Source organism: Pelodiscus sinensis, chromosome Z (assembly GCF_052426305.1).
Source record: "Pelodiscus sinensis isolate ZL-2025 chromosome Z, ASM5242630v1, whole genome shotgun sequence".
Lineage (NCBI taxonomy): Eukaryota > Metazoa > Chordata > Testudines > Trionychidae > Pelodiscus > Pelodiscus sinensis.
The window spans coordinates 20,366,822-20,628,780 of record NC_143085.1 but is presented as its reverse complement, the minus strand read 5'-3'; the positions used below and the strand labels follow the sequence as shown (position 1 = coordinate 20,628,780).

Here is a 261,959-nt window from a genome sequence, read left to right as displayed (position 1 = left end):
ACCATTCTTGGTGGAAAAATCAGAGCACAGCACTGGGAGGGGTCCTCAGAGCAAGAGGACTGTTGCGGAAATCAGGACACTGAAGGATAGAGAATCTGTCCCTGGAGTGAGAAGCTGGAGAAGGGAAAGGAAGAAAGGCCAGGGAGATCCCCAGAACTTAGCAGTGTTCCTTCTAATTTTTTCCAGAATAAATGTTATGTGCACTGAAGCATGTGCAGATGTGCACTACCTATTGAAATACATGCTGTTGACTGTGGGTGCTCTGCTAATCTGATGGGTGGCACCTCAGTCTCTCCTGGGTTACTGCCCAAGCATCCAGGCTATAGGGAACACATTGGTAGGAAAATAGGAGCAGCCTGCTCCACTCTGTCCTGCCATCCCTCTCTCAGCCAGTTGCACTTTGCTTGGCTGGGACACTTTGCTTCCTGCTGCCATGGTGAAGCAGAGCCAAACTGGATGGGAGAGGGTGGCAGGTGGGATGGGGCAGGGCAGAGCAGGCTGCTAAGTTGCTCCAGCTCCCGCTGTTGTGGTGAATGCAGGGGGCCTGACCCTTGCTGCCATTCTGTGCCAGGTTCCCAGGTAATCCTCATTGCTTGAGAAGTAACAGTTAATTCGAGGGAAGGGTTTTGGATCCAACTACCACGTCTACCCACGGCGAGTTAATTCAGGCTACTGGCATTTTAAAATGGTGACCGGCCACGAATATGCCAATCAAGCATGGGATATTTAAATCCCATGCTTCATTAGCAACTTCAGTATGCTTCGTTTGCCTCCCTGGTTCGAACTAGGGGGCAAATGTAGACATACCCTTCGAGCCCAAATCAGTCAAAACAAGCCAGCTAGTATTTTATTGCAGTGTAGACATATCCATGGCTTTGCAGATGGATCCCTGGGACTCAAACCTGTGAACAAAACATGAGCTATTGGAATTCAGGTCCACTGCCTGCAAACCACACACAGTGAGCTCTAGTAGGGCCAGTCACTCAGCACTGAAGAGGTCCACCCTGCATGATTTCCCTTCTGTTCTGAACCACAGGACAATGATGACAACCCTGAACATTCCTGGAGTAAGCCAAGGTGAGCAAAGACTTCAGGTCATTTAGCACTCAGTCAAGGAAGTCAATTACAGTGTCTGGTCATGCTTCCTGCTACCTGCCATGTATCCTAGCCACGTCACACACAATGCATTCTGAGCATGCAAGGTATTGGAGTGGGTGATGTCATACATAGTCCATCATCACATGCAAGGTGAGTGATACCTAATGATTAGCATAAAGGATAGGGAGTCACAACTCCTGATGCCTATTCTTTGCTCTGCCATTGACTCACTGTGTGACCTTTGGCAAGTCACTTCACATCTCCATGCCTCCATTTCCCTGTGTGTAAAATAGGAATAACACAACATGCCCCACCTAGAGTCTGTTTAATGCAAATTAGATGTAGCTCATGGATAAATGACAGCTTGCAAAAGTGGCTTTCAGATGGATGGAATCATAGTGTCACACTGATCTGTATCAACGTCAGAGGCTTTCAGAGCAGAAAAGCACCCACAAGCTGACAATTTTATCAGCTAGTTTTATTCTCCTTTGTACTTCTGTCTGTAATAAATAGCTATTCTTCATCCATGCACTGATAAGAATCTGGGAAGCTCCACTAGTTACTGAACCCAGCAATCAGCTCAGGCTCCAATCAGTAGGCTCCTATCAGTCCTCCTAATGAAAACAAACACAAAGCCCTCACATGCATGTCCCAGGGATACCCTGCAGGCAATAAAGGGAAGTTCCATTTTTTCTTACCATTCAGACCATAAAAGAGGAGCTTAAACAAAGGCTGCTGGTGCTCAGCACAGGATTTCAAACACACTGGTTTTCATTTTACAGTCCTTCTAAGGCAAATAATCTAGAATTAAGTGATATTATAAAGATAAAACAGGATTGCTGGAAAACACTGATAAAAGACAGCAACAGTCATTTACATATAAATAATCATAAAACATCAGAACTTCCCTGCTTTAAATCTCATTAAAAGAGCAGAGCCTCTCACTGTGCTTAATGCAGAGTTGTATCTCCCTCATCTATATGACAGCTCACCAATGTGATTTGCATCAAGTGAACAGGTGGAATTGTCAGCCTAAATGAAGTCATTTCTGCTATAGGGAAACAAATACAGACCACTGCTCTGGGCTTCCACAGTGAAAAGATTGCCTCTGATGCCTTGTCTTCACTTACTAGGAGATCAATGCTGTGGAGATCAATCTCCCAGAGTTTGCTTTCTTGGGTCTAGCAAAGTCCCACTAAATCAACTGCTGATCACACTCCCATCAACTCTGGTACTCCACTGGGTTGCAAGTAGTAAGAGAAGTCGACAGCAGTAGGGACTGGGGATGTGACAAATAGTTGGATAGTCCACTACCCAACAATCTCCTGCTTATCAAGTAGCACTATTGACTGTTTGGTTATCCCTATATCCCCCATCACTCTGCACTTTTAAAGGGATAGAGAGGAGTTGACATGCAAAAACACTGGCTGAATCTCCGGTCACTTGCCAGGTCTCAGGACAACCTGTGTCCCTTGCCACTCTTCATTGTGGCAGTCGGTTCCAAAGCATCTGCTCTGTCCCTTTAAAAATGCAGAATGGCAACAGGGGAGCAGGGGCTGATGGGAGCTTGTGCTGAGAGAGACCCAAGGAATTGGGTGCTGCTGCTCTGTCCCTTTAAGAATGTAGAGTGGCAAGGGCAGGGGACCAGAGACTGAGCCAGAATCTTTGTGCACCACCTCCTCTCTGTCCATTGAAGAGTGCAGAGCAGTGGGGGAAAAGGGAATTGTGCTGGGACCCAGAAGTGAGCGCTGTAACTACTTTTCCCTAATGACCAGTCAAGCAATTGATGGAAATTCCATCAGCTACTCAACTAGCAAATTAATTGCTATTTAACATCCCCAGTAAGGACACCATGGTAAGTCGAACTAAGGTATGTTGACTCCAGCTACACTATTCATGTAGTTGGAGCTGAGTACCTTAATTTGACTACGTCCCCTAATGTAGACCTGGCCTGAGCTTAAATGAGGACATTGCCTAAGTATATTGAAGTTCTATGGAATTTGGCAGCAATCCAAATCTAGTACTTCAGGGGGGAGGGTTAGGGTTAGTGCATTGGCCTTCTAAACCCAGCATTATGAGCTCAATCCTTGCAGAGGCTGTTTGGGGCAAAAATTTGTCAGGAATGGTACTTGGTCCTGCTGTGAAGGCAGGGGACTGGACTCAATGACCCTTAAAGGTCCCTTCCAATTCTAGGAGATAGACAATCTCCATTTATAAAAATAAAACTTTCTTAAAACAGAATTTTCAGTGTACTCTAAATGCTTTATAACAATGAATTATAGTTCAAATCATTTGACAGTAGCAGTTCTCCTCACTTTGCACCCCAGTGTACAGAGGGGTAAAAGCTCTGATTGTGAATGTGTAGGTACACAGTTACTCACACGAGTAGCCCCACTCAAGTCAATGGGATGAATCACCGGGATGATTTCCTCTGAGTTAAAGCAATCCAAATCTAGTACTCACTGATTTGCTCCAGGTCAGCTAGTGAGTCAATGAGCACAGGCCTGGCATAGAATCTAAGGCTATGTCTACACTGTCATGATTTTGCGCAAATACTTTTAACTTAAGAGTTTTTGCATTAAAGTATTTGTGCAAGAGAGCGTCTACACTGGCATGTGCTTTTGTGCAAGAGATGTGCTTTTGTGCAAAAGCATCTGTGCCAGTGTAGATGCTCTCTTACGCAAGAAAGCTCCGATGGCCATTTTAGCCATAAGGCTTTCTTGCACAAGAAATTCATGTTGCTTGTCTACACTGGCCTCTTGCTCAAGAACAGTTGCACAAGAGTGCTTTTTCCTGAGCGGGAGCATCATAGTTCTTGCGCAAGAAGCCCTGATTTCACATTAGAACATCAGTGTTCTTGCGCAAGAACTCCCCGCCAGTGTAGACTGGCAGCAAAATCATGCCAATGTAGACACAGCCTAAGAGTCTTGATGGGTCCCATACCTTGGTCATCATCACATAAGTAGCTAAATCTTGTTATTAATATAGCAGGAGAGATATAACAGCAGCCTGGGCAGTCATTCTGATTTTTCATGGGCTTCTCTAGTAAAAATAGCCTATTAGATTTGGCAAGAGTCAGATGAACATGAGCATAGCTGGATTTTGCTTGTTGTAGTACCTGATTTATGTAAGATAATGGCTCTGTGACATGAGTGAGTTAACAGTCTGGCATTCTGCTGTCACATGTCAATGGAAGCTGAGCCCTGTCAATTAGTTATAGCAGTCATTAATGGAGAACCTAACAGAAGGTATTGTTTCCAAATAACCAGAGCTAATACAGCTGACAGTCTGGGAGGGACAGAGTCTGTACTCTGTCATTCCACTATAACTGGGAATGGGCTCTGGCCTTCTTATTTTGTACATGAGAAGGGATTTGTTTTTCTTTACAAGGCAACAAACAAAAAAAATACACAGATGGAAATTAAATACCAGTAAGTCATCTCATCTCTGCCATGAAGAGTGGAAAGGGCTAGGATTTGTTGGGTCCAGGCTGGGGAACATGGAATGACCTTGGTATTAGTTTCCCTCTCTAATGAGAGAGCTCCTTCAGGGGATAAAAAGTCTGGGAGTAAGGCCAGATGGTCAGCAAGAGAGGCACTGCATCCCCATAACACCAAGTTTTCTGTCAGCTTTAACTTTTTTTTTGCCCTGTACAGTTAGCCCTTTCAAGGAAATGGCTTGCTGGGAGTTCTTGGCAACAGGACTACAGCAAAAGCTGGGATGGTAGACAGAGAGGAACCAGGGGAAAAGGAGCCAGGGAATGTCAGCTATAACTGAGATCTATGGTTTAAAGTTCTGTAAACACTTTACAGTTCCATAGGACTCAGGCCCAAATGCAGGAGTTTCTGTGGGAAGTGCTTTTTTTGTAAATGTGGACTGCAAGGATGTGAATGCACCCCTCCCCTATGGTCTCCCAAGTAAGCGTGCTCCTGCAGCCAGGGGAAGATAGGAGCAGTGTGCTACCTAAGCCTCCCTCCCCCATGATCTGGGTGACCAGGGAAAAGCTGGGGCTGATTTTTCCCCACAACCCCCAAGAGCAAGGCCCAGCCCTGGCTTCAATCCTGGATGGGGGGAGGGAGGAAATCAGCCCCAGCATCCCCCAGCTAGCCAGAGCTTGCTTGGGAGCCCATAGGGGGTGCATTCTCACTCTTCACACACACACACACACACACACACACACACACACACACACACACACACGTACAAGCATGATATATTGAACATACATCTTTGGGTTCCTTTGTCTTTTACATAGAAACATTCATTCCTTTCTTGTACATTTTGATTCCCACATATACATTTTCATGGGCCACATACTGAAACATGTCAGTGGTTTTCCATTCTTGGTTTTCTTTATATGTCCAGGAATTATGATCAGTGGAATAAATAATTATTTATTCCACCTGGGAGAGTGGGAAGTATAGGAAAGAGGTGGGGTTTCTGCAGGAGCAGGCTAGGGATGGGGGTGCAGGAAGTAGTTCTTTCCTTGGACTTTATGTTCTCCGTTCCGTAAACTAATGGAGTAATGCACATGAGACTAGGGGAGCTTTTGGAGGGGCTTAGGTTAGGAATGTAAATGAGTAGTCAACTACTCGATAACCCTAGGTTTATTGCAGGGGTGGGCAATAATTTTTGATGGGGGACCACGCTAAGATTTTGGAAAGTGGTCAAGGGCCACACTCATCCGCAATATTAGTGGAGGAAGTGCTGGGGTCTAGGATGGAGTTTGGGTGCAGAAAGGAGCTTGGGGTAAGGGACTGGGGTGCAGAAGGGAGAGTGGGGTTTGGGAAGGAGTTTGGATGGAGGTGGTTGTGACCTTTGGCACTGGACTGGCCAACTACTCATTAGATAATTCAAAGTAAATTTAATTCGGAGAAGTGACTGAGTGGACTAATAAGGGGCTGTGGGTTTCAGACCACTGAGAGCTCTTGCACATATGGATGTAAGAGGAAGGCAGAAGGTTTGGGTATGTGGAGTAGGGGGGCAGGAGTGGTGGACAGAGCATTGGGGAAGGGAGGGATTGGGGTTGCAGAAGCAGGCTCTGGCCAGGAGACTTACCTGCACTCCACTGCTGCTATGTTTTGCCATGAGAGGGGAATTAAAAACCCTTCTTTGCACGCACCCCACCCCTGCCTTTGCACACTCGGCACTTAGATTTCAACAAAAACATTGAGAAAACCCGTTTTAATGAAAAAATTCTGACCAACTCTAATCCCCAAGGAAAGCTCAAAGTTTGGATCTGGGAAATTTTCTTACCACTAAGCAACAATAACTTCCCTAGGGGAAGAATAGGGTCTGGTGTCACTTCAAGTAAAGAAGGGGATGGCTATGGGAATTGTCGGTGACCTTGTCCTCTCTTTGTCACTAGAAAACAGCACACTCAGCCTATGTCAGCAGTCTCTGAAAGGAGTTACTAGCTGATGGATGTCTGGGAGATCTCAGTCCAATTCTGAGTGAATAAGTGTTATCTTCAGAGCTGCCGACTGATTGTTGTGGCTGAGAAGCTCATCAATGAATACACACACAGAATTGGATGCTTTGAGCAATGGTCCCGCCAGGTCAAGACATATTGGTGAGGGGAGAAAGCTTTCACAATATGGGAATATGTCACCGAGAAACTAGTGTGTTTCACAAACCCAACTGGCCAGCAGCACAGCCCCCGTCACTCTGGCCTTCCCTGGGGAGAAGTTGGCAGGTGGTCTTCATGGCCTCCTTCTTCTCCAGGCCAGCTCTAGAGAAAAGCTAGCAGGAGGCCTACGTGGCTCTAGAGAGAAGCCAGTGGATAGTCTGCACAGCCCTACCCCACCCTGGACTGGTCACGGGGAGATGCTGGCAGGTGGGCTGCACAGCCTCCACTGCCTTGGGAAAGACCCAAAGAGAAGCCGGTAGGCTGTCCACATGATCCCCACCTCTATTAGACCCAGAACATCTTCTAGAAGGTTAAGTATTCTAGTAAACAAATAAATCTTAAGTTTAAAGCAAATCCATTATTACACAAGTTAGATTTATTAAGTGTCTTTAAAAAGAGCCAGTCACTAATAGCTCTTGCAATCAGCACAAGGAGTACAGTTAGAAACTTTCTGGATGTGGGGAAGCCTGCATTACCCTGCCTTGGCAATACCTGGTGATGTCTGCCTTATCCGAAGTGTGGATTTCTGGCCTGTCTCAAGTCCGGTGTAACAAAACACGTAGACAAGGCCCGAGAGTCAGGAATTGTTCTGCATAACAATGCAGATTAAGCCTGGAACACGAGAGCACATCAAGAACACAGGACAAGCAGCCCTGTTCTGGTACTTCTGTTTCTGACAAGCAAAAAGTACAGATGCAGCCATGAAACTATTAACTGCGCACATAGCAGCAACATCTTGAGTAGCAGGATGTACCCTAAATAGGGCATTGGACATTTGACATATCCTACTCAATAGGTAATCAATTGGTAAATATTATTAGAATGACCAAGTCTCTCTCTGCTATAAATTGGGTTTAGTAAAAACAATCAGTGGGAGGGAATGGGCAGGATTGACCCACACATCCTGCTCCAGGTAACTAGAAGTGATTAGACCCTTCACACCAGCTACATCAGTGGTGGAGTTCCTAGGGGTGGGTTCCTGCCTGGTATTGTAGGTGGTATCCGGGTGAAGTGTAAATGAATTAAGCTTCATTATTGTATATAGCAGATCTTTTAGTAATTGCTTTTTCATTGATTTGCACTGTAATATTTGCTTTAGAACTTATAGTATTTAAGGTTTAAATTGTATAGTAATTGTTCTTAAGGCTTGAAATTGTATTAACTGCTTAAAGATTGCAATAAATAAGAAAGTGGTTAAGTAGCCCTTAAGTGTACTGGTTTCCCTTGAATCTAAAATAAGTTGAACCACACGACACTGGAAAACCACATGCGCAAAGCAAACCCATTATAATGAGCTGCCTGATGCGCTGCATTATGCTTTCATTACATTGGTGTGTAAACCTTCCAGAGGCCTTGGTGGAAATATAATCAAGTGTGTTATGAGTATGAAAAATAAGACCAGCCCTTGCCTTTGCACAGATTCAAAATAAGTGTTACAATGGCTTTAATTATTGTATATTGTGGAGTCAGATTGAGTAAATTAGCTTGATTCACCTAAAATTCCCTCTCATTTCTTCACCAGTTGGTGCACCAGAACAGAAACGCAGTTTTACTATCATGTCTCTTAACCAAATTTGCTACCACCAATGAGAAAGAGAAATCTAAGTGAAAAATATTTAGTGCAGGTAAACAGGAACCTGTTGCAGAAATGTAAGGACTCAGAAGTCCTGTGGCACATATGTGTAAGTGTTTGCAGGAATTCTAAATAATTAATAACCACTGTAGTGCTTAGTAATGGACGTGTCTTTATATGGATGAAGCCCTGATAATTACTCAAGATAGGCTGATAGGTTTCCTGTGTGATGTAAAAAACATCAGTACATTTTGTGTCATGGAGCAATACATACCAGGAATGACTAAATTACATTGTATTATATAGTATATTGTCATTTTTTTCCCCATAAAGCAGATGCAGTGAGGGTAGGAAGTCAGGGTGATCTCTCAAATATTGCTCTGTTCTGTTCACTCTGCATGAAGTTCTAGCATTGGGCATTGCAGGATATAGGGCTAGATATATTTTGTATGGCCATTCTAACGTACATTTCCAATATTATAGAGCAGTATCATTTGTTTAAATCTCTAGATGTGCACATTTTTCCTGTTTAGTATTAAACTACCTCTACAGGTTCTATCATGCTGTTAAATTAGGCAAATTTGATTGACACTTCTGGAGGTGTGCAGCAGATATCATGTTTGTAACATCTGCCTTTAAATTACTATTTTATTTGCATTTTGATTGTCCTATCATTTATAAATATATTTCTTATATCTGGGTTTCTTTAAAGCCTTGAAGGAAAAATCTGCCTGTAATGGACATACAACAATGAATTATCTAATATACATTCTATTCCTATGAATTACATGTGGAGTAATTCTCTGTCAATTACTTAATGTGTTAAATAAAAAGTAAATAAGTTAAATGAGCCATAATTGCCAAGATCTAATTATCACTTTTATTCACTTATAATTATAGGGATAAGAAATATGTGCATGAGAGGCTGAGAAAAAATGAGCATGTTTTTTTGAATGGACATTTGTCCTACTCATGTATAATTACATATTCCATGTAGGTTTCATAGGAACAAAATTTCTGTCCTGTACGTAACAATTGTACACAGCTAAGGTAGATTTTCTATCACACCATCATCTATTCTGTCCATGAAATATGATGCCTGAAATATACATGGAATCACTGTGACAATCATTTAAAGTTAGATGTGTTACTAAGCACAATTGCTGTCATCAAACAGTTCCTCATCTGTTGTAAATTGATGCAACTACATCCATTTAGCCGTCAATCTGGTCTAATATTGAAGCTGGGCCCAGCATTCCTCACATGCTTTCCCAACCCAACTTGTGGGGTCTTTCTGGATTGTACTGCAGGCCAGCACCTGAACTTTCCAGCACTGTAGCATGCCTCCAAAGTGGCAGGTTGGTACCAGCACCAGCATGAGCACTGCTAGGCACTTCGGCTACGTCTACACTGGCACCCTTTTCCGGAAATACTTAAAACGGAACAGTTTTCTGTTATAAGTATTTCCGGAAAAAGAGCATCTACATTGGCAGGATGCTTTTCTGGAAAAGCCCTTTTTCCGGAAAAGCGTCCGTGGCCAATGTAGACGCACTTTTCCAGAAAAAAGCCCTGATCGTCATTTTCGCGATCGGGGCTTTTTTCCGGAAAAGACTACTGTGCTGTCTACACTGGCCCTTTTCTGGAACAGTTTTCCGGAAAAAGGACTTTTGCCCGAGCGGGAGCAGCATAGTTTTTCTGGAAAAAAACTGACAATTTTACAGTAGATTGTCAGTGCTTTTCCGGAAATTCAAGGGCCAATGTAGACTGCTCGCAGCTTATTCCGGAAAAGCAGCTGCTTTTCCGGAATAAGTGGCCCAGTGTAGACACAGCCTTCATGTCTCGAGATCACAGAGGCAGTGAGGGGTGCGTATGTGCATGCAGGTCAGTGGGTGTGGCTGAACAATCGGAGCACAGCTCAGGAGTGAAAGGGACCAAAAAAAATAGCACAGAAAAGGACGGTGTTAAAATCCTCTTACACAACAGAAACATAAGACCAAAAATCTATGCCCCAAAACTGGTATGTCAGAATTCAGGCCTAACTGCTGGATAGACTATTAAGAGGATGGGCTATTCTGCTCATTGCTAGCTTTTGGGAGACTATTGGGGTGTGTCTAGACTACAGGGTTTTGTCGACACAACTATACCTGCGTCCACACTGCCTTTGACTTATGTCGACATAATGTCGACAAAACTCAGCACTTTTGTCGACGTATGTAAACCTCATTCTACGAGGAATAATGCCTTTTGTTGACAGAGTTCTGTTGATAGAAGGCATTATTGCATCTACACTGTCCTTTGCGTCCACACTGTTATGTCGACAAAGCGGCTTGCTTTGTCGACAGAACTGTATGTAGTCTAGACACTCTTTGTTGACAGTATCTGTCGACAAAACTTCTGTCGACAAAACTCTGTAGTCTAGACGTACCCTTGGTGGATAAGGAGACTATGATTCAGGCTGACTAAAAGAAGGGAAGGGCCAAGATCTTTATCATAGCTCTCTTCACCCTGACATCACTGAGCCTATGTTGTCCTGATCTGAAAAATTTCTTGCCCAGATCAAGCTGAGAGAGAGAGAAGTGATATTGTGACTTCTACTTGTTTTAGTTACCTGACCTGGGATGTGAGACTTTATCAACTCACCTTCTTCATGTGTCATTTTCCTTCCCATCTTATTTTCTCTTTCCTATCCCTCTTTTTTCCCCTCCTATCTAGTAAAAGTCTGGCTTAGCTGTCCAACATGCCATCTTTTGTAGCACTGCTGTCAGTTTGTGACCAGAAATCCTGTTAAAAGCAGTGTCCTAAACCAGTATTTCCCAACCGCCAGTCCATGGATCTGTTCTGGGCTGCAAATCACTGGCTGCTGGGCTGCAGAACCTGCCAGCATTGAAACCAGCAGCTGGCTTCAGCTCTGGCAACCATGGCAGCTGATTTTGCCTGGCAGTGGCACTGGAGCTGAGGAAGTAGCAGGAGGAGGTGGAGCAGGAGGCATCTCCCTTCTTTCTCCTCCTCTCACGCAGGTAAGATGGTAGCCCTGTCAGGGCTTCACGTTCTCACTTTCCCCTGCCTCCATCTGTGGGAGGATGACACACACATGGGGAGGGAGAAGCACGAAGGAGGAGGAAGCATGTGTGCCACCAATGGTTGCTCCCCCTCCCGCACTGCAGTAATGGCAATGCAAAAGTTTGTGAATGAGTTTGCCAGTCTGCAGTATTAAAAATGTTGGGCACTACTATTGTCTTAGATCATGCATGGGCAATAAGCAGGCCGCTGGCTAGACATGGTTCAACAGTTAGCCCTTATTGGACCTCAGGACACTTTATTTACCTACATAGCCCCTTGACCACTGTTTGCTGTTCCTGGCCACTGGGACCACCAAACACATTCACAAACTTTTAGTGGCCAGTTATATTTTATTTGAATATTCATTACACAAATAATGAAAATGCAAATATACAAATAGAAAGTTACCTGTCCGCCAACCCACTCTCCCACTGACCCTGTCTTGTCACTGCACATTTCTCTACCTCCAACCCCAGAACCCTCTGGCTCCATCCAGCCAACCCTGTGTCTCTGTATTATTAAATCTGCATAACCCATCATTTGATATCCCCTATGTACCACTAATCCCATTACCTCACAAGTCTGTCTTGTCAAGCCTATCATAGAATCATAGAATCCTAGGGCTGGAAGAGACCTTAGGAGTCATTGAGTCCAGCCTCCTGCCCAAAGCAGGACCCACTCCAACTAAATCATTTCAGCCAGGGCTTTGCCAAGTCAAGACTTAAAAACCTCTAGTGATGGAGATTCCACCACCTCCTTAGGTAACCCATTCTAGTGCTTCACCACCCTCCTAGTGAAATAGTTTTTCCTAATATCCAACCTGGACCTCTCCCACCACAACTTGAGACCATTGCTCCTTGTTCTGCCATCTGTCACTACTGAGAACAGCCTCTCTCCATCCTCTTTGGAACCTCCCTTCAGGAGGTTGAAGGCTGCTATCAAATCTCCCCTCACTCTTCGCTTCTGCAGACTAAATAAGGCTAAATCCCTCTCCTCATAGGTCATGTGCTCCAGCCCCCTAATCATTTTGGTTGCCCTCCGCTGGACTCTCTCCAATGCATCCACATCCTTTCTATAGTGGGGGGCCCAGAACTGAACACAATACTCCAGATGTGGATTCACCAGAGCCGAATAAAGGGGAATAATCACTTCTCTAGATCTGTTGGCAATGCTCGTCCTAATGCAACCTAATCTTCTATTGGTCTTCTTGGCTACAAGGGCACACTGTTGACTCATATCCTGTTTCTCATCCACTGTAATCCGTAGGTCCTTTTCTGCTGAACTGCTACTTAGCCAGCCAGTCCCCAGCCTGTAACAATGCTTGGGATTCTTCTGTCCCAAGTGCAGGACTCTACACTTGTCCTTGTTGAACCTCATCAGATTTCTTTTTGGCCTAATACTCTAATCTGTCTAGGTCCCCCTGCCCTCCAACATATCTATCTCTCCCCCTAGTTCAATGTCATCCGCAAACTTGCTGAGGGTTCAATGCATCTCCTCATCCAGGTGATTAATAAAGATGTTGAACAAAACCAGCCCTAGAACTGATCCTTGGGGCACTCTGCTAGAAACCGACTGCCAACCTGACATCAAGCCGTTAATCACTACCCATTGTGCACGACAGTCTAGCCAGCTTTCTATCCATCTTACAGTCCATTTATCCAATCCATACTTCCTTAACTTGCTGGCAAGAATATTGTGGAAGACTGTATCAAAACTGGGTCTCAACTGGGTCTCTGAAGCTCTGGACAGGCTTCCTCACTTAGGGGAAGTATGTAATCCATGCATCTAGTGTGGTTCACTGTCCCATGCAGTGGCAGTTAGACCACATCAAAAGATAAGAACAAAATACCTCTGCAATATGGGCTGAAAAGCAGCTGGCTTTTAGGTCAAAGCGTAAAGGCTCCTATAGTAAGCTTCAGATATCCCAGGTTCAAATCCACCTGGTGGCGGTTACATTTGCTTTTCTTACTGCACATCAAGATGGTTTCTTCCTGTGCCTTTAGTAAGGCTTCTTTAAATACTGCCAGCTCTCCTGGACTGCTTTCCCCTTCATGTTAGTATCCCAGGGAAATCTGCCCATCAGTTCTCTGAGGGCGTCAAAGTCTGCTTTTCTGAAGTCCAGGGTGTGTATTTTACTACTCTCTTTTCTTCCTTTATTCAGGATCCTGAAGTCTACCATCTCATGATCACTGCTTCCCAGGTTGCCACCCATCTCTACTTCCCCTACTAATTCCTCCCTGTTCGTGAGCAGCAGGTCAAGCTGTGAATAGCCCCAGTCAGTTTCTTCAGCACTTGTACCAAAAAGCTCTCCTCAACATTTGAGATATAACTATCACATAGAACTGGAAGGGACCAGAGGCCATCAAGTCCAGTCAATAGCCCTCATGGCAGGACCAAGTACCATCCCTGATAAATTTGTACCAGATATCTAAATGTCCCCTTCAAGGATTGAGGGGTTAGCAGGACGATGCTCAAACCACTGAGCTATCCCTTCTCCAAAAGCTGCCCAGATTATCTCTGTACTGCTGTATTGTTCTCCCACCAGATATCAGGGTGATTAAAGTCCCCCATGAGAATCAGGGCCTGTAATCTGGAAGCTTCTCTTAATTGTCTGAAGAAAGCCTCATCTACCTCATCCACCTGATTCTGTGGTCTATAGCACACACCACCCACAACATCACCCCTGTTGCTTCCACCTCTAAACTTAACCCATAGACTCTCAACAGGCTTTTCTCCCTCTATATACTGGAGCTATGAGCAATCATAGGCTACATCTAGACTACAAGCCTCTTTCAAAAGAGAAAGTCTAGACTGCAATCACTTCTTCGACCGAGGAAGTCTGGATGCTCTCTTTCAAAAAAGCACTGTTTGCATTCAAGAACACCTTTTTCCGAAAGAGCACTGTCAAAAAAAGGCATTCTTCCTCATTAAATGAGGTTTATCACAGCTGAAAAAAATACCATGTTCTTTCAATTTAATCACTGCTTCCCCGGTTGCCACCCATCTCTACTTCCCCTACTAGTTCTTCCCTGTTTGAGAGCAGCAGATCAAGCTGTGAATGGCCCCAGGCAGGGGACTGGACTTGATGACCTCTGGTCCCTTCCAGTTCTATGTGATAGGTATATCTCAAATGTTGAGGAGAGCGTTTTGGTACAAGTGCTGAAGAAAAAAATCTAGATGCAGGGGAAGTTTTTTCGAAAAAAGGCCACTTTTTTCGAAAAAACCCTGTAGTCTAGACATACCCATACTGTTCTCTCAGGCTATGTCTACACTGTATCGTTCCTGTACAAAAGCCTATGAAAATGAAGCACAGATTAGCATATTGCCATGCTTTGTTTGCATAATTAATTAGGGGCCGTTTTTGTGCAAGAGGCTTTTGCACAAAAAGGCACTGTCTACACAGCTCCTTTTTGCGCAAAAAACCCCTTTTGCTCAAGAGCCATTGTTCCTCATTTCTCCATTACTCCAATGAAATCATAGTTCTTTGACTGGGCCAGGGCTTCCAGGTCTTCCTGTTTGTTTCTTAGGCTTCTTGCATTCATGTACAAACACCTTAGATAACTAATTGATTGCCTTACCTTCTCCATACGAATCAGGGGTCCTCCTTTGTGTTTCTTCCCAGTATTTGACTCCCCCACTTACCTCAGGGCTTTGGTCACTGTGCCCCAATGAACCTAGTTTAAAGCCCTCCTAACTAGGTTTGCAAGCCTACCCATGAAGATGCTCTTTCCTCTCTTTGTTAGGTGGATCCTATCTCTTCCTAGTAATACTTGTGCCCGGAACAGAGTTCCATGTTTGAAGAAACTAAAGCCCTCTCTCTGACTCCACCTGCACAACCATGCATTGACTTTCTTGATTTGACAATCCCTACCTAGACCTTTTCCTTCTACAGGGAGGATGGAAGAGAACACCACTTGCGCTTCAAATTCCCTGATCCTTCTTCCCAGCACTACTGTCACTCCAGTGCCCACCACCACCCACTTCCCAACACCCCCTGCTGCCAACTTCCTTTTGTCAACCACCTCTGTCTTGCCTGGAGTCTGTCCTGCATCCACTATCACCACCAACCTTGGCACACTGCATCCCAGCAACCCCTGACTTAAAATGACAACCTCCCATTTCCCCAGATCCTGCCCCACCACTCCCAGGGCTCTCTGATCCTTTCCCTCTTATCCCTGGTGTCCCTTGCTCCACAAACTCCATGACTGCCTGTTGTGCCAAACCCTGATACTGCCCCACTGACCCTGCAAATGCCTGTTCCACAAGCTCTGAGGCCCCTGACCCTATTCGGACACCCTCAGATCTGCTGCCCCCTGAGACGGAACTCCTGGCTCCATAACCATTGACCCACTGTAACCCATCCCCTCTTGCCCTTTGACCTCTAACCCTTACCCTCTCTCCTTAACCCTTAGCCCCAACCCAGCCCTTTGCTCTCACCCTTTGACCTCCACCCTTATGCCCTGTGCCCTTTGACCCTTTAATCTCTAATCCCTACAGCCCAAGCTAACACCCTCTTGCCCCATAACTTCCTTACCCAACACCCCATAGTCCCCAGGGCAAGGCAACCCCCTCTAGGGAGCATGGCTGTTACGCAGTGCAGGCAAGGGAAGTGGCTATTGGTGGCTCATATGCTTCTCGTGCCCCCAAGGGTAGAGCTGGAGGAGAGGGGGAGTATGGAGTCCTGGCCAGATCACTATCTTGTATTTCAAATGCTTTACCCTCCTCTTGCTTTTCTGCATTTTTAGTAAAAGATTATAATAATCTGTAATGGTGTGTTTGCTATAGTACTAAGCAGGCTGAGGTGTGTATACCAAACTCCAAATCTTGTTTAAACTGTGGAATGTTGAAAAACCTTTAACACTTTGGACCCATAATTTTCATTTAACTAAAACTCCAGCAGAGAAACTTTGTAGGTTTTCTGTGTTCTCTAGCCCTTGGAGTTTCACAGTGTGCTAGAATAGTGATAGAAACAGTGTGCTAGACACCTCCTTTATTTCCTCCTCTTCGCCCCCCCCCACCTTTTTTTTAAACGAGGGATCAAGTTTATCATTTAAAGCCAGGAAATGAGAAGAAGGCCTCTTGGATTTTATTCTGAGCTCTTAGTTTGACTAACTGTGTGCTCTTAGACAAATTGCATAACCCAGACCCAAAGAAGTGCTGGGTATAAGTTTGAAAGCTTGTCTCTCATACCAGCAGAAGTTGGTCCAATAAAAAACTATTTCCTCACTCACTTTGGGTACGTCTACACTACAGCGCTAATTCGAACTAACTTAGTTCAAATTAGTTAATTCGAACTAAGCTAATTCGAACTAACGCGTCTAGAACTAAAAACTAGTTCGAATTAGCGTTTTGCTAATTCGAACTAGCATGTCCACATTAAGTGGACCCTGAACCGGGGTTAAGGATGGCCGGAAGCAGTGCCGGCAGGGCATCACAGGAGGACTTAGAGCGTGGAGATGCTGTCTCAGGCTAGCCGAGGGCTGCGCTTAAAGGGACCCAACCCCCATCCCGGACAGACAGTTCTCAGGGGTGCCCTGCTTGCAAACCAGTACTGGCTTGGAGTGCCCAGAGTGCCCACACTGGGCACATCACAACACTCGGCCATCAGCCCGGCTTGCGCTTGCCGCAGGCTGCCATCTGAGGAGAGGGGGCAATTGGGGGGCTGCAGGAGAGCTTCCACCCCCAGAAGCCCGCAGAGCCAGCCCAGTCCTCCCCATCGGGGGCTCATACCCCATTCCTCCCTCACCTCCTTCCACTTACCCTTCCCTAGCTCCTTTTCTTGATGTACAAAATAAAGGACAATTGTGTTCAAAAATGGAATTTGTCTTTATTGAACAAAACTGGGGGAGACTGGGAAAAGGAGGTGGGAGAGGGGAAGAGAGAGGCTGGGAGAGGGGAGGGCAACTACAATGATCAGGGGTTGGGAACAGGTCCCATATAAAGAGAGGCTAAAGAGACTGGGACTTTTCAGCTTAGAAAAGAGGAGACGGAGGGGGGACAGGATAGAGGTCTCTAAAAGCAGGAGTTGGGTGGAGAGGGTGCATACAGAAAAGTTCTTCTTTAGTTCCCATAAAGAAGGACTAGAGGACACCAAAGGAAAGGAATGGGTAGCAGGCTTCAAACTAGTAACAGAAAGTTGTTCTTCACAAAGCAAAGAGTCAACCTGTGGAACTCCTTGATGCAGGAGGCTGTGAAGGCTAGAACTAGAACAGAGTTTAAAGGGAAGTGAGATCAAGTGATGGAGGTTGGGTCCATGGAGTAGTATTAGCCAGGGGGTAGGAGTGGTGTCCCTGCCCAAGGTTTGTAGAAGGCTGTAGATGGATGGCACGAGACAAATGGCTTGGTCACTGTCTTCGGTCCATCCCCTCCAGGGTCCCTAGGGTTGGCCGCTGTCGACAGACAGGCTACTGGGCTAGACGGACCTATGGTCTGACCCAGTACGGCCATTGTAAGCTCAGGGCTCAGGGTCGGGGGTCTCAGTGGACCCCCTTGATTTTCATGCACACCTGCTCCTGGGTGGCCAGGCTGGCAGCTCTCCTGCCCTAGATGGCCACTTTCCTGTGTCTAGAGCGGAGAGCGTGGACGAGGTCCACGATGTCCGCACTAGCCCAGGCGGGTGCCCTCCTCTTGCGGTCTCGGGCAAGCTCCCGGGAACCGCCAGCCTGGTCCCGGGAAGAGGGGGAGGGCTGGGGGGCATCGGGTGGCTGGCTCGAGCCGTGCCAGGTGCAGGGTCTGCTGGCTGGGTGCTGGCAGGCTTGCACCTGGCACGGGCACCGTAGCCAGCCCGTGCCCCTTTAAGGGGTCCGGGGCCGGGAAGGGGGCATACGAGTTTCCCTGGTGTTGGCCAGAGTGGCCACCAGGGCAAGCTGGGGAGGGCTAGCCTCCCACTAGTTCGAATTAAGGGGCTACACACCCCTTAATTCGAACTAGCTAGTTTGAACTAGGCTTAATCCTCGTAAAATGAGGTTTTCCTAGTTCAAACTAAGCGCTCCGCTAGTTCGAATTAAGTTCGAACTAACGGAGCGCTAGTGTAGCGCCTATGAAAGTTAGTTCGAACTATCGTCCGTTAGTTCGAACTAACTCTGTAGTGTAGACATACCCTTTGTGTCTTGAACCCTTGTGAATCAAATAACCTACCTGCAAAATGGGGGCAATAATGCCTATGTCATAACAATTAATTTTAATTTAAGAGATGCTGTAAAGTGGAGTGTTTGAATTTGGAGTGTTTAAATCAAGACTAGATGTCTTTCTAAAAGACATACTCTAATTCAGTGGTTCCCAATCTGTGGCCCCAGACCATTGGTGATCTGTGATGGTACTGTGGGGGGAAGAAGTCTGCAGAAAGTTTAAAATAGAAATTAAAATAAATGTATGGAGCCTCTCACAGCCAGCATGTCCTTCAGCCCACGTTGTTTCCCAAGCTGCAAGAAGCAACATGGTTTGAAGGATGTGCTGGCTGCTGACACAGACCCTCTCAGCTCATCAGAGAGGCTCTGTGCAGACTGCAGGCACAGCTATATTGTTTGGGGAGTCCATAAAATTTTAATAGATTGAAAAGGGGTCTGTATGCTCAAAAAGGTTGGGAGCCACTGCTCTAATTTAACCATGAGTTAATGGGATCATTGAAATACTACTGGATGAAATTCTCTGGTCTGTGTTACACATTATATCAAACTAAGTAATCGGAATAGTCCCTTCTTCTTTTAAAATCTAATGGGTAATTTAAAAGTTTTGGAGGTCATTGGATGAAAGATACTCTATTATTTTTAAACATATTAAACTTATTAAAATATTTTTTCTAACATAAACAATGAGATCTTTAGGAAGGTATACCAGAAAAATCTCATTCTTGTGCACCACAGATATCTTTTATTGTTTTAAAAAAACCACTTTTGTTTAATGTTATTTCAGCTTTTGCCCACCAGTTTGTTGTAGTTTTAACCATATCCTTCCCACCCTGAAAACAGACATGACTCCCAGTGTCCTGTTACAGAGCTCCTAATATTTTGCCATCAATTTGTTTGATTTGTTTGTGATCATCAGAAGTGTATATGGTATTTTTAAATGGCGGGGGAGAAGGGATGGGCAGCTCATTGTCACTTTATGTACAAGAGCATTCATGCACTGAGCTGGGACACCAGCTCCTGTAAAAAAGGAAGCAAGGAGCATCATTATCACCCCAAAGTTTCTCCATTGTGCTGTGAAGTTAATTTGCCACAACTGAATTGTTTGTGCTCAAGTGAGATCAAGGGCTGATCAGAGCTGTCTCTTAAGCTTTTAACTGGTCTCCATTACCACTGTTTCTGAATATCTCAACAAGATGTATTGTATTTATCCTTTCCTGCAGCCCTGAGGTGCTATTCTCTCCATTTTATAGATAGGCAACTGAACCAGAGAGAGACTAAAAGCAGGTCTAAATGGGGAAATTTACTGGCATAATTATACTGCTAGGCTGCGTCTAGATGGGCAAGTTTTTCTGCAAAAGCAGCTGCTTTTGCAGAAAAACTTGCCAGCTGTCTACATTGGCCACTTTGAATTTGCGCAAGAACACTGACAATCTAATGTAAGATTGTCAGTGTTCTTGCACAAATACTATGCTGCTCCCGCTCAGGAAAAAGCCCTCTTGTGCAAATGCTTTTGCGCAAAAGGGCCAGTGTAGACAGCTAAAAACTGTTTTGCGCAAAAAAGCCCTGAAGGTGAAAATGGTGATTGGGGCTTTCTTGCACAAAACCGCAAGTAGATTGGCATGGACGCTTTTCCGCAAAAGGTGTTTGCGCAAAAGCGTCCATGCCAATCTAGATGCTCTTTTCTGCAAATGCTTTTAACGGAAAAGGTTTTCCGTTAAGCTTTTAACTGGTTTCCATTAAAAGTTTTTCCGTTAAAAGCATTTGCAGAAAATCATGCCAGTCTAGACGTAGCCCTATTGTATTCTACATCGGCTTTTATGCCACACTCAGGACTGTAGTATCTGAGTGCCTTCCAGTACAGCATTAAGCAACACTATTATATCCTGCTCTCACCATCCCAGTATAACTTTTTGCATGGACACTTAGGGTGCGTCTACACAGCACCCAAAACTCAAAATAAGATACAAAATTTGCACTATACAAATAGCTATTTTGAAATAGCTTATTTCGGCATTTACTGCTGTAAATAAGCTGTGCCGAAACACAGCACCAAATTTTGAAAAACAGCACTATTTTGAGCCATCCCTTACTCCTTGTACAATGAGGTTTACAGGGATGGAGAAATAGCACGTCTTCTATATTTTGAAATAGTGGACACGTTCAAAAGTTGCAGGGTAGCTATTTCAGGATACCTCTGATATCCCAAAATAACTTAGCTATGTAGACATACCCTTACAATCCACAGTAAGTGTGTTCATGTGAGAAGTTACATCCAAGTTTGTAAGTGATTTTTTCATCCTCCAGCATGAAAGAGATGGACTGCTACTGATAGTATTGAAAGGTTTGCTTTCATTTAATTTTTCCACTGTAGCTTATCTCTATTATATATCTGAGACAGTTTGTGAATGAGTAAGCAAATATGTTTGGGTATGTCTACACTACCCCGCTAGTTCGAACTAGCGGGGGTAATGTAGTCATCCGCAGTTGCAAATGAAGCCCGGGATTTGAATTTCCCGGGCTTCATTTGTATGAAGCCGGCCGGCGCCATTTTTAAATGCCGGTTAGTTTGAACCCCGTGCCACACGGCTACATGCGGCACGGACTAGCTAGTTCGGATTAGGCTTCTATGTGGAACGAGGCGTACAGCTAGTTCGGATTAAAAGCCTAATCCAAACTAGCTAGTCCGTGCCGCGTGTAGCCGTGCGTCACGGGGTCCAAACTAGCCGGCATTTAAAAATGGCGCCGGCCGGCTTCATGCAAATGAAGCCCGGGAAATTCAAATCCCGGGCTTCATTTGCAACTGCGGATGACTACATTACCCCCGCTAGTTCAAACTAGTGGGGTAGTGCAGACATACCCTTCATTCATTCATTCATTCATTCATTCATTCATTCAAGTATTCCTCCTGAACAGTAAGAACTAGGACCATTACATTTCGTATGCAGCTTCCTCTTATCATAACTTAAAGCAAGGTCAGAGTTTGGTTGTGCAAGAGGGGGGGCTGAAGCCCCCCACACCACATGCATGTGATGACACACAAAACCATACAGAAAAGAGACAGAATCACCAGGCTGTCTGGGGGTGGCTCTCCCCCTATCTGGAGTTGCCACAGCCCTGAGACTCCCACCTCCAGGAACCCTTAGGTATTCTTCAGCAACAAGGAATGAGGAGGTTTAAGTTATATCTCACACACCATGTTAATTTTAAACAGGTCCTTGGGATCTACCATCAACCCAATAGATTTATTTTCTGGCCTATGTTAGTCTACATTCAATGAGTCACTTAACCATTTGGCTAACGTTTAAGTGATTCATGGAAACGTTTAAGTGACTCATGGCAAGTACACCCACAGTGTGCTGCTCCGGATGATATTCCAAACCAGTTCTGCCAGTCCCTCAGTCATCTAAATGTCTGAAAATATATTAATTTAATTGCATCAAACAGTATTTTGCAGTGTCAATTAAAAGCTAAGTCCTGTGTTGGGAAACAGGGCTAACCTGCCCTGAAACAAAACAGTGACTTGGAGATCCATTAATGAGTGTCCAGGAAGATTAAAGTGTTCTCCAACAGGTTTTTGTGTGTTGCCTTTTCGGATATCTGATTTGTGTCCATGAATTCTTTCCCATAGAGACTGTCCAGTTTGGCCAATATACATTGCAGTGGGGCATTGCACTTACTTGGCTATCTCTCTGAAGCTTATCTACTCACTGTCTTTTTTTCCTTCTCCCCCCTCACTCCTTTCCTTAGTTATTCTTCAATCTGGACTTCTAACACTCCGGTCATCTGAAGAAATGAGTTTTGCCCACGAAAGCTCATGATACCATCTCCATGTTTTGTTAAATACAGGCAGTTGCCGAGTTACGCGGATCCGACTTACGTCGGATCTGCACTTACGAACGGGGCTTTTCTTGCCTCGGAACTCGTGGGCAGCGGGACCACCCAGACGTGCAGTGGTCCCGCCACCGCTTCCTCCAGGGCGAGAAAAGCTGCTCTGGGTGTCCCTGGTCTGCTGGGGACCCCTCCCAGCAGACCAGGGACACCCCGAGCAGACCAGGGACACCCAGAGCAAAGCCGCGGAGGCGGCGGGGTCCCCGCCTCCAAGGCTTTGCTCCGGGTCTCCCTGGTCTGCTGGGGGGGGGGGGGCGCAGCTAGTGTGCCCCCCCCAGCAGACCAGGCTTTTGTTGTGAACGCCTGCGGTAGAGCAGCTGGGGTGCTGCCGGGTTGGTCCTGGGGGGACCTACCCGGCAGTGCCCCAGCTGTTCTGTCCCAGGCTCCAGATTCAGCCACTGTTGAAACTGATCAGTGGCTGATTCCAGGAAGCTGGGGGCAGAGCAACTCTGCCTCGGGCTTCCTGTAGTCAGCCCCTGGTCAGTTTCAGCAGCAGCGGCTGAATCTGGAGCCAGTTCCGAGTTACGTACAAATTCAACTTAAGAACAAATCTATAGTCCCTATCTTGTACGTAACCCGGGGACTGCCTGTAGTGTTAGAAATGTAGCCGTGTTAGTCTGGTGTAGCTGAAACAAAAAACAGGACTATGTAGCACTTTAAAGACTAACAAGATGGTTTATTAGATGATGAGCTTTCGTGGGCCAGACCCACTTCCTCAGATCAAATAGTGGAAGAAAATAGTCATAACCATATATACCAAAGGATACAATTAAAAAAAAGAACACATATGAAAAGGACTGAGGAAGTGGGTCTGGCCCACGAAAGCTCATCATCTAATAAACCATCTTGTTAGTCTTTAAAGTGCTACATAGTCCTGTATTTTGCTTCATGTTTTGTTAGGCTTTAAAGTGCTACCAGGCTATTTGTTGTTTTTTAAGTTTTACTACTTACATGGTCAGGAGGAATTCTCACACTAGTGTAGGTAATCCTCCTTCCCTGTCGGCAGTAGCTATGATGATGGAAGAATTCTTCTGTCATCCTAGTGCTGTTTGCACTGGGATTAGATCCAGACCATGGCGCTGCTGGCTGCTGCAGTGGTAGCCATTGGTCCCTTTGAACAGCCATGCTCTATGCAGCTTTGAGTGCTGGAAGGAGGCAGTGCCACTAGCAGCACTAAGGGCTGATTGCCCTTGGCTCTGCACCGTCTGCCCTTGGCAAATCCTTCTGGGGCATGGAGCTAATCCCCCTTCACCTTGCCCCAAGGTCCATGGTACTATCAGCTCCACTGGTTATATCAGTAGCTCCTTCTCTCAGAGGAGTGGATTTTTCACAGCCCTGTAAGATGTGGCTATACTGACTTAAACTCCTCGGCTGTGCCTACACTGGGCCACTTATTCTGGAAAATCAGCCGCTTTTCCGGAATAAGCTGCGCGCTGTCTACACTGGCCCTTGAATTTCCGGAAAAGCAACGATGCTCTACTGTACAAAATCAGCCACTATTCCGGAAAAACTATTCTGCTCCCGCTCAGGCATAAGTCCTTATTCCGGAACACTGTTCTGGAAAAGGGCCAGTGTAGACAGCCCAGTAGTCTTTTCCGGAAAAAAAGCCCCAATCGCGAAAATGGCGATCGGGACTCTTTTCCGGAAAAGCGCGTCTACATTGGCCACAGACACTTTTCTGGAAAAAGGGCTTTTCCGGAAAAGCAGCCTGCCAATGTAGACGCTCCTTTTCCGGAAAAACTGAAAATGGAATAGTATTCCGTTTTAAGCAGTTCCGGAAATTCATGCCAGTGTAGACACAGCCCTCATGTAGCCCAGTTCAGAGCAAAGAACTTTTTCCAAATACTGTACTCAGTGGAGACAACCTCTCTTTCAATTTATAATCAGATAATTATTTTCTTTAATATCTTAGGGTATGTCTACACTACAATATAGATATTTCAAAATAGCTTATTTTGAAATAACGCATCTAGACACAAAATGCATATTTCAAAATAGCGCATCCACACTAAGTGGACGCTGAATCGCATTTAAGGGCAGCTGGAACCAGGTCTGGAAGGGCATCAGGTCAGGAGTTACTTTGTGTGACTGCTGCCTGAGGCAATCTGAGGCCTGTGCCTAAAGGGACCCCCACTGGACAGCCAGTTCTCAGCTTTCCCTGCTTGCTTGCCTACCCTAATGCAGGCTTGCAAAGCATTTTGTCTCTGAGTGCTCTGGTTGCCCTCACTCGGGGACACCACAGCACTCTGCAACATAGAGCCAGAGCTGCCCCTCTGGTGCTTCTCATGGACATGTTGCTGCGAGCCTGGCTGCACTTTATGCAGGCTGCTATCTGGGAGGTCCATCCAGGAGGCTGTCAGTATCCAGGAGGCCCCACGGGAGAGCTTCCACCCTGAAGAGCACTAAGAGCCTCCCTGGTCTGTCCCGCTATGGGCTTGTGCCTCATTCCTTCCTCACATCCTTCCATTTACCCCTCTCTAGCCCTCCTTCCTGATGTCAAATAAAATACATGTATTTTCATGAACACAAACTCTTTCTTTAACAAAACTGGGGGGGGGGATGAAACTCTGGTGAGACTGGGGAAAGGAGGTGGGAGAGGGGAAAAGATAGCATGGGAGAAGAGAGGGGGAGACCTGTGAGGAGGGAGCTGGAAGGGGGAAGCAAGGGGAAGAAGGGGGAGGGGAAGCTCAGGACTCAGGGTTGGGGGTCTCACCAGACCAACTTGATTTTCATGCAAATCTGCTCCTGGGTTCGCATGTGGCCTTTGCTGGCCAGGCTGGCAGCTATCCTGCTATAGACGGCTGCATTCCTCTGTCTAGTGTAGAGATCATGGACGTTGGGGGCATCCCTCCCCCCCAAACCTGAATAAGGTCCATGATCTCCACCCTTGACCAGGAAGGCACCCGACTTCTCTCGGCCCTGGCAGCCTCCTGGGAGCTGGCAGACTGCTCCTGGGGAGTGGTGGAATGCTGGCTTCCAGTGGCTTACTGGCTCCTGTTTTGGGGCCACTGGGTAAGGGGCAGTGACTGCTGGCTCTGGGCTGGCAGGCTCTGAGTTGGCACAGGCACTGTGGCCAGAGTCAACCCCTTTAAGGAGTCTGGGGAGGGAGAGGAGAGTTCTTGGTTGAGGCTGGAGTGGCCACCAGGACACCCTGGCAAGGCTGGAGGCCCCCAATCACAGTGGTCCCCAACGTGGTGCCTGTGGGTGCCATGGTGCCCACCAGGCCATTTCTTTGCGCCCGCCAAGTGATCGGGATCGGCTCCACCCCCAGGCGTGTGGCGCATGGGCAAAGCCAGCCACTGGGAGCATTGGTGACGCCGGTCCCGGGTGCACAGCACACGGTCAGTGCCGACCCCGGGCACGCGGCATTTAGGCGGCCCCATCCCCGGGTGAGCAGCATGAGGTCTGTGCCTGCCCCGGCCCTGGGTATGATGCGTATTGGCGGTGCTGGCCCAGGCGTGCGGCACATGGGCGGCCCAGCCACCAGGCGCGCAGCACATGGGCACTGCCATCTCCTGGGCATGTGGCACAGGCGCTGGCTCCAGGCACGCAGCGCATGGGCGGTGACGGCCCCGCCCCCAGACATGCGGCACATGGGCTGTTCCGGCCCCGGGTGCATGATATATGGGCGGCTCCACTCGTGGGTGTACAGCACAGTTGCGGCACCAGCTCTGGGAGTGCGGTGCATGGGTGGTGCCAGCTCCGGGCATGCAGCATATAGGTGGCCTCACCCCCAGGCGCATGCGCGGTCCCGCCCCGGGGTAATCGGCAGCCCCAAAAGTTTGGGGACCACTGCCCTATCATATATACAGTAGCCCAATGTCTGTGACTCTGTAATTCTGTAACACTTGGTGTTGCCGAGCTGTTGCCTCTGTAACGTCCTTTGCCTCCTGCTGTGGTGCTCAGCAGACTTCTGTGCCACTCAGCCAGGCCGCTGTGCAGGAGCAAGTGGCACGAACAGCTGTTTGCACTGCTTGCTCCCATGTGGCAGCCCGGCTGAGTGGCGCAGAAGTCAGCCACAGCGGGAGTCAGAGCACCACAGCAGGAGTCAGAGGGAGGCGAGGCGGGGCAGTGACGTACATGGCCAGGGGGTGGGGCCTGGATGAGCGTGCATCTCTGACAGAGACAGAGGAGAGCGGAGAGAGAGTCAGAGGCAGAAGGAGGAGGAGGAGGAGACGAGAAAGAGAGAGACGGAGAGAGAGGCAGGAGGTGGAGGATAGCTGAGAGAGAGGGGGGGCAGGCAGTAGGAAGAGAGAGAAAGAGAGGCAGAGACACGAAGCGAAAGATCGGAGGCTCAGGAGAGAAGAGTGAGATAGAAAGGGAATAGGATGTGGAGGAGAGACCCAAAAATCCTGTTTTATGATGGGCTTATTGGCTAGTTTCGATATAAATGTCTACACAGTGCTTATTTTGAAATAGCTATTTCAAATTTGGCATTATTCCTCGTGGAATGATGTGTACCAAATTTGAAATAAGTACTCCGCTATTTTGAATTAATTTCGAAAAAGTGGTTTGGCTGTGAAGACGCTAGTAAAGTTATTTCAAAATAATGGCTGTTATTTTGAAACTAGCCAATTAGCCCATCATAAAACGGGATTTTCAGGTCTCTCTTCCACGTCGGTCTTCTCTCCTTAGCCTCCTCTCTCTCTCTCTCTCTCTCTCTCCTCGTCCTACTGCCTCCCCCTCTCTCTCTCAGCTCTCCTCTGCCTCCTGCCTCTCTCTCCGTATCTTTCTTTCTCTTCTACCCCTCCTGCCTCTCACTCTCTCTCCATTCTCCTCTCTCCGTTGGGGATGCATGAGCAGGGCGGGCAGCACACTGGGAGCTGCACATGCCTGGGTGAGTCCAGCTCCCCAATGGCTAGTTCCCTCTCTCCGCCCCCCGCCAGCCAGTTCCTCCTCCTGATTTCCCAAGTCCAGCCTCGCTGCTCCCAATTCCCACCCCCGAAAAGCTTTGCTTCCCACCAGCCACCCTTCCCCCTTTCCTCTCCCGCTCCTCTCCCAGCTGGTCCTCCCCCCCCCCCCCCGAGCTCCCAATCAAGGGTGTCCCTTTTTTTTTACACCCTACCCCAGTGACATACATGGCCGGGAGCGGGGCCATGTATGTCAGCGTCCCGCCCCCCCTTCGCCTCCCGCCGTGGCGCTCGGCTGAGTTCTGCACCACTTGGCCAGGCCGCCGTGGGGGAGCAAGCGGCTGTTTGGGCTCCCCTGTGGCGGCCTGGCCGAGCGGTGCAAAGCTCAGCTGAGTGCCACAATGGGAGGCGAAGGGGGGCGGCGGGGTGACGTACACAGCTGGGCCCCACTCCCTGGCTTTGTACATCACCGCCCCGCCTCCCTTCTCCTCCCGCCGTGGAGCTCGGCTGAGTTCTGTGCCACTCAGCCAGGCCGCGGCGGGGGAGCAAGCAGCAGCAAGTGGCCATTTGGGGTCCGTGTGAATGGGGACCATGGACCCCAAATGGCTGCTTGACACCGCTTGCCTGCCGCCACGGCCTGGCTGAGCAGCGCAGAACTCAGCTGAGCACCACGGTGGAAGGCAAGTGCGCCCCCCAGAGGCAAGACTGTATCACAGCATTACAGACTCAGGGTATGTCTACACTACAGCACTAATTCGAACTACCTTAATTTGAATTAGTTAATTCGAACTAAGCTAATTCAAATTAGTGCATCTAGACCTAAAAACTAGTTCGAATTAGCATTTTGCTAATTCGAACTAGCATGTCCACATTGAGTGGACCCTGAACCAAGGTTAAGGATGGCCGGAAGCAGTGCCGGCAGGGCATCAGGTTAGGACTTAGAGCGTGGAGCTGCTGTCTCAGGCTAGCCGAGGGCTGTGCTTAAAGGGACCTGACCCCCATCCTGGACAGACAGTTCTCGGGGTTCCCTGCTTGCTTGTCTAACTCCATGAGGGACAACAAAGCAGTCCTGGGTAGTAATTTGGAGCGCAAGTGGTATTCTCCTCCATCCTCCCTATTGAAGGGAAAGGACTGGGCAGGGATCGTCGAATTGAGGACATAAATGCGTGGTTGCGCAGATGGTGTCGCAGAGAGAGCTTTGGTTTCTTCGACCATGGGACTCTGTTCCAGGCGCAAGGATTGTTAGGAAGAGATGGGATCCACCTAACGAAGAGAGGAAGGAGCATCTTCGCGGGCAGGTTTGCAAACCTAGTGAGGAGGGCTTTAAACTAGGTTCGTCGGGGGATGGTGACCAAAACCCTGAGGGGAGAGGGAAAGTCGGATACCGGGAAGAAATGCAGAGGGGAAGGGTCAAGAAAGGAGGACCCATGTTTCAAATGGAGAAGATAGGACGATCACCTGGGTACCTGAAGTGTTTGTACACTAATGCAAGAAGCCTGGGCAAAAAACAGGAAGAACTGGAGGCCCTGGCCCAGACTAAGAAATATGATTTAATTGGGATAACAGAGACTTGGTGGGATGACTCACATGACTGGAGCGCTGTCATGGAAGGGTATAGACTGTTCAGGAACAACAGGCAGGGGAGAAAAGGAGGAGGAGTTGCACTATATGTAAGAGAGAACTACGATTGCTCTGAACTCCAGTATAAAGAGGGAGAAAAACCTGCTGAGAGTCTATGGGTTAAGTTTAAAGGAGCAAACAACAGCACTGATTTTGTGGTTGGTGTCTGCTACAGGCCACCGAATCAGGTGGATGAGGTAGATGAGGCTTTTTTCAGACAACTGAGCGAAGCTTCCAGATCGCAGGCCCTGGTTCTCGTGGGGGACTTTAATCACGCTGACATCTGTTGGGAAACCTATACAGCAGTACACAGGCAATCCAGGAAGTTTTTGGAGAATGTTGGGGATAACTTCTTGACACAGGTGCTGAAAGATCCGACCAGGAGCTGTGCGCAGCTTGACCTTCTGCTCACAAACAGGGAGGAACTAATAGGGGAAGTAGAGGTTGGTGACAACCTGGGAAGCAGTGATTATGAGATGGTAGATTTCAGGATCCTGATGAAAGGAAGAAAAGAGAGTAGTAAAATACACACCTTGGACTTCAAAAAAGCAGATTTTGACTCCCTCCGAGATCTGATGGGCAGAATCCCCTGGGATGTTAACATGAAGGGGAAAGGAGTCCAGGACAGCAGGCAGTATTTTAAAGAAGCCTTATTGAAGGCACAGAAAGAAACCAACCCAACGCGTAGCAAGAGAGGCAAACATGGTAGGAGACCAGACTGGCTTACAGGGGAAATCCTTGGTGAACTTAAGCACAAAACGGAAACTTACAAAGAGAGGAAACTTGGACAAATGACCAAAGAGGAGTTTAAACATATAGCTCGAGAATGCCGGGGGGTTATCAGGAAGGCGAAAGCACAAATGGAATTGCAACTGGCTAAGGATGTGAAGGATAACAAGAAAGGTTTCTACAGGCATGTTAACAAGAAGAAGGTGATCAGAGAGGGTGTGCAGCCCCTAATGGATGAAGGAGGTAACCTAGTGATAGATGATGTGAGGAAAGCTGAAGTACTCAATGCTTTCTTTGCCTCTGTATTCACGGACAAGGTCGGCTCCTGGACTTCTGCGCCAAGTGACGCAAGATGGGATGAAGATGGACAGCCTGTGGTGGGTAAAGAACAGGATAGGAACTATTTAGAAAAGCTAAACGTACATAAATCCATGGGACTGGAATTAGTGCATCTGAGGGTAATGAGGGAGTTGGCAAATGTCATTGTGGAGCCTTTGGCTATTATCTTTGAAAAGTCGTGGAGATCGGGAGAAGTCCCGGATGACTGGAAAAAGGCAAATGTAGTGCCCATCTTCAAAAAAGGGAAGAAGGATGATCCAGGGAACTATAGGCCGGTCAGTCTTACCTCGGTTCCTGGAAAAATCATGGAAGGGATCCTTAAGGAATCCATTTTGAGGCACTTGGATGAGAGGAAAGTGATTAGGAATAGTCAGCATGGATTTACAAAGGGAAAGTCGTGCCTGACCAATCTGATTAGCTTCTATGATGAGGCAACAGGCTCAGGAAGTCAGTGGATGTGATATACCTTGACTTTAGCAAGGCTTTTGATACGGTCTCCCACAATATTCTTGCCAGCAAGTTTAGGGATTGTGGATTGGATAAATGGACGGTAAGATGGATAGAAAGATGGCTAGAAGGCCGGGCCCAGCGGGTAGTGATCAATGGCTCGATGTCAGGATGGCGGTCGGTTTCTAGCGGAGTGCCCCAAGGTTCGGTTCTAGGATGGGTTTTGTTCAATATCTTTATTAATGATCTGGATGATGGGATGGATTGCACCCTCAGCAAGTTTGCAGATGACACTAAGCTGGGGGGAGAGGTAGATACCCTTAAGGGGAGAGATAGGGTCCAGAGTGACTTAGACAAATTGGAGGATTGGGCCACAAGAAATCTGATGAGGTTCAACATGGACAAGTGTAGAGTCCTGCACTTGGGACGGAAGAATCCCAAGCATAGTTACAAGCTGAGGACCAACCGGTTAAGTAGTAGTTCTGCAGAAAAAGACCTGGGGATTACAGTGGATGAGAAGCTGGATATGAGTCAACAGTGTGCCCTTGTAGCCAAGATGGCATATTGGGTTGCATTAAGAGGAGCATTGCCAGCAGATCCAGAGATGTCATCATTCCCCTTTATTCGGCTTTGGTGAGGCCGCATCTGGAGTATTGTGTCCAGTTCTGGGCCCCCCACTACAAAAAGGATGTGGACGCATTGGAGAGGGTCCAGCGGAGGTCAACCAAAACGATTAGGGGGCTGTAGCATATGACTTATGAAGAGAGGCTGAGGGACTTGGGTCTGTTTAGTCTGCAGAAGCAAAGAGTGAGGGGGAATTTGATAGCAGCCTTCAACTTCCTGGAGGGAGGTTCCAAAGAGGATGGAGAGGCTGTTCTCAGTAGTGACAGATGGCAGAACAAGGAGCAATGGTCTCAAGTTGTGGTAGGAGAGGTCCAGGTTGGATATTAGGAAAAACTATTTCACTAGGAGGGTGGTGAAGCACTGGGATGGGTTACCTACGGAGGTAGTGGAGTCTCCATCCCTAGAGGTGTTTAAGTCTCGGCTTGACAAAGCCCTGGCCGGGTTGATTTAGTTGGAATTGGTCCTGCCTAGAGCAGGGGGCTGGACTTGATGACCATCTGAAGTCTCTTCCAGCTCTATGATTCTATGATTCTATGAGTAGTGCCCTGAATGCCCACACTAGGCACATCACAGCACTCGACCATCAGCCAGGTTGCACTTGCCGCAGGCTGCCATCTGAGGAGAGGGAGCAATTGGGGGGTTGCAGGAGAGCTTCCACCCCCAGAAACCCGCAGAGCCAGCCCAGTCCTCCCCATCGGGGGCTCGTACCCCATTCCTCCCTCACCTCCTTCCACTTACCCCTCCCTACCCTCCCTTCCTGATGTACAAAATAAAGGACACGTGTGTTAAAAATAGAAACTCTCTTTATTGAACAAAACTCGGGGAGACTGGGAAAAGGAGGTGGGAGAGGGGAAGTGAGAGGGTGGGAGAGGGGAGGAGGAAACCTGGGAGCAGGGAGCTGAAAGGGGGAAACCAGGGGAAGAAGGAGGAGGGGAAGTATAAAACTATGGTAGGCCATATCTTCAGTACTGTGTACAGATGTGATCTCCTCACCCCAGAAAAGATATTTTGGCCTTGGAAAAGGTTCAGAAAAGGGCAACTAAAATGATCAGGGGTTGGAACAGGTCCCATATGAAGAGAGGCTAAAGAGACTGGGACTTTTCAGTTTAGAAAAGAGGAGACTGAGGGGAGATAGGATAGAGGTCTATAAAAGCATGAGTGGTGTGGAGAGGGTGCATAAAGAAAAGTTCTTCATTAGTTCCCATAATAGAAGGACTAGAGGACACCAAATGAAATGAATGGGTAGCAGGCTTCAACCTAATAACAGAAAGTTGTTCTTCACAAAGCAAAGAGTCAACCTGTGGAATTCCTTGCTGCAGGAGGCTGTGAAGGCTAGAACTAGAACAGAGTTTAAAGGGAAGTGAGATCAAGTGATGGAGGTTGGGTCCATGGAGTGGTATTAGCCAGGGGGTAGGAGTGGTGTCCCTGCCCAAGGTTTGTGGAAGGCTGTAGATGGATGGCACGAGACAAATGGCTTGGTCATTGTCTTTGATCCATCCCTTCCAGGGTCCCTAGTGTTGGCCGCTGTCGGCAGACAGGCTACTGGGCTAGATGGACCTTTGGTCTGACCCAGTACGGCCATTCTAAGCTCAGGGCCCAGGGTCTGGGGTCAAACTCGACCACCTTGATTTTCATGCAAACCTGCTCCTGGGTGGCCAGGCTGGCAGCTCTCCTGCCCTAGATGGTCACTTTCCTGTGCCTAGTGCGGAGGTTGTGGATGAGGTCCACGATCTCTGCACTAGACCAGGTGGGCGCCCGCCTCTTGCGGCCCCAGGCAGGATCCTGGGCGCTGCCAGCCTGGTCCCGGGAAGAGGTTGAGGGCTGGGTGGCAGCAGGTGGCTGGCTCATGCCGTGCCAGGTGCACGGTCTGCTGGCTGGGTGCTGGCAGGCTTGCACCTGGCACGGGCACCGTAGCCAGACCATGCCCCTTTAAGGGCTCCGGGGATTGGAGGGGGGCAGAAGAGTTTCCCTGGTGGTGCCCAGAGTGGCCACCAGGGCAATCTGGGGAGGGCTAGCCTCCCACTAGTTCGAATTAAGTGGCCACACAGCCCTTAATTTGAACTAGTTAATTCGAACTAAGCATTAGTCCTCGTAGAATGAGGTTTACCTAGTTCGAATTAAGCGCTCCGCTAGTTTGAATTAAGATTGAACTAGCGGTTTGTATGTGTAGCACCTATTAAAGTTAATTCGAACTAACGACTGTTAGTTCGAATTATCTTTGTAGTGTAGACATACCCTAACAGACATTGGGCTACTATAAATATTATAACTTTGCTGTGTAGACATACTCTTAGTGACTGAAAATTGTTTGTCACATAAATCTTGGTCCATAGCTTGTTGCATTTGAAACTGAAGCTATGTGGATGGGACACAGAAGTCACATGTTATTTTGCCAGTGCTTACTTTGATGAATGTAACTTTTATGGCTTCTGCTCTGTCCGACAGTTTAGACTATGGGGATGTGAATAGCAGTGTGCACCATACTGCTGTCCTGTAATTTCTCTTGTGTGGATGCTGTCTAAAGAGGATTAAATAAATATGAATTAGGAACCTTTTTGTTTGTGCCTGAAGGGCCCGTGCCTGGGCAAGCAGGAGAGCCAGGAACCAGGAGGACTACCAGAGGTGGCACCTCCAGTTCCTGGAGCAACAGCTCCGTCTCCAGGACCACTGAGTCCAGGAGGACCTGAGGTTGCGCCGGAGGAGCTTGGAGGCCCTGGAGGAGCAGGGCCGTGCCCTGCGAGGCCACCTCCAGAGCCTGCTCGACCGCTTCCCAATTCCTCCTGCTCCTGCTCCTGCTCCTGCTCCCCCTCCTACTTCCCCTGCTGCTCCCCCTGCTGCTCCCCCTGCTTCCCAGCTCCCCCTCCTGCTCCCGCTCCTGCTTCCTCCACACCCCCCGTCCCTCCTGCCCCACCCTCCACAACCATTCCCCACCGACGCCCCCGGACCCGCAGTGTGGCGAGACGGGAGAGGCAGCCGGACTCCCACCCCTGAGCTTTCCTTTCCCTTCCTCCCTTCCCTCCCCTTCCAGCTCCCTCATCCCAGGTTTCCCCCTCCCCTCTCCCACCCTCTTTCCTCCCTTCCCCCACCCCAGTTATGTGAAATAACCAGATGGTTTTGTTTGAAAAACAGGTGTCTTTATTTGACAGTAGGTAGGGAGGGGAAAGGGAAGGGGGGTAGGGTGGAAGAAGGCCCCAGTGGGGCATGCAAGGGAGAGGTCAGTCCTCCTCCTCCACCTGGAAGCTCTCCCGCAGGGCTTCCCGGATCCGTACGGCCCCCTGCTGGGCTTCCTGGATGGCGGCGGTGCGGGGCTGACCGTAGTGTCCAGCCATGCGGTCAGCTTCAGCCATCCAGGCTGGCAGGAAAGCCTCCCCCTTTCGCTCACACAAATTGTGGAGCACACAACATGCTGCCACCACGGGAGGGATGTTGTGCTCGGCCAGGTCCAGACGGGTGAGGAGGCATCGAAAGTGGGCTTTCAGTCGCCCGAAGGCCCCCTCCACCACGATGCGGGCCCTGGTCAGCCTGGCATTGAAGGCCTGGCGGGAGGGATTGAGGTGCCTCGTGTAGGGCTTCATGAGCCAGGGCTGCAGTGGTTAGGCGGCATCCCCCACCAGGCACACGGGCATGTCCACGTCCCCGACCCTGATGTGGCGGTTGGGGAAGAAGGTCCCGACCTGCAGCCGCTGGCACACGGAGGAGTTGCGGTACACCCGGGCGTCGTGTGCTTTGCCGGACCAGCCCACATTAATGTCCGTGAACTGTCCCCGGTGGTCACACACGGCCTGCAGGATCACAGAGAAGTACCCCTTGAGGTTCACGTACTGGGACGCCTGGTGTTCCGGGGCACGGATGGGGATGTGCGTTCCGTCAATGGCCCCCCCGCAGTTGGGGAAGCCGAGGGCGCCGAATCCCCGGATGACGGCGTCCGGGTCAGCGAAGCGGACCACCCTGCGGAGCAGCACCCGGTTGATCGCCTTGACCACCTGCGGAGAGAGACACAGCAAAGCACCAATCAGTGGGGCGCCCGGGTGGCTGGGAGCGTTCGTGCCCTCGCAGTGCCCCGCGCCCCACTCCCGGAAGCAACCCCCCTGGCGGCTTGTAGTACGGCTGAGAGAGACCGACCCCTCCGGTGCGGGCCGCGTTCGCCTCTTCCCGCCCCCCCCTTTGTCCCTGGGGTGGCCCATCCCCTCCTCGCAGCCCCCCTCCCCTCCTAGTGCAGTGGCCGACGAGTGCCATACCTGCATGAGCACCGCTCGAACAGTGGATCTCCCCACGCCGAACTGGTTCCCGACGGATCGGTAGCTGTCCGGCGTGGAGAGCTTCCATAGGGCGATGTCCACCCGCTTCTGGAGGGGGATGGCGGGCCTCATGCGAGTGTCCCTTCTGCGCAGGGCAGGGGCGAGCCACTCGCAGAGCTGCAGGAAGGTGTCCCTCCTCATCCTGAAGTTCTAGGTCCACTGTCGGTCCTCCCAGCGCTCCAGGACGATGCGGTCCCACCAGTCGCTGCTGGTGTCCAGACGCCAGATGTGGCCAGGCGGAGAGGCAGGGGGCTGACATGCACCAGGAGGTGCCAGGCAGCCTCGAGCCATTGCTGGCAGGCTTGCAGCAACAAGTCCAGAAAGTGCACCAGAAGGTGCAGGGCGAGCTCTGGCTCCATGTTGCCACCTGCGGCGGCGTCCCCGAAGGGAAGCACCGACACAGACGGGCACAGAGACCAACGCTTTGCTGTCCCTCGGCGAGGTTGGCAAGGAAGTGGGAAAAGCTGAGAACCGGCTGTCCGGGGGGGGGGGGTCCCTTTAAGCACGAGCCTCAGAAAGCCTCAGAAAGCAGCCACACAAAGCAACTACTGACCTGATGCCCTGCCAGAACGGTTTCAGCCGCCCTTAAATGCCCCCCTGCGTCCAATCAGTGTGGACGCGCTAGTTCGAATTAGCAAAACGCTAATTCGAACTAGTTTTTAGTTCTAGACGCGTTAGTTCGAATTAGCTTAGTTTGAATTAACTAATTCAAACTAAGTTAGTTCGAATTAGCGCTGTAGTGTAGACATGCCCTTTGAGACAAGCTGCTGTCCAAAACACTATAAATGAAACTGCAGAGCACTGTAGATAAGCCCCAAGTTTATTTATGTTACAGTAATGCCTCCAGGTCCCAGTCAAGACTAGAGCCTCATTGTATGAGGCATTATTCATACCCAAAGGAGCAGGGATGAGGACAGACTTGTGGAGCTTCTCTGCTCCCTGGAGAGGCAGGGTCTTGGGCAGAAGGGGTGGAATTGGGGCAGCCAGCCTTTAGCACCATCCTACCTCTCCCTTCTCCTGTTGACAGGCCTGCAAGGGAGTCCCTGTTCAGATGACCTTGCCATCTAACTAGACAGCACAAAAGATAAATGATAGGGACACTTGCTCCTTCTATGTGGGCAGTATGTGTGTGTGACCTGCATTCTGTAGGGACCACAATGTTATAACTGCCATGCTCCTGGAAAGAGGGGGCATCGGGCAGAAGGGGCGGGGCTGAGGCAACCAGCCTTCAGCACCACCTAAACTGTGTCCACCCCCAGTGCTCTCTGGAGTGAGGGCCTCCTGCTACTGCTTTGAATGGTTGGGTGCCAGGGTAGCTGTCCCCTTTGCACCCTTCCCCATCAGTGGCCCTGCACAGAGCTCTTTCTCAGGTCTTGAAAATGCCACACTTCTCACCACTGATTTGTATCTGTTTCAGAATGAGGCCAATGGCAGGCTGCCCTCAGGAACCCCTTCTGTTTAGAATCTCTCCCAGCAGCTATGCAGAGTTTTGTGTCACAAGGCCCCATTTCAGCAGCTATTGGACATGGAAGGTGATTTGTTGTGGTTTCAGTGCTCTCCCAACCTTTCTGCAGAACACTCTCATGGACTGAGGAATTGCTTGTGCCCATGTTCTGCAACCATCTCAAAAGACTCCCACTGACCTCAATGGGCTTTGGATAAGCCCCAGAACCTAGGCCACAATCACTTGGGCTTAAGCTGCTTAAGGCAATGGTGAGGAACCTGCAGCCTCAGGGCTGCATGCGGCCTATTGGGGTTCTATGTGTGGCCCATGAGACATTTAGTTTACAGTTGCCCTTACACAAGATAGCCAGATTCTTGTGGTCTAAGGATAAGGAAAGAGATAATCACAGAATCATAGAACCATAGAGCTGGAAGAAACCTCAGAAGGTCATCAAGTCCAGCCCCCTGCTCTAGGCAGGACCAATCCCAATTAAATCAACCCAGCCAGGGCTTTGTCAAGCTGAGACTTAAACACCTCTAGACAGGGGCGGCCCTAGACTAGCTGCCAGCAACTGGCGCCCTAGGCAAACCATGCAATCGGCGCCCCCCCCAAACCCAAGGGCAGATGCACACTGAAGTTTTTGGTTCTGTGGCTGGGGAAAGGAGGGCTGGGGATGGAGTTCTGGGGCTGGAGACAGGGGGGCTGGGGATGGAGATCTGCGGCTGAGGACAGGGGAGTGGGGAGAGAGTCCCCTGCACCCGCCTCCTCCCAGGATCCCCCTCCCAGGGAAGCCAGCATGTGCCTCCCCCGGGGCAGACCCCCCTCCCACTGCGCAGAGAAACCCCTGTGTGTCTCCTCCCCTGGAGCCAACCCCTCTCCTACCATGGCGTGGGGAACCCCCGTTTATCTCCTCCCCTGGAGCCAACTTGGTCCTCCCATGTGGCGCAAGGAACCCCGGCACGCCGCCTTTCCTGAGGCTGACTCCCCCGCCCCCTCCCCCGCGGTCAGAGAACTCCGGTATGTGCCTCTTCTGGGGTCAACTCCTCCTTCCTATGGTGCAGGGGAAGCCGGCATGTGCCTCCTTCCCCAGGGCCAATCGCCCCTCCTGCGTTGCAGGGAACCCCCGCGCACTGCCTCCCCTGGGTCCAACTCCCCGCGCTCCTCCTCCAGGGCTGACTCACCCCTCCTGCAGTGCAGGGAAGCCACCGTGCTCATGCTCTGGGGCCAAAGCCAGGCGTTTGGGGAAGGGAAAGCGGAAGTGGCAGGGAATTTGATGCCCCATTTAACTCAGCGCCCTAGGCGGCTGCCGAGTTTGCCTATAGGCAAGGGCCACCCCTACCTCTACGGATGGAGACTCTAGGTAACCCATTCCAGTGCTTCACCACTCTCCTAGTGAAATAGTTTTTCCAAATATCCAACTTGGACCACTCCCACCGCAACTTGAGACCACTGCTCCTTGTTCTGCCATCTGTCACTACTGTGAATAGCCTTTCCCCAACCTGTTTGGAACCTCCCTTAAAGAAGTTGAAGGATGCTATCAAATCCCCCCTCACTCTTCTCTTCTGCAGACTAAATAGACCCAACTCCCTCAGCCTTTCTTCATAGGTCACATGCTCCAGCCCCCTAATCATTTTGATCGCCCTCTGCTAGACCTCTCCAATGCATCCACATCCTTCCTGTAACTGGGGGTACAGAACTGGGGGTCCAGAACTGGATACAATACAGTACTCCAGATGTGGTCTCACTAGAGCCAAATAAAAATAATGACATCTCTGGATCTACTGGTAATGCTCCTCTTAATGCAACCTAATATGCCATTAGCTTACTTGGCTACAAGGGCACACTGTTGACTCCTATCCAGCTTCTCATCCACTGTAATCCCCAGGTCCTTTTCTGCAGAACTGCTACTTAGCCGGTTGGTCCCCAGCCTGTAACAATGCTTGGGATTCTTCCGTCCCAAGTGCAGGACTCTACACTTGTCCTGTTGAACCTCATCAGATTTCTTGTGGCCCAATCTTCCAATTTGTCTAAATCACTCTGGACTCTATCCCTGCCCTCCAGCGTATCTACCGTTCCCCCTAGCTTAGTGTCATCCGCAAACTTGCTGAGAGTGCAATCCATCACCTCATCCATGTCATTAATGAAGATGTTGAACAAAATTGTTCCCAGAACCGAACCTTGGGGCACTCCACTAGAAACCGACCGCCATCCTGACATCGAGCCATTGATCACTACCCGCTGGGCCCAAGAGTCTAGCCAGCTTTCTATCCATCTTACTGTCCATTTATCCAATCCATATTCCGTTAACTTCCTGGCAAGAATATTGTGGGAGACAGTATCAAAAGCCTTGCTAACGTCAAGGTATATCACATCCACTGACTTTCCCATATCCACGGAGTCAGTTACTTCATCATAGAATCTAATCAAATTGGTCAGGCATGACTTGCCCTTCATGAATCCATGCTGACTATTCCTGATCACCTTCCCCTCTTCCAAGTGCTTCAAAATGGATTTCTTGAGGATTCCCTCCATGATTTTTCCAGGGACTGAGGTAAGACTGACCGGTCTATAGTTCCCTGGATCGTCCTTCTTCCCTTTCTTAAAAATGCGCACTACATTTGCCTTTTTCCAATCATCCGAGATTTCTCCTGATCTCCACCATTTTTCAGATAATGGCCAAAGGGTCCTCAATGACATTTGCCAACTCCCTCAGTACCCTCGGATGTATTAAGTCCGGACCCAGGGATTTATGTACGTTTAACTTTTTTAAATAGTTCCCAACCTGTTCTTTCCCCACCAAGGGCTGTCCACCTTCATCCTATATTGTGTCACTTAGGGTATGTCTACACTACAGCGCTAGTTCGAACTAACACGTCTAGAACTAAAAACTAGATCGAATTAGCGTTTTGCTAATTCGAATTAGCGCGTCCACACTGATTGGACGCAGGGGGGCATTTAAGGGCAGCTGAAACCGGTTCTGGCAGGGCATCAGGTCAGTAGTTGCTTTGTGTGGCTGCTGTCTGAGGCTATCTGAGGCTCGTGCTTAAAGGGACCCCCCTGGACAGCTGGTTCTCAGCTTTTCCTGCTTGCTTGCCAACCTCGCCGAGGGACAGCAAAGCGTCGGTCTCTGTGCCCGTCTGTGTCGGTGCTTCCCTTCGGGGGGGGCGCCGCACGTGGCATCATGGAGCCACAGCTCGCCCTGCACCTTCTGGTGCACTTTCTGGACTTGTTACTGCAAGCCCGCCAGCAATGGCTCGAGGCTGCCTGGCACCACCTGGGGAACGTCAGCCCCCTGCCTCTCCGCCTGGCCGCTCTGGGGGCCGTGGAGGAGCCGCGGCGGCACCCCAGCACCGGCGTGCCCCGCCGCATCTGGCGTCTGGACACCAGCAGTGACTGGTGGGACCACATCGTCCTGGAGCGCTGGGAGGACCGACAGTGGACCCAGAACTCCAGGATGAGGAGGGACACCTTCCTGGAGCTCTGCGAGTGGCTCGCCCCTGCCCTGCGCAGAAGGGACACTCGCATGAGGCCCGCCATCCCCCTCCAGAAGCGGGTGGCCATCGCCCTATAGAAGCTCTCCACACCGGACAGCTACCAATCCGTCGGGAACCAGTTCGGCGTGGGAGATCTACCATCGGAGCGGTGCTCATGCAGATAAGGCGCTCGTCGGCCACCGAGCCGGGGGAGAGGGGGGCTGCGAGGAGGGGATGGGCCGCCCCAGGGACAAAGGGAGGAGGCGAAAGCGCCCCGCACCGGAGGGGTCGGGCTGTTCCGGCCGTACTACACGCCACCAGGGGGGTTGCTTCCGGGAGTGGGGCGCGGAGCACTGCCAGGACACGCACGCTCCCAGCCACCCGGGCGCCCCACTGATTGGCGCTTTGCTGTGTCTCTCTCCGCAGGTGGTCAAGGCCATCAACCGGGTGCTGCTCCACAGGGTGGTCTGCCTCGCCGACCCGGACGCCGTCATCCGGGGATTCGGCGCCCTCAGCTTCCCCAACTGCGGGGGGGCCATCGACGGAACGCACATCCCCATCCGTGCCCCGGAACACCAGGCGTCCCAGTACGTCAACAGAAAGGGGTACTTCTCTGTGATCCTGCAGGCCGTGTGTGACCACCGGGGACAGTTCACGGACATTAATGTGGGCTGGTCCGGAAAAGCACACGACGCACGGGTGTACCGCAACTCCTCCGTGTGCCAGCGGCTGCAGGATGGGACCTTCTTCCCCGACCGCCACATCAGGGTCGGGGACGTGGACATGCCTGTGTGCCTGGTGGGGGATGCCGCCTACCCACTGCAGCCCTGGCTCATGAAGCCCTACACGGGGCACCTCAATCCCTCCCGCCAGGCCTTCAATGCCAGGCTGACCAGGGCCCGCATCGTGGTGGAGGGGGCCTTCGGGCGACTGAAAGCCCGCTTTCGATGCCTCCTCACCCGTCTGGACCTGGCCGAGCACAACATCCCTCCCATGGTGGCGGCATGTTGTGTGCTCCACAATTTGTGTGAGCGAAAGGGGGAGGCTTTCCTGCCAGCCTGGATGGCTGAGGCTGACCGCATGGCTGGACACTACGGTCAGCCCCGCACCGCCACCGTCCGGGAAGCCCAGCGGGGGGCCATCCGGATCCGGGAAGCCCTGCGGGAGAGCTTCCAGGTGGAGGAGGAGGACTGACCTCTCCCTTGCATGCCCCACTGGGGCCTTCTTCCACCCTACCCCCCTTCCCCTTTCCCCTCCCTACCTACTGTCAAATAAAGACACCTGTTTTTCAAACAAAAATGTCTGTTTATTTCACAGAACTGGGGTGGGGGGATGGAGGAATGAAGGTGGGAGAAGGGAGGGGGAAACCTGGGACGAGGGAGCTGAAAGGGGAGGGGAGGGAAGGGAGGAAGGGAAAGGAAAGCTCAGGGGTGGGAGTCCGGCTGCCTCTCCCGTCTCGCCACACTACGGGTCCGGGGGCGTCGGTGGGGAATGGTTGTGGAGGGGGGGGGCAGGAGGGACGGGGGTGTGGAGGAAGCAGGAGCGGAAGCAGGAGCGGGAGCAGGGGGAAGAAGAGGGGGAGCAGGGGGAGCAGGGGAAGCAAGAGGGGGAGACAGAGGGGGAGCAGGGGGAGGAGGAAATGGGAAGCGGTTCAGCAGGCTCTGGAGGTGGCCTCGCAGAGCACGGCCCTGCTCCTCCAGGGCCTCCAGACTCCTCCGGTGCAGCCTGAGGTCCTCCTGGACCCAGTGGTCCTGGAGACGGAGCTGTCGATCCAGGAACCGGAGGTGCCGCCTCTGATAGTCCTCCTGGATCCTGGCTGTCCTGCTTGCCCGGGCGCAGGTGACTGCTGCAGGCGGGGTGGTGCGCCCTGCAGGCCCAGGTGCTGCAGCTGTGGTGTAAGAAGACCAGCGGTCAATTACCCCAGGGGCCCAGGTGTCTGAAACGCAGCTCCCCTTCTGCAAGGCCAGGGCCCCTGCAGGATCCCCAGCTGCTGCTTCGTCGTGGGCAAGGCCCAGGCGCACGGTCCCGGGGCTCCCTCTCGCCCCAGCCCCCCGTACACATAAGCGGAACACAATGGTACTCACAGGTGGACGCCTCCCCGGCTTCAGACGACGCAGGCGAGCGGGTCTGTGGTGTGCCTCAGGGTTCCCGGGTCCTGGGCAGGCTGGCGGCAGGCTCCTGGCTCTCAGAGCCCTCTTCCTCCTCCTCTGTGTCCAGGAGCGGTCCCTCTGCCCCGGGGTCAATCACGTCCCGGGGGGCAGGGACGGCATGAGCCCCCAGGATGCGGTCCAGGGCGTGGAAGTGGGGGCAGGCCTCCGGGTCGGCCCATGGCAGGCAGGCCCGGGAGTAGGACTGCCGCAAGTCCTTTATTTTGCAGCGCACCTGCTCCCGGCTGCGCTGGTGGCCCCTGGCGGCCAGGCTGGCAGCCATGCATCTGTAGACGGCCGCGTTCCGGTGGCTAGTGCGGAGATCGTGGACATTGGAGGCTTCCCCCCAAACCTCGATGAGGTCCACGATCTCCGCACTTGACCAGGCGGGCGCCCGCCTTTTGCACCCCCGGGCAGGATCCTGGGAGCCGCCAGGCTGGTCCTGGGGAGCAGTGGACGGCTGGGAGCCCTCGGATGGCTGGCTCATTCTGTGGCAGGTGCAGGCTGTGCAGGCATGGGTGCTTGCAGCCTTGCAACTGGCACAAAGTGAGTAGCCAGCCCGTGGCCCTTTACGGGCTCCGGGGCCGGGAGGGGGGCAATAGAGTTTCCCTGGTGTTGGCCAGAGTGGCCACCAGGGAAACCTGGGAAGCCTTAGCCTCCCACTAGTTCGAATTAAGGGTCTACACAGCCCTTAATTCAAACTAGCTGGTTCAAACTAGGCTTAATCCTCGTAAAATGAGGTTTTCCTAGTTCAAACTAAGCGCTCCGCTAGTTCGAATTAAGTTCGAACTTACGGAGCGCTAGTGTAGCGCCTAAGAAAGTTAGTTCGAACTAACGTCCGTTAGTTTGAACTAACTTTGCAGTGTAGACATACCCTTAGAGCATTAGTCTGGGAGCTGACCTTGTCCGTGAAGATAGCGGCAAAGAAAGCATTAAGTACTTCAGCTTTCCCCACATCATCTGTCACTGGGTTACTGCCCTCATCCAGTAGGGGTCCCACACCCTCTCTGATCACCTTCTTGCTAACATGCCTGTAGAAACCTTTCTTGTTATCTTTCACATCCCTTGTGAGTCGCAATTCCAATTCCGCTTTCACTCTCTTGCATTCCTGAGCTATACATTTATACTCCTCCCTAATCATCTGTCCAAGTTTCCACTTTTTCTAAGCTCCCTTTTTGTGCTTAAGTTCACCAAGGATTTCCCTTCTAGCCAATCCGGTCTCCTACCATGTTTGCTTCTCTTGCTATGCTTTGGGATAGTATCTTTCTGTGCCTTCAATAAGGCTTCTTTAAAATACTGCCAGCTATCCTGGACTCCTTTCCCCTTCATGTCAGCATCCCAGGGAATTCTGCCCATCAGGTCTCTGAGGGAGTCAAAGTCTGCTTTTTTGAAGTCCAAAGTGTGTATTTTACTACTCTCTTTTTTTCCTTTGGTCAGGATCCTGAAATCTACCATCTCATGCTCACTGCTTCCGAGATTGTCACCCACCTCTACTTCCCCTATTAATTCCTCCCTGTTTGTGAGCAGAAGGTCAAACTGCGCATGGCCCCTGGTCAGATCTTCAGCACTTGTACCAAGAAGTTATCCCCAACATTCTCCAAAAACTTCCTGCATTGTCTGTGTACTGCCGTATTGGTCTCCCAGCAGAAGTCAGGGTGATTAAAGTCCCCCACAAGAACCAGGGCCTGCAATCTGGAAACTTCTCTCAGTTGTCCGAAGAAAGCCTCATCTACCTCATCTGCCCGATCTGGACGTCTATAGCAAACACCAACCACAACTCACTCCTGTTGCTTATGCCTCTAAACTTGACCCATAGAGTCTCAACAGGCTTTTCTCCCTCTATATACTGGAGTTCTGAGCAATCATAGTGCCCTCTTACATACAGTGCAACTCCACTTTTCTCCAGTGCCTGTTCTTTCTGAACAGTTTATACCCTTTTATGACTGTGCTCCCATCATGCAAGTCATCCCACCAAGTCGCTGTTATCCCAATCAAGTCGTAGTTCTTGGACTGGGCCAGGGCTTGCAATTCTTCCTGTTTGGTGTCCAGGCTTCTTGCATTGGTGTACAAACACCTTAGATAACCAGTTGATCGCCCTACCCTCTCCATTCGAATCAGAGGTCCTCCTTTGTTGCTCATTCCTCTTTGCATGTCTTCCCAGTATCTAACTTCCCCGCTCCCTTCAGGGTTTTGGTCACCATCCTCCAACAAACCTAGTTTAAAGCTGTCCTCACTAGGTTTGCAAGCCTGCCCACGAAGATGCTCCTTCCTCTCTTTGTTAGGTGGATCACATCTCTTCCTAACATTCCTTGTGCCCAGAACAGAGTCCAATGGTCGAAGAAACCAAAGCCCTCTCTCCGACACCACCTGCACAACCCCACATTTACTTCCTCAATTCAACAATCCCTACCCAGTCCTATCCCTTCAATAGGGAGGATGGATGAGAACATCACTCATGCTCCGAATTCTTTGATCCTTCTTCCCAACTCTACGTAATCCGCAGTAACCCGCTCAAGGTCATTCTTGGCTGTATCATTAGTTCCCACATAGAGAAGCAGGAAGGGGTAGTGATCTGAAGGTTTGATCAGTTTTCTAAGACTTTCAGTCTCATCCTGAATTCGAGCTCCCTCTGGTCACAGAAGCTTTGTCTAAATGAGTCACCTCCCCCTAGGCAGCTAGCTCTGTCCTGAGCTGGAGGGATAGAGAAGTCCAAGTCAAATATTGACTAGCCCTCCTACAATCTCAAACACATGATGAGCAGAAGCATGACGGTCACAATGTCACTTGACAGCCTGCCATGAGGCAATCATTTATTTTTAAGCTGGCTGCAGCTGGTAACAATACCCCCATAAATACACAGGCCAGTCCTGGGGATAGAGCCTGGGACCTTCAGCACAAAAGGGCCTGATACAAAGCCCATTGAAGCAAAAGAAAGACTCCTACTGACTTCAATGAGTGTTGGATAAGCCTCACAACCCAGGCCGCAGCCATTTGAGCTTAAGCTGCTTAAGGCAATGGTGGGGAACCTGCAGACCCAGAGCCACATTTGGCCTATTGGGGTTCTATGTGTGGCCCATGAGACATTTTGTTTACAGTTGCCCACACACAGGATAGCCAGATTCTTGTGGCCCACTGAAAGGAAGAAGGGCCATTCATGCATCCCACTCACTAGCCTAGATTGCCCCTCACTGGCTTAAGGAATGCCAATAGCTCTTTCTAACATATCTGAGGGTATGTCTACACTAAAGCACTAATTCGAACTAACTTAGTTAATTCGAACTAAGCTAATTCGAACTAACGGATCCAGACTAAAAAGCTAGTTTGAATTAGCGTTTTGCTAATTCGAACTAGCATGTCCACATTAAGTGGACCCTGAACTGGGGTTAAGGATGGCCGGAAGCAGTGCCAGCAGGGCATCAGATGAGGACTTAGAGCGTGGAGCTGCTGCCTCAGGCTAGCCGAGGGCTGTGCATAAAGGGACCCGACCCCCACCCCGGACAGGCAGTTCTCAGGGGTGCCCCGCTTGCAAAGCAGTCCTGGCTTGGAGTGCCCTGAGTGCCCACACTGGGCACATCACAGTACTCGGCCATCAGCCCGGCTGCACCTGGGCACATCACAGTACTCGGCCATCAGCCCGGCTGCACCTGGGCACATCACAGTACTCGGCCATCAGCCCAGCTGCACTTGCCGCAGGCTGCCATCTGAGGAGAGGGAGCAATTGGGGGGTTGCAGGAGAGCTTCCACCCCCAGAAACCCGCAGAGCCAGCCCAGTCCTCCCCATCAGGGGCTCGTACCCCATTCCTCCCTCACCTCCTTCCACTTACCCTTCCCTAGGCCCCCTTCCTGATGTACAAAATAAAGAAAACGTGTGGTCAAAAATAGAATCTCTCTTTAATGAACAAAACTGGGGGAGACTGGGAAAAGGAGGTGGGAGAGGGGAAGCGAGAGGGTGAGAGAGGGGAGGGCAACTAAAATGATCAGAGGTTTGGAACAGGTCCCATATGAAGAGAGGCTAAAGAGACTGGGACTTTTCAGCTTAGAAAAGAGGAGACTGAGGGGACAGAATAGAGGTCTCTAAAAGCATGAGTGGGATGGAGAGGGTGCATAAAGAAAAGTTCTTCATTAGTTCCCATAATAGAAGGACTAGAGGACACCAAAGGAAAGGAATGGGTAGCAGGCTTCAAACTAGTAACAGAAAGTTGTTCTTCACAAAGCAAAGAGTCAACCTGTGGAACTCCTTGCTGCAGGAGGCTGTGAAGGCTACAACTAGAACAGAGTTTAAAGAGAAGTGAGATCAAGTCATGGAGGTTGGGTCCATGGAGTGGTATTAGCCAGGGGGTAGGAGTGGTGTCCCTGCCCAAGGTTTGTGGAAGGCTGGAGAGGGATGGCACGTGACAAATGGCTTGGTCACTGTCTTCGGTCCATCCCCTCCAGGGTCCCTAGGGTTGGCCGCTGTCGGCAGACAGGCTACTGGGCTAGATGGACCTTTGGTCTGACCCAGTACGGCCACTGTAAGCTCAGGGCTCAGGGTCGGGGGTCTCAGTGGACCACCTTGATTTTCATGCACACCTGCTCCTGGGTGGCCAGGCTGGCAGCTCTCCTGCCCTAGACAGCCACTTTCCTGTGCCTAGAGTGGAGATCGTGGATGAGGTCCACGATGTCCGCACTAGCCCAGGCGGGTGCCCGCCTCTTGTGGTCCCGGGCAAGCTCCCGGGAGCCGCCAGCCTGGTCCTGGGAAGAGGGGGAGGGCTGGGGGGCATCGGGTGGCTGTCTCAAGCCGTGCCAGGTGCAGGATCTGCTGGCTGGGTGCTGGCAGGCTTGTACCTGGCACGGGCACCGTAGCCAGCCCGTGCCCCTTTAAGGGGTCCGGGGCTGGGAGGGGGGCATACGAGTTTTCCTGGTGTTGGCCAGAGTGGCCACCAGGGCAAGCTGGGGAGGGCTAGCCTCCCACTAGTTTGAATTAAGGGGCTACACACCCCTTAATTCGAAGGAGGAAGTTCGAACTAGGCTTAGTCCTCGTACAATGAGGTTTACCTAGTTCGAACTAAGCACTCCGCTAGTTCGAATTAAGTTCGAACTAGCAGAGCGCTAGTATAGCGCCTATCAAAGTTAGTTCGAACTAACGTCTGTTAGTTCGAATTAACTTTGTAGTGTAGACATACCCTGAGATCCTCCAAGGACTTTGCATGGGGATGGGAGGGGACAGCGACTGGACCCTAGGAGTGCTCTAGACTGTACCGTATATATTGGTGAGCAATTCTGAGCAGCTCTGTAATGAAGGCAGACTAGAGGTAGACAGTCTGTTTACCTCAGAAAATATGTCCACTTGGATTACCCTATTTGAACTTTCAAAAATAGAGGACACTCCTGAGAGGGAATGTATCTGTATCAGTGTCTACTAATTCACATTGTATTAATGTGTTATACAGTACTCATTAATAGTATATATAACACATTAATACAACATTGAGTTGGTAGATACAGAAACACTCCTCTCTATCAGGAACCTCACCACAAGACCCTTAGAGCTGAGGGGAATAGTGCACATTTAGTCACAGATCAGACAGAAAGTTCACTGCATAAAGCAAAAGCTTTGCACCATCTTTCTTATTTATCTGAAGCCCTTATGGACACATAACTGGCTATTTGAAGATAGAGTAGGTAATAGTCCTTGATGTACATGTTAAAGAGTTTGGAACACCAAGCAAAGCCTGGTGCCTAGAGCCCTCAAACAGCAGTTGGAAAGCATCTGACACTGAATTGCAGAAGGAACACAGGACATCTTCTGACTGCATAAAATCTCTGCCTTCTTTAATTCATAAAGCCTAATTGTTTTCACTGCAAGGGTGTGCATGTGGAATTTTACAGTTTAGACCTTCCCTGGCAGGCTCATTGATTTGCTAGTTAAATCTGTCCACAGAACTGATCAATAAAGAGGCCCACAGCATAAGTAAATCCTAAGGGTATTACGTGGCATTGTGAAGATAAACAGGAAACATAAGCCCTTCTTTTATGTGTAAATAACCCTCAAACCAGTATAAAAGAAATCAGTACCTGAGAGTAATCAATATCCAAGTTGCTGCAGGCTTAGTTTTCGTATTCTATTCTCTGGTACTATTATGCCACCTTTAAATCAAGATATTTCAGGAAAAATACCAAATTCTCTTTTAGATGAGTTATTTGAGTCACATAATTAACCCACAGACTAGAATACTGGGTGCCTATTCTCTATTCTGTTACTCCATTGAAGGCCCAGGGAGTTCAGAGGCCAAAAATTGATGTACCAGAGTCTTTACTCAGTCCCTGTATGTTTAAGATAAAGGCATTTTCCAGGTGTTATGAATTATTATTTATTCAAATTTCAAGAAGTCCATTAACAAATTATGTAGAGACAGCATGTACCACAAAAGCAAGAATATAGTTGTGGTAACCTGTTTCCAAAGATTAGGAATGCTACGAGCACTCCTAGCTATCTTCAAGACACCACTGACTTACTGAGGAAACTACACTGCATTGATGATCTTTCCGAAAATACCATCCTTGCCAACATGGATGCAGAAGCTCTCTACACCAATTGTCCACACGAGGATGGAGTACAAGCTGTCAGGAACAGTATTCCGAATGATGCCATAGCACACCTGGTGACTGAGCTATGTGACTTCATCCTCACCCATAAACATTTCTGATTTGGGGATAATTTATACCTTCAACTCAGCGGCTACACCAACATTTTTATGCCAGGCCCAGGAAAACACTTCCTCAGCTCTTGTGCTCTAGCACCTCTCCTCTACTTGTGCTACATTGATGACGTCTTCATCAAATGGACCCATAGGAAAAGGGACCTTGAAGAGTTCCACCGGGATTTCAACAATAACCACCCCACCATCAATCTCAGCCAAGAGAGCCACTTCCTGGATACTACATTGAGAATAAACAATGGTCACACAAACACCACTCCATACCAGAAACCTTCTGAGTGCTATTCTTACCTACATGCCTTTAGTTTCCATCCAGGACTTGTCATGAGATCCATTGTCCACAGCCAAGCCCTAAGCTACAACTGTATCTACTCAGACAGGGTATGTCTACACTACAAAGTTAGTTCGAACTAACGGATGTTAGTTCGAACTAACTTTCATAGGCGCTACACTAGCGCTCTGTTAGTTCAAACTTAATTCGAACTAACGGAGCGCTTAGTTCGAACTAGGTAAACCTCATTTTATGAGGATTAAGCCTAGTTCGAACTTATTAGTTCGAACTAAGGGCTGTGTAGCCCTTTAGTTCGAACTAGTGGGAGGCCAGCCCTTCCCAGGTTCCCCCTGGTGGCCTCTCTGGGCACAACCAGGAAAACTCTTCTCCTCTCCCCCAGCCCTGGGCCCCTAAAGGGGTAGACTCTGGCCAGACGGCACTGGAGTCAGCCAGCCCTGCCAGCAGTCTCTGCCCCTGAGCCAGTGGCCCCACAATGAGCCAGGTAGCCAGTGGCAGTGAGCCGTCCCCTGCCCAGTCCCCGAGCACCCAGGGGCCTGCCAGAGGTCGTAGACGGCGCGCGGCCTCCTGGTCTAGTGCAGAGGTCATGGACCTCATTGAGGTTTGGGGGCAGGCCCCCAATGTCCATGATCTCCGCACTAGGAGGAGGAACGTGGCCGTCTATGGCCGCATAGCAGCCGCCATGGCCAGCAGGGGACACAGGCGCACCCAGGAGCAGGTGCGAATTAAGGTGAAACAGCTGCGGCAGGGGTACGCCAGGGCCACAAGGGGCGGCGCTGCTGCAGGGGCTGCCACCTGCCCCTACTTCGCTGCCCTCCACCAACTCTTGGGGGGCGGGGCGGTCCGTGCCAGCCCGGGGGACATCGAGCCGGGACCAGAGGGCCCTGACCTAGGCCCACCGGAGGGGCCACCGCCAGCTGTTCCAGCACTGGAGTCGGCAGGGTCATCCAGGGAGACCGTACCGGGTAAGTAGTTCGAATTAAGTAGTTCGGGTGGGGAGGTGGGAGGGAGACCAGAGACCGCGCGCATGGGCCATGCCTCCCACGGATCACACAGACACCTGTGCACGTGCGAGCACATGCCATGCCACCCTTGGGCAGATGGCTCCAGCTGCGTGACACCCAGGGGCCGTGGCCCAATAGGCACATGCTTGTGCAAAGAGACGTGACATGCTCCCGACCCTGGGGCAGGACCCAGCAGGATGCTTTCCCTTCACATGTCCCCTCTACACGGAGGCAGGGGACATCTCCCCTCCCCTCCGCCGCCCCGGCCACACTATACATGGCACAGGGACATGGGTGCGGTCTTGGGGCAGCTCCCAGTCCCGGGGAGAGCCGGACATCCTGACCATGGCCTCTGTACAAGCACAGCGGCTCTGACGGTGCAGGACATGGTCACCCTCACGTTGCGGAGTTGGGGAGGGGGCTGGGCATCATCCTCTGCGTCCCCAGGGAGAACTGACCACTTCTCTTCTTTCTCTTCAGCTGCACCAGCTGCTCGTGCAGGGCGCACCACCCTGCCCAGGACATGCTCCCTCACCCGCGGCCTGCTCCGGACTGCCAGCACGGAGCAGGAGTACCGGGACCAGCACCTGGGGGCCCTGCAAGCCGTGCACCGCACACTACAGGCCTGGATGCGGGAAGACCTGCAGGTTCGCCACGAGCTGCTGGCTGAGCTCCGAGGGCTGAACACCAACCTGCAGCTCCTGCTGCAGAGCATGGTGCCCCGTGCTGGTCCTGCACCAGCTGTCCCCCGAACTGCTGTCCCTCCTCCCACTCCTGCCCCCCTCCCACCTCTTCCTCCTCAACCCCCATAACCTCTTCCTCAATGTCCACACCCCCCACCTCAACCTCCGCACCCTCCACCCCATCCCCCCGGGGACGCCGAAGCCCCTTCCCTTGCCGTGCTGGGAGGCGGTTGGCCCAGCGAGACCCCCACCCCTGATCCTTGAATTTCCCCACCCCCTCTTTTCCCTTGCTTCCCCCTTTCAGCTCCCTCCTCCCAGTTTTCCCCCTCCCCTCTCTCACCCTCTCTCTTCCCCTCTCCCACCTCCTTTTCCCAGTTTCCCCCAGTTTTGTTAAATAAACAGAGTTTCTAGTTTTGTCCACACGTCATCTTTATTTTGTACATCAAGAAGAGGGGCTAGGGAAGGGTAAGTGGAAGGAGGTGAGGGAGGACTGGGGCATGAGCGTCCGATGGGGAGGACTGGGCTGGCTCTGCAGGCTTCTGGGAGTGGAAGCTCTCCTGCAGCCCCCCAATTGCCCCTTCTCCCCAGATGGCAGCCTGCGGCAAGTGCAGCCGGGCTGATGGCCGGGTGGTGTGATGTGCCCAGTGTGGGTAGTCCGGGCACTCCAAGCCAGGACTGCTTTGCAAGCGGGGCACCCCTGAGAACTGTCTGTCCGGGGTGGGGGTCGGGTCCCTTTAAGCGCAGCCCTGGGCTAGCCTGAGGCAGCATCTCCACGCTCTAAGTCCTCCTCTGATGCCCTGCCGGCACTGCTTCCGGCCATCCTTAAGCCCGGTTCAGGGTCCACTCTGTGTGGACATGCTAGTTCGAATTAGCAAAACGCTAATTCGAACTAGTTTTTTAGTCTAGATCCGTTAGTTCGAATTAGCTTAGTTCGAATTAACTAATTCGAACTAAGTTAGTTCGAATTAACATTGTAGTGTAGACGTACCCACAGAGACAAACAGATACAAGATTTTTAGTAAGTATTCTTAAAACTAAAATACCCACCTGGGGAAGTGAAGAAACAAACTGACAGAACCAGACAAGTACCCAGAAGTCACCTACTACAGGACTCGTCCAACAAGGAAAATAACAGAACACCATGGGTTGTCACTTAAACCCCCAGCTAAAATCCCTCTAGCACTTCATTGACAATCTACAATCTATCCTAGAAAACATTCTATCTCTCCTATACACTTTGGGAGACAGACCAGTCCTCGCCTCCCATTTCTTGGTTTGTTATGTCACTAGGATTGGGGACCAAGCACTGGGTATTTAAGAGCACTTAGTACCCACTCTATCAGCTTAATTTAGCATGGACAGACTAATTGACAGTTTTTTCCTTTTTTTCCTCTTCTATTGCCTTCTCTTCCTGGCTCTCCCCATCCCCTCTCTTTCTCTGCTATTTATTTGTAACCTGGACTCCCTAACTCCATTCATTTGAAGAAGTGGGTTGTGCCTACAAAAGCTCATCTACAAATTTTGTTAGTTTCTAAGGTGCTGCAAGACTTTTTGATACGTAAACTAGTAGGAGAACACTTTAACCTCCCTGGACACTCAGTAATGGATTTAAAAGTAGCCATTTTTCTACAAACACACACACACACATACACACACACACTACAAAGAGAAACAGCAGAGCTTCAATTCATTTGCAAATTTAACACAATTTAGGACTGCATAAGGATTTAGAATGGTTCTCTCACTACAAAGCCAATTTTCCCTCTTTTGGTATTCACACCTCCCCATTGGTTGTCGGGAGTGAGCCACATCTGTCCTAACAGAAGTGGCCTCGTTAACACTGGTCCCGGTAACTCCTGTCTTTTGATATACTAGACAGTGGTCCCCAACCTTTTGGGGCTGCCGGGCGCCCGGTAGCGGGGCCACTCACGCACCGGGCGTCCGGAGGCGGGGCCACCCATACACTGCATGCCCAGTGCTGGTGCCACCCATGCGCTGCACTTCCGGGGCTGGCGCCGCTCGCCCAGGAGCCAGCATCACCCACGTGCTGCACGCCTGAGGCCGGCACCGCTCCTGTGCTGCGTACCCAGGAGTGGGAACGCCCATACGCCACGCTCCTAGGGCTGGCACAGCCCATGCATCGCGCGCCCGGGGGCGGGGCCGCCCCTGTGCCGCGTACCCGGGGCCAGCACCACGCCTGTGCCATGCGCCCAGGGGCTGGCACCACCCTTACGCCATGTGTCGGCACAGCCCTTGCACTGTGCACCTGGGGGCAGGGCTGCTCATACGCTGCGCGCCCCGGGGCCGGGGCCGCCCATACGCCATGTGCCCGGTGCCAGCGCCACCCATGCGCCGCACTCCTGGGGCCAGCGCCGCTGCGCACCTGGGGCCAGCACCGCTCCTGTGCCACGCGCCCGGGAGCGGGGCTGTCCATGTGCCACACGCACGGGCCAGCACTGCCCATATGCCGTGTGCCCAGGGCTGGCACAGCCCTTGTGCCATGCACCCGGGGGCAGGGCCACCCATATGCTGTGAGCCCAGGGGCCGGCACCACCAATGCACTAGGTGCCCGGGGGCGGGACTGGCCCCGATCACTCAGTGGGCGCACGGAAATGGCCCGGCGGGCACCATGGCACCCGTGGGCACCACGTTGGGGACCACTGTACTAGTACATAGAGCTTCAAGAGCTTCAAAACCTTACATTTACAGGCACTGGTTACAAAAACTTCCCCTCAGAATCATAATCCACAGATTTGGGGGAATCGCTTCCTCCATTAAGTTCTTTTTATTCCTAAAAACCAGAGGTGAACACTTGAAATTACTCCCGGGGTACCCCAACTTCCTTGAAAAAAGAAAAGAGGAAAAACAAAGCTGCTGTCTCTGGTAGCTGACCTCACAGTCAAGGGAAGGAAATACAGACAGACCTTCCACAAGAATCAAATATCACCTTAAAAAAGGTGATATTTATTATAAAACAAAAGATAAACTTGATAAAACGTATTTGGTTGCTAGATGTTACAGAGCACTAAGGAAAACAAATTAAAAAAAACACAGGGACAGATCTCTGGATACAATGTAAGGTAGTAAATGGGGAGGGGATGCATAGATTCATACACAGCAGTTCAAACCAAAATAAAGAAAATGACCCTGAACATGACTGGATTCACTTTCCCTTTTACACACTTCTAACTTTCTCTTTGTTCAGTCCTCTCCCATATCCTGAATTCCTTGGAGACATGGCAGTCCTGCCTGGGTTTAAATCATTCTGTGTGTCTCAACTCCTGGTTTCTCTCTCCCATACAAAGAAAGGAGGCAAGGGACCTATATCCAATTCAAATTTCAACCCTCTATCTGAGGGTTCTACCGGCCTTCTGGCCAACACCTTGCTAGCTACCTGAGTTTAACCCCTTAGTTACTAGGTGCCGGTAAGAACTACTCCTATCCATTACACCCTATAATTTCCACTCCAGTGGATCTGATGAAGGTGATTCCTCCCTGTTTTTGCAGATACAGACTAACACAGTCCCCTCTAAGATTTGTCATCATGGTCCATGAGTGAAGGTAGATCTGGGGGAGGCTAGTCCCCAGCCCTACCGTCAGCCCTGCCCCTTCTGCCAAGGTCCTGTTCTACATGGGAGACAAGCTCCCTCCCCCTCCCCACACCCTTCCACAATACCATGGAGGCAGGGCAGCATGCTGTGCCCCTCCTCCAGCATGGAGAGGATGGGTAGTGCACAGCCCCCGCCTCTCCATCACCAGAGCACAAGGAGGGAAGGAGGAAGATATGGGGCCACAGCCTCCTCGGCACAGCATGGGGGAGGGCAGGCACTCAAGAGCAGCAACACTCTGGTCCTAGTACACCCTACAGTAAGCGTTCTGGGGGCAAAGTGTGGTCAGGGTCAGGCTGACAATTTAGGAAGTCAATGCCTTCTCCTGCCTAGCCCACCAGCCGCCCATGCTTTTCACCAAAGATTAAAGTTTGCTCATTCAAAATTCTCCATGAATAGTGCTTAAGAACAGAGAGCTGCCATTTGATTTTGGGTATCCTGATGTGAATCCAGTGCAATTCTACTGAAGTCTGGGCTTTATCCTGATGTAACTGTGATCAGAATCTAGCCTAATAATTGACACCTGAGATGGACAAGACTAACATATTTCACTTTCAGGAAGTTATTCATGAAATTCAACTAAATTTTGTCTTTCATCCCACTACTTTTAGCTGCCCTCCCTTCTACCATTTTTTCCTTTTCCTCTTTGGTGTCTACTGTCTCTTATCTCCTTTCCTCTTTCTAAATTGATGCTCTGTCAAGCTCCATATGTTCAGCTCATTTACTCCTTCCTTATAAATCTGGCAAATATTCCGCCTTAATATTAGTTTTTTAAAACATTGATATTAGGATTAATATTAAAATTTGTATTGGGAAGAGACAATAATTTGAAAAAAATAGTTTCAGAAATGGTACATCCCACAGTTTGTGTACTGTGGTTCCTCAGGACAACCTTCACTTTCTTAAGTTTTGAAGGCAAGTGCTGGTCATTTAATTTCCATAAATGTTAAGCTCTTAGGATAGAGAGGATGGCTTGATATGCGTGAATACAATGGTTGAGTACCAGTACAATTTAATTAATAATATACTGAAACTGTTATTATCAGTTAGGAACCACTTAGGATTCCCAAAGTTTGTTTTAAAATCAAATCCAAGGTTGCTAAGAATCTACACACACACACACACACACACACACACACACACATACACACACACACACAAAAATCATTATTGCTGGTTTCTCTCTCTGGGCTTCATTAAAACGGAGGTTCCAAAATGATTTGTCAAACCCAGAGAAAAAAGAGAGGCCAATTAAAGTTTTTAATTAATTTCAAGAGCACCAACAAAGAAAGATATAAGTAGACACAGACAGTTCAGATTCACACTATAACATTTCCAGTTTTCTTTTATGTAGCATTTGTATTAGCTTCTTTATTTTCTTTGTAGTGTATCTGAATGAGTCTTTCCAATGAGCCATACAACTAAAGACCTAATCACCTGTGGTAATTAAGGATCGTGCCATACTTTTTCTTTCCAACATGTTATCTGTGATGTGCTGGCTAATTTCTAGTTTGGGTAATGACATTTTGCCTATATAAAAATTTTCTGTGTAGTTTCAAACTGATAACAGAGTCTCCACTTCCTAACCTCTTGACTTGAATTTTTGCAATACTAAATTGCTACTATGTTCTGCATCACAGATGGTTCCATTTTAGTTGTAAATGAAGAAATTCCTCTCTGGATTGTAAATCACAGTGTTGTCAACTCTCATAATCTTATCATGAATCGTATGATATTTGTTATTTTTTCTTAAAGCTGAAGAGATTGGATGAAAATTTCAATGTGCTTGGCTGCTTACTTTTTCAAGTAAGTTTCTCATAGTGGCAAAAGAGAGCTTGAAAAAGTGAATCCAGTGCATGTAAATATTCAGAAAACAAATAAAAAAGAATTCTGCATGCATTATAATTAAACCATCTCATGATTTGGGGGTCTGCCTCATGATTCTGAACACTTGGGTTTGGCAATCTTGAAATCATTATGTAACATACATTCTGGCTGAAAAGCTGCCTCACTGCAAATTATTTTCAAGATTACATTTTAAAAGAATTATTATTGTCCCCTTGTAAACTACATTAAGCATTTAATAACATTTGTGGATGTCCAGAAACACAAGTTATAAATTATAAAATCCTGCTCTCTTTTCACCTGGGTTTTCATTTTTTCCCATGATTTATGTACAATAAGACTGCATCTAGATGGCTCAGGTAAGTCAAATTCAGTATAAAGAATGTGACACAGTGGTTTTTATCCACCAAAGCTTATGCCCAAATAAATCTGTTAGTCTTTAAGATGTCACAGGACTCCTTGTTATTCTAGTATAAAGAATGTCTTGAGTCATATATATATATATGGCCTGATGTGCCAAGATACTAGGAGCACATCTACACTATGCGGAAGATCAATTTAGAGGCTCTAGTAATGAGCCACTAAATCTAACTCAGAACGCCCCACTGGCTCAAGTATTCCTGCTCCTCATGAGGAGTAAGGGAGGAATAAGGGAACGTTTGCTACTGTCACCCTTCCATTGTGTGGACAGTGTAGAAATGCAATTTAAGATATGTTGACTCCAGCTACATAATTAACATAGCTGGAGTTGCATATTTTAATTCAACCTTCCACTATAGTGTAGACCAGTCTGAAATGTTCTCATCTTTCATTGACTACGGTATCCTATCACAAATCTACTCTCGCAGGCAATGAAACCATCATGTTACCACTTAGTCATAACAGGATGAAATAGCAGCTGGTCTAATAATATTTTCATGTCCCATCCTTAAAACAGTTAGTTACAATACATTTCTGCATCCCTTTAAAATCACATACAAAGCCTTGGAACGGCTACACATCATTCCCCTTGACCTTTGCACAATCAGTATTGAAAATGTTTGTGAGGCATCGTCATGGGATCCATAGTATTGTGCTTGGAATATGTGTATGATTGTTGTTGCGGTTCTGATTATTATTATCCAGCATCCAATGTGTAGTGGGTGCTTTATAGACAACTAAAGGCTGTAATTAATTATATCCTGTAATTAACACTGTGAGGGGTAGATCTCTATGGCCTGACCCGGTGAGAAGACAGAGCTGGCTGAAACTTTAGGAGGGGAGAAGGGAGTTTTCAGAACTTCTCTGGAATTACTGAAACAGATAATCTGGTTTCATAAATTAATCGATTAAAATAGTAAAATTCATTGGGAAAAGCCCATCTGTATTTTGGCGTTGCAAGTAATAAAACTAGGATCAACTGATAGAATATCCTGTAACAAGGGTTACTGAAGCTGCCAGTGTAAATCCTGTTATCAGGAATGCATTCTCAAGCAAAGGCTATTGTCTGGCTCTATGGAACCATCTCGCTGCTCACAGGTCACCTCACGAGATGTGATGCTGACTCTCCGAAGAAATTAATGGTCCAATGCCTCTCTGTGCGCCTCCTCCGGTCAGGGTGACTCACAGCTGGCTGCTGCTGCAGGCTGTGTCTTTAAATGTGTCAGCTCCGCTTCTTTGCTCTAAGCTCCTGCTGCCGTCTCCGTTCGGTCTCCCTCTACCTCCCCCACCGTGCTCACCGCGCCTGCGCCACTGCTGCCGGAGCTAGGACTCTCCTCTCCTGCGCTTAGGAGTCCGCAGATCTTTTGTTTGCGGCTGGGCAGTGGCGGCTGCTCCCCGGATCGCTCCCGGCCAGCGAAGGACTAGCCGCAGAGCCCTTGCAGAGCATCGGATCACGGGCGCCGCTGCGGGCAATTCTAGGGGTGACCCTAGCACCGTTGGGTCCTGTATACAAACAAATGGGGGGAGGAAGGCAATTCTTAAGGTGGACTTTCTTTTAAGGTGGATTTTTTTAAGGTGGACTTGCTCTTAAGGCGGAATTATTTTTGTTTTTTTAAGCGGACTTGCTCTTGCATCAACTGCTTGGGGGAGGGAAGGGGCTGGGATGTCATCATGGGAAAAGGTTCCTGACACAAAGTCAGCAGCACAGCTCCTCTTGATACCAGTAGGCTGATAGCAGGAGATGGAAAAGGCCTGGTGTTAGGGAACAAACGTCTCTCTAGCCTATAACAATGACTAAAACCCAACCCTTCTCCAAGAAAAGGCAGCCCATGGAAGGAGAAGCGGTGGGAGTGAAAAGCCAGATGTTTAGCTGCCGAGAGGTTGATAGAAGAGAGGCTTTACTTTTCCAAGAAGTCTCCAGCTCCTGATTGTTCTTAAGGAGAGGATGGGCGGGTTGTTTTTGTTTGTTTTTAATTTTTGTTTTTAACTTCTATTAAATATTATTTACTACAAAGCCCTTCTGTCTCGCACACACTGGAAATCCAAAAGGATAAAGACATGGAGACAGTAGGAGAATTTGAGTTCAGCAGGAAAGATCTGATCGGACATGGAGCGTTCGCAGTTGTTTTCAAAGGGAGACACAAAGAGGTAAATAGGGGTTTTCTCTTTTGTCTTTTTTGCAATTTAAGAGGGGAGGGTTTACCCCCTCCCCCTTTGTTTGTGGTTTTGTACTTTGTCTCTAACTTAGTCCCTGTTTTGTGTGTTTATTACAAAGCTCCCGAAATAGTTTTGTAGCTCGGAGCCATACAGATACATACACACTATTATAAGTTATTCAGGGACACACAAATGAGCAGAACTCTGAAAAAGTCTTAAGTTGGTGGCTGGCCGGCCAAAATTAATGAAAGGGTTTAAAAGTGATATGTTTCTATCACTATTGTGTTGTGCTCCGGTGATAGATCAAATAATCTGTTGTCAGACATATGCTATGGCCCAGGTCAATTTTTGAAGTGTATTGTCATTGTTAATTGTATGGTTTGTAGAAGAGGTTGTTTGTTAATAGTTAAATAAGAGTATACAATCCATCTGTGGATTTTTCATCATTTAAAGCTCAGGATTAAGTTCTGGTTCCCAAAATCCATTTAGTTCATTGTTTAAATAAGAGCATAATTGTAGTATAAAGTAATAAGAAAAACATAAACCTCTGGCTTTTCTTTTTTGAGCTGACAAGTTTAATTCAGCAAAGGGCAAGTCTGAACAAGTACAGTGTATGTCTGAGATATCAAATTAGGGCTTTGTAACCCTTACGTTGGACATAATTGTATCCTGTCAGAGAACCTTGCATCCTAATGTCATTGGCATTTATCTTTTAATTTACACATACACATTTAACTTTCAGAAACCTGAGTTGGAGGTAGCCGTAAAATGTATTAACAAGAAAAATCTTGCAAAATCTCAAACTCTGTTGGGGAAGGAAATCAAAATACTTAAGGTAAACGGAAGAAACTACTTTATTTTCTCTCAGAATTATGTTTATATATATATATATATATACACACACACTGTTATTCCTAGTTTAGAATTCCTTTTTTTTTTTTTTTTTTTTTTTTTTAGGAACTGAAACATGAAAATATCGTTGCCTTGTATGACTTCCAGGTAATACATCTGATTATCTTGGGGTATTTGAGGGTTGGGGGAAGTTGGGTAAAAAGTGTAGATCTTAAAATATTTTGATAGATGTTCCACTTAGAGCTTACTTATAATAGGAAGTCTCCCTTTCGTGAGAAATATGTGATCTGTTTGGACATATCCCTATTGTATTCCAGCCCACAACATTCTGATATAATTGCTGGGGATGTAGTGGATAATCTACTTTGCTAGTGTCCTTAGATGTAGTACAGTGAAGTTTAATGCATAAAGGGTGCACACACACTCCCTGTTATACAGAAAATTGAATTTATACAGCATATAGAAGAGGCACAAGGGTGACTTTATGGCCTACTTTTTGTGGATAGTTTCATTAAAATTTTCCACTTGTCCTTATGGCATTCAGTAGAGCTTATAAATGGCAGTAGACTTATTTTTAGAAGGTTGCTGCTTCCTGTACAGCTTTGTTTTTCCTCTGAGGTCAGCTTTCAGGATAAGAGGGAAGTCCTAATTAAAAAATAACTACTAAACAGTCAACCTATCTTACTCTTCTTTGTGACAGGTTTAATTGTACATATGATTTCTTTTTTAGTGACAGTTTATTCTCAGTAGAATGGAACCCTTTTGTGTACATATGCAGCTAGATCCAAGCAAGAGGGAAGAGTGTAATTCCAAGCCCTGAAGCTGCTTTATTGGGAATGACAACTTTAGCTGTTGCAATCAGACCACGCAGCACCAGGGTTGCTGTTTTTTGTTGCTTATCTGTGGTTCACTGCGCTAAGTCGTGTCACGTGGCCTCCAAGCCTCCTTGTTTGTTGACATTCTTCCTGCCCTCTTTCATTGGTTCAGCAAAGCCTTTGCATCACCGTGCAACGAGATAGCTGGCAGCCTCTGCCATTCAGCGATACTTTCTGGGAGTTGTAGTGTGAATGTGTCACTTGGTATTTGTGCTCTTTGAGGCAGAACTACGTTACCCATCTCTCTGCTGGGAGATGGGTGGATGAGGTTACCGTGGGTCAGATACTCAGGAAGGGTTTAATGCTTGTTTTTTAAAAAGGCAGAAATGAGCATGGATTTTTCAGACCCTCATTCATTTTGGAAGGGGGAGGGGAAGAAAGAGGGAGAAAGTTGGAAATAGGATTAGTTCCTGGCACCGTGTCTTGTGCTAAGAGCCCCACTCCCCTGAAAACCCTGTTGCTTAAATCTATTTACAGGATGTGGAGATGATTGCAGAAAAGTCTTGCAAAGTCACTGAGCTGTGTGAGCTCTTTTTGTCTCTAAAGCTGCTGGCTTGGGGATGCAGAGATAATAAAAGGAGGCATATTTGTGGGTTAGGGGAGAGGTTCCTTTGGGGAAGTGGTTTTACTGATTTCATGTGTGTACAGTTCTCCATTTGAGCTCCCTACAACCCATTTACTGGACCGGTCTCCAAAGTGGTCAATAACTTCTCCCTTTTGCTGTAGGTCTCCTTGCCACAAATCGGTACATTGCTGGGTTAACCTCTGTCAGCAAAATCAAAACTTTTTTTTATTTAGTTACTGATCCCCCTAACTCTCTGCTATGAAAGAACTAGGGGAGGGTTTCTAAAGAAATGTCTTTGAAAGGAGAAATTTTATAATTGTTTTGTTAATTGTTACAGTTAATTTAACAGCCAGGCTGTGTCTAGACTGACAAGTTTTTCCGCAAAATCCTCTGCTTTTGCAGAAAAACTTGCCAGCTGTCTACACTGGCCCTTGAATTTCCGCAAAAGCACTGACGATCTCATGTAAGATTGTCAGTGCTTTTCCGGAAATACTATGCTGCTCCCGTTCGGGCAAAAGTCTTTTTCCGAAAGACTTTTGCGCAAAAGGGCCAGTATAGACAGCAGAGATTTGTTTTCCGCAAAAAAGCCCCGATCGCGAAAATGGTGATCGGGACTTTTTTGCAGAAAAGCACGTCTAGATTGGCCACGGATGCTTTTCCGCAAAAAGTGCTTTTGCGGAAAAGCGTCCTGCCAATCTAGACGCGCTTTTCCGAAAATGCTTTTAACGGAAAACTTTTCCGTTAAAAGCATTTCCGGAAAATCATGCCAGTGTAGACGTTGTCCCTGTGTGCCCTGTCTTGGTCATGTGAGGTAACTGTATATATCAAGGATCGGGAACCTTTTTTGGGTTGGTGGCCACTGACCCACAGAAAAATCACTTTGGGAGCCACACACAAAAAACCCTCACTGATGTGGCAACTGAGACACAGAAAGACACTTCTCACATTCTCCCTGCACGGAGGTAAGGGGGGCTGCCTAGTAGATTTTGTGTGCTCCAGCCCTGAGGGCGGGGACTGGAGCATCAACACAGGCTCCCCAATGGGGGGGGGGGGGAAGGGCGTGAGCCTTCGGGGGCCAGATCCAGGTAAGCTGGGGGTTGCATCTGGCCTCTGTGCCTGAGGTTCCCCACCCATAATATATGGGGTCTAACCATGAAATATGGTAGAACACCTGAAAGAAACAGCAGTAAGTTCCCCCAAAACAAGACTGTTGTATATGGTCAGGTCCTGTAGTATAGGACTCAGTGTTGGGCGATGTTGGTTCAGTGCAACTTTGCTTCAGTTTGGGTAAACTAGGATATATAGTATGGCAAAGCTGTGTTAATGCTGGCAAAGCACTTCAGTTCCTTTGATGGAACATACTCTAAACTAGGCCAAAATCTAGTTTGTTATATACAGGAGTTCCCATGTGCAACATGTGTCTGAGAGTAGAATGTGGTCCTCTAGGAGTGTGGCATTTATTTGAGAGATATACAGTGTTTGCAAATAGAGCACATTTTAAAGATTAATAAAATATTATTCCCTTTGCAAGGTGGAGTTTCTATATCCCACCTTGTTTTGTGGAATGGGAACATTTCTGATTGGTGGTATTTCTCTAAGAGCAAACTTGATCACTTCATTTTTATTTCTCCGTATAAACAGTCATCTGCTATTGCACACTTGTTTCCCTGGATCATAAAATTGAAGATACTTCTCCCTCTCTTTAGTACCTCTCTTTAGTACCTTTAGGCCTTAGCTACTGTGAAACCATAAATATTTTTTGCTAATCTTACTGTTGCTCTGAGGCTTTTGTTACAGCTGTGTTGTTTGATTGTTATGTTTTAATTCTTCTCTGCCTCTCCTGTCACCATTGACTTCTTTAATTCTTACTCCTGTAGACTCAAGGAAATAGTTGAGAAAATCTCAGTGATTGCACCCAAAATGGATATTTTTAGTTGGTTTGTTTGTTTGTTTTGTTTGTTTAAAGCCTGTGAAAATGAGGCTTGATGTAATACTTGACTTCTTATACAATAACACTGATAAATTCATCAGGCCTGCTTGCAGCAGTGCCACGCACAACTGTTATTTACCCCCACTCCTTCACCCCAAAAAACTGCTTCATTCAATCCAGATCCTAAATAAGGATAAAATAAAAGGTTTACTGCCAAGAAATTTGATATAGGTGAATATGTAATGTTGCATAAGGAGATCATATCTGGCTTTTTAGGAACTCAGTGGGGACTGTCTAACATAGGGGTTGGGCAAGATGTGACCCAGGGGCCAGATCTGGCCTGTGGGCTGCATTTGTCTGCTTTCTATTTATGTCCTGCTGCCTGTGCCACCGAATTTCCAGACTGTGGCTCAGGCAGCAGGGTCCTATTTAAATGGCTCATGGCTGCCTATTGCGGCACTACCCCAGCAGGGGCTGGAGCAACCAGCCCTTTAAATAGTTGCAGCAATCCTAGACTGCTGCTCCGCAATGGTAGTGGTGGGGCTGAGTGCTGCAAGCCTTTTGTTGTATTTTTAATTCAAAGCTTCCACCCCCAGACAACTCTGCTGGGAGACTAGTCCCCAGCCTCTCTCATTCTGTCCCAGGCCTCTTCCTTCCAGAGGTGGAGCTGACCCATGACCATGTACCAAAAATAAGTAAGTGGCCCCCTTGAGAAAAGTATTGCCCACTGCGTTCTAACGGTAGGTTCATTAAATTGCAATGGACTCATTGGAACGTATGTTTCATTTTATTATTAAACACTCAGCTATCATTGATGTACTCAGCATGGTCCATGGATCTCAAAGAGTGAGTCTTTGCCCATAGAAGGGTTGGAATTGGGTTTTATCAAATTTTGCCCTAAAAATACTTATTTGTGGGCACATGCAGAATAAATCTGAGCTACAAATCTGTCCTTGGAGCAATAAAGAGTTGGAGAAGTTGAACTTTGGGTTTGCCCCATTCATATTGCCATTGAATGATCACTAATTCTTAGCCCATCTTTTGGAGAGAGGTGGTTAGAGTACTAGCTCTTGGAGGCCTGGATTCAAGTCCTAATTTCCATAAACTTCCTTTGTGACCTTAGGCAAGCTGCCTAGCATCTGGGTGCTCCAGCTCCAGCTCCCTATATGTAAAATGAGGATGTTGGCACTTCCTGTCTTCCCAACAGCATTGACGATAAGTATTTTCAAAAGGTTGAGGCCCTGAGAAAGTACTATAATGCATGCAATATAAATGAGTGGACAGAGGGAGCTTTTACAGTGGAGAAAGTACTGTAGTTTGCCTCAGTGATTTTTCAAGACCACAGATATTGGCTTCTGTTTAAAACCCCTAAGAGAGAGCATCCCTTTAATTAACTTTGTTCTCTTCAATAAAACAAGTTGGGTTTTTTTAACCACTATTTCCTGGTTACAGCTATTTTCAGAAAACTTAGCATGTGTCAGTGTTTAAGTCATGTGCTTAACCTTTGTGCTGTTACTCTCTTACCTTTGCCCAATGCAATTCAAATACCGATTGACACATGTGGTTTATAATATACTAGCATTACCAGCCCCATTATAATGGTAGACATGCACTCAGATTGGCCTGTTGTACTCCTGACTGTCCCGGGGTCTATGCAATTGCCTCTTACTGGGCCTTGTATTATATGTTATTCTTATATTCTCTTCTTTGTTCCCTCTTTCTCCCAGTCTTCAACCTACTCATCATTTTCTCTTCCTGTAGTTCTCATCCTGTTCTCCCCCCCCCCCCCCGCCACCACATGGCTCACCCACCAACTCACTGTCAGCCACTTGCATTTTTTTTCCACATGCCCCATTGTGTTGCTTTTCAAATCTCACATCCCACGGTGGTGGGAGGGAGGAAACGGTAGATACCAGCCCAGCCCAGGCTACCCTCTCTAACCTTATTTATTTATTTATTCCCAGATTCTTGTAGGGACAAATTGGCTACATTTTGCATACACCACAAAAATACAACTTCTAAATCACCTCTCTGTAAACTACATTCCTGACAGCCACTTCACCATCTTCACCCTGAGGTAAAGAAAGGTACCCAGATGCTCTGAGAATATGAAAGGGGCATTGATAAGAATATACCCTGACATTTTGTGAGTCTCCAACTTGGCTTATAGTAGCATACTTTTGTCCAAACTTCTCAAGTCTTCCAGTGTATTCTCAAATGTTCTCTGTAACAGACAGCGTGATGGACACCTCTCCTTCTACAATAGTTTCGATTATGTCAATCTGCCTCAGCAGATAGGAAAATGGACAATAGAGGTCACCGGGATATTTTTTAAGAGGGTGGAATAGGGTGTCACTGCTCAGGTCTGGAGGGAAGGGCAGTCTAAAGAGACAAAGATTAGGAAATAATGGGTAGCAGAATAGGGATCAGAGTTAAAAATAACTAGGCTCCTTAGAACCAGGGGTTTGGCACTTGTGTGTGGATCCACTCAATTTTCTCTGTTTCATGCTAATAAATTGAAATCCATGTAACTTGCTGGATAACAGGACCTGTGTGATGAGACCTTAGAAATGGGAGCGATGAACATTTAGCTCTAATGAAGGAGCCATTGGGCCAGCTGAAAGGAGTGTGGGTGACTGAAGTGCCTCTGAAGCTGCCTGATTTAGGAAATGTTCTGTCCTGGGCTGCCTCCAATCAGCCCTAGTTTAGAGGTGCCTGCAGGCTGTTGTTACTGGTGTGGTGCCAGAACACAGAGAAGCCGTTTTATGTGTCATGTTTCTCCTCGTTGTGTCCTTTGTGTTAGTTGCTTGGAGTTAGTGGTGATGTAGGTGTTGTGCTATCTGAAGATTTTACTGTGCTGAGGTGAGTTCCTTATGAGCAGCTCTTCTGGGTTCAGGGCAACTGTGCACTGGTAGTACAGTGTAAAGTTGTGCTAACACAACTACCCCAGGGTCCTCTACCTGTTTGTCCAACACACGAGCCACTAGCCAGTAGAGAATGGCTAGTTTGCTATAGCAATAGCCACTATGGTAGCAATTGCTTCAGAACTGGTTGGACACCAGAGGCATAGATAAGATCTTGTTCTTTTTGGAAAGAGGAGGATTTGTATATAGATGCAACTGCTAATCTCATCAAGATATACTCATAATTAAGCTGTTACTCCTACAGGGGACCTGCTTAAGTAAGAGGGCTATTAATATTTTTAATCATTGGCGCACCTATCCCTGCAGCATCAGGCACATGACAGTGAAAGTGAATTGCTCACTAATTAGAATCAGAAAAGAGGCATTACTTTATTCCTTACCCTACCTCAAAGATATGGCCAAAATTGCACCTTGCATTAGTTTCTGGAAAAGAAAGAAAATTCCGCTACCTGGATCTAATGCCCAGGGTGTTACAAGGAGGAAGGAGAAAAATTATTCTCTTTAATCTCTGATGATAGGACAATAAACAATGGACTTAAATTACAGCAAAGGAGGTTTATGCTGGACATTAGGAAAAACTTCCTAACTGTCAGGGTGGTTAAACACTGGAATAAATTGCCTAAAGAGGGTGTGGAATCTCCATCATCAGAGACTTTTAAGAGACACACATCTTTCAGGAATGATGTAGGTGGTGCTTGGTCTGACTGTCCAAGGGTCTAGACTTGTCTTCTCATGGTTCCTTCCAGGTCAAGTATTCTCTGATTGTATGAAAAGTTGTATGAAAAACAGTAACAAGTTGCAAGGACCAGATGACATTCATCCAAGAGTTCTGAAAGAACATAAGAATGGCCATTCTAGAAAAAAGCACAAGTCCATTTAGCCCAGTATTCTGTCTTCCGACATTGGCCACCAATATAAGCGACTCTACCCCAGAAAGGAATGCATCCTTTATGAGTGTCTCTTAAGAAAATGCATGCACGCACACACGCAGAGAGAGAGGATGGGGGGGGGGGGAATAAAGACCAGGCAGCAACTGTAACCCAGTAGACTATCTTGCAACTGTTATTAATATGCCCAACACAATCTAACATACTACCTTAGGTCCCCTCTGTTCTATACACTACTCACGCATGCATTGTAGAGCTGAAGGTCATTACCTCCAAGAATTATGAATCAATCTGGAAGGGGGGTGGCTATGGCCATTTCTCATTGTCAGAGGAGAAGGGGATCCCCCAATCATATACTATTGTAACATGAAGTCAGTATATAGAAAAGTTTGAGACCCACAATACAAGGTGAATTCTATTCTCCACAGAAGACCTATATACACAACCATTTCACAGGCTCTGTTTGTTAATTTGGTTTGAACTCCTTTGAAAATGCACATTTTCTGTAATCCATGCAAACTGCTCCATACAAGAACTTATATAACCAGGGTAAGGTAATTACATTCAGTCCTGGTTAATCCACACACACGATTTATCCGTGTATCAGGGGATTCAAGACAAGGTTTCACTGATCGCTCCAGTCAAACAACAGAGATAGCAAACCAGTTTGCTTTAACCAGGACTGGCAGCAGCATGCAGTCCACTCGGGAAACCACTTGGCCAGTTCTAAAATCAAGCGCTTCTCTCTCAATCCTAGTCAAAGATCAACAACCGTCCATGTGGCTAGCCACACATTCCAGTGTATTCCTAGGGCAATGGCTCCTAGCTAGGCAAAGGCATATGTATAGACTTGGTCCCAATACGGACTGTTGGGGGACACCACTAGTTACAGTAAACTTCCGATAATCTGGCACCTTTAGGACCCAGGGGGTGCCGGATTATCAAATATGCTGGACTATCAGAAGGGGGGGCTATGAGCGGTCTGGGGTGGGGTAGGAGGGATGCCACCTCAGACTTCTCATAGCCCCCCCTTCCAATAGTCCGGCTCTGCCCCAGGCGTCCCTGATTCAGCCACTTCTGGTCAGTTTCAGCAGCAGCTGAATCGGGGACCCTGCAGCAGAGCAGCTGGAGTGCTGCCGGGTTGGTCCAGTAGCGCCGACCCTTGGCGCAGCGAGACCAACCCGGCAGCACCCCAGCTGCTCTTGGGGATGCCTGGGGCAGAGCAGCTTGGGGGCTGCTGGGTTGGTCCCACAGCGCCACTTCTCGGCGCTACTGGCCCAACCCCGCAGCGCCCCAGCTTCTCTGCCCCAGGTGTTCCCAAGTCAGCCGCTGCTGATACTGATCAGCGGCTTACTCCAGGAAGCCCGAGGCAGAGCTGCTCTGCCCCGGCTTCCTGGAGTCAGACGCTGGTCAGTTTCAACAGCAGCTGAATCGGGACGCCTGGGGCAGAGCAGCTGGGGCGCTGCGGGGTTGGTCCAGTAGCGCTGTACCTCGGGGCTGTGGAGACCAACCCAGCAGCACCCCAGCTGCTCTGTCCCAGGTGTTCCCAAGTCAGCTGCTGCTGAAACTGATCAGGGGCTGATTCCAGGAAGTCGGGGCAGAGCAGCTCTGCCTTGGGCTTCCTGGAGTCAGCCGCTGGTCAGTTTCAGCAGCAGCTGACTTGGGGACAGCTGGGGTGCTGCTGGGTTGGTCCCGCGGCCCCGAGGGGCAGCACTACGGGACCTATGCCGCAGCACTCCAGCTGCTCTGCCCCCGGCTTCCCGATTCAGCCGCTGGTCAGTTTTAGCAGCGGCTGAATCGGGGAAGCTGGGGGCAGAGCAGCTCCAATGGTCTGGCTGCACGGAGCACTTCTGGGTTCCTGATGGTACTGGACCATCAGGAGTGCCAGACCATCAGATGCCGGACCATTGGAGTTTTACTGTACCTCTCTCCATTCTGAAAACTTATAATTTAGAAGTCAAATGTGAAATTGTGGAACCATTATCAGGGGTTTGTAACATCCTTTTAATCAGTTTCTGTACCTAATGACTGGAATATAGCTAATATGACACTAATATTTAAAAATGGCTCTAGAGATGATCCTGGCAATTACCGACCAATAAGTTTAACATTAGTACCAGGCAAATTAGTTGAAAGTATAGTTAAGAATAATCAGACACATGGATGAACATAATTTGTTGGGGAAAAGTCAGCTTAAAGCAAAGCATGCCTAGTAGAGTTCTTTGAGAGGGTCAACAAGCATGTGGACAGGGGGAATCCAGTGGATATAGTATATTTAGATTTCCAGAAAGTGTTTGAGAGGCCACCAAAGGCTCTTAAGTAAAGTTACTTGTCGTAGAGTAAGAGGGAAGGTCCTCTTATGGATCGATAACTGGTTAAAAGACAGGAAACAACAGGTAGGAATAAATGGTCAGTTTTCAGAATGGAGAGGGGTAACTAGTGGTGTCTCAATCCTGTTCAACCTATTTGTAAATGATCTGGAGAATGAGGTAAACAGTGAGGTGGCAAAATTTGCAGATGATTCTAAACTGCTCAAGAGAGTTATGAAGAAAGCAGACTCTGAAAAGCTTCAAAAGTATCCACAAAACTAAGTGATTGGGTAACAAAATGGCAAATGACATTTAATGTTGATAAATGCAAAGTAATACATATTGGAAAAAATATTCCCACCTATACATACAATATGATAGACACTTATTTAGCTACAACTACTCAAGAGAGAGATCTTGGAGTCATTGTGGATAGCTCTGTGAAAACATCACTGAATGTGAAGTGATAGTAAAAAAGCAAAGAGAATGTTCGGAATCATTTAAAAAGGGATAGCGTATAAGACAGATAATATCTTATTGCCTTTATATAAATCCTTGGTATGCTCACATTTTGAAGTGTAGCAGTGTGGTCGCCTCATTTCAAAAAAAGATGTATTGATATTGGAAAAGGTTCAGAAAAGGACAACAAAAATGATTAGGGGATTTAAAAGGTAGGGAATTTTAGCTTAGAAAAGAGGAAACTAAGGAGAGAGAGGATAGAATTCTATAAAATAATTACAGGTATAGGGAAAGTGAATACGGAAAAGTTATTTATTGTTCCCATAACATAAAGAACTAATTAGTTCTAGTTAGACATTAGTAGGTAGCCAGTTTAAAACAAAACAATAAAAAGTAAGTTTTCTTCCCGCAGCACATAATCAACCTGCGGAACTCCTTGCCTTGTGAAGACCAGGACTTTAGCAGGTTTCAAAAAAGAACTAAATAAATTCATGGAGGTAAAGTCCATCAATACTTATCAGCCAGGATGAGTAGGAATGCTGTTCCTAGCCTCTGTTTGTCACGGGCTAGAAATGGATGACAGGAGAGGGATCGCTTGATGTTTGCCTATTCTGTTCACTCCATCTAGAGCATGTGACATTGCTCACTGTTGAAACAGAGGATACTGGGCTAGATGGACCTTTGGTCTGATCTGGTATGGCCGTTCTTATGTTAACTAGCTGCCTTGTAGTAAGTATCAAAGTTAGCATCAGGACAACAGGAGGAATTATGTCTTTTGAGCTAGTATCTTAGTAATCAACTAGACATTAAGGCTATGTCTACACTGGCCGCCTATTATGAAATAGGCATGCTAATGTAGAACTTGGGAAGAGGCAAATGCGCGGGGGATTTAAATATCCCCCGCGGCATTTGCATTTTCATGGCCGCCGCTTTTTTCCGGCTTAGAGATAAGCCGGAGAAAAGCGTCCAGATTGGCGCGATCCTCCGGAATAAAGCCCTATTCCGGAGGATCTCTTATTCCTACTCGCACTTGCAAGTAGGAATAAAAGATCCTCTGGAATAGGGCTTTATTCCGGAGGATCGCGCCAGTCTGGACGCTTTTCTCCGGCTTATCTCCAAGCTGGAAAAAAGCAGCGGCCATGAAAATGCAAATGCCGCGGGGGATACTTAAATCCCCCACGCATTTGCCTCTTCCCAAGTTCTACATTAGCATGCCTATTTCGTAATAGGCGGCCAGTGTAGACACAGCCTAAGTGTCACTTGTATGGAATAGGGATGTTAAAATGTGGTTAATTGACTAGTCAAGTAGTCAATGGAAATTCCATTAACTACTCGACTAGTCGATTGGCACTTTCACATTCCTCCCTCTGAGGTTCTTGTATATTTCATAGGAGGAATGCACGCTAGTGCCTGGTTTGAAATGTACTGGAGACCTCAGCAAAGACTTTTGTGCATTTCAAAGCCATGGAGCCCCGGGGTCAAAGTTTCCAGCACACCCTGGGCTCCATGCTGCGCTGCATGCTGTGCATTGTCCAGGGACAGCTGGGGACTCCTCAGCTGACTCCGTGTTCTGCGCTTCACTTCCCCTGAAACTGGGGCCAAGATGGCATTCTAAAGGAGTAGTGCTGCACAGCTGAGCTGGGGATAAGCTGTGCGGTGGCTGCCCCTTTGAAATGCTACTTCTGCATTTCAAAGGGGAAGCTGTGGAGCCCAGGGTCAGTTGGGGACTCCCCAGCTGATCCCGCATTCCACATGGGGAAATGCCTACCTCACCAGCAGTCCCCACTCACCATCATCTAGGAATACAAAGATGTACACATTGTCAACATGTGGAGAATCATACTGGCTGGAGGCTTTTTCAGGCTGGTCTGAATGTGGTTTCCTGTAAAATCTAGTTGGCTCGTGATATATCTTGTGACACAGAAGCAACCAGCAAAGAAACGTTAAGACAAGTTATTTCTTCTCTCCCATTCCTTGCGATTAAACTGCTGGACGTTTAAGACTCCCCTATTCTCTGGCTTCTGACTCTGGCCCAGATTTGTTGAAAGGAAGAATCTTGTTTTTCTGTTATAACCAGTATTTCACAATGACATGAAGTACATGTGATTTTCAAAAACAGACATTTGGAAATTAGGGATGTAGTAAATAGGCATAAAAAGGGAATTTTACAAAGGCCAGATACACTAGTTTAATCTAAACTATCCCCAAGATATAGGATTTGCCATTTAAGACAAAAAGTTTTTTATAGAACCTATTAACAAAGCTATGTTTTTGAGATCTAAAAGCAAATGTTTGATGAAAACATCTTTCTTTGGATATATACACCTCCATGATGTTTGCAACAGAAAGGCTTTGGTAATATGCTAGTGCAGCAGAACCAGAAGGTAAAACTGTCAAGTTCAGTCTCATCTTTTAATTCCTCAGAGACCTGTGCCTTACACCAGTGCCGAATAGGACCAGTTAGACTTGATAGCATTTACACACAAGTAACCTCAGAGATATCCCAAAAGGAAATACAGATTACATTTAAAAAAAACAAATTTGATTTTCTAGTTTTTAGAGCAAAGCTTTAAAACCAGTGATGTTAACAAGAACATTTCAGGCTCAGCATAGTTTGCTTTGAATGGGCCAGATTGCTTTTTACAAATATCAAAAGCACTATATTAAGAAACATCTGTTTTTATTAGCAAAGAGACCACTCCTCTTCCCGCCTGACTATCAGAACATTGGAAAGTGCCAGGTGGTTTAGGATGCTGCTGCTTTTTCCTAGGACAAATTCACTGCTCTGTCTCAGCTGTTACAATGGTCAGATCATGTGCTCTCGGACATTAGTGCCCACTCTCATAACTGGCCAGCTGAGGGCACCAGCTGCTACAGTTGGCATATCAGTGCCCCTGGCATAATGAAACATGGATCCTGTAAGCAGCGATTGGTTTTCGCTGACCCAGCATGAAGGGAGTCTTGAAAGTGCTCTGACTCATGTTTTCTTCTCTAAGCAATAGCTTAATGTCATTTTCACCTCGGAGGTCTGCGGCATCCTGTCAAAAGTTGCCACTTCATCTGTGGGTTCTTGTTGCAGCACATTATCCTGGATTTTGTTGTGGTTTTGGTTTGTGTCCTAGAAGAGTCTCAGATTCAGCTTTCAGTGCCAGTTTTAGACAAAAAGCCCAGGCTTGTTCTGAAGGATAGTCTAGTATTAATGTTTGGGCTCTCTTTGAGTGACTATGATATGAAGTCTTCAATCACTGAACAAGGTTTACACAGGGCTTGACATCTCAGGGATTTGTTATAAGAACTGCTTAAAGTCTCTGTCAGACCAGGAGTGTCTCCAGGAGAGCTGTGATACCAAGGATTTTGTCTACCTTGCAGTGTGAGCCCAAGGTTCAAACTCCGGCTTTACACCTGATCCATCTACACATGAATTGAACTAACCCACAGCTTGGATGCAGGATCCCTTGGAGGAAGAGGTTCTGAGTCCCAATGGGACTCAGGGTTCAAGACCTACTGCTTTGCAAGGGAGACCCAGACACACAGGACTTGTGCTGTGGGATTCCATCCAAAGTATCCCATCTGCCAATTTTCTTTGTCCTCTAGACGGTCCAGTTTTCCCAAACTATACTACTAACAAAGGACTAGAGTGGTCATCTGTCAGGAGTGTGCTAGAAAGTCTGGGGTATGGGTGGTTAGACTCTGGACTGCACAGTGCAATATAAATGCCAAGCTGGGGCTCACAGTTCAGTAATTTCTAAACTGGGATTGCAAAAGAGCAAAGATGCTCAAACCCTATGTTAACAAATCCAGGGTCTGCTAACTTGAGTTCTACTAGCCCTGGGCTTACCCTGCTGGGTAGGCAGTGCTTTTCTTGTGATGGTATTGCCCAGTACCGGCACCTCCAGTCATAGCTCAACAACTTTTCTCTTGGAGTATCGGCACTTTTTTTTTAACACAAAAAGCATTGTGGGTAGGTATGCACACACAGGTTGGTCAGGTGTGGAGAAGGAGAGACTCTTGTTTGAAGGGATGGCTCTGTTTTAGAAGACTTGTGTTGGTCAGAAAGTGATGCATGGTCTCTTTCAGTGGTTTCACCTGGTTGGGGGCCACCAGGAAAGCAAAATGGCACTGCTTTCATTTGGCTAAACTAGGTATTATGCCATCTGGGACATTAGATTATTTATCTTGGGGATGTTTTCAGCCAACATGCAACCAGACACAGAGGACAAATGCTGAGGGAGTTATTTATATGTGGAACACTTTCCTTCTCTTTGCGAAATCCACTTAGAAACTTGAGAATTGTTTTTCCTGTTGACTTTGGGTGACATTGTCCCATCCATTTCCTAAGCCAAATGTACATGGTGTGTGGAATGGGCATACTACAGCTTTCTGCTCCTCCTGACCACACAAAAGCCCCTCTACACAGGTTCTCTGAGATCTGCAGAGGTTAAGTGGAAGTGTCACAGTTTCTCTTTCTTATCACTTCCATGCTCCAGGACCTCCCTTCTCTCAGGAAGTGTTTTGGGCCTAGCTACCACTAAAGGAGATGAGCAGTCTGTTGACAGAAATGTGGAGGCTGAGTGTGGTAAAGTGTCAGCATGGAAGCACAACCCCTCTGTGTGGCTGGTTGCAGGTGTCTCACTACCCTGTAAGAGGAATTTGTTTTAATCTCCTGATTCTTTTGAAAACCAAAGCTCTGGATCTGTATAATCTGAACTCTTCTGGCTTGTTGGGGGAAGGGGAGAGGGCTTTTCTAGTTAACTGGGGTAGATCTTAATCATTGCTGAATTTGGGGTATGCTGGGCCTGGATCTAAACACTGGAAAATATGCTCTAGGATGTCCAGTGGAGTCTGTTATGACTCCCTGCTACTCTCTGCTTTCCACTCCCCATATAACAGAGTTTCCCAACCTATGTGTCGGGACCCAAATATAGGTCACCATTACATTTCAAAAAGGGTCTCCCAAGTGTCTCCCCAGGTGGCTCTGCTCCTCCTCCTCCCCTGTTTTGGACTTGCCTTGGATCACCAAGTCTTCCTGAATTGTCAAAATGGGTCCCCATCTGGAAAAGGTTGGGAACCACTGCCATATAAGCTCTTCTGCTTCTTGGAATATGATAAAATGGGTGTGCCTCTTCTTCTCAATGTAGGGTTTCTGCCAGAAGCAGGTGGCAGCTCTGTCCTCTGCTGCATGCTTTCTGGTGCATTGCTTGTTTGCTCCAACTGGATCCCAAAAGTCCTTCCTGAAACTTGCCCACCGAAGTGCCTTTAAAACTGTCTGTGGGTGCAGTGGCATTGCCATGTTACCACACATCCATGCAGAGAAACTGTTACATTCTAGGAATCCACCTCATATTAACTTAGTAAGAGCTCCCCTCTGCCTTCTTCTTGTCATTTGTTTATTTTGCATCTAAATGAATTAATGCATTCCCATTAGCATGTTTAAAAATATTCCTTAATTCTTTAGTGCCAAGTAAATGAAGGAGGTGAATGGTAAGAGCGAAGTGTGCGTGGGAGCCATGTGGATGGCTAGGGTCACATGGGGACACACTCCGTGATGTTGCTGCATGTCAAGCCAAAAGCTGTATGAATGTTTTCCAGTTGTGTTTATTTTACAGCTACTTAGAGAAAGGTGTTTATTGATAAATGTTCCTGCTATTCAGATTAATGTGGCTATTGTCACGTATCTTGTTTCAGTCCAAATACTTCCGTGAAGACACAACAATCATTCTATAATACCAATGTTTCTACACACATACACTTGTCCTTTTTAATGGTTGCTTATTCAGTCTGAACTCAGAGGGTGAGAGAAGTAAGGTTTAACCATTCCCTTATGTCTAAGGATATAGCAAGTGCTACTACCACGTTTCATCACCTAAATCCATCCAGCTGATAACAGGGACATGCACAATAGCTGTATGCTTTTCAGGCAACAAAGGGGCAGGGGCTGCTAAGTGGAGGTTCCTTTCTCTATCCAGAGATCTAGAATTCACTCCTACAATCTTCCTGACACTGACCCAACTGCAGAGCGGAAGGAGAGAGATGAAAAGATTATGAGAGTATGTCTATGCTACAATTAAACCCTTGTGGCTGGCCTGAGTCAGCTGACTTTGGCACATAAGGTGCATCTAGACTACATTCCTCTTTCAGATGAGGAATGCAAATGAGGGAAATTGAAAATGCAAATAAAGTGTTGATTTACAAATCCCATGCTTCATTTGCATAATCTCTTGCAATCACTTTTTCAGAAGAGATTTTTTTTCTAAAAAAAAATGCAGTCTAGACGGGGTTCTTTTGAAAGAAAAAAAAACAAACAAAAAAAACAAACTCTTTTTCAAAAGAACCCTGTAAACCTAATTTTTTCAGGAATAACAGTTCTTTTGAAAAAGGGTGGGCTTTTTTGAAAGAACCCTGTGTAGACTGCTTTTTTGTTTTGTTTTGTTTTGTTTAAATCTCTTCCAAAAAAGCGAGTGGAAAAGATTGTGCAAATGAAGCACGAGATCTGTAAATCGGCGCTTCATCTGCATTTTTTATTTTCCTCATTTGCATTCCTCTTTTGAAACAGGAATGTAGTCTAGATGCACACTTAGGACTGTAGTAATGCAGTGTAGACATTGTTCCATCAGGCTCAGGCTAGAACCTGCATTCTACCCCTCTTGCATCGTCACTTCACTTTTACTGCCTGACACAGGCCAGCTGTAAGTGTTTATTTGCAGTGTAGAAATACCCATTGTGTTTCATAGGCAGCCAATTCATCAGCATGCTCTGATTATACCAAGAAAAGATATGGATGCAACGTGTTACAGGATCCATCCATAAGATCCTTGCAGAGAGTCTGGGAGGTAACTGTTTGTTTCTTTGTTTGCTTGCTTCCTTGTTTTTAAGTTCAGCTTATGTCAAATGTTATCTTTCCCCACAGCCTTTTAGTAACCCTCAGGCTGTGTTCTGTCTATATTGTATGCTTTTCCTTCTGTTGGTGCAATCAACGGGCCTGGCATGAATATCATTCAAAACAGATAGCTTATATATCCCTGGCTATCTTCACTCAGCAGCTGTCTCTGGAAAGTTTGGAAGGGTGGATAAGCAGCACATTCTGAATTTGTTGTAAGATACAGGAGTCTTTGCAGCTAGAGGAAAAGCTCCCAAGCCAGGAAGGTCCTTTCCATTGGGGTTTGTCTGTTGGTTCTGATGTTGTGTTGACCACACAATCCATCTCCATAAGATTCCTTTCTATACCTGAGTGGAAGTACTCCTGTTGGCAAGCAGTCCTCTGAGGTAACTATGGAACTGCAGTTGTCCTATAAAAGAAACTTGGGATGTAAAGTCCCAGCTAATCAGTTAATTGGTTAAACATTATGTTTAACCAGTTAGCCAATTAAATGGAAATGGATGGGGCATGCTTCGCCTTGGCTGGAATGACCCTACCTGTAGTGCGTCAGGCCGGCATTGCTGTGAATGGGGGCTGCTCTGGCTAGGCTGCAACAACCCCTGCTTATAGCAGGCCCCAAAGGGCTGGAACAGCCCTCTACTTGTGGCATGCAGAGTGCTGCTTCAGCCCCAGCCAGCTAACCATAACCAATAAGCATCACCAGAAAGGGTGGTGCTTACCACTTAACCATTCACATCTCTAAAAGAAACTTTACCTAAAAAATACACTTCATGGCCAATAAAGTGAGAACTTTTCAACAACTGTTTTATTTGCTTGAAGATTTTTTTTTAGTGCATTTTCATTCACCAATTTTTGCTTTGTAAATGTTTGGTTATGTACAGTAATCATAGCTGTGCTGACCTGGAGTGGTCTTTTCTAGACATGCTGGTTGTTTGGGTAATAGGTTGTGTCTCCATTTGTTAATGACCCCATCCTGAACAGACTATCTCTGTAAATATAGGCCCCGATCCAAGCCCACTTAAGTCAATGAAAGGGCACACATTGGGAGTTGGATTTGGTGCTTAATGCTTTTGTGAGGTACCTGATTACCAGGTCTGGAGGCCAAAGTCCTTTAGGCCATCTCCACCAGCCTACATAAATGACTTGTGTAGAGACTTTGTTGTTTTGTAGTGTGAAGTTATTTCATGCTGGAGTCATATCATCAGGTTGTTTTGAATGTGAATGTTTTTGCAGTCCACATTTAGTGACAACAGTCAAGTGTGAATGCTGCATAATTGGGTTGATTATGAGAGGCGGTTACTATCAGTCTGAATCAGATTGATGTAGAGTTTTGTAAGTTGTAACTATTTTGGTGATCTCGTCAGAATGATTTTAGAGTGTAAGCACTTAGGAATGTTAAATTTCGATTAATTGACTAATCGAATAGTCGATGCAATTTGCATTGACTATTTGATTAGTGGATAAGGCACCTCTGCCTTTGAAATGTAGCAACAGCTTTAGAGCTGTGGCTACACTTCAAAGATGAAAGTTCTACAGGGAGCATGGGGCCAGCTGAGGACTGAAGCAGTCCCCCACTGTTCTCGCATTCCTCACAGCGTTTCAAAGCGACAGCACCGCATGGAGCCCGGGGTCATCTGGGGACTCCAAGCTCCACACAGTGCTGCTGCTTTGAAACACCAAGGGGAGCCCGGCAGCAGGCTGCACACGGCATTTCAAAGTGGCAGCGCTGTGTGGATCCTGGAGTCAGCTGGGGACTCTCCTTTTGCCCTCAAGTTCCATGTGTTGCTGCCACTTTGAAAGGCCATAGTCTCCACACGGCGTTTCAAAGTGGCAGCGCTTACGGAGCCCAGGGTCAGTGGGAGAATCAGGGTCAGTGGGAGAAGCTGATTCTGGGCTCCACATGGCTTTGCTGCTTTGAAACTCTTTGTGCAACTTGGGGACACCCCAGCTGGCCATGGGCTGCATGCGGTGTTTCAAAGCAGCAGCACCATGTGAAGTCTGGGTTTTGGCCCCAGGCTTATATATGGCAGGGCTGCTTTGAAGCACCCCCTTCTCTTTTCCCCTGTTGCTTCTTTCTGATAGAGGTAGCAAGGGGATGGGGGAAGCAACTAGTTGATTATCCATTCACGTCCCTAGATTGCACATCTGAGTTGGCTGTTGTGCACATTGTTTAAAGCATCCTCATGATGGGCTCCCAAGATGATGTAACCCACTGGTGAGTTGTTTGCCCCGCTCTGTGCCTGATCCAAAGAGAATGTAAGTCTATTACGGCTCCATCTGGGAATCTTTGGCTGTCTAGCTCAAATTGTAGCATCTCCTACTGTTAGTCCTGGAGGTCCTGAGTTCAGTCCCTGGTGTGTGAACCAAGATGGTGGCTATCATGCTGCGTATCTCTAAGGAGAGACCAATATTGTGCTTGGCATCAGGCTGACCTATCCCCTCATTTCCCAGAGTGGTCTTTTCAGGTCAGTGTTGAGACTCATTAGTTTTTCTCCTTTGACTTCTTATTTGCATCTGAGGGAATTTTAACAATAGGCCCCAAACTGCAATCCCTGGTAACTTTTAAGCTGTGGATTTTGTAATTGTCAAATATTTTAAATTTCTGATGTGAGAGTTTTAATACAGGATTAAAAAGTCATTTACACAAAGGCAGTGAGTGTGTGAACTTCCTTGTCCATGTTGCTGCTTTGTATTACTTTCCTACTCTGTTCAGACTTACTAGGGTCTTTTTGTGAAAGGAAAGGTGGGTTGTATATTTTTTTCTGCTCTCATGTTATCACAAATCCCATGCAGACCAGTGGAAGTAGTGCATTAATGAATTGGATTGTCATAGTGGCAAGAATAATGACACCCCTACCTTTTATTTCCTAAGTATTGTCTTAAATTTAGCTGTAGGAGACAGGCGAAGGACGGCATTGAGAGAGCAGACATCCTTGCTGATTTTTTTAAGGCAGTGGTTCAAGGATGACACACGATGTCAGGAAAAAATTATGTTGATATGTCTGCTTCATTTCTGACATGCTACTCTCCAATCTGTCTGGAAGGGGAATTTAAAGGATCATAAAATCGTTAGGCTTTAAATCGGGGTGGAAAAAATATGGCCTGTAGGCTGGATGCAGCCTGCCAGATATTTGGATCCAGCCCACCACGATCCTCTGGGCTACCAGTGACCTGCAGCCCAATGGGAACCTTGGTCACTCTGCTGCCCAACAAGCTCAAAGTGTCCAGCTACTGGAACCAGTATGTGTGTCCTTGCATGGCACACACCCTGTGGGAGTGTCTTTACTTGCTGCTTGGAGTGGCAAATGGGGGTATAGCAGGCAGGGAATCTGCCCAAGGGTTGTCTGGACTGTTGGCCAGGCACAGCCTAGCATAAACGCCTCATGTCCAGAGCCTGCATCTGGCACTTCCTCCTGCATCCCAACCCGATGTCCCAGGTTAGGTATGTGTAAGTGTGTACCACCAATGGAAACACATTCTGCTGGCTGTGGATGCTCTGTTGATTAGTTGGGTGGCACCTGAATTTTTCCTGGATGGCTGCTCAAGTGCTCAGATTACAGGGAACACAAGTTACAAATACTTCCCTGACCCTGCACCTCCTTTAAGTCCCCTCTCAGGTCAGAATCCACTCTTGCACCCAAACCCCCTCTCAGACTCCACACCTTTCTGCATCCTAATCCCTTATCTTCAGCTCCTTTTTGCACCCATCCTCTGTCCCAGACCCTGCACCTCCTCCATTAATATAAAAGAAAATCGTGGCCCTTGACCCTTACCAAATTCTTGGGAGTGGCCTCTCCATCAGAAATTATTGGCCACCCCTGCCTTAGCTATTTTAACAAATTGAACCATCCTTAATAGTTTCCACAATTGTACAATATTGTAAGGATTCCAGCACAATGTTGGTCTATGGCAACTTCTGTTGCACTTCTAGATTAAAACTGAGTTTTCTTATGTACTGGAAGAGACAAACCAATGGTTTTGTGTTGGTTTGTAGACAGATTGTTAATATCTATTTCCCACCCCTTTCCATATTTTTAACAATAATTAAAGAGAAACTTCACTGCTAGAATCTCTAATGGAAGAACTAAAAATTTATGCATCAGCCTAGACTGACACTATAATTGAATGTGTAGTACATGCAAGTTGATTGCAGGGCTGCTGTTCCCTGAGAAGAGGGCAGAAGTGTTGTCCCCAAGTATTTTTTTTCTTTAAACTATTGAGAAAATTAGTGCTGCTGATATATGTACTGGCAAACAGAACCAACAGAGGCCCCAAGTGGAGCACTCTCAATATCTTTGTACACTAGTTCTGCAATGGAATAATGAATGGAATCATATTATCAGGATTAATGAACTGGAATAATATTTTGGGGAGTAATTGATGTTCTGGGCACATTGATATATAGTGCCCTGTAAATCCACAGGTATCCACATCTGCAGCCCAGCCTGGGACACTTGCAGCAAGACAATAGGGCTGGCAGCCAAAGTTCCCTCTAAGATGCATGATACAATGGCCCCGCAACTGCTTAATGGGACTGGAAGCTTGGCTACAACCAGCAACCTGAGTGGGATGGGTGGCAGCAGCCAGTCTAGGGGCACCAGCAACCAGGGAAGGGTGGCACCTGGGACGGGAGTAGATCCAGGAGGCGGAGCTGGAATTGATCTCTCCTGGTTTGACAGGACCAGTCAAGTCCCGAGAGTGCTGGACCAGGAGGCCTAACCCTTATTATAATCACAGTATATATATAACTGTTATCATTTGCAGCAGGTTTTCCCCAAGCAATGTATATGCATAGAACTGGGTTTCACAAGATGGCCAACTACAGAAAGAAGTAGACTATTTATGTATCAGTCAAAGATGAAAAATATCTGTGATAGATACTAGAGTTTTTAGAGGAGCGGACATAAGGTAGTGGTCACTGTTTACTGAAGGTAAGCATTAGATTAAATTATAAAAAGCTAGAAAAGAAGGTTTACACACCCAAGCCATTTGTAAATCCCCACTAGATAATGAAATTTCAAATGCAACCCTGCCCCAAACTCCATTCAATTTGTTCCCAGACCTCAGATGCAGCCCCTGCTACAGAGCAATTGTTAGCTATGGTCACCCAAAATATTTGCATCATAAATGGAAGTGCAACATAAACAACGCATTTCAGATTTAAGAATCTGTCGCTTTTTAAAAAACAGAAATGAGGGGAGACAATTTCACTGTCCATCGGAAATGATGGATGATTATGCAGAATCTTGGCTTGAATTTGCACCAAATCTAATCTACAGAAGTGCCATTCTACTTCCCAGTGAGGTTTGAAACACACCAACAATGCTTTCACCAGAGGAGTAACAATATATCTTTTAATTCAGTGGTCCCCAACCATTTGGGGTTGCCGGGCGCCAGGGGGCGTGGCCCCCCGAGCAGGGCCCCCCCATAGCCGCATTCCTGGGGCCAGCGCTGGCGCTCTCTCCTCCCCCTCCCCCAAGCGCCGCGCGCCCGGGGCCGACACTGGCGCTCTCTCCCCCCCCCCGCCATGCACCGCGGGGGGTCAATCTGCGGCGCCCCCGGGGCCGGCGCTCACCGTGTGCCACGCGCCCGGGGCTGGCTCCGGCACCGCGCATGCGCCACGTGCCCAGGGCCAGGCCAGCCCCGAGCACTTGGCGGGCGCAGACAAATGCCCCCACGGGCACCATATTGGGGACCACGGTTTTAATTAGAGCAGCTAGAAGCTTGCTGCCCAACAGGTGACTTTCAGGTTTTTGTTTGCATCTTCTACCTCCTAAGCTGGAATGGTAAAACCTGAAGCAAAAAGTTTGCTCTGTTGCTAGGCATAATGCATGGAGTTTCTTACTCCTATCTGTGAAGGCACTTATACAGCCTTTTTGCTTAAGTATGGTATATTCTCTGGCTCAGCAATGTACAGCACATGTGCCATAAGTGGCATGCAAGATGATCTTCAGTGCCACGCACAATGAACAGGCTCCTCCTCGACCCACCACCTGCAATGGGGAGCCCATGCTTGTGATCCAGCTTTGTGCCCCCCGCAAGATTAGAACCAGAGGCAGTTTCGGGGGTGGGGATCCCCAAGGCTCTGAGCCGGATCAGGTTTGCAGGGAAGCGTGTGCGTGTTGCTCCTCCTCTCCCCACAGAAAAAGCCAGAGTGGAGCCCCAGGGCAGGAGAGCAAGCTGGGCGTGTAGTAGAGAGAGCCCCTTCCAGCCTCCCAGGAGAGTGGTGCGGCCCAAGGCAGAAGGGCTAAGTCTTGGCATGCCACTTCGGAAAGGTTGCCAACTCCTGGTGTATACACACTAACTTCTGAACCATATCCCTTCCTTGTTACATTTCCACTAACTTTAAAAGAAAATACAAAGGTGGAAGATCAAACTATATAACCTAATAGATCTGTCCCATCCATACTAGCTCCTGTCTAATCAGTTATAAGATGGTTTCCAAGCATGTGTGATTCTTTACTTGCATAAATTTGAATATGCCTCCATCAGAGGATCTTGGTATGCTATACTGGTAATTAATTAGCCTTCGCCTACATTGCCAATTGAACCACAAAACTTTTGTCTTTCACAGGAGCTTAACCCCCACCCATCACCCCAAAAGATAAAAATTTTCCCACAGAAAGTGGCAGTGTAAATAGCGGCTTATTGATGGTAGGAGCACTTTCCTGTGGACTACGGGAACCCCGCTCCTATGTAGTACAAGTAATTTGTAATCAAAAGTGCTGACAATCAGCATTTATATTGCCTGACTTTTAGCAACATGGTCATGTCCCAGCTTCAAAAACCACAGTGCAGACAAATTCTTTGTCTTTACAACCAGTGTGCCCTCTAATTTTTTCCATCCATGTGCAAAATATATTTTGCTATGTGCACCAAGGTATGTGTGGATGTGCACCAGCAGTAGAAACACATGCTGCCAGCTCTGCTAATCAGCTGGGCAGCATTTGAATTTCTCCTGGAGAGCCCCCCAAGCACTCGGGATACAGGAACACTGCTCACAACATTGCTAATTAAGTAAGTAGTATTGTTTAGACAGTGATATTAAGGCACAATGAGATTTAAGGGCCTTAATTCTTTTTATTTTATTTTATTTTTTTAGATGTTCTATTCTTCCTCAGTTTCAGTAGAAGTTCATAACCATTGCTGGGTGTTCAGCATTTCTGAAAATTGGGTGTTGAGTGACTTGTTTTTGGCTATTCAGGAGGTTTGTTCAGATCTGGGAATAATACGTAGATCTTCCATCTCCCAGTCAGTGCTGAAAGCATAAACCTTTTCCCCAGTACTTTTGCATAAAGCATGAAAGCAGGTTGACTGGAAGTGTGTGTTTCCTTTAAATGCGGAGGTCAGAAATCCACACCCTGTCTCATGTGCTTCTTGTCCTCCATGGAAACACAGCAAAGATGTTCTTGAAATTATCACAGTAAATTGTTCAGTGGCTGAACACGAGAGACCTTTTAAAGTTCAGCTTGGCTTGGTTGCTGGAACTGCTGTGAGAGTCACCAAATGCCAACCCTTTGGTCTGGTGAGCACATTGAACCAAGGGAATGCTTGGAACCCTCACTGCCAGGCTGTTTATCATTTTCATCCCCTCTTAATGTATTGTCTGGGAGAGGCCACTTACTTTGCTTGCTTCTGTTTCTGGGCTTCCATGCATTACAGGTAGTTAAAAGTCAACAAAAATATATCAGAAGGGTAGCTGTGTTAGTCTGAATCTGCAAAAGTGGTGGGGAGTCCTGTGGCACCTTATAGACTAACAGAAGTGTTGAAGTATAAGCTTTTGTGGCAAAGACCCACTTTGTCAGGTCTTTGCCCACGAAAACTTATGCTCCAACACTTCTGTTAGTCTATAAGGTGCCACAGGACTCCTTGCCACTTTAACGAAAATATATTTAACTCTTGCTTGCAACCCTTGAAAATCTCAATGTCACTTTTACTATATGGCTGTGTCCAGACTGCATCCCTTTTCCTCTTAAAATAAGGAATAAGGGATCTTTCAGAAAAGGCTTTATTTTCCGAAAGATCCGCGTCTAGACTGGCGCTTTTTTCCGGCAAAACTCCGAGCTGGAAAAAAGCAGCAGCCATTTTTATGCAAATGAAGCAGGCGGGATTTGAATCCCTGCTTTATTTGCAATTGCAATGTGTCTAATTTGCATCCCTTTTACGGAAAAAGGATGCAGTCTAGACACAGTCTATGTCTGAATCAGAATTATGAAGAGGTAGGCAAAGGCCTGGACAAAAGGATTTGTAGTGATAGACTACTGAGTCCTTTCAGCAGGCAGGGGTGAAAGGAGCAACGGGGAGGAGCTGAGGCTGTTTTTAAAGCTAAAATTTTGAGGGCAGTAGGTGGATATTGGTGCCTTTTGAAGTGGAAGCCTTGCAAAGAGAGGGGAACAGAATAGCAGATGCTGAATGATTTTGTAGGTAAGGCTTTGGGACTAAGTAGAGGGATTCTACCCCAGATGTCCAATCACCTCCACATAGACAGGTCATTGCAACCTTTGTTTTCCAGTGCAGCCTTGCTTGAGCTGAGTGTGACTTTTAGGATATGGACAGATGTTTCCTACTTGATTTAAGAGACAATGGGAAGGCTTATTAACCGAATCTGTAAATAGACTAAAGTTGAGGAACCTGGGGCTGGGAGGGTGAAGAAGAGCCTCTTGCTGGTGATTAATTAAGGTAATATTTTCAGAAGTGACTAAGGTGCCAAAGGCTAATTGGAAGTCAGTGGAACTTAAGCTCCTAAATTATGCACTTCTGAAAAATGTTATCCTTAGATTAATAAGACTTTTGTGTGTGTTCTTGTAGAGATGCCTACAACTTAGAATAGGCATGTTTTTAGCAATGAAGTGCCACTGACTGTAGTTTTGCAAATACTCTCATAGTTACCTTGTCCCGCCCCAACCCTGTGCTTAGTCTTATCCTTGCCCTAGACTGTGAGCTTTCTGGGGCTGGGCCAGTCTGGTTTACTTGTTTGTACAGTTTCTAGCACTATGGAGCTCTGACTTAAGTCTAGAAGCAGTACCTAGTTGTGAAGGCCAAGACTTTATGGTTAGGTCCATCAATGGTTATTAACCAGAATGGGCTGGAACAGTGTCCCTTGCCTCTATTTGTCCGAAGCTGGTAATGGGTAATATGGGATGGATCACCTGATGATTACCTCTTCTGTTCATTCCCACTGGGGTAACCTAGCATTGGCCACTGTTGGTAGACATGATACTGGGCTAGATGGACCTTTGCTCTGATCCAGTATGGCCGTTCTTATGTTCTTATATTCTAACCTCAATAATAATATGTTAAAGGAGACACAGGAGTGACGAGGCAAAACTAGAGCCATTGTTGAAGAGTGGAAGTCACCTCTACCTTGGTAATGGTCCCATTTTTTGATGACCATATTGCTCATTCTATAGAAGACCTGATCATGAATTGAATTGCTCCAGAAATTTGGAAGAGCTTGTATCTTTGGTTCAGTCTAGATTTCCTTACTCTGATAGAAAATACTAGTGTACCTACTATGAGTTGAACCTCTCTTAAGTGGGACTCTCTGGTCCAGCAACATCCCTGGTCTAGAAGGACCAGAGATGTTCAGGTGGAGGACTGGTAACTGGGAGACCTGGCAGAGGGGCTAGAGCCCAGTTGCGGGGCTGTCCTTTAGCAGCAAAACCAGGAGTCCAGCAGCAGGACTGCAACCCAGTGGCAAAACTGCAGGGCCGTGAAAGGCAGCAAGTCTGGATCCCAGCAGCAGGACTGCCACTTGGCAGCAAGGCTACTGCCTATCAGCGAAAGTACCCATTAAGGCCAGGAGGCAGAAGGGGTGTCCAGTGATACTGGGAGTCATCAGTGGGGCTCTCCGGCAGCACAATCAGGAGCCCAGCAGCCTGGCTACTGGGAGCCTGACCGCAGGGCTATCTGGTGCCAGGGTCAGGAACACAGGAGTGGGGCTGCCTAGCAGATGCAGCAGAGTCCGGCAGCCCTGCTACTATTTGGTGGAGCTGCCTAATGAAGCCGGGTGGCAGCAGGGCTGCCGCCTGGCGGCACAACTGAACCCCAGCAGAGGGGCTGCCCCATGGAGCAGTGGGGCTGTGAGTGTGGTGGCAGGGCTGCCATAATGGGGCCAGGAGTTATATGTGCAGAGGTGTCAGCAGTGGGGCGGGACTGACTGGGAGGCTGGCAGCCAGGCCATGGCTCGGGCGAGGGTTGGGGAGCAGCAATGATCTTCCCTTATCTGTTCCTCATCTGGGACAAAGTTTCTCATTAGGTCTGAAGGGTACTGGACCAGGGAGGTCCAACCTGTATTATAATTGGTTCTATTGAATCTGTTACACCTGTCCAGCTTTTTCTGGGGCAAGGAGATTGAGAATAACCCATTCAGCAGGGGAAAAGGTAGGATAAAACCTTTGGTTTACTTTCTTATAATTGTTGAGAGTGAGATGTTACTTGCACTGAATTACTGTTTAAATAGCTGGTGAAGAGAGCATTACAAGGCAGTGCACATAACAAACTCTAGAAGAACAGCTGTCCATTTGGGACTTGATGCCAAACTTGGTTCTCACCAAATTCCACATTTGGAGAGAATCTTAGCTGCAAGCTCTTTAATTTGTTGGTGTTTTTAAATATTGCTCTAAATTCATGTTTATTTAGAAATAAGGCAGAAAGATATGCTGCTAAATCAAGAATTACTCCTCGTAATGCCGATTTCAAGTTTCCCCATCTGTGGTTTGGGGAGAATGAGGCAGATATAAGGTTTTACCTTCCAAAATGTACTAAATGACGTTTCCTTTCAGGTGCACAATGGCTTTACGTTTTCTGAAACCTTCAAATGCTTACGTCTTTTGTTTTTTCTTTCCCCCAGGAACTGGCAAACTCTGTCTACTTGGTTATGGAGGTGAGTTATTTTGACACACTGTACCCTCCACACCTTCCAACCCCCTGCCCTGAGCCCTTCCTTACATCCCTCAATTCTCACACCTTCACCCCCACTATGCTCCTGCCCTGAGCCCCCCACACATCCAGCTCCCAGCCCTGACTCTTGCATCCTTCTACATATCCACTCCATACCATGGGATCCCCCCACCCACCTCAACCCCTTATCCTGAAGTCCCTTATAGTCTACCTCTCGCTTAAATTTCTTACTAGAAGTATTGATTGTAGCTGCCTAACCCACTGCCCTGACCCTTCCTTAAGGGAGGGTGAGTTGTGATATGACAGTACCTGTAAGACATTTAAATTACTTTCACCCCTGGTTGGCGCTCTTCTTGCTATCAAATCTGCAGGTGCATGTCCATGAGGCTGAAGGAGAGGTGAAGAGCACTAAGATCAAGCACAGCACAGCTTAAACAGTTGGTTTTTTAAATCTCTCTATTGCCAAAGCTCTTTTTAAGTGTAGGCTTGACCGGGAAGACGTTTTATCTTAAAGGGGAATACACATTACCACTTTCAATTCACTTATGAGCAATTTAATGGAAAGAACAATTTTCTCCACACGTTATAGTTGTAGTGCTGCCAGATATCATATATACCTTACGCTCTCTTCAAACTGAGATCTTACAGGACATAACTGAATGAGCTTTGAATACCTGTAGTCACTCAGATTCCTTTCCTGATTCCAGTTCTGTATTAGGCTTTTCATTCTGACAGTGACCTTTTGGGTTTTATGTATACCTCTCCATGTTTGCTCCATTTTATTCTTACATGTAATAAAATATTAACATCATTGTGGATTTTCCATACTTACTTTTGCTTCCTCTATTCTTTAAATTCTGCCAGCCTGCCTAATGTAAATTAAGCTTTTGTTATTCTCTTGAATTTCCAGTACTGCAATGGTGGTGACCTGGCTGATTATCTGCACAGTAAGTAGACCAATGGGGAAGACATTGTTTATGTTCCAAAGGAAACATTTTGTATTTGTATTTGTTAGAGTTGTTGGAATGAGTGAAAGATAAGGACATATGAATGATCATGCAGGTGAGACCAATGGTTCATTCTAGCCCAGTATTTTGTCTTCCAACAGTGGCCAATGGTAGATTTTTCATAGTGAGAGGAACAGAACAGAACAAGCATCAAATGTTCCATCCCTTTTCGTCCAGTCCTAGCTTCTGGAATCCATACATGGCCATCTTGGCTAATAGCCATTGATAGATAATTTCACAGAAGATAGATCTAATTCTTTTCTGAATCCATTATAGTTTTAGCCTTTACAACATCCCTTGGTAACAAGTTCCACAGGCCTACTGCATTGTGTGAAGAAGTAATTAATTATGTTTTCAACCTACTGCATATTTATTTTATTGAGTAACTCTTGGTTTTTGTGCTTTGTGACAAGTGTGGATCTAATCCTTTCTCCTATGAAACAAATTTCATCATTAAAAACAATGAATAGTCCTGTGGCATTATACAGATGAGCCAAAAGGTATAGAATCATGAGCTTTAGTGGGTAAAACCCACTTTATCAGATAAATTGGAGTAGAAATAACAGAAATCAAGGTAGCTAGATAGATAGAGATATAACACCGTACATAGTAACTGTCAATTGTAGGACCCATGTTAATTGGGCTAATTAAATGGGCTAGATGTGTCCCATTCATAGTTTTTTACGTGGAAATGCAGAAGTTAATGGTGGGAGAGATTTCATCATTGCTTTTCTTTATCTTCTGCCAAGTACTTCTTCACTGGTGAACATACATATTACCAGGGAGGTAATAACTTGTGTATTTTCCAGCAGTACATGGTTGGAAGTTAAGAACAGCATGTAGCCAGTTGAAATGCGAGGGGTGTGATGCAGAGATAAGACATTGATCCTACAGGTTGGACCTCTGTGGTCCGGCATCCTCAGGACCTGACTGGTCCCGGATGAGGGATTTTGCCAGACAAAGGGAGATCATACCTGCCCCCACTGCTACCCAACTCAGCCTGGACCCTCCTCAGGCCCCGCTACCCTGCTGGTCCCCACCGCCCCTTGCCTGACACACTGGGCAGCCCAGCTGGGGTGCGCAGTACAGCCCTGATGAGGCACTTCAGACTCCCTTGGGCAGCCCCACTGAACAACTTCGCAGTGGTGCATCAGGCTCTCAGCCCCACGGATAGTCCCACTGGGGTGTGCAGCTGGGGCACATAGGCCATCCCAGCAAGGGCATGCTGAGCAGCCCCACTTGGGTATACCCCGTAGCCCAGCAGTGGGGAGCCAGGCTGCTGCTCCCACTGACAATTCACTGGTAGCAGCATGCTGCCCTACCAGCCTGCAGGGCTTCTAGGTACCAGTGCTGGGACTCTCTGGTATAGACCACGAAAGATGCCAGACAAGAGAGTAACAATTTACAGAGGTTCAACCTGTACAAGCTCTTCTGGCAGTTCAGGAAGACGCTGATCAGTTTTCAGGATCACGATGTAAATGAAGAACACCTAGAATTCAAGGCTCCTATAGTGAAGAGAGCATGTTTCCTGGATGCTCAACTAGTAGCTTTGCTGGAGTTATGCTAGATTTAAAGTTTAGTGTCCTTTTAAAGTATTTTATTTTTGTCTTGCAGGCTGACTAAGAGTAAAGCTGTCTCTTAGTATTTATTTATTTTTCTTATTGTGGGGCTTTTGGATCATATTTAAACATAGTGCCAATCCAAGCTGTCTTCTGCATTTGTTGTTAACATTCTGAGAAGGTATTAAAATAGAAGTAACAACAGTTTTAGTAAAAGCGACAAGGAGTCCTGTGGCACCTTATACAGTTTTACTGGTTGTTAACTGAGGCTTTTATTTAAATTAGATGATGATTGGAAACTTGAAATTAAATAAAAGCTAAATTCATATTTGTCTTAGAGCAAGGCTACCAGTTGTTAGATTTGAACCTAGGACCTCTGGAGCCTAGTGTAGGAGATTCTACAGCTCAGCTATAAAGCCACCAGGCTCTTCTTAAAATGTAGAGCTCTCTCATTCTTATCTCTTACTATTTGTGTGGGTTACACAAACTTAAGTGTCCCAGAAATGATACATTCAGAACTGATACTAATATGCTCCAGTCCATTCATCTGGGATAACAAATGACATCTAATCATTTATTTTAATCTATGAAAAGGTATTGGTAGCTGAAGAAATGTAAAGAATCGATTTGCTCTTCTCATAATTTTTATAGAGATGAGACACATAGGACCTAGACTTGCATTTTAATTCTGAGTTTTGCATGCTTTGTGTTAGTTCTTTTGTGATGCTGTCATATCCATTAGGTATGCAGAAGTGAAACACCTTTTGTGAGTGCCAAATGAATGTGCTTGTACACATGGACTTTTTTTCCTGAATATAATGATAATTTTTAATAATGGAACCATTCAACAATAGCCAAACCTTAGCTGATTTCCTATGGCACTAAAATGGTTGAACTAGACTAACTCTGGTCTGTGAGCTGTGGCAATGAAATGGTGTACAAATGGAGAGAGAAGAGATTAAGAATTGCCATGCAATTCAGGAGCCTGTGGTTTCAAGCAATCTCTTGAGCTTTGTGCACAGGCTTTGCTGGAGTTCACAATTGCAAAGTGTTGTGCACAGAGGGCTGCTTCTGCCCATATAGAAATTGTACTTGTAGGGTGGGATTTTTGCTAGAAGCAGAGGCACACAAATCCCATTGTAATCCAGTGGGATTTGCACTTCTGTATCACTTTAGGTATAAATCCATGGTATAAAACCTTTTTCAGCATAGCCAAACTGAGCTGTAGTACAGTGGTTCACAACTTCTTTGGGTTCAGGACCCATTTGTAAACATTGGTGGCCTGTTGCCACCAGTGTTCCCTCTAAGATTTTCCATCCTTGGGCAGGTTGAATCTTCTTTTGGGCAGTGTAAAAGTTTGGTTCTTAACCCTGTGTTTTCACTTGCACCCAGTGCCCTTCACTTTACAGTTGGATGGTCTTTTCACTGTTTTACTTAAATGATTGGGGTGTCCCTCTGCTGGGACTCAATTGACACAGCCTTCTATAGCGGTGGGGAGCGGAGGGTCCGGGGAGTACAGGCCTGCCCTCACTCATGGACCCCAGCACAGGGCCCTAAGGATGCAGACCTGTCTGGGTCTGGTCCTTCTGGTGAGGCTTCCCGCCGAAATGCGCCAGCCCACGGGCCGAAATGCGCCAGCCCTGGGCTGCTTCCTCTCCCCCCTTTACTAAGTTCCCGCCTCTTGTTCCTTACCTACCCCCTCTTACAACCCCCTCCTTCTTCCATCTCCTTACTTGAGGTTCCCACACCCCCCGGTCCATTCTCCTCTCCCTCCTCCTCTGAACCCCCCCCTTTTTTACAGCATCGGGCGGAGCCCACATCACTCAGGACATCCTTCCCCTCCATTGATTGGCCACCGCAGGAACATGGTGTGCCTGCGCTCTCTTGCTCACAGCCCTCTCCTTCCTCCGCCCAGGACTGGCCTGTCCTTATCTTCTCTCCCTCCCAGCTGTTTGGCGGTGTTCGAATGCGCTGTGCATGTGCGCACCCCCGCTCGCCACCCTCCATACCAGGCCGGCGTGGGGGCTTTTAAAAGTGTGGGGTCGTGATGCCCTGTCAGAGGCAGGTTGAAATTTCTTGTGTGCAATACCAATATTGAGGTAGTGTGTGGATACGCACCCACCAATACAAACAAAAACCATAGATATAAATAAATATTTTAAATAATCCATAGGTGTGGAAGAAAATATATTAAAACCAGTGATAATTAACAAGGAGTAGTACTTATTATTATTTAATGTGAAATCAAATAAAAAGAAAATTAACAGCACACTTGGCTGAAGAAGTGGGTTGTGCCCATCTAAGCTCATGATAATATTTACATATTTAAAGGTGCTCCAGGACCATTGTTGTTTTTTAAGTTTATTTAGGTACAGACTAACACAGTTACTCATCTAAGACTTTGGAGTACATGTATCATCATCCTCTCATAAGAGACAGATGCATGTTTCAAAGATCTTGCAAATAAGGTTTCATCTTTAGTTCATGCTAAGGTTTCATCACACCTAGTACTTGCTGCTTCTGGCTCTGAGCCCGAACTCTACCAGATAGCAAAGATCTGGCCTTAATGCAATACAGTTTACCGTGTATTAATTAGCAACACAAGATTTTTTTAAAAAAATCATTAAGATCCAAGTTTTAGATATCTGCAACACTCAAAAAAATTCTGTTAAAAGGATCTTTTTCTTTCTTACCTTAAGACATTAACACGGGATGGGCAATAATTCTTGATAAGGGAACATTCCAAGAATTTAGTAAGTGGTTGAGAGCGGACTCTTCCATTATATTAATGGAAGAGGTGAAGGGGTCTGGGATGGAGGTTGGGTGCAGAAGGGAGAATTGGGGTAAGTGAGTGGGGTGTGTGATATAGGAGTGAGTTTGGGTGAAGAAGGGGATTGTGACCTGGGGCAACAGACTGGGGTGAGGAAGGGATGCAGGGCCTGGGAAGGTATATGGGGGCTGGAGCAAGGGTGCAGAAGCTTTGGGTTACATGGGGTAGGAGGGCAGAACGGGGACAGAAGGTTCTGGGACAAAGGGAGGGGCTGGGGTTCCAGAGATAGGCTTTGGCTGGGAGACCTTACCTGGGTCTCTGCCTTCTAGCCCCTATACTTGCTCAGAAGAACTGCAGGAGCCCTGTTTATCACTCTAAACTGAATTCTGTGAGCCCTGGGGGAGGAGAAGTACTTCACATGCTGCCTGTCCTGCAAGCAGGCAGTTGCTAATGATCAAAACTGGCCAATGGGAGCTACTGGGGGTGGGGGCAGTATGAGAAGCCTGTCTCTCTTCCCTCTTGGCTCTCAGTGTTCACAAACACACACCTGTCCTTGCACTTAGCTTTCCAGAGTGCCAAGCGTGTGTGGGGCAGGCAGGGAGTCAACTGAGGCTTTCACGGCTGGATCTGGCCTGCAGGTCATCTTTTGCTCAGTCCTGGAGTAGAGGCTGGAGCCAGCTTCTCCATTTATAGCAGGCAGCAGGAGCAGCTGCTACTGCTTCCGCTCCTCCAAAAGGGTGACTTCCCTGCCCTCTCCTTTCCCCAGCCAATAAGCCGAGCTCTCTGCCTGTGTGGGGAGCTTTGAACCACTGCACAGGGCTCTGAAAAGAGTTGTACACTCGTGTGGGCACACACTGTACAGGTAACCTTGGTTGCAACCCATTAAATAGCTTAATGCAAAACCCATCTGGTTTACTAAATATTTCTTATTCATGTTGCAATGCTTGAGCATACCGCTGAGGCAACTCCTGCGGTTCTAGTCCTCCAGGGCACAGCATCCTGCTCTCGGCATCAGAACCTGGCACATGGGGTTGCAGCGCTACTCACTCAGGTTTGGTCCAGCCATTCCGCTTCCCGTCCTACACTACACCTCCCATAGAGCCCTTTGACACGTTCTGGTGAAACTTTTCTCTAGAAAGTAAGTCACGATCTGTGACTCGTAATCATGCATGAGTGTGTGCGTGCGCACACATGCATGCACACACCCCCACTCCCGCCCCCATTTGAAGGTAAGCTCCCAGCAGTGATTTATCTAAAGTGCACCTGATTGTATTGCCACTTGTACATGCACATACATCATGGCAGCACAAAAGTGGAGTACTCCGTGCAATTACTTAGGCTGCTAATTTAACTTATTTCTTTGTTAACATGACTTGCTTTCTTTGCATCTAATACTGACTGTATTAAGGAGGCTGATAGTTGCTACCAGAAGGTGATATTGAAGTTGCTATCCAACGTCTTTGCTTTTGATGCTTTAATGTCCAGTAGGCTATAGGTTGCTGCTTTGATCCTGGGTTAATCAAAGATGATTATGTTAGGCTTTCTTCTTCTCTAAAATTACTTTTTACAATTAAGAGAAGCAGCTACCAGATAAGAATAATTTGAAGGACGTGTGTAGTATTGCTTCTGTCTCTTAAAAAATCTAAGGGTCAATTATGAATAACAGTGGCTTATAAAACCTAAGTTAAACATATATGCACCAAAAGGGAAATGCTATTGGATGAATTTTCTTTCTATTTATATTTAAAAAAAACAGAAATACTGATCCTTATTGAAACCTATTTCTAGACAAGTTTTTACCAGATGATTCTGTCTCCAAATCACATAGGAGACATCTTTTAGGGATATATTAATGCCGTGTATTGCTCGTACCTCTGTTGTATCAGCAAACAGAAGTCTCAGATTGGTAGTTTTGCTTTTAAGATTATTCAGGCTACTCAGGTTTTGATTTTTTAAAGCTGTTCTACTTGTGGCCATTTTCTCCCATGTTCCTCTGCTGGGCTTGGCATCCAGCCTTCAAGAACTTCCAGAATGAGTTTGCTAACAGGAAATGAGGCATAGAATGTTCATCTTTGTTGCCTCAGCAGCATCTATCTGGGCCCTTATACCACACTTGTTTGTCCATTCCCCATGGTACTATATGTATTGCCATAAGACTAGGTATTCCTTTATTGTCCAGATACAGTCACCCCTTCACTGCCTTTTCAAATTAAGTATTTCTTTTTTTTTTAAGAACTAAACATCTCTAACATTCATGTTTTTCACAGTGCATTGGTGAAAAAACCAAAGTGAATTTCTAATAAATACCCAGAATTCCCTGCTCTACACAGATGTTATTTACTGCTCTGCTTCTTTTAATAGCTGCATCATTCTCTTCAATTTTGACATCTCTTTTTCCCAGCCATTCATTAAGTATTTCTGAGGTAATTCTTGTTAGTGCTAATGTGAGCTGCACATCCAAGTCCCCTTATTATTGGGAGAATAGGCTCTGAAGCCTACTGATCTATTCTGCCATCTAATTACAAATGTTAGGCAATATTTAAATTCTCCACTGCACCCAAAGTAACTCCGATTCTCCATTCCATTCTAAAGCAAAAGATGTGCATTTATTCCTCAGCGTGAAATGTGTTGGTTTTAGTTTTCCCCTCATCTTCAGTTGTATGTCTTGGGATGTGGCGTGCTACAATTACTTCCAGTGAACAGGAATTTGATCTTGCTAGAATGCGTCTTTCCTTTTGGCAACTTAGTTGACTTTGTCTTCAGTTGTAGCTCATTTGGTGTTATGTACAGAAGTGAGAGAGTACAGTATCGCTCTGCACTTCCTGGGATGTTAGCAGAACAGTAGACAGTATCATACTGGTGTTTGGTCTCAACACTGGAGAAATTGGATGAAATTTTATGGCCTGTGTAATGCAGAAAGTCAGACTAGGTGATCTCATGGACTCTTTTGGCCTCCAGCTCTGTGCATCTCTTGGTAATGAGGCAGGCTGTTTTATATACTGCCCTTTCTAGTCTCTTCTTCTTGGGATAAGCATATTTATGTAGAAAATTTATCACCAGAACAACATATTTCTTTATTTGTTTGAGGTTTTTTGATAGACTATGACATTTGTGAGCCTGCAAATGGAAAGGGGCATGTAAGAATGATTGTAGGTTGAATTCTAAGCTGCTAGGAAAGCTGCAAGAAGGATGCTTCTGAGCTCTTGGGCCCCTCTTTGCAAAAGGGAGTGATGCATTTCTGCCTAGCCTTGCTCCATATGTCTGGGCGTCAAAAAGGCCTTTGGAGTGATGAGGCTCCTAGCATGTACAATTGGCTGTTCGTGGGGGTTGGAAATGTATGGTGCAAATAGACATGGTGGTCTTCAGGTGAGTTTTAAGATAGAATTTAAGGGCCTTCGTGCTTGAATTTCAGGATGATTGTCCAGAATTGTGTCTGATTTGCACAATGGAACGCTAATAATGGACTTCATTGTCACCAATAATATCCATGCACAATTTTCTGTATTTTTCCCCATCAGCCACCCAGGGCTGAAAGCAGCTGCCTGGGGTTCCTGCTGTCAAAATTGCAGGAGAAGACATGATGTCAGCAGTATTGCAAGTAAGGCTTTACTTAAAGGGCCTGGCCCATCCCTCACTCAGTCTCATTGACTTTAGTGGCCTTTGGATCAGGCCCATATTGAAGATAGATGCAGATGACCTTTATGGGGAACTTGAGATTTTACTCTTTCCCTCTCCTCCCCTAACCCTAAATATCCTTTCCATAAAGTTGTCCTGTCTAGTTCAATATATCTGGCTGAGGGTTATCTGATACAGGTCCTCAAGTTTTGCTCTAGCTCACCTTGAAGCCTCCTTGCAAGTGAAGCTCTATTTCCAGCACCAGAGTGCTGACCGGGGCACTTATCAGGGGTTTGAGCTTTTTCTAGCACTGTGAGCTGGGAACCAGTGGGGCCTCTTAATGTAAATACTTGCTCTGTTCTACTGACCTATCTTGCAATCCTCATGTCAGTAAGCTGAGTGCCTTGTCGCTGAAGTCGATCCCACACAAATAAATGCATGGATATTATTACTAGTTAGGTATGACAGAGCAAGTTTTGTAAAGTAGTAACATTTCAGAGAACTCAGGCTGCTGTTGCTCATGTTGGGGGTTGCCCACTCCCCTTTGCATGTATTAATGCCTTGCTATGCTATGGAGAAGATGAGCGAATGCCCCCTCTCTTATAGGGAGGCCGGCACAAGTGCCTTGTTCAGAATAAGGCTGTAACAGCCGAGAAATGTTAAATGGAATCATGTTCTACTGCTTGTGAATCCCAGGAATTAGGCAGCTCTTCCCTGCACTATCTTCTCCCTACCTCTGCTTATGGGCTACTGCCCTAGATACCAGACACTGACTAAAGTCTGCACATGACTGCTCTTCAGAAATCTTTCTGGTGGAATAGGGACAGATCCAGTTTCCCTGATCTTTAGCCCAGTAGGACAGGAAAATCTTGTTTAGGGTTGCCAAATGGTTGAACCAAAAATACCGAATCCTTCCTCCCCCCAAAAAAGACTACACCAGGGAGAAAATTCTGTTGAGGGAGAAAAAAAGGGGGGAGGGACCAAAGTTGTTGAGCAAAATAAATAAATAATTAAATAAATAATAAAACAGCATGGCCCCGTTCAGACTGAGTGCCGAGTTAAAATAGGGATAGGAACAGGGGAGCGGTTGAGCACTAAGACCCAGGGAAGGCATTGCTTCCCCTTGGTCTTTAGGCTTTTTGCTGGTGTCCATTTTGTGTTCTTGTTCAAGCCAGAATTTAGCTTCCTTGTGGAACTAGGTAAGCAGGGAGTCCAGAGGTGGGAGTTTGGAGGTGTTGGGGCCGGAGGAAGTGGGGCATGGGCTTGGCCCAGGCACCAGGGTTGCCAGGTGTCCGGTATTTTTGCCTCCTGTCTGGAAAAAAAAACAGAAAATACCGGACATTTCAGGTGTCCAGTATTTTCTGAATTTGTTTTACCGGACAGGAGGTGAAAATGCCGGACTGTCCGGGTCAATACCGGACACCTGGCAACCCTAATCTTACTAAACAGCTAGAGTGGGGACTAAACCACCTAGCCACAGGTAAATAGGGAAGTTACAACTGGGAAAACTCTACCAACAAGATCCAGGGGCTGCACACTTGCCTCAAGCATAGCCACTGGGCGATAGGAAAGACTCAGGACTTAGGCCATATATTATTTCTTCCTTTAGTTTGTGGGGTTATGGAGACTCTAACGGGAAAAAGATCCATCCACTGAGAGAAAAGTGGAACTCCTCTTCTTCAGGCAGTGCAGCAAAAATGGCCTTTGCTACTCTACCCCTGCTGCTGTGCAGTGGGTTGGGGTGAGAGGTAAATGAGGGTATGTCTACACTACCCCGCTAGTTCGAACTAGCGGGGGTAATGTAGTCATCCGCAGTTGCAAATGAAGCCTGGGATTTGAATTTCCCGGGCTTCATTTGCATGAAGCCGGCCGGCGCCATTTTTAAATGCCGGCTAGTTCAGACCCCGTGCCGCGCGGCTACACGCGGCATGGACTAGCTAGTTCGGATTAGCTTCTAATCTAGCTAGTCCGTGCCGCGTGTAGCCGCGTGGCACAGGGTCCGAACTAGCTGGCATTTAAAAATGGAGCCGGCCGGCTTCCTGCAAATGAAGCCCGGAAAATTCAAATCCCGGGCTTCATTTGTAACTGCGGATGACTACATAACCCATGCTAGTTCAAACTAGCGGGGTAGTGTAGACATACCCTGAGAGATAGGAAAGCTCCATTTCTGTCTGTCTGTCTGTCTCTCCGCTCTCGCTCTTTTTTTTTTTTTTTTTTTTTTTTTAAATGAGGAAAGGGGTTTCTCCAGCACTCCTCATCCTGTATCTCAGAGCAGTTAGGTGAAACTGACTTGTTCCCCGGGTTTCCTTGCTGCCCAGCGGGTTCTGAAGAGCAAAATCTGTGCAACAAATCTCAGTCTTGTATCAGTTTTATTCTGCTGCTGCTTCCTCGCTCTGCAAACCAGAAGCAGATACACTGGAACAGTCTGTCTGCCAGTTGAAGGCAACAGCTTTGCATTAGTTTCTCATATTTGGGAGATTATAGCTTCAGATCTGAAGAACTTGGCATCTAGCTTTTGTTTAAGTGAAAGTTTAAATTCTGCAGAGATTTGCTCCACAATTGGTGGATTTTTAAAAATCCCTATATCAATCTCTTTTTGCAATGTAAAGAGGTAGAAGACCAGCTCCAGGTTATGTACTCTTAACATCTTCAGTATGGGAAGATGGCTTCTAATGTGTTTATCTCTTTTAATTGCTAAATTATATGGAAACAGCTCAGAGGGTATGTCTACACTACCCCGCTAGTTCGAACTAGCGGGGTAATGTATGCATACCGCACTTGCTAATGAAGCCCGGGATTTGAATTTCCCGGGCTTCATTAGCATAAGCGGGGAGCCGCCATTTTTAAATCCCCGCTGCTTCGAACCCTGTGTAGCGCGGCTACACGGGGCTCGAACTAGGTAGTTCGGACTAGGGTCCTATTCCGAACTACCGTTACTCCTCGTGAAACGAGGTGTACCGGTAGTTCGGAATAGGCACCCTAGTCCGAACTACCTAGTTCGAGCCCCGTGTAGCCGCGCTACACGGGGTTCGAAGCAGCGGGGATTTAAAAATGGCGGCTCCCCGCTTATGCTAATGAAGCCCGGGAAATTCAAATCCCGGGCTTCATTAGCAAGTGCGGTATGCATACATTACCCCGCTAGTTCGAACTAGCGGGGTAGTGTAGACATACCCATAGAGGGTAATGCCTTGAAAACATTGTGGCTTTTTGGCAGAACTACTAGCTTGACAGCCTAAGTACTGTTTAGTTTAGAGGGTCTTACTTTTTTGTTAGGCAGATAGCTACAATGGAGCCCATTAAATTTTTGGGTCCAAAATGAATCTTGAAAAAGATTATTTCAGGTAGGGGGCAGGGTGTCAGATGCTTTTCATGATGATGGTCCCTATTCCAAAGATGCTATAGCAGATTATTGGGGTTAGTGTTGCCTGTTCAGAACCCCAATGCCTTGGTTATAGATATGTTCACTGTGTCTTCTAATCAGCTATGGTGTTGAGAAGGATAGTCCTGCATGTAGGACATTAACCTGACACTTGGGAGGCCGGGTTTCAAATCTGAGCTCCACCACAGACTTCCATGTCACCTAATTTCTTTGAGTCTCTGTTCCCTCATCTGTAATAGCACTTCTTTACCTCTCAAAGATGTTGTGTACACTAAAGATTGTGAGGTGATCAGATAGTGTGGTGATGGGAACCATATAAAAGTACCTTTGATGGATAAATAGAACTGGCAGAGGAGAATGTAACCAGTCTTGTCAGAATACTAGGGCAGTGATTTTGCCAGTATAAATCAAAATGGTGCCATTGAAATGAACAGAGTATTTCCTTAATACAAGGGTTTTCTACCTTTTTGTTTCAGAGGCGCACCCCAACATGCTATAAAAACTCCATGGCCCACCTGTGCCACAACAGCTGGTTTTCTGCATAGAAAAGCAGGGTTGGCATATGAGAGTAGCAAACAGGGCACTTGCCTGAGCTCCAGGCCATAAGGGTCCCCATGAAGCTATACTGCTCAGGCTTGGACTTCGGCCCGGGTGGGAGGTTCAGGTTCAGAAGCTTCAGCCCCATGTGATGGGCCTTTGGCTTTCTTCCCCAGTCACCAGTATGTCTGACATTGGCTTAGTGGACTCCCTAAGACCTGCCTGCAGATCTCCCCAAAGGCTCTCAGACCCTTTGTTGAGAACAGAGGTCTTAGTGTACACCACTTGGGGATGCTCCTGAAAGTAAGTGTTGTTAAATATGAGGCCATGCTTTTCATGTAAGATATTGTCAGGATTGGTTGGTCTAAAATTTCAAGATGCCTTTTTAAAAATTGGTATATTCCATTCACCAAGCTTCCATTTCAAGAGCAGGTACCTTGTAAATTCCAGTAGCATTCTGTCTCATGATAAGAGAGTTCAGCAAGGGAAGAGAAGTTCTGCATACCTGCACATTGGCATCACTTGTATGAAGCTGGTAGAGTGACATTTTAGGCCTGCTAGTTGTGAGTCTCCCTTCAAAGATTTGGGAGTTTGTTTTCTGTTCCAAACACTGTTCAGTCAGCCCATGTCTCTTGCTCTTTCACACGCACATGAAAGTAAAATGTTTAATTTCCTGTGTTGGGCTAAAACTGTCTGTGCCCTGCTCTGTGTTTTCATAAGAATTCCTCCACTTCAGCTGAGAAGGTAGAATAGCATTTTGATGTTCTTGCCAATATGGTTTAAGGCTGTATCAGAAGACAGCTGGAACAACATTAATAGAGCAATAGGAACATTTATGAGAGCGATGGCTTTATGCAAGTGAAATTTGTGTCTTTGGACTTTATTTGTTCTAGAATGTTAGCATCAACCCAGAAAGGTGTCACACTTTAAATTTGAACCTCAGTACTCTGGATGTCCTTAATCCGGGAACACCCCTGGTATGGAGGAGTACATGGCTGTGCACACTGCTGCTCCCCTTCCCCCCAGGTGGGGGGAGAGCAACCCAGTGACATACTTTGCCTGTGTCTTTTCTCCGTCACTCCCATAGTGGTGTGGGGGCGGTGGGGAGGCAGTGCCTGGGCAAGACACAGGGTGCAAAGCCACATGTGTCCTTGGGAGCAGGGCGCCAGATAAGTAGCACCCTCCCTGGCCCAGCAAAATCTTTAATCTGGCAAACCCGAATTCCCGGAGTTGCTGGATTAAAGAGTTTCAAGTATATGGATATTGAAGCTTGTTTTGTGTTCAGTGGCCTGGGCCTTGTTTCTGGCAGGAGTGTTTTACAGATGTGCTTGTAAAGTAAGGGAAAGAAATAGGTGGAGTTAATTTTGATTTAACCTCATTAGATGTGGGATCCTGTTTAGCTTCTTGATCCTTTCAGTATTTCTTTATTTTAAAATGAAAATAAAGCCTAGAAAGCCTGTCTCGCAGGGGAATGCCATTAGCTACAGGCACATTTATAGAACTTTATTCATTTTTAAAGGCCTTTGCTTATGAGATCTATTTATATTCAGTCTCACCTTTGTTAGTCCATGCTGTTGTGGGGCCAGATCCTCCAGCAGTGTAAACTGGTATATCACCATCATAATCGAAGAAGCTGCCACTGAAGTCAGGGATGCTGTGCTGATTTATGGCAGCTGAGGATCTAGCTTACGTTCTGCATCATTTCAGATATAGAGGAGAATGCAGTCTAGCTGCTAATACTTTAAGGCAGTGGTCTCCAGCCTTTTTATGCCCAAGATCACTTTTTAAATGTCAGAACAAGCCAAGATCTACCTCCCCATCCTTCCTGTAAGACCCTACCACTTCCTTGAAGCCCCACCCTCTCTGTTCTCCTCCTTTCCATCACTTGATATCCCTAGCCCTTATACACTCTTAGGGTATGGCTACACTGAGAATTTTTTGTCAATTCTTCTGTAGGAAGAGGTTTTTCCAACATTTGGCTTGTCTAGACAGGGCCAAATGTCAGAAAAACCCCTTCTTTTGGAAGCCACCTTATCTCTTATAAGATTTTTCTCTTCTGCTAAAAAAAGCAGAACAAACGTGTCCTTGGACACGGAAGAGTTTTTCCGGGATTCCTCTGGAATCCCAGAAAAACTCCTGTAGTCTAGCTTTACCCTCATTGGGTTGAGACAGGATGTGTGGGCTCTGGGGTGGGAATGAGGGATTTGGGTGTGGGAAGGGGTGAGAGGTGCAAGCTCTGGGAGGGAATCTGGATGCAGGAGGAGATGGAGAAGGGGATGCTGGCTCAGGGAGGGGGCTCCAGGCTGGGGAGTGTTGGGGTCAGGTGGAGGTTTGGGATGCCGAGCAAGCCACAGGCTTGTGGCTGGGAGGGTGCAGGAGTTTGGGCTGGGGTATGTGAGGGGCTCAGGGTTGGAACGTTGGGAATATGATGGGCTCAGGACACAGATTTGCAGTGTGTGGATGGTGCAGAAGTGTTGTGGCAGAAGACTGAGGATGTGGGGGTGCAGGAGTTTGGGAATGTGAAAGGCTCAGGATACGGGGTTCCAGCGTATGATAGGCTCAGATCTAGGGTTAGGAGGTGAGGTGGTGCAGACGTGTTATGATGCTACGGTCAGATGGGGGCTTGGCCCCAACTGGAGGTTTGCTGGCAAGGCTTCATTTTTAAATAAAATACTATGTCAAACACAAAAAGTTTCAGCATTGTCTTTATTTATGAGAAGGGCGGGGAACCTGTTTTGAGTCAGGGGTCACTGACCCACAGAAAAGTGGCCACACAAGTGAGATGCAAAAAAATGACTCCTCCACCCCCTCCCTCCAACCCTCACTAATGTGGCCCCAATTGTCCTGGTGGGATCAGGGGACATGGTACTGGGGAAGGGTGCTAGTGGGTGCTGGGACAGGGTGCCAGTGGAGCAGAGGCAGGAGACAGGGTGCCAGTGGGTGCTGGGGTAGGGAACAGGGTGTTGGGGCAGGGTGCTAGTGAGAGTAGGGGACGGAGTGTTGGTGCGGGCAGGGGACAGGGTGCCAGTGGGTGCTGGGGCAGAAGACAGGGTTCTCTGGCAGGGAACAAGATGCCAGAGGGGGCAGGGTGCAAGTAGGTGCTGGGGCAGGGAGTCCCTGGCACGCGCCTCCCCCCGGGACTCTTCCCCCCTCCCCCAACACAGAGGAGGGAAGCACCGGTAAGCACCTCTTCCCAGGACTCTTCCCCCCCCCCCCCCCCCACAGAGGAGGGAAGCTCCAGTGCGTGCCTCCTCCGGGGACTCCTCCGCCCCCCACAGCAGAGGAGGGAAGTCCTGGCATGTACCTCCTCCCGGGACTCCTCCCTCCCTCCCTCCCCCTTCCCCTCCAGAGAAGGGAAGCCCTGGCACCAGCCTCCTCTAGGGACCCCTACCTCCCTTCCCCCCTCTGTGCAGCAAGTCCCTGGAACACCGCAGACCTGGGTCTGGTACTGCGCCAGCTGTTTGAGGGAGGGGGAGCAGCCAGCACACTTCCTGAAACCCCGGAAGTAGCACACAGCTGCCGGACTTCCTTCCACCCTGCAGGAAGCCAGCACTACCTCCATTGTCGCTGGAGGTAGGTAGTTGGGCTTCTTGGGGGTGGGAAGAAATGGGAGGGCCCCCGACGCCTCCCGATTGACTGGTCGAGCCCTCCCGATCGAACAGTCGATCGTGATCAACGAGTTAGTGACCACAGCTTTAAGGGATATTCTTTACAAACCAGGCTTAAAAAAGGCACATCTAGTTACTTTCTCACTGGTAGTGCCCACTGCTGGATCCAGAGGTACCCTTGGTCATCTCTATGGAGAAGCTGCTTCTGCTTTGCTGAGTGGTGGCTGATTTTACAATTGTTCTGTCTGTCTGTTTTCTAGCTATGCGGACGCTTAGTGAAGATACCATCAGGCTCTTTCTTCAGCAGATAGCAGGTGCCATGAAAATGCTACACAGCAAAGGTATCATCCACCGGGATTTGAAGCCGCAAAATATTCTCCTTTCTTTTGCTGGAGGCAAGAAGTCCAATCCTAACAACATTCATATAAAGATTGGTAAGAACCTTTCATTGTGTTCTGCTTTAAGAAACACTCTTTCCTGGAAACAATTCACATGGCTTTGGAAATGGCTAGTTAGTCAATCTGTACTGCTGGAACAAGTGAACTGATCACAAGGGGATCCGGGTTAGTTTTCTGCCATTGCAGTGGGATCTCTGGATAGTTCTCAAGGTCAGGCCTTCAGCTAATCAGATACAGATGCTGAGTAACCTGCAGATGGAAATGCAGAGGTGTAATGTTACTGGAGCTAGTGGGAGCTAGCTCATATCAATGAAATGTCTGTCCCCTGTACCCACTTGTTTTGTTTCTTACCCTTCTTTCAAAAGAGGCAGATGCTGATCAGCACTGTGCTCCACTATAGAATACTGTGGTTAAGCCTTAAATTCTAAGGGATTAGTTGCATCCACCCAAACTCCTTGTGAGGTTTAAATGAAATTGTGGGTTGTTATGTGCGTTATATGGATAGGTATTCAGTTATAGAGCCTTTCATTCCTTGGGCTCTTTCTAGATTAGGAAAATAGTTAGCACATTTTTAAACATCACTTAGCATGCTTTAACTGGAATATCTTCTGTTTTTAAACATAACCTCTTTTGCTACTTTTGTGATGGCCTAGATCGTTAGATCCAATCTATCCTTGTCAGCCAGTGACAGAATTCTTCTGTCGTGGCTGTTCAGTGACATATGCAAATTCAGCTGTTTGAACTCTTCTCAGCTACAGGTTGATCGGTATCTTTCTCAGAAAAAATGGCCATTCAGTTTCCCCTGTGGCAAGAAGTTGCATAGGCAGTGATATTGATTTGTCCTGGCTTTTTGAAACAGAGGTTTGGCATGCTGGCAAGGTAAAGTGGGAGTGGTGGGGAATTTTCGTGTCTCAGGACTGTGATCCTTGTATACTTCATGAAGGCTGAGGTCTGTTTTAAAAAAATAACACGTGTGATGGCTGCCTTCTTGGCTCATACCAGGGATTGAATCAGAAACTCCAGAGCTAAAAATGCAAGCACACAGCTTTAGATTAAGAACCAGTCTGGATGTGATGGACCCACATCCATTGTGCATCAAGCACAGAGGGAGACTTGTAACATATGTTGATCATTGGGTTACAGGAAAGAGACTAAGGGAAAAACTGAAAATCAATAAATCATCTTGGGCATTATGTTTTTTCCTTAATTTTTTAAATTTTTGCAAGGGACTTTATAAAGAACTGAATTCCAGCATTCTGGCAGGTTTTTCTAAGCTTTTACCCTTTTGAAGACATTTTCAGAAAATCCATTCCCCAGTCATGAAAATTTGCTGGTCTAACCTTTTCTGTAGTGGAAACATTTATCGAGTATAAAATATCTATCTAGCTATCTAGCTATCTATAATAAAATCAATAATAAAAAAGTAATTGAAATGAAAGAGTGAATAACATAATTTGAAAACAACCAGAAACCTAACTATTGAACCCAATATCTCTCTTAAAGAAGAGTTGTATAGTCACATCTTGATTCATGGACATTCGCTGGGACTATATTGCAAGCTGACCAAACCGAATTAAATAATTCAATTGACTTAAATAATTTACACCAATTAAATAATTAGATCAAGCTCTGTTTCAACTCTGGCTTGTGGTGAAAGCATTAGTGCCTTTTAGCTGAGCAGTGAGATCTGCTGGAGAAGACTGGGTGAATGTTGCATCTACTCAGTTACAGCTGCAGCATTCTCCAAAATTCAAGCATGGATAGAAAGTCAAAGTGTGAAATGACCCACATGCACATAAAAAGGGAGGGCCAACTACACAGCAGTCCTAGTTGATATGTATTAGTTTGCATTAGTGTGCAGTTGTTCTACCTTTATGCATGCTGCTGTTAAACTCTTCCCTGCCCCTTTCCTTAAGAAGGCCAGTGTGTGGTCCAGGAGAGGGATTAGTCAGACATAATATCATTCCAATGACAGATGGCAATATAAACAGCCATGTCAAATAACTCTTGCTTGAAATATCTAGTAACCTTAAGGGAACCTCTTAGCATCATATGATCAGATGCTGAGTAACTTGCAGATGTAAATGCTGTTTGCATGTATAGACTCTGTCTTTTCTAGGATAAATGAATGGCTTAGTTTTATTTGTATATGCTCTATAGAAAGCCATTGTTCTAGCAATATCTTGGTATTAGTGTTGTAGATCTTCTACATAAAAAGTGCCATAGAGCCAAAAATAAGGTGGTGGTGGTCCCTCCTTGATGTTTGTGGTTCCTCCCTGCCTTCTGCCCTATGTCATGGAGTTCTCCAAATCTGAAGTTGTGGTAGTGTAACTGCCACCAGGCAGATTTGAACCTGGGACCTCTGGCATTTGCTGTAGGAGCCTCTACAGCTTGAGCTATAAAGTTGGAACAGTGAACCCCACCCACTAGGTGTGTGGGTTACAGTAGCAGCAGGAAATGAGGGAAAAGCTATCAAGCTCTGCTGGACCTTCACCGCATTTGTAATTCTTAGACTAGCTGTTTAGCTAGTGTAGAGTGGCATAGATCCATCAGGGCCGATCTTAGGCCGATTCCCTGGCGTGGGGTCCCGCGCCTGATGGGACCCTGCACCCAGGGAAGCGATGCATGCGCTGGGAACATGGCACATGCACAGTGCGCCAGGAGCACAATGTTTGTGCGGGGCCCCCTGGGCGTACGGCGTATGTGTCATGATGTCTGGGACGCATGGTGCATGTGTTGTGCCTCCAGTGTGCGACGAATGCACCGTGTCGCCCAGGGCCCTGCGCATGTGCGGCCCCGCCCCCGGAATCGGGCCCCACACTCAGTAGAGCCGGCCCGGAGCTCCATCGTAGGCTGCTGGTGTCAAAGAGCAAACCTGGAACAACAGACACAAGAGAAATAGTGACTATAAACACCTTTCAGTGAATTGGGATTGGGATTCATTCCTTTTAACACAGAGTGCTTTTTATAGCTTTGTGTTCTTAACCCTTTTTGTTGTATGGAACACGTAGTAAGAATGAGAGAAACTTGAGGTTAGCTGAGGGCTAGAGTACAAGTCTTGTGTTCAAAATGGGGAATATCCCTTGTATTGATGGATTTTAGACAAACAGGAGGACCCACAGAGAAATAGGAGGTGCCCACACTGCAGATTGAGGCATGGGATACAATGAAAAAATATTATGTTTCTCTAGAACTGATGAATGAATTTTTCTTTCTATTTGTAGCTGATTTTGGATTTGCCCGCTACCTGCAAAGCAACATGATGGCAGCAACATTGTGTGGCTCACCAATGTACATGGTAAGTGCACTCTGCCTATGTATCTTTTGATGGTAAAACCTCTGTAATGTGTAGCAGAAAGCAGGCCATTCCTGACATGTGGCACCTGGTTATTCAGATTAGAGAAAGCCTATACAACCATGATGCCTAGTTCTTCCTTTCCTCCTAGACCTCTTGACTAGATCTGGTTCTTGTTTTTTTTTAAAGCTGTTCTTATGAGAGACCTAATAAAGATGCTCCGAGCAGCAAGATGGCAAACATCTGGAACTCCTTGCCAGAGGATACAGTGAAGGTTAGGGCTTTAAAAGGGTTCAAAAAAGAGCTAGATAGATTCATGGAGGTTAGGTCCATCAATGGCTATTAGCCAGGATGGGTGGGAATGGTATCCCTAGCCTCTGTTTCTCTGAAAATGGATGACAGGAGAGGGATCACATGATGATTACCTGTTGTGATCCCTCCCTCTGGGGCATCTGACATTGGCCACTGTCGGCCGACAGGATACTGGGCTAGATGGACCTTTGGTCTGACTCAATATGGCCCTTCTTATGTTCTTAACCATTGGTAAATAACATTAGATTGTTGATTGATCCCACTCAGCGGTTGCTGAGTCCAAATAGGAAGCAGGGCCCTTCTGCTAAGGCTTTGGGACTTAAAATCCAGGGTTATCTCTTGACTGCAGGCTGAATAGCAAAGATGCAAAGTGCTTACTTGATAAAGGCCTCTTGGACAAAGTGTTCTCTCTTCCATAGCTCTCTGTGCCCAGTGTTGAGGGACAGTGGCCCTCTGTAATTCAGCCAATCCATGGTGCACCTACTCTATATCTTGATTGGGCTAGATGATAGGAAGTTGGATACAGTTTTTACTAGTGTGACATGTGAACTTTTAATCACATAAATGCAGGCCTAGAAGGGCCCTTGAGAAGTCATCAAATCCAGCTCCCTGCACTATGGAAGGGCCAGGTAAATCTAGCTCAGCGATGGGCCACTAGACTAGTGAGTGGGCCACATTAGTGGCCCTCCTGCATCTCAGTGGGCTGCAAGATTGTCAGAACTAGAATTTGTGGGATGACCTGTAGCAGTGTTTTGATTAGATGCAGAGGGTGTTCTGCATGGCTCTGAGGGTCTGCTGCGGTCCAGGCAGTGCTGAGGGCTGCCTGCCCTGGCCTTGTCCCTTCTGCCTGAAGCCCTGCCACTTCTGTGGGCACAGAGCTGTCCCCCCAACCTTTCCCCAGCCCATGGTTGCTCTCAGCCTCACTGGAAACAAGTATATATATTCTTGATGTATAATGAAACTCCTCCTCCCTTTTTACCCTGTCTGCCCTTTCTGATCAAGCTGATCCAGTTGTCAGGCTGATTCACCAAGTCTCTGTGATGCTAGTTAAGTCATAATATGACATCACTTCCAGTTCTTCTTTGAGAGCTTGCTCATGTGCATTCAGATGAGGTGTGCACTTAAGTATTGTAAATAGTTAAGTAATTAGATAGTATTAGCAGAGTTTTCACTTATCTCTCCCCTCCTGAGGAGGGGATGCTAGTTCCACGTGGTTTTAAACCTTGTGCGACTTGCTTGAAACCAATGCCCTGCAGGGACTAGGGATGTGATTGAGTAGTCAACTACTCAATAAGCAGGAGCTTATCGGGTAGCACTATTGACTACGCGATCACCTCCTCCCTTGCCCCCATTCCTGCTCTGCACTCTTAAAGGGACAGAGAAGAGCCGGCACGGAAAGATGCTGGCTTAATCTCTGGTGCCTTGTAGGGTCTCAGGACAACCCTTCCCCATGCTGCCACTCTGCATTCTGAAAGGGACAGAGAAGTGGCAGCCAGTCTTGTGGGTGTCTCAGCCCAAGCTCCTCCCCCCATTTCCCTGTTGCCACTCTGCACTCTTAAACTGAGAGAGACCCGTGGGATGGGCTACCACTTCTCTGTCCCTTTAAGAATTCAGAGTGGCAGTAGAGGGGAGACAGGGGAGCTTGTGCTGAGACACTCCCGGGACTGGCTGCTGCTTCTCTGTCCATTTCAGTCCTGAGACCGTGCAGGGGGCCAGACATTGAGCCATCGTTTTTGCATGCTGGCTTCTCTCTGTCCCTTTAAGAGAGCAGAACAGCAACAGGGAAAATTTGGGGGTCTTGTGCTGAGACCCAGAAGTGAGCCTTTCCCTAATGACTAGTTGAGTAGTTGATGGAAATTCCATCAACTACTCAACTAGCAAATTAATCGCTACTTAACATCCCTAGAGGGGGACCCCCATGACTCTTGCAAGAAGTGTCTAGAAGAGGGCCACCTTGCAGATTCTTGTAAAATCTGTAGAAGCTTTAAGCCCCGCACCAAACGGGAATGTTTCCCCCACTTAAAACTGCTCCTCCGGGAGTCAGCACTGCAGCCAGCATTGGACTCAAAACAAAGTCCTCAACACCACTGGTACACCCTATGGCTCACAGAAGAGTACCGCTCCAAGGCACCGATCACAATCTCCAGTGCCCAAGAAGAGGAGACAGCACGGGGAGAGATCCCCCTTGAAGCATGGTCACAGAGGATGGCACCAAGACTTAGGTCCATTGGAAAGTTTTCCCCCTCAGCACTTAAATGTTCTTGGTCCCTCTAAGCAACGGTTGAGCTTGGTGTGCCCCTGATACCAGATAGGGTACTGCAGAATATGAGGCTGTTGACTCCTGACACCTTTGATGCTGCCAAGGAGTTTATAGAGCTCATAGCCTCACTGGACTGTCTTCCAGCACTGGATCCTGAGCTGCAGCAGGCCAGATATGCAGCACCACAGATGGGCCCACTGGCTACAGCACTGATGGCTTTGGCTGCACAAGTGGCAGCATCAGTATTGGTAGCACTTGCGGTAGATATGGTCTCTTTGGTACCACTACTGCTGGCACCGTAAGACTCGAGGGCATGGCCTGCAGCACCAGTGGCCTTGGTATAGGCGGCACCAATACAGCGTGCACTGAAATATAACACTTGGCACCTATGGGAAAACTGGCACTGATCCATCAGGGCAAGCTGGAGTTGATGGCTCAGCACCAGCCTTGGCACCTATCTTGGACACCCTCAACAGCACCTCCGTGGTCAGTGTTGGACTATTTATCAGAATCCAGTGTGGATTCGGTGTGGTCCAGGGCCTCTTCACACAGCACTGAGCCCACCGAAAAATTAGGCTTTCTTCGGACAACTGAAAGAAGTTTCCAGATTGCAGACTCTGGTTCTCATGGGGGACTTTAATCACCCTGACATCTGTTGGGACACCAATACAGCAATACACAGACAATCTAGGAAGTTTTTGGAGAATCCATTTTGAAGCACTTGGAAGAGGGGAAGGTAATGAGGAATAGCCAGTATGGATTCATGAAGGGCAAGTCGTGCCGGATCAATCTGATTAGATTCTATGATGAGGTAACTGGCTCTCAGGATATGGGAAAGTCAGTGGATGTGATATACCTTGACTTTAGCAAGGCTTTTGATACTATCTCCCACAATATTCTTGACAGAAAGTTAAGGAAATGTGGATTGGATAAATATATGGTAAGATGGATAGAAAGCTGGCTGGAAGGTCGGGTCCAGCGGGTAGTCATCAATGGCTCGATGGCGGTCATCAGGATGGTGGTCGCTTTCTAGCAGAGTGCCCCAAGATTTGGTTCTGGAACCGGCTTTGTTCAACATCTTTATTAATGATTTGGATGAGGGGATAGATTGCACCCTCAGCAAGTTGATGGCCTTCTGAGGTCGCTGCCAGCTCTATGGTTCTATGATTCTATGATTCTCGACACCAATCCAAGCACCAGGCAGGGGCAGATATAGGGCAGGGCAAACGGGGCGGCTGCCTCGGGCTCCGCGCTTAAAAAAGCCCCATGCATGGCGTTGCGGCGCATGCGACGTGGCAAAGGGGGGAGCCCCGTGGAGTTATGTTGCCCGGGGCCCTGCAAAACAGTCATCTGCCCCTGGCACCAGAGGTATCAGATTCAGCAGGTTGGCCACCTCCACCGTAGCCACAGTGGCCTTTCTGGACCTCTTGGGGCTACTATCAAATGCAGGGTCCAATGCCATCAGCCTACAGCTCGGTGTCAACATGTTCTAGGAGCACACCATCAGCTATCCCATTAACATGGGGCCCTGTCTCAGAGGACAGAGACAGCCCCACAGAAAGACGCACAATAGCCTTGAGCTGAGGGTGAGGACCCGGGCCCACAAGATTGCAACCCTGGCAGGGCTAGGGGGCAGGCAGTAGAACCACCTCAGGACCAACCTGTGCTCAGGGAGTCCTCATCATTCTCCCTGGATGAGGCTTTGGCTGTCCTTGCCCCATCTATGTCCTCCATGGATGCTAGGACCCACCAAGATCTACTCCATAGGCTGGCAGCCAATTTGGGGGTTCAAGTGGAGGATGCCAATCCCATGGTGGACATATTAGCGGTGAACACACCCCCAAGACTGGCATTACCACTGAATAAGACAGTGTTGAAAATTGCCAATAATTTGCAGATGTCATCATCCATCTCACTTACCCAGAAGGGAGCAGAGAGGCGCTATTTTGTCCCCCAGACGGGAAATGAGCATTTATATTCTCACCGACTCCCGGACTCTATTGTGGTGCAGTCAGCCAGTCAGAAGGAGACGCAAAGTCAACCGGGGCCAAACCAAAGAGTAGAGAATCAAAAAAACCCGGACCTACTGGGAAGGAAGGCATACATTATGGGGGGCCTGCAACTACACATTGCTAATTAGCAGGCAGTGATAAGCAAGGTATGCATACAACACTTGGTCAGCAATGGAGAATTTTAAGGAATGCCTTCCTCTGGACTCCTGCCAGAAGTTTGCTGCACTGACTAAGAGGGTAGAGTGATTTCCCATGTAGCATTTCAGGCCATACTAGATGTTGCAGATTCAGCAGCACGTACTATGGCCACTGGCATTGTGACACACTGTGGGGCCTGATTACTGGTGTCAGGCATACCTCCAGAAGTACAACATATGCTGCAGGACCTACTGTTTGAGGGGGCAGATCTGTTCTCACAACAGACAGATGCCAAGCTGCATAGTTTGGAAGACTCCAGGGCCACCCTTAGGTCCCTAGGTATTCATTCCCCTGCACCACAAAGGTGTACCTATAACCCTAGGCCTCACATAAGGCCATTCTACCAAGGTTATAGGTCAGACCAGGCAAGGTGAAGGGCTAGGAATAATGGCAATAATAATGCTAATGGGTGAAATAGGAGGCGGAGATCACGCTCTGACTTGGAGAGGGGCATTTTGAAGATACTCACAAGGACAGAATACCAGTTTCCTCCTTCACCCCACCTTTTGGGGACAGTCTCCCATTTTTACCAGGCCTGGGCCCAAATTACAACTCATCATTGGGTTCTGAGCCTGGTAGCAGTAGGATACACTATCCCTTTCCATTCCCTACCCCCTTCCTACCCTTATTCCCCGTCCTCCTTCAGGGACCCCTCTCATGAGTGTCTCTTGAGTCAAGAGGTATCTTCACTTCTACACAGGGAGCAGTGGAAAGAGTCCCTCGTGATTTCAGGGGGAAGGATTTCTATTCCCATTACTTCCTTATCCTGAAATCAAAGGGTGGCCTCAGACCTAAGGGGGCCTCGATGGGTTCATAATAAAGACAAGATTCAGGTTGATCACATTAACCTCCATTATTCCTTCCCTGAAAGAAAGGGGACTTGGTACTCTGTCCTCAATATGAAAGATGTGTATTTTCACATTTCCATAATACTTGCCTACAGGAGGTTTCTTGGGTTTATGGTAGGGCAAGACCATTTCCAGTTTTCGGTCCTTCCCTTTGAACTGTCCATAGCTCTGAGGGTTTTCACAAAGTGTATGGCTGCTGTAGCCACCTTCCTAAGGCGGTGCAGAATTCAGGTGTTTCCCTATCTGGACAATTGGCTCATCAGGAATCACTCAAGGGAACAGGTGTTGCAGCACATAGATCTCATCAAGAGTCTGTTTCTCAGGCTTGGCCACCTCATAAATGAGGAGAAGGCCAGGTTTGTGGCTATCGGACTCATCATACAATACCTCATGATCTCGCCTCTCTCTATGGTGAGGAATTGCACGAAGCTGTACTTCATGGCAGTTTGTACTTATGTAGTCCATCACACCTGTCTGAGGCTCAGACCTCTGCAGGCCTGCCTGGCATGCACTCACAACCAGGCCTTTGCTTCGTGGGATAAAATCCTCACAGTCTCTGAGGAGGTCATCTACTCCCTCAAATGATGGCTACAAGAGAAGGTGGTAAGTGGTGGGGTTCCCTTCATGAACCAGAGCCCTGCAGTGCAACTGGTCACCTATGGTTCAGACATGGGATTCGGAGCACATCTGTCCAATCACTGGACTTAAGGTATGTGGTCCCCAGAGGAACAGGTGATTCACATAAATGTCAGAGAGCTCAGGGCGGTCAGACTGGCCTGCTGGATATTTTTGTATGACCTGCGCCATAAGGTGTTCCTGACAGACAAGAAGCCAGAAATGTTCTATATCAACAAACAGGGTGGAGCTCGCTCCTCTTCCCCTGTGCTGAGATGCCTTGCTCTTTTGGAAATTTTGTATTGCCTACCTCATCCATATGGAGGCCACATACCTTCCGGGAAACAGGAATATCCTGGCAGACACGCTCAGCTGCTCCTTCGCTACCCGCGAGAGGTTCCTCCAGAATGAGGTGCAGTTGGAAATCTTCCAGAGATGGGGTTGTCCCCACGTAGACCTCTTTGCCTCACACAGGAACAGGAAATGTCGGGACTACTATTCCTACCTGGGACAGGGACGGGGATCCAGAGGGGACACATTGCAGACCAACTGCCCCCCCCCCCCACCTCAGTTCTTCTCTATGCGTCCCCACCCTTTTCCCTGATACATAAGGTTCTCATCAGGGTAAAGAGGTTCAAGGCTACAGTCATTCTGATAGTGTTGGAATGGCCTCGTCAATGCTGGCTTCCGACCCTCCTTGACTGACACAGCAGGGGCCAATGATTCTGCCAATGGTGACAGATCTGATTACTCAGGACCTGGGGAGGGAGCAACTGTTTCTCCTGAACTGCCTGTCTGTCCAGTTGGCAGCATGGAATATCCGTGGCTGACGGAGGCAAAGCAGGCTTGCTTGGAGGGGGTAAGGAGGGTTCTTCTGGAAAGCAGGAAACCCTCCAACCCTCCTAATTCGAACTACCATTAAACCTCTTGCAGGAGGAATAACGATAGTTTGAATTAGGAGCTTTAATTCGAACTACCTAGTCTGTGCCGCGTGTAGCCGCGGGCAGGTAATTCGAACTACGGGGCATTTAAAAATGGCAGCGCCCAGGAACATGCAAATGAAGCCCGGGATATTTAAATCCCGGGCTTCATTTGCAAATTTGAATGCCTACATTAGCCACCCTAGTTCGAATTAGGGTGGCAGTGTAGACATACCCTTAGAATACACCTAGCGGCCATAGAAGTCTTTCACCTGGAGAAAGGGGTCAGGATTCTGTTTGTGGACCTGATGATCAAGAGGTTCCTTAAGGGGGTGGACAGATTGTTTCCTCATGTTAGGTAACTTGTGCCCCTGTGGGCCCTCAATCTGGTGCTCACCAGGCTCATAGGCCCTCCCTTTGAGCCTCTGGCGATGTGCTCCCTTAAACACCTGCCTTATAAGGTCACCTTTATAGTAGCAATTTCATCGGCTAGAAGGGTTTTGGAATTGAGGGCATTAACTGTAGAACCACCCCCATACTGTCTTTTTTGTGGACAGGGTTCAACTGTGACCCCACCCTGCCTTTTTACCTAAGGTGATCTCCACATTTCACATCACAAGTTATTTACATGCCAGTATTTTTTCCAAAACCCCACGCGACTCCTAGGGAATGTGCCCTACACTCACTAGATGCTAAGCACACATTGGTGTTTTACATAGACAGGACGAGGGGGTTTCAGAAGTCACCACAGCTCTTTATTTCAGTAGCAGGGAGGATGAGGAGCCTGCTGCTATCAACCCAGTGCTTATCATCATGGATCACTTCCTGTATTAGGGAATGTTATGAACTTGCTGATAAGGCAGTGCCCCACATCATGGTCCATTCCATTTGGGCTCATGCCTCGTTGATGGCCTTCCTGGCACAGGTCCCCATGCTGGACATTTTCAGAGTAGCCACGTGGTCTTTGATGCACACATTCACAATGCACTACGCAATCACTCAGCAGGCTAGGGAGGATGCTGCTCTTGTCATAGGTCTCTGACCCCACCTCCTGTATTTTCGCTAGGAAGTCACCTCATTCAAATGCACATGAGCAAGCACTCGAAGAGTAAAAAACAGTTACTTACCTTGTAACTGTTGTTTTTCGAGATGTATTGCTCATGTCCATTCAAAATCCCACCCACCTCTCCTTCTTTGGAGAACTCTGGCAAGAAGGAACTGAGGGTGGGGAAGGCCAGCAAGGGTATATATGCACCAATATGTTGGTGCCATCCAGGGGGCTCCGTACTGGCCTGATGGGTACCACTGGGAGAAAAAGCGCTGGAATCCATGCATGTGGCGTGCGCACACCTCATTCGAATGGACATCAGAAGCACATCTCGAAGAACAACAGTTACAAGGCAAGTAACCATTTTTTCTTGCAGTTTAGTCCATGTGCTCTTTTCATTTGTGTATAGACATCTCCTTGATGTCAGTTAGAGCTGTGCTCCATTAGTGGAGAGAGAATTGTAACCTTGATTAGAATCTCTCCTGCATCTATCTGAGCTTCAAAGCTGTCTACTGAGACAATGGAGACCTTGTTAATATGTGTTTACAGCATGCTTCAAAAGAGATTGAAGATAGCAGAGAGGATTGTGATGAGGCAAGAATGTAGAGTTATGTTAGGAAGCTGGCATAATGCCTGTGCCTCATAACTTTTTATATCACCCTGTCTGTTATCACAAGCACTAAAATTAAACTCCAAACTAGAGAAATTTTAGGTTATAAATATCTAGGTATAAGTTCTCATGGCCCATCTCTCAGAGAGAGAGGAGAATTCTCAGCTTTTCATACCTCACTGTGAGAATATACCCCCAATAATCTTTAAACCTGCTGCTACATGTATTAACAGTCTAACCTAATTCTAAAACAGTGCCTGTAAATGGAGTTTGCCTGGCTTCTCTTGTGATCCATATCTACTTTGTGCTTTGGTTGAGCCAATCTCCTGAAGGATATTTGCTTAGCTTGCAAATGGATGTACTACAAAACAAAAATCCCACCCACAACCCATAGGGATGAAATGTAAGGTGGCACTTGCTTGTTCATGAGTATGACATCAACTGGTATAAAATAATCTCAGTGTATCACTCATGCCAGGGCAGCAAAATTAAAAATGACCAAACCAGGCCTTCAATCTGGAGCATGTGACTGCTCTGCAAGAAGAGCGTTGACATATTGAAAAGTCAGTGCTCTTCCATAAATTCAGGATAGGGTTTTCAAAGGTGATACGAAGAATAGATCTGATCTCCACTCTGTGGGACTTTCACAAGGAGCAGGGTGGGCCATCAGGGCTAGCTTCCCTGGAGCAGTCTTAGCCCCACTCAGAGTGTACTGCATCTACCCCGCTACCCCCAGTGTGCTATGTGGAGCTCCACAGTGATTTAAAGAGCCTGAGGTTCTTGCCACTGCTACAGTAGTAGCAACTCGGAGCCCTGGGTCCTTTTGAATAACTGGGCAGTGGGGCAGTTGCCCCATACTCCCAGTCATAAGGCCTATCTGCACTACAAAGGCAGGTCAGTTCAGTCCAGCAGACAACAATTCCAGGCCCCAGGCCAGAACAATCAGTGGGCCCTGATGCACGCAAAGGTGCAACCAAACACTGTCCACCCTTGGGCACTACTGTGCCTGCACTCGCCCAGGGTATGTCTACACTACCCTCCTAGTTCGAACTAGGAGGGTAATGTATGCATACCGCACTTGCTAATGAAGCCCGGGATTTGAATTTCCCGGGCTTCATTAGCATAAGCGGGGAGCCGCCATTTTTAAATCCCCGCTGCTTCGAACCCCGTGTAGCGCGGCTACACGGGGCTCGAACTAGGTAGTTCGGACTAGGGTCCTATTCCGAACTACCGTTACTCCTCGTGAAACGAGGTGTACCGGTAGTTCGGAATAGGCACCCTAGTCCGAACTACCTAGTTCGAGCCCCGTGTAGCCGCGCTACACGGGGTTCGAAGCAGCGGGGATTTAAAAATGGCGGCTCCCCGCTTATGCTAATGAAGCCCGGGAAATTCAAATCCCGGGCTTCATTAGCAAGTGCGGTATGCATACATTACCCCGCTAGTTCGAACTAGCGGGGTAGTGTAGACATACCCTCAGTGAGCAGCCAGCTGCACTGCTAGGCATGTTTTTCCAGCAGGGCCAGGACTTCCCTGTGCCCACCTAGTAGGGTTGCAAACCCTAATTGCGCAAACCCAAAGATCTTGCTCTGCCCTCTTCTGAGGCCCCGCCCCTTGCTCACTCTACTTCCTCTTCCTCCATTGCTTGCTCTCTCCCACACTCACTGACTTTCACAAGGCTGGAGCAGAAGGTTGGGCTGCAGGAGGGAGTCTGGGGTGTAGGCTCTGGGAGGGAACATGGGTGCAGGAGAGGGTGAAGGATGCTGGCTCTGGGAAACACTTTGGATGCAGGGGCTTTGGAGGTGGGAGGGAGTTTGGGCTCTGGGTGGGAATTTGGGTGCAAGCTGTGGGTTCTGGGAGGGAGTTTGGGTATGGAAGAGGATGAGGGGCTAAGCTCTGGAATTTGCATGCTGGAGGGAGTGAGGGGTGCAACTCTGTGAAGGAGTCTGGGTCTGGTGGGGTGCTTGGCTCTAGGATTGCCATGTAGTAGGGAGTATGAGGTCAGGATCTGGAGGGAGTTTGGGTATGGGAAGGAGGCTTTGGCAGAGGGGTTAAGTGCAGGAAGGAATAAGGGGTTCTAGATCTGGGAGGGAATTTGGGAGCAGAATTTGGGCTCTGGGTTGGAGCTAGGGCAGGGAATTGGGGTGAAGGAAGAGATCGGGGCTTATCTTGGGTGGCTTCTGAAAGCAACCAGCTCATCCCTCTCACAGTGATTCTTAGCCGGGGGATGGGTTGTGGCTGCGTGCCACTGCCCACAGCCATCACTCCTGCAGCTCCCATTGGCTGCATTTCCCAGATGATGCAGAGATTTCCCCCGGTCCTATGGCCACAGGGACATCCTGGCAACTTCTGGGAGTGGTGCAGAGTAGCAGCAATCCTGCTTTAGTCCCACTTCTCTGACAGTAGCAGCATAAATTGCCCCAGCCCCGGGCTTATTGTCCCCTTTGCAAGTCAATGGAAGAATTCTTTTGCTGTCTAGCTACTTCCTCTGGGAGAAAAGAATTTACCACAGGGACAAAAAAGCCCTTCTATCACTGTAGTGTCTGTGGAACAGCTCAGTTGCTGCCATGGATTTTGCATAGACAAGCCCTGAGAGGCCCAGATTTTATTGAATTTCAATATGATGTCCGTGTCTGCTTTCCTTAAGCTCCTTTTCAATCCCCCAGCCTGAGCCTTCATCCTGGCACAGGACATGACTGCATTCCACAGTGAATGTTAGCTTCCCAGTGTTTAAATTAACAATGTAAAAGAGTAGTTGAATAGTTGACTATCCAGTAAGAGTGGTGGCTCTTACTACATTTAAAAGGCAGAGACATAGGGGGCATAGTGAGTGTCCCCCCTTCTTGACTAATTGAGTAATTGATGGAAATTCCATTGACTACTCAATTAGCTGATTAATCAAAATTTAACATCCCTAGAATCATAGGCATGGAAGAGATCTCAGGAGTCATCAAGTCCAGCCCTCTACCCAAAGTAGGACCAACCCAACTAAGTCATCTCAGTCAGGACTTTGTCAAGCCAGAAAACCTCTAGGGGTGGAGATTCCACCACCTTCTTAGATAACCCATCCTCCTAGGGAAATAGTTTTTCCTAATATCCAACCTAGACCTCCTCCATTGCAACTTGAGACCATTGTTCCTTGTTCTGCCATCCATCTCTATTGAAAACAGCCTCTTTCCATCCTCTTTGGAACCTCCCTTCAGGTAGTTAAAGACTACTATCAAATCCCCCCTCACTCTTCTCTTTTTCAGACTAAACAAGTCCAAATTCCTCAGCTTCTCCTCGTAAGTCATGTGCTCCAACCCCATAATCATTTTGATTGCCCTCTGCTGGACCCTCTCCAATGTGTCCACATCTTTTCTGTCATATGGGGCCCAGAATTGGACGCAGTACTCCAAATGTGGCCTCATCAGTGTTAAATAAAGTGAAATAATCATTTATCTACATCCGCTGAAAATGCTCTTCTTATGCATCCTGATGTGCTATTAGCCTTGTTGGCTAAAAGCACACACTGTTGACTCATACCCCGCTTCTTATCCACTGTAATTCCCAAGTCCTTTTCTGCCAAACTGCTGCTTAGCTACTCAGCCTCCAGCCTGTAAAGCAGTGCTTCAGAGTCTTCCATCCCAAGTGCAGGACTCTGCTCTTGTTCTTGTTGAACTTCATCAGATTTCTTTTGGCCCAGTTCTCCCAATTTGTCTAGGTCACCCTGGACCCTTTTCCTACTCTCCAACATATCTACCTCTCCCTGTAGCTTAGTATCATAGGCAAATTTGCTGAGGGTGAAATCCATCACCTCATCACTGGTCATTAATAAACATGTTAAAAAAAAAAGGCCTAGGACTGATCTTTGGGGCACCCTGCTTGCAACTGACCACCAGTCAGCCATTGAGCCGTTGATCATTACCTGTTGAGCTGACAATCTAGCCAGCTTTCTACCCACCTTATAGTCCATTTATCCAATCCATACTTCTTAACTTGCTGGCAAGACTGCAGTGGGATACCTTATCAAAAGCTTTGCTAAAGTCAAGGTATCAAATCCACCAACTATAGTGTCAGTTGCCTCATCATAGAAGCTAATCAGATTGGTCAGGCATGACTTGTCCTTAGTAAATCCATGTTGATTATTCCTGATCACATTCCCCTCTTCCACGTGCTTCAAAATGGATTCCTTCAGGATCCTCTTCATGTTTGTTTCAGGGACTGAGGTGAGGCTGACTGGTCTGTAGTTCCCTGAATTGTCTTTTTTCCCTTTCTTAAAGTTGGGCACTACATTTGCCTTTTTCCAGTCATTCAGGATCTCTCCCGATCGCCACGACTTTTCAAAGATAATGGCTAAAGGCTCCTCAATGACATTTGCCAACTCCCTCAGTACCCTCGGATGTATTAAGTCTGGACCCATGGATTTATGTATGTTTAGCTTTTTTAAATAGTTCTTAGTTTTCCTAGTTTAAATCTGTGTCTGTCAGTGCAAACCAAAACAAACTTCACTTCCCCTCTGTGACGTAGTGGGAGTACTTGCTGGGCTGTGGTGACCCCTGCTGTCTGGAGCAAGACCCAGCAGGGAAAGCCTCACTATGCAAAGGTAATGCCAAACTTGTTGAACCAGTGGCCAGACACCCCCCATGGAGAGGAATAAAGGAAGGTGGAGGCTGCCCTGGCTGGGGGGCAGGGCTGGAAGAGGGTTAGTTAGTTCCTGGCTGGAAGGCAGGGAATAAGGAGCTGGGGAGGGGGCTGGGACTCCCCTATCTCAAGGGGGGGGGCACTGAGGCCTCCTAGCCCCAGTTCCTGTAACCAGATTACATCTGTGCTATGCTGTGCTGGAGGAGCAATAAACCACCCTCAATTCCACTGGCTGGTGCAGTCTGTTTGTGCCATTTTGGGGTGCAGGAGACGGGGAACCCCCAACGCGCCATCACACTGGTGTCAGAAGTGGGATCCACTGCACCCCGTGGATGAAGCTCCCAGCAGCAAGCGACAAGGCGCCGTAGAAGCAAGAGCCCTGGAGCCAAGCATGCTTGAGGCAGAGCGAAGCGGTTCCGGGGAATCGTGGGGCGCTGCAGCACTAGACTGGTGAGTCTGCACCAAGGGGACCAGCGGGCAGATGGCCTACGCCCAACTCTTGAAGGCAGAGCTGGTGGGGCTGTGCAGAGAGAGGGGCTTGCCTGTGCGGAAAGCAACCAAGGCCCAGCTGATTACCCAGCTAGAAGATAATGACCAGCCACAGGGCCAGGATCTTGTCCCCAGGGGAAGCAGCCAGACCCCCCCCGAGAGTGTGTCAGTCTCAGAGAGGGGGAGGGGCGCTGGAACCCAACGGAGAGATGCGACAGCGTCTCCCGGGAGGCCTGCAAGCCGTAGCCCATCTAGAGCAGGGGCCAACCCAGCGGAGCTGCGGCGGCTGGAGATCCAGCTGCGGATGAAGGAATTGGAAGTACAGGACCCAGAGAAGGAGAGCCAAGACCGAGAGAGGGACCGCCAGGACCGAGAGAAGGAGCGCCAAGATCGAGAGAGGCAGCGACAGCATGAGCTGGCCATGGCAGAGCGGAGAACCTGCGGGGCCCCGGCTGCGCCAAGAGTGGGTGGGCCCCAGGGTCCCGGGGCTGCCAGGCGCTTGGAGAGGCTCACGGTGGCCCAATTGAAGGACGTGGGTGACATAGATGGGTTCCTCAGCTCCTTTGAGAGGGCCTGTGGACTGCAACGGGTCCCCCCAGCTGACTGGCTACAGGAGCTCGTCCCCGCACTGAACCAGGAGGCGGCCGGAGTGCTCAGTCAGCTGGAGGACCTAAGGCCAGAGGATTACAACCGAGTCAAGGAGGCCCTGCTGCACAAGTTCGGGCTGACCCCCGAGATGTACAGGAAGAAGTTCCGGGGGGTACAGAAAGGGCCACGGGAGACCTATGTGGACCTGGCCTCCCGCCTGGCGCAATACTGCCGCAAGTGGGTGTCTGGAGTCGGAGCCCAGACTGCAGAGGAGCTGCTCAAGCTGGTCATGATGGAGCAGCTCTATGAAGTGTGCCCACCCAAACTGAGGCTGTGGCTCAAGGACCGGAGACCAGAGAACCCCCAGGAGGCCGGGAGACTGGCGGATGAGTTCATGGAGAGCCGGTCCGGGGGTGAACGGGAGTCCCGGAGAGAAAGAGAATCGCGCAGAGACTGGTTCTCGGCGGAGCAACGGAGAGAGACACCTCCGAGGCGAGCCCCAGGGACCAGGACCAGTCATCGATACCCCAGAAAACCATCCAGGGCCCGGGCAGAGCCGACCCGAATGGGCCCACAGAACCTAACTTGCCATCGCTGTGGGCAACGAGGCCACAAGAGGGCTCAATGCACCAGGCACAAGGACAGGTCCCATGACCTGGGACATTCCAGGGTTAACTGGCTGGGGCGGGAGGAAGGGCAGGCTGCCCCAGAGGCAGGGGCTGGCCGGCAAACCTCCGCTCGGGGAGGGGGGAAGGATGCTCAGTGCAGCTCCCCTGGGAGGTCTGACCCTCTGGAGACAGATTTATCCGTGCACCGGGTGGGGGCGGGGCGGCCCCTACGGAGGGACTGCCTCGTACCCCTGGAGGTGGATGGCAGGAAGGTGACAGGTTTCTGGGACACAGGGGCGGAGGTGACGCTGGCACGACCCAACATAGTGGCCCCAGACCGTATGCTACCCGACACTCAGCTGACACTGAGGGGCATAGGCGGCACCCCCTTTAAGGTACCCGTAGCCAGGGTGCATCTGAAATGGGAGGCCAAGGAGGGCCCCAAGGAAGTGGGGGTGCACCCGCACTTGCCCACCGACGTGCTAATGGGGAGTGACCTAGAGGAGTGGCCAGACGGACCCCACAGGACGCTGGTCACCACCCGTAGCCAGAGCAAGCGAGGGGCTTGCGGCCCGGAACTCGAGGAGGTTCCCCAACAGGGGGCCCAGGGCCCCGTCCCAGCAGACCTAGAGTTGGACCTAGGCAGTGGGGGGAACCACGGCCCTGTCCCAGCCCCAGCCGCTGAATTCCAGGCTGAGGTGCGAGCGGATCCCTCCTTGCAGGCCCTGAGGGACCGGGCTGACCTGGGTGCCGCTCAACCCCTAGGAGGAGATTGCCAGGAGAAGTTCTGGTGGGAGAGGGGATTTCTGTACTGGGAATGGCTTTCCCCCGGGACGGTAGGCAAGTGGGGGCTCCAGCGGCAGCTGGTGGTTCCCCAAAGGTTTCGCCGCAAGCTGTTACACCTGGCCCATGACATCCCGTTCTCGGGACACCAGGGGATCCGGCGCACAAGGCTGAGGCTGCTCCAAAACTTCTATTGGCCGGGGATGTTTGCAACTGTCCAGCGGTACTGCCGGTCCTGCGACTCCTGCCAACGAGTGGGGAAGGCCCAAGACAGGAGGAAAGCTGCATTGAGACCCCTGCCCATCATAGAGGAGCCTTTCCAGAAGGTGGTGATGGATATTGTGGGGCCCTTCAACAGAGCAACCCGGACAGGGAAGAAATACATCCTGGTGGTGGTGGACTTCGCCACCCGCTACTCCGAGGCCGTGGCCCTGCCCTCCATCGAGGCAGACACGGTGGCAGACGCACTGCTGACCATTTTCAGCAGGGTGGGGTTTCCCCAGGAGGTTCTCACGGACCAGGGATCCAACTTCATGTCGGCCCTGCTCCGGTGCTTATGGGAAAAGAGTGGGGTGCAACACACCTGGGCCTCGGCGTATCACCCCCAGACCAACGGGTTGGTGGAGAGGTTCAATGGGACTCTGAAGCAGATGCTACGGACCTTTATGCACAAACACCCGCAGGACTGGGACAATTACCTACCCCACCTGCTGTTTGCGTACAGGCAAGTGCCCCAGGAGTCCACGGGGTTCTTGCCGTTCGAGCTGTTATATGGGAGGCGAGTGAGGGGCCCCCTGGACTTACTGAAAGACGAGAGGGAGGGGAAGGTCTCCCCAGAGGGTGAGCCGGTCGTGGAATACGTCCTGACATTCCGGGAAAGACTTGCCGAGCTCATGGGCCTGGCCAGAGAGAACCTGAGCAGGGCCCAGAGGAAGTAGAAGGTCTGGTACGACCGCAATGCACGGGCCCGTGCCTACGCTACCGGGGACCAGGTGATGGTCCTGATCCCCGTGCGGAAGAACAAGCTGCAAGCCGCCTGGGACGGCCCCTTCAAGGTGGTTAAGCAGCTGAACGAGGTGAACTACGTGGTGGAGCTGACGGGCCAGACACGCGGCCAGCGGGTATATCATGTTAACATGATGAAGCCGTACTGGGACAGGGAGAACTTGGTGCTGGCCGGGTGTAAGCCCTGGGAGGAGCAGGGGGAGGATCCCCTGGTGGGCCTGTTCCCTGGGACCAGAGAGGACTCTTCGCTGGAGTCAATTTCCCTCTCGGACCAGCTCACCCCGGCCCAGCAGGCCGAGATCCGGGAGGTGCTGCGCTCCCACCAGCAGCTGTTCTCCAACAAGCCGAGTCTCACCAACCTGGCTGTCCACCGGGTGCAGACGGGCACTCACCCCCCGGTGCGCTGCTCCCCATTCAGGGTCACAGGGAAAACAGCCCAGGACCTGGAGAGAGAGGTCCAGGACAGGTTGGCCCTGGGGGTGATCCAGCCATCCTCCAGCCCCTGGGCCTCTCCCGTGGTGCTGGTTCCCAAGAAGGATGGGTCGATCCGGTTCTGCGTGGACTACCGGAAGCTCAACGCCATCACGGTGTCCGACGCCTACCCAATGCCAAGCCCAGACGAGCTCCTGGACAAGCTGGGGGGAGCTCGCTATCTCACCACCCTGGACCTCACCAAGGGCTACTGGCAGTTTCCGCTAGACCAGGAGGCCACACTGAAATCAGCTTTCATCACGCCACTGGGGCTCTATGAGTTCCTGGTCCTGCCCTTTGGCCTCAAAGGGGTGCCGGCCACCTTCCAGCGCCTGGTGGACCAGCTGCTGCGGGGAATGGAGAACTGTGCCCTAGCGTACATCGATGACATCTGCATCTTCAGCCAGTCATGGGAGGACCACTTGGCCCAGGTCAGCCAGGTACTGGATCGGCTGAGGGAGGCCGGGCTGACCGTAAAGGCTGGGAAGTGCAAGGTTGGAATGGCCGAAGTGTCCTACCTGGGCCATAAGGTGGGGAGTGGCTGCTTGAAGCCAGAGCCGGCCAAAGTGGAGGCCATCCGGGACTGGCCTGTGCCCCAGACCAAGAAGCAGGTCCAGGCTTTCATTGGGATGGCGGGGTACTACGGGAGGTTTGTGCCCAACTTCAGCTCCATCGCTGCCCCGATCACAGAGCTGTGCAGGAAGGGGAGGCCAGACAGGGTGGTCTGGACGGAGCAGTGCCAGAGGGCTCTCTGTGCACTGAAGGAAGCCCTGGCCAAGGCCCCAGTGTTGGTAAACCCAGACTTCGACAAGCCCTTTATCGTGTTTACGGACGCCTCGGACACCGGGCTGGGGGCAGTGCTGATGCAGGTGGACGAGAAAGGGGAACGTCACCCCATCGTGTACCTGAGCAGGATGCTGCTGCCCCGGGAGCGGAGCTACGCGACCGTAGAGAGGGAATGCCTGGCCATGGTGTGGGCCCTGCAAAAACTGCAGCCGTACCTGTTTGGCCGGCGTTTCACGGTGTTCACCGACCACTGCCCCTGACCTGGCTACACCAGATGAAAGGGACGAACGCCAAGCTGCTGCGGTGGAGCCTGCTCCTGCAGGACTACGACATGGAAGTGATCCACGTCAAGGGGAGCGCCAACATCATCGCCGACGCGCTGTCCCGTAGCGAGGGGCCCGAACTTCCCTAGGTCACAAGCGGAGTGACCCTGCTCAGTTCGCTCTCGGAGGGGGGAGAACTGTGACGTAGTGGGGGTACTTGCTGGGCTGTGGTGACCCCTGCTGTCTGGAGCAAGACCCAGCAAGGAAAGCCTCACTATGGAAAGGTAATGCCAAACTTGTTGAACCAGTGGCCAGACACCCCCCCATGGAGAGGAACAAAGGAAGGTGGAGGCTGCCCTGGCTGGGGGGCAGGGCTGGAAGAGGGTTAGTTAGTTCCTGTCTGGAAGGCAGGGAATAAGGCGCTGGGGAGGGGGCTGGGACTCCCCTATCTCAAGGGGGGGGCACTGAGGCCTCCTAGCCCCAGTTCCTGTAACCAGATTATATCTGTGCTGCGCTGTGCTGGAGGAGCAATAAACCACCCTCAATTCCACTGGCTGGTGCAGTCTGTTTGTGCCATTTTGGGGTGCAGGAGACGGGGAACCCCCAACGCGCCGTCACTCCCTCACTTTATGGTTGAAGCTTGCTGCTGGTTGATACTCTCTATGTAAGGGTAATGTAACCTCTGTCTTCTTGAGACACTTTCCTGAACTATTTTTAGCAACACTTTTTCTTTTACATTCTCTTGAAAGTAGATCAGATATCTGGCTCATTTTTAAAAAGGAGGTGGATGATTTTTTTAAAAAGACTCTGGGAATTCCTTTTGGATTTAAAATGTTCTATGGTTTTGGTTTAAAGATCAAGTTTTGGGAGGGGAGAAGGTGTTAAGCTCTGAGTAAAACATGTTCTGGGAGGTGTTCAGCGGTTTACTGTGCTGCTATCACAGATCCCTGTATGTGCATGGTGAGTGACGGATAACAGGATGGCCTCTGCATTTCCTAGCCATGTGTCTTCATAGCCAGCCATACTTTCTTGCCTTGCCACAATAGCAGGAATGTTATGTTTGTGTGAGAGTGTAGCAAAGTGGCTGTGTGTCTAACCCCTAGGGAAATTTGGGTCCTCTCCTACAATGGTCCTGAGCATCTACCTCTGCCATTGACAAACGTTCTTGGCTCTGTTCAAAGATACCATAATAGAGCCCCAACTTAAATGTATAGCCCAAATTTAAAAAACAGTAAGAGAACCAAAAAAGTTCCATCTGGCTTAACAACCAGGTAAAAGAAGCACTGAAGAATAAAAAGATATCTTTTAAAAAGTGGAAGTCAGATCCTAGTGAGGAAAACAGAAAGGGGCATAAACTTTGCCAAATTAAGTAAAAAATATAATAAGAAAAGCCCAAAAGGAGTTTGAAGAGCAGCTAGCCAAAAACTCAAAAAGCAATAGTAAAATGTTTTTTAAGTACATCAGAAGCAGGAAGCCTGCTAAACAACCAGTGGGGTCCTTGGACATTCGAGATAACGGAGCACTCCAAGATGATAAAGTCATAGGGAGAAGCTAAATGAATTTTTTGCTTCAGTCTTCACGGCTGAGGATATTGGGGAGATTCCCAAACCTGAGCCATTCTTTTTAGGTGACAAATCTGAGGAATTGTCCCAGATTGAGGAGTCACTAGATGAGGTTTTGGAACAAATTGATGAATTTAACATTAATAAGTCACTGGGACTGGATGGCATTCACCCAGGAGTTCTGAAAGAACTCAAATGGGAAATTGCAGAACTGTGGTTTGAAACCTATAGTTTAAATCAGCTTCTGTACCTAATGATTGAAAGATAGCTAATGTGATGCCAACATTTAAAAAGGACTCTAGAGGTGATCCTGGCAATTACAGACTGGTAAGTCTAACATCAGTATTGGGCAAATTAGTTGAAACTATAGTGAAGAATAAAATTGTCAGACACATGGACAAATATAATTTGCTGGGGGAAAGTCAACATGGTTTCTGTAAAGGGAAATCATGCCTTACTAATCTGCAATAGTTTTTTTAGTGTGCACAAGGAGGATCCATTGGATATAGTATCCAGAAAGCATTTGACAAGGTCCTTTACCAAAGGCTCTTAAGTAAAGTAAGTTGTCTTGGGAGAAGAGGGAAGGTCCTTTCATGGATTGATAACTGATTAAAAGACAGGAAACAAAGGATAGAAAAAAATGGTAAGTTTTCCAAGTGGAGAGAGGTAACTAGTGGGTGTGTCCTGGGACCATAAGGGTCCGTCCTGGGACCCATTCTATTCAACTTATTTATAAATGGTCTAGAAAAAGGGCTAAATAGTGAGGTGTCAAAATCTGCAGATAATATCAAACTGCTTAAGATAGATAAGACCAAAGCAGACTGTGAAGAGCTTGAAAAAGATCTCACCAAACTAAGCGATTGGGCAACAAAATGGCAAATTTAATTTTGATAAATGTAAAGTAATGCACATTGGAAAACATAATACCAACTATATATACAATATGATGGGGACTAATTTGGCTACAACTACTCAAGAGAGAGATCTTGGAGTCATTGTGGATAGTTATCTGAAAACGTCCACTCAGTGTGCGGCAGCAATGAAAAAAGCAAATAGAATGTTAGGAGTCATGAAAAAAGGGATAGAGAATAAGACAGAAAATATCTTACTGTCTCTATATAAAACCATGATATGCCCACATCTTGAATACTGCATACAGATGTGGTCACCTAAACTCAAAAAAGATATATTGGCATTGAAAAAGGTTTAGAAAAAGGCAACAAAAATGATTAGGGATTTGAAACGGGTCCCATATGAAGAGAGATTAAAAAGACTTGGATTTTTCAGTTTAGAAAAGAGGAGACTAAGGAGAGATATGATAGAGGTCTATAAAATCATGATTGGTATGGAAAAAGTGAATAAGGAAATGTTATTTTCTTATTCCCACAACATAAGAACTAGGGGGTCACCAAATGAAAGTGAAGCAGCAGGTTTAAAACAAAGAAAAGGAAATTTTTCTTCACTCAGCACACAGTGAACCTGTGGAACTCCTTGCCAGAGGATATGGTGAATGCTACAACTTGAACAGGGTTCAAAAAAGAGTAGATAGATTCATGGAGGTTAGGTCCATCAAGGACTATTAGCCAGGAATGGGTAGCACTGGTATCCCTTGCCTCTGTTTCTCTGAAAGTGGGTGACAGGGGAGGGATCACGTGAGGATTGTCTGTTGTGAACCCTCCCTCTGGGGCACCTGGTATTGGCCACTGTCAGCAGACAGGATACTGGGCTAAATGGACCTTTCATCTTACCCAGTATGGCCATTTTTATGTTTGGTGTTGACGCAGGCATAACCGGCACTGATGACTTTCTAGCTGTGCGTTGTTCACAGTAGGGACATAACCAAATAACCAGTCGTCCAGACAGGTTAGAACTGTGTTTCTCAACCTCTTTTTATAAAGTACCACTTAAAAAAAATTATAAGTATCCCCAGTAACTACAGTTTTCAGACACACACAATTTTTTTCTCCCATTGCAACACATTTGTTTAAACAACTTAAGTGTAGCCAAATGGGCGATGACATTTTTGGATGTTAAAAGTATAAAAATAATAAAGTGCTTAAAACAAAAATTCAGTTTTCTCCAAATTTCAGTTGTGTTGACGTACCTTCCAGACTTCTCTCGAGTACCCCTAAGTATACTCGGACCAGTTTAGAATAACCCTGGGTTAAAGGAACTCCATGCCCATGGTGTGGTGGGCCCAGTCCTGCCAGAGAAGCCTCTCAGCATGGTGTGGCAGGCCCAGCCTATTTGGAGTAGCTCTGCGGCATGGGGTGGCAGACCCAGCCCAGCTCTAGCAATCCCTGCCCGTGACACAGTGGATCCAGCCAGGCTAGAGCAGCCCGTGAAACTCCAGTTAAGCAATTAAATGGTTGCAACATAATATTTAACTAGTTAAATGGGATTTTATATCCCTAATTCATAGTGAGGGTTTGGTTTTGTCTGATCTCCTCCCAGTGCCACCCTAAATCCAAATGGAAAAAAACCTTTTTTTGGCCTTTGCTGGCAGAAGAGCTAGAAAACTGATCCCCTTCCAGTCCTTTCTCCTGTGAGTTTTAGAGGAAGTCTCTTTGAGAAATACAGGTTTTAAGCTTGCCTTCTCCCACCTTCACCTCCGCATGGATCTAGAGGCACATTGAATTCTGAGCTATTGATCACTCTCAATCAGGGGTGACCCGTGCGTATAGGCCAACTTGGCCGTCGCCTAGAGCGCTGCGTTAAACGGGGTGCCCAATGATGACGTCACGCCATTGAGGGCTGTGGAGGCAGGGGTGCCAATTGCGCATACCATCTGGGGCGCCAGCTGCCGGCAGCCCACTTCAGGCCGCCCCTGCTCTCAATCCATGCTAACTTCAGCTTCTGGAGCAAATCTGCAATGAGTGTGAATTTGTAGACAGTTACAGACCACAGGAATTGTGGAAAGCAAGGTGAGTGGGTGACCTATTTTGGATAAACACATTGGACTACTTTTGAATTCAAGTCCTATCCACTAGTATGACAGCATCATACTATCCATGTGTCAAGTCATATCCACCAGCATGACTGATGCCTGCATGGGTCAGCTTCTTTAGAAATCCCATGGAGTGGAAATGCTCTAAGACAGAAGGGCTGAACTACCTGTACTAACTTGATCCTTGGTTTGTCATGCCTGTAACTGATGAAGTTGTAATTTGAACTTTATTGTGTATGTGCATTTACTTTGTTTTAGAAGGGATACCTGTGCTATTCTAAAGGGACTTCTTTGTTCTCAAGTTGATTCAATAGAGATTATAATACTTGAGAAGGGGGTACACTGTTTTGCCAACAATGCGTCAGGCAAAAGGGTAGGGATCTTTTTTTGTATGCCTAAAGTCAAGCCATGCCTTAAATAACCAGGTTAGTATTATGAAACTGCCTCCTTGCTAATATTAATGTAGCATTTTAAGGCAAGCAAAAAAATGGTTAATACCTTTTCTTTTGTGGAATCTTGATTCAGTGCTTTTTTAAAATGAGGGGCCTTTGTTCTCTGGTAACAGCCAAGAAAAGAGCCAAGTTTTTAAAAACAAAACTCTGTGTTTTCACTCTACGCAGGCCCCAGAAGTCATTATGTCCCAACACTATGATGCCAAAGCTGACCTCTGGAGTATAGGAACTATCATTTACCAGTGTCTGACAGGAAAGGCTCCCTTCCAAGTGAGTACTCTATGGTTATTAATGCTTGATGAGTTTGTTGCTGTTTTTCACCCGTTTCACCAAGAGTTACATACAATATAGAACACACTCTCCTGGCAAGTCATCCTGTTTTGGTCCATCCCAATGAGCAGATAAGCATGTTAATTCTCAAGTCAGTGGGATGCTCCATATTTTTCAGTGCTGAAAATATCGTCAGAAGGCCATCTTTTCGGAAGATCTTGGGAACCTTAAAGCAATGATGTCCCCAGCAGCTTACTTTAAAATCAGTTTCCCTTTACGACCGTCACAGGGAATAATAATAATTTCTGTTGGGCCTAAGGGTGTAGGGACAATAAGAAAGATCAGCTAATGGTAAGGAAAATATTGCAGATTGGTATGACTCTAGTTTGAATTGGGACATTATAGTTGAAATAGCCTGACTTCTAGAGTAGATAAGGAAGATCTTACTGGAGAAGCCTTCTGTGTAATTTTGTTTGTTTGTTTTCAAGGCCTAAAAGGGATCATTTTGATATTCTCTTGCATTTAATCCTTTCATTAGAATTCCAACTATCGTGATCATAACTTTTGGTTAAGCTAAAGCATATCTTTAAGAAAGGCACCCTTCCTTGATTTAAAAATGTCAAACAATGAAGAATCTAACATCCCTAGGCAAATTGTTCTAGTAATTAATTACCCAGACTGTTCACCTTGTTTCCATTCTGAATGTATCTAGCTTGAGCTTCCGTGCTCTCCTCCCAAACACCAGTTGTTCACATATGGTTATGCTCATTATTTTATTCCTCCTATGCCAAGCTGCAGGATCCAAGGTTCCATCCACATACCCGTAGAACTCCTCGAATTCTCCCATTCCAGACCCTTTGTCATGACATACATATATATTAACACCTTCCCTAGTATGACGGTTGCCTTTCTAGCTGGGATAACACAGTCAAGGGGACTACCTTTTGGAGCCTGTCCTTCTGAGTTGATGAGTCCATTGGCCGAGAGAGATGCAGTTTGCTTCCTACTCATCAAAGGGTATTTCTGCACTGCAGCCAGGAGGTGAGATTGCAGTATGTGCAAGCATAGCCTTGGAGTGCACAGGAATCTGGTATGTACTCAGGCCATACCTCTGTGAATAGACCTCTATTTTTAGCCAGGTCTGCCTACATGTGTGGAAATTGCACCTCCCAGCTGCCATGTAGACTTACCCACAGTCTCAGTGTGTAGACTCTGGCGAGCACCCATCCCTTCTTGTCCAGGTAGAAAAAGACCAAGAATCAAACGTTGCAGCATGATTTGGGGACACCTGACATGTCAGTTCTTCTCATCAGACATGAATTGATAGAAGGCCTTTTTTCAGAGACTAAATTTTGAAACTCTGATCACTGTTGCAACAGCCACTAAAACCGGATTTCTCCTCCTCACCCAATCTGTCCTAATGACTGACTCATTAGAAATGAGGATAACTAAAAGGAAACTCTGCAGCAGCATAAGCTCAGTTTTACAAGCTGCTGATTATCTTTAGATCAGAGCTTTCTCACTATAAAGTGAAATGAATATTTATGAAGTTGTGTAACCAAGAAGAATAAGATGATTTACAAGCCTGTTAGAAATCTTACAGGAGGGAGCAGATGAGTGTGGCAGTAAACTGGGGCTATGTCTAGACTGCAAGCCTCTTTCAAAAGAGGCTCTTTCGAAAGTATCGTCTAGACTGCACGTTGAACTTTCGAAAAAGTGGCTTGCTTTTTCGAAAGAAAGCATCCAGTGAGTCTGGATGCTCTCTTTCGAAGAAGCCCTATTTACATTGAAGAACGCCTTCTTTCGAAAGAGGAACTTTCGAAAGAAGGTGTTCTTCCTCGTGAAATGAGGTTTACCGCCATCGAAAGAAAAGCCGCGTTCTTTCGATTTAATTTAGAAAGAAAGCGGCTTGAGTCTGGACGCAGGGGAAGTTTTTTCGGAAAAAGGCTACTTTTCCCGAAAAAACCCCTGAGTCTGGACACAGCCTGAGGCTTTTATTTTGGTTTGGTCTCCATGCTGAGGGCATGTTTTGGATTAGTTTTTTCATCTCTAAGGATCTTCTCTAACAATATTTCCCATTCTTCCCACTTTGCTCTGTAAGGAAAGCAAGCCTTCAGCTTCCATGGCTGTGTAATTTTTGGGTTTACAGTATCTCCAATTAATATTTTGAATGTTTCATAATTTCTGGCTACTTTTTCTTGTTCTCAGTCTGAACATCTTTTCTTAATGGGGAAGTAGGAAGTAATAATTGTTAGGAGAAAAAAATAAATTTTGTTTGTTTATTTAAAATAAATGTATTGGCGTGTGACCGTACACAAAGCTTTGCTGCTGTGTGTGTAAGAAGCTAACAGAGTTCCTAGCTCACTAGTAGATAGGGATGTAAAAGGTTATCTGGTTAACAAGTAAGCCTCACTCTTAACAAGGCTTACCGATTCTTACTCTTAACGAGTGAGGCTTTGCTGTTCTTGTTATCCGGCAGGGTCTGTAGCATGCAGGAGGTGTTCTAGCCATTCAGCTGGAGCACCCCCTGTCCATGGCGGGCCCAGCCCAACACTCCACCTAGCAGCTTACACAGCAGCGAAGCCTCATCCCCGGGAGTGGGGCCAGCAGGGGCTGGCAGTCCTGCTCTCAGGGAGGCTTTGCTGCAGGCTCTGCAGTACAAAGCTAAGTTTCATACTGCAAAACCTGCAGTATGTGTAATTGTGTAAGTGCTAAGATTTGTATTAGTTCAATGGTTACCTTTTTAAACAACTTTTTACATCCCTTCTATTAAAGTATCTCAAAGCTTCATACAAACTACAGGTAGACCCTCTCATAACATCTGTGATGCAGCATGATTTCAGTTAGTCAGATGTCCACTTATCATGGATCTGGCCAAGTTTTCCACAGTGCCAAAAAAGTTTGTTTACAGCTCTGGCTCTCAGTGTTCTATGCTGTTATTTAGCTCTAATTTACCGCTAAATGTCTGCTAAGAGCCCAGTAAGCAATGGAAGTGCTTGTAATGCTGCTAGATAATATTGACCTCCCGTGGTTTGATAAATTATCTGGTTTGGCATTGGTGAGATCCCTAGGGTGCCGGACTAAAGAGGTCCAGCCTGTAGCGATTTACATTTCCATGCAACCACAATGACTTTGTTGGACAGAGTAGGGCATTGTTGTCATTCTGCACTCAGCAATAGCTCATGTGCAACCATATGACAGCTGACTTACTTGAAAAACCTTTGCTATCATCATTATTATTCAGTGAAAAATGCCTTTTTTTAACTAAATGGAAAATTTCTCCTAACAATATTTGTTCTTTTTAGAGAATTGTCATGGAAAATATGTTTCCCAGGCTGCTGTACTAAACTCTACCAGCCAGTGCCTGGGGGAGAGAGGAGAAGAGCAGAGTCAAAACTCTGTTTATCTGCCCTCTTACTTATATGGAGATGAGGCCGCTCTGCTGTGCCTCCATTCCCTTCTGCTGTGTCGTCAGTGTCTGGGCTACTTGTACAGGGAGATAGTCACCGAAATCCTTGGTATGGGAAGAATGACTTCAGAAGGTCCTGCTAGGCAGAGAGGCAACTTCATTGATTGGAATGAGGGTTTTTCTTGAGTGGTGGTTACATTGCACATCTGTCTTGATTTCCTTGCTTATCTTTTGGGGGTTGTGCTTTGACAACAAAACACTGAGCCCTATTACTACAGTAACCGTTAGGAATCTGTTTGATCAGGGAGAAAGCAAATCCCAGTCCAGATGGTCCTCCGGATATGTGTATGTATTGCAATCAAGTGTGTTTACTCTTTAGACAGAGGTTACCAACCGCTTTTCCCAGACTATAAGATCTAGGCATATGAAGCCTGCCTGTGGCAAGTGTTGGATAGCTTATTAAACATTAAAGGACTTTATTCCCTTATTTGCATCACGAGAGACACTTTGCAAAAGCTGCTGCCTATATCTGAAAGTCTTGGAATTGGTAGTAATCAATTGCGCAAACAGTCTAAGAGAGTGGAAGGAGCATGGAGTGTAAATGTTGAGAGATGCTTACTGGAGAGCACACTTTCCCTCTGGTTAAGATCTTGTTAGATTCCCCAAGGTGAACCAGACAATGGAATACAGACTCCATCCCTTCCAACATCTGCCTGGATTTCACCTGTATGAGCATCCACTGCTTCCTCTGGAGAGGCTCACAGGTGTGCAGAAGTACCCGGGGTTGTTCTCAGCAAACAGATCAGGCTTTAAACCAACAATAGATTTCATAGGGTTTGGGTAGAAGCACATGTGGAAAGGCTGATTACAGGTGCCTTTCCTTTCCACAAGGGGAATGTAACTTGCACACTAGTTGTAAATCAAGGCAGAAGAGAGTTGGGTGGGCTTTCTTCTTTATAAAAGTCTGTAGGAATTAAAATGAACAGTCACCAAGTCACCAGAGCCAACCTTCCAAACTCCTCCTTTCCTCTCCCTACCCAATACACGTGACATGTCTGGTTGTCAGACATGGACAGTTGGTAGCATGACTGTCCAAGCTGTTCTAAGAAGCTTTTTATATTGAACATGTTCACAAACAAAACAAGGAGCTGGCAAAAGGGATATGATTAATGGGCTTCATAATCCCTATTCATAGATTTGCTGAGCATTGGGTAATGTTGAATTGTTAATTTTCATAGCCTAATGAATGAGGACATGGTCCAGGGTTGTGGCATTTCTGCCTTATATGACAAAGCTTGCACTCCTGCTGTTTTGTTCATATTACAGTAATATCTTGAAACTGAAACTAATAGAGATCAGAGAGTTTTTGTGTTGCACTTTGGATATATACATGAACACAGTCCCTCTCTAAACAACTTACAGACCAAGTAGGCAAAGCACACAGCAGGGGTGGGAATAGAAACAGAGAGGGGAAGAAATTTACCTAGGGACACAGCAGGTAACTGGCAGAGCTAGAAATAGGATTCCAAACTCCTGAGTCCAAATCCAGTGGTCTGGCTGTTAGACCTGGGATAGAATTTGAACTAGGCATAAAAGTTAAAAATTAACTTGAGTCCTTACGATCTTGTAAAACTTGTTCAGATCATACAGTCTTGATTTATTTATTTATTTTCAGAAGAACAAATACTGTGGACATTCCTGGACGTTCCCCAGTGCTTGTCATGTCTAAAAATCAGGGTGTGGTTTTGTAGGCGGTGGGGGAGAGGAGAGGTTAAGGCTTGTTTTGCAGCTTTTTTAAAGCTTTTAGTGATACCACCTGTATCCAGGAGATGTAAGCTCTTTCTGGGGGAGCCTGGTGCTTGGCTATTGTACTAGGTGCTGTCAAAAATCTTGTGTCTGACAGTGACTACGCCTATGAGAGAGAGAATGCAGGTGTGTGTGTGTTTGCATGCGAGAGAAAGAGGGAAATGCAGTGAACGGCAATAGTTCAAATGCTTAAAAGTGCTGATCTGCCAGCAATGTTCTGTCAGCTCTGAAAGAGTTAAACTGGCTTTGTGTGTCCTCATCCAAGCTAGGTGCTAGATGAAAAATTAATTTCTAAGCCTGATGCACTGAGCCAGTTGTGCTATTCTTTCCCAGTTAACTCTGCCTAGATAAGTAGTAGGATTATGTGCCATTTATAACTACCACAAGGAATTTATACTATGAAATGGGCCTTCAGTACAACTGATGTAGGAAGGTTTTATACCCGGAACTTAAACAGGACTTTTCTTTGGAAAGGCATCTGGTTTTATAGACCCAACTTCAGTGAGCTAGAGCCAATCCTATATTGTTAGGGGTGAGAAATTCCTTTTCTAGATTTGCAACTGTTTTTTGCAGAATTTGGAGTAGGGATATGAAGTGGTAACCGGTTAACTGGTTACCTGGTCGCTGGGAGCCGCACCACTAGGACCCCATGTGAGGCTGGTAGAGCTCACCCCCACTGGGCTGAAGCAGTCCCCCACCACAGACGGGCTTCTCTGGCCAGAATGGAGCAGCCCCCACATCTGTTAATTGGTTAACTAATTAAACACTATGGCTATGTCTACATTGGCATCCCTTTCCGGAAAAGGGATGCTAATGAGACACTTTGGAATTGCAAATCCGCGGAGGATTTAAATATCCCCCGCGACATTTGCATTTACATGGCTGCCGCTTTTTTCCGGCTCGGGGTTTTTGCCAGAGAAAAGCGCCAGTCTAGACGCGATTCTCCAGAAAATAAGCCCTTTTCCGGAGGATCCCTTATTCCTACTTGAAAGGGATCCTCCGGAAAAGGGCTTATTTTCCGGAGAATCGCGTCTAGACTGCCACTTTTCTCCGGCAAAAACCCCGAGCCGGAAAAAAGCAGCAGTCATGTAAATGCAAATGTCGCGGGGGATATTTAAATCCCCGCGGATTTGCAATTCCGAAGTGTCTCATTAGCATCCCTTTTCCGGAAAGGGATGCCAATGTAGACACAGCCTATGTGTAAACAGGATTTTGCATCAATAATTTGGGAAAACTATGCTGATTTAAATACACAACAGATGACAACCAGTTATAATACCAAGGGACAATCTTGAGAATGATTCTGTAGTCTGATGCTTTGCGTGTTCACCTAGGATGAGGGAGAAAAAGGTTCAAGTCCCTGATCCAATGACAAATTATACTGAGAGGAACAGGAGAGATTGAGAGAGACCTGCTCAAGGCTATCCCATAGCTCAGTGCCTTGGGCATTGTCTTGAAATGTGGGAAATCTAAGTCCATCTCTCTTGTACACATCCGGAAGAAAGGGGAATTGAGCCTGGGTCCAATTCATCCCAGAAGCATACCCTAATCACTGTGCCAAAGATGATCTGCCTGCTTTCCTGCCCCAACATCCTTCTTGGTTTTTAGTGCTTGAAATCAAAACAAAATGGGCTGGTCAAAATGAAAGGTTCAGACTAGGGATGTTAAATTTAGATTAATTGGCTAATTGAATAGTTGATGCAATTTGCATCAACTATTCAATTAATCAATAAGGGTGCCTCTGCCTCTGTAGTGTAGCAACAGCCCCAGGGAATACGGGGCCAGCGGGGGACTCAAGCAGTTCCCTGCTGACCCTGTGCTCCCCGCAGCATTTCAAAGCCTCAGCACTGCATGGAGCCCATTGTCAAACTCAAAGGGCATCTACTTTCATAGCCAGTACTCTTGATTTGACCTTTCTCTTTAGGGTAGACGTGGCCTAGTAATAGAGTGACGGTAAGAGGCCTGTCTGTGCCATTAGTGATCACAAGTGCCATCTGATGGGATTTGATGGCCAACATGAACTTGGTTTGGTAGGTTCAGTCCATTTCCCAGCAGACACATAGTTTCATCATAGTTACAGTTACCAAAGGACCCTTTGGGACAACTTTAGCTAAGAGACCACGGTTTAGTGGGACAAGGTGTCAACCCTGCTAGATATGATGCTCCCAGAACAAGTGAGATGTATATTGCTAAGCCAGTGTAGGAGAAACTTGCAGTAAAACTTGTTCAGAAGATAAATGCAAGACTCTTCTCCAAACCTATCAATTCAAACTTTCATAATCCATAAACTATCTTTTTATTATAGTTAAAAAGGGGGAGTTTTGTTACAGGGTTTCGTTTGTGCTCAGAAAATATGCTCCAAATTAACTTGCATTTTAAGGATGTGCTCCTTTAATAAACTGCAGCTGTTACTTCTAAGAAGCCTCTGACAAAATGTTTGAAATAGATCAGAGATTCATTGTATGTCTGAAACAATTGAGCTGTTGAAGCATGGAGTGAATGAAGAAAGCAGCCAACCCTTGTATCTCTTGCTGACATGAATAAGCACTTAACCTGATCACTGTGGAACTGTGTTCCTACTTGTAGGGCTGTGAGTATGCATGTGCCCAGAGTATTGCTGCCAATCTATCTGGTGCAGTGTGCCCTTGCTTGTTTGAAAGTTGACGAAAAATGAGATGTGAATTGCAAAGCAGGATCAACAAGGGAAAGGGTTAAACAATACATATCTGTACTGAAGTAAATCAGGTTAGACTACCATGCTTGGAAATGCCCTTCCATGGGTTGTCTTTGTGAAATTGGACCTCTGCTGAAAGGGGTCACTTAACATTTTTATGAAATTGGGAGACGGAGCAATTGCTGTACCCCAGTTTGGTCCCATCTCTTTCCATGCAATAACGAGGAATGGAAATCTAGGACAGCTTTCTTATTCCACTGAAAGAAAACTCTGCTTCCCTTTAGGAAGCTGTGTGTGTGCAAGCTTAGAAACGGTAACTTTGTCACAAACTCTGATTAGCCAAAGGTTTGCAGCTAGCTTCTAGCTCTCCAGTTTCCTGCCTTGCCCACACTACCTTGCATTAGAGAGCATTGATCTAGTTTGAAAGTTTCTGTGCACTGAGAATGCTCTTGGGGCAATTTGCAGGTCCTGTATTATTTAGTATCATTTATTTAAAAAATGAAAGAGAAACAACATGAGGAGGCTGTATTGGACTGCTTATTTCCTGGAGATTTTATTTTTAACTTGGGATGCTAACCTTTCATAGCAGAAAACATTATTTTTTTAAACACATCTCTCCCAGAAGTTAATATCTTGTATGATCATGACCCAAAAAGTGTCCCCATGAGTGATAACAATTGGAGCTTGAGAACTGCTGGCAAAAGTCTCTAGGGTCTGCTTGTCTTCATGTTAGAGAAGGCCCTGCAGAGGGTAACCAAAATGATTAGGGGGCTGGAGCACATGACCTACAAGGAGAGGCTGAGGGATTTGAGCGTATTTAATTTGCAGAAGAGAAGAGTGAGGGAGGATTTGATAGCAGCCTTCAACTTCCTGAAGGGAGGTTCCAGAGAAGATAGAGTGAGGCTGTTCTCAGTAGGGATGGATGGCAGAACGAGGAGTTACAGTGTGGGAGGTGTATGTTAGATATTAGGAAAAACTATTTCACTAGGAGGATGGTGAAATACTTGAATGGGCTACCTAGGGAGGTGGTGGAATCTCCATCCCTGGAGGTTTTTAAGTCCCAGCTTGACAAAACCCTGGCTGGGATGATTTAGTTGGGGTTGGTCCTGCTTTGAGCAGGGGGCTGGACTCAGTGACCTCCTGAGGTCTCTTCCAGCCCTAGGAGTCTATGAATCTATGTTTTTCTGTTTTCCTAAGAGAACTGGATTTCTCCACTGATGCCTATTGATCAACAATCTCCCTACAACATTCTAAATACCCTGAAACACTAATCCATGTTCTCTGCAGAAGCTGCTATTCATCATTTGGGACTCCTCACGTCTGCAGTTATTTAGCCTTGTAGGGGAGTCTATTAGGGCAGCTTAGAACTGAGCTGTAGAATTCATAGAAATGGAACTGAGCTTTCCGAGAAAAAAAAGGAAAATAGAATCAGGTCAGGGATGAAAATACAGGAAGGTGAAATGCTGTCCATTTTCAGTCCATGCGTAGTCTGCGTATTGCACTCTACAGTGATCTATAGAATCTCCTGAAATAGAGCCAGCTAGCTCAGCAGTAGGATAGTAATCACTGTACACTTCAGAGCAATTGTGAAATAGAGTTAAAAATAACAATATCCCTCCCTGCGTTACTGCAAGCTGCTCCAAACATGTTTTCTTTCTTCCTAATAGGCCAGTAGCCCTCAAGATCTTCGTCTCTTCTATGAGAAAAACAAGATGCTGATGCCCAAGTAAGCATTCTTCCGGTGTTACTATTTTTTTCCACTCACTTACTCTGTATTTACACCTGTCCTCTCATGCTATCAGCTCATTATGTTGGGTATATGACTAAAATATTTGGCCACCTGCCTCTACATTTCTTAACTGGCAGCAATATGGTCCAGAGAGAGTCAGACTACTGCTACATTGCCCGAATCAGCTGTCTCCTCCCTCACACACTCATTTCACTGCTGCATGTACCCCAGAATATGCTTTGTATGGGAGCTGCTCTGCTGAATAGAGGCTCTTTGCAAGCGATTTCCAAAGTGCAAAGTTCCCTCGTGCACATTGGCCATCCTGTGCCAGGTACTATCTACTGCAAGGGTCTCAAACTCCTGGCCCACAGGCTAATCCCCGTGGAAGCAATTGTGCAATTTGTCCTGGAACTCCATTACCAACCCCTAAACCCTGCCCCTTCTTGTTAGTGATCTGCCCTCTTCCCCTGCACCATGGTGCCCCATTTCCCAAGCATGCAGCTTTGGGGGATACTGGTGTGGTCTGGCTCTAAGGGGGAAGAGGAGCACGGTGGGAAGGGGCCAGACATGGGGACCAATAACGGACAGCTCTTCCTTCCCCCTGCCCGCTGGGGGTCCCAGGCCATGTTGTGCAATCACTCCATCAGGACTGGTCTATGGGCCGGAAGTTTGAGATTCCTAATCTACAGGGTTCAAGAGTAGCCGTAGTTTTCCCCTTGCAAGCTATTCCCAAAGTAGCATCAAGTATTGCAAGCTTTCGCAGCAGCACCAGTCCTGTAACACTCCTTGGCAATATGTAGGCCACATCCCCAGTTTCCCACATACTAGGAAAGTCATTTCCTGTTCCAATAGCCATTTCAGAGGAAAATAGACAGCTGAGTATGTGCCCTGTGTTCATGGAAAAGGTTGCAGTTCCCCATGTTTGTGCTTTTTTCCCCCATGTTTGTGTAGGGGGAGCTGTGCTTTTTTTATCCCAGAGTGGTATGGAGTAATTGCTGGAGTAATTAAGTGGCTGCCACACACAGTGATTTTTTTTGTCATTTACGGGCTTTTATTTTGAGGTTGTGTTCTTAAGAGAGCCATGCTGTCTCCTCCAGAAACATCTCTGTCTTTCTAGAGGTAGACCCATACTCCAGACCCTCTGAACCTTGGGAAAATTGGATCCCAATTTGGGAACTTCAAACCCATTGTTACATTTAAAGGCAGGGGAGAGAGAAGAGGCTTCACATAACTTTCCTATTGGACCTGACATCATGCACTGAACTGCTAGACTGAATTAGTGCAGGGAGCATATAGCTTAATAGTGTGAATAACTTTTTAAGGCATGAGTTCATTGTATCAGGTGGGCATGATTAGCTCATCTGCTAATGCAGCCACAAGAGGTAATGTCTAGGGAAGTCAGGAAATCAAAGTTTTATAAATCCATACTGATGCACAGTACGTGTACATTTTTTAGTGTCATGCTGTGACGAAAATGGTGGGTTTTGATCAAAGCATTGAAGATTGTGGGTCCTGTCCATTCATTGTGCTCTGAGCCCAAGGGATCATTGGAGTCAGAACCACCTTATGGCTGTAGGAAAGCATGGCAGAAAGTGAAGCAGATATGCTCTCCCTACTTATCCCCCAAAATAAATCCCCATTCCTCTCTGAGTCTTTACCTTTTAATGGCTATGAAATATCACATCCAGAAAAAGCTTTTTTCTGCCACTAGAACCATTCTGCCCTGGCACCATTGTCAGTTGCTGAGTGTTCAGCAGCCATGATTAAAAATAAAACCTGGATGCAATAAAGTGAGACAGAAGTTGGCCATCCTTATTTATCAGTGCTGCATTTAAATCAACAAGGAACTTCTACAGAAGCAAGCCCCCACAGCTTTGTGTTACCATTCATCCTCCAACTCATGAACTTTGGCAGACACCACCACACTCTCTACAATCTGTGCCATTTCTTGAGTAAACCTGGATAAAATGGCTTTCTAAAGCTGGCGAGGGAAACTCCAGACCACCTGAGCCCTCGCTCCCACTCTGCCTGAGCAGTGCCAAGATATTGTTACTCAGGACTAATCAGCATGGCACATCTGCTTCCCACCTACTGGCGCAGTCCCCAGATAAGTGTAATTTGTTTGGGTATAAGGGCAGGGGGAAAAAAGGCTCATCAAACTGTCAATGGAAATCTCTGTGCCTCACTAGCTGACATGATTGCTGAGGGGTGAAACGCCACGCTGAGGCAAGAAGCTCACACCAGAAGTGGCAAGCCAGACAGCCTTGTTATTTTATTGTAATTTACTACTGGTCAGAATAGCAAACATTCATCATCTGGTATTGCACAGTGAGTTACATGCTCTGGGCAGGGTGGGGAGGCGTGGCAGAGGAGTTGTTTTTGTTGTTCATATTAAATCATTTGGCTTAGGCAGTAGGAAAACTGCTATAGGGTGGCCAGGCTTGTAACTTGTGAGAAGCAGGACATAGGCAGGGGGTGTAATTCACAAGTAGAAGAGACAGACCACACTGGCTCTGAGCCAGCTAGCATACTTGACAATAGAATGTAGCTGCAGCAGAGCATGTGGGGAGTGTGCCTGCTTCTTGAATAGCTATGTACTTAGGGCAACTAGCCCTGCATGCCATTGCAGCTACACTCTGTTTTTAACATGATAGAGCTAGCATAGGTATACCTCCTCCAGCTGGTTGTTATACCCTAATCTCAAAGACTGAATGTACTCTGCCATGTGACTTTAGGCATAACACTTGACCTGCCAGATTCTTGACTGTAAAACTGCTTACAAGCTAAACCTTGCTGGGAAAAGGATGCTGTGTCTTAGATGGGCTATTTCTGTGCCCCATCACTTGTGCATAATGGATAAATTACCCCCACAATACTTGGGGACAGCAGTCCCTGGGCACTGCTGTATTGTTCAGGACACCTTGCAAATCTGTGAGTCTTGGGCTACTTCCATAGTGTGTTACTAGGGTTATCACTTTCTGACATCTGCCTTGAACACCATATCCTTTTGGTTGCAACTAACTGTAGCCTCAGTTTAGTATTAGGGTATGTCTATGCAGCAGCTATGGGCGATGATTACAGTAGATGTTCCTGAGCTAGCATTAATTGGGTCAAAGAACAGTGATGTAGAAGCAACTTTACTGCAGGATTTGCAGGCCTGTCCAACGTATTCCTCTAATTTGTTACATTCACAAAATAAATATTGTTATGTACACCATAAATAGAAACACATGCTGCCAAGTGGGTGCTGTGGGCACTCTGTTAATCAGCTGGGGGGCACCTGAATCCTTCCCTAGATGGCCACCCAAGCACTTAACTTCCAGGAAAAACCGCTGTCTAGGATCTGGGAAAACTACACATGGGGCTAGTCTGGGCTGAAGTTCTCTCTGCTGCAGTTTTGCTGGTTCAGGATCTATGATGGCTACCTTAAAATGAGATGAGCTATGTAGGCAGACCCTTCTGTAATCATACCCCGTGATTACAAGGTAAACATAAACTTAAATGCATCCTCTCTGGGGGGGTCTGGATACTCTTCTCTGGGCAAGCATTTATTAATGTTTTGTGCCTGGGACAGATTGCAAAACACCTCCTCTTGCACAAACGAGGCTGGTGTGATGCTTGCAAAAATTGTGTTCTAGGAATTGCTAGGTCCAAGAGAGAGGCAAAGGGCTTCTCAATAAAATAAAATAAAATAAAATAAATCACTGGCTTGTTATAAAGCCCTCAAATATAGACCTTGTCTAAGGGCTTCTGTTTCTCTCTTGACTGAGTAAGACTCTGTTAATATTCATCAGCATGCTCCCCTCCAGCCCCAGTTACTCTCTCTCACTTGGTTTTCATTCACATCAATATTGGCACATGATGTGGAGGGGAGGAATAATGCAGGCAGGAGTAAATAGGTATCTGCATCCTATCTCACAGTTAAACTTGTTGCGTGATTGTTGTGGAGGGGTTAGCCCTGATGTGGGGATGTGGGCCTAAGCAGGCTGTGTTTCACAATAGCAGTTGGCTCTGGGCTCTGTACAGTTACAATCCCTGTTCAGACAACACATGCCATTACCTTAGCTGATCCTCAGGAGGGGAAGAAGGGGAAGCTGTTTAACTACAGGGACCGTGCTGTGCATGTGCCCAGCCATGATAAATAGAGATAATGCTGACAGCCTGAACCAGGCTACATCTCATTTGGAGAGCACTGCTCTCTCAGAGTAGGTCTCAGCCATTATTCCCCAGAACCATCCTTCCTAGCTGCCAAGGGAAATCAACAGAGCTCTCTCCACTCATGCAAAAGCTGAATTACCTTTTCCCCTCCCTAATCTATACAGTGATTCATGCTGTGTGCCTGTATACAATAACTTGGTCCTTGGCCTCTAAGCTCAACCCCCACCTCCTTGTGTGAATAGCAGGGGCTAGATTGATTTGCTTCCATGTGTTGTGGCCTCCATTAAAAATTGACATAACAGACCTTCTTTCCCCATATTCTCCCCTCCCTCTAGGCATTTGCCTTTATCCTGCTGCTCTTTTTACTTCTGAGGGGAAATAGTGCATTAATTTGTTGTAGGTGGCAAATGCCCAGATTTTGGGGCACTCACTGTAAATACTATTAAACAGGTAATATGTTTAAGGCCAGGTTCAGGTCTTATGTGAGCTATCTGTGTCTTCAAAAACAAAAAGATAATGAAATTGGAAGTAATTTGGTAATGTTGATCTCCAGAACTCTTTGTGGGTTTTAATAGGAAGTTTTCATTGACTAAAGTGCTCCCTGTTGTAATAATTCTGTGCTGTATTTTTCCATGGAATAGAAAACATTGAAACCCAGCCAGATCACAGTTAAATCATTCTCAAAAGTAAAGCTCTGAAGATGTTCCTGAAAGAAATCTTTAAATCAACCTAGAGCTGGTCTACACCAGAGACTAGGTTGTATAGCTGTGCCTTTCAGGGGATGTAGATTTTTCTCACCTCAGAGATGAAGCTATACTGAAGTAAATTCCTAGTGTAGCCCTGGTCTTAATGTCAGAAAACATTTTTCTACCAAGCAAGGCAGATGTAGCCAGATTTTACTTCCTATTGAAGCACCTAAAAGACTTCGGAGCGTAAATTCTAATTTCAAAAGTAACTTAAGACATTTCCAGTCCTGAGTCCCATTGAAAGTAAAATGGTAACCTACAGCCTAAGTACTACAGTTGGTCAGAAATTTCATTTTCCTGTCAGAACTATTCATGAAAATGTGTTAGTCTTGCCGAATCTTCTGAGAGAAATCAGGCAGATTTCTGCCAGGTTTCCTGCCTGCATGCTCGCAAAGGGGAATGCCAGAGAGCTGTAATGCCAGGAGACCCATTTTGGGATTAGGTTATCAGTGCAGATTTTACATCATATCACCTACTCAAGATAGAGCTTTAACACTAGCAAAATAGGGAGTTAGGTGTGAAAACCACTGGGACAAAAATAAATCAGTTTCCTCATTCAGCACCAATACAGTGGGCATTTTTTCTGTTTATAGCTCAGCAGGTGCAAGGTGGGGTTTTTGATTTGCATTAACTCCCATTTAAGAGATGTTAAAGGTGTCTGTAAGTTTTAACTTTTGTTTTGACCTGTCTAAAAATCCTAGCATCCCAAGGGAGACTTCCAGCCATCTGAGGCATCTGCTATTGGGTCTGCTGCAGCGCAATCATAAGGACCGCATGGACTTTGGTAAGAGAATTGCCAATTCTAGTGATTGAGACAAAATGAATGAAAATAGTGCCTATGTTGGCTCTGCCTCATTATTATCATTGAACTCCAGGTCTCTGTGGGCATCATAGGGTGAATAGAGTACCAGGCTACTCCAGCTGCCCAAGTTTCAGCATGATCTTTGGAGGTTACTACAGCTGGAGGAGCAAACTGCCAAGTTCAGTACTGGCTTTAAATGCTTATGTCAGAATGCAGTTCCCATTATTGGGAATGCTACCTGCCTTCCCTCGTGGACAACCCACTGCTGGCTGTCTGGCCTTCAACTTTTGAAACCTGTTTTGTGTGTGCCAAAATGAGGTGACCTTGTGTGCTTGTCACAGTGCATAGCTCCCTCATTATTCTGCGTGCTCTTCCATGCTTCAGGTTCCTCTCCTCTGCCTGTTGCTACTCACATGCCAGACACAGTATATATGCTAGGGGATACATATTCTCCCTCTCCCTAAAGCTAGCACAAGAACCCTCAGTCTTTATCAGTTCCTTCCCTTTCCAGCAGGGCTTGACAGAATGGTCCATCTGTTCTTCCCAGGATTCGTACAGTCCTTCCAATCCTCACCTCAGAGAGTCATCTGGTGTTTCTACTCCCTGTAGGTATCTTACCCAAGCTTTGCATCTGGCTGACTTGGAGAGTCTACATCTAGGTCCTTCATCACATGTGCCGCTTCCAGCCAATCTTACTCCTATAGCCAGTGATGCTTACTCTTAAAAGCTGTTTTCATTGTCACAGTGCCTGTAGTCAAATAAATCCATTTGATCTTCATTTGATTACCTACTTCACTCTGGCCTTGTGTGGGCCTGTTTAAGGTGTCTCTCTGAAACTGTTCTCCTAGAACAGAACCATGTTTCATCTTTGTGTTAAATATTAATGTTGTGCAATGCAAAGCAAATGGCTATATATGCCTTTGCCAAGCTAGCAGCTGTTGCCCTAGGAATGAAGTGGAATGTGTGGGTGAACGGGTGCACTTGCTATATGTGTGCTTCTAAAAGGCTGTTGATCTTTGACTAGGATTGAGAGAGAAGCACTTGATTTTAGAATTGGCCAAGTGGTTTCCCGAGTGGACTGCATGCTGCTGCCAGTCCTGGTTAATGCAAACTGGTTTGCTATCTCTGTTGTTTGACTGGAGCGATCAGTGAAACCTTGTCTTGAATCCCCTGATACACGGATAAATCGTGTGTGTGGATTAACCAGGACTGAATGTAATTACCTTATCCTGGTTATATAAGTTCTTGTATGGAGCAGTTTGCATGGACTATGGAAAATGTGCATTTTCAAAGGCATGCAAACCAAATTAACAGACTGGCTAGAGCCTGTGAAATGGTTGTGTATATAGGTCTTCTGTGGAGAATAGAATACACCTTGTATTGTGGGTCTCAAATTTTTCCATATACAGTAAACTTCCGATAATCCGGCACCTTTAGGACCCAGGGGGTGCCGGATTATCAGATATGCCGGACTATCAGAAGGGGGGGCTATGAGGGGTCTGGAGTGGGGTGGGAGGGGATGCCACCCCAGACCCCTCATAGCCCCCCCTTACGATAGTCCGGCTCTGCCCCATGCGTCCCTGATTCAGCTGCTGCTGTTAGTTTCAGCAGCAGTTGAATCGGGGATGCCTGCAATAGAGCAGCTGGGGTGCTGCCGGGTTGGTCCCACAGCGCCGAGAGGCGGCGCTACGGCACCAACCCAGCAGCACTCCAGCTGCTCTTGGGGATGCCTGGGGCAGAGCAGCTGGAGTGCTGTCGGGTTGGTCCCGCAGCGCCAAAGGACGGCGCTGCGGGACCAACCCGGCAGGACCCCAGCTGCTCTGCCCCAGGGGTCCGGATTCAGCCTGCTGGTGAAACTGACGCTGCTGGTCAGTTTCAGCAGCGGCTGAATCCCGACGCCTGGGGCAAAGCAGCTGTGGTGCTGCGGGGTTGGTCCCATAGCGCCGCCCTTCGGCGCTGCGGGACCAACCCGGCAGCACCCCAGCTACTCTGCCCCAGGGGTCCCCAAGTCAGCCGCTGCTGAAACAGATCAGCGGCTGATTCCAGGAAGCCCCGGGCAGAGCAGCTCTGCCCCAGGCTTCCAGGAATCAGTCTCTGATCTGTTTCAGCAGCGGCTGAATTGGGGATCCCTGGGGCAGAGCAGCTGGGGTCCTGCCGGGTTGGTCCCGCAGCGCCGTCCTTTGGCGCTGCGGGACCAACCCGACAGCACTCCAGCTGCTCTGCCCCAGGCATCCGCAAGAGCTGCTGGGGTGCTGCCAGGTTGGTCCCGCAGCCCCGAGGGGCAGTGCTACGAGACCAACCCGGCAGCACCCCAGCTGCTCTGCTCCCGGCTTCCCCAATTCAGCTGCTGGTCAGTTTCAGCAGCAGCTGAATGGGGGAAGCCTGTCCGGCTGCCCCAGCACTTCCGGGTTCCTGATGGTGCCGGACCATCAGGAGTCCCGGAGCATTGGATGCCCGACTAATGGAGTTTTACTGTACTGATTTCATGTTACAATAGCAAATGATTGGGGGATCCCCTTCTCCTCTGACAATGAACAATGGCCATAGCCACTCCCCTTTCAGACTGATTCATGATTCTTGGGGGTAATGACCTTCAGCTCTACAATGCATGCGTGAGTAGTGTTTAGAACAGAGGGGACCTAAGGTAGTATGTTAGATTGTGTTGGGCATAATATTCATGACAGTTGCAAGACAGTCTACTGGGTTATGGTTGCTGCCTGGTCCTTATTTCTCTCTCTGTGTGTGTGAGTGTCCGTGTATTTTCTTAAGTGACACTCATAGAGGATGCATTCCTTTTTGGGGTAGAGTCGCTTATATCCTGTCCAGAAGCTTTAGCAAAGCCTCTTCTTTATGGGTTGCAGGCTGGTGACTATAATTCACAAATTTTGATGCTGTTGGCCATGCCAGAATGGCCAAAACTCGAGAGAGAGCCAAGCCATGATTTCTTGAGAACAGTGCCTCAGCAGCCAGGTCTGATCCTTTGTTCCTCTTCTCACTGGGCTAAGTCTTCATTCCCACTGAGAGCTTTTGAATGCCCTACCTACTTCTGACAGAACTACCTAACGGTCTTCTTTTTTGATGCCCTCATTTCCAACACCAAGCCTTGGACTCTTCTACTATTCTGTGGGTCTGGAGGCTTTTTTCTATTGGACACACATACGCTTCTCTCCCTTTGCATCTCTGATTTTGGAATAAAAAAAATCCCTGTTGCTTTTCCAGCAAGTGACTGCAAAAGTGTGTATTTTATAAAGGAGGACTTACATTTTCCATTTACATAAAAAGGTCTCAGGTGTCCTGTTCCTTCTTTCGCCCTGGGGTTCTCAGTGCAGATCAGTTTGATGATTTTGGTTTCTGTTAGTCCCCCTAGAGGTGTGTGGATGGCCTTGTGAGCAGTACCTCCTCCTCCATGCCACAGCAGGTTCATGTAACAGCATTATGTAATATGTCATTTCATTGGTAAGCAGAACAGCAGCTGAGAGGCTTAGAACCTGGTCTCCATGATTTAGGGCCTCTCTTAATTCCACAGTCATTAGGAAAACCACACACTTCCCTATGTGTAAGTTTCCCATTGTCGATTGGCTGCTGTTTACATCACACTAAAATTTATAAAATCCTGGATGTCACAACCGGAAATCCTCACTGGAAAATCAAGGTGTGAACCACTTGTGATTAGCACAGGGATCAGTTGTGGGCAGTGACTAATGCTCCGGGACTCTGAAAGACTATAGTTTGTTGACTAATGCAGGCAGGTGAAGGTAGGGCAGAAGAAGGTGAGAGATTAGGTGAGTCTAGGTGGAAGGGCTGGACGTGAGGACTGGAAAAGCTGTGGAAAGTCTCTTTGGTGAGTTAGAATAGGCACACCATGGGTATTAAGAATGTGTTCTACTGCCATCGATCGAGAAAGGAAGTAACAGTTGCTGTTGGGCCAGGGGACATGAAAGACTTGCCAGGCCCCCTGGCAAGGTTGGGGTGGGGGATCTGGTTCTGCTCCCGGGGAAGGGGAAGAGCCTCATGTGGAAGGGGAGGGAACAGCCAGTTTTCAGCGCTGCATGAAGCGTGCCTCAGTGGTCCCCCTCCCGATGCGCCAGCCAGCCCTGAGAGCCACCTGGAGCATACTGCACAACGCTCTGGATACTAAACTGCTCAAGATAGCTAAGACCAAAACAGACTATCTTCAAAAAGATCTCACCAAACTAAGTGATTGGGCAAATGACATTTAATGTTGATAAAAGTAATGCACATTGGAAAAAAAATAATCCCAACTATGCATACAATATAATGGGGACTAATTTAGCTATAAGTATTTAAGAGAGAGATTGGAGTCATTGTGGATAGTTCCCTGAAAACTTCCACTCAATGTGCAGTGGCATTTAACAAAGTAAACAAAATGTTACAGATCATTAAGAAGGGATAGAGTATAAAACAGATAATATCTTATTGCCTCTATATAATCCATGGTATGCCCAAATTTTGAGCAATGCGTACTGGTGTGGCCACCTATTCTCAAAAAAGATATATTGGCATTAGAAAAGGTCCAGAAAAAAGATTAGGGGTTTGGAATGGGTCTGAAGAAAATTAAAAAGACTTGGACTTTTCAGCTTGGAAAATAGGAGACCAAGGACGAATATAATAGAGATCTATAAAATCATGATGGGTGTGGAAAAAGTGAATAAGGAAAAGTTATTTACTTGTTCCCTTAACAAAAGAACTAAGGGTCACCAAATGAAATGAATAGGTAGCAGGTTTAAAACAAACAAAAGGAAGTTTTTCTTCACATAGCTCATGGTTGGCCTGTGGGACCCCTTGCCAGAGGAGGTTATGAAGACCAAGACTTTAACACAATTCAAGAAAGAATTAGATAAATTCATGGAGGTTAGGTCTATTAGCCAGGATGGGTTGGAACAGTGCCAGTAGCCTCTCTCTAGAAATGGGATGGCAGGAGAGGGATCATTTGATGATTACCTATTGTGTTCCCTCCCTCTGGGGCATCTAACACTGGCCACTGTCGGCAGACAGGATACTGGGCTAAATGGACCTTTGGTCTGACCCAGTGTGGCCATTCTTATGTTCTTATGTTTTCTCCTTCTATTTCTAATGCGGTTAGTAGGCTCTGAACATCCTGGAGTGGAAGCATCCAATGAGGTTTGTTCTACTCTTTAGTGTAGTGTACAGAGAGGAGAAAGGGCCACTAGAACTGACTGATAGGCTACTCCTCTAATGCTCTGGAGAAAGAGGTGTTCTGCGGTGACATCTTGAGCCCTCTGTAGAATAAAGATAATTCTCCTTTTATCATGTTTTGGCAAGGGGCATTATCTCCCCCTTATTACCTGCTATCTTCCTTACTTTCTTCACAAAACATCCAATCCAGACCTGATTCGCCAGAAAGATGACTTAGCATAGGTGAATAGGAAAAGATCATGCACTGTATTTTCACACCTTGCTTCCCAAACACCCGCTTGACTTCCCAGGGCACAACAGGCTTCCTTAATTGGCCCACCATCAAGTCCCCAGCCTGTGTCCTTAGCACGGTACTAAATACAGTTACAGTGTACAGATAGTCTAACCATGACACACTTTATAAACTGTTTTGGACATATAGCATTTACTTAACACTGAACTTTTATTCCTCTACTTTCAGGTGAGTTTTTCCATCACCCTTTCTTGGATGCAAGTGCCTCTATGAAAAAATGTAAGTGTTAATATTTTTATTAATATTTTGACATGCCGTGATTTATTTTCCTCTAACCAATATGCCCCAAAAGAGAGCTGTCTCCAAGTCTTTTTCATTATTTGAGCAATGACTTGGGCTTAACCACTAGATTAAATCCAAGATCTTTGGATTTTGCTACTGAAATGTATTTGAGTCTGCTGAATTATCTTCAAAAGCTGGATATCCTTTGTTTGTTTAAAGACCTGAAGTGGAAGCAAATCTAGCTTTTATGTATGCTTTCTTCTTGGAAAGACTGATCTTACAAATGCTTATAGATAAACAGGGTTATTTAGCATATTCCTCTCTCTCACCTACATGTATAAGACAATTGATAAGAGGGGATGGTGGCCAGGAAGTAAACTAATAGTATAATTGTGAAAATGCCCCAAGCTATATATCCATAACCCATTTGTTGGGTTACACTGAATAGCAGGTACTAGAGCAGTGCAGTTTTTTGGACCAACTCCAGGGTTTAACTCCAGATTCTTCCAAGATCTCTTGCTTTAGAGGGGTTTATTTTGGATACTTGTGACTGAAGCCAATTGAAAAGTGTTTTCCACTGGCACTTCTGTCCCCACTCCCATTTTTTTGTAATTTTTTTAATGTATTGCAATTTTCCAAACAGCTTTACTCATCACCTTTTAAATTAAAAGTAAGATTTGCTTTTCTCTGAATCACTATCATCGTATTGGGCAATTTTACCTCTGACCAAGATGTTTCCCCTTATGAGTTATACAGAGAGTGCACAATCATAGCTCTTACAGAAGAACTCTCATTAACCTTCTTCTTAAGGAGCAGTTTAAATATCGGAGCCCAGATTTTCAGCAGTGGCTGTCAATTTTGGGTGACCAACCTGAACTTTTTCAAAAGGGCTTGATTTTCAGAGACTGTGTGTGTGGCACTTTCTGAACATCAGTCCCTTTTAATTGGTCTCAAAGTACACACCCAAAAAATTAGGTCTCCAAAAGTGCTTGTTCCTCTTGACAATCTGAGGTAGTAGTTCTGGTTTATCCCTGAGACACCTAGTAAACACTCCCCCACCTTAACTGTGTGCTTAGGTCACAGTACCGCAGGGAGGAAAAGATTCTTCTGGTTTAGGGCCGCTAACAAGCCAGACCGGCCCCTACTTCCAGCTGCACCATTGCCACGTGGGGTGAGCCCTTCAAAGCGAGGCTGCCCTGCAGTTGGGAAAGGATTTTGCGTGCGTAAGGAAACTCCCAAGCCAGCCTGGCCCTCTGCACCAGCCACGCCACCATGGCAGGAGACGAACTCTTCAAAGCCTGACCATCCTACAGAAAGGGAAGGACTCTGTCTGCTTAGAGAAGCTCCCAAGCCAGCTCGTCCCTCATCACTAGCCTTACCACCACTCTGGGGGATGAGGCCTTCAGGGACTGACCTTCCCACAGGCGAACAACAGTTCTTGCAGCCCTGGCTTGCTCATGCTCTGGTCCATCTCTCATGTCCATCTGCATTGTCTCCATGGAGGACATGCCCTATACCACAGGGAACCCTATGCAAGCAGGAAAGGATTCTCCTTACTGGGCCTCCATTTCCAGCGTCACCCACACCCTCAGAGTATGGGAAGCAGGAGCACCGCCACAGCCAGGGGAGAGTTCTCCTGGCGCAGCCTTCACCTCCAGCTGCACTTAAGCTACCGCTGCAGGGACATGGCCCTGTGCCGGGGCCACCTTCATGGGCAGGGAAGGACCTTACCCATCTGAAGTTTCCCACCAGCCTGCCCCATCCCTACCACTTCATGTACATGTAAAGCCTGGAACAGGGAAAGACCGCTACTGCTTTACTCAAGGAGAGGGAAGAAATTCCTGTCGTCATCCTCAGAAATCTTGGACTGTTTGTCTTTTGTGGGAGGCCTGTTGTTTGGTTAGTTGTCTCTTGCAGCCTGTCCTGAAGGTCTGTTGACAGTTGCCTGTGGTGAATACACTCAATGGATGGAGGCCTTCAGGAGGTTGAGAAAACATCTGGGACATGTGGCTTGGACAGCTAAAAGCTGAGATGAGGGAGATTATCTATGGGAACTTGGGCCCTTTTCACACTTGCATAAGGGAGATAAGGCAGAAAGTAGGTGAGGAGCATGGAATATAATATCACTGTCACTTGAAGTCTTGTGTAAGGCATGCAGGACGTCTTCTGACTGGAGTGTCAGTTGTGATTCATGCAGATTAATGTGCAGTCTGTGCCCAGCATAGTTACACTTTGACTTCCTTAGGGATCAGGTCCCCTGACTTTGGGTGCAGAACATGGACCTGGTATAGTGATGTTATAAGGCCTCCTATTAATCCATCTAGCCATTCCACTTGACATTAGGGGATAGAGAGGATGGAGGTGGTAATGAGGTCTAGATAGCTGCATCTGACCTTAGAGAATATGTCATTCACAGAATGCATTCATTCTTGAGAATCCCCATGTCAGGAGCATAAAGGAAGTAGTTTTAGAGATTATCCCATTGCTTCTCTGATGTCCTTTTCCCATTGGAGCTGATAAGAAAAATTCAGCAGGAGGAGGATTGGGTCTCTAGCATTTCTGTCTAAGAATTTAAGATGCCTGTAACCCATGCCCTGCACTGACTTCCAGTTTGGTTCCAAGTAGCAATTATTGTTGCTAAATGTTTGCATTTAGGTATCCTGTAGAGGCCTCAGTTAAGATCACGGCCCTATCCTGGGATGCATCACGCTTACAGACATACACTTAGAAACAGTGCCTGACGGAAAGGGCTCACAGTTTACACAGCTAGTACAAAGGGTGGGAGAAGAAACAGGCCTGGGTAGGCAAGGTATTTACTCAGGATCATATAGCAGTCTGCAGTAGAGCTAGGAATGCAACCCAGGCCTCCACTGGTCTATCCTCTACAGTTCTGGGGTGCATTTCCCTCCTGCTCCATCTCCTCCATAGAGATATAAGAGCCCCAAGTGTGTTGACATTCAGCGCATGCTGCAAGAGCTGTCTGCTTGCCACTGGCTGTAGCCTACATGCTGGGTATGGGGCCTTGGGTTTTGTTTACTTGTATGGTCTTTTGTTATTTAACTTGTGAGTTATGACCTGCAATGAGAGATGTATCTTAGAAGTGTAACAATATCAATAAAATAATAAGAGACACCCTTCTATTGAGAGTGTCATTTCTCGTAGATAGGTGCTGTAGGACCTTGGATATGCATGTGAGATTGGTTACAGTGCGTCATAATCACCAACCGTGCAGAGGCAAAGCTGTTTGGCAGTCTCACCTCAGTAAATACAATTGCTGTTAAGTGGAATGCATACTGCTCACCATATTTGGGGTTGGGAAGGAATTTTCTTCCAGGTCAGATTGTCAGAAACTCCAGGGACTTTTGTTTTCCTCTTTAAGATAGTGCATGGCTCACTTTCAGGTTTAAACTAGTGAATTTTCTGTAACTTGAAGTCTTTAAACCACGATGTGGTTTAAACTCTGTGGGTCAGAGGTTAAGGGTCTATTTCAGCAGTGGGCAGGTGAGGGTCTGTTTGCCTACAATACGCAGGAGGTCAGACTAGAGCCGCGGCACCCCCATTTCCTCCCACCCCCGAGAAGCCCTACTACATACCTCCAGTTAAAATTGAGGTAGTGCCGGCTTCCTGCAGGGTGGACAGAAGTCCTGCAGCAGCACACCACTTCCAGGGGCGCTGGCTGCTCCCCTCCCTCAGATCTGTGGTGTGCCGAAACTTGCAGGGGTGGGGGATCCCCAGAGGAGGCGCGCGCCAGAGCTTCCCTCCTCTGCGGGAAGGGGAGTCGGTCCCGAAGGAGGCACGTGCAGGGGCTTCCCTCCTCTGCAGGGACGGGGGGAGTGTCCTGGGAGGAGGCTGGTGCAGGGGACTCCCTGCCCCCACTGACCCCCTGTCCCCTGCTGCAGAACCCTGTCCCCTCCTCCCAGCACCCTGTCCCCTCTCTCCTGTTCCCTGCTGGCCCCTGTTGCAGAACCCAGCCCCCACCCCAGCACCCTGCTCCCACTGGTACCCTGTCCCCTGCTGCAGAACCCTGTGCCCTCCCCCCCAGCACCCTGTTCCCTCTCCCCTGTGCCCTGCTGCAGAACCCTGCCCCTGCCCCAGCACTCTGTCCCCTGCCCCAGTACCCACTAGCACCCATCCCCAATACCATGCCCCTCTGCTCCCATCAGCACAGTTGGGGCCACATTAGTGAGGCTCGGGGGGGGGTGGAGAGGGTTTGGGAGGAAGGTGGTTTGTTTTTGGGTTTTTTGCATCTCCCTTGTGTGGCCCCAGCTGACTTTTCTGTGGGTCAGTGACCCACTGACTCAAAACAGGTTCCCTTCCCTTCTCATAAATAAAGACAATGCAGAAACTTTTTGTGTTTGACATAGTATTTTATTTAAAAATGAAGCGTGGACAACAAACCCCTAATTGGGGCCAAGCCCCCATCTGGCCACACCATTATAACATTCCTGCACCCCCCCCCCCAGACCCTAGATCTGAGCCTATCATACACTGGAACCCACTGCCCTGAGCCCCTCACATACCGCAATCCAAATTCCTGCACCCTCACAGCCACAAGACTGTGGCTTGCTTAGTACCACAACCCTCCAGCTGACCCCAACACTCCCCAGCCTGGAGCTCCCTCCCCAAGCCAGCATCCCCTTCTCCACCTCCTCCTGCATCCAGATTTCCTCCCAGAGCTTGCACCTCTCACCCCTTCCCACACCCAAATCCCTCATTCCCATCCCAAAGCCCACACATACTGTCTCAACCCAGTGAGGGTATGGTTAGACTGCAGGAGTTTTTCCAGGATTCCAGAGATATCCTGGAAAAACTCTTCCACGTCAAGGGATTTCATTTGTTCTTTTTTTAGTAGAAGAGCTAACATGCTCTTTCGGTAACCCCTATGTTCCTCGTTCCATGAGGAATAAGGGGAATTCCAAAAGAAGGGATTTTTCTGACATTTGGTCCAGTCTAGACGGCCAAATATTGGAAAAACTTCTTCCTACATAGGAATTGGGAAAAAAGTGGCAGTGTAGAGTGTATAAGGGCTGGGGATAGCAGGTGATGGAGAAGAGGAGAATAGAGAGGGCAGGGCTTCAAGGAAAGGGTAGGGTTTTGGGGGAAGCATGGAGTGGTAGATCTTTGATTGTTCTAAGATTTGAAAAGTGATCTTGGGTGTAAAAAGGTTGAAGACCAGTGGATTAGAGGATCGTAATGGTCTCTTCTGGCCTTAAAGTCTAGAGACTGTGATGTTAGCTCTTTGTTCCCATTTGTAATGACTAATTGGATCTCTCTTCGAAACTGCTTTGCAAGAGAGATACCAGCTGGCGTGAGAAATAGTCTGCATTCATTTGATACATAATACTAAGGAGATGGTTTCAACACATAGAACAATATGTTCTGTTTAGTATGCTTGACTTACCTCTATGATACTGACTTTCTGATCTTTCTGTAAATACTCACAAAGCAAAGACCAGCAAAATCATCTGTACACCTCATTAGGCATATTACAATAGCTAACTTTTCAAAGATTTAAAGGGGTATTTTTATTGAATTTTACCTTTTTCTTCTGTGCCTTGCAATCCCCAGAATACTGCCTCCTTAGAAATTGCTGAAACATTAGCAGTTTACAAAAACCAAGAAAGCTACAGATGTTTATAACATTCTATCCAGCTTCTTTATATGTTAAATGGTTGCCAGAAGGAGACTTTTGTACTACTTTTCAGCTGCAACTGACTTTTCAAGACAATTTATAAAGCCCATACTGAAATGAAATTTGAGCAGGCTGGTGAAGATTATGACAAGAGTTAATGCTTTTACCTTACATTGAAGCCTGGCAATTTTAGTATTTGGGGTATTCCTTCGTCCAACTTGGTCGAGAAAACATCATGTTCCAAAAAGTTTATTCCCTTAAAATTTTTAAACTTAGATTAAATACCTTGATAGGCAAAAATGCTTTGTGCATTTTTTTTCATGCAGTTCTGTATTGCTGTCATGCACCGGATTGTGGGTTTTTTTTTTTTTTTTTTTTTATTAAGAGAGAGTCAAATATATAACTAATTCACAGAGAGTGAATATGACAGTTGTAAATGTCCAGATCTTGTGAGTTAGCCTTACAAACCTACAATGAAGTCAATCAGGTTGGAGGGGGAGGATGAAATAATGAAATAGCCGTCAAGGAAACTACATCCAAAGATGTGTTTAGTTTATGTAGTTTAACAGCTGTAATTTTTTTTTGAATTTAGCTACATAGTGGAAAACATTTTCTTCCTGCCCTTGGATTTATGGATTTATTTCTTCCCACCCTTACGTCTACTGCAAACAGACAAAAATAGAAAGAAAGGCCCCAGATTTATCTAAGAGTTTCCGAATACTAAAAATGATCATCCTAGGAAAAAAATAAACAGTAAAGCACATACCACAGTCAGTGTATAGTACGCAGTGCAGTGATTTTGCAAAATCTGCAAAATCTTGGTAGTGAAAGACCTCGGTGCAGTTACTTATCTGTTAGACCTCTGCTAAGAAATGGGGAGTGGTTCTGGTGCAGTTATTTGTACTTCCTGTAACAGTTCGCAGGTTAAAACTCGAAGACTTTTTCTGGCTTAATGTTTTCCTAGATCTTGAGAAGGGAGTTGGGATTGAATTACAATCTGTCTACATGTGGGAATCCCAGTCAATTCAAAGGAAGTGCTACATAGGATTCAGCTGTCCACATACATATGGGTTTCCTCAGACTGTTTGTGTTATTTCTTGAGTTTGGGTGCAAGTACCAGCTAGAAGATATGGGAGCTGAAAATGCATTCTCTGTATCTGATATTTAACTGAGCACCCTAAGCCTTTGGCATTCCTTCCACAATTTTCCATATTAGGGATACTTTTCTTTCTCATCAATGGCAGGCCAGTGTGTCATAACCAGATGGCTTGCTGGGTGTGCAGTCTCACCCACTCTCGGAATAGACACAGAAGTTACAGAAAAAGAAGCTTTCCTCCCACACAGATGGGCTTACCCATTAGAATTCTCCAACTTCGTTGCACTGCAGCCCCTTCTGACAATAAAAATTACTATATGACTTCAGGAGAGGAGTACCAAAGCTTGAGCCCAACCAAGTAGGGTGGCCAAAACTCACTCCCACCTGTCCTTGATGGGAGAGCCAGCCACAGATGAAGCCCTGGATAGAGCACCTGTAACCTGAACCTAGATACGCTGGACTGAAGATCCCGGGCTTCAGTTTTACCCTTAGATTGCAGGGCTGCAGGCTTTGACTATGAGCTCCAGCAAGTCTAATGCCAGCCCTACCGACCCCAATTAAAATGGGGTCATGACCCATTTTGGTGTCCCAACCCACCGTTCAAGAACCACTGCCTTAGAACTCTGAGGATGAATAGATACCAGCCTTGGGATTCCAAGACAAGGGACACATCTGTCTTCTCTCCACTGGCTCCTTTTAGTAGCCTCCCTTTATCACTGACTACTGAGGAAGCCTTCCCACCCTCCTTTGGGATACCCCCTTCAGCATGGGTAGTGGGTGAAAGCTCTGTTGGGGAAGGCAAGCCCGAGGCCTGCCCCTTCCACCTGAGGCCCTGCCCCTGGAAACTAGGTCCACCCAACTTCCATCCAAATGCTTCCTGGCCATGTGGAGAGCTGGGACTGCCATGCTACAGCCTTGGCCCCATTCCTCCCTAGCACCGCAGCACCAGCTCTCCCCAGTGGCAGCCCCAGCCTTTGGCGGTTGGGCATATAGGCAGTTTTAGGAAGGCTGTGCCTTCCCTGGCTTACATTATCAGCTGGCCATGTCCTTCACCTCTGGCTGTGTCACTCTTATGCTCCCTCCTAGGATGTAATTATGGAGCCACTTCTTACTGTTATAAACTGGGCAGAGGAGAGAAGGCAAGCTCCACATGCAGGCCAGAGTAAGGGGAGAAGTGTGTCATAGCATCATAGAAACATAGAGCTGGAAGAGACCTCAGAAGGCCATCAAGGCAAGGCAGGACCAATCCTAATTAAAGTGTATGTGGAAACAGTTTTAATTGCTGCCCTGTCCACATCCCAAAGGATTCTGACCCAGCTCTTCCTTGTGGGTAGACCATCTCTCCATCTTCACACCCAATCACTGAACATCTTCCTCAGGGTTAAAGAATTAAGATGCATGTAGTTACCTGACTGATAAAATATTACAATGAAGGACTTTGTTTATACTAATAGTGTTAGCCATGAAACAGTTTTACTTTAAACAGAAAGTTTTTTTTCTCATTAACTATTTCTACAGTATTCACTGTGTACATGGAATCAGTACACTCAGTCCTGTGGATTAATAAAATTAAGCCAGGGCTGTTATTTTTTGACAGTGCAAGTGGGAGAGAAAAGAAGAGAAATTACTACTTTCTGGCTCATGTAAACCATTAAAATATCAAAACATCTCCCAGCTTACTGGGAAGGGTCTAACATAGAGCTGCCTAATATGGACATTCCAAACTCAGGATGCTGCTTACCCTGCAGTAGCACTATAATCTAGATAATTGATGTCAAATGGCTGTGTACAAGAATGTAGGAGAGGCAAGTTTTTCTCATTTAAACTGAACCAAATATTGGTTTTCCCTCTATTAAGTGGCATCATTTGGTATATGAGACCTGATGGGAAAGAAGACTAAAAAAGCCCTTTCAGTCATTGTGTTGTTGGCTAGTAAGAACGTTTGACAGTTTCTTTCTTTTCCCAGCTGCTTGTGTGCCAATGCCTTCTTATCCAAGCTCAGGCTCTGGTAGTTCCTCCAGCAGTTCTTCCACTTCCCACCTGGCCTCGCCTCCCGTAAGTACAACCTGCAGATGTACAGAGGTTTTCTTAACAGTCCTACCAGTACACTGGCTGTTTTTCCCTTTCTACTTTGCTGCCTCATTTGCTCATTTGAAATAAGGTCTTTGCTTTCATTGCCTAAAGTTACTGAAAATTGTAACACCTTAGTAATTCAGTCTGTGCCTGTTGCAAGCTCCTGTGTGGTAGAACCTGGGTTGGGGTCCTAAAATGACTTTCTCTCTCCACTAGGCGCACCCCAGTTTGTCTCCATTATGCAGAGCCTGAAGTGAGTGAAGCTTGCATTAATGACACCATCTAGTGTCTCTAGAGCTGCAAGACTCCTAAGAACCAGTACTAGTCATTAATTTACCATCTAGCACTAGTCTGGACAGGTTGACAGCACAATCCACCTTCTTTTGCAGGATGTGAACCTGCCCAGAAGCATGTTCACCAAAGCTGTCTGCTCAGCCCCAGACTTGCCACAGTCAGGTGGGCTCAGAAGAGTGGATCTGAACTTGTCTGCCTCCCCTCATTACTTAACCACTAAAACTTTCCTCTGAAGGGCTGAATATTAACTTGCCAGTAAAGTGACTTTCCCCCAGCTTACTGACTTGAAAGCTTGATTCCAGTGACTGTTGATGAAAGTGGCCTTTTGAACTTCTTTGGTCAGGGCAATAGTGGTGTGATGGGAATGAGAGAGGACAAAGGTGATGACTATTCTTTCTCTAGAGATGTTAAATTTAGTTTAATCAACTAATCAACTAGTTTAGTCAACTCATACACTTAAAAAGCAGAGGCACAGCTCTGATTCCCAGCTCTTGCCTAGTCCCGCTACCCTCCTGTCCCCCACAAAGATGATACTGGGAGGAACTGGCTTTTAAGCCAGCTCCCCCCAGCACTAGCTCCTGCTCCCTCCCTTGCTGAGTCCCCAGTGACCTTAGCCTCCCAGCGCTTCTTTGAAACACTGCAGGGAGCCCGGGATCAGTGATGGAGTCAGTTCCTTCTTTGAGGGACCAGGAGTCTGTCCATCAGGAAAGTCTAAGCAAAGAGTAGTGCCTACCTCAGAGAAATTGTTCCAGGGCACAGTGATGTACCAGTGCCATGTTTTAGCACTCAAAAGAAGTGCTCTTCTGACTTGGATTTCACTTTGAAAGATACTGTTGTTTTTCACTCCGTAAAGGAAGTATCCGAGTGAGTTGGCAGCCCACTCCCATCTATCAGTAAGAGTTTGGGCTGTATTAAAGCCTGTGTTTGTTTTCCTTGCTTTAACCAGTCCTTAGGAGAGATCCAGCAGCTGCGGAAGAAGTCTCTGGTGTCTCCTGCCCAGGACTCCCCTGGTTTTCTGCATGGGTCTAAGGACTCTGCTGAAAGTAGCAGTAAGAATTCCTCCTGTGACACAGATGACTTTGTTATGGTCCCAGCACAGTTGTCAGGTAAGCCAAGCTTTTTGTAGTGTATTTTCCATTTCTGGAAATCCAAAACACTGATAGATGTATGCATTTTGACTGTAAAGAGGGAATGTTTGGGTTCTCCAGACTGAGGAAACATCTAGCACACTGATTGAATTGTAGTACATTCTGTAACTAAATAGCTTCAAAGTAAGGACTTGAAAAGAAGGAATCTTTCAGGACTTGGACCTGAATTGAGCATGAGAACTGAAAAGCGAAGGGAGGAAGAAGCAATGTAGGCTTACAGATGAATGTAGTGCTTGCCCAGGAACTATTTTCATTCCATCCCATCTCAGGCCCTTTGTTTCACACAAGTGCCTTCAATAAATTCTTTCTTCACTTACTCAGAAAGTTGACCTTTTTAAAAATTCTGTCATAAATGTCTCTTATTCTCTGTGTGTGCTTACATACACTTGCTTCACAAATTGCATGTACATTGCAACGTGTTCATATAAACACATGGACATAAAAATAGGACTCTGATTCTGCAGTGGCATGCCTGTTCAGTAGAAGACTGAAGAAGCATGTGTTTCAGGTGCTTTACTGAATTGAACTTGCTCCTTCCCACTGATCTTGCTAACATTTGAACTTTTCTGTAGGTTTGGAAGGTGCGTGTTTGTGTGCATGTACTTAGAGTGTGAAAGAAGAACTCAACATTGCTTTTACTCTCTTTAGTAAAAGGAATATGCGCTGTGTAGTACCGTCTGACACTGAACCACATTTCCAGCATTTTAATTATTTGGCAGGGATGAGCTTTTCTGTGTATCCAACTGCTACTCCACATGGTCAGATAGGAATTTTGCTACTTGGAGTATAGATGTGTTGGAGCCCTACATGCAAAACATGTCACTGTGTTTGCAAAGCAGATAACGGCTTGCACCAAAGGACACATGCTAATGCTTCAAAACACCTCTGTCACGTCTCTGCCCCTTTCCAAAAATACCTCCTGTCAAACCAAATCCTTCAAAGCCTCAGGCCACGGGGATCAGAATAAAACCAGATGCTGACTTCAGTGACTCAGCAAAACAGAGCCTTTAAAGGCTGCTCAGTAATCAAGTTTCTCTCAGTCTTGGAGAAACAGAACATTAAAATCAGTCATTCTGAACATCTAAAAGCTTTTAAGGATATGACCCAAACCTAATGCATTTCTTCACTTTCTTGGCACAGGTGATATAACTGCTGAGGCAGCAGGAGGGAAACCCATCCAGGACAGCCTCATGTACAGCGAGTAAGAGTATTAGCCTGTTAACAATTAGAACGGTTACCCTCTGGAATAGATTCAGCATTTAACTCAACTGAGTTTGAGAAAGATTTTGCTTAATTAACTCTATATTTGAGACCCTATGTTTGCTTCAGTGACACATCTGTCAGTGACCTAGTTGTAACTTATCCTGTTTCATAAGGAACAATGTGAAGATACCACGTATGCAGCAGCCTGGAACCATGTTATAATAGGACTCAGGGTGCCAACAGCCTTGCTGGGTCCCTAGGTAATGTAAAGAGGGGCAGGGACTAAGGTGTCCCCCAGCCCATCAGAGGCTTCCAGACTGGGTCACTTAGCACTGCAGTGGCTATTTAAAGGACCTAAAGCTCTGGTCACTGCTGCTGCCATAGCAGCAGTGGTGACAGTCAGGAGCTCTGGGCCCTTTTAATTGCTGAGCCCTGGGGCAGTTGTCCCCTTTGCTCCCGTCCCCCACATTGGCCTGAATGGGATCCCCAGATATGGGCTGTATTTTTAGCATTGAGAAATCCTTATAATTTTCTTGGCATGTTGGATGAGGACTTTTAGTGACTCGCAGCGATAAAGCAGGGAGGCCAGGGAACTGCTCTCTGATTCCATTCCCAGTGACATACCAGTTTTCATTGGAAGAGGTTTGGGTTGGAACCCAGCCCAACTTGCTGGCAAGCTGTTTTTCCATCAGTCAGGCAAAGTTCCCAAGTCCTTCTCTGTTACCCATATGCAAAGCCTCACTGTAGACTTGCTGTAGCACTAGAATCCATCATGAAGTCAGTAATAGGAACCCTGACCCTTCCCTTCTGTACTCTGCCAGGGAGGAAAAAAAAACTTTCTAGAGAAACCAGGAAGGGAGGGAAAAGTCTTTATCTTAAGAAAACTGGAGGTGACTTGTCCACAGTCCCACAGCCTTGACTTGTGAAGGCAGTGTAGTGTCCTATTTCCTCTGCAGGCCTGTGAGCCAGGAAAGCTGTGTAGTCTTTTGAACTTTGCCACTGACTCATTAGGTGATCTTGAGCAAATCCCTTAGCTTCCCAGTGTCTGGGTTATACCTGCTGTAATGTGGAGGAGTGCTGGGGAGGACATCTTTGAGAACCTTGTATGAAAAGAGGTGCACAAGAGATAAAGGCTGAGGCTACATCTACATTGGCATGATCTTGTGCAAATACTCTTTAAGGCAAGAGTTCTACACTGGCATGTGCCTTTGTGCAAGAGCCTCCGTGCCAGTGTAAACGCTCTCTTGCGCAAGAAAACTCTGATGGCCATTTTAGCCATCAGGCTTTCTTGCGCAAGAAATTCATGTTGCCTGTCTACACTGGCCTCTTGCGCAAGAACAGTTGCACAAGAAGACTTATTCCTGAGCGGGAGCATCATAGTTCTTGCACAAGAAGCACTGATTTCACACATTAGAATGTCAGTGTTCTTGCGCAAGAACTCCCTACCAGGGAAGACAGGCAGCATGTTTTTTCACAAAATCATGCCAATGTAGACACAGCCTGACAGTTTATTACTAGAATAGTGAATAATGCAGTATGTTTGCAGCAGCTGTTGTCATTACTATCTGTTATTGATTTAATCTAACATCCATCTACTGTCACCAAAATTCACTGCTTTCCCAATAATTGGGTTGAAATTTCTTGGTGTTTATTGGAACAGAGCTGAGGGAGAAAGAAGAGTATTTAAAACCAGCCTCCAATTCTTCTTTTAAAAAAAAAAAGATTCTGAGGCCCCAGTTCTCATTTAACTTGAGGCCCTTTTGAACTGAGCAGAAATTACATGTACACCCCTATTAAGGATCTCTTGCAAGAGCAGAAAAGTGGTGGGTGGATGAGTTGTTTCTCCAGGCAGTGCAGAGTTCAGTTAACTTACATTCAGTTATGCATGAAAATAGCATGAAATCTTGCGGGCGGGGTGTAGAGCTGGGGGAGCTATAAGGGGCAGGAAAGCACAGTTGCCTCCTAGGCGCCAACTAAATGGTTTCTATTTGTCTTTTCCAGGAGCTCACTGGTAACTTCAGCAGCTGTGGAAAGCCGGGGAAGAACACCCTCTCCTTCACCCCCTTACAGCACTTCTCCCAGCCCGGCAAGGTCAGAAGGAAGATGGTGAGATTATTAATTCCAAATTAGGCCTTGATCTAACTCAGTGGTGGGCAGCCTGTGGCCCAAGAGCTGCATGAGGCCCATTGGGGTTATATTTATAAACATTTTGTTTGCTGTTGCCTACATTCCATGGGTTTCAATCTGTGTCATTTTTTCCCTTTTGGTATTACTGAAGTGACACCCACATAAAGCAGGGGCCTGTGAAGTGAGGTACATGCTGAATGCACACATTGACAGAGCCCAGTGCTCCCTCTGCATACCATCAAAGCACAGTTATGGTTCAGTCAGCACTCCCTGCAAATTCTAGGTACGCAAGCACAAGTAGCAAAACTACCCTATGCTGGGAGACCATCTTTTTACAATAATCTTGCAACTCACTGAGGTGAAGGAGGGCCACTCATGCAGCCCTCAACCTATGGGTTGCCCATCACTGAGCTAACTCCCACTGAAATAAAGGAATCTTTTCACCAATGTTAATTTGGAGGTGGGGGTCAGAAACTCACAGTCAAGCTTGGCCTTGAATTAAAGGGCAACACTTACAGCGATTTTTTAAAAAAATAATGAGTCCTGGGTGTGGAGTCTGAACTCCTCAAAGGCATTCCCTCCTCCCCAGAAAGGCGAGGGGAAAAGGAAGCTGAACTGGATTTAACCTTCATTCTGGAGGTCAGCATGTGACCTTAGCTCCCATCCAGAACATTAGTAATACAACAAAAGCATGAGTCTGAGTGCAAGCTTTAACCCATTGGTGAAAGTTCCCCTCGTGGGTCCAGTCCACAGAGCGTACAAGTGTTGCAGCTAGAGAAGTAGGCTTTTTAGCTCAGGCTGTAGTCACTCAGGGTATGTCTACACTACCCCGCTAGTTCGAACTAGGGGGGTAATGTATGCATACCGAACTTGCTAATGAAGCCCGGGATTTGAATTTCCCGGGCTTCATTAGCATAAAGCCGGCACCGCCATTTTTAAAAGCCGGCTAGTGCGAACCCCGTGCCGCGCGGCTACATGCGGCACTGGCTAGATAGTTCGAACTTCGTAGCCATTCCGAACTATCGTTCCACGAGGAGTACAGATAGTTCGGAATGGCTACGAAGTTCGAACTATCTAGCCCGTGCCGCGTGTAGCCGCACGGCACGGGGTTCGCACTAGCGGGCTTTAAAAAATGGCGGCGCCGGCTTTATGCTAATGAAGCCTGGGAAATTCAAATCCCGGGCTTCATTAGCAAGTTCGGTATGCATACATTACCCCGCTCGTTCGAACTAGCGGGGTAGTGTAAACATACCCTCAGGCTTTTAGCCCTGGTTCAGTCCCCAGGGTGCCAGCACATCAACCAAAAGCACAGCTTTTGCTGGGACTTTTCCAATACCACCATGTTTTGGAAAAGGCTCCTCAGTCACTTAGAGCTTGTGAAAAGGGCTTGAAAAGGGCTCCTCAGTCACTTAGAGCTTGTGTGTAGCTGGCTTGCATTTGGCAAGGGAGTGATTTTTATTTATCTTTGAGGAGCAGGAAGAAAAGGCGATTGTATTTAAATAGAGGGAAAGGGCAGCACCACTTCCCTGCCCTTTCCTGCAGGTTGCTTCCCTGTTGGGTCCTGCAGTCAAAGAAGGAAGCTGGACTGGCTCAGATATTTTGGGTCCGCATAAGGCACATCTCCCATCCAGGAAGGGTCAGTCTTGCTGCGAGATAAAGCTGTTCAGTTTGTAGTGATGAACTGTGGGAGGTGTTTGTATAACTGGCTTGGCAGTAGGGAACAGCAGTGTTGTCAGATCTTCCCCCTTTGGACATAGTATGATGGGTTTGGGCTATGCCCCTGGGTCCTGTGCTTCTTGGTGCAGTGCTTTTGTGTGCCTCAGAGGCTCACTGTGTCCCTTCCACTGCCAAGGAGGCAAAGGTACCTCACTCCAAGAGCCCTTTTATTATCGGCCAGTCAGGGATTTGGAGGTCAGCCCCGCTAATAGTCCAAGGGTTCTTTCCTGGCTGGCAGCCCACCAGATGGGAGTGTGTTGGAAGAACCCAGTCCCAACCCCTTGCTCTGGGTTCCAGCCCAGGACCTTATGTAATAGCCATGAGTGTGGCTGTGAGACCTGGTCCTTGCCCCCACTGAATGACAGCCCTCCCTGGGCCACTTCCCCAACCGCTCCCTGGGTACATCCTCCCTTGCTTCTTGAAACAGGCCCTTTTAGCTTGTGGCCTACAATGCTTGCTTTTGCTCTGCCTCACCTCGCCTCTGGTCCATCCCTTTTCTCTTTCCCCCTGTCTTGCCTTAGGGAAGGTTTTTATTGTGTGCCCATAGGCCTTAATTGGCAGCAGGTATTCTAATTAGGTTTCACTACAGGCTGACTCCAAATGGACTTCAGGTGCCCATCTGGCCTAATGGCTGAGCAGCAGTCTCTGGCAACCTATTCAGGGAACACAAAACCACACAACCATCTCTCTGGGTATGTCTACACTACCCTCCTAGTTCGAACTAGGAGGGTAATGTATGCATACCGCACTTGCTAATGAAGCCCGGGATTTGAATTTCCCGGGCTTCATTAGCATAAGCGGGGAGCCGCCATTTTTAAATCCCCGCTGCTTCGAACCCCGTGTAGCGCGGCTACACGGGGCTCGAACTAGGTAGTTCGGACTAGGGTGCCTATTCCGAACTACCGGTACACCTCGTTTCACGAGGAGTAACGGTAGTTCGGAATAGGACCCTAGTCCGAACTACCTAGTTCGAGCCCCGTGTAGCCGCGCTACACGGGGTTCGAAGCAGCGGGGATTTAAAAATGGCGGCTCCCCGCTTATGCTAATGAAGCCCGGGAAATTCAAATCCCGGGCTTCATTAGCAAGTGCGGTATGCATACATTACCCCGCTAGTTCGAACTAGCGGGGTAGTGTAGACATACCCTCTGGCTACGTCTACACTGGTAGCTTCTTGCGCAAGAACTCTTTTGCGGAAGAGTTCTTGTGCAAAAACTCTTCCAGAAGAGAGCATCTGCACTGGCATGTGCTTTTGTGCAAGAGATGTGCTTTTGCGCAAGAGCATCCATGCCAGTGTAGATGCTCTCTTGCACAAGAAAGCTCCGATGGCCATTTTAACCATAGGGCTTTCTTGCACAAGAAATTCATCTTGCCTGTCTACACTGGCCTCTTGCGCAAGAACAGTTGTACAAAAGGGCTTATTCCTGAGTGGGAGCGTCAAAGTTCTGGCGCAAGAAGCACTGATTTCATACATTAGAACGTCAGTTTACTTGCGCAAGAACACGTGGCCAGTGTAGACAGGCAGCAAGTTTTTGCGCAAGAGCGACCACTTTTGTGCAAGATCGCGCCAGTGTAGACACAGCCTCTGTGTATCCGTCCTCCACCAGACTTCTGCATCCCCCTGCCACAATAGGTTCCAATCCATTGACTGCACAAGAAGTCTGATTTGACTTCAAGGTGGCCCATTTCCATAAGGACCATCATACTGCCTCTGCTCTGAGTAAGAGCAGGACTTTTGTGTCAACCCGGCACTTTTTATGGGTGGGAAAATAACACAAAATGTTAGAGAAGTCCCACCCTTGCATGTGTGAAAATACTCCTCTCCCAGAGAGAGCCCACAATTATGTGCCATTGCTTAAACTCCTATGAAACTGGGGGAGAAATACACCTCAGAGCCTTGCTAAGATGATGGAACTAATTGGCAGGCATGTAGCACAGCTGTGTTTAACTTCATGAGATTTCTCATGCAGTCACCTGCTAAGCTTTTTAGCAGTTCATTATTTAACTGATTCATGTGCAGCCATGGGATCAGTCTTCATTAAAGGACTTGGCTTCATTCTAAAGAACAGTGGGCAATAATGCACAGACAGTCACTGTAAATGCTGGCTTGCTTTTTGCTGTGCTCTCTTTCCACCAAATCAGGATGCCGGAGTCCCATTGACATCGAAAGTGTAAAATGACTGCTCTGCCATTTCACTATCCCACACACTCATTCCTAAAGCCAGCAGAGTCAATAGACTCCATGGGCCTCTGGGCAACTTGGGGGAGTTGCTTCACTCTCCTGGAAGGGCCAGAGCTGCTCAGAGCATTGTGCAACACCTTCCCACAGACCTTAATGCTGCTTGGAGTGTGTGGCATGGCACTCCAGCAGCAATTTAAAGGGCCCGGGACTCTGGCTGCTGCTACTGTGGCAGCAGCAGTGGCCGAAGCTTTAGGCCTCTTTGACTCACCAGGCCCTAGGGGCAGTTACTCTCTTCTCCCTCTCCCTTCGGCGACCCTGCCAATTGCTTCTTTGGAACAGGTCTCAGTCCCTGTGTGCTTCTATGGAGAAATCTACCCTTCCAGGAAGGGGAAGAGATCAGTGTAATATAGGAAGAGAGCCTCCAACCCAGCCCAACAAAGTGGAGGAGGCCAAGCACCCTCTGAAGATGCTTCTGAGCTAGTCCTACCAGGGTGTCTTTTCACCCTACTCAAACATAGGCTCTGCTGATGCATGATGATCCATTGGCTGGCTTTTCCCTCTCCTTTTGGCACCACTTGTTAGCAGGTGATATCTTTCCCTTTGTTTGTGCCTCTAGTCTTGCAATTAGCATTTCACCTTCCTCCGCTGCCCCTCCCTGCAGCCTTGGACACTGCCCAAGTGAGTCAGATAACAGAGGCTGTTTGAGATTGGCTGGTAGTGGAGTGTTTGTCTCTAGATGTCACTGTGCTCTCGGGAACTATGCTCCTGAAAGTCAACCAGAATGTCACCTGACTATGATTAACCCATATTAAATGCAAGGGTTGGGGTCTTTTTCTCCCCGCTCACTTCCCTATTGAAGATGCAGTCTAAAATTGTGTCTGTGTACTTCTTTGGATGTATCCCAAAGTAATGAGTTTAATGCCACCTTAGCTACATATTTAGCTACAGCTAGTTAACTGAAATCTCTTTCCTTCTTGATCTGTTGGGCTTTGGGAATTTCTGGATGCCTGTGGATTGAAAGCTGTTTCCAATGTCCAACACATGCTAGGTTCAGGTTTAGTTACCAGCTATTAGTTGTCTTGGCCATTTGGTCAGTTCCCTGTATGTAAGGTACATGTGTCCTCCTGTTTACAGCATATCAGCCATATGGAATAGGGATGTTAATAATTAACCAGTTTTGTTAGCCTTTAAAGTGCTACCAGACTATTTGTTGTTTTTTTAAGTTTATCCTGTACAAACTAACTCATCTACCCCCTGAAGCAATTTCAGAGGGATAGTCAAATTAGTCTGTAACAGGAAAAACTTAAAAAACAACGAAAAGTCTAGTAGCACCTTAAAGACTAACAAAACGTGTAGATGGTATCATGAGCTTGAAGTGGGTTGTTCATGGTAAGTAGGTCACTTCTACATCTTCCAGTTTTGCAAGAGCATCTTTTTCAGCCCCCTGGTGCTGCTCAAGCGGTGAGTGACTTCCTCCTGGGCTATGGACCATGTCCTGGAAATCTGCCAATAAGCAATAGCATATAGGCATTGCCAAACATTTTCACTGCCAACTACATGATATAGTTGGCTTTTGTGCAAAGCACCTTTTGCCTTTACATTTTTTGGTGGCTATATAAAACAACAGCTCTAGTTTCTTTTTTTAATTCTCAGTTTGTTTTGTTTCATCTTTCTTCTTTGCTGGTATTAAGCACTTTTGCTGTGGATTATGTCCAGGACACAGTGTGGGTCACCTCCCTTTAAGAGATAGATCCAGATTCCCTATAGGCAATGTTTTTATGTGCCAGACTGAAGAAGAGAGAAGACTACAGAAACCTCCATCACTTATAAAATCTTCCTATAGCCATGCAATAGCTACATATTCAGTGTTTGCTGCAGTAAGTGACACTTCCATGGCAATTAATCCTGGAATTCCCTGAAGACTTTGGGAAAGGATTTTAGGAAGCTACTTAGTTTAATCACACAGTGGTGTGGTTTCATAGTTTTGTACAGTGTAGCAGGCAAGCAAGGAATAATGGAGAAAACTGCCACCTGAAAGGGATAAGTTTTGGAGCCTGATCCATGTAGCTTGTTTGGACTTAAGTAGACAGCAGTCTGTGATTTGCAGAATGAATCTAAAGCCAGGTCTATGCTGTCAAAAAAAAAAAATCAAAACAAGATACGCAACTCCAGCTATGTGAATTGCATAGCTGCAGTCAACATATCTTGCATCAATTTTCTGCGGTGGCCCCATAACGGGAGAGTCGATGGGAGAAACACTCCCATCTACTTCCTTTAACTCCTGGCAACATCTGGACTGACAGGGGCACCCTCAGCATTCAGTTTAGCAGGTCTTTACTACTCCCACTAAATCGAACCCCAGAAGATTGATCACCAGAGTGTGATCATCTGGTAAGTAGAGACATGGCCTAAGACACTCATCTCCTCTTGATCCCAGTTGGAATTCTGCATGCATGTATAGTGAAGAGGCCACTTACAATTTCTTCTCCAGGAGGTGCCTCCCTACACTTAGTTTACTTGCAGATGTGCTCATTTTCTAAGGACTATGTGTTTGCCTTGGAATGCTGAGACTCATGGAGATGCCATTTCTTTGGCAATGACATTGTATGAATCAGATGTAGCTTTGGGCAACAAATGATGCTTTGCCAACATCCTTTGTGATCAAGGCCTTTATTCAAGGATGTGCTTCATAGCTGAGGATCTGAGGCAGCTAGTGGGTGTGGTGAATCATGTGACTAATACAGTCTGTGGGAAGGCAGTCTGAATGAGGAAAAAGAGATGAGTGGTTTGGGGAAGTATGAAGAGGCCCTTCCTTTAAAGAGATGGCTTTGATATAAGAGCATGTAAACTCACAACCTGAGAAGAGGAGCAAGATGGATGCTTTCCTGCAGCCAGTGACTCATTAAACACTCTCTCCTCACAAGAGTCTTTTTTTTTTTTTTTTTCAATTCCACAGCCAGCAAGGCCAGTTGTCCAGCAGCAAGTACAAGCACTCTGTCCCCATCCCAGTCCCAACGCAAATCCACAATTACCAGCGGATTGAACAGAACCTTCAGTCTCCCAATCAACACACTTCGCCACAGTAAGTGCTGAGTTGAGGGGAGGAGCCAGTGACATTTCCTGCACTGCTTATTTCAAAAGATCCATATGATCCATCTCCATCAATAGTAAAATCTATTTGCGACCAAGCACTGTAACATATTATGATTTTCAAAGACATACTTAGTTATTTGTCTCCTCTCAAATTTCAGTAGGAGTTGGGTATCAAACTCTTCCCTTCCTGGCAGATCAGTCTCTCTGATGGATATCCCAGGGAAAATGGTTTTTAATTTGGCACATGGCTAAAACTTATAGACATTTTTGGTCAAACTATTGAAAATACAGTTGAAATTAATTTTTCTAATAATCTGTTTACATGTTTAGTCACATCACAAAGAAATGTGTCCTGTGTGACACCATCATGTTAAGGTGATAAGAACATAAGAACGGCTGTACTGGATCAGACCAAAGGTCCATGTAGCCCAGTATCCTGTCTGCCAACAGTGGCCAGCACCAGGTGCCCCAGAGAGGATGGACCGAAGACCGTGATCAAGCGATTTGTTTCCTGCCATCCCTCTCCAGCCTCTGACAAACAGAGGCCAAGGACACCATTTTATCCCCAGGCTAATAGCCTTTTATGGACCTAACCTCCATGAAATTATCTAGCTTCTCTTTAAACTCTATTATAGTCCTAGCCTTCACAGCCTCCTCTGGCAAGGAGTTCCAGAGGCTGACTACATGATGTGTGAAGAAGAACTTTCTTTTATTAGTTTTAAACCTGCTACCCATTAATTTCATTTGGTGTCCTCTAGTTCTTCTATTTAGGGAACTAATAAATAACTTTTCTTTATTGGCCCTCTCCACACCACTCATGATTTTATATATCTCTATCATATCCCCCCTCAGTCTCCTCTTTTCTAAACTGAAAAGTCCCAGTCGCTTTAACCTTTTCTCATATGGGACCCGTTCCAGACCCCTAATCATTTTAGTTGCCCTTTTCTGAACCCTTTCCAAGGTCAAAATATCTTTTTTGAGGTGAGGAGACCACATCTGTACACAGTATTCAAGATGTGGGCGTACCATAGTTTTATACAGGGGCAGTAAGATATTCTGGGTCTTATTTTCTATCCCTTTCTTAATAATTCCTAGCATCCTATTTGACTTTTTGACCGCCACTGCACACTATGTGGAAGTTTTCAGAGAACTGTCTACGATAACTCCAAGATCTCTTTCCTGATTTGTTGTAGCCAAATTAGCCCCCATAATACTGTACGTATAGTTGGGGTTATTTTTCCCGATGTGCATTACTTTACACTTATCCACATTAAAATTCATTTGCCATTTTGTTGCCCAGTCACTTAGCTTGGTGAGATCTTCTTGAAGTCCCTCACAGTCTGCTTCTGTCTTGACTATCCTAAACAGTTTGGTATCATCTGCAAACTTTACTACCTCACTGCTTACCCCTTTCTCCAGATCATTTATGAATAAGTTGAAAAGGATTGGTCCCAGGACTGACCCTTGGGGGACACCACTAGTTACCCCTCTCCAATCTGAAAATTTACCATTTATTCCTACCCTTTGTTTCCTGTCTTTTAACCAGTTCTCAATCCAAGAAAGGACCTTCCCTCTTATCCCATGGCCATGAAATTTACACAAGAGCCTTTGGTGAGGGACCTTGTCAAAGGCCTTCTGAAAATCCAAGTATACTATATCTACTGGATTCCCCTTGTCCGCATGTTTGTTAACCCCTTCAAAGAACTCCAATAGATTAGTAAGACAGGATTTCCCTTTACAGAAACCATGTTGACTTTTGTCCAACAAATTATGTTCTTCTACATGCCTCACAATTTTATTCTTTACTATTATTTCGACTAATTTGCCTGGTACTGAAGTTAGACTTACTGGTCTGTAATTGCCAGGAACGCCTCTAGAGCCCTTTTTAAATATTGGTGTCACGTTGGCTACCTTCCAGTCACTAAGTACGGAAGCCGATTTAAAGGATAGGTTACAAACCACAGATAATAGCTCAGCAGTTTCCCATTTGAGTTCTTTTAGAACCCTTGGATGAATGCCATCTGGTTCCAGAGATTTGTTAACATTAAGTTTTTCTATTTGTTCCACAACCTCCTCCAATGACTCTTCAATCCGGGACAGTTCCTCAGATTCATCACCCACAAAGGACGGTGCAGATTTGGGAATCTCCCCAACATCCTCAGCCATGAAGACTGAAGCAAAGAAATCATTTAGTTTCTCCGCAATGGCTTTTATCATCCTTGATTGCTCCTTTTATAGCTCAATCATCTAGGGGACCCACAGGTTTTTTAGCAGGCTTTCTGCTTCTAATGTACTTAAAAAACATTTTGTTATTTCTTTTTGAGTTTTTGGCTAGCTGCTCCTCAATATTTTTTTTTGCTTTTCTTATTACACTTTTACACTTGATTTGACAGTTTTTATGTTCCTTTCTATTTATCTCACTAGGATTGGACTTCCACTTCTTAAAAGATACCTTTTTGTCCCTCACTGCTTCTTTTACAAGGTGGTTAAGCCACGGTGACTCTTTTTTAGGTCTCTTGCTATGTTTTTAAATTTGGGGTATACATTTAAGTTGGGCCTCTATTATGGTGTCTTGAAAAAGTTTCCATGCAACTTTCAGGGATTTGGATCTAATCACTGTGCCTTTTAATTTCTGTTTAACTAACCTCCTCACCTTGGTGCAACATAATTATGCCTGCGCAATTCATGCCTGTGAGGTGTAGAGCACAGATGAGGGAACAAATCAGGATGAACCGGATATTAGTCTTGGACCATGGGAGTGATGCCTTGCATACTACATAGATGGATCACACCTCTGAGGAGCTCTTGGTTTCTGTCTGCTGAGATTGCCACATACACTTTAGACTTACATACTTGTCCAGTGAGTTAACTATGGCCCTCTCCATCAAAGGCCAATTGAAAGGAGAGCCATACAGGAAATATGACTTAAAGAAAGTCCCTGTATCAGAGGTGGAATATGTTCAGATTATTGACAAATTGCAGTGTATAAGCAGCAAGCAAAGAACCAAGTTTCCAAAGAATTATGACTTACTGCCAAGGTGAGGAGTTTTTTTTAATGTTTACATTCATTAGAGTTAGCTGCCAAGAAGCTTCCATCTGTTTTTGTAAAGGCTGAAAACATTGGAGATGTTATAAGTCAGTCTAACCTAAATAGAAGCCAACAAATTTTACCTTCTGGACAAACACCTTTAGATGTCCCATATTTCTGGAGCAGACCTTGGTCAAACTGTTGAGAGTTAATCATGAGAAAATAATTTACCATCAGGTATCATAATCCTTGTCCACAAAGTCAAGGATCTGGAAAATTTGCAGATATAAAAAGCATCCCTCTCATGGCACTCCTGTGACAGATATCAGGCTTGGAATTGCTGGTTCAGATTCAAAAACCACAGTCTACCAATCTGGGATGAAAGTATCATATTAGGATGCCTACTTGAGCATGGGTACAGTGAAGAACATCTAAGAAACTTCATGCAGAGCAGCATCTTTTGTCTTTCGGATGGCCTGGTGCTCGACAAATTTGTTTCTTTCCCCATGCAAGTAGGGGCATCATACATCCTCCAAAGACAGAAGGAAAAGTTCAACAAAATAAAAGCTGTAATTGGGATTCTAGTTACCTATCATACTTACAGTGACCCTAATGGCTGGTCTTCCTTATCAGTCATTTGATCATATGTCTTAATCTTAAAGTTTCAGACCCAAATTTCACTCTGTTACTTGCTCAGAATTCTCACAGATGTCCGTGAAAATTGACTGCCAGGTATCTAGGCGGGCCAAATTTGACCATTTTACCAAATGCCCTAGGACCATGTGATTTAAACAGACTAAAAGTTGAATCAGTTAATAAGATCATTTGCTGTTTATTTGAGTAGAGACTCGATGTGGTAGTGATAGCAATGAGTTAATTTGCATGTATCTGTTCTCTGTTTGCTAATTCCATCTCTTGAGTGCTTCCAGGTCTCTGAGCAACTTCAAGCAGCTGTCATTTTTAAACTGTTTCCTTTTCATGGTCCAAATGTAGACTATCCCCTTTAAATTCATGCTGGAACAGGGTCAGGGTAGAGTATGTTCAGTCCTGAACCAATGATAATCTTGAAATCTGATATCTAAAAATCTATCTGGACTATACACCTTCAATGTATCCCAATAAGGAGTCTGGGAATTTTTCTCCATGCTGGGCTGCTCTTTGGTGAATGTATAATTTTTATATAATTTTTGAGAGGTGGGTGCAGTGCATAATTTTATTTCAAGTCCAGGTCAGTTGAAAGATCCTAGATTAAGGATGTAAAATCTGATTTACTTGGATAACTGGTTAAATGTAATGTTTAAACCAGTTGACTGATTAAATGGGGAACAGGCAAGCTGGAGTAGTCTCCCCCACCAACTGGCTGGCTAAAGTGCTCCTGCCTGCACAGGTCCTGCAGGGCTGGAGCAGACCAGTTAATCAGAATCAGTAAGACTCACCCATTAAGAGGTGAGGCTTACTGATTAACCAGTTAACCATTCCTATCCTAAGTCTATAAATTTGGAATATCAGGACTTACAGAAAAACTATTTTAGAGTATTTTATGGGCAGTTTAAAAGCCAGGAAAGTACCAATACATATTTTAAATCTTGCTCCACTTAAAGCATCTTTCCTGTAAAGCATGTGGCATAATAAAATATATAATGGCATTTCTTAAAGAATGTAATGGCATTTATTTGATACAACCTGCATAGCTTCCTCTTGGCTTTATCAGTCAAGACTCAAGTATATATTCTCAACAATCGAATCTTTATGCCATCAGATTACATAATAGATTGTGTATCTGTACCTTCATCTTATAAAGTAGAGTGTATATTCCTGGTAGTATCATGCATTAAGTAAAGTAGTTCTTTCAAATTCCTCAAATCCCCTGTGGGTTGCAACCATGACATTTAAAAAAAAAAGATTGATTAAAAATGAAAATCTTTGCAAGAGTTGACTGAGAAAGTAAATAGGAATTCATGGTGAGAAAAGATGCTTTTTTGTGTTTGAGGTGTCTGAGTGTCCTGCCCAACCAGCTGCCATGGTAAAAATTCATTCTGTTCTTGGGAGAGGGAACAGGAGAGGGTGTGTGAGTGTGCAAAAAAATATATTTTTCCAGAAAAGAAAAAATAATGTGAAATACCAAAAGTGGTATTCCTGTCTCTTCAAAGGATCAAAATGTTGCTGGATTCACTGTATTCTGTTTCCCCGTCTGTTGTTTGTAGGATATGGGCAATACTTCAGGTAGATTCATGTGTTTTTTCTGTACAGATAAGTGTAATTTTTGCTCTTTAAGGATGAGGTTTTTCAAAGAAACTTAAGGGAGTTAATAGCTCGGATTCTATTTTGAAAATATGAGCCTAAAAACACACATTCCTCTCTGTAGCACTTAGACTACTGTGTGACCATTACAATTGGAATGACAATGTTGCTTTGTACCCATTCCTGCCTTGACTCAAAGCTCTTTGAGGCAGTAACTCATTTGGCTCAGCTTACCTATTGTACAATGCCATGCATGCCTATGGAGCTATCCAATTAAAAGACTACTGTAACCATTGTGTGTACAGCCCAGTACCAATAGGCAATGACTAAGCTAACAAACCACTGGGTATTTTTGATCACGTCATTAAAACAAGAGAGAGAGAGAGACTAAAAATGATGACTATGCCCAGATTTTATTTTTATAGCTAAGCTTCTTCTTGCATTGTAAGATCCTTGTTCTATGCTTGTATGGCACGTAGCACAGTGGGGGCCTGATCCTAGATTGGGGTGGGCAATAAGCTGGAGCCAGTTGGCCAGGGTTAGTCACTGGTGGGTTGCTGTGCTTTATTTACCTGTGCCTTCTCAGGTATGGCTGCTTGAAGCTCTTCTTAGCGGTGGATCACTGTTCCTAGCCAATGGTAGCTGAGAGAAGCAGCATGGACTGAGACACCAGTTCCCACAGCTCAGTGATCCACATTCAACAGGAGCTTCAAGCAGCCATACCTGTGGAGGTGCAGGTAAATAAAGCACCAATGGCCGACCAAGGGCTAACACTGGCAAACCACATCTGGCATGCAGAACAGTTATTGCCCACCGGTGTCTAGGCTGTGTGGCAATACAAAGAATAAATTGCTAATGAAGATTTGACTTGGTGGAAAGTAGCTGGGTGCACTCAAAGGACTGGCAATGCTGTGTTACTTTCCCTTCTTTAGTGGTGTTTTCAGTAACCTGTGCATTCTTGCTGTTTCCAATAAGGTCTGTCAAAATACGAAGATCAAGCAGTACAAGCCCTCTTGCTTTTGCTAAAATTGGTGCTTCCCCTCCTTTGTCTGGAGAGCACAGAGCTATAACCTCCCCCAGAAGGCTCTCCTTTGGCGGTGCTAAGCCTTACACACCATCCCCACAAGGTAAGGTCCCACCATCGGAGTCTGGCATGTTGCTACCATTGCAAGATCAAGCACACTGTTCCTCTAGAAAAGGAAGATGACCTAACAGTTACATGCAGGGACAGGGTACATGTGGGTGCACCTCTGTTTTCAAATCTGTAATCTTGGGAAAATAGCAGTCTGCTGTATGAGATGTGAGGTGTGATTGGTACTTGTAAAACACCTTGTAGACTTCTGGAGAAAGGCCCTGTGAAAAAAATCAGGATCTCCATGTTGCACGTGAAAGCAAACCAGACAAGTATGGAATGAAAGGTTGCAACTACTTTCACAGGTCCTGCAAATTAGCCTTTCCTGTGGTGACGCAAATAGTGAATCTTCGTTCAGGGCCCTGCTTATGAAAGGAACTGATGTTCAGCTGATGCACTGAATCCTTCTTCAGTCTGTTGTCTTGAAGCAGCTAGGGAGCGAGAGCAGGAGGGAGGGATTCATTCCACCTTGTCCCCGGGGACACTTATCGGCTCTGGAGCTCTTTAGAAAATCTGGCCATAGTTGCGTGTTCTGTGTGTCTTGGGAATCCAGGATCTTTTCCACTGCTGATTTCAGTTAAAATGACTTTTACCTCAGAGAGCAGAATATTATTTGTCCTCTTCCCAGTAATGTATACATTCCTTTGTGCTGGTGTTTAGTGTTATTACTGATTAACAGGGGAGTGACATTCATGTCTCTTTCAAGTCAATGACAAAACTCTTGCTGACCTCAGTGAGGCCAGTATTTTGGCAAGCACAATGGAATCCCCAGAGTTAGCCTTCTCATTATCAGATAGCTTGACCCAGACAGACAAGGCAATGAAAGATCAGGGCATTTGGGGATAGGATGAGTGCTTTCCTGTGCATGTTGTGATATGGAGAACGACATACAGTGGCTGTCTCTGATTTTACTAGATTATTTCCATCTCTGAAGTCTCCAATCCCATCTTTATGGGATTTGTTTATTTCTTCCTATTTGATTTCTCTAATTTCACTCCAGTCCGTTGTGAGTAGCTTCTGCTCACACTTCCCAAAACTCACAAATTCCTTTCTCACACTTCCCCCTAGAACTTTTTCATTCTTTTATTCTGTACCAAGAAAGTAGAAGGCATCTTCAGAGGGACTTAGTTATCTCGTATGTTTGCATCACTCTGGCTATGTCTAGACTGCAGCGTTTTTCAGGGATACCTCTGCAATGCCACAGAATACGTCCACTTTTCTGAAAAAAAAAATTCGGAAAAGCGGACGCACTATTTCACCATCCCTCTAAGCCTCATTTTACGAGGTATAAAGGATGTGTCGAAAGGGCAGGTTTTTCCAAAATTTGGCACCATGTAGATGTGCCAAATTTTGGAAAAACCTCTTTCAAAAGAAAATCTGCAATCTAGATGTTGCCTCTGGGAAAACTTAATACTCTGTAAACCTTTTGTTGTGTCTCCCCTTAAAGTTGGAACAATTCCAGAGCAGCCTGGCCAGACACTGTTCTTCTCCCCACCTGGAGCAGAAATAAGAAGCAGGATCCCCATACCTGGTATGTCCATATTGTGTGAATCTTCCTCTTCTTTGTCTCTCACCCATGAATAAAGGGCCTGGCACTTCAGAAAGGTGCTCTCCAGGAGTCATTTGGCACAGATTGTCCTTCTCTAGTACTTGGCCAGGAAATGCTTTTTGATGAGAAGAGACTTTTTACTGATTGGCTTCCTCCTCCTCCTCCTCTCCCTCCCCACGTGTTGCTCTCCCTATAGTGTGTGTGATATGAAATTAACATGTTTAAATGGTGTGTGTGGATTGCACATCACACAAACTCTGTCTTGGGTTTTAGAGGTCACTGTTCAGTGAGGTTTGTGAGTCCTGATTCCTCTTTCTTCCCACTCCCATATTCTTCTCAGTCCTCCTTGCTATTGCTGGTCCACACAGCACTGATAACTGTCCCAGTAAATGAACTCAAGCAGTGACAACCCCTCTCATTTCGTGCCTCTGGAGTCTCGGCCCCCATAGGTCAAAGCCTAACTCAGGATGGAAGCTTGAGGGATGTTGCTGAGAACAGAGTCTGGAGTTGACTACATATTGAAGGATGTGATCTGTAGGTGCCCAGTACAGAATTGACTCCTCTGCTTTCTTAAGGCTTCCCTGTAGAGCCTGGCATCAAACCAGCCCTGAAAGTTAGAACTGGCAAATGATTATGTGTTGAGGTAGCAGGGTTGTTTGGACTCTCTAGGTTCCTCCGTGGCTGACCACTCTTCCCGAGGGATGGGCTGCCGGCTTCACAGCGCTCCCAATCTGTCGGACTTGCATTCCTGCCAGCAGAAGATTACCAAGCAGCATTCCGACCCTCTGGTTACTCGCTTTGGCCACACTCCAGCCAGCCAGCCTCTGCAGGTTCATGGCTTTCAACCCTGCCGACAGCTGAGGTCTTCACCAAAGCTGTCTGAATTCATGCAGAGAAGTCCCTTGCCAACTATCCTGGGCTCCCCTACAAAGGTATTCTTTGGATTCTGTTTGCAGCTCAACTGGACACGTTATTCTGGAGTAACTTATTGGTTTTGATTTGCCTTGGCTCATTAGTTGTTCGTCAAGGGCTGTGTAGTAGCCTGTGGGCATTGAGTCAGAATCCCATTCCCACTTGGCCTCAATCGTGGGCTGAGCAGCAAGTCCAAGGATCTGAGTGGGAGTGAAAATAAGCTGCCCTGTCCCAATGTATTAGGACTGAGGTGTAGTGGGCTTCTGTATGGGACTGAGTTCCACAGTGTGGCTGGGTTTGTAAGATGAGACTTTGCCTTGCAGGTCTCCCCAGGGCAGTAGCAGTCTCCACAGATTTCAGAGAGGTCAAAGAAACCCTGATTTAGAAAACCCAAAATCAGCTTGATTTGAATATTTACAAATAACTCAGTGTGAAACTGCAACTTTCTCCTTTTTAGGCTATGTCCCCTTTTGAGTTCTCCAAAACACCCAGTTCCCAGAATCTACTCACACTCTTGGCCCATCAAGGAGTTCTGATGGCCCCAACACGGAACAAGACTCTGCCAGAACTGAAGGAAATGGAACATTTTCATTGCCAACAGGCCGGCCTGGGCATGAGGCCGGTGGAAGAGATAAAGGGCAGGTAAGTTTTTGGCATGTTCTGTCTAGGGTTGTGAAGGACTAGTTGACAGTATAGTTGACTAGTCACTTCCTCTCCCCTCCTTTACTGCCTCTATCAGATAGAAGCAGCAAGTGGGGGGGGGGGGGGGGAAGAGGGAGAAAAAGGGGTACTTCAAGGCGGTAGCGCCTCTTGAAGCCTGGGGTTAGATCCCAGGCTCCACTTCGGCACTGGTGCTTTGAAAAGCCATGTGCAGCCCAGGACCAGCTGGGGTATTCCCAGGCTGCACACAGTGTTTCAAAGTGGCAGCTCCATGTGGAGCCCGGGATCAGCTGGGGACTTCACAGCTGATCCCAGGCTGCATGTGGTGCTGCTGCTTTGAAATGCTGTGGGGAGCCTGGCATCAGGCTGCACATAGCATTTCAAAGCGACAGTGATGCATGGATCCGTGTAGTGCTGCCGCTTTGAAATGTCGCAGTGGTGTTTCAAAACAGCACCTCATGGAGCCTGAGGACAGCAGGGAGTCTCCAGCTGACCCCGGGCTCCATGCAGTGTTTTCGCCTTTGAAGTTTAGCAACTGTTTTAGGGACTATTGCTACACTTCAAAGGCAGAGTTGCCCTATCGACTAATCGAATAGTTGATGCAAAATGCACTGTTCAATTAGTCAATTACCCGATACTTAACATCCTTAGTGCTGCCATAAAATGGGTCATGTTGTGACACTTGGATGATAAATGTGAGGGAAAAGCAATTCCCCTGCACTTTGACCTAGCACCAGTGTTCCCTGTAAGCTAAGTGCTAGGACAACCACTCAGGAGCAATTCAGAGATTAGTAGAGTGCCCACAACCGGCAGCATGTGTTTTTACTGGTGGTGCACATCCACACATGCCTTGGTGCATATAACGAAGTGTATTCCACCTGTGGTGTAAAAAAATTAGAGACAACACTGCCTAGCACTCACAACTACTGAGCATTTTACATTAGGAGCAAATATTCACAATATGCCTGTATTGCAGGCACATACTATCCTAACTTTTATAGGGTTCCTAAACAGAGGCAGGGCACAATCTGAATTAGTGATTTTGGGTATCCTCGTTTTTGGCTGTATAAAGGGGCCTGATTTTCAATCCGTGTTGAAGACCCACTCTCTGCAATTCAAGCTTTTTTAAGGTATTACAACTTGGGGTGCCTTGAAACTGAAGCAACCCAAATCCTTAGGCCCTCCTGAAAATGTAGATCACAGAGAGAAACAGACCAAGGCTACCCAGCAAATGTATAAAATATATATCAGAGGTGGGATTATGACTGTCAGTTGCACGAACATGCTGAATGCTCCATTTGGAAATTGTTCGTGCAATGAGGAGGGAGCTGCCCCATACAACAAAATACTCTTCTTCCTGAAGGGAGCTTCTTTTAGAATCCAGCCATCTTATCACTGCTGTGTCAGGGCCTAACACTGCTGTGCCATTGTTTATCTTCTCTAATTTTCCTCCTGCAGCATGGCATTCAGAGTGCAAATTCAGCTCTCTCCTGGGTTCATCCTGAATAGCCCCATAGCAAGAGATGCAGTTCTGTCAGTCGAGATGGGAGTTAGAGGAAGAAGTGAGATTGGAGGGGAACTGTTTTTGTGGCAGAGCTCCTTTGGCTAATGCTGACAGGAAGGAGAGATCAGGGAAAAGAAGGTGTTCGTGCAGGTAGCTGAATTGCTATCAGTGTCCTGTCCTGGCAGGAGATCACTCTGTGTTTCTAGCATTGCAGGCCAACAGCTGTTCTGGCATTGAGCCATTTGCCATGTAATGTGCAGAGTGGGTCGGGAGGCAGAATGGCACAGATCACAGAGTGGAAGTTCACTGAAACCTCAGACCTTCCTGAAAATGTACTTGTCTTCCTTCCATTTTCTCTCTAGGTCGCTGAGCACTGGCCGCCTTACTGACCTGCTTCTCAAGGCTGCCTTTGGGGCCCAGATCTCAGAAGCTGGCAGCAATGACAGCCTGAACAATGAGAAACCAATGGAGATCACAGGTATATGGGGAGGCCCACTCAACCTTGGTAGCTTGTACCAAGTTTGCTGGGTTCTAACTTTCCAGGGCTCCATATGAAGGGGATCAGGAGGACATCTGGTCTCCTGGCCTTGGAACAGGAATTGACTGCTGTGTGTGAAATGGGGTGGACAGTACATCTTCCTTTGTAAAGCGTTGCAACCTAGGGATGAAAAGTGCTAGGGAACAGCTTATTACTTATTATCTCTGAGGTTTTCTTATGACTGCATGTATGAATGGTGACAATTGAACAAGCTTTTTTCCAAGTGTAGCTCAAACGTGCCTTCACTGTCATAGTATTCATGTGAGGTAGGGGGACATATTACACTCGAACCTCCATATCTCTGTGGTATGGTCCCTGGCAGAAGGAGAAGAAAATGGCTCTGTGCGCTGCTGTTTTCCTCCCCCATAGCCAAAACGGCAGGGGGTGGTGCCTGGGAGCATCAAGGAGCATAGAGCCACATGTGCCCCTGGGAATGAAGTGTCAGGTAAGCGCCCCATTCTCCTTACTCTTCTTCCCACTCTCCTTGGTCTAAAAAATTCCTTAATCTGACATACCCTGTTTCCCAAGTTTGCCAGATTAAAGAGTTTCAAGAGTATCTCCATTTCCCAGCTGGGGCACTGTGGTGGAGTAGTGGGAGGAGGCCCGTCCTCTGAACAGTTGCTCGGTGGTCAGTTGGCACTTATGCTGTGAAATGCTGCTGGAGCTCTGAGGTTGTGCCCTGTTTTGTAGGCAAGTCAATGCCATTTGCTTTGTCACAGGATGCTTGAAAAGGAGGCCGTAGAATCTGAAGAGTGGGTGGGAGGAGCTGTAGGTTGTGGGGAGAGGAATTCTGCCTGCTGAGTACTAATCCGAGTAAAAGTTGATCCTTTTCACTCTTCTTCTGCAGCTCCCTCTGTAGCTTATGGAGGAAACCTATGCTGTGGGGCTAGGACTGTGGGTTCGGGGAACCCATCTCCAGTGATCTTCACAGTTGGATCCCCTCCCAGTGGGACAACACCACCACAGACCATGAGGACCAGGATGTTTTCAGGTAATGGCCTTTCCCATCTGTTCTGGTGCATCAGTCTGGAAAAGGATGGCAGCAGGCTTTCATGCCACAGACTTTGCTATACGTTGTTGGTGAGTGGGCAGCAGAATGCATTTGTTACTGGCCTGCATTCCATTAATATCATAAGCCTGGAAGTTATTGCAGTAGCCCTTTCCATTGCTTCGAGGGTGCAGGTGGCTGACAAGAGATGCACATATTTCTTACATTACTTCCCTCTCTACTTCCAGAATAGCCTTTTTAGTATTTTCCTATCAAAACAAATGTCCATGTAGGTCAGTGAATCCCTCTAAATAATCCTGTTCAATAGGAAATTCTTAAATTCTTAATCCTTAATGTGGGGAGCTGTTAAGATCATCATTATGTGTCTGTTTTGCTCCATAAAGACGGAGAGCCTAATTAAAGGTCTGTCTTTAATATATGATTAAGGAATTAAAGTGGCCACCCTGTGAACCCTCTGTTGTCTTTCTCCCTCAGGCCCTGTCCTAAATGTGGTTTTTTTGTCATTGAGCTGAAAATTCCCAGGATAGCATGAAAAGTGATTATAGCAACAGGGAAGTATGAAGATGGATCGCTACATATCTTCATGCTGACAGTGTCCTGTAAATTAGTGAGAGACAGCTTAGGCTAGTGAGTGGTCTGCATGAGTTGCCTTCCTTCATCTCAGCGGGCTGCAAGATTGTTGTCTCCCAGGATAGGGTAGTTTTGCTAACTGCACTTGCACAGTAGAATTTGTAGGGTGTGCCAGTCAAACCATAGCAGCACTTTGATTGGATGCAGAGGGGGCACATGGCTCTCACTATGTTGTGTGCAGTCAGCAAGCACTTCATTTCATATGCCCTTGCTTTACATGCATGTCATGTTTGTAGTACTGATAAGAAAAAAACTACATGGATGAAAGCCAGCAGAATATAGCAACCCTGTGCACAGTCAGTGGTAAACAAAATGTCTTGTGGACAACATGTAGAATTCCAGTGGGCTGCTTGCAACCCTTCTTATATCTCATACATAGTCTTCATTACCCATTCTCTTCTGTGTTCTCTAGAAAATATGCTAAGTCTCCCATAAACTCTTCCAGGGCAAGCCGTGCAGCGTGTATTATGACTGGTTTGCTAAGTGTTGCAACTGGACAAGAGTTGAGCTTAAAGAGTGGTGACTGATCTTTATTAGCTCTATTTAATTAATTGTGTCATGTTCCAGTTCACGTACAGAAATGGGTTATCAGTCATGATTGAGATGGAAAGAGAGGGCTCAGAGGCAGTGTGACACAAGCTGAGGAGGAGGAGACTTCACGTGCTCCCCCAGCCCCCAGGCCAATCAGGGCTTGGGGGCATGGGGAGCACACGAAGTCTCCGCCTGGCCTGTCCCCATCCTGCAAGGAGTGCACAGTGCTTGTAAGTGCCGTACACTCCTTACAGGGCCTGGGCAGGTTGGTAGGAGACTTCATGTACTTCTTCCCACCCCCAAGCCCTGATTGGTCTGGAAGCAGGGGGAATCACAAAGTCTCTTGCTCCCCACCCTCCAGCATGTGGCACTTAGAGTCAATCACCAGGGTTGACTCTAAGCACCGCGCACTTCCCTGTCCTTAGGCCCTGATTGACCTGGGGGCAGGGGAGTGGCAGGACCTCTGCCGCCCAGATAAACCCACTTGGTGGATGGATCCAGCCCATTGAGGCTATTTTGCCCACCCCTGATCTATGTATCTCTCTCTCTCTCTCTCAGAACATTTCCCATTGACAGCATATGAGGCAATGGGGCTCATGGTGAATATAGACATTGGAGGGTCCTTTTGCTATTGTACCTCTTTCAGGAGTCTGATTTGTCTCGCATACCTCCAAGTTTCACCTCACTTAAAAACCAATTGTTTATAAAACCATACATAAAAATACAAAAGCGTCATAGCATACAAGTGCCAAAAAGTTGTTCACTTTCTCATTTTTACCATATCATTATAAAATTAATCAACTGAAATATAAATGTTGTACTTATATTTCAGTGTATAGTTTAGAGAGCAATATAAACAGTCATTGTCTGCATGAAATTTCACTTTGTACTGACTTTGCTAGTGCTTTGTATATAGCCTGGTACAAAACTAGGTGACTATCTAGCTGAGAGGATGTACTCCCTGGAGTACCTTTGTGTAACCACAGGGGTATCATATCCCTGGTCTAGTTGTTGGGGCACTAGCCTGGAACTCAAAAGATTTGGTTTCAGTTTCTGGTCCATCCATGATGTGACCTTGGATAAATCAATCTGTTCTGTACCTCACTTCCTCTTCTGTAAAATGGGGATGATATCATGACTGGGGTGGTCTAGTTAACCTACACCGTAATCCCATGATCCAAGTAATCACCCAAACCCTCTCAGTCTGCACCCCATTTTCCCCTTCTTCCAGGTCATAATTTCCTCCCAGACTTTGCACCTCCTCCTAGAGCCCTTCCCCCTGGCCAGAATCCTCTTCTGCATCCATACTCCCTCCCTCCTTCCCTTCCTTCCTTAACTGGGTATGTCATACTCCAATCCCCTGACCCAGGTTACCACCCTCTCCTTCACCCAAACTCCCTCTCAGACCTCACACCATCTCCTGCACACCCTATACCGTGCACACTTCTGCATCCAACTCCATCCCTGGACCTCCTCCACAGAAAAGTGTAGCCCTTGACCATTTTCCAAATCCCCTGTCAGCATTAACCAAAGGAGCTCTGCCACAGAAATGGTTCCCCTCCAGTCTCACTTCTTCCTCTACCCCCAATCTCGACAGACAGAACTGCAACTCTTGCTTCTGGGGATATGTATGGGATATGGAAATAGCCCCCGCCCAAAAAAATTATTACCTAATCCTTATTTAAGCAATGACTGTGCTGCAGTTCTAAGTTGTTGACATGTGTGTTTTCTTCTCAGTGGGGTCTTCAAGCTCTCTGAGTTCAGGAGGCTCATTCAGTGGCAGACACTTCTTAGTAGGAGCCGGTGGGGATACCATGGACGCTCCATCTAGTCTCCTGTGTACTTTTGTGGATCCCATAGCAGCTAATCTGGAAGGGGCAGTTACATTTGAGGCACCAGAGCTGCCTGAAGAGACACTCATGGAGGTGGGTACATCCTGTAGACTTAAGAAAGGAGGGGTGGGGGAAAGTAAGTCACCAAAAAGTCAGTCCAAAAAGCTAATATGCTGCAGCACATGAGGTCAAATCCTCAATTAGTGCCCACTGGCCTTAGTGGGAAAAGGCCAGTTTACTCCAGACCTGCCTCATAATGTTCAATAATTCAGAAATGCTTTCAGCATATTGGTCCTGTTTGTCTGGGAGGGAACAAAGGTACTAGGCCTTGTAGCTGGCTATTGGTGTGACAGAGGGTATAATTTGGTCATTTCTAAAGCTGAAATAGAATGGTGGAAATCACATTCAATATGGCACATTCTTGTTTGACTAGAAATCAGCTGGTTGTGAAGAAATTCTGCACTGTTTCTTTTTAAAAGAAGAAAAATGTGTTACTGATGTCTAGCCAAAATCCAGCCAGCAAGCTATTGAACTGATCCCATTACGATCTTCTGCATGCACTGGGGATTCCATCAGTGATACAATCTCTGATGAAAGGACCTAAAAGAAAATAAATTCAATGCTTGTGTTGATAGCGTGAGAGAGAGAGAGAGAGAGAGAGACTAAGCCAACAAAATAGGTTGTTGAACCATGTTTGTCAAGTTGAAAGGCTGCCAGACACCCCCTTTTCCCAAAGTGAATGAAGCTTTAAGCATAGCAAATGCTGCTCCCATGGCCAAAGAGTATTTATTATGTAAGACAGGCCATCCATTTGCAATGATGCTGAAAAGAGAGGGGGAAAAACTCATCTTCATTTGTACTTTTATGGTGGTTCATCTAGGACTATGGAAGTTTCTTTAAAATGAAGCCTTGACTCCAATATGAAAAAAAAAATCCTCTGCATATATGCAGAGACCTGTGCATGTTGGCTTAAGAATTAAGGTTGCATTGCTCCATTTTTTTAAAAAGAATTTACAAAATCAAGTTAGAAAAATAAGACACAAGCTAGAAAAATAAGACACAAGCTAGAAAAATAAGACACAAGCTAGAAAAATAAGACACAAGCTATCCATGTCGTGTGGGAATTAACTGAACTTCCTGGCACCTTAAAAGAGCCCCAGACTCCTGGGAATATGGAAGTCACTCATGGGTAAACCTGAGCAGAACCATCTTAAAGAAATGTCAGCTCGATCTTGTTAATGCTGTGCAGTTCTGCTTCAGATGTCAGCTCTGAGTCATTTTGGTTTGGACCTCATTTCTGCTGAATGCAGGCTTTAATAATCCAGTCACATGTTGCAAAACCTCCTTGGCACCTAGGTTTTTTGGCTTATTTGTAACCCCTTTTGTGCCCTGCGGATCTCTTCAGAATGCCAACCTGACACATTTTCTACACAAATGCTTTCTGCTGATCTTTTTAAAAAGCACTGAAATGCTGGCATTTTTAAATCTAGAATTTGTCTCAGGTTTTGTTGTAAAAAGTAAGTAGATGCTTTTCTTTGAAAAGTTCCTTGAGGGGAAACAAGACAAATACAAGATTGTATTTGAAAGTTTGATACATCGTACTAAAAAAAAGTACACATTGAGGATTAGGGAGGAGAGGTTCTGAATCATTACTGATAGCAAGACTAGAAATTACTATAGGCTATTTCTTTATGAGTAGTCCTCTAAGTAGGGTGTTTACCTGGATGTTGGGAAACTCAGGTTCAATTCCTGCTCCATGATATGTGACCTTGGGCAAGTCACTTAATTTCTCTATGCCACAGTTCCCATATGTAAATATGAGCTGTTAGCACTGCTCTACTTCACAAGGGTGTAGTGAGGGTAAATGCACTAGAGATTTTAAGGTGCAAGGGATGTATTTCTCCCTTTGATGCCTAGCAATAATTTTTACACGAAAGGGCGCTAACCTGCCGCTTTGAGAAACTGACTGCCACATTATATAAATAGAAATACAAGGTGGGTGTGGTAATGGTTTTTATGGGACCTTCCCCTAACTTGTCTCTCTAATATCCTGGGACCCATACCACCATGACACTGCATGCATCCATGGAATGGGTGACAAATCTTCTAACTCTTTAGGTCATTTTGATAGAAAAAACAAAAAGAGAGTTCTACAAGTTCTGACAGCTTTTACAGTTGGCACAAAGAGCCAGTAGTTACTGTAGGTCAGTGGTCACCAAGCAGTAGATCAGGATCTACTGGTAGATCTTGGAGCCTCTGACGCGTGATCCTAACTGGTTTGGCCAAGAGGCTATCAGGTGCAGACACTTCAGCTGCCCCTCCCCCCACAGCTGCGCATCTCCAGTCCTTTCCCTTAGAGCTGTCCCCTCAGGAGTCTCCTGTTTGCTGTGCAGGGCAGGGGAGATAGAGGATGGGTGCTGATGTCAAGGTGCCCCCTCTCCCACATTGTATCCTGTCTCCTCAGAGCAGAGAGAGGACACAACCAGGCTTGGAAGGGAGTTTGCTGTCTGCTTTTGGGAGTGGTGCAGGGCCAGGACAGGGGTGAACCTGCTTTAGTCCCACTGCACCTATCACCCACGAGCCACCTGAGGTAAACAGTGCCCAGCTGGAGTACACATCCTGAAACCCTATTCCAGTCAGAAACCCTCCCCTGCACTCCTAACCCTGGGCACTCCTGCGTCCAAATGCCTTCCCAGAGCCTGCACCTAGAACCCCCTGCAACACCCTAAATGCCTCCAGCTCAGAGCCCCTCTCATACTCTAAATCCCTTAATCCAAGGCCAACCCTCTGTCCCAGCCAAGTGAAAGGAAGAGACAATGGAGTGAGCAGAGGCAGGGCCTTAGAGAAGGGGACAAGGAAGGCAGGAGAAGGGTATTTGGGTTTCAGGTAGATCATGGATTGCACTTCAATTCAAAAAGTGATCTCAAGCATAAAAAGGTTGGAGACCACTGCTGTAGGTCCTGTGAGCAGTTAGTCTTCAGGCTACATTGGGTGATATTTATTTCTCCCCTGTAAGTTAGCATGAAGGTTATTCAGTAAAACTCCCAAGACATGTGGAAGTGCCCTATTGCTGTGGTGTTTCTTCCCTCAGTTAAAAGAAGGTGCCTCATAGCTCAAACAGCTGGATTGAGAGCCAGGAGGGCAAAAGCCACAGTTCACTCACAAAGCAGATGCTCGGGCAGAAATGAGACTGCCCACTGGTTCCTGTCAGCAAAGCTCACTCATGACCTGAAATGGGAAACAGCTCTCAAGAAGTTGATTCAGTTATGGGGCCCACTGACTGAAGACCTAAGAAGCGGGATGTTGTGTTATATTGACAGCCTGGTTTTAGGCTAGTATTTGTGGGGCTTACGTATATAGGCAGGACCACCAATGGGGTGGAGAAGGCAAACAGGGCGCTTGACCTGGGGCCTAGCAGTTCCAAAGGCTCTGGTACTACCAGCTGCTGCTTCTATGGCAATGGCCACAGCCAGATCCTGAACCTTTTAAATTGCTGTTGGAATGCTGTGCCACCTGCTCTGTTCAGCACAGAGTGTTAGGGTGTGGGGGCCTTGGCCCCACGTCTTCTGCCTTTCTGGGAGCACAGAGCCCCCACACCTTGCCAGGGGGCCCACAGAGTCTGTCAGCTCCCTTGTATATACGAGTTCAAATTAGGGATGTTAAATCAGTTAACCGGTTAAATGATAGCACTTCACTGGTTAACTGTTTTAACCAAAGTCCCACCATCCAGCATGCTGCAACTGTGGAATCCCACTGCCTGGCTCACTGGTCTTGCCATGATGAGGGCTAGCCTGGCAAGGCTGGTCACTGCCAGAGTTAATGGGCAAGGTCTGGTTAATTGGAAAGCATATTCTTACCTGTTAACCAGTTAACATCCCTAGTTCAAGCTGATTACTTCCTCATGTGTCCAGCTGAGCTCTGTCTCACAGCAGAGTAACTCCATTGCTTGCCACAGTGACAGCATAAACCATTAGGTAAACTGCCCTCAGTTTTGATGGATTTCTAAGTAGTCACATAGGCTGTGTCTAGACTGGCAAGTTTTTCCGCAAAATCAACTGATTTTGCAGAAAAACTTGCCAGCTGTCTACACTGGCCGCTTGAATTTCCGGAAAAGCACTGATGATCTCATGTAAGATCGTCAGTGCTTTTCTGGAAATACTATGCTGCTCCCATTTGGGCAGAAGTCTTTTTCCTAAAGACTTTTGCGCAAAAGGGCCAGTGTAGACAGCACAGTAGTGTTTTCCGCAAAAAAGCCCCGATCGCGAAAATGGTGATCGGGGCTTTTTTGCAGAAACCGCGTCTAGATTGGCCACAGACGCTTTTCCGCAAAAAGTGCTTTTGCGGAAAGCATCCTGCCAATCTAGACGTGCTTTTCCGAAAATGCTTTTAATGGAAAAGTTTTCCGTTAAAAGCATTTTCGGAAAATCATGCCAGTCTAGACGTAGCCTTTGAGAATTCAACTCCTGTTGGAAAGTTAGCCAATTACTGTAAGCCTGGCTCACCATCTTCTCTGGGAACTGCTTGTAAACTGGTGGCCTGAAGCTGTGCTCCTTTAATCTGTGAAGGAAGAGTGATGGTGTCTGGGCTTGGGTGTGAGTTTCATGAGTTTCATGCCTAGACACATTAACTGCTCCTTGTTAGAATTACATCCTCAGCTTCTGCATTCATAACCCAGTGATGCCTCAGTGCGTTGACCCTGCAGCCAATGTGTCCTGCCTCTCTTACATGTTGCATCCTACACATGACCTCTATGCTGGTGTTTCTTCCCCCTGCAGCAAGAGCACACAGACATCTTGCGCAGCCTGCGCTTCACACTTGCCTTCGTCCACTACGTGATGGAAATCGCTGCCCTCAAAGGAAGCACCAGTGAGATGAGCAGTTCAGTGGCCTCCGAGTACCAGCTTCAGGAAAGTGTGGTGGCTGACCAAATCAGCCTTCTCAGCAGGGAATGGAGGTAAGGCCTGGGGAGAAGCCAGGACACCTTGATGTAACAGGATCACACTCACCTTTTACAAGTTCCCCCTTGGCCAAGTGTGTATGCCTGCACTCTTAGGGTATGTCTACACTACCACCCTAGTTCGAACTAGGGTGGTTAATGTAGGCAACCGAAGTTGCAAATGAAGCCCGGGATTTAAATATCCTGGGCTTCATTTGCATCTTGCTGGGCGCCGCCATTTTTAAAGCCCCGGTAGTTCGGACTCCGTGCCCGCGGCTACACGCGGCATGGAGTAAGTAGTTCGGAATAGGCTCTCTAATCCGAACTACCGGTACACCTCGTTCCACAAGGAGTAACGGTAGTTCGGATTAGAGAGCCTAATTCGAACTACTTACTCCATGCCGCGTGTAGCCGCGGGCACGGAGTCCGAACTACCGGGGCTTTAAAAATGGCGGCGCCCGGCAAGATGCAAATGAAGCCCAGGATATTTAAATCCCGGGCTTCATTTGCAACTGCGGTTGCCTACATTAACCACCCTAGTTCGAACTAGGGTGGTAGTGTAGACATACCCTTAGTGTGTGACTTGGCTGGAGGGCTGAGTGACAGAAGACCCTCTCTAAATGGTTTGCACACCTCAAGCTTCCAAGAAGAACTATCTGGCTGTGGTCTAGCAGCTTTCATTATACTGGCTTGCTGGGCCTTGACTGGCTGCCTCTCACACTGCTGCTCCAGGGAGCTTGGAGGACTTCTCTACTGCTCTTTTCCTGGGGTAGGGTGTGGCAAGGCCACAAGCCTCCACCAAGGTGTTTTGGGCCTAGTCTATCCCATTATAGTTCACTTTATACCAAAGCCACCCTTTGTGCTTCCCTCTGCTAGATGCATAGTGTGTTCATTTGGAAATCACCCTTATTGTAGAGGTTGTGCTATAAATGCACCAACCAGCCCAATGATCTGCTTGTACTGAAATGTGCTTCTTTTCAGCTATGCAGAGCAGTTGGTCCTGTATCTGAAAGTAGCAGAGCTGCTGTCTTCAGGCCTGCAAACAGCCATAGAACAAATCAAGGCAGGCAAGCTGTGCCTCTCCTCCACCGTCAAACAAGGTAAGCGCCCTGTGCACAAGTATAAGGGAGCCGTGTGGAATGCCAGACCTGTGGAGAAGAGTCTGGAATGAGAATGTTGGCACCTCATAGGCCACTGCCCCAAGCATTGCCAGGAGACTTCAGTCCTAAGAGTACCCCATGAGAAGCAGATTGCTAGTGAGTGCTGACCTAATCTAGTGGTGGACAACCTATTGCCCACAGGTTACATACGGTTCATTGAGGTTCCACCTGAGGCCTGTGGACCCCCTGGGTTCTCCCCTTCGCCCTGTGGTGTTCTAGCTTTGAGAGGGAGGAGGAAGAGCAGGGACAGTGGTTCCTCCGAAAGTGCAGGGAAGGAGGGTGTAGGAGTAGTAAGTGCAGGCTCTGGGCTCCAGTGACCTGTTGCATCAAAAGCATGAAGGGCAGGAGGGTTAATGGGGGGCCAACAGGGGAACAAAGGAGCCACAAGTACTGCATCCCACTGAGGTGAAGGAGAGCCACTAATGCATTCCTGGGTGCCAATCCCTGCCCAAGTCTGTATTACTTACTAAGTGCCCCAGAGGACCACAGAGCAGGCTTGCATGAAAAAACAGCTGCCTCCTCTTTGGAGTTCCTGGAAGAACAGCATTTACACATACATGCTCTCTTACATCCACCCACATGAGCCATTGTCACACTCAATAGACAGTTTTGCGGATGCCTGCAGGCAGCCTCCTTCGCACCCCCCTGCCCCTCTCTACTCACCTGTGCTGGCAGTTTCCTTACACATTGCTGCCCTATCCCAGTGTGCGCACACCCCTGCTCTGTTCCAGCTGCCTTCCTTGTCTCTCCCCCACTTTCTACATAGTATTACAGTCAGTTTGCACCCTTTCCCCATGTGGAACAGAAGGAGCATGTAAATCTCCTGACATGTCTGATGAACATTTCTTGGAGAGCATCTAACCCTGGCTTGACTAGCTGAGGGCAGCAGAGGCATTATGTAGGACTCAAGGCAGAACAGAGGGAAACATCACACCATCAAGCAGGCAGTCTCCAGTGAGCTTTGTGTAATAGAGTGCATGCTGGGCCATGGTGGTGACTAGCAACTTAGAGGCATGCTTCTTTTCAGAAGCAAGAGGAAAGGCACAGTGCATGTGCCAGAATGCTCCCTCTCTGGTTTGCTGACAGCATACAGCATTTAACCTGAATGGGGTAGAGCTTTCCCACGTTGGACACCAGGTATCCTCTTTAGTGTACCTGGTGCACCATTTCTGAAATAGCAGCATAGTGAACTCAGAAAATCCCAGACATGTGGTAAGAAGCAGTAATATTAACCCACTGAATCTCAAAAGTCTTGCCTGCCACTCACCTGGGCTTGACAGCAGGAATTGCAAGGTACCTAACAAGCATCTGAGAAAAGACAGGTGAAGATTTCTTTGTAAATGGTGGAAAAGGGTCCATCCTGTGCGTGTTCCAGACTGGAAATCCAGCAATTTAGGGATTCTACCACTGCAGCTAGAAATTGGTATTCTGTCTGACCAAAATATTTGCATTTGGTTTCAGCAAATAAACGCCTCAAGGTTTTCAGAACCACATGAGGTCTAGTTCTGCAAAACCTTACTCAGAATGAGGAGTCACAGGATAAATGCACTACCCACCTAAGCAAGGTTACTCTCAGAAGTAAGAGTTTGCGTTCAGCCTCCGGTCTTTCCTCAGGGATACTTTTCATATACCTCAAGGGATGTGCTTCTCACATGACAGTTTATGCAGGATCCCAGATTTCCCCTTGTGCCCCTGTATGACTCTTCACCGCCAATTAAAAAGAAAACATCTCATCTGAATATCTCTGTACCTCTCTATACACAGGTGCTTAATTATACATGACAGGAGTGCAACTTAATTACACAGTGGATGTATTCTTAGTGTGTGCTTACTTGGCAAGTTGAGTAATTTCTTGGCAATGGTGACTTTCAAGTGAAAGAAAGAAAAAAAACAGGGAATAGCAATACCTGGTGGCAACTCAGAAAGCTATTTATTTATCACCCTATTACAGCCTTCTATTGTTTCTTGCATGTTACATGTCACTGGTCATTGCACAAAGTGACCACTATTCAGTAAAAACCTGGATTTTGTCTTAGCATTAGAATGCTATTGGGGGAGCCTCTCAAGACATCAAGGGTAATTAGATGCCCATCTCCCCTGGGCTGCCATCTAACATAGCTTCCTGCCTTTGAAAATCACTTCTCTACTTTAGGGGGGGGGTTTTGAATAACTGCACACACTTGCTTTCTGCAGTGGCCAGCAGAGGGACTTGGCTACACAGTTTCCGTTCATGTAAATGGAAAGTCATGCAGCTAAATGTCCTCCTTACCACTTAGAAATCCTTTTCGTCTTCAGTGTCTGAAAAGCTCAGAAAGCCATTGGGTGCAAGTTAGCCTTTGCAGAGCAGTTTTCCCACAGAGGCCACAGTGCTCAGCTCTCCCTGCTTAGTGACTCTAGCTTCACTGTGTTTGTTCAGGTGTTAAGCAGTGGCCAAAGGAAATACTGCATCAGCCGGGGGCCAGTGGGAGTTTCCCAACGGTTAAGCTGAGGCCACTGTTATAAGTACATGTGTGTACTGGTTCAGTAGAGTCTATGACTATGATCAGGACTTGACAAACAGCGGCAAAAACTGCTCGCCAGCCCCATACTACACATGAACAAAAGCCGCATTGCACATGTGCGCGCCGTGAATGAACGGCTGAAATCTACTCACAACGGGCGAGTAGATTGTATAGTTTGTCGAACCCTGACTATGATTATAGCCATGGTTAATAAGCACGGGATCAATATAAATCACATAACGGGAGACATTACATGTCCTGGGCTCCCTGCATGTGGAGGTGGGCAGCCCTCAGTGGGGAAAGAACAGGATAAGAACTATTTAGAAAAGCTAGATGTACACAGATTCATGGGTCAAGATTTAATGCATCCAAGGGTACTGAGGAAGTTGGCAGGTGTCATTGCAGAGCCTTTGGCCATTATCTTTGAAAACTCATTAAGATTGGGAGAGGTCTCAGATGACTGGAAAAAGGCAAATGTAGTGCCCATCTTTAAAAAAGGGAAGGACAATTCAGGGAATTATAAACTGGTCAGCCTCACCTTAGTCACCGGAAAAATCATGGAAGGGATCTTCAAGGAATCCATTTTGAGGCACTAGGAAGAGAGGAAAGTGATCAGGAATAGTCAACATGGATTCACCAAGGGCAAGTCATGCCTGACCAATCTGATTAGCTTCTATGATGAGGTAAGTGGCTCTGTGGACATGGGGAAGTCAGTGGATGTGATATGCCTTGACTTTACCAAAGCTTTTGATACAGCAAGTTATCCCACCTGCCAGCAAGTTAAGAGGTATGGATTGGAAAAATGGACTATAAGGAGGATAGAAAGCTAGATTGTCGGGCTCATCGTGTAGTGATTGTCTGGCTCAATGTCTGGCTAGCGATCGGTTTCAAGCACCGTGCCTCAAAGATCGGTTCTAGGGCCAGTTTTGTTCAACATCTTTATTAATGACCTGAATGAGAGGATGGATTGCGCCTTCAGCAAGTTTGCGGATGACACTAAGCTAGGGGGAGAGGTAGATACACTGGAGGGCAGGGATAGGATCGAGTGACCTACACAAATTGGGAGATTGAGCCAAAAGAAATCTGATGCGGTTCAACAAGGACAAGTACAGAGTCTTGCACTTGAGATGGAAGAATCCCAAGCATTGTTACTGGCTTACTGGCTAAGTACAGGTAGCAGTTCACCAGAAAAGAACCTGGGGATTACAGTGGATGAGAAGCTGGATATGAGTCAACAGGGTGCCCTTGTAGCCAAGAAGGCTAATGGCATAATAGGGTGCATTAGGAGGAGCATTTCCAAAAGATACAGAGAAGTGATTATTCCCCTTTATTTGGCACTGGTGAGGCCACAGCTGGAGCACTGTGTTCAATTCTGGGCCCTCCACTACAGAAAGGATGTGGACATATTGGAGTAGGTCCAGTGGAGGGCAACCAAAATGATTAGGGGACTGGAGCACATGACCTACGACAGTGGTCCCCAAACTTTTGGGGCTGCCAGGGGCAGGATCGCGCATGCGCCGCGTTCCCGGGGGCGGGGCTGCGCACGCGCCAGAGGTGGGGCCGTGCCCATGCATGCGCCCGGGACCAGCACTGCACATGTGCCACTCGCCCAGGGCCAGGGGCGCAAGAATGGCTTGGGCTGGCCCTGGTCGCTCGGCGGGTGGACATAAATGCCCCGGCAGGTACCATGGCGCCCGCAGGCACCGCGTTGGGGACCATTGACCTACGAGGAGAGGATGAAGGATTTGGGTTTATTTAGTCTGCAGAAGAGAAGAGTGAGGGGGGATTTGATAGCAGCCTTCAACTTCTGGAAGGGAGGCTCCAAAAAGGATGGAGAGAGGCTGTTCTCAGTAGTGACAGATGGTAGAACAAGGAGCAATGGTCTCAAGTTGCAGTGGGAAAGGTCTAGGTTGGATATTAGGAAAAACTATTTCCCTAGGAGGGTGGTGAAGCACTGAATTGGGTTACCAAGGGAGTTGGTAGAATTTCCATCCCTAGAGGTTTTTAAGTCCCAGCTTGACAAAGCCCTGGCTACGATGATTTAGTTGGGCTTGGTTCTGCTTTGGGCAGGGGGCAGGACTCAATGACTTCCTGAGGTCTCTTCCAGCCTTAGGATTCTATGATTTACTCTGGCTTCCCAGCCTTTCCCTTGTCTGAACTCACTTTCAGCTTCAGGCTTGTAAGTTGCGGTCCTTATTTGGGGGTTTGGGCTTGGGATGCTGCATAGCTCCTGACTCAAGCAGGGGGAAAGGTGCTGACTGCTCTTGGAAGGCTGTTTCCTCCTGCCTCCGCCACCCCATGCGGATTTATCAATGGCTGCATTGAACAGAAGCAGTGATTGGCATTTACTAATAGAAATGGTGCTCGAGTGTCCCACCAGCTGAGGTGCTCCCAGCTCCCCCTTGCTCTTGCAGGCCTGGCGGGGAGAGGCAGATTGTCATGGGAAGTAGTCCTGGCTTCATTTTCCCAGAGTTAATCCATTTTAAACATGCGCTCACAATCACACTCTTAAAATTAGAATGAACTGATTTAGAAACCAGGCCGGTGCATCATGAGGTAACCCCGGCACTGCCAGAATGAATGGCCCGGATGTTGCCTCAGCCTGGCAAGCAAAGGGCTTTCTCCAGTTCCTCATGCTTGCTGCAATTTTTAAATTACTGACTCTGCACTTGTCTAACCAAATCCACACATCTGATGCATCTGATGAAGTGGGTCTTTGCCACGAAAGCTTATGCTCCAATACATCTGTTAGTCTGTAAGGTGCTACAGGACTCCTTGTCGCTTTTGTAGATCCAGACTAACACAGCTACCCCTCTGATACTCAAATCCACACAGGTTGGTTTGTTTGCGCGTGTTGGGGTGTCAGGAACAAGCTGACCCCCTACCATTTTCTGTCCCCTCCCAGGGCTCTCTCACATCAAAGTTTGCACAGAAATACACAGTTTGGAGTTTACAGGCAGCTTGTGAGCCGGAAGCAGCAGATTTGTGAATCCGGCAGGCCAGGATCTCATCTCCCCACCACACAACCTGATTGGGGATGCTGGGTTTGCACACACCAGAAGAGGTGCAGAAAAGAGGGAGGCAGAGAAAGGCAGAGAAGGAGGGCGAAACTGCCTCAGCCTCAGGGAGCTTGAACTTTTCTTCTCTTCCTGTCTCTCTCGACAGAGTTTTCCTGATGTGTGTCTCACTCCTTGGCATTTGCAGGCTAAAGGGGAAATGGACAGGGCTGGCGACTGAGATCTGGGGAGCCAAGTCTGCACCCTGCCCTCCCCCGTTTATCCTGCTGCTCCTTTATTGCTTAGCCTCATTGCTGGTCCCGCCAGTTGGTCACCGCCGTTAAAGTGCAGAGCAATCCCCACCTTACCGACTAATTGAGTAATCAATGTAAATTCTATTGACTATTCAATTAATTAATTAACTGATTCCTAACATCCTTAGTAGCAAATCTCATTAGCTCTTCAGGCTGACCTGTGCTTTTGAAAAAATCTCTTGGTTGGTCTGGGATGTGTATCAGAGCTACTAAAAGCATCTCAGTCTCTTGCTTTGTTGAACACTGTTTAAGATTGCTATTGCTGGCATGCACAGTAATGTTTAAATAAATTCTTCTGGCTCTTCTCTGTCACGCAATCCTGCAGCCTTAAAATCCTAGCTGACTTGCAGGAAAAGAGATATCCTTGTACAGTCAGCTGGGAAAGCAGCAAACTCCCTTACAGAGCTGGTCAGCAATTAATTGCTACTTCCCTGCTCTACTCCATTACTCCACTCACTCTTAGCATTATAAGTGTCAACACCTACCATATGTGAGACAAGTTTGCATCATGCCACCAGTCATTGGATAAGAGAGGCTCCATTTCTGCTGTATTTGCTGTTCCTGGTGGCATGTGCCGCAAAGTGCTCACAAGGAATTTTAGCTTGTTGCAGCTAAAAGAAATTAAACTAGATCTGGGGGCATGGGAACTAGAAGAATGCGTGGGTCTCTCCATGTAAGAGCTGTGAAACTACTGTATGATGCTAAGTCAAAGCCCCTAGTGGTAATGGGTATTTCACAGTCTGTATGGGTATGTCTACACTACAATGTTAGTTCGAACTAATGGACGTCAGTTCGAACTAACATTCATAGCCGCTACACTAGCGCTCCGTTAGTTCGAATTTGAATCGAACTAGCGGAGCGCTTAGTTCGAACTAGGTAAACCTCATTTTACGAGGATTAAACCTAGTTCGAACTAGCTAGTTCGAATTAAGGGGTGTGTAGCCCCTTAATTCGAACTAGTGGGAGGCTAGCCCTCCCCAGGTTTCCCTGGTGGCCACTCTGGCCAACACCAGGGAAACTCTATGCCCCCCTCCCGGCCCCGGATCCCTTAAAGGGGCACGCGCTGGCTACGGTGCCCGTGCCAGGTGCAAGCCTGCCAGCACCCAGCCAGCAGACCCTGCACCTGGCACGGCACAGAGCCACCCACCCGATGTCCCCCAGCCCACCCCCTCTTCCCGGGACCAGGCTGGCGGCTCCTGGGAGCTTGCCCTGGACCGCAAGAGGCGGGCACCTACCTGGGCTAGTGCGGACATCGTGGACCTCGTCCACGATCTCCACACTAGGCACAGGAAAGTGGCCGGCTAGGGCAGGAGTGCTGCCAGCGTGGCCACCCAGGAGCAGGTGTGCATGAAAATCAAGGGGGTCCACTGAGACCCCCGACCCTGAGCCCTGAGCTTACAATGGCCGTCCTGGGTCAGACCAAAGGTCCATCTAGCCCAGTAGCCTGTCTGCCGACAGCGGCCAACCGTAGGGACCCTGGAGGGGATGGACCGAAGACAGTGACCAAGCCATTTGTCTTGTGCCATCCCTCTCCAGCCTTCCACAAACCTTGGGCAGGGACACCACTCCTACCCCCTGGCTAAGACTACTCCATGGACCCAACCTCCATGACTTGATCTCACTTCCCTTTCAACTCTGTTCTAGTTGTAGCCTTCACAGCCTCCTGCAGCAAGGAGTTCCACAGGTTAACTATTTGCTTTGTCAAGAACAACAACTTTCTCTTACTAGTTTCAAGCCTGCTACCCATTCCTTTCCTTTGGTGTCCTCTAGTCCTTCTTTATGGGAACTAATGAAGAACTTTTCTGTATGCACCCTCTCCACCCAACTCCTGCTTTTAGAGACCTCTATCCTGTCCCCCCTCTGTCTCCCGTTTTCTAAGCTGAACAGTCCCAGTCTCTGTAGCCTCTCTTCATCTGGGACCTGTTCCCAACCCCTGATCATGTTAGTTGCCCTCCCCTCTCCCAGCCTTTCTCTTCCCCTCTCCCACCTCCTTTTCCCAGTCTCCCCAGATTTGTTCAATAAAGACAGAGTCAGTGTTGGAAGAAACGTTATCTTTATTTTGTACATCAATAAGAAGGGGGGCTAGGGAAAGGTAAGTGGAAGGAGGTGAGGGAGGAATGGGGTACGAGCCCCCGATGGGGAGGACTGGGCTGGCTCTGCAGGCTTCCGGGGGTGGAAGCTCTCCTGAAGCCCCCCAATTGCCCCCTCTCCCCAGATGGCAGCCTGCGACAAGTGCAGCCAGGCTGATGGCCGAGTGGTGTGATGTGCCCAGTGTGGGCACTCCGGGCACTCCAAGCCAGGAGTGGTTTTCAAGCGGGGCACCCCTGAGAACTCTCTGTCCTGGGTAGGGGTTGGGACCCTTTAAGCGCAGCCCTCGGCTAGCCTGAGACAGCATCTCCACGCTCTAAGTCCTCCTCTGATGCCCTGCCGGCACCGCTTCCGGCCATCCTTAAGCCCTGTTCAGAGTCCACTCAATGTGGACTTGCTAGTTCGAATTAGCAAAACGCTAATTCGAACTAGTTTTTAGTTCTAGACGCGTTAGTTCGAATTAGCTTAGTTCGAATTAACTAATTCGAACTAAGTTAGTTTGAACTAGCGCTGTAGTGTAGACATACCCTATGATATTGAACGGGTGAATCTTTGCTTGAAACAAAAACACTTTTAAGACACACATCCATGGTGTGAAGCATGGGGAGGTAGGCAAGAGAGGCAAAGCCGGACGTGTAGATGAACATTTTTTTTCTTTGGCCCTAGTTGTGAAGAAGCTGAATGAGCTTTATAAATCCAGCGTGTCGGCCTGCCATTCTCTGAACATGAGACTCCAGAGATTCTTCTTGGATAAACAGAAGCTCATGGATCGGATCAACAGCATCACAGCAGAGAAGCTCATTTTCAGCTATGCTGTGCAGTTGGTAAAGATTTTGCTGCCCTGTCATAACTGTGTCCAGCATGCTCAGCATGATTGGCCACAGCTCCCATACATGGTGCTGGCAGGTTGTTTTAACACCTGGCTTATTGCATGTTACAGTGCTGGGAAGGGACATACATTGAACTAGGTGAATAATGGATTTTTCAATAGCTGGCAATACAGAAAATATTTTTGGGTTGATAAACCGAAATCAAACCTTTAGCAAATTGAGAAGTTAGAGTTGAGTTGATTGAAACGTTTTGTTTGACCCAACTCAAAATTCTTCCTTTTGATCTGGAATATTGTAACACAAGCAGAGGAGGACAAGGGGGCAAGGAGTAGTGAAGGAGCCCTCCTTTTAGGGATACTCACCTATGATGTGGGACACCCAGGGTCAGTTCTCCTCTTTGCTTGATGTGGAGAAGAGATCTGAACTTGCAGCTCACCAATTGCAAGAGGAGTGTCCAAAGTGTTGGATTATGGGATATTCTGAGCAGGCCCCTCCTCTCTCTGGGTATGTCTACACTACCCCGCTAGTTCGAACTAGCAGGGTAATGTAGGCATACCGCACTTGCAAATGAAGCCCGGTATTTGAATTTCCCGGGCTTCATTTGCATAAGCGGGGAGCCGCCATTTTTAAAACCCCGCTGGTTCGAACCCCGTGCAGCGCGGCTACACAGGGCTCGAACTAGGTAGTTCAAACTAGGCTTCCTATTCCGAACTACCGGTACACCTCGTGGAACGAGGAATAGGAAGCCTAGTTTGAACTACCTAGTTCGAGACCCGTGTAGCCGCGCTGCACGGGGTTCGAACCAGCGGGGTTTTAAAAATGGCGGCTCCCCACTTATGCAAATGAAGCCCGGGAAATTCAAATCCCGGGCTTCATTTGCAAGTGCGGTATGCCTACATTACCCTCCTAGTTCGAACTAGGAGGGTAGTGTAGACATACCCTCTCTCTCTCTCTCTCTCTCTCTCTCTCTCTCTCTCTCTCTCACTTTCTCTCTCTCTCTCCCCAGTCCCTCATGGTAACAAAAAGAATTATATGGTTATTGCAGCAGCCTAGATGGATACCATTCGCACTCTATTTCACTGGCCCAATGACTGTTCACTGGGGCTCTGAATTGGGATTGTGCTGTTCCTATTGCTTCCTCCTCTTCTTTCACCTGTCATTTTGTAACTCCAGCCTGAAATGGGTTGGGAAGCTTGAAACAAAACATTTCCCTTTGATGTCGTTGAGTTTTCCATCCCCATGAAACTATTCAGCAAATTGGGCACAGATTCATGGACCGAAACTGGGGGATTGGGTGAATAAACTGTTATTAAAAGGCACTCGGCTCTCAGTGCACATGCCAGTCAGCCTCCATGGCAATACTGCCCCATGCTTGCTGCATGGAATAATGGGTAGGGGGCCTCTACACACAGGTGCAGTCTGCAGCCCTGGACGAGATGTTCCATCACAAGGAGGACTGTGCAGAGAGGTATCAGAAGGCTGTGCTGCTAATGGAGGGGCTCTTGCACATCGTAACAGAGCAGGGAGACATCGAGAACATCAGTAAATGTGAGCAGCTTTGCACTCCATTTCTTACTAGAGCCCCATGTGTTTTACCATCTGTGGCCCTGGGTCTCTATCTCCTTCCACCAGGGCAATTCTTGGATGTTGAAACCTAAACTCTGACTTCTCTATTGCTCCTCCTGACTCATGCCACCCAGTCTCTTGGTGCCCTTGAGAGAACAAACCAGTCTTCCTAGTTTTTCCACTCCAAAACAAACAATCCTTCCAGTTAGCATCCTCCCACTGTCCCTGTAAGCGGACACTTGGTCCTACTGCACTGACTCCACACTGTATGGAGTGGTAGGTGTTCTTTTGAGAGCACTGAGCTAGCATGGACTGAGAAAATCTTCTCTCTGCCCTCTTCAGCTGGGATTTGGTCAGGATGGCTCCATTAGCCAATCTGCCTCTGTGCATCAGAGCAGCAGGGGGAGCTTACCTAGCATCATGTACAAGAACAAGAGAGTGGGTTAAATTCAGCTCTGGCTGTGCTTTCACCAGAGCTAATCTGGCACTTGAACTGCAGTGGCAAAGCCATTATAGTTGTCTGCCTGGCTTCCCAACAGGGGGATTGCACACTTCCTCAGGAGACACCAAAAGTTCCTTCTTAGATTGCACCTGTTCCTCAGAAGGGGTAGTGCCACTGTCCTAATCAGCACAACATGCCATGTCAGTGATGCTAGATCAACCTGACCCCCACAAGCAATCAATGAAATAAAGTAATGGCCCAGAGGATGGTGTATTCACATCTGTAAGCGATCTAAATTATACTGAAGTAATTTGTGATGTAGATGTAGTCCCAGAAAGCTTGCCTCTCTCACCAACAGACATTGGTCCAATGAAAGGTACTACCTCACCCATCTTATCTCTAATGTCATGGGACCAACACAGCTTCATTACCATTTTATATGTTATTTAACCCAGTTTATTTCACAGCTCCCTGAATAAGACAGTCTCTCTTACATATCTCTTGTTATCACACAACATGCTGTATTTTAGATCCAAATGTAGAGCCCAGGCTATATACACCTACTGGTATCAATAATTTGCCTTGGGAATTCAGATTCTTGAGTCTGAAACATTAGGAATTAATACCACAACTATGAACTTCCTGCCTCCATTAGGGTCTGATTAGACTCTGATTTCTTTGTATCCCAGATGGGGCTTTGGCAAATGTGAGTGAGATCTGGAGCCATCTTCATTACTGGCGTGAACCACTTCACTGATTTAAATAGTTACAACCCCACTGATGTTAGAGGTGAATTAGAGACCTTTCTGAGAGCTCCAAGTCTCCATGAGGGACAATGTCCAGAATACTGTTTTCTGAAGTCTCTGATAATTCCTATTTCTCATGCTCTTCTTTGCATTGGGATGTTTTGGGTCTGGTACTCTGCTGGTGTAACTCCATTACATCTGCTGTACCCATTAACATCTGTTGAGGATTTGATCCTACTTATTTTGTTAGTTGTAATATTCCTGGAAGCCGGGAGATTGATTTCCTGTGTCCTTTCTCTCTGATAGGTAAGATGTGTGTTGAACGCCGGCTGTCAGCTCTGTTTTCAGGGATCTGTGCATGATTTAAAAAGTGCTGCTCGCCACAACCCTCACGCCAGCCAATCACATTCAGTTTCCAATCGCCCTCTGTCATGGTGGAGAAGGAGTCTGGCTATGGAGGACCTGGCAAACAAACTGCTTGATTTTATTTGTTGTCATCAGAAAGGTTTTCCACAGCAAGAATTTGGATTCTGTTGTTGAGGACATAGACAGCAGTGATTGCAAGCACTTTTCCATCATATATACTGGGGAATGACGTAAGAGAGTTGCAGGACTTTTCCCTCTCTCAGGGGAGGGGGCAAATGATACAATTTTCCTTTCTCTCACTTCTCCTTCAAAGGACAAGTCTGCTACCTAGCCCTCCCACACAGAGCAGGAGTGTTCTAGTGCTGCATCCATTGCTGGCAGTGGATGTGCTGAAACACTGAGCAGGAAGTTTCAGGTAAACTGTTAATGCGAGCTGAGAAGGGTATAATTCAAGGCCAGTTGCTTACAGTACTTTTCCAATCCCTGCTGATAGCCAAGCACTCAGGAACTTTCTACTGACCTGCAGCTGCTCCTTTCCATGCTTGCCCTTCTATATGTCATGCCACGGAGCACTTCCTGTGCGGTGGAGAGGAGTAACATGGGGAAGTTGGATCTCTCTTTTCCAGGAGCAATACTGAAGACAGCTGCAACCTTCCTAAAGGCTTCCTGGTTAATGCTGGAACCATATCACCACTGGAGAGGCTCCCTGCACCAAGCCCAAGTAGGCTGTCAGATCCCTACATGGATGGGGAAGCAACAAAGGAAAAGCAAATTGTGTATATATATCTATATATATATATATATATATTTAAAAACAACTCTAGCATTACAAGAAACCAAGATGATTTTCCCCCTGGTGGGGTCGATATCCTAGACCCTTGACTGCACAGCTTGGTCCATCAGTACATATCCAGTATGAAGAGACACTCATGCTGTCCTACTTTTAGCTATTGCATAGATAACCCTTTTCTCCTCTGCCCCCGCGAAACACTAAGTTTGTGACTGAAAGAAGCACTTTACACACTATGGTAACTCTTGACAAATTGACTTTGCATCAGTCTGTGACCCTGGAACTTCATGACTGTTGGGAATGCTGTTCTTTTGTTCCTTGTTTTATTGCACTACGTGTGTGTGTATATATTAATTTGTATTCCTCGAGGCAAATATATATTGATATATCGAGTGTGTCACTGTACGCATTTAATTGTACTGTATCTTGTGTGCGCGCAGTAAACAGCAGTCACACAATCCATGTGCTGTTCTCCTCCATGCCAGGCAAAGCTGGCTTGGAATCCTACAGTACCAGAGTTTTTTATTTAAATGTTCTTTTTAAGGACCGTCAGCACAAAGCTCCATGGTTTTTAAGAGCTCAAGAACAGACATTGAGATCTTACATTCTTACAATGGAATTTTTTTATTGTTTTTCTGCTTAATTTTTATAAAACAAACCAACCAACCCAGTTAGTATTCAGTTACCTTCAGCATTTCTTTTTCAGAGACTGTCGCCAAACAAGGCTGTGGGTGTGAGCAGTTGAAGACCTACCTGTTGAGGTTTGGATGCTGCAAGTATGTGTGTGAGGGGAAAACTGGCTGCCTTTCTGTGGGAGGGAGGGGGGCATGTTTTAATTTATCAGAGTCATGGCAGTATTTTGTTGGCGCTGAGCAGAAAAAATAATCTACATGGATGAAATGCAAACCTTGTGCTTTAGTTTTTGGGATCTAATAACATTTTGCACAGGATGGTGGTTAATTCTTCATCACCTCTCTCTTTCCTACTGTAGTTTTTTGCACGTTTTTGTGTGATGCTCTTTGGAAAAAAAATTATGCAAGGAACAACTCAGACTTGTGAACCAGCTTCATCTGTGGCAAGATGGACACTTCTGGTGGCTGAACACAAAAGCAAATAAATCCCCACCTCTTTGCAGGGTAGTGTGATTACATGATGTGTAGCATCTGTATGAGGCTTCCGTTGCTTCTTTCGTTCACTGCCTGTTGCTATGTGCCTATGCCTAAAACAAAAACAAATTGGTGGCTAGAGATGTTAAACAAGAAACAGACTGCTTCAGAAAAGATTGCCACTAGTCCTGCAATAGGCTACACTACAAGTATAGTACAATAATCTGGATGCAGTGTGAAAACAGTAAGCCAGAATAGAGTTCCAAGCAGGCACATGCTTTGAATGCCATGTATACCCCACAAACTTAATAGCTTATTGCCAAGTATTAGTTGCATCCCAGGATTTGTATATGTGTCACAGGTGTAATGATTCTTGTACGTAGCAAGCTCAGCACTAACCTTCCAGCTGTACTTAATTACTTGAATGTATCAAAATTGTCCACATTCAACATATATAAATATATATTGCTCCAGAAAAATGTGGTTTACAGAACTTCAACCAATATACAAATAAGTGTGTGTGTGTGTGTGTGTGTGTGTGTGTGTGTGTGTGTGTGTGTGTGTGTGGCGCACGCACGTGTATATATTATATATACATTTTCTCAATACTTGAAACTTAGCCACTGTGGTTGGATTTTGAAAAAAAGTAAACAAAAGCTAAAAAGGCAAATGATTTTCTTTTGCCACCACTTTGGTGACTATTTGTTATCTTAACTGCATGTAGCATGAAACCAACTTTTTTTGGGGAGGGGATAAAAACTAGTATTTATTGCTTTGTAGACAAGGAATGCAAAACAAGAAAATAAATTTTGAAGTTGCTAGTGTAGTCTCTTCATTATTGTTATGGGTTTGTTACTTGTTGCAGCGTTTGTATATGGTATCTTCAATAGATTTCAAGAAACCTCAGTCTAATAACATTTATCTTCAAGTTTGTGAGAAAGTGTATGATATTCTTTATAAGGTAATGATTGATTGTCAGTTTTTTCATTTGTGTTTTGTGTGGCTTTGTTTTGGTTTTAAATTGTATAGCACTGATTTAAGAAAATAAAACTGATCTGAAATTATCAGTGATTGTGTATCTATTCTCCAGCATCACTTACTTGGTAGCACTAATACTAATAATACGTTGCTGTTACAGAACACTTTTCATCAGTAGAACAGCAAGTGCAGGTCAGTATCATTCACCCCAGTGTACAGTGGAGGAATCTCTATGATAAGCAGATGACAGCTTGATCCCTCCAGTACTGCAAGTACTTAATCATGAGCTTAACTTTATGTGCATTAGTAGTCCTAATGAACTAAAGCTTCTCTCCATGCATAAGTATTTGCAGCATTCAGGTGCTAGAACTATTTGCTGCACTTTCAGGCTAACACATTCGGCTTTGGTGAGGCCACATCTGGAGTATTGTGTCCAGTTCTGGGCCCCCCACTACAAAAAAGATGGGGACACATTGGAGAGGGTCCAGCGGAGGGAAACCAAAATGATTAGGGGGCTGGAGCATATGACTTATGAGGAGAGGCTGAGGGATTTGGGTCTGTTTAGTCTGCAGAAGCAAAGAGTGAGGGGAGACTTGATAGCAGCCTTCAACTTCCTGAAGGGAGGTTCCAAAGAGGATGGAGAGAGGCTGTTCTCAGTAGTGACAGATGGTAGAACAAGGAGCAATGGTCTCAAGTTGTGGTGGGAGAGGTCCAGGTTGGATATTAGGAAATCTATTTCACTAGGAGGATGGTGAGGCACTGGAATGGGTTACCTAGGGAAGTAGTGGAATCTCCATCCCTAGAGGTGTTTAAGTCTCGGCTTGACAAAGCCCTGGCCGGGTTGATTTAGTTGGAATTGGTCCTGCCTAGAGCAGGGGGCTGGACTTGATGACCATCTGAGGTCTCTTCCAGTTCTATGATTCTATGTTATAGTACAGAGGCCTGAGGGCAGGTTAGAAGCGTGCAGTTAGGTGATGTCCTAAATACTAGTGTAGTGTGTAGTATTTTCGGGTATGTCTACACTACAAAGTTAGTTCGAACTAACGGACGTTAGTTCGAACTAACTTTAATAGGTGCTACACTAGCGCTCCGCTAGTTCGAATTTGAATCGAACTAGCGGAGCGCTTAGTTCGAACTAGGTAAACCTCATTTTACGAGGACTAACGCCTAGTTCGAACTAGCTAGTTCGAACTAAGGGCTGTGTAGCCCTTTAGTTCGAACTAGTGGGAGGCTAGCCCTCCCCAGGTTTCCCTGGTGGCCACTCTGGCCAACACCAGGGAAACTCTATGCCCCCCTCCCGGCCCCGGATCCCTTAAAGGGGCACGGGCTGGCTACGGTGCCCGTGCCAGGTGCAAGCCTGCCAGCACCCAGCTAGCAGACCCTGCACCTGGCACGGCACAGAGCCACCCACCCGATGCCCCCCAGCCCACCCCCTCTTGCCGGGACCAGGCTGGCGGCTCCCGGGAGCTTGCCCTGGACCGCAAGAGGCGGGCACCTTCCTGGGCTAGTGCGGACATCGTGGACCTCGTCCACGATCTCCGCACTAGGCACAGGAAAGTGGCCGTCTAGGGCAGGAGAGCTGCCAGCCTGGCCACCCAGGACCAGGTGTGCATGAAAATCAAGGGGGTCCACTGAGACCCCCGACACTGAGCCCTGAGCTTACAATGGCCGTCCTGGGTCAGACCAAAGGTCCATCTAGCCCAGTAGCCTGTCTGCCAACAGCGGCCAACCCTAGGGACCCTGGAGGGGATGGACCGAAGACAGTGACCAAGCCATTTGTCTCGTGCCATCCCTCTCCAGCCTTCCACAAACTTTGGGCAGGGACACCACTCCTACCCTCTGGCTAATAGGACTCCATGGCCCCAACCTCCATGACTTTATCTCACTTCCCTTTCAACTCTGTTCTAGTTGTAGCCTTCACAGCCTCCTGCAGCAAGGAGTTCCACAGGTTAACTATTTGCTTTGTCAAGAACAACAACTTTCTCTTACTAGTTTCAAGCCTGCTACCCATTCCTTTCCTTTGGTGTCCTCTAGTCCTTCTTTATGGGAACTCAGGAAGAACTTTTCTGAATGCACCCTCTCCACCCAACCCCTGCTTTTAGAGACCTCTATCCTGTCCCCTCTCCGTCTCCTCTTTTCTAAGCTGAACAGTCCCAGTCTCTGTAGCCTTTCTTCATCTGGGACCTGTTCCCAACCCCTGATCATGTTAGTTGCCCTCCCCTCTCCCAGCCTCTCTCTTCCCCTCTCCCACCTCCTTTTCCCAGTCTCCCCCAGTTTTTTTCAATAAAGACAGAGTCAATGTTGGAAGAAACGTTATCTTTATTTTGTACATCAATAAGAAGGGGGGCTAGGGAAGGGTAAGTGGAAGGAGGTGAGGGAGGAATGGGGTACGAGCCCCCGATGGGGAGGACTGGGCTGGCTCTGCGGGCTTCTGGGGGTGGAAGCTCTCCTGCAGCCCCCCAATTACTCCCTCTCCCCAGATGGCAGCCTGCGGCAAGTGCAGCCGGGCTGATGGCCGAGTGGTGTGATGTGCCCAGTGTGGGCACTCAGGGCACTCCAAGCCAGAACTTCTTTGCAAGCGGGGCACCCCTTAGAACTGTGTGTCCGGGGTGGGGGTCGGGACCCTTTAAGCGCAGCCCTCGGCTAGCCTGAGACAGCATCTCCATGCTCTAAGTCCTCCTTTTATGCCCTGCCGACACTGCTTCCGGCCATCCTTAAGCCCTGTTCAGAGTCCACTCAATGTGGACTTACTAGTTCGAACTAGCAAAACGCTAGTTCGAACTAGTTTTTAGTTCTAGATGCGTTAGTTCGAACTAGCTTAGTTCGAATTAACTAATTCGAACTAAGTTAGTTCGAACTAGCGCTGTAGTGTAGACGTACCCTTCCACTTTATTTCACTTATATGAGAACAAATTATCTTGCTTTACCAGCTTTTCTATGGTGGGTGTCTGCCTTAGGGTGGGTGTTCATTGTTTTGGGGGCTGGGAATTTCAGCCAAAAGGGTTCTGCTGTTTCCAAGAAAAATTCATCTTGCTTGTGTTAATACCAACTCTGGTGACCTTTCCTTTGAGAAGCTTCAGTGCCTCCATCCTTCGGATCAGTGTTTTGAAATTTGGGACAGGCTAGCCATTTTATCAGGGGTGTGCCTCTTGCCTTCCTGAGCAAATATGTAGACCTATGCATGGATACAAAATTTATATCCACAACTGTATCTGTAAAAATGAGCTGTGGAAATCTGCATTCATATCTGTGGATGTGGATACCCATAGATATAAAGCAGATATCTGCAGATTTGCAGGGTTCTAAATAGGAATGTAAAATCTCATTTAATTGGTTAACAATTAAAGGGGGAAGGGCTGTTCCATTCTGAATTGGCTGGAGACACACGAATACGCTGCAGATTCTACTGCAGATTCTACGGCTGCTCTGAATGACTCCATTGGTTAACAGTTAAGGGTGATGTATACCGGTTAATCTTTCACGCCTCTAATTCTACATACTGATGCAGATAAATGTTGTAATGGCAAAAAAGAGCCATGCATACACACATGCATGGATGTGGATACCAATGGATTTCAGGCTCTACAAATCTACCTGCATTGTAGCCAAGGTATAAGCCTATGAAAAATTGCAGTTTGTACATGCTGAGTCTCTCAGACCTACTAGAACTTTGCAGCTAGATGTACTGAAGTTTCCATATCTACTGAGCCTTTCAGTCTGGGGCTCAGCAGAACTTGCCCTAAAGTTGGAGCTCTGGGCTGCAAGTACCAGCACTGATCAAAGAGCCTGTTTCTCCAGTGTTCTAAATGAAGATGGAGGAAGAAGCTGCCTGGTTTGAATTCAGAGAGGATGGCTGTGGGACAGGAAAGACGGGGAACAAATTGAGACGAGTCTGGTGGAAGGTTCAAACTGAAAACTAGCAGGGTGGGTGGGAGAAAAACTTGATTTGGGGTGTGGAATTGGCTGGGCAAGGAGACTGGGAACAAGGAGCTGAGGTGGGGGAGAATGATAGTGAAACTGGGATCGGAGCTCTAAGGGTTGATCATAGGATTTGCCATGTGAAGAGATGGGACTAGGATGAGAAGCTTGAGGAGTGGAGTGTGAGCTTAGGTAGATGAGGAGAATTAGAGTGGGATGAGAGCCAAAGGTAGGGAACAGGGACAAGATAGGTTGAAGGGTGCCACACTTGCAAGGAATGAGCAAAAAAGTCTGTGCCCAATGGAATGCACTCTTGTCCAGACCCCAGTCCAAGACTCTCAAGTGTCACCTTTCCTCAGCTGTCTGCAAGTAGTTGTGAACCTCAGCAGCAAAGTGTGGTCTCCATCCCCTTCTCCTACTGGCTGTCATTGCGGATGACAATGTCCTGCTGCTGTCAGTTACCCTGGGTATGTCTACACTACAAAGTTAGTTCGAACTAACTTTGATAGGCACTACACTAGCGCTCCGTTAGTTCGAATTTAATTCGAACTAACGGAGCACTTAGTTCGAACTAGGTAATCCTCATTCCACGAGTATTAAGCCTAGTTCGAACTTACAAGTTCGAATTAAGGGCTGTGTAGCCCCTTAATTCGAACTAGTGGGAGGCTAGCCCTCCCCAGCTTTCCCTGGTGGCCACTCTGGCCAACACCAGGGAAACTCGTATGCCCCCCCTCCCGGCCCCGGACCCCTTAAAGGGGCACGGGCTGGCTACGGTGTCCATGCCAGGTGCAAGCCTGCCAGCACCCAGCTACCCACCCGAGGCTGGCGGCTCCTGGGAGCTTGCCCGGGACTGCAAGAGGCGGGCACCCGCCTGGGCTAGTGTGGACATCGTGGACCTCGTCCACAATCTCCGCACTAGGCACAGGAAAGTGGCCGGCTAGGGCAGGAGAGCTGCCAGCCTGGCCACCCAGGAGCAGGTGTGCATGAAAATCAAGGGGGTCCACTGAGACCCCCGACCCTGAGCCCTGAGCTTACAATGGCCGTCCTGGGTCAGACCAAAGGTCCATCTAGCCCAGTAGCCTGTCTGCCGACAGCGGCCAACCGTAGGGACCCTGGAGGGGATTGACCGAAGACAGTGACCAAGCCATTTGTCTCATGCCATCCCTCTCCAGCCTTCCACAAACCATGGGCAGGGACACCACTCCTACCCCCTGGCTAATAGCACTCCATGGACCCAACCTCCATCACTTGATCTCATGTCCCTTTAAACTCTGTTCCAGTTGTAGCCTTCACAGCCTCCTGCAGCAAGGAGTTCCACAGGTTGACTATTTGCTTTGTGAAGAACAACTTTCTGTTACTAGTTTGAAGCCTGCTACCCATTCCTTTCCTTTGGTGTCCTCTAGTCCTTCTTTATGGGAACTAATGAAGAACTTTTCTGTATGCACCCTCTCCACCCAACTCCTGCTTTTAGAGACCTCTATCCTGTCCCCCCTCTGTCTCCTCTTTTCTAAGCTGAAAAGTCCCAGTCTCTTTAGCCTCTCTTCATATGGGACCTGTTCCCAACCCCTGATCATTTTAGTTGCCCTCCGCTCTCCCACCTCCTTTTCCCAGTCTCCCCCAGTTTTGTTCAATAAAGACAGATTCCATTTTTGAACACAATTGTCCTTTATTTTGTACATCAAGAAGAGGGGCTAGGGAAGGGTAAGTGGAAGGAGGTGAGGGAGGAATGGGATACGAGCCCCCGATGGGGAGGACTGGGCTGGCTCTGCGGGCTTCTGGGGGTGGAAGCTCTCCTGCAGCCCCCCAATTGCCCCCTCTCCCCAGATGGCAGCCTGCGGCAAGTGCAGCCAGGCTGATGGCCGAGTGCTGTGATGTGCCCAGTGTGGGCACTCAGGGCACTCCAAGCCAGGACTGCTTTGCAAACAGGGCACCCTGAGAACTGTCTGTCCGGGGTGGGGGTCAGGACCCTTTAAGCACAGCCCTCGGCTAGCCTGAGACAGCATCTCCACTCTCTAAGTCCTCCTCTGATGCCCTACTGGCACTGCTTCCGGCCATCCTTAACCCCGCTTCAGGGTCCACTTAATGTGGACGCGCTAGTTCGAATTAGCAAAACGCTAATTCGAATTAGTTTTTAGTTCTAGATGCGTTAGTTCGAATTAGCTTAGTTCTAATTAACTAATTCGAACTAAGTTAGTTCGAATTAGCGCTGTAGTGTAGACATACCCCCTGTTACGCTATGTCTAAACTACATCCCTCTGTCAAAAGAGGGATGTAAATTAGATAAATCAAAAGTACAAATGAAGCAGGGTATAGTGAGGTCTATTTGAAACCATGGGAAGGTTCTAAAAGCCCCTCCCCAGCCTTATGGGAGGGACAACTGGACCCATGTCCAACTGATTACAGGGGACAAATAATGACAAAAATACCAAGGAGTGCGGGTCACAGGTTCAAAATAAGGGAACCAAATGGGGACACCATGCAGAGAACTCCGGACAATGCCCACTGCTCCTCAAAGCTATTGATGGAGCCAGTTGTCGCCGCCCAGAGGAACTCTGCCCAGATACGTGACACAAGGGAGGAACGGAAGTAGGCCCCACAGTAGCAGAGAACCCCCTCGTCCAGCATCCTACTCCTCGTGTTGTAGATGGTGGCTTTTGCTAAGGCTAGGAGTAGGTTGACGAGGAGGTCTCGCGACTTTGTGGGGCCACGGATAGGGTGTGCATAAATGAAAAGGCGATGGGAAAAGTGCAGCCAGAACCTCAATAAGGGTATGTATACACTACCCCCCTAGTTCCCCCAGCCAGCTAGGTCGGGCCCCGTGTCGCACGGCTACACGCAGCACGGACTAGCTAGTTCGGATTAGGCTTCCTAAGCCGAACTAGCTGTACACCTCATTCCACGAGGCATACAGCTAGTTCGGATAGGAAGCCTAATCCGAACTAGCTAGTCCGTGCCGCGTGTAGCCGCATGGCACACGGTCCGACCTAGCCGGCATTTAAAAATGGTGCCGGCCGGCTTTATGCAAATGAAGCCCGGGAAATTCAAGTCCCAGGCTTCATTTGCAACTCCGTATGACTACATTACCCCCCCCCCAGTTCGAACTAGCGGGGTAGTGTAGACATACCCTAAGTGTTCTGAGGAGCTGGAATAGGGGCTGGAACCTGGCACATTCGAGGTATGCATGCAGCAGGTTTTCCCTCACACTGCAAAAGGGACAGACTTCCGGGATGGGGGTGAACCGCACCAGGTACACGCCCATGCTCACAGCCCCATGAAGGAGCTGCCAACTAATGTCCCCGATGGGCTGTGGAACTAAGGTGGAATACACACTACCCCATCAGGGTCCCCCATCCTCAACGGATCTTAGATAGTCCTGCCACTTGTAATCGGGGTGAGACACGAGGGTGAGGAAATGCAGAGAGTGAAGCACAAGCGTGTACAGCTGTTCCCTAGGTGCGGTCCAAAAGCAGACCAGCTGCAGATTTTGCAGCCTGCTGGGAGTCCAGGGGTGGGAAGGCCGAGGGGGCCCGCGGAACAGGGGCCCAATAAAAAGGGATGGAGGCTTTGCAGGAAGGGAGGGGCAGGGTGACTCCGCCACCTGCACACACAAGGCTGGATTGTGGAGCAGGGGCTCCGCGAGGAGGTCTGCTCCCTCGGTGGTCAAAACGGACCTGGTTGCCGAAAAGAGCTTCCAGGTCTGGAGGAGGTCCTGGTAGAATTCCGGCAGCTCTGAGAGGTCTCGCGGAAGACCCCTCGGGTGATAAAAAAGAGCTGACGGTCGTATCGGAGCCCTTGAAGGCGGCGGAGGAAGGCGCACCCCAAAATGCTCCATGCCGGACTACCTGCACTAAAGAGGAGTCTCTGCAGGGCCTGGAGGCGGAAGGCCCGGACCTGGCTGCACACGCAGAGCAGGCCGTGGCCCCCCCTCCTCCAGGGGGAGAGACAGGACCCCTGCAGAGACCCAGTGCAGTCCTGGCCAAAGGAACTCCAGGGCTGTCCTCTGGAGCTTGGCCAGGACCTCCGGGGCCAGGCGCAGGGTGTTGAGCCGGTGCCAGAGCATGGACAGGACCAGCTGATTTAGCACCAGTGCCCTCCCGCAAAGGGAGAGACACCGGAGCAGTCCTGCCCATCTCCGCAGCTACTCAGCCACCCTGGCCTCCAAACCCTGCCAGTTCTCCGGCGGAGAGGGATGCATGGCAGATAGACGCCCAGATAGAGCAGCGGACCTGCGCTCCACCTGATGGCCTGAAGTGCGGCTGGGAGGGAGCCGGCCCGCCACCTGTCCCCGACCACCAGAGCTCTTGACCCAGTTGACCCGGGCAGAGGAGGCTGCCGAGTAGACGGCTTGGCAGGCCTCCACCCGCACCAGGTCACCCGGGTCCTGGACCACAAGGAGCACGTCATCGGCGTACGCCGACAGGACCAGCCACAGCTCCGGCTCCCGAAGCACCAACCCCAACCTCCTACGGAGGAGACAGAGGAAGGACTTGATCACCAGAGTGTACAGCTGGCCCAACAGCGGACACCCCTGACGTACTCCCCGCCCGAAGCTGACCGGCTCAGTCAGGGTCCAGTTGAGCCTGACCAAGCATTCCACGAGGGCGTACAGTAGCCGGAGAAAGCCCACAAAATGGGGCCCGAAGCCAAAGGCCTGCAGGGTGCACAGGAGAGACCAGTGATCCATCTTGTCAAACGCCCTCCTGTCCCTGGACCAGGAGAAGGCGAACGACAAGCTGTCCCTACACCCGAACTCTTAAGAGATCCTGGACCAAATACAGGTTATCAAAAATACTGTGGCCCGGGATGGTGTGGGTCTGGTCGGGATGCATCACGTCCGCCAGCATGGACCGCAGTCGTAGCGAGATGGCTTTTGCTATGACCTTGTAGTCCGTGCTGAGGAGCGAGACGGGACGCCAGTTCCGTAGGTCGCGGAGGTCCCCCTTCTTCGGCAATAAGGCGAGCACCCAGAACACGCGGTAGAACTCCACGGTCAGCCCGTCCATGCCTGGGGTTTTATTGTTGGGCATGAGACGGAGAGTTTCCGAGAACTCGGCCAGAGTGAGAGGCAGCTCCTGCCGGTCTTGGTCACCCGCACTGACAGTCGGGAGCTTGGTCCAGAGCGCCTTGCAGGCGTTGGCTTCGGTCAGATCCGGGGAGAACAAAATGGCGTAGAAGGCCCTGGCCCTTCCACGCATCTCCACCGGATCCGTCAGGGAGGTGCCGTCCTCTGCCAGGAGGCAGGTGATGTGCTTTTTAGCTCCCCTCCTTTTCTCCAGGGCATAGAAGAAGCAGGAGCCGCGATCCATCTCCCGAAGGAGCTGGATGCGAGATCGAACAAAGGCGCCCCGGGCCCTGTGATCTTTCAGGGCCCGGAACTCCTCCCGCTTCTCCCGGTATGCCTCGCGGAGGGGTGGATCCTCAGGAGCGGATGCCAGGCGCCTCTCAAGCTTCAAGACCTCCCGTTCCAACTGCTCTATTGCTGCATCCCTCCGTTGGCTGGCGCCCCGGGAGTAGTCGTGGCAGAGGAGCCGGGCACGCACCTTCCCCACGTCCCACCATCGCCGCGCCAAGGGAAAGGCGGGCCGCTGCCCCCGCCAGGCCTGCCAGAACTCCCGGAAGGACGCCATGAAGCCCACGTCCTCCAGCAAGCTATTATTAAAGTGCCAATAGGCCGGCCCCAGCCTCTCCGAAGTCAGAGAGGCTTTCACGGCCACCAGATGGTGGTCCGTGAACGGGGCCAGCTGGATGCTGGAGGAGTGGGCTCGCGTCAGATGGAACCGGGAGAGGTAGATGCGATCCAACCAGGAGTGGCTCGACCACTCGTTCCCCACCTGGACGTAAGTAAAGGTGGTACTTTCGTCCGGGTGGTGGTCTCGCCAGACATCCACCAGGGAGTGATGGTCCACGATCTCCCTGAGGACGTCTGCCGCGGCCTGGCAGTTCGCGAGTCCTACACGGTCCCTGTCATCGAGAGTGGTGTTGAAATCCCCGCCCAGGACCAGGCACTCGCAAAGATCCAGAGTGCCGAGGAAGGTGGCTGCCTGCCGGTAAAAGGTGACCTGGTCCGGGCCCGCGCCACCTTTCCCTTAGCCCCACGCGTATCCATGAAGAATTGGCAGAATTTCCTCCGTCTGGGCCCCCCGAAAGACCTCACGGGCCACAGAGGCGGGCAAATCGGGGTCTGAGCTCTGGCGCGGCACCAAGAGCGACAGCACCACACTGCCTGCCCCCAATCCTGGTGAGGGAACAAGGCAGCCCCTAGGGAACTAGGGACCGGGGACACAAATACCACCCCATGAGGGCCGCTTACTGTCAATGGAAACAAGATGGCCCCCGTGGGGTGGCAATAACGGCAGTTTGGGAGGACGGTGAAGGCAGGACAGGCAACACAGTAGAGGTGGAAGGAGGGGCGGGCTCACGGCTGGATGGTAGGGCGAGGGCGGGAAGAGGGGGGGCAGTGACAGTAAGAGAACTATCAGGGACAGGGGAGGACTCGGGACTCGATATGGGTTCGTAAAGGGTAGGGTCGGGGCCAAGGGCATGTGCAGGAGTGAGGGGGGGTTCGGGACAGGGAAGGGGACCAGAAATTGGGGCGTGGTCTAGGGGAGAATCCCCCAGATTTGTGCCACCAGGCTGCGGCTCCTCCCGAATGGGACCCAGGAGGGCAATGAGAGGGAGGGGGCCCGCGCCGACGTCAGGCGCCGATGGAAAGACAGAAGTTGTCACCATGGCGTCAGCCTTAATGGTGTTCTCTGCTGGGCCCTCAATGGGAAGGGAAGATGACCGCCCTGGCTCGTTCGCTGGAAAGGGGGCGCCCCCAAGCTCGAGACCCGGCCGCTCAGCACCCGAGGGCTCAGAGGCTTCGGCGCCCAAGTCGGCCGGGCCAATATATAACAGTAGGGGTGCCCCTAGTGTAAGGATGGAGCCACCTGGGACATGGGGTCAGGATTAGGGCTAGGATTAGGGACAGGAGGGGGCGGCACCACAGAGTCGCCGCCCAGACCAAGGCCCACTGGCAGAGGGTCGTCCTCCCCCTGGGTGAGCGGGGTCAGACCCAGGGCCTCGATCTCCTTGAATATGGAGCTCAATTCCATCCCCTCGACCCCGGAGCCTTCCCCGCCGGCCTCCAAGGACACAATTACCTTGGCGGTAGCTGCAGGGAATGCAGTTGATACCAGGGCCGGGGGAGCTCCACCGGAGGCCTCCTCATGGATTGGCTCCACGGGGGGATGGTGTCGTCCCCCCTCACTGCCACGGCTTCTTCGGCCAGCGCCTCCTGCTGATGCTCGCCGGGGGCAATCTCGACAGCGCTGGCCCCCCTCGGAATCTTATGGAGGGGGGCCTTCCCACCTTCCTCATCGGAGGGGGAAGATTGAGCCTGTGAACGGTGGGCTCTGCACTTTCCCTCGACGAGCGTCCAGCCCTCCGAGGTGGAGGTGGAAGGCTGGTCAGCAAGGGCAAGGCCAGGGGGCACAGCTGGTTTTTGGGGTGGGTGTTGAGGCACAGGAGGGAGAGAGGAGGGTAAGGAAACCTCCACCTGGGGGGAGCCCTCTTCCTCGTCCGGCAGCGACCACGCCACCCTCTCCTCCTCGGACCCCGCAGAGACAGATAGAATGGAGGCGGGGCCCACCTGCTCACTCAGGCACACCAGAGGGGGCACCTCCAGCTCCCGAGCCAAGCCGTCGGTTGGAGGAGGGGCAGCCACGGATGCCAGACTACCAGGGGGGCCAGCGGTGGTAGGGCCAGCGCCCTCCTGGGCCCCGGGGGATCCAGACACCTCCCCCAACCGGGCCAAGGGGCAGTCCCTCCGAACGTGCCCAATCGCCTGGCAGAGGAAGCACCGGGCCTCACCCGTTGAATAGTAAACCCAGTAGAGGGCCCCCTGGTAGGACCCCTCTAGCGCCACCCCGCCACGCACCGCCAGCGGCATTTGCAGTTCCACCTGCCGGCGGAACGATAAAAGGTGACGGAGGGCGGGGTCCTTACAGCCCAATGGGAGAGGGCTGATGATGGAAATAGGCTTCCCCAGGGTGGAGAGGGAAGGCAACAGGGTAGCATTGGGGAGGAAGAGCGGGACAGAGGTGAGAACCACCCGTACATTCAGGTCCTCCAACAGTTCAAGGGGCACGTGCACGCCCCCCACCTCCAGGCCCCTCTCCACCGCCTCCTGGGCGGCGGCCTCTGAGGCAAGGAAGAACACCGCCTGGCCATACATCTTGGAGGCCGCCACCACAGCCGAGGCCCCCAACCCCTTCGCCAACACCCCCACATAAGTTTCCACGGGGGGCGAGGTGGCGACCAGGAGGCAGTGGACGCCGTGCCTCCTGGTCATGGTGGGAAAGGGGCCCCAGCCACCAGGAATGGAGCTGGAGGTGGCAGTCGGGGCAGATGACACGGCAGGTGGGGGGGCTGCAGCGGCCACCTGGGCGTACACTCTGGGGGCTGTGGTTAAATCACCCCCAGAGCTGGTGGGGGGAACAGCAGGGGAAGAAGGGGCTGCAGCAGATGATGGGGCTACAGGGGGCAGGGTGACCTCGGCCGTGGGAGGTTTAGCCTCCAGGGCCGGGCCTTTGCCCTTTCTTCCCCCAGCCCTTTTTCCCGGCCAAGGTGGAGGCTGCTCTCAAATGTGAGGGAGCATCGGCTGTGGCAGCAGCGGAGCTTGGGCCTGGGGTCAGGAGGTCAGCCGCGGCATTCTTTGGTCCCGGTGGGACCGTAGGATCAACAGGGACAGGGGTTTCCTCCATCATGTGAGGAAGGAGACACAAATGACAGGAAGGGGGAGCAAGGGTTAACTGCTCCTCTGCACCAAACAACAGGCAGGGAGTCCGTGAGCGAGAGGGCGGGAGAGAGGGAAGGCACTGGTTTCAGGGAGGAGTGACTGGGGGAGTGCTCTGAGCCTCTCCTCCAGCCCCACTTTTAATAGCTCAGTTCACCACCACCCCTGGAGCAGATGAAAAAAAACTCAAGTCTTCTAAACAAACCCCCTCCACAGTTCTTGATGGTAATCTCTCTTCTCCCCCTCAGCGGGGCGCTGCAGCAGTAGTGGGTAGGCAGCAATCAGTGGGGGAAGGCCCTGGGTGGTGGGTGCTGGTGGGGTCCTCCTCTTTCTCTGGAGCGGAGGAGGGGAGCGGAGGCAGCCGTCAGGCCCTCCCACCCCCGTCAGGCAACAGGAGCCGCTGGTGGTGGTGGTAGGCAGCAGCGGCGGCAACGTCGTCCGGGGAGAGCAGCCCAGCAGCGTTGAGGTTTCAGCAGGCTCGGTGGGGTAGGAAGGGCTCCAGCTGGTGCAGGCAGCAGGACCAGGAACAGGGTAGGGGGGAGAAGGAAGAAAGTGGCCCCTACACCCTGCTTCCTCTCCTCCTTCTCTGCAGCGGGCCTATTTGAAGACACAGGAGAGTGGGTGGGCGAAGCCCGCCCACTTTCTAAAAGCACCTCCCCCAGCCTTGCGGGAGGGACAACTGAACCCGTGCTCAACTAATTACTGGGGACAAATAATGACAAAAAGGGCAAGGAGTGCAGGCTAGAGGTTTATAACTAGGGAACCGGATGGGGACACCGAGCAGAGAACCCCGGACAGTGCCCACTGCTCCTCAAAGCTATCGAAGGAGCCAGTGGATGCCGCCCAGAGGAACTCTGCCCGGATTCGTGAAACAAGGAAGGAACGGAAATAGGCCCCACAGTCGCAGAGAACCCCCTCGTCCAACATCTTGCTCCTGGTATTGTAGATGGTAGTCTTTGCGAGGGCCAGGAGCAGGTTGACGAGGAGGTCTCGCGACTTTGTGGGGCCACGGATAGGGAGTGCATACAGGAAAAGGTGAGGGGAGAAGTACAGCCAGAACCTCAATAAGAGGTTCTGGAGGAGCCAGAATAGGGGCTGCAACCTGGCGCATTCAAGGTAGGCATGCACCAGGTTCTCCCTCATGCAGCAGAAGGGGCAGGTGTCTGGGATGGGGGTAAATCACGCTAAGTACATGCCCATGCTCACGGCTCCGTGAAGGAGCCACCAACTGATGTCCCCGATGGGCCGTGGAATTAGGTCAGAATAGACGCTGGCCCATCGGGGTTCCCCACCCTCTACAGGTCTTAGATAGTCCCGCCACTTTGTATCGGGGCAGGACACAAGGGTGGGGAAATGCAGGGTGTGGAGCACGAGCATGAACAGATGTTGTCTTGGCACGGTCTGAAAACAGACCGGCTGCAAATTTTGCAACCGGCTGGGGGTCCAAGGATGGGGAGGCTGGGGGGGGGGCCCGCGGAACAGGGGCCCAATAATAAGGGATGGAGGCTTTCCAGGAAGGGAGGAGCGGGGCGTACCCTCTCACATGGACCGCTGCAGGAAATCGAGAGCGGGTCGTGGCAAGGCTGCCTTCACCTCCTGGAGTAGGCACAGGGAAGTTCGAGGAGTGGAGAGCCCCATGGGCTGAGCAAGGCCTGGGGGTCCATCCAATCCCCCCTATCGTAGTCCAGGAGGTCTCCGACCATGGTGGTTTCTGCCAAGATCAGCCTCCGGCGCACCGAGGGAGATTCCGCCACCTGCACACACAAGGCTGGATTGTGGAGCAGGGGCTCTGCGAGGAGGTCTTCTCCCTCAGAGGCTACAACTGACCTGGTCGCCGAAAACAGCTTCCAGGTCTGGAGTAGGCTCTGGTAGAATTCTGGCAGCTCTGAGAGGTCTCGCGGAAGACCCCTCGGGTGGATAAAAAAGAGCTGCTGGTCGTATCGGAGCCCTCGGAGGCGGCGGAGGAAGGCACGCACCAAGGTGCCCCATGCCGGACTACCTGCACTAAAGAGGAGTCTCTGCAGGGCCTGGAGGCGGAAGGTCCGGACCTGGCTGCACACGCAGACCAGGCCCTGGCCCCCCTCTTCCAGGGGGAGGGATAGGACCCCTGCAGAGACCCAGTGCAGTCCTGGGCAAAGGAAATCCAAAGCTGCTCTCTGGAGCTTGGCCAGGACCTCCGGGGCTGGGCGCAGGGTGTTGAGCCGGTGCCAGAGCATGGACAGGACCAGCTGATTTAGCACCAGTGCCCTCCAGCGAGCTGGGACCGGAGGGGCCACCACAGGATGTCCACGCACCGGAGTTGGCAGGGTCGTCCAGGGAGACCGTACCGGGTAAGTAGTTTGAATTAAGTAGTTCGGGGGGGGGAGGCGGGAGGGAGACCAGAGACCACGCGCGTGGGCCATGCCTTCCACGGATCACGCAGACACCTGTGCACGTGCAAGCACGTGCCATGCCACCCTTGGGCAGATGGCTCCAGCTGCGTGACACCCAGGGGCCATGGCCCAATAGGCACATGTTTGTGCGAAGAGACCTGACATTTTGGGCACAGCCTAGCCCCGCCCAGTCACCTGACTGGAAGGCAAGGGGGGCGCGTGGCTAGGACTATAAAAAGCCTGGCTGAGAGCTCAGTGTGGGCTCAGCCTCTGAGGGAGACCGAGGACTGTCCAGAGCTCCTGGCTATTGAGGCTGAGACCTGGCTTGGGCCTTCCACTGTTGCCTCCCCTAAGGCCCGTGAAGACTGCCCTGCCTGGGATGCCGAGGCCTGGCCAAGCTGGTCAGCAGAGCTATCCTCTGACCCAGAGGAGCCCAGGGCTCTGGTGTCTGGTGAGTCTGAGGAGCTGCCTGAGCTGGAGGTCCTGCTTGAACCCCAAGGCCTGTGGATACCCAGGGACCCTGAGGTCTTGTCTGAGCTTGGGGACCTGCCAACTCCCAGAGACCCTGAGAACTTGCGGGAGCTGGGGGATTGGTTTGAACCCCAATGTCTACCTGGGGCCTGGGGAACCCGCTGGAAACTGCAAGGTTCCAACCTACTGAAGCCTGGATTGGGCTGCCTGGACCCTGCTGGGATGACACCGCCCTCGACTTCCAGACTGACTTGCCGGAGACACAGGTACCTGCAAAGGGGGAGATGAGGACTGGCTCAGGGGGTAGCATGGGCTGAGAGCAGCCCTAAGCCAGCACGTTGCAGGCTGGAGCCCCTGCTGAGCCAGTAGCAGCTGTACTGCTGCATCCAGGGCCCCTGGGCTGGGGCACAGTGGAGTGGGTGGGCCTGCGCCCCCCTGCCACCCACCTAAGGAGTGTCAGTCTCTCCCTCGCCACTGCTGCAGGTGTGCTACCTGCCCAGCTCCTGAACTGAGAGCTTCTACAAACTTGTGTGTTTGTGTTTTATTGCCCCGCCCTGCTCCAGGGCCAAGGCTTGCTTAGTGTATTTGAGGCCCCACCCTGGGCAGGCCTGCCTGTTGTATTAGGTGCCCCCACCCTGCATTAGGGCCAGTCCCTATTCACTGTGTCTGTTTATGGCCACGCCTTGCATCAGGACCTGGCCGCTAGGGGGACAACCTGTAGCCATTTGCTGCCCACCCTGAGCTAGGGCTGGGCTGCCATTTTGACTAGCTGCCCCGCCCTGCACCAGGGCCTGGGCTTGCATACTGTGCGTTGGAACCCAGCTGGAATCCGGGCCAGACCTTTTAAAGGGGCAGGACTAGGTCTGTTGCCCTGCCCAGAACTGTGAGCTGAGAGACTTGAGTCCACATTAGACTTCTTCCCCTGTGGCCTGGCCCTGAAGCAAGGCTGGGCATGTGAACTATTGCCTCTCACCCCGGACTTGAAGCAAGGCCAGCTATAGACTCACTGACTTGGACTATTTTAAGGCACGGTAGTGTAGTGGGGTGGACTGGCTGCCCACTACGCCAGAGGCGGAGGAACATCCTCCTGACGGCATACCGACCTACAACCAACCTCCAGAAGAGAGGAAGCGTAGAGGCTGTTGTGGACACTGCCGGAGTCTGTTGTGTCCCCGAAAAGGATCCTGCCACCTGCCATCCAAGCTAATTCCCAGGACTGACGGCTGGTGGGGCTGTGGCGGTGAGTGTACCCTGTTACACAGGGATTTAAATACAGCCATTCTCCGAGTTACAAACCAACACTTGGACCATAACTCAAACTGTTCAAAACTCGGACCCCATTGAGTTAAACGTGACCATGCTGTTCGTAAGCATGGGTCGTGTTCGTAACTCAGGGACCGCCTTTACGACCGCTCCACGGAAGCTTTGGTCGTAAGTGCGAATGGTCGTAACTCGACTGTTCGCAACTCGGGGAGCGGCTGTATCCCATGTTTCATTTGCATAATCACAGTGGTCTTTCGAAAAAGGGTATTTCTAAAGTGAAACCGCAGTCTAGATGCAGTTATTTTGGGGAAAAAAAAACAACCCTTTTTCTAAAGATCCTGTACTCCTCAGGAGTACTGGTCAGGGGTACGGGATCTTTCAAAAAAGGGGTTTTTTCCCCCCGAAAGAACTGTGTCTAGACTGCGATTTCACTTTTGAAATAGCCTTTTTTGAAAGACTGCTATGAATGATTATGCAAATGATGCATGGGCTATTTAAATCCCCACATCATTTGCACTTTCAATTTGCCTAATTTACACCCCTCTTTCGACAGAAAAATGTAGTTTAGACATACCCTTAGAGTCAGTGACAGAGCTCTGTGTCCATGCTGTTCCTGACCCATGTGGGTGTTGCTTTGAAGGCCACATCGAGGAAGTTCTGGATTTTTCAGTTCTGCCTTTTAAATACCCTGTGAAATGACACCCAAAATTCTATTAAAAGAACCTTATTGAATGAGTGAAGCCCTCACAGCTAGGAAATGATACTGGGGCAAATGAAGGTTGCGCTGGCATCTTTCGTTTTGGCACTTCCTAATGTTTGAACATTTGACTTTGCAACCTGACTCTTTAACCTAGTGCTTTGTGTGTGCTGTAGTGCTTTGTGTGTGCTGTAGTGCTTTGTGTGTGCTGTAGTATGTAGGAACAATGGGACCAGTCTGATTAAATGTAATTTCAGAATATGCTGTTGCATCTATGCCAAAACATATATACCTGTGTGTGTGCAAATGTGAGCAAGTGCAAGAGGTTCTCTCATTCTAGCGCCAGATACTTTGAACATGTACCTGAGATGTGGAAAACCTGTATTCAAGGCCCTACTCTGCCTGATTTAAAGAACTCTATGATGGAAAAGCGTTGCTGTTTGCCACATCCCTGATGAGTAATCTATCCACTTGGCTAATCTGGAACTCTGGTGTTTTTTCATTAAAAATGTAAAAGGGGCTACTTAAAACCTTAAAATTTATCATGAAGCAGAATTACTTGTTTTCCAGACAGCCCAGCTTATTACTATCATTTCTATCTCTCACCCCCACCTTTCCCACCAAAGGGAATTTAATTCTTACAGACTCTTTCTGTAAGTTTTTTCTTGAAAAGCCAGTATTAGATAAGTTATCATTTATACTGACTCATTCACTAGGAGAGGCAGGCCTTGCCTGTCCCAGAGATTGGCCCAGTGCACAGGTTGGGTTTTGAGAGCTTAAATTTAAAGCAATAGAAAAAAGTCCTCTTGGCGCAGCTTTGACAAGCACATTATAAGTGTGCACAGTCATCCCACCACATTCCACACAAAACAAAGCTCATATATACATTGAAATAATCATTGGCTTACCAGCCCTCTACCCTGGAGTCTTGAGGCTTGCTCAGAAGCCATGTATATATTTTGAATGGGAATAAAACCTTGCTTTGTTGAATAGCTGGTATGTGCCTCTACTCCCTCTGGGTACGTCTACACTACAGCGCTAGTTCGAACTAACTTAGTTCGAATTAGTTAATTCGAACTAAGCTAGTTCGAACTAATGCATCTAGAACTAAAAACTAGTTCGAACTAGTGTTTTGCTAGTTCGAACTAGTAAGTCCACATTGAGTGGACTCTGAACAGGGCTTAAGGATGGCCGGAAGCAGTGCCGGCAGGGCATAAAAGGAGGACTTAGAGCATGGATATGCTGTCTCAGGCTAGCCGAGGGCTGCGCTTAAAGGGTCCCGACCCCCACCCCGGACACACAGTTCTAAGGGGTGCCCCGCTTGCAAAGAAGTTCTGGCTTGGAGTGCCCTGAGTGCCCACACTGGGCACATCACACCACTCGGCCATCAGCCCGGCTGCACTTGCCGCAGGCTGCCATATGGGGAGAGGGAGTAATTGGGGGGCTGCAGGAGAGCTTCCACCCCCAGAAGCCCGCAGAGCCAGCCCAGTCCTCCCCATCGGGGGCTCGTACCCCATTCCTCCCTCACCTCCTTCCACTTACCCTTCCCTAGCCCCCCTTCTTATTGATGTACAAAATAAAGATAACGTTTCTTCCAACATTGACTCTGTCTTTATTGAAAAAAACTGGGGGAGACTGGGAAAAGGAGGTGGGAGAGGGGAAGAGAAAGGCTGGGAGAGGGGAGGGCAACTAACATGATCAGGGGTTGGGAACAGGTCCCAGATGAAGAAAGGCTACAGAGACTGGGACTGTTCAGCTTAGAAAAGAGGAGACGGAGGGGGGACAGGATAGAGGTCTCTAAAAGCAGGAGTTGGGTGGAGAGGGTGCATTCAGAAAAGTTCTTCCTGAGTTCCCATAAAGAAGGACTAGAGGACACCAAAGGAAAGGAATGGGTAGCAGGCTTGAAACTAGTAAGAGAAAGTTGTTGTTCTTGACAAAGCAAATAGTTAACCTGTGGAACTCCTTGCTGCAGGAGGCTGTGAAGGCTACAACTAGAACAGAGTTTAAAGGGAAGTGAGATAAAGTCATGGAGGTTGGGTCCATGGAGTCCTATTAGCCAGAGGGTAGGAGTGGTGTCCCTGCCCAAAGTTTGTGGAAGGCTGGAGAGGGATGGCACGAGACAAATGGCTTGGTCATTGTCTTCGGTCCATCCCCTCCAGGGTCCCTAGGGTTGGCCGCTGTTGGCAGACAGGCTACTGGGCTAGATGGACCTTTGGTCTGACCCAGTACGGCCATTGTAAGCTCAGGGCTCAGTGTCGGGGGTCTCAGTGGACCCCCTTGATTTTCATGCACACCTGGTCCTGGGTGGCCAGGCTGGCAGCTCTCCTGCCCTAGACGGCCACTTTCCTGTGCCTAGTGCGGAGATCGTGGACGAGGTCCACGATGTCTGCACTAGCCCAGGAAGGTGCCCGCCTCTTGCGGTCCAGGGCAAGCTCCCAGGAGCCGCCACCCTGGTCCTGGCAAGAGGGGGTGGGCTGGGGGGCATCGGGTGGGTGGCTCTGTGCCGTGCCAGGTGCAGGGTCTGCCAGCTGGGTGCTGGCAGGCTTGCACCTGGCACGGGCACCGTAGCCAGCCCGTGCCCGTTTAAGGGGTCCGGGGCCGGGAGGGGGGCATAGAGTTTCCCTGGTGTTGGCCAGAGTGGCCACCAGGGAAACCTGGGGAGGGCTAGCCTCCCACTAGTTCGAACTAAAGGGCTACACAGCCCTTAGTTCGAACTAGCTAGTTCGAACTAGGCGTTAGTCCTCGTAAAATGAGGTTTACCTAATTCGAACTAAGCGCTCCGCTAGTTCGATTCAAATTCGAACTAGCGGAGCGCTAGTGTAGCACCTATTAAAGTTAGTTCGAACTAACATCCGTTAGTTCGAACTAACTTTGTAGTGTAGACATACCCTCTGATATGGTCAGGACATGTATTAGAGGAGTTTCCAGCATCCAAAAACTATGCTGGAAAGTACCAAGGGCTAGAGTGGGGCTTTTCTTTTGAAGTTGCCCTTAGGAGAATTAAAAGACTGTGGGCAAAACTTCTAGCTAAGCAAACTTTAGCTTCATTAGCAAGTGCGGTATGCATACATTACCCCGCTAGTTCGAACTAGCGGGATAGTGTAGACATACCCTCAGGGAATTTGGGGATTTTATAGCCTGCTGCATATTAAACCTATGGAGGGATTTACCACCTTCCCCCACTTGTGAGTCCTTTGGGCTGTATTGGACCCAGTCAGCCTCGGTGCTAAACCACTGCAGAGAAGAATTTTGTGGTCAAAAGTCATCAAGGGCCCCAACAAAATACACGTACCAACAGGACATTAACCTTACAGTTGCTGGGCACCGGTGAACCTAAAAATAGTGTTTTACCCTGTTATGTTATATTTGTCTCCTGTTTAATATAATTGTGTTTAATATAGTGTACGTGTTTGTGTTATTTTCTGTGAGTCTCCAACTATCTGGCAGGTACGTGGGAATTACCCTGGGTTAGAATTTTCCTCTTTCTGCCCTGGTGACCCTGCCAGGAAGGGGTGAGGGGGATGGAGGCACCGCTAAAGAAATCCATAGGAAGAAAGAAAGTTGAGTGGGTGGCGGGATCCAGAAGAACCCAGACCTGTCCATCAAAAACTGTAAGCAGATTGGCCTTAAAGAAGGTAACCAGGTAGAGAGGGGGCGTTACATAGACAATCTCAGTGAACCCTGGCAACCTAGGTGGTGGTTTGTGCTAAACTCATCACATGCTTCAGTGGCCTTACAGAGGGGATGAAGATGGGACTGAAAATTGAGTGTGGGCTGAGTGCTGGCCTGAGAACCAGGCTCTTCTGGGAGTTTCAATTAGTGGGTTTGCTCCAGGCTCTGTTTGTTCTCTGAGGTCAGTTGCTTTACCCCCTATGACTCACCTTGTTAGTCTGTAAAATGGGGTGTTGGAAGGCTTAATTAGGGAATCTTGGGTGAGTGTCACTAATAGTGAAGTATGGAAAACTGTTATCAAGATCCCCTGGAGTTCAAGTAGCTCTAGTTGGAAGGAAAACTGAGTCAGTTAGGAATCTTCAAGTTCGGAATACATTGAGGTAGGAAAGTGAAAAAAATTCTCATATCCTTTTTTTATATTGATTCTAAACCAGTGTGCTTATGGACATTTGACTCTTAAGGCCTTTTAGTGATAAATATTCATCACTTTAATCCCACTGACCTTGTTTTGTAGCCCTCATTGAAGAAGTAAAGTAAATCTATTTACTCATGTCTGAATATCTGTGACATTATAGCAGACTTTTCAGACACTGTCCAGATCCACCACAAATTTGGAGCTCTCAACAGTTGACCTTCCAGTGATCTGCCACACACTATTTATCCGTTGTCTCACTGTTCTGTCCCACCTGTCATGATCTGCTACTAGTCCTTCCATCATAATTTTCTCAAGGTTACAAAAATCAAGCCAAAACTGAAGACTTAAAATATGGAAACTTCCACTATCGTAATTGTGTCAAAATGAATGTGTCGACTGTGACCATTTTTTTTTTGATGGGGCAAAAGCCAACGTGGTGTTTCAATAGTGTTGATGTGATTTATTTCTACCCTTATATCCTACTACAATTTAAATATCCATAGTTATAAATATGTTATTAATTAATTGAAATGATCTTGAGGAGAGGCATAAGGATCTTGCACAAAAAGGTGTGTTTGTGCAAAAAGGAAACATCCACACTGCTTGTTTTTGCACAACTATGCAAATGAAGAGCAAGAAAATGCTTATCAGCACTTCATTTGCATTGCCTCTTCTGGCAAAAGCCATACAGTATCTGTAGCCTTTGGGGAATAGTGATAGAAATGTAGCCGTGTTAGTCTGGTGTAGCTGAAGCAAAATACAGGACTATATAGCACTTTAAAGTCTAACAAGATGGTTTATTAGATGATGAGCTTTCGTGGGCCAGACCCACTTCCTCAGATCAAATAGTGGAAGAAAATAGTCACAACCATATGTACCAAAAGATACAATTTAAAAAAATGAACACATATGAAAAGGACAAATCAAATTTCAGAACTGAAGGGAGACGCGGGGGGGGGGGGGAGGAGGTAAATGTCTGTGAGCTAATGATATTAGAGATGATAATTGGGGAAGCTATCTTTGTAATGGGTAAGATAACTAGATTATTTGTTGAGACCGAGGCGTAAAGTGTCAAATTTTAGCATGAACCAAGTGAGTTATAAGATCACGAACACACATTCCTGTGCATCCAGAAATATAATTTATGCTATCATGTGCCGAAAGTGTCCATCTGCTATGTACGTTGGACAAATGTCTCAGACACTTCGCCAAAGGATCAATGCCCATAAAACAGATATTAGACCAGATCACAAAGAAAAAAGTTTCTTTCCATTTCAACTAGAAAGGACATTGTCTCAACGACTTACTCACCTGCATCCTGCTTCAAAGACCTTTCAAATCTGCACTTGAAAGGGAATCCTCTGAACTGTCATTCATGCTAAAATTCGACACTTTACACCTCGGTCTCAACAAACAATCTAGCAAAGTTCTTAAACACATGCCTAAGTCCATCTCTACTATGTACATTATGGCTATGACTACACTGCAGCCTTTTTAACAAATGTTCTTGCGCAAAAACTTGCAGAGCATCTACACTGCACGCGCGTTCTTGTGCAAGTACATTTACAGTGAAGCATCAGAAAACAGAGCTTCTTGTGCAAGAGTTATTCCTCTCCCCATGAGGAATACGCCCTCTTGTGCAAGAGCTCTTCCACAAGAAGACAGAGTAGACAGGCAACGGGATTCTTGCGCAACAAAGCCCTATGGCTAAAATGGCTATCAGAGCTTTCTTGCGCAAGAGAACATCCACGCTGCCATGGACGCTCTTGCACAAAAGCACATCTCTTCCACAAAAGTACATGGCAGTGTGGAAGACCTTTTGCACAAGAACTCTTGCGTAAAACAGTTCTTGTACAAGAAGCCTGCAATGTAAACGTAGCCTCAGTGTATGAGTGCATGTGTTAGTGTGTGTGTGTGTGTGTGTGTGTGTGTGTTTTCCCCATTTGAAGTCTATGAAACTTAAAGTTAGGCCCTTGTTTATGCTATATTCTGGATCAGGGTTTGTTTCCTCTGACATTAAAAAATACCTTCCATAAAAATACCTTCCATATAATGTATGAATTGGAGCATTATTGATGTCTGGGCAGCAATCTTTTAATTTCTCCTGGACAATTAGCAGTCAAAGGTCATGAAACATACAATATAAAAGAAAGGTAATTATCCCTGGATTTAATACAGTCTCCAATGTGATATCTGATCTTAATATACAAAACCGTTAACCATCCCTGTATAGCTATTACACAGGCAAAACCAATTTTTGGAATTTCAATAATGCACAAGGAAGAACGCCCCTAGCAAAACTTATTAACATTTCCACAGCCTCTTCATACTCCAGGACCAGGGAGCTGCAGTAGTAAAAAAAATCCCCTTGATCTCATATTAAAATGCATTTTAAACATTAAAATGTCCTCTAAAAAGTCTTAAAAGGACAAACTAAAGAGGCCAGTGCTAAAGCCGAGAAGCCGAAGTGTGAGAGTCTGAAAAGAGGTTGGAGTTGGGAGGGGAATTCACAATGTGTAACTTATTCAGTCTTTAAAAACAAAACAAATAAGATTTCACTAGCCAAATAAAAGATTACAGTAAATTGCAGAAACAAATAATTTGCCCCCTTCCACAGCTCTTCAGTTCACATTGTCTGATGCATAAGTGGTTAGAAAGATTTCAGCCTTATATTAGCTAATTAAAATTAAAGTCTGTGACTTGGCAGGCATTGCTGAGATCTGACAGATGGCAGGGCATGTATGGGGATATTTCGGCAAATCCAGTAAAGTGCTTGAACCACTATTGCTCATTGCTTAACTTTTAGCAACTAAACAGCAGTTTCAGCATGACCAAGTTGGGGAGGCAGAAAACAGGGGCTGCAGTGCCATAGAGAGGTCATCTTGACCCTGCATCCTTCCTGAGGGCCAGATCTCTGTTGAAATTGCTGAACTGTACATCTAGAAAAACAGGAAGCTTGTCTAGCTGCCCTAAGATATATATCTCAGGAAGCCCTACCCCCCCCCCCCCCCACATGCAGTCTTTGAAAAAAATGCATCTGGCTAGCTTGATGATCAGAAGAAAACTTCTTGCCTAACCTTTTTAAAAAGTGCTTGCCTAATAAGTTTTTGAGTGATGTGTTATTGTTAGACTAATGGATAAATAGGGAAGGAAAATTTGGGATGGTTGGACACTTTCAAGACTCATTAGGGACACTTCTTCGGTCCCCACTGGCAGACGGAAGATTAGTCATTGGAAGCCTTCCCAGTATCACTCAACTTTGGTAATTATTGAGGGGGTGGGGTTTTACTAACTTGTTGTGTGTAAGTGCTTGAGACTAAGAAAAGTTGAGTTTTAAGTGAAAGTATTCTTGTGTTGTCTTGTTTGTACCATCCATTTATGCTAACAGGTGTTCCATATGTTAGGAACAGGTTGACAAGGAGGTGATAAGACTGTGCTGTTCTGTGCCCCCATGCCATTCTGTAGCCTCTTCTCCAGCTTCAAGATATGTATAGTTTGTGTCCTTGCTGCTTCTAGATGTAGGGATCAGGGAATTGAATAGCAGGAGACCAACAGGCTCTGCTTCCCAAGTTCTGTTGCTTAGTGGTTCTCAGGGAGCCCGTGGGCAATCGGACTTTCTGATGCAATGGGAGTTTTCATGCCCCTGCCCAGCTACCAAACTTCTATTGCTCTCTGCATAGCAGAACCACATTGGTTTTGCCACCATGAGGCCTTCCAGCATTGGAAATGGATTTGTCTCAGTAAAAGTATGAGCTACCTCCTGTCATCCAAAGCTTCTTTGTGTTTTATTCTTTCAGCCCTGCAATGAAGTGTTTTCCATTGTCCTTCTAGCAACTACCCAGATCTAAGAAAATCAAAACTTAACATGTAAGAGCAATGGGATTTCCCTCCTGCCTCTAGTGTCATTACTCACTCCTCCCTCTGGGCTGGCTCAAAGCATATCTGGCTCAAAATTATTTCTGCGGTTCAGTGGCTGAGCTGCTGAGTTGCACCAGACTGCATCAAGACAAGAGGCAGGATAAATTGCAGATAATTTTCACAATAAGTGATGCATCCAGAGCCATCTAAAGAGAGAGAGACACAGACACAACCATAACCATCTACTTTTATATTTTGAGTGGTTTTGTAGCTGTGTTGGTTCCAGGCTGTGAGAGAGAAAGTAGGTGAAGTCATATATTTTATTGGACCAGTTTCTGTTTCCTTCCCAGATCAGAAGAACTTCGTGAAGTTTGAAAGTTTGTATCTCCCATCAACAGAAGTAGATCCAATAAAAGATACTGCCTCATGTACTGTCTCTTTTTGTGTGTGTGTGTGTGTGTGTGTGTCACACTCTTATTTCTTCTGTTGTAAAAGAGCACCACCTGCTGGTTCCCAAGCTTGTTTTGGATTCTATTCAGGCTGGCATTAAAGATTCATTACACAATTGCTCACGTATACAGCTTCCAGGCCCATTCATAGAAGGGCCAAAATCTCAATAATATGTATGTAAGATCTTGACCACAGTGTCTCTTAAGAATCTTTCACATTTGCCCAAACTCCACGTGCTTGGTCTGAGGCATGAGGCCTAGTTAACGATGGACAATACATGGCTAAAGAAAAGTTGAGATAAGCAAGAAACAGACATCTTTGTTTAAACAGCCATAAACAAGCTAAGACAGCACAGCCCCAGATGGGGAGCAGTAATTGGGGATATATCATGAGTTACGGGCACATAACTCACAGAGAGTCTACTTCATAGTTCAGGAAGAGATAACAAGTACATACTCCCAGAATGCCAACCAGAGTTCAGGGAGAAGGCTAGCATGCCAGCATAAGTTATGGCATCCGTCCCTCACAGATGCCAACCCAAGCTCAAGAGGATGCACTGATAAATTATACACAATTGCCATTGCTGTGTTCTGTTTACGCTACTTTTTGCTTTAAGACCCTCTAGGAATGTACCTGTGGGCCAACCTGTCGAGGGGTACATCTACACTACAGCGCTAATTCGAACTAACTTAGTTCGAATTAGTTAATTCGAACTAAGCTAATTCGAACTAGCGCATCTAGAACTAAAAACTAGTTCGAATTAGCGTTTTGCTAATTCGAACTAGCGCGTCCACACTGATTGGACGCAGGGGGGCATTTAAGGGCAGCTGAAACCGGTTCTGGCAGGGCATCAGGTCAGTAGTTGCTTTGTGTGGCTGCTGTCTGAGGCTATCTGAGGCTCGAGCTTAAAGGGACCCCCGGACAGCCAGTTCTCAGCTTTTCCTGCTTGCTTGCCAACCTCGCCGAGGGACAGCAAAGCGTTGGTCTCTGTGCCCATCTGTGTCGGTGCTTCCCTTCGGGGGGGCTGCCACAGGTGGCAACATGGAGCCACAGCTCGCCCTGCACCTTCTGGTGCACTTTGTGGACTTGCTGCTGCAAGCCTGCCACCATTGGCTCGAGGCTGCCTGGCACCACCTGGTGCACGTCAACCCGCTGCCTCTCCACCTGGCCGCCCTGGGGCCGTGGAGGAGCCGCGGTGGCGCCCCAGCACCGGCGTGCCCCGCCGCGTCTGGCGTCTGGACACCAGCACCAACTGGTGGGACCGCATCGTCCTGGAGCGCTGGGAGGACCAACAGTGGACCCAGAACTCCAGGATGAGGAGGGACACCTTCCTGGAGCTCTGCGAGTGGCTCGCCCCTGCCCTGCGCAGAAGGGACACTCGCATGAGACCCGCCATCCCCCTCCAGAAGCGGGTGGCCATCGCCCTCTGGAAGCTCTCCACGACGGACAGTTACCGATCCATTGGGAACCAGTTCGGCGTGGGGAGATCCACTGTCGGAGCGGTGCTCATGCTGGTATGGCTCTCGTCGGCCACTGAGCCGGGGGGGAGGGGGGCTGCAAGGAGGGGATGGGCCGCCCCAGGGACAAAGGCGGGGGCCGGAGGAGGTGAAAGCGCCCCGCACCGGAGGGGTTGGTCTGTCCCGGCCATACTACACGCCGCCAGGGGGGTTGCTTCCGGGAGTGGGGCGCAGGGCACTGCCAGGGCACGAACGCTCCCAGCCACCCGGGTGCCCCACTGATTGGCGCTTTGCTGTTTCTCTCTCCGCAGGTGGTCAAGGCCATCAACCGGGTGCTGCTCTGCAGGGTGGTCCGCCTCGCCGACCCAGACGCCGTCATCCGGGGGTTCGGCACCCTCGGCTTCCCCAACTGCGGGGGGGCCATCAACGGAACGCACATCCCCATCCATGCCCCGGAACACCAGGCATCCCGGTACGTCAACCGCAAGGGGTACCTCTCCATCCTCCTGCAGGCCGTGTGTGACCACCGGGGCCAGTTCATGGACATTAATGTGGGCTGGTCCGGCAAAGCACACGACGCCCGGGTGTACCACAACTCCTCCATGTGCCAGCGGCTGCAGGCCAGGACCTTCTTCCCCGACCGCCACATCAGGGTCGGGGACATGGACATGCCCGTGTGCCTGGTTGGGGATGCCGCTTACCCACTGCAGCCGTGGCTGATGAAGCCCTACACGGGGCACCTCAATCCCTCTCGCCAGGCCTTCAATGCCAGGCTGACCAGGGCCCGCATCGTGGTGGAGGGGGCCTTCGGGTGACTGAAAGCCTGCTTTCGATGCCTCCTCACCCGTCTGGACCTGGCCGAGCACAACATCCCTCCTGTGGTGGCAGCATGTTGTGTGCTCCACAATTTGTGTGAGCGAAAGGGGGAGGCTTTCCTGCCAGCCTGGATGGCTGAGGCTGACCGCATGGCTGGACACTACCGTCAGCCCCGCACCGCCGCCATCCGGGAAGCCCAGCGGGGGACCGTCCGGATCCGGGAAGCCCTGCGGGAGAGCTTCCAGGTGGAGGAGGAGGACTGACCTCTCCCTTGCATGCCCCACTGGGGCCTTCTTCCACCCTACCCCCCTTCCCCTTTCCCCTCCCTACCTACTGTAAAATAAAGACACCTGTTTTTCAAACAAAAACGTATGTTTATTTCACATAACTGGGGTGGGGGAAGGGAGGAATGAGGGTGGGAGAGGGGAGGGGGAAACCTGGGACGAGGGAGCTGGAAGGGGAGGGAAGGGAGGAAGGGAAAGGAAAGCTCAGGGGTGGGAGTCCGGCTGCCTCTCCCGTCTCGCCACACTGCGGGTCCGGGGGCGTCGGTGGGAAATGGTTGTGGAGGGGCGGGCAGGAGGGACGGGGGGTGTGGAGGAAGCAGGAGCGGGAGCAGGAGAGGGAGCAGGGGGAGCAGGAGCAGCAGGAGGAGCAGGGGGAGCAGCAGGAGGAGCAGGGGGAGCAGGAGCAGGAGGAAATGGGAAGCGGTCGAGCAGGCTCTGGAGGTGGCCTTGCAGGGCATGGCCCTGCTCCTCCAGGGCCTCCAAACTCCTCCGGCGCAGCCTCAGGTCCTCCTGGACCCAGTGGTCCTGGGTGCGGAGCTGGTGATCCAGGAACCAGAGGTGCTGCCTCTGGTAGTCCTCTTCATTCCTGGCTCTCCTGCTTGCCCGGGCACAGGCAGCTGCTGCAGGTGGGGTGGTGCGCCCTGCAGGCCCAGGTGCTACAGCTGTGGTGCAACAAGACCAGTGGTCAATTACCCCAGGGGCCCAGGTGTGTGAAACCCAGCTCCCCTCTGCAAGGCCAGGGCCCCTGCAGGCTCCCCAGCTGCTGCTCTGTGGTGGGCAAGGCCCAGGCGCACGGTCCCAGGGCTCTCTTTCACCCCAGCCCCCCGTACACATAAGGGGAGCATGATGGTACTCACAGGTGGATGCCTCCCCGGCCTCGGACGACACAGGCGAGCGGCTCTGTGGGGTGCCTCGGGGGTCCCGGGTCCTGGGCAGGCTGCCGGCAGGCTCCTGGCTCTCAGAGCCCTCCTCCTCCTCTTCCGTCTCCTGGAGCGGGCCCTCTGCTCTGGGGTCTATCACGTCCCAGGGGGCAGGGACGGCATGAGCCCCCAGGAGGCGGTCCAGGGTGTGGAAGTGGGGGCAGGCCTCCAGGTCGGCCCCTGGCAGGAAGGCCCGGGAGTAGGACTGCTGCAGGTCTTTAATCTTGCAGCGCACCTGCTCCCGGCTGCGCTGGTGGCCCCTGGCGGCCAGGCTGGCAGCCATGCGGCTGTAGACGGCCGCGTTCCTGTGGCTAGTGCGGAGATCGTGGACATTGGAGGCTTCCCCCCAAACCTCAATGAGGTCCACGATCTCCGCACTTGACCAAGCAGGTGCCCGCCTCTTGCGTCCCCGGGCAGGCTCCTGGGAGCCGCCAGGCTGGTCCTGGGGAGCAGTGGAGGGCTGGGTGTCCTTGGGTGGCTGGCTCATGGTGTGGCAGGTGCAGGGTCTGCTGGCTGGGTGCTGGCAGCCTTGCAACTGGCACAAACTGTGTAGCCACCCGTGGCCCTTTAAGGGCTCCGGGGCCGGGAGGGGGGGCAATAGAGTTTCTCTGGTGTTGGCCAGAGTGGCCACCAGGGAAACCTGGGAAGGATTAGCCTCCCACTAGTTCGAATTAAGGGGCTACACAGCCCTTAATTTGAACTAGCTTGTTCGAACTAGGCTTAATCCTCGTAAAATGAGGTTTACCTAGTTTGAACTAAGCGCTCCGTTAGTTCGAATTAAGTTTGAACTAACAGAGTGCTAGTGTAGCGCCTATGAAAGTTAGTTCGAACTAATGTCCTTTAGTTCGAACTAACTTTGTAGTGTAGACATACCCCGGGAAGTGCCACGGTCATTTCTATGGACTTAAAATCAGTATTTAACTTACACTTTGCAAGAGGAAAAGTTTGAAGGATAACACCTGTGTAATAGCAAACATGTTAACCTTAGCTATGGGTGGAGCAATTATGTAACCTTTTAGATTATTGGCTTATTATGCTAATTTTGTCTTGCGGCTAGAACCTATCCAGGGGCTCAGAAACTCCTACGCCATTGTTTCTCTCTGCCCATTGGCACTCTATATAATCTATTGTAATCAATTATTTAGCAGTGTCTCACTGAGCCTAACAGCGAAGTGACACTCCGCCAGCCTTGTGCATAATAAACCCTCATGCTTGGATCTATACAGTGTCGAACTTCTGTTCCTTCATTTATTGTGAGAAATATGTCTATTTCTACCAAAACATTTTATCTGATATTTTGGATGACATTCCCAAATTAGGAGAGTCCTGTCCTGGTGGGAGAAAAGCTTCCCAAATAGGTGCCCTTTATTAATATTAGGATGCTAAATAGAAAAAAAAGTAACAAATCTCGTTACCACTCAATTATGAATTCATTAGTTATACTTTTGCTCCTGCAAACTGATTTTGGCAGCTGTAAACTAATCTTGGTCATGATTATCAATGTTCACATTAATCTTTTTTGTCCAGGTGCACATTTTTTTTCATCCATGGGTGGAATAAATGTTATGTGCACTGAGGCATGTTCAAATGTGCGCCACCCATATAAACAAAAACCTATCTGTGAGCACTCTGCTCATCAGCTGGGCAGCATTTAAATCTCTCCTAAAGTTCCCCCAAGAGCACAGCTTATAGCAACACTGGTGGTTATGTAGCTAATGTGCAGTGACAACCATCTTTCATGCTGACCACTATTGTTTCCTTGAGTTTCCCTGTCTATGTCCAGCTGCTGTTTCTTCTCCTATACTGAGATTGTAAGCTCTTTGGGGCAAGGACTGCTTTTTACTGTGTGATTGTATAGTGCCCACCACAGTGCAGGACTGGGGTTCCCACATGTTATAGTTATAGCAATAATAAATAATGTTGTCAATAGCATGCAAACACTAGTGTGTGGGGCAGTGAATGAGAATATGGCAGGTGCCTAAAATACAGCAAACTTTTAAGTATGGTGAGCATTTTTGTTAGAGGAAGCCAGTGTGAGGATTAGTTCAAGTCTGGAAATTAGAAAGTAAGTGTATGCAAAGCAGTGAGAGGAAGCCTGAGCTGATGAACTTCAGGCCGCCTCTGTGGGTATCCTGGGAACCAACAAGAAACCTGGAGATAAGGCAAATAGAACAGAAAATACCAATTTTTAGTGTAATGCCAAGAGCAATAGAAGGAAACGTTCAGCAAAGTAACTATTAAGATACATATTGAGAAAGGCATGTGAGTTCACTTTCAAGACTGTTTGGATTAGCTGTAAGAGCTTACACAGTACATAAATATATGAATTCTCTCTATACAGTGCCTTATACATTTATGCTGCATCTAGACTGGCATGATTTTGCACAAAAGCATGTGCTTTTGCACAAAAACTTGCTGCCTGTCTACACTGGCTGTGAGTATTTGCACAAGAACACTGACTTTGTACTGTACAAAATCAGTGGTTCTTGCGCAAATACTCTGACGCTCTTGCTCAGGGATAAGCTCTCTTGCGCAAGTATTCTTGCGCAAGAGGGCCAGTATAGACAGCAACGTTAATTTCTTGCGCAAGAAAGCCTGATGGCTAAAATGGCCATTGGAGCTTTCTTGCGCAAGAGAGCATCTACACTGGCACGGATGCTTTTGTGCAAAAGCAAATCTTTTGCGCAAAGGCACATGCCAGTATAGATGCTCTCTTGCGCAAATACTTTTAATGGAAAAGTTTTTCCATTAAAAGTATTTGCGCAAAATCATGCCAGTCTAGACTCAGCCTTATTTTCTGTATCTCAGGTACTGAAGGGCATTGATATCTCAATAGGAAATTTTGTGCCTTTAGTTTTTGGACTGGGCCCAAAGGACTGAGACAGAAGACCATGCGTCTCAGCACTGAAAGGAACAGGAAATGGGAGCTGTTCAGTGTGCATAGATTAGTTGTGATTTATTTTGGAATTTAGTTAATTTAGCAGCACCCTATTTGCTATTTAACCATAAAATCCTCAGCCTTTACATTATATAATAAAACTGGCAAGATGCCTTTTTCCTGATTGTTTATTATTATATTTAAGTCCTTTAAAAAATATTCTCTCTTGTCATGAGATGGCACATGTGTCTCATTCACTGCTTTGCAATTTTACTCTGAGGGGCCTGCTTGGCCTTCTTTGATAGCTATTTGTAGCAACCAGAAAAACACAACAAAACATCAACAGAATTGGCCCCTTCCTATTTTTACCTTTAAAAGAGAGAGCCCTCTTGCAAGGCTGAGGCACAGTGGTTTGGGGGGTGTGACGGGGTGGGCCCCCCCCATCCCCTGGAAGCGGGCCCACCCCGCACTGACCCGGCAATCACGTTGTCCCTGGTAGGGAGGGCCGGGCAGCCTAGGACGGTGTGCGGGCCATGCAGCGCCGCCCTGCACACACTGGCCGCGCGGAAGCCTGCGTTGCTAGGCAACGCGTCCTGGCGGCCGCAGACAAGATGGGAGGGGGGAGAGGGGGCGAGAGGGGGTGACGTCAGACGCCGAGTAGGATGGGGGGGGGGAGGCATAAAGTTCCACGGGGGAATAGGAGAGGGAGAGGGGAGAGGGAGCTAGGGAGTTGGGGGAGAGCTTAAGGCAGGTAGGAACAGCAGGGTGGAAGGAGCCCAGGGCAGGGCACGGATGCCGGCGCACCGGCGGTTAAGGGTTTGACCCCTCCGGTGGGACAGGTCAGAGTGACTCTGTCCTTAGGGCCCTGGGCTGGGGTCTGGGAGTGAGGGTGGGCCCAGACCCCCCACCCTGCAAACCCGCAGTACTTTCGGCTGGCAGCAGGGATAGAGCCGGGAGCGTACCTCAGGGGTGCTTGGAGACTAATAAAGGACAAGGGGGACCCGAGGACCCCCACACGTGGTGGAGAATGTGGGTGGGACTGAATCCCAGGGGGTAAGGGGGGATAGAGATATATAGGTTTAAAAAAAAAAAAAAAAAAAAAAAGGTGGAGGGACACTGAGTAGGTAGGGAGGTGAGGAAGATACGTAAACTGAAATAAGGTCGAGGGTTGGGGGGGGGGGGGTGCCCCACCCTGGAACATAGGAAAAGAAAAAGACTGGTTAAGGCAGAGCAAGGGGAAGGAGGGGAAGATACACTAACGGTCCGTAAGGCATCTCCGAGCATGGAAACGGCAGAGATGCTTAAATGGCTAACGGAGAATCAAAGACAGCAACATCAACAGCAGACTGCCCTCATCCAGCAGCTCGCGGCTCAGCATCAGGACCAACAGAGACAACTTCTCCAAGAAGTAGCTGAGCTGTATAAATCCCACCAGGAACACTGGGTAAGACAGTGGGGGGGGATGGGCCGGGGCCAACCGGTAGGACAAGGGGAGGATCTAATGGAGGGAGGAGCCCTCGCCCAATTACCCGTGAGATTAGCAAAGATGGGGCCCCTAGATGACCCAGAGGCGTTTCTGGTCACCTTCGAAAGGGTGGCCACCGCCGCTAGGTGGCCAGAGCAACATTGGGCGACGATTTTAGCTCCGTACCTAACGGGCCCCGCACAGTTGGCCTATCGGAGCTTGGACCCCCGGGAAGCCCTACATTACTTTAAGGTAAAAGAAGCAATACTTGACCAACTCGGAGTGATCCCTGAGTCCTACCGGCAGCGATTTAGGCAAGAAAAGTACCCCCCGGGGGCCAGGCCCAGGGCAGTAGCCCAAAAATTACGGGAAGCAGGATGGCGCTGGCTGGAACCCGACCAACAGACAGGGCCTCAAGTAGCCGAGAAGGTGGTGCTAGAACAATTTATTAACATTTTACCAGGAGAAAGTCAGCGGTGGGTGCGCCGACACCATCCCGTCCTGCTAGGAGAAGCAGTTACTTTAATGGAGGACTATATGGCGGCGGAAGGGGGAGATGGGGTCACGGGAGGGCGAAAGGAGCCTCACATGGGGGTCGGGAGAAGTAGTGGCCAAGTCACACCGCGGTTAGGGGAAAGAGGGGGAGGGGGACCCCCCCCCAGCCCGAATAGGAACCTCGGAAGACGACTGGCTCCAGTGTGGAATCGACCGGCAGCCCCCGAGCCGATGCCTCGGCCCGCCCCGCGAGAGACACGCCCGGATAATCCCCCTCCGGCCCGAGGACCCACGGGTGGATGTTACCAGTGTGGACAGGAGGGGCACTTCAAACGGGACTGTCCATTTATGGACTGCTCCTATGGGCAGGTAACCATAACAGCGGCCCCGGCGGAGGGGGAAAGAGGGGGGAGGATTTTAAGGATAGTTGAGGTGAATGGGCAGCGGGCCACCGCCCTGGTAGACTCAGGGTGTGGGCAAACCCTAGTCCGGGCGGAGCTGGTGAAGGCGGAAGAACCCAGGGGCCCCCCAGTGCATGTGCAGTGTGTTCACGGGCGGATAGAGGCTTATCCTACGACCTGGGTGCACTTGAAAGATGGAGGGCATGAGGGGTGAGCCTACGTGGCTCTCGTGCCCGGGTTGATTTATCCAGTCTTGTTAGGACGGGACTGGAAGGGCTTTGCACAAGCCCTTTGGGAATGGCCGGGACAGGGAGAGAAGGAGGGATTGTTGACGGCCGAAACGGGAATGGCAGTGGAGAGCGAAGAGCAGTTCGTGACCTCGGGAGATTTCCTGAGAGAACAAAGGAAGGACCCCCGCTTGCAACAGGCGTGGGAACAGGCCGCTAAAAATACAGAGGAAGGAGACAAACAGAGGGTGGCGAGGACCTTCCCTAGGTTTGAAATACAGGGGGACCGGCTAAAAAGGGGAAAGAGGAGGGAGAGACGGTCACGCAGCTGGTGGTCCCAGCTAAATACGTTCGGTATCTATTACGCCTGGCACATAGTAATCCCTGGGCGGGGCACTTAGGTTATGAAAAGACCATAAATCGCCTCCTGCTGAGATTTTACTGGCCGGGTATCTACCGTGCTACCCGTGATTTCTGCGAGTCGTGCCCCGAGTGTCAAAAGGCCGGGACGGGACAAGTACCACGTGCACCACTGGTACCCCTCCCCATAATAGAAGTCCCCTTTCAAAGAATAGCCATGGATTTGGTGGGGCCATTGGAACCCACGAAAAGTCGGTGTCAGTATATTTTAGTGATAGTAGATTACGCCACGCGCTATCCGGAAGCAGTACCACTACGGAATATCACCGCCTCAACAATCGCGGAAGAACTAATCAAGGTCTTTGCAAGGGTGGGAGTGCCGAAGGAGATTCTCACCGACCAAGGGACAAACTTTACATCCAACCTTATGAAGGAGTTATGCCGGCTATTCCAGGTCAAGACCTTAAGGACCTCGGTCTATCACCCACAGACGGACGGCTTGGTTGAGAGGTTCAACCGCACCCTTAAAGGTATGCTGTGGAAGTTTGCCCATGAAGAGCCCGGCGGATGGGACAGGGCTCTGCCTGCCCTGATATTTGCAATACGTGAGATACCGCAAGCCTCTACAGGCTTTTCCCCCTTTGAGCTACTATATGGCCGGCAACCCCATGGAATTTTAGATATAATCCGGGAGACGTGGGAGGAACAGGGGACGCAGGCCATGGGGACAGTGCCCTATATCATCAAACTACAGCAAAGACTACAGAGGGTAGGGGAGTTTGCCAAACAGAACCTCCTTGAGGCCCAAGAGCGCCAGGCCCAATATTACAATCGAAGGGCCAGGCTGAGGGTCTTTCAGCCAGGCGACCGGGTTCTCCTTTTACTTCACGAACAATCCTCGAAATTACTGGCCAGGTGGCAGGGCCCCTTTGAAATTATTCGGAGGGTAGGAGACGTCAATTATGAAATTAAAATGCCCGGGCATAGGAAGGCCACCAACATTTATCATGTCAATCTCCTAAAAGCCTGGAGGGCCCAAGAGGGTTTAGTGGGGTTAGGAGAAGAGATAGGATGTAGATTCCAGGTGGGAAGGGAGCTAACAGAAGGGCAGAAGGAAGAGATCTTAAACGTATTAGACCGATTCCCCCAGGTGCTAACCGAGTCGCCAGGATATACGGAGTTGTCATGGCATCACATTCGAACTGAGCCCGGGTGTACCATCCACGATCCGGTTCGTCCCCTGCCCCGGAAGCTGTGGCCGACCGTCCGAGAAGAGGTTGATAAGATGATACGGTGGGGGGTGGTGGAGGAATCGCATAGCGCCTGGAGGAGCCCTATTGTACTGGTTCCCAAGTCTGACGGATCTGTCCGTTTTTGTATTGACTTTCGGAAAGTCAACGCGGTCTCCCAGTTTGATGCTTACCACATGCCCCGGGTTGATGTATTATTGGAACGGCTGGGCACCGCTAAATATCTGTCCACCCTTGACTTAGCCAAAGGGTATTGGCAGATACCTTTGACCCACGAGTCAAGAGAAAAAACCGCCTTCTCCACCCCCTTTGGCCTATACCATTTCATAAGAATGCCTTTCGGACTACAAGGGGCAGCCGCCACCTTTCAGCGCCTAATGGATCGGGTACTACGCCCCCATGAGGCCTATGCTGCCGCATACATAGATGACATAATTATCTTCAGTCAGACTTGGAACGAGCATCTGAGACGAGTAGAGGCGGTACTTTCCTCATTGCGGGAGGCCGGACTGACGGCAAACCCCAGTAAATGTTATTTTGGCCAACAGGAATTTTCCTATTTAGGATATACCGTCGGCAAAGGACGTATCCGGCCCCAAACAAGTAAGATCGAAGCCCTGCGTGATTATCCGGCACCAAGCACGAAGCGACAAGTGCGACAGTTCTTAGGGCTAGCTAGCTACTACCGCCGGTTCGTGCCCGATTTTGCGACACTGGCTGCCCCACTGACAGATCTAACAAGGGACGCGGCACCAAAAAAGGTAAGGTGGGAGCCCAAGTGCGAGGAGGCCTTTAGAGGCCTGAAGCGGCACCTAACCCAAGCACCGGTGTTAGCCCAGCCAGACTTCTCGAAACCATTTATCCTACAAACGGATGCATCAGAGGTAGGCCTCGGGGCAGTGCTCTCACAAGGGGAGGGAGGGGAGGAACATCCCATCGTATACGTGAGTCGTAAGTTGCTGCCTAGAGAACAGAATTATTCAACCATAGAAAAAGAAGCCTTAGCCGTAAAGTGGGCTGTTAATCTCTTACGATATTACCTCCTAGGCAACACGTTCACGGTGGTAACTGACCACGCGCCGTTGTGATGGCTATTAGCCATGAAAGACTCTAACGCCAGGATCATGCGATGGTACCTAGACTTACAGCCGTACCGGTTTCAAGTAAGTCATCGAGCAGGAAAAGCCAACGGGAATGCAGACTTCTTCTCACGGAATATGGTGGAGGACCAAGGGAACCAAATGAGACACAAAAAGAACGTGAGGGGGAAGGTGTGTGACGGGGTGGGCCCCCCCATCCCCTGGAAGCGGGCCCACCCCGCACTGACCCGGCAATTGCGTTGTCCCTGGTAGGGAGGGCCGGGCAGCCTAGGACGGTGTGCGGGCCGTGCAGCGCCGCCCTGCACACACCGGCCCTCACGGAAGCCTGCGTTGCTAGGCAACGCGTCCCGGCGGCCGCAGACAAGATGGCGGCCGGAAGTGATGAGAGAGGGGGAGGGGGGGCGAGAGGGGGTGACGTCAGACGCCGAGTAGGATGGGGGGGGAGGCATAAAGTTCCGCGGGGGAATAGGAGAGGGAGAGGGGAGAGGGAGCTAGGGAGTTGGGGGAGAGCTTAAGGCAGGTAGGAACAGCAGGGTGAAAGGAGCCCAGGGCAGGGCACGGATGCCGGCGCACCGGCGGTTAAGGGTTTGACCCCTCCGGTGGGACAGGTCAGAGTGACTCTGTCCTTAGGGCCCTGGGCTGGGGTCTGGGAGTGAGGGTGGGCCCAGACCCCCCACCCTGCAAACCCGCAGTACTTTCGGCTGGCACCTCAGGGGTGCTTGGAGACTAATAAAGGACAAGGGGGACCCGAGGACCCCCACAGGGGGCTATCTTGAACCTGTTTCATATTTAAACCTTTTGTATAATCAGATCTGCTCAATTTCCCCATAATTTTGACCCACAGTCAGGCCTGCTGAAAGGGGAAGGATGGGCAAAGGGAGCAATTGCCCCAGGACCCAGTGATTCTAAGGGACCTAGGGCTCCTGGCCACTGCCACTACTGCAGCAGCTGGAGCTCCAGGCTCTTTAGAATGGTTGCCAGAGTGCCACATGGCACATTCCAGAACCCTGTGCAGCACTCTCCAGTGGATTCTGAGGCCCAGAATGGAAGGGAGTAGGGGACCAGGCCATCCACGCAGTTCTGGGGTCTGGCTATCCCAGCTCCATCCCTTCTACCTGATGCCCTGCCCCTTCTGGGGAGCACAGAGTGGGGCCCCTTCCCACATTGCCTAGGGGCCTGGGGATCCTGTTGATTCCCCTGCCCACAACAACATACAAAGGCTGAGCTGCTATAGTCCCATGTTACTGCCCCTAGCAGAGCATTGCAACGCTAGCCATCCCTTACAATATAGTAGTATGGTGTTGCTATAATCCACATCCCACTGAGAATCCCTGCACTTCCTCCCCTACCTGTCCCCCACATCCCACTTTTGCAGAAAAGAGAGGGTACACCTTTTGATTTACTGCCCCAGAAGCAAGGCCTAGAAAGCCAATCAGTAGAGATGCAAATGAACCATTATCTTTAGATGCGTTCAGCCCAAAATGAATATGGGTGGGATGAAAAAACCCAGTGGTGTCAGAATGATTAATTAGCATTAAGGTGGCTGAGCCTTTATGTAGCTATACCCAGGTAAACTTTGAGGGTCTTTACTGCAGAAACAACTGGCCCAATCTTGCGTCCACTGACGTCAGTAGTCAAACACTCTTTAGATTTAAAAATATATATATTTTAAGCCCACCATACACCAGCAGTCTGCTTGCATGGAGTGCAGGTAGGAGCAACTGTGGTTCAGCCTGAGTTTGGTCTACATAGTTGGTGTAGTAAGATGAAGGCCTAAAACATAAGCCCAAGCAACACAGGCCTAGTCTGAGGCCTGCTAACAATGGACAAAACATGGCTAACATAAAGCGAAGCTAAGCTGTGAGCAAGAGGCAGGCCCCTACTGACAGAATTTGGCACAATCAGGGCTGACAGTGCAAAACATTAATTGGTAATAGGCCTAGGTGCAGAACAGTAATTGGTACCAGTCATAAATTGAAATCACATGTTACCACCAGCTCATTAAAAAAGACCTTGATACCTGCTCCTCACAGATACAGACCCAGGAAAGGGTCTAAAATGACAGCATGATGGATAGAGATGATCTAATCAAACCACAAGGTACAGGACGATGGGTGATATTTAAGTACCTGTTATCAGATGCCGCCACCAGTGTGGTGCTCTGTCATCTGTTCTGCTCCCTTCAGTGTTGATAACCGTTCGGCTACGTGTGGTGCATGTGCTCTCTCCAAATACTTGTGCTCTTTCTGAATGCTGTGCAGGCTCTACACAGGTAGCCAACACTGCAGTCTTCTAAGAGCCCCCAATGACCACAAATCAGACAAGGTGCAAAGCCAGTGGAACCAGATTTATTGTCAAATGATTTACGGTCTCTAGCCGTAGGCGTCTAGACCAGACGTCAACAGTTTACAATAGTATATACGCACTATTTTGCAACAATAGCTGCCCCAGAGGCCAAAAGGTGTGGAAAAGATGGTCTTCTCTTGGGCCCCAGGTTCCAGTGAGATTTGCCAGTACTCTTTTGACAAATCTAAGGTGGATATATAACGGGCTCTATCCAGGCGCTCTAATAATTCATCCACTCGAGGCACGGGGCAGGCATCGAATTACGAGATGGCGTTAACCCATTGGAAGTCGATACAAAATCTGACCGTGTTATCCAGCTTAGGTACCAGCACAATGGGGCTTCTCCAGTTGCTGTGTGATTCGTCAATGATGCCCCGTTGTTTCATCAATTGCAACTCTTTCTGAATGGTTTCCCACATTTTCCACAGTAGCAGCAGGAGCGGTTCGCGTACCGTCTTTCCAGGTTCTGTAGTGATCTTGTGGCATCCCTCTGAGGTCTGGCCAGGGGTGGAGGTGAGGACGTCGCCATATCTTCTCAGATGGTTCTTGATCTGTTGTTGTTGGGACGTCAATAAGTCCTCCCCTATTGTCACCACCCCCTCTTCCTGTTGGTCTTTCCTCCATGGGCCCAAGTCCTCCTCGGATCCCGGGGGTACCAGCATCAGGCTATCCCACTCTACCCATTTCTTTAACAAATTAATGTGAAATATCTGGGTATGCCTTTGCCTCCCTGAGAGTCGTACTTCATAGTCTGTTTCCTCAACCTTCCGGATCATTTCGTAAGGGCCTTGCCACTTTGCCAAAAGCTTCAATTCCCTGGATGGCAGGAGGAGCAATACTCAATCTCCCAGGTCGAACCACCATGCTCTAGCTGTCTGGTTATAGTAATGTGCTTGTTTGGTCCGGCTTTTTAACAGGTTCATCTTGGCGTATCCCCCCTACTTTCAGCAACCTCTCCGGTAATTGTAGTACGTACTGCACTGTACCTTGACAGCGGGTGGACTGCTCCTCCCAGTCCTCTTTCAGAATATCCAGTATTCCCCGAGGTTGGCATCCATAAAGTAATTCAAATGGGGGAGAAGCCGGTGGAAGCTTGGGGGACTTCCTGGGTGGCGAATAACAGGGCTGGTAGCATCTGATCCCAATCCCTGGGGTCCTCCTGAATGCATCGCCACAGCATCTCTTTCAAGGTGCGATTCAATCTTTCAACAAGACCATCCGTCTGTGGGTGGTAAACTGATGTCTGTAACATTTTGATCTTCAATAAGCGACACAACTACTTCATTAAATGAGAGGTAACTTTGGTACCCTGGTCTGTCAAAATTGCTTTTGGGAATCCCACCCTTCACCAATTCCATTGCGAGGGTGGGGGCCCGCGTGTTTCGTAGGGGTACTGCCTCGGGGGACTGGGTCACATAGTCGAGGAGTACTAATATGTAATGGTGGCCCATTTGGGAAGGTTCAAGGGGTCCCACCAAGTCTAACATGATGCACTCGAAGGGCATGCCCACTACCGGGAGGGGTATAAGTGGGACCTTGGGTACCCCAGGGTTTGCAACCTTTTGACAGTCGGGACAAGACGCACAAAAATCCCACACTGCCTGATAGACCCCTGGACAATAGATCCTTTGGAGGATCCGGGCTAGGGTTTTCTCCCACCCCAGGTGGCCCGGCCAAGGATTGGCATGTGCCAATTCCAAGATTTCCCGGTGGTAGGTGTGGGGTACAACCGACTGTTGGACTTCTCCCTTTCCACCCCTGACCCCAGCCACCCAGTAGAGATGGTCCCTTTTTACCTGAAAATACGGTCCTTGAGATCCCTCTTTGCCCGGCTTGTCTACTTCCAGCTCACCCATCTCAGCCTGTTCCCATGCATTCATCGGGGTTGGGTCTTCGCGTTGTTCGCGTAAGAAATCCTGACTCGTATCTATTGGGGTCCCAGCCCCTCGGCTTGGTTTGCCCCCTTTGTGATCGGGGTCTCCTCAGTTGGGCACTTCCTCAGCCGTAGGGAGCACATACCCTTCTTCCCACATGGGGCTGTAACCGTTCCCGTGGCATAGACCACACATTCTAGATTGCAGTAACTGGTGGAAGCCTGGCCAGTCTCTGCCCAACACCAGGGCTGGCCTTAGGCTGATTTGCCTGATTCCCCCGAATGGGGCCCCGCGCCCAGAACCTGGAAGTGTGCCGGGTACTATGAGCGGTGAGTTAATATTCAGAGCTGTGGCCCTGCTCCAGCAATATGTGGAGCTGGGTCTCTTCCCCGGCTCTGCCTGGAGTGGGTCCCAGACCCTCCCTGCCAGCTCCACCCCCTGCGCATCCTCCCACCCCGCCCCCAGAGCATCCCCGGACCGTCCCGGCCATGTGTGGCTCTAAGTGCAGCTCCTCCTCGCTGGCGTGTATTGCTGCTGCCATGCACAGCGTTTGCAGATGAGCGGGGAGGACGCCTGGGCGTGACGTAATGTCATGACCTGGGACTTTAAAACTCCTCAGAGGCACGTTGCATCACATGGCCTGGCTCTGGGTTCGGAGTCCGGGGCCTGAGCACAGACTCCGGCCCTACAAATTGGAAGGTAGAAGGTAGGGGAGGAGGAAAACTAGGGGGAAGGGGCTTGCGCGGGGGGGAGGGGCTTGTGCAGAGGGGGAAGGGTGAAGGGGCAGAGGAAGGGGCTTGTGCGGAAGGGGAGGGGCGAGACAGGAAGGGGCTTGAGTGGAGGGGGAAGGGGAAGAAAGGGGAAGGTACCAAGAGATGGAGTGGAGGAGAGACAAATGCCAGGGGGCCAAGTGCAGAAAATGAGGAAAAGGGCAGGAGGGGAGGTGTCAGTGGGAGGGGGGACAGGGTGATGCTGAGAAAGGAGAGGAGAGGGGAAGGGCATTGGGCACTAGAGGGGGGAGGGGAAGGTGCTGGGAGAAGGCTTGAAAGAAGGGGTGGACATGAGAAAGGTGGGGATGGAGCAAGTCATGTGTGAGGACACAGAGGGGCAGGAGGGGAACAGGGCAGAGAGTGATGAGAGGGTGGGCATCAGGGAAAAAGGTCAAAGGGGGAAGTGGCAGTAAGGGAAGGGGGAGGCACCAGGATGGTGCAGGGGTAAGGGAAGGTGCAGTGCCAGGGGATTCTGGGGTGAAGCAGAAGGGCAGACACCTGCAGGGGAGGGACCAGCACCAGAGGAGAGAGGCACGGCAGGTGTGTAGAGGGAAGTGTTGGAAGACTGGATGAGGAGGGGTAGCTCACATGATCAGAGTGGGGCTACTGGAAGAGTGGGCACAGGGAGGAGAGAAGGGCTGGTGGAGGAGGGCAGGTCACAAGAGGGCTGAGGGCAGTGAGAAGGACAGGATTCAGGACAGCAGAGGAGGATGAAGAGTTGGGGGGCAGCAGGCACCAGGGAAGCTGATGGAGCAAGGGGAGAAGACATGGCAGCAGAGAGAAGAGGTAAAGGTTTATAAAATATTTATTAATAACTTGGGTGCCACAGTGGCACATCCAAACAAGCCACATGAACTCAGTACGGGTGCACAACACAAAATCCATTCTGCTCATGGGAGGAAACTCTTAGGCTATGTCTACACTGGAGGCCTCTTGTGCAAGAACATATCCACACTGCCATGAGTGAGCTGTTCTTTTGCACAAGAGCATTCATGGCAGTGTGGACGCTCTCTTGAGCAAGAAATCTCTAATGTCCATTTTAGCTATAGCGCTTTCTTGTGCAAGAAATCCCTGCCGAGCATCCACACTGCCCTGTTGGGCAAGAGAGCTTACACCTATTAGAAAAGAGTGTAGTTCTTGTGCAAGACACCCTCTCTTACCATGCCGTACTGTAAATTTCCTTGCGTAAGAGCAGGCAGGCACTGTGGCTGCTCTGTGGGTTCTTGCGCAAGAATGGCTGTACTTGCATAAGAAGCCATGAGTGTAGATATAGCCTTAGAGGAAACATTTCCCCCAGTCTCTCTGCTCCCGAGTTAATGTCACACACATTGGGTTAATGCAATTGTAGGATAGTTGCATGAGGGGGGTTTGGTGGGGGCCAAACTAATCCCTGTTGGTAGGAAGATGGTGGGAAAAGTCCTTCGAGAGGGGTGACATGACACCTTTTACTTCTTGCCCTGAGCGTGTTACCTCCAGAGGCCTGGTTAAGGAGGGTCAGAGGGCGTGGTTAAGGGGCACCACCAAAAATTATACAAATCTGCTGGCCCTGGAGAAGGAGTGCGTCGGCTGCCTGCACCACAGGAGGTGTGAGTTCAGTGCAGGGTTTTCCTGTGCTGAGGGAGGGTGTGTGTGTGGGCCCTGTCGAAATTGTTCAAATTGGGCCCCGCACTTCCTAAAGCCAGCCCTGCCCAACATGACGGGGTAAGGTAGGGTGGAAGCTTTTCCTACTCATCGCACTTCCTCCTGCTGACCATCGGAGATTCGTGCATACACCGTCACGTAGGGTCTAATGTTCCCATGGACATATTTCATCCATAATATCTCTCCAGTTTCCTGCTTTCCCAGCAGCAAGTCTCCACTCACCAGGGTCAGGACCGACCCAGAGTCTACAAGGGCTTCAGCTGGCTTCCCCTCTATTTGGATCCACATTATGAGTCTCTTTCCTTCCCTTATCCCATCCCAGGACTCTCCAATCACTTGTTGGACCAGGGTGCAGTCCATGAGGGGGCATTCTCTTTTAAAATGTCCCTCCTGCCTGCATTGGTAACAGGCTCCTCGAGGCATTGGCTTCCTTCCTTCCAGTCCCTTCTCTTCAATGCCCAACTTTGGGTCAGGTGCCCCCACTGTCGGGTCAGGTGCCCCCACTGTCGGCTTATCGGGCCATATGGGGGCAAGCTTACCCCCCCCCCCGACTCATCCGCAGACCTTTGCCTCTCATCCGTCACTTTTGCCTCTGTGTCCAGGTTCCGGGAATCCCTCCTCCTCTCCGCCCGGGCATGGCCTCCCTTTTCTCTCCTGCGTCAACATCTTCGGCGGCCAAGTGGGCTTCCATCAAATTAATTGCTTCACTGACGGTGGTAGGCTGGTTCCTTCACACCTATTTCTGTCCTTCCGAGGGAGGATGGATTTAAATTGTTCCAAAATGACCGCCTCCATCACCTGCACGTCCACTTTTTGTTCCGGCTCTAAGCAGCGGCTCACCAATTCCCGCAGTCTCTGTGCAACGACTCGGGGTCTCTCCCCTGGCTTAAAACAGTCCTGTCGGAACCGCTGATGATAGGTGTCAGACGTAATTCCTAATTGGTCTAAAATGGCTTCTTTCACTTTGAAGTAGTGTAGGGCATCCTTTCCAGGTAGACTTCGGTAGGCCATCTGTGCTGGACTGGATAGGTATTGTAGCCTGCTCATTTTTGACACCTCATTAATATTTATAAGCAATCATTAATATGTATGATTGTTATGAATATGTAGTAGCTGTTAGGAATGTTAATATAGAAGTTTCTAGGAGTGTTGCACATGGCGCGCAAGTAGCTGCACATGTCACACTGTGCTGCTGCACGCAGCACACTGATCCAGGCTGTTACAACTTGTTTATCAAAGCACCCAATCAGGGACCCTTGTTTTCCTGTGCAGGGTCCAATGATTGTAAAGATAAAGATCATGAATATTTATGAGAAGGGTGCTTTGAAGGCCTGGCTAACAGCTATCCAGTGTTCATGCCTTTTCCACCTTGCTTGTGTTTGTGTCACCCTGTCAGTCTCTGTTAGTTAGTTAGGGTTAGCTAGATCTTGTCATCGAGTGTGTCCGTTAGGATTAGTGCATCGGTTCACCGCACCAGCACCGGTACTTGTCCGTGACGGGAGCGTCGTGTTAGCTAGTCAGGTTTTGTTTCCAGTATTAGGGCTAGGTAGCTGTCTATCATCGGTTCCTGCTGAAGAGCAGAAGCCACCTGAAGATCAGCGCCAGGCAAGTCTCCACCGGTGATTTCTGCGCCTAGGAGCGGAAGGCCCCAGACGAGGATCATCACCACCTGCCTGCACCATACCCGTCCCCAGGGTCTCCGAGGGATCGCCTCTCTGTTCCTCGCTGAGGGCTCGGAAGGAGCCTAAGGCTTGAGGTCGAGAGCACCGCAGAGAGTCACCGCTGCGAGGGATCTCCTCCTTGTCTTTCACCAGAGGCTTTCAATTAGCCAAAGTTTTAAGAGACAGGAGCTTCTCACCCACTGTCAACTACTGGACTGTGTAATTATTGTATTTGTGTAACCTTGTGTTTGTGGGGTACTTTTCTATCTTCTTTCCTTCTTGAGGTTGGGATAAAAAGTGTTTACCTGCTTTTCCTTGTTGTGCTTTTAAAAGTTTTACAATATGTGGTTTGGCCCTTTTAAAGTGAGTCACGTTTTCATTTACTGCAACATTCTTGGGACAGCAAACACCTATGATAGATGAGGTCTGGTGTCGACTGCAACTTCCACTGTGGTTTTAATAACGTAAATCAGATGCAAATTTAGGCCATAGTTATCCTCAGTGCAAAAGTATGGCGTGATAAGGCCTCTGGGGGCGGTGGTGGCCACCCTTTTGAAGGTTGTTAGAAAGGCTTAGGATCGTCCCCTGGTCCCATCTTTGCTGGTCTTAATGGGAGGGAAGACATTCCACTGGACTCCTCGTCTCCTGTGACAACCACCTTAGCTATTCGTCTGCCCATGTTCGAGGCCTGTACCCACCGGTCTTGTTGAGCCGCCAATTCTTGGACTAGGTGTCTTTTTGGTCCTGGAATTGGGCTACTAATTGCTGCATCAACTGTGCTTGTTGCTGTTGCTGCAGCCGCTGGCTTTCGCCCAGCCATTCTAATAGTTTTCCGGGTTCCATCAGCCTTGCTCGGAGTCCCTTCCTCCTCCTAATAAACACACAAAGGTTCCCCTTTCTGGGGTTACACATCTCCCCTCCCAGTGGGTTTTCATAACCACATTCTCCACTACGTGTAGCGGGTCTGTCCAGAGCCAAGCTCCTCCCGCCCCAAGTTCAGGCAGGGCCCAGCGTTCTGCCTGCCTTATCTTCCCAAAAAACCAGTAAGTCCCTGTTCCTTTGTCCCTCTGACAGTACAAATATTACTTGAAGAGCAAGGAGACTACTATAACCATTTACTGGCCAACCTGGCCTACCCCCACCAGGGCCCTCCCTCACCACCGGGTCCCATCATGGGGCCCTAAGGGTAGGGGTTTACGACTCCTTACCCGGCTGATGGGGCGTCCCACCAAAACTCACCAGCCCACGGGCGCCAACAGGGCCAGCTTTAGGAAGTGCGGGGCCCAATTCAAACCACTTTGGCGGGGCCCTCCCACTCCCCACTCCCCACCTAGGATTTTTTGTTGAGCAATACAAAAAAAACACGCACCCACACAACAAACCACAACCACACACAAATATCACATCAGAAGTAGATCTGATCAAAACGTAGTTGAACATTTAAAAAAAAATGCCATCCTTTATTATGCAAAATTTTACACAAAATTAAATTAATTGCCTTAAGTGTAGGTCAAATATTTTCAATTGCAAACTATCCAATTTTTTCAATAAAGTTTAATTTTTAAAACATTACCAGAGAGCGTTGCAGTTTTCTGTTACATTGATTTACTTTTTAAATAGCAAAAATGGAGTCTTTGTTATGAAAGTGTCAGTTCTGTGGTCAAATTCCAGGTCTTAGTGATTTCAGCACCAATGATTTCACTAGATAATATGGTACCTCACCACCACTGCCTCCTTTGCACTGCCCTTCAACACACTGCCTGCATGTTGAGTCCAAGGTCAGTCTACACAAGATTTTATCAATGATTTTTGCTCAAGTGATCACTGAGACAAGACAAGGACTCTCAATTGATTCTAGTCAGCTCTGCCTTTAAGCACTGGGGCTGTGTCTATACTGCGCCACTTATTCCAGAAAAGCAGCCACTTTTCCAGAATAACTTGCCAGCTGTCTACACTGGCCGCTTGCTTATCCAGAAAGCAATGACGATCTACTGTAAAATTGTCAGTGTTTTTCCAGAAAAACTATGCTGCTCCCATTCGGGCAAAAGTCCTTTTCCAGAAAAACTGTTCCGGAAAAGGGCCAGTGTAGACAGCACAGTAGTCTTTTCCACAAAAAAGCCCCGATCATGAAAATGACGATCGGGGCTTTTTTCCGGAAAAGCGCGTCTACATTAGCCATGGATGCTTTTCCGGAAAAGTGCTTTTCCGGAAAAGCATCCTGCCAATCTAGACACGCTTTTCCGGAAATACTTATAATGGAAAACTGTTCCATTTTAAGCATTTCCGGAAAAGGGTGCCAGTGTAGACGTAGCTCGGATGTAAAGTGTCACATATAACTGAGGATTCCCAAATAGACTCTACACCACCAGAAATAAAACCTGTTTCCATCTTCTATGACTTTCACTTAGATGTGACTCACTATCCTCTGCTTAGTGTTCAAGTTATGGAAGAGCCTAAGCCAGGTCATATTAAGTTCAGGTCTTTTAATCATACAATATGGATAACAATATTTCATTCTCCCAGCTCCAAGTCTTAAGTGAATTTCAACCCAAAAGAGCCAAAATTGATCACCTTGACACAGCAAGTGTGTCTACTGATCTCTGTGGCAAAGTAAGTTGTCTATATAAATCAGGTCTGTTCCTGAAGCCTTTTCCTACAGTTGATTAACAGATGGCAGTAGATAGCTCATTCAGACCACTGGCTGATAATAGTCACCCTTACCAGTCATTAACCATAGTCATGGACTCATCCTACTCTCCACTGTCTCTATGATTCTCTGATGACCTGTGACAAAAAAGGAGGATGGAAAAGGAAACTGAAGGGAGAGACCTCTCTAAATTCACCAATCAAAGAGCAGTATTTCCAAACCAGAAATCACAAGGGATGCCTACACAAAGTTATGAGACTGGTCTACAAATCATAAGATATTTTAAAAATAAAACATTGGATTTTTATTGGCCTTTTGTTTGAGTATTTAGGGTTCATGTTTTAAAGCTTTCCTCCTTAGCTGTAAGGCCCAGAAGTATAGAGCACTTTTTTTTAAATGAAAGCTGAGATTACTACATAATCAGCTGACTCCAGGCCTTTAGAAAAACACCAAGGCTGTGTCTACACTGGCAAGTTTTTCCAGAAAATCAGCCGCTTTTCTGGAAAAACTTGCCAGCTGTCTACACTGGCCACTTGATTTTCCGGAAAAGCAATGACAATCTACTGTAAGAAATCAGCCGCTTTTCCGGAAAAGCTTTGCCACTCCCGTTCGGGCAAAAGTCCTTTTTCCAGAAAACTGTTCAGGAAAAGGGCCAGTGTAGACAGCTAGCTAACACTTTTCCAAAAAAGCAGAAGAAACAGAAAAAAGTGGTTTGGACGCCTGGAGACCCCGTAAGAGCCCTGGATTTCCTGGTAACCCGAGCTCTTAAAGCAGTCGCAGGCTGCTGAGCGCACGTGGCAGGAGCGTGCCTCAGACCTCAGGTCTGCCACAGCGCCCCTGTCCTGCCCTGCCAGCATATCACAGCCAGCCATGGCAGCTCCAGATGGTGAGCCATCTGCACCCCCAGCTCAGGAGGCCCCCAGGGGCCGCAAAAGGTGGGCTCCCTCCTGGACCCCCAGGGAGCTTGAGACCTCTCCTGGACCTCTGGCAGGAGGAGGAGGGTCTCCATGACATCCAGTCCCAGTGTCGATATCTTCGTCCAGATGTCCGAGGCTCTGACCCAACAGGGACACCCTGCTCAGAATAGCGAGCAAGTCCGGGCAAAGGTCAGAGAGCTCCGGCTGGGGTATGTGCAGGCCAGCGAGGGCAGGGGGGCAGGACCAGACACCTGCCCCCATTACGACCGGCTGCTCTCCATACTGGGCAACCAGCCCCGCAAGGCCCAGACGTGCCTGTAGACACCTGCTAGAACCCCCCCGTCATCCGAACCACTGAGGCAGGGGAGGGAGAGGACAGCAGCAGTGCTTCGGGAAAGGAGGCCAGCGTTGGGGAAGGATCCACTGGTGAGTCTTTGCAGTTTGCACTCACAAGGGCGGAGAACGGGGGGGAGGGGAGCCAGGCGCCTGAAAGGGGGAGGGGGAGAGCACGTCACTCAGGCCACGTGAGCTGCACGCTGTGTAGCATTAGGCAGCAAGCAGCACATGCAACTACGTGCAGCCTGGTGACCGAGTGACACGTGGCCGCAGCAGGCAGTTGCAGGGCACGCCTGGGACCATGCTGCTCACACGCATTTTGGCGGGACCGGGGGAAGGGTGGATGCCGGCTGGAACTGGCCAGGGCCCCAGGGACTCAGCCCAGAGCCCGCATCTCCACCAAGGGTGCAGCACAGAGAACAGCAACACTGTCCCATGCCTGGCTGCGAGGCACAGCCAGCTGCTCTTGTGTACACCGCAGTGTCACAGTTCTGTGACCGTGGCCCCCACCGAGCCCCTCGCCGGCTCCTGGTGCCTTGGCTGGCTCCCCGAGGGAAGTCCCCACTGTGGCCACACATGTCCCTGGACTACCGGGGTTGTGGGAGGAATAGTGGGAGGGAGAAGGCCCGCCCTGAGTTTTGCTGCAAGAATGGGACACCCCCCACCTCCCACCAGTCACTCTTCTGGTTCCGTCCAGGAGATATCCCATGCGATTGAGATCTGAGAGCCCAGGCCTCCTCTGCCAGATGTGCTCCCAGGCACTGTGTGGGGATGCATCTTGCTCCCTGTCAAACATCAGTGATTAGCCCAAAGCTTCACAGTCTCTACCAGCAGGGAGCTCCACAGGTGAACACAACACAAGCACCCTCCCGCCCTCCACGGGGTCAGGACACAGACCGGTGGTTACAATACTGGAGGAGGACCCTACTTCAGGGGCGGTCCTCCTTGCAAACATACAACACAGGGGGCAGGGAGGGAACCAAGTGGGCCCAAGCCACACAACTGTGGGGTCACCTGGGCTCAGGGGTGGAGAGCATGAGGTGACGGGACAGTGGACGGCCTGCCTGACTGACCCATCCTTTCTTCTCTTCCCTGCAGCGGGACCGAGCACAAGACCCTCTAGTCCGGCAGCAGCGGCGCCCCCAGCTGGCCAACCCTGGAGGTGCATGCTCCAACCAGCTGCTTCGCCGCCACATTGTAGCGGTGGAGGCAATCCAGGCCTCCATTCGTGAGTGCATGCAGGGGGACCTGCAGTGGCGGCAGGAGGCCTGGGGTGCCTTCCAGGCACAGTGTACAAGGATGGCCGACTCCATGGCCATCCTCACTACACACTTTATGCACGCCGTACATTATGGCATGGCCGTACCCCATGCCCCCACCATCCCTCCTGTAGCACTGCCCATGCCCCCTCCTGACCCTACAATGGCCTCTGCTATCTCAGCTCCTGCCCCTGCCGCCCCTGCTCCTATGCCCCCAGCTCCTGCCCCTGCTCCTGCCGCCCCTGCTCCTATGCCCCCAGCTCCTGCCGCCCCTGCTGCTATGCCCCCAGCTCCTGCCGCCCCTGCTCCTGCCGCCCCTGCTCCTATGCCCCCAGCTCCTGCCCCTGCTCCTGCCGCCCCTGCTCCTATGCCCCCCGCTCCTGCCCACCTCCCCGTGCAGCCTGGCCCGATGGGGCCTGCCCCGCATGTGCAGGTCCGCCCCCGAAGGAGCGCTCGCAGTGGTCACCCATCCCAGTAGCTCCTTCCCCTCCCCGTCCCAGTTGAAGAGGTGGTATTCTCTTCTATCCTTCCTGTCAAAGGTAGGGGCCCGGGCAGAGAGAGGTGCATCCTGGAGGTGAATGCCTGGCTGCGACGATGGTGTCGCCAGGAGGGATTCGGCATCCTTGATCACGGGGTGCTCTTCCAGGAAGGACTGCTTGGCGGAGATGGAGTTCACCTTTCCAGGAGCGGGAAGGCCTTGTTTGGACACAGACTGGCTAACCTTGTGAGGAGGGCTTTAAACTAGGTTTGTCGGGGGCAGGTGAGCAAAGCCCACAGGTAAGTGCTGAATGTGCGGGACTGGGAGATGGGTTGGAAATGGGGGGGACTACGGCCTATAATGGCAAGGAGAAAGGAGGGTCAGGGCACAACAGGGAGGCAAGATCAAATCAGTATCTTAGATGCCTATATACAAATGCGAGAAGTATGGGTAATAAGCAGGAAGAACTGGAATTGCTAACCAATAAATACAACTATGATATCATTGGTATTACAGAAACCTGGTGGGATGGGACGCATGATTGGAATATTGGTATGGAAGGGTACGGCTTGCTCAGGAAGGACAGACAGGGAAAAAAGGGAGGAGGGGTTGCCTTGTATATTAAAAATGTACACACTTGGACTGAAGTGGAGATGAACGTAGGAGATAGCTGTGTAGAGAGTCTCTGGGTTAAGCTAAAAGGGGTAAAAAACGAGGGTGATATCATGCTAGGAGTCTACTACAGGCCACCTAGCCAGGTGGAAGAGGTGGATGAGGCCTTTTTTAAACAATTAACAAAACTATCCAAAGCCCAAGATTTGGTGGTGATGGGGGACTTCAACTATCCAGACATATGTTGGGAAACTAACACAGCGAGGCACAGGCTATCCAATAAGTTTCTGGACTGCATTGGAGACAACTTTCTGTTTCAGAAGGTTGAAAAAGCTACCAGAGGAGAAGCTGTTCTGGATTTGGTTTTAACAAATAGGGAGGAACTAGTTGAGAACTTGAAAGTGGAAGACAGTATAGGGGACAGTGATCACGAAATAATAGAGTTC

At 48.1% G+C, this 261,959-nt stretch overlaps 1 protein-coding gene across 4 annotated transcripts; it reads left to right on the top strand.

The window, feature by feature from the left end:
* The first annotated feature begins 58,028 nt into the window (after positions 1-58,028).
* ULK1 (unc-51 like autophagy activating kinase 1) lies at positions 58,029-209,516 on the top strand. 4 transcript variants are annotated; one of them, XM_075898408.2, is made up of 28 exons: positions 58,031-59,041; positions 59,793-59,885; positions 60,008-60,049; positions 87,581-87,613; positions 88,541-88,577; positions 104,366-104,539; positions 107,728-107,801; positions 131,364-131,465; positions 141,022-141,080; positions 146,689-146,771; positions 152,428-152,478; positions 161,176-161,264; positions 162,523-162,682; positions 163,865-163,925; positions 165,929-166,018; positions 172,906-173,031; positions 179,287-179,438; positions 180,891-180,974; positions 181,662-181,924; positions 182,362-182,546; positions 184,431-184,546; positions 185,454-185,597; positions 188,514-188,701; positions 193,384-193,562; positions 194,526-194,644; positions 203,270-203,427; positions 204,846-204,981; positions 206,494-209,516. In XM_075898408.2, exons 1-28 carry the CDS (start codon positions 58,952-58,954, stop codon positions 206,547-206,549), a joined length of 3,144 nt encoding a protein of 1,047 aa, XP_075754523.2. In that variant the 5' UTR covers positions 58,031-58,951; the 3' UTR covers positions 206,550-209,516. The 4 variants fall into 4 exon arrangements, with proteins under 4 accessions (XP_089631375.1, XP_075754524.2, XP_075754523.2 ...); XM_014572209.3 differs by having other exon boundaries at positions 58,032-59,041; positions 165,929-166,033; XM_075898409.2 differs by lacking the exon at positions 172,906-173,031 and having other exon boundaries at positions 58,030-59,041; positions 165,929-166,033.
* Positions 209,517-261,959: the final 52,443 nt, after the last annotated feature.

Bases quoted from the DNA above. Each gene is read 5' to 3' on its own strand.
- ULK1 (XM_014572209.3), top strand. From the start codon at position 58,952: ATGGAGACAGTAGGAGAATTTGAGTTCAGCAGGAAAGATCTGATCGGA. The intron at 59,042-59,792 runs GTAAATAGGGGT...TTTAACTTTCAG, and splicing joins TCAAAGGGAGACACAAAGAG to AAACCTGAGTTGGAGGTAGC. The intron at 181,925-182,361 runs GTATTCTTTGGA...TCTCCTTTTTAG, and splicing joins TCCTGGGCTCCCCTACAAAG to GCTATGTCCCCTTTTGAGTT.